General features: G+C 41.1%; 6 protein-coding genes and 1 non-coding gene across 14 annotated transcripts in view; 2 read left to right on the top strand and 5 right to left on the bottom strand.

Moving 5' to 3' along the window:
- The window catches only part of TAFA4 (TAFA chemokine like family member 4), a 284,031-nt gene extending 272,631 nt beyond the window's left edge, over positions 1-11,400 (bottom strand). The window contains exon 1 of the mRNA XM_066351547.1: positions 11,081-11,400. The gene's annotated coding sequence lies outside the window, so the exon portion shown is untranslated. The remainder of the gene's footprint in view (positions 1-11,080) is intronic.
- A 68,071-nt stretch (positions 11,401-79,471) lies between these two features.
- EOGT (EGF domain specific O-linked N-acetylglucosamine transferase) lies at positions 79,472-127,880 on the bottom strand. Of its 4 annotated transcripts, XM_066351099.1 has the most exons (17): positions 127,742-127,880; positions 122,623-122,758; positions 121,605-121,828; positions 119,169-119,269; positions 118,450-118,558; positions 115,884-115,978; positions 115,428-115,532; positions 111,115-111,221; positions 108,493-108,596; positions 102,291-102,383; positions 101,168-101,239; positions 100,935-101,021; positions 99,847-99,915; positions 88,644-88,705; positions 84,573-84,692; positions 82,404-82,506; positions 79,472-81,583 (listed from the first exon to the last, which is right to left on the bottom strand). In XM_066351099.1, the coding sequence occupies exons 3-17, from the start codon at positions 121,812-121,814 to the stop codon at positions 81,437-81,439; spliced, it is 1,584 nt and encodes a 527-aa protein (XP_066207196.1). In that variant the 5' UTR covers positions 121,815-121,828; positions 122,623-122,758; positions 127,742-127,880; the 3' UTR covers positions 79,472-81,436. The 4 variants fall into 4 exon arrangements, with proteins under 4 accessions (XP_066207196.1, XP_066207197.1, XP_066207195.1 ...); XM_066351100.1 differs by lacking the exon at positions 122,623-122,758 and having other exon boundaries at positions 127,693-127,880; XM_066351098.1 differs by lacking the exon at positions 122,623-122,758 and having other exon boundaries at positions 127,742-127,879.
- Positions 127,881-132,712: 4,832 nt separating this feature from the next.
- TMF1 (TATA element modulatory factor 1) lies at positions 132,713-169,477 on the bottom strand. Of its 2 annotated transcripts, XM_066350820.1 has the most exons (18): positions 169,092-169,477; positions 165,257-166,461; positions 163,937-163,957; positions 163,478-163,581; positions 162,726-162,852; positions 160,456-160,558; positions 153,953-154,095; positions 153,550-153,716; positions 153,125-153,281; positions 147,638-147,730; positions 146,786-146,942; positions 139,846-140,038; positions 138,810-138,879; positions 138,503-138,595; positions 136,806-136,907; positions 136,383-136,535; positions 134,398-134,523; positions 132,713-133,352 (listed from the first exon to the last, which is right to left on the bottom strand). In XM_066350820.1, the coding sequence occupies exons 1-18, from the start codon at positions 169,231-169,233 to the stop codon at positions 133,209-133,211; spliced, it is 3,300 nt and encodes a 1,099-aa protein (XP_066206917.1). In that variant the 5' UTR covers positions 169,234-169,477; the 3' UTR covers positions 132,713-133,208. The 2 variants fall into 2 exon arrangements, with proteins under 2 accessions (XP_066206917.1, XP_066206918.1); XM_066350821.1 differs by lacking the exon at positions 163,937-163,957 and having other exon boundaries at positions 169,092-169,476.
- Positions 169,478-173,235: 3,758 nt separating this feature from the next.
- UBA3 (ubiquitin like modifier activating enzyme 3) lies at positions 173,236-196,870 on the bottom strand. 2 transcript variants are annotated; one of them, XM_066351730.1, is made up of 18 exons: positions 196,747-196,870; positions 196,523-196,564; positions 194,666-194,786; positions 193,419-193,499; positions 189,252-189,334; positions 186,973-187,053; positions 183,442-183,485; positions 183,060-183,124; positions 182,606-182,761; positions 181,729-181,831; positions 181,482-181,595; positions 175,673-175,726; positions 175,269-175,305; positions 175,102-175,183; positions 174,651-174,751; positions 174,485-174,548; positions 174,338-174,392; positions 173,236-174,024 (listed from the first exon to the last, which is right to left on the bottom strand). In XM_066351730.1, the coding sequence occupies exons 1-18, from the start codon at positions 196,764-196,766 to the stop codon at positions 173,939-173,941; spliced, it is 1,389 nt and encodes a 462-aa protein (XP_066207827.1). In that variant the 5' UTR covers positions 196,767-196,870; the 3' UTR covers positions 173,236-173,938. The 2 variants fall into 2 exon arrangements, with proteins under 2 accessions (XP_066207827.1, XP_066207828.1); XM_066351731.1 differs by lacking the exon at positions 196,523-196,564 and having other exon boundaries at positions 196,747-196,855.
- On the top strand, positions 192,486-192,592 carry LOC136382657 (U6 spliceosomal RNA). Its single transcript, XR_010747283.1, has one exon. It is a non-coding gene; the product is annotated as a U6 spliceosomal RNA (small nuclear RNA).
- Positions 196,871-198,408: 1,538 nt separating the features above from the next.
- ARL6IP5 (ADP ribosylation factor like GTPase 6 interacting protein 5) lies at positions 198,409-223,510 on the top strand. The gene is made up of 3 exons (XM_066351732.1): positions 198,409-198,775; positions 219,427-219,644; positions 222,587-223,510. Exons 1-3 carry the CDS (start codon positions 198,600-198,602, stop codon positions 222,757-222,759), a joined length of 567 nt encoding a protein of 188 aa, XP_066207829.1. The 5' UTR covers positions 198,409-198,599; the 3' UTR covers positions 222,760-223,510.
- Positions 223,511-228,053: 4,543 nt separating this feature from the next.
- LMOD3 (leiomodin 3) lies at positions 228,054-242,992 on the bottom strand. Of its 3 annotated transcripts, none has more exons than XM_066351729.1 (4): positions 241,816-242,992; positions 241,097-241,417; positions 237,330-238,745; positions 228,054-228,447 (listed from the first exon to the last, which is right to left on the bottom strand). In XM_066351729.1, exons 2-4 carry the CDS (start codon positions 241,385-241,387, stop codon positions 228,421-228,423), a joined length of 1,734 nt encoding a protein of 577 aa, XP_066207826.1. In that variant the 5' UTR covers positions 241,388-241,417; positions 241,816-242,992; the 3' UTR covers positions 228,054-228,420. The 3 variants fall into 3 exon arrangements, with proteins under 3 accessions (XP_066207826.1, XP_066207825.1, XP_066207823.1); XM_066351728.1 differs by having other exon boundaries at positions 241,834-242,992; XM_066351726.1 differs by lacking the exon at positions 241,816-242,992 and having other exon boundaries at positions 241,097-241,798.
- Between the last annotated feature and the right edge of the window lie 2,881 nt (positions 242,993-245,873).

Below are 245,873 nucleotides of genomic sequence, written 5' to 3'. Positions count from 1 at the left end.
GAATATGAGTGGGTTTTGGAGCCCAGTGTGTGTTTTTAGTTGCACGCTGGGTACAAGCTAGGATTAAAGACAATGGCCCACCAGTTCTTGGCTCCGTTGCTTCTTTACCGACTGTCTGAATCCAATGTGAACCTGCATGAGCCAGGCGGCTCTGATGGTGGTCGTGGCTACTGGCTTTACACTTGGCGTAGCCTGTGGCAGGATTCAGAGATCGGTATGGAGCTGCCACCACCTCTGAGCGGTAAAGTAGAAGATTGGCTGCTGTTACGGTTCCCCATGGCTGTCCTTTTGGGGGCCTTAGGATGGCTGACTTTTACAGCCATGCGTGAGGAAACCAAGAGCTCTGTGGAAGAGGCTGCCCGGGACCTGCAAACCGAGCAGTGGAAGGAGCTGGAGCAAACGTGGGAGAAATAGATGCCGACCCTGGAGCTGGAGCAAGCACTGGAGGAGGCCTACCAGGTTCATGAGATTCACTTGGAAATGGAGCAGCCGCTGGAGAAGAAATCATAGGTTCATGAGTTGCCGATCGCCCTGGACGTTGTGGAGAGCCAGCAGCGGCAGGAGGCCGGGGCTGAGGCTGGGTCTGAGGCTGGACCTCGGGCTGCAAGGCTGGCAGCAGGAGCTGATGTTTTCAGTTCCTCTTTGGAGGATGAGGAGAATCAGCCTGGAGTTGCGATCCGCAGTCTCCAGAAGGTGAGAGCCCAGCAGCAAGGAGTACTGCTATGTACGCCCCTGGTACATCTGCGATTTGGGGATATAGGGTTGGATGCCATCATGCTCTCCAGAGCAGAGATGGAAATGCTGATTGCCATTGCCACATGCTCCTCTTGGGACAGTGTAAGACCTGCCAGGACGGCAGGGATGAGGGGTGTGGCTGATGCCCCATGTGTGTGGATTGATTCCTGGACTATGACTGGAGTGGGCACTGGCTCCTTTGTTGGTTAGACTTACGGATTTTGGACAATGTGAAATACCCTGATGGGGTTGGGGGCAGCTTTCCCAGCCCCAGGAAGCTTTTCCCATGGCTAGAAAGAAGGCCGAGGACATTTTGCACTTTTGGAAAAGTGCTCAGAGACTGGTGAAATGTATCTTTGTAATTGTTCAAATTGTATGATTTGTCATGTTGTAATTTGTGTAATGTGCCTAATTTCCTTGCACAGGTATGGCGGTGGTATAGATTGTGGGTAGTAAAGTGAGCATAAGGGTGGACTGTTGCGCAGATAAATAAATTATGCTCACTTTGTTAAAGATGGTGCTGCAAAGGCTCTGGCCAGTTTGCTCAGTGGTAGAGCGTCGGCCTGGCGTGCAGGAGTCCTGGGTTCAATTCCCGCCCAGGGCACACAGGAGAAGCACCCATCTGCTTCTCCACCCCTCCCCCTCTCCTTCCTCTCTGTCTCTCTCTTCCCCTCCCGCAGCCAAGGCTCCATTGGAGCAAAGTTGGCGCGGGCGCTAAGATGGCTCCATGGCCTCTGCCTCGGGTGCTAGAATGGCCCTGGTTGCAACAGAGTGATGCCCCAGATGGGCAGAGCATCGCCCCCTGGTGGGCGTGCCGGGTGGATCCCGGTCGGGCGCATGCGGGAGTCTGTCTGACTGCCTCCCTGTTTCCAACTTCAGAAAAATACAAAAAAAAAAAAAAAAAAAAAAAAGATGGTGCTGCCCTCATGGAAGCTCATCACCCAGGTGATTGCTTGGGATGGGCGTGATTATGTTAATATGTGTTGGGGGAGGGCTTTCATGCCAAAAGGTTTTAAAAGGAAGAAAGATCACGTTGTTCCAGGAGAAGAGTGATTACGTTCTAGGAGAAGCCCATGCTGTAGGAGAGCAGAGAAAGGCCACGTGGAGGAGGCCAGGAGAAGTAGTCAAGATGGCAGAGTGCTGAGGGAGAAGCCATTTTGTGTAGAGTTTTTGCAGAGAAGGAGATGGGAAACAGAGGTGAATAAGGCTGGTGAGGTAGAAACCTTTGATTCTAGGAAACTCTAATAAGTCAGTAGCTTTGTGAGCACTGAATGAGTGGGTTTTGGAGCCCAGTGTGTGTTTTTACTTGCCCACCGGGTGCAAGCTAGGATTAAAGATGATGGCCCACCAGTTCTTGGCTCCATTGTTTCTTTACCGACTGTTCGAATCTGATGCAAACCTGCATGGGCCAGGCGGCTGTGATGGTGGTCATGGCTACTAGCTTTACAAGCATACACCCAAAAGAATTGAAAGCCAAGAAGCAAACAGGTTTTTGTACACCCATGTGCATAGCCACATTATTCACAATCACCAAAAAGTAGAAGCAACCCATGTGTGTCCAACAATGGGTGAATAGATTAAAGTGTGATATATACACACATTAGAATTTGATCCAGCCATAAAAAGGAAGGCAGCTCTGATGCACACTACAATATGGACGAGTCCTGAAGACAGTATGCTCAGAGAAATAAGCCCAATGTAAAAGGACAAATATGGTGTGATTTCATTTGTATGAGGTGCCTAGAGCAGCTCAGTTTGTAGAGACAGAAAGTAGAATGGTGGTTGCCAGGGGTTGGAGGAAAGACAAGTGGGGAATTGTTGTTTAATGGGAACAGAATTTTGGTTTTGCAAGATGAAAAGAGTTCTGTGATAGATGGTGATGACGGCTATACAACAATGTGAATGTTCTTAATGCCACTGAGCTGTACACTTGAAAGTGGTTAAGTAGGTAAATTTTAGGTTATTCGTATTTTACCACTATTTTTTAATTTTTATTTATTGGTTTTAAGGAGAAAGGAAGAGAGAAAGAGAAGAATCATCAATTTTTTTGTTTCACTTATTTATGCACTCATTGATTGGTTCTTATATGTCCCTGACTGGGAATTGAACCCACAACCTTGGCTTATGGGGGCAATGCTGTAACCAACAGAGATACCTGGTCAAGGCTCACCACAGTTTTTTTAAAATATTTATTAGTACAGTACTGTAAAGCCAGTAGCCAGGGCCACCAACACAGCAGCCTGGCCCATGCAGATTCGCATTGGATTCAGACAGTCAGCAAAGAAACAACAGAGCCAAAAGCTGGTGGGCCATCATCTTTAATTCTAGCTTGCACCTGGCAGGCAAGTAAAAACACACACTGGGCTCCAAAACCCACTCATATTCAGTGCTCACAAAGCTACTGACTTATTTGAGTTTCCTAGAATCAAAGGTTTCTAGCTCACCAGACTTATTCACCTCTGTTCCCCATCTCCTTTCTTCTCCCTGCACAAACTCTGCACAAACTGGCTTCTCACTCAGCACTCCACCATCTTGGCTGCTTCTCCTGGCCTCCTCCACATGGCCTTTCTCTGCTCTGCTCTCCAATGCTAATTTCAGGAACTAAGAGAGCAAGCTCCCGTTCTGCCCCCATTTTATAGTGTAGAAATCCAAACCTTTAATCTAATATACAAAATAGGGAAGTGTCTAATATCATACAAAGTCACTTATCTGGGGCATGATGGGATTGTACCACCCCACATCAAAAAGGGTGGGAAAGGCTTAGTCCTAAAACCAAGCCCCAGGCTACAAGGATCCTGCCTGCCCACAGCCCACCCTCAAAACACATTAATATCACCTGGGCGACAGGCTTCCATGTGGGCAGCGCCATCTTTAACAAAGTGAGCATAATATATTTTATCTGCCCAACAAGTACCCAAAAATATGCTTATTCAACAGATGATAGCTATCAGTGCTACTATAATTTTTTTTTGCAAGGTCAACAAAGCAAATGTTTGACAAACATTCCTTAGTATTAAAATGAGAAAGGAGACTCCCCCTTAAAATAAGAGGCTTCAAGGATATTTTATAATTTAAGCCAAGTGTTCAGAGAGAGTTTGTATATATGATTTTTTGTGTAATTTACAAAATCTCAAGATGGCCGATAATATTCCTGTTTAGGAAGGGCTGTTATACTGTAAATGAGGAGGTTTTCATACTTAGAAGGTTGTGAATAGAAGGAGGAAGGAGGCTTGGACCCCCTCCCTTCTCTACACCTCGGTGAAAGAAGGTAAACAGCCAGGAATGTAGGAGGGGGAAGGGAGCCTTGAGTAGCCCTTTCCTCTCCCCTTTCTTCTCCTTAACAGCGATTTACAAATGATTGTCCTCGGCATCTTGTAAGCCCCCTCCCATCCTGAAATCATGTAATTAATGACAAAGGAATCATGTGACCCATGAATGTGAACTTATGTTCTGTAAAGGGTATATAAGATGTAAGAAATCTAATTTCAGGGAGCACATGCCTTTGGAGCTATGGCTCCGTGTGCTCCACTGGCTTAATAAATTCTCTTTTTTCCTCTTATAAGTTGTCTGAGTGTCATTCCTCCGAGGTTTCACTCTCCTGCAACAAAAACAGCAAATGCCCACAGAAAATGCTAGTAAAATTGACATTTGCTATGAAGGTCCAATTCCATTTCAATGTCTCCATGCCCACCCATGCCCTCCCCTCCCCTGGCCCTGTGGGTACCATATGGCCTCACTGGGTATGTTAACCAGCTCGCTCCCCAAGGCTTGGCTACATGTTAGCCCTGGGCTCTGAGGTAGGTGAAAATCTAGCACACAAGGAGAATGACATTGGTACAGAGGGACAGACTCACAGCCATGCCCAGCTTGTTACTGGAGAGCCATGCTCCTAGCAGACCTGATGGGCACAAAAAGCAGGACAGAGTGCAAAGAGAAATCATGGTTGATATGGGGAGGACTGGGCCCTGGTAACCAATTTTATGGATTTTTTTGATTTGTGTGTCTGTGTGTGTGTCTGTGTGTGTCTATGTCAGTGTTCTGAGAAGGAATTAATCCAAAAATATAGATGAAGAAAGCTTTGTGTCTCCTATGTGAAGCCGGGTTGCATAATCAGTTCTGAAAGCAGAGAAAAGGTAACAGATGTTTAGTTTACATTACAATCCAGCTGCTTCTGGAAGGGCGGCCAAATCGTCAGGAAGACTGCAGGGATTTGCTGTCTCTAATACATGCAGAGGATGCACCCCAATAACATTTTCTTTGGATGGCTCTAATTGAACACCCCACTGTTCAAAATATCTATGGCTTTCAAGCTACTTATTTTAAACCGCACACCAATGAAAAAGGTAGACCTGAGGGACTTATTCGAACACTGATATTGTGAAACTTGCTGTCTTTGGTAAAGTGGAACGCATTAAAGGAACTCAAAATCCCTTTTAACTTTTGGGTGTTTTGTGACTAATATTAAGATGAATTTTTAAGTAGAATAACATAGAGACATGGAAAATAATGGCATAAAGCCCTATTTACTAATCCATCATCCTGCCCAGAATGGCTCCAGAGCAGCTCTGAGACTTACATAAATACATATAAAGTGGTCCCCACAGCACCGGATGCCTCCATAATCAAGGGACTTTGTCCTGACAGCATGGAGAGTCAGCCTTCTTCCTCAGCTGTGGGTTCACCACATTCCCTCCCATTAGCTTTTACAAGTAAACAAACATGACACAGATTGATTGGCGTATAACCTATTTATCAAAAATGGCTAGGTCTAAATATCTATTATGTGGATAAGAGCAGGAGGAGACTGGATATATATTTACTAAAATATGAAAAGAAATTGTCCCAGTGATAGAATTGGGTTCATTTTTTACTTCCCTTTATATAATATTCTACAGTCTTTGAATTTTTTTACCCCAAACATATATTATCTTTATATACTGCTCATAAAAAGTAGGGGATATTTTCAAAATGAAGCAATAAAATATCCCCTAATTTTTGTGAGCAGTATAAATTAAAAAGAAAGAAAGGTATCTTCGAAACAAAAGCCTAGAGTGATTAAAGAATCTTGGCTTTTGCCTGCAGAGGCTGGGTTTCCTGACAGAAAAGAGGAACAGGAACACTGGAGAAACCATTCCACTCTGGGCCTTCCAAGGTGCACTAGAGCAGTTTCTCAGCCACAGCACTCTTGACATTGAGGGTCAGCTAATTCTTTGCTGCAGGGCTCTGCTGTGCATTATAGGATGTCTAGCAGCATCCCTGCCCTCTACCCACTGGAGACGCACCCATTGTCTCCCAACACCACCCAACAGCCTCTGGGAAGCAAAGCTGCAGGTGAGGATCTAGACTCCAGATGGTCTTTCCGTTTCTTCCTTGATGGACACCCTCTTTGTCTATTTTAGAAGCTGTATCTAATGCTGAGGCTTTAGACCCACAGGTACCTATGGTCTACCAAGGACTCGTCAATATTTTGCTGATGCATTAAGCAAAGAATGGTATGAAAATGAAAAAAGTAAGTAAATTAAACCATGAGTTTTCAGAGAAAGCTTTAGGACATATGACATCGATATGAAATTAAAAGAACTTAAGCAGTCACAATGGTCATTCAAAAAACTAGTAATAATAACTCTAGCTTTGGACAGTTTTACTTTTAGTTAAGACAATTCAAATGCTGCAGAAATTTTCAACAGCTTGTTAACCTGGAATGAACCTACAGCATTAACAGAACCAACACAGATTGTTTTGTATGTAATGCTTTTTATTGAAATAAAAAGCTAGTGTTTTCTCTTTATAAGAAACACAGTGGTATCTCCATATGTTCTAAATGTGATACTTAATTCTTCTGCACTAACAATGTTACAAATAATCTCATAAAAGGAGACAAATTATCCACATCCTTACTATCTTTCTAAACAGCATCTTTTAATTTACCATTTTATTAACAAGAATCCCTAGTATCTGACACTACCATACTTCTGAATAATTGAAATTATTTATGCTTATGCTAATGACTTGTTACTGTAATATCCTGACATTTTTTTAATTAAAAAGAGTAATTTTAAAAGATGCAGTGTGGTTTTAGATTCATGACTTTGAAAATCAGGATCTCATCCATGGAAAGAGAGCCACCCAGTAACCAGGTTGTTTCATTAACATCGACACCCTACACCTGGCACATACTAAGTGTTAAACAGATGGAGGGTACTGTTACTGTTATGCACAACCATGCCAGTGAATAGAGATTTATTAAAAATTACTAGTTTGGTTTAACAGCAACAAAAAAAGCACAAAGTATAAAAGAGGAGACTATCACACAATAAATTAATAACCTGAGTTCTGTTTCACAAGTAAAACAAATCATTACCTAAAACTGCCTCATTATTATTTTAATATATGTGTCTTTTCATGTATTCAAAAGGTCCATATGTAGTCACTCCACCCAATCCTCCTCCACAGACACCTCCCCTTTAATCTTTTACCTTTCTTTTAGTGAGAGAGACAGAGAGTAAGACAGATAGGAACAGACAGACAGGAAGGGAGAGAGATGAGAAGCCTCAGTTCTTCATTGCGGCACCTTAGTTGTTCATTGCTTGTTTTCTCATATGTGCCTTGACTGGCGAGATACAGCAGAGGGAGTGAACCCTTGCTCAAGCCAGCGACCTTGGGCTTAGAGACCTTGGGCTTCAAACCAGCGACCTTTGGGCTCAAGCCAGCAACCATGGGGTCATGTCTATGATCCCATGCTCAAGCCAGCAACCCCGCACTCAAGCTGGATGAGCCCGTGCTAAAGCCGACAATCTCAGGGTTTCGAACCTGGGTTCTCTGCATCCCAGTCCAATGCTCTATCCACTGTGCCACTGCCTGGTCAGGCACCACCTCCCCTTTAAATGTCTCCTTTGCAAAGGAGACAGCTACTAGGAAGTGTCTCAAGCTAGCTGGTACATACAAGTGTCAAATCCTTGAGCTGGGTTCAGCTGAGCCAGGAGAGTGAAAGAAGCTGGTGTGCTGTCCACGCAGAGCCAGCTAAAACAGGGCCCTGCCCATCACAAGATTCTCTCCACAGGCCTCCATGGGAAAGGGCCCTGGGCTAGGACGCAGGACCCCAGGGCTCTAATCCCAGTTATTTTATAACCAGGGATTCAAATCACAACATCTCCTACCCTGGATCTCCTAGAAAAGTGAACTCTGAGGTACTTTCCAGATTTAAAATACTGTAAGCCTTTGGGTCTTTTTTTAAACCAAATTATGCAATTAAATTCATGTTTAAAAATATATAAAAAAGAGCCTTTTAACTGACTTTATGGAGGAAAATGGATATAACCTACATGGCAACTGTAAATCAGAAAGAGATACTTTTATTTTTTCCCCCACAAATATCAAATAGCTGGGAAGGCAAAGTTCATTGTATCCTGTGAGAGGGGGGTTGCTGAGGTCCCCAACTGAATGGGTTATCATTAGGACAGCCATGCCTACAGACTGCCTAGGACAGACTTGCGTTTCGTAATAACATTTCAAAACAAATAATTATGAGATGATTAATATGCCCAAGTTCACTTCACCAATTCCTTTGTAGACACTTTTTTCTATTGCCCATCCTCCACTCTCAGTCCTGAAATCTTCTCAACAAATTAGAATAAAGTGCACTGTGAGATCACTTAATCACTTTATGATTGGCTTCAGGAGTTGAAGTCAATTTGCTGATAAAACCCACACATGCACACAAATAAATCAGTCTATCACCTCAATGTTCCATCTATCGAGGAAAAAATAATCAAATGTCTAGTCTATGTATGATGATGGCATATATGTAAAGAAATAAAACCAGAATGGAGGGTGAAAAACTCCCAAAGAAGAAGGCATGAGAGGGAAAACATACCTATGTAAGTTCTAAAAGGATCTATAAAAGTGCAACTGAGAATTTTATTATTAAGCTAAGCTTCTTAGTATAGATATCCCCAGAACCCTCCAGCTGGGCAGCTAATTGAGAGTTAGGAAGAATCCAAAAGACTTTTCCCTCTTGTCACTCATCACAGGCGATACAGAAACCCTTGCCTGCTCAGTATGATAATGTTACTTTTGTCAATGCACTTCTAATCCGATAGGGGATTGGCTGGGGATGATGTCGTACCCCTGGGAAAATCCCCAGTGAATATAGTTTTAACATCCTATGCATCAACACATCATTTACATAACAAAGTATACATACTATATTAAGTGTGATAATGAATGAGCTGCACTGATAAAAGCAGACATTAGAGAAAGGCTATGTGCCATTGAAAAGATAGGAATGGGATAAAGCAAAGGTGTGTGTGTGTGTGTGTGTGTGTGACTAAACATAACTAGGTCATCAAATAATACACATCTCTAAAAAGAGCAAAAAATGAATACTGAAATTCAAGTGACCTAAAACAGTCTAGTGCTATAAATATGAAAAGATTACCTCCAATGGAAAAAAAAAATCAATAATCAAGTAGAAACAATTGTAGATTTTTGTCTGTTGATGTTGAGGAAGAAGTAAAATAAATAAGTAAGTAAATAAATAAATATCATTTTTTTAAAAAGTGAATTGGTGCCACTGCTTTTCTGGAGAGGGTAACTTTCTTATCTTTAACAGGTAAAATTGGCCAACCCACGCCATCACTTAAAACCTCAATATATTTTAAAGTGTCAAAGGGTAGTGAAGATGGTCTAAGAAGGAAGACAGTGAAATCATACAATGCAGAACAATAAGACAGAAGATCTGAGAAAGGAAACAAAATTCGGCTTTCGACTATGAAAACGCTAATGATGAGACATCCACACAAATGAAGAAAACTTTTTGTACAAATGAACGATGCCAACTCACACGGCCAGTTTGGGAGCACACAGTCATCCTTAGTCATGATGACTCTCAACACTGCTCTCATGCTGCCTTATTAAGATGGGTATTTCTAATCTAAAGAGTTTGGCTTGTACATTGATTTATGACTACAAACTTAGCAGAAATGCTTCTCACTGCAAAGCACACAGCGAGTAGTTAAGAAGTCTTCTAGTCATACATACATCTGTTCTCAACTGACTTAGCGGAAATACTGATTGTATTGTGAAATGGGTGTTCCTATATTATTTTAGCGATTTTTTTTCTAATCCAATCCCTGCCCCATCAGGGCTCAGACACATAGACAAACTGCCCCCCTGCCAGTGTGATCAGACAGCTAAGGCAGCAATGTATGCAAGTTTGGGTGTGGGGTCTGCAGGTGTGGTCTCCCCGTTGTGGACAATCCCTATACCTAGAATATTCGAGAAAGAACCAGACCAACACTTTGAACATGCCCATCCCCACACACCCGGATCTCGTCACATCACATCAACCTTGCTAGTCTTGGAGGAAAAGCCATTGAAAAGTTAAAGGGGAAAACAGTTCAGGGATATAGACACTTTACCGGTGGGGGGGGGGTCCCCTAAATCCTGATAGAGGATGAGCAAGCACATAGGTAGGTCTCAGCAAGTCAATGAATCCGTGTTTATACATCTTGCTGGGAAGTTGATTCATAGCTTGTCTAAGATTCTCAGAGGGGGCTGTGGTGCCCCCAAACATTAAAAGATACTTATTCAAGAGATCTCCCTCCCCCAGTGGCACCGCGTCCAGCTTGGGCTGCTTTCTTACGGCGGGGTATGAGGCTTTTCACTTACAATCCTCTGCAAGGATGAGCTCATGGCTTAGGGTTAAAGATGCCCTCCATTCCAATAGCAGATTGACAGGGCAAATAAGGCAAGAATAGGTCTGGAAAAGAGGGTAAGAAATATAGACACGCTGGTTTGGTGAGTAAATCCGGAAAGAGACAACTTCCAGAACCGCTCTAGTTCTCCACTTGCACGGGAAGCTTTGCGCTCCCAGCCAAAGAGGCGTCCAGGGCGCACGCGGCCCCTTCCAGCAAGAGCCCTGCAACCAGGGGTTCAGGTGGCGGCTGACCCGCTAACTCCCGCTATCTCCTACAAGGACTCAAGGGTGAGGCCCAGAGGGATGAAGCCCCAAGGCCGACTTTTCGAAAGCTCACTGCGCGTTCGCCCTCCCTCTCCTCGTACCAATACATCAAGTGGCCTCTCCTGCACCCATGGGGCACCTCAGGTGTCTCTGAATGGCAGGCAGGAACCCCTACGTTGGAAGCACCGCTGCCCCTCCCCATCCACACACCCTCACTCCAGAGCGCTGCCTCCAACATCAGGTGAGGCCAGCTGCCGCACAGAGCACGGGATGAGGGGGTCTGCACTGAGCCTAGTCCAGTGGTATCGGTCCTAGAGGCAGCTGCTACCTAAGAGACAGAAATTGAGCATCGGGTCCAAAGCTACCCAAAACCCATCCTCTTACCTCTCCTTTCAACTTCCAAGCCTTCTTATTTGACTGGAGTTGGCAGCCAGTCTGCGCATCCAGGGCGAGGCACCGATCTCCTTACCGGAGCCAGAGGACGCTCACGGGGCCGCCTCCCAGCGGGAACCCCGGGAATGGCCCATCACGGCCGCAGGTTCGTGGTACAGAAAGTTCCCATGTCTCTCCAAAGACAAGTCCGAAACTGCTGCGGGAGAAGCAGCGTCTCCGGAAGCGGCCGCCGCGACTCCACACAAGGGACCGCAGGTCACCGCGCGCGGGGTCGGAGCCTCAGTCCAGGGCGGCGCGCAGCCCGCAGCCTGAGCCTGGTCTAGGTGCGGCGCGGGCCGGAGGGGCTGGGCCGCCGCGGGCTGCGCTGATTGGCCAGGCGGCTTCTGCCCCTGCCCCCGCCAGGCCGAAGGTGCCTGTGGCCCGGCTCTCCCGGCCCCGCGCCCCTGCTCAACTGCCCGGCTCCCACCGCTCGGTTCCCCGCGTCTCTCCCGAGCGCCGCTCTCTGGCCACCACTCCGCAGGTGCTGGGAAAACGTATTCTTTCTGAACGCCTGCAAGCCGCTCTGAGACCGGTATAAGGGAGAGGAATTTAGGCTTCGACTCGCAATGGAAAGCAATCCCCATGCATCGTGTCTCCATCGGAGGACCCAAAGGAATTTGAAAACAGGCTCCCTTAGCCGCTCAGAGCGTAGCACAGGCATGACTAGTTTGGCTTCTTATGTAATATGCTTGCATGGAAAAGGAGGAAAATCCGCACAGATGTCAATACCTGAATATTTTCGGCTTTAAAAATTATTTTAAAAAATACAGCCAAGACTTATTTGACCTGCACCTCATGCCAACCCCTAGTTCTTTCTCCCATCCCCAAGTGCAGTAACACTAACAATCAGTGACACTTAGATCTCCTTTTTATGGATAAGAAAGCAGAGGAGCAGAGAGTAGCATAATTTACTGAAGATCACACAGTTAGTGGTAACTGTGTAATTTGAACCCAGGAAGCATCCTTGCAGAATCCCCTGAGAACTTGTTAGGAATGCAGACTTTCAGACCCCACCTGGAATGAGAATTTTCATCGTAACAATATCTCCAGGTGGTTAGTCTATGCATGAAGTTTGAGAAACATTGCCTTAAACCACCGTGCTGTGCACTGTCATTGGTTTGCTTTATGATCTTCTGGTCCTTTTACTCTGAATTGACATTAAATTAGGTGTCATTCTGCCTCAGTAGCACTCCAAAGTCTGTTTGCCCTTCTCTAAGCCTACTGCTTGAACTAATCTGTGGCAGGCCTCCCTTCTCTCTGTTCTCCATACACACAACACACACACACACACACACACACACACACACACTCCATATTATATTGTATATCATTTGACATCTTCAATCATTTCCTTTTTTTTATTATCAAAATTGTGGCTCTATAGCCAAACACAGTTGTACTACCAAGTTGTGACCAATCTAAGAGGGAATTCAAACATCAGAGACAGGGACTTGATCTTTGAGACATCTGTCAGTGATGAGATTCTACGAAGGAAAGAGCAGATCCAAGAGAGACCTGAATCTACACAACAGGAGATGTCAGCGCTCTCTCTGGACACCATTCATTTATTCACTCAATGAAATTGAGAACCTGTTTTATGTCGGGCACTGGAACAGTGGCTGGTACATACAGGAGTATACAAAACAGTAAAGATTCCTGCTTCTGTGGAGTTTGCCTTCTGGGGAAAGAGGCAATTAACATAATAAATAACTGAAATACAGAGTGTGTATGTCATAGAGAGAAATACAGAGCAGAAAGGGACATGAGTGCAGGAAAGCTGCGGTTTTAAACGTGGTGTCCAGGCCAGTTCTCACTGCAAAGATAACATGTGAATAAAGATTGGGAAGAGCCAAGGAATTCCACGTTCATTCAGATGAATAGTGATCCAACACTGTGAGTCAGTCCTGGTTCTGGACACTGTGAGTCAGACACAGTTCTGGACACTGTGAGTCAGGCACAGTTCTGGACACTGTGAGTCAGTCCTGGTTCTGGACACTGTGAGTCAGGCACAGTTCTGGACACTGTGAGTCAGTCCTGGTTCTGGACACTGTGAGTCAGTCATGGTTCTGGACACTGTGAGTCAGTCATGGTTCTGGACACTGTGAGTCAGGCACAGTTCTGGACACTGTGAGTCAGGTGCAGTTCTGGACACTGTGAGTCAGGCGCAGTTCTGGACACTGTGAGTCAGGTGCAGTTCTGGACACTGTGAGTCAGTCCTGGTTCTGGACACTGTGAGTCAGTCATGGTTCTGGACACTGTGAGTCAGGCACAGTTCTGGACACTGTGAGTCAGTCCTGGTTCTGGACACTGTGAGTCAGGCACAGTTCTGGACACTGTGAGTCAGTCCTGGTTCTGGACACTGTGAGTCAGGCGCAGTTCTGGACACTGTGAGTCAGTCCTGGTTCTGGACACTGTGAGTCAGTCATGGTTCTGGACACTGTGAGTCAGGCGCAGTTCTGGACACTGTGAGTCAGGTGCAGTTCTGGACACTGTGAGTCAGTCCTGGTTCTGGACACTGTGAGTCAGTCCTGGTTCTGGACACTGTGAGTCAGGCACAGTTCTGGACACTGTGAGTCAGTCCTGGTTCTGGACACTGTGAGTCAGGCGCAGTTCTGGACACTGTGAGTCAGTCCTGGTTCTGGACACTGTGAGTCAGGCACAGTTCTGGACACTGTGAGTCAGTCCTGGTTCTGGACACTGTGAGTCAGGCACAGTTCTGGACACTGTGAGTCAGGTGCAGTTCTGGACACTGTGAGTCAGTCATGATTCTGGACACTGTGAGTCAGGCGCAGTTCTGGACACTGTGAGTCAGGCGCAGTTCTGGACACTGTGAGTCAGGCGCAGTTCTGGACACTGTGAGTCAGGTGCAGTTCTGGACACTGTGAGTCAGTCATGATTCTGGACACTGTGAGTCAGGCGCAGTTCTGGACACTGTGAGTCAGGCGCAGTTCTGGACACTGTGAGTCAGGCGCAGTTCTGGACACTGTGAGTCAGGCGCAGTTCTGGACACTGTGAGTCAGTCCTAGTTCTGGACACTGTGAGTCAGTCCTGGTTCTGGACACTGTGAGTCAGGCACAGTTCTGGACACTGTGAGTCAGGCGCAGTTCTGGCCTGGGTCTGTGTGTTTACTTGAGCCTTGCTTAAGTTTTTTACATCCAAGTTTTCCTGGACTGAAATTTTCTTGTCCTGATTTGGGGAATATATATATGGGTAATTTCGTGAGGTTCAGCCTAATACTATATTCTCCCACCCTGGATGTTTAGTATTGTTAGAGATTTAAATGTGTTCCCCAAAATCTATATGTTGACAGTGGTAGAGCATCAGCTTGGCGTGCAGGAGTCCCGGGTTTGATTCCCGCCCAGGGCACACAGGAGAAGCGCCCATCTGCCTCTCTACCCCTCCCCCTCTCCTTCCTCTCTGTCTCTCTCTTCATTGGACAACAAGGCTCCATTGGAGAAAAGTTGGCCCGGGTGCTGAGGATGGCTATAAGGCCGCTGCCTCAGGTGCTAGAATGGCCCTGGTTGCAACAGAGCAATGCCCCAGATGGGCAGAACATTGCACCCTGGTGGGCATGCCGGGTGGATCCCGGTCGGGCACATGCGGGAGTCTGTCTGACTGCCTCCCTGTTTACAACTTCAGAAAAATACAAATATATATATATATTGACATCCTAACCCCCAGTACCTCAGAATGTGGGCCCCAATCCAATGTGACTGGTGTCCTTATAAAAAAGGGAAATTTGGAGCTAGACACAAACAAAGGGAGAATGCTATGAAGGCATAGATTGGGATGATGCTTCTACAGGCAAGGAATGCCAAAGATTGCATACAAACCACAAGAGGGGGAGAAAGGAATGGAGTTGTTTCTCTCTATCAGCACTCAGAAGTAATCAACCCTGTCCACACTTTGATCTTGGACTTCCAGCCTCCAGAACTGTGAGACAATCAATTTCTGTTGTTTACGGAACTTTATGCCACTCGGCTTGTGTTTCCTAGTTACAGCAGCCCAAGCAAACTAATGCAAGTATGTTTCTAAAGTAAGATGGTACAGTTAAGTGACTCATCTACAAATTTCCAATGACCAGGTGTCGTTTTCAATAGCAGAAAGCGAAAATGATCAATGAATTGAGATTTACTAACGAAATTTACCACAAGAAAAAGCAAATTTTGTTTTAAAAAGCCTAATGAGCCCCAGTTATTCAATTACTTCTTCATCAACTATTTATCAAAAGTTGGCTATGTGCCAGACTCTGGGATGTGGTGACAAGGTAGATGTGGTCTCTGCTCCCATGTGACTTCTGTTATCATTATGGGCATGGTTGGACAGTAAACAATCAAATATATTAATTTCAGAGCAGAATATGTGCTTAAAAGAAAAGAATAAGGCTAGAGGATTAAAAAAATGGGAAATGGGTTTAATTCAGATTGGCTGACCAGGGAAGGTCCTTATCAGGTAGTGACATTTGAGCCAAGACAAGCCATCCAAGCAAAGACCTGGCAAAAAATTGTTCCAAGCAGGACAATCTCTTACAATCTCTTTTAGGATGATCCCTGCCAGTCATTCCATTCATCCTTTCTTTCCTCTATTCCACCCATTTTGCATTCTTTGAGGTTATGCAAAATCAATAAATGTCTTTTTCATTAAAATGAGGCCAAATTATTTATCTTCTTATGTTAGAACCTGTGAAGGTAATGCCAAGAGGGTTTTTGCATGCACAGACACTCACAAAAGAGTCCCTGACGTGCCTGTGTATTTGTAGGTGGTAACTCCACATGATTTGGACATTTTGTTATTTTCCTCCTTTGTGTAACACCCGGAACACTACTGGGCAAGGCCTGGTGCTTCATCAATACGCTAATGACCGCCTGGCCTGCAAAGGAGCATTCCACTCTCCTAGCCTATTTATAAAATCCTCTTATCAAGTGAAGCTTCAGTTCTAAAATCTTGCAGTGCTCACATACTTACTTTGAGTGTAATTTTTACTTAGGAGACTAATGAGGATAATAGCTAACATTAATTTGGGTTTTGTGTGTGGCTCACCATGCTAAGGGCTTTACATAAGTTATTATCTTTATAACCCTAGAAAGTAAATTCTCTTATTTTAAGCTCTATTTTACAGATGAAAAAACTGGGGCTCAAAAGAGGTTAAGTAATATGCCTGTGGTTTGAACCACAGTTCAAGAGCAGAATTATGCTGTGAGTCCATCTCTTTACAAGGGTTGGGCTAGGGTGAGCAGAAAGCAAAAAGCATGTATCTAGTCCCTTGTCTTTGACATTTTCAAAATGCTTTTCCTAACTTTTTTATTTACCCCCATTCTCTAGTTTTCACTTTTCTACCCAGATATCTGCTTGGCTTTCCCTTGCTTCAAACTGGGAGGATTTTGATAAATGACTGATAGATTTTTTCTTTTTCAGTCTGTCTGTTTCTCAGCAGAGTGAGGAAATGGGAGTCAAGCTTCTTAGCACTCAGCCTACTTTGACATACATTCGTAGCTTATACGTTGACGGCACCCCATACAAAGGGGTCCCTCCCCTCATTCAAATAGTAGGGAACGTCACGCCCCCTGTCAGGCTGAAAGCATTATGCAATGTGCCACGCCAACTCTGGCCCTGTTTCCACAGACACTAATAGAGCCTCCCCTTGAAAGTGAGCACCTACAGATGGCTTCAGCTGGTCTCTGCGAGTCGCTGTCTGTTCTGGTGGCTTCTCCACAGTCCTGGTCAAAGAGGAAGCCTGGGAAACTTGCGGGGTGAAAGATGTGAGATATCTCTCATTGGGTAGGTCCTGGATACTTCCACCGGTTTAGGAAGTGGGCAGCCACTTTAGCTATTAAATGACTTCCTGACTGGGATGGTGGGTCAGGCTTGATTTAAACTTCTGGAACTCAGACAAGGTATCCGGCAATTCACTTTGGAAGGCTCAGGTGAGTTTCACTATCCTTCCCTTTGCTAACCACAACTGCCTTAATAATGTATGCCCTGGAAAAGAACAATACTTCAGGGCAAATTAGCACAAGAAGGATCTGTGAAACTGCAGTGGGAGAGCACTGAGAGATCCACAGAGCTGTTGCATCAAGCAGGAAAATCCAGTTCCACGTGGATCCAGCCTCGGGGAGAATCGTCAAAGACATTAGCTCCACTTGATATCCTCTCTAACCTCCTGGCCTCTCCACTCCCACGTCTCCCAATGTGGTCATCCTTCCCCAGCTACACAGAAGACTGCTCTCATCATTTACTAAGTCATTCTGTCATTGTTTCTTTGATTAATTCACAAACTTTTGTCAAAGAAATATTTGCACATACATGTTCATAGCAGCATTATGCACAAAAGGTGGAAGAAACCCAAATGTCCACTGACGGATGAATGGATAAAAAAAAATGTGGTATGTACAATGGAATAGTATCAGAATTAAAAGGAAGGAAATCCTGTCACACGCTACACCATGGATGAACCTTGAAGACATAATAAGTGAAATTACCCAGCCAAAAGGAATAAATGCTGTGCAATTCCTCTCATATGAGGTACCAAGAGGAACCAAGTTCCTAGAGATTAAATGGAATGGTGATCACCAGAGGACATGGGAAGGGGTGAGGGAGAGTAGGCAGTTACTGTTTAATGGGGACATAGTTTCAGTTCTGCTGGACAAGAAAATTCTCAGATGGATGGCGCCAGCCACACAGCACATTAGAGATCTACATAATGCCACTGAACTATGCAGTCAAAAACGATTAAGCCAGTACATTTACAGTATGTTAGTTTACCACAGTGAAAATTTTCAAACAACAGAAGTTCGTCTTTTTTTATTATTATTATTAATTTTAATAGGGTGACATTGACTAGTTAGGGTACATAGATTCAGAGAAAGCATCTCCACATTATTTTGACATTTGATTATGTTGAATACACATCACACAAACTCAAATTGTCTTCCATCATCTTCTATCTGGTTTTCTTTGTGCCCCTCCCCTCTCCACATCGTCTCCCTCTCCTACTCCCCCTCCCCCCCCCCCCCCCGTAACCACCACACTCTTGTCCATGTCCCTGAGTCTCATTTTTATGTCCCATGTATGGAATCATATAGTTCTTAGTTTTTTCTGATTTACTTATTTCACTCAGTATATGTTACCAAGGTCCATCCATGTTGTTGTAAATGATCTGATGTCATCATTTCTTATGGCTGGGTAGTATCCGTAGTATATATGTACCACATCTTCTTTATCCAATCTTCTATTGAAGGGCTTTAGGGTTGTTTTCATGTCTTGGCCACTGTGAATAATGCTGCAATGAACATGGGGGTGCATGTGTCTTTATGTACCAGTATGTTTGAGTTTTGGGGGTATATGCCCAGTAGAGGGATTGCTGGGTTATTGGTAGTTCTATTTTTAATGTTTTGAGTACCCAACATATTTTCTTCCATAATGGTTGTGCTACTTTACTTTTTCCATTTCATTGTATCTTTTTTTATTTCCTTTAACAATACTTTGTGGTTTTCATTATATAGGTCAGGAGTCCCCAAACTTTTTACACAGGGGGCCAGTTCACTATCCCTCAGACCGTTGGAGGGCCAGACTATAAAAAAAAACTATGAAAAAATCCCTATGCACACTGCACATATCTTATTTTAAAGTAAAAAACAAAACGGGAACAAATACAATATTTAAAATAAAGAACAAGTAAATTTAAATCAACAAACTGACCAGTATTTCAGTGGGAACTATGGGACTGCTTTTGGCTAATGAGATGGTGGTGCCCCTTCCGGAAGTGCGGCGGGGGCGGATAAATGGCCTCAGGGGGCCGCATGCGGCCCGCGGGGCCGTAGTTTGGGGACCCATAATATAGGTCTTTTAAATTCTTTTTGTTTATTCCTAGGTATTTTGTTGTTGTTGTTGCTACCATGAGGGGGATTGTTCTTTTGAGCTCGTTTTCTGATGTTTCATTGTTGTTATATAGGAAGGCAATCGACTTTTGTATATTAATTTTGTATCCTGTGACCTTACTGTGTTGGTTTATTGTTTCTAATAGTCTTTTTGTGGAGTCTTTGGAGTTTTCAATGTATAGAATTATATCATCTGCAAAAAGTGATCTTCCTTCCCAATATGAATGCCTTTTATTTCGTTCTCTTGTCTGATTTCTCTGGCTACAACTTTCAGCACTACATTAAATAAGAGTGGAGAGAGGAGACAACCTTGTCTTATTCCTGATTTTAGAGAAAAAGTCCTCAGTTTTATGCCATTTAATATGATGTTAGCTGATGGTTTATCATAAACGGCCTTTATTATGTTGAGATATTTTCCTTCTATGTCCATTTTGTTAAGTATTTTAAACATAAAATGATGTTGTATTTTATTGAATGCCTTTTCTGCATCTATTGATAAGATCATATGGTTTTTGTTCCTTGTTTTGTTGATATGGTGTATTACATTAACTGTTTTATGTATGTTGAACTATCCTTGTGATTCTGGGATAAATCCCACTTGATCATGATGAATTATTTTTTAATATATTGTTGTATTCGATTTCTTAGTATTTTTTTTTTTTTTTGCACTTCTCCTGTGTGCCCCGGCCGGGAATCAAACCCAGGACTCCTGCACGCCAGGCCAACGCTCCACCACCGAGCCAACCAGCCAGGGCCAGATTTAATTTTTTTTTTTAATAAATAAATTTTTATTATAATGGGGTGACATCAATAAATCAGGGTACATACATTCAAAGAAAACATTTCCAGGTTATCTTGTCATTTAGTTCTGTTGCATACCCATCACCCAAAGAGAGATCGTCCTCCGTCACCCTCTATCCAGTTTTCTTTGTTCCCCTCCCCCTCCCCCTCCCCCTTTCCCTCCTTCCCTCCCCCCACCCCCTGTAACCACCACACTCCTGTCCATGTCTCTTAGTCTCGTTTTTATGTCCCATCACTGTATGGAATCCTGCAGTTCTTGTTTTTTTTCTGATTCACTTATTTCACTCCACATACTGTTATCAAGATTCCACCATTCTGCTGTAAGTGATCCGATGTCATCATTTCTTCTAGCTGAATAGTATACCATGGTGTATATGTGCCCCATCTTCTTTATTCAGTCTTCTATTTTTTTTTACAGTGATTAAAAGCCTTTAAGCAAACTCTTGGCCAATACAGCAAGAATCCATAAAAGAGTAGTGTCCTTAACATGTTCACCAAGTCCAAGTTGGCCCCATCACCATGCCAAATCCCTGAAAAATGCAACCCAACCACAGTTCAGTATGTTAGGAGCTGTCACAGGGAGCAGGAGTCCAGAAAAGTCCACATCCGGGAAAAGTCCTCATGGCACTGGAATTGTTGTCACCGTTCTATACTTTGCAGCTCGTGTCCAAGTCCCAATGACCGCTGCTTCTAGCTGGTAATGATTCAGGTAGACTGGAAAAGCCATTTGCAGCATGCATGGATATGGAGCTTCTGTTCCCCTCTGCCTGGAGAGATGAGACCAGGTTGCTCTTCCCTGGAGCTCTGCGACTGTGGCATGGTAAAGAGAACCTTGGGATACACTCAGCTGGGTGACAAAGGTAGATTCCTAATAGAAGTTGGCAAAAGGGGAAAAGAGAAATCTAAATTAGGAGTAGGTCCCAGCCTGAAATATGAGTGGGGCATTGAGGTAGGAGGGATAAAGGAAACACTATATATTAAGCAAAGCAGCAGAAAATAGGACTATCAACACCCACAACAGAGATCCTTGAGGGAAGAATAAAAAACCTGATTATTCAGGCAAAACATAGTTAAGTGGCCCTTGTGCAAATGAGATCAGTTTACCTGCTTCTTGGAAGAAATACCCTAGGCTCGTCGTCCACAGTGTCGTAGATGGGGCCGTCGGCCCTGGGCAACTTCAGCCTTCAGTGGCAAACCCCAGCATTCTGGGCAAGGTTAGGTCATAGGTGGCTGAAGCAGGGCTGGAAGAGATTGAACCATCCTTTACAGGAGCGAGGGGGAAGCCTACCTTCCAGTGTCCCTGTTTCCTCACAGCAGAGGCATGTAAGCCTGGCAGGCTTTAGCTCAATGACCTTCCTTTCCACTATTGAAGCAGGATCCAGATGGCATCCCATGAGACCCCTTTGGGGCGTTGGAGCCTTTAAGGGTATATCCTAAAAGCTGGTAGTTCCCCTGATCTCTATTGGGCTTTTTCTGCCTCTAGGTATCTTAAAAGCCATGCTCAGAAGATCTCGCTGAGGGGTTTGAGGATCCCCATCTGCCTATATAAATCTTTTCCATATATCTGGAGCTATTTGGAAAAAGACAAAACAGTGTTATTAGCTGGATCTAATAAAGAAGGTAGTAGTTTGCAGGCAAAAAATATTTGGTGTCTCTTGTTCATCAGCATTCAAAAGAAATGTAAATTTTTTTTTTAAGTAAAAAGCATGCTATGGTAGACCCATAGGAGTTCCATGACTATCCCCTTTTAGATTTTTTTTTTAAATTGACCTTAAAATGTTTGCTGAATACACTTTAATAATACCTTAACTTTAAAGATTGTAAGCATGACAAAATACAGTAAATGCTTTTGCTCCATATGCAGGAGCATTTTCAGTTTAGCCAGTTTAGGAAATCCAATAATAGAACAGTGCATACAGACAATGAGCTATAGCATGCTTAGCAGCCTCTCCTGTTCTGACAGAGGTTACTATAGATCCGGAATATGTGTCTACTGTAATGTGGACATTCGACTCTTTGCCAAATGAAGGTATATGAGTAACATCCATCTGCCGAAGTTGTCCTGGTAGGGGTCCTTGAGGGTTAACTCCAAATGAAGGGGCAATATAGGACCCCTTGGACAGGATTTCCCAATCTGCCGTGCTGCTTCCCGGGAAAGTTGAAACTGTTTACACCAGGCTGCAGCGTTCTGGTGATGAATAGTATGAGACTGACTTGCTCGGTCTGTCATGGTTGCTCCATATAATTTTCTTTTGGGTAGCTTGATCAACAAGGGCATTCCTAGGCCCTGGCCCATTGGCCCAGTGGCAGAGCATCGGCCCAGCGCGCAGGACTCCCGGGTTCGACTCCCAGCCAGAGCACACAGAAGAAGCGCCCATCTCCCTCTCCACCCCTCCCCCTCTCCTTCCTCTCTGTCTCTCTCTTCCCCTCCCGCAGCCAAGGCTCCACCAGAGCAAAGCCACCCCGGGCCCTAAGGATGGCCCCATGGCCTCTGCCTCAGGCACCAGAATGGCTCTGGTTGCAACAGAGCAACACCCCAGATGGGCAGGGCATTCCCCCCCCCCCCCCCGCCGGTAGGCATGCCAGGCGGATCCCGGTCAGGCGCATGCAGGAGTCTGTCTGACTGCCTCCTCATTTCCATCTTCAGAAAAATACAAAAAATAAATAAATAAATAAAAGAAAAATACAGCAACAACCAAAAAAAGAGACAAAATTAAAAAAAAGAAAAGAAAAGGGCATTCCCTTGTGCCAAAGCTCCAGGGAGCATGGAGTGAGCTTGAGTATGTCCTATGAAACATGGAGCTCTATGTTGACATATAAGTCTTTGAAGAAGGAGGAATTGTTGAAATAGTTCATCAGCATTTGTCCCTAAGACAGCAGTCTTCATAGTGGAAACACCATAAGTAAACGTTTGCTGTCTGTCTATAGATTAAAGGGGGAATATGACAAATGCTGGAAAACCATGATCTTTGTGCCCCTCCCCTCCCAACACTGTTGTCCATGTCTCTGAGTCTCATCTTTATGTCCCACCTATGTATGGAATCATATAGTTCTTAGTTTTTTCTGATTTACTTCTTTCGCTCAGTATAATGTTATGAAGGCCCATCCATGTTGTTGTAAAAGATCCTATGTCATTGTTTCTTATGGCTGAGTAGTATTCCATAGTATATATATACCAAAGCTTTTTAATCCACTCGTCCTCTGATGGACACTTGGGCTGTTTCCAGATCTTTGCTATTGTGAACAATGCTGCCATAAACATGGGGGTGCATTTCTTCTTTTCAAACAGTGCTATGGTGTTCTTGGGGTATATTCCTAACAGTGGTATAGCTGGGTCAAAAGGTAGTTCGATTTTTATTTTCTTGAGGAATCTCCATACTGTTTTCCACAATGGCTGCACCAGTCTGCATTTTCACCAGCAGTGCAGGAGGGTTCCCTTTTCTCCACATCCTTGCCAGCACTTATTCTGTGGTGTTTTATTGATGAGCGCCATTCTGACTGGTGTGAGGTGATATCTCATTGTGGTTTTAATTTGCATTTCTCTAATCATTAGTGATGTTGAATATTTTTTCATATGCCTATTGGCCATCTGTGTGTCCTCTTTGGAGAAGTGTCTATTCATTTCTTTTGCCCATTTTTGGATTGGATTGTTTGTCTTCCTGGTATTAAGTTTTACAAGTTCTTTATAAATTTTGGTTATTAACCCCTTATCAGACGCATTGTCAAATATATTCTCCCATTGTGTAGTTTGTCTTTTTATTCTGTTCTTATTGTCGTTGGCTGTGCAGAAGCTTTTTAGTTTGATAAAGTCCCATTTGTTTATCCTGTCTTTTATTTCACTTGCCTGTGGAGACAAATCAGCAAATATATTGCTGCGAGAGATGTCAGAGAGCTTACTGCCTATGTTTTCTTCTAAGATGCTTATGGTTTCACGGCTTACATTTAAGTCTTTTATCCATTTTGAGTTTATTTTTGTGAGTGGTGTAAGTTGGTGGTTTAGTTTCCTTTTTTTGCAGGTAGTTGTCCAATTTTCCCAACACCATTTGTTGAAGAGGCTGTCTTTACTCCATTGTATGCCCTTACCTCCTTTGTCAAATATCAGTTGTCCATAGAACTATGGGTTTATTTCTGGGTCCTCTGTTCTATTCCATTGATCTATGTGCCTGATCTTATGCCAGTACCATGCTGTTTTGAGTACAATGGCCTTATAATATAACATGATATCCGGATGTGTGATACCTCCCGCTTTATTCTTCCTTTTCAAGATTGCTGAGGCTATTCGTGTTCTCTTTTGGTTCCATATAAATTTTTGGAATATGTGTTCTATATCTTTGAAGTAATTCATTGGTATTTTAATCGGTATTGCATTGAATTTATAAATTGCTTTGAGTAATATAGACATTTTTTTTATGAAATAATTTTATTTTTTTAATGGGGCAACAACAATAAATCAGGATACATATATTCAAAGATAACAAGTCCAGGTTATCTTGTCATTCAATTATGTTGCATACCCATCACCCAAAGTTCGATTGTCCTCTGTCACCTTCTATCTAGTTTTCTTTGTGCCCCTCCCCCTCCCCCTTTCCCTCTCCCTTTCCCCCCTCCCCCCGTAACCACCACACTGTTATCAATGTCTCTTAGTTTCACTTTTATGTCCCACCTACATATGGAATAATGCAGTTCCTGGTTTTTTCTGATTTACTTATTTCACTTCGTATAATGTCATCAAGATCCCACCATTTTGCTGTAAATGACCCCATGTCATCATTTCTTATGGCTGAGTAGTATTCCATAGTGTATATGTGCCACATCTTCTTTATCCAGTCATCTATTGACGGGCTTTTTGGCTGTTTCCATGTCCTGGCCACTGTGAACAATGCTGCAATGAACATGGGGCTGCATGTGTCTTTATGTATCAATATTTCTGAGTTTTGGGGGTATATACCCAGTAGAGGGATTGCTGGGTCATAAGGCAGTTCTATTTTCAGTTTTCTGAGGAACCACCATACTTTATTTCATAATGGTTGTACTACTTTACATTCTCACCAACAGTGTATGAGAGTTCCTTTTTCTCCACAGCCTCTCCAACATTTGCTATTACCTGTCTTGTTAATAATAGCTAATCTAACAGGTGTGAGGTGGTATCTCATTGCAGTTTTGATTTGCATTTCTCTAATAACTAAAGAAGATGAGCATCTTTTCATATATCTGTTGACCATTTGTACTTCCTCCTGGGAGAAGTGTCTGTTCATGTCCTCTTCCCATTTTTTTATTGGATTGTTTGTTTGTTTGTTGTTGAGTTTTATGAGTTCTCTGTATATTTTGGATATTAGGCCCTTATCTGAGCCGTTGTTTGAAAATATCATTTCCCATTTAGTTGGATATCTGTTTATTTTGTTATCAGTTTCTTTTGCTAAGCAAAAACTTCTTAGTCTGATGTAGTCCCATTCATTCATTTTTGCCTTCACTTCTCTTGCCTTTGGAGTCAAATTCATAAAATGCTCTTTAAAACCCAGGTCCATGAGTTGAGTACCTATGTCTTCTTCTATGTACTTAATTGTTTCAGGTCTTATGTTTAGATCTTTGATCCATTTTGAATTAATTTTAGTACAGGGGGACAAACTGTAGTCCAGTTTCATTCTTTTACATGTGGCTTCCCAGTTTTCCCAGCACCATTTATTGAAGAGGCTTTCTTTTCTCCATTGTGTGTTGTTGGCCCCTTTATCAAAAATTATTTGACTATATATATGTGGTTTTATTTCTGGACTTTCTATTCTGTTCTATTGGTCTGATTGTCTATTTTTCTGCCAATACCATGCTGTTTTGATTGTTGTGGCCCTATAATATAGTTAGAAGTCAAGTATTGTAATGCCCCCAGCTTCATTCTTTTTCTTTAGGATTGCTTTGGCTATTCGGGGTTTTTTATAGTTCCATATAAATCTGATGATTTTTTGCTCTATGTCTTTAAAAAACGTCGTTGGAATTTTGATGCAAATTGAATTAAATTTGTATATTGCTTTGGGTAATATGGCCATCTGGATTATATTTATCTTCCTAACCAAGAACAAGGTATATTCTTCGATCTCATTATATCTTTTTCAATTTCCCTTAACAATAGTTTATAGTTTTCATTATATAAGTACTTTACATTCTTTGTTATGTTTATTCCTAAGTATTTTATTTTTTTTGTTGCAATCCTGAAGGGGATTATTCTTTTGAGTTCGTTCTCAAATGCTTCATTGTTGGCATATAGAAAGGCTATTGACTTCTGTATGTTAATTTTGTATCCTGCGACCTTACTGTATTGGTTTATTAATATAGACATTTTAATGATGTTTATTCTTCCTAACCATGAGCACGGTATATGCCTCCATTTATTCGTATCTTCCCTGATTTCTTTTATCAATGTTTTATAATTTTCCGAGTACAAGTCTTTAATCTGCTTGGTTAAATTTATTCCTAGGTACTTTATTTTTTTGGTTGCAATGGTAAAGGGGATTGATTCCTTTATTTCTCTTTCTGACAGTTCATTATTAGTGTATAAAAATGCCTCTGATTTCTGAGTATTGATTTTATATCCTGCCACCTTGCCGAATTCATTTATCAGGTCTAGTAGTTTTTTGACTGAGACTTTAGGGTTTTCTATATACAATATCATATCATCTGCAAATAATGATAGTTTTACTTCCTCTTTTCCAATTTGGATGCCTTTTATTTCTTTTTCTTGTCTGATTGTTGTGGCTAGGAATTCTAGAACTATGTTGAATAAGAGTGGTGAAAGGGGGCACCCCTGCCTTGTTCCTGATCTTAAGGGGATTGCTTTTAATTTTTGCCCATTGAGTATGATGTTGGCTGTGGGTTTCTCATAGATGGCCTTTATCATGTTGAGGTATGTTCCCTGTATTCCCACTTTGCTGAGAGTTTTGATCATGAATGGGTGCTGGATTTTATCAAATGCTTTTTCTGCATCTATTGAAATTATCATGTGGTTTTCTCCTTCCTTTCATTTATTTGATGAATAACATTGATTGCTTCGCGAATATTGTACCAGCCTTGCCTACCAAGAATAAATCCCACTTGATCATGGTGTATGATTTTTTTCATATATTGCTGGATCTGGTTTGCTAATATTTTGTTGAGGATTTTTGCATCTAAGTTCATCAGGGATATTGGCCTATAATTTTCTTTGTTTGTGTTGTCTCTGCCTGGTTTTGGAATCAGAATTATGCTCACCTCATAAAAGGAGTTTGGAAGTCTTCCTTCCTCTTGAATTTTTTGAAATAGCTTGAGAAGGATAGGAGTTAGTTCTTCTTTGAATATTTGGTAGAATTCACTTGTGAAGCCATCAGGCCCAGGGCTTTTCTTTTTGGGGAGTTTTTTGATAGCTGTTTTAATCTCATTTGTTGTAATTGGTCTGTTTAGGTTTTCTGATTCTTCCAGATTGATTTTTGGAAGATTATATGATTCAAGGAATTTGTCCATTTCATCTAGGTTGTCTAGTTTTTTGGTGTATAGTTCTTCAGAGTCTTTTCTTACAATATTTTGTATTTCTGTTGTGTCAGTTGTTATTTCTCCACTCTCGTTTCTAATTTTATTTATTTGAGTCCTCTCTCTTTTTTTCTTGGCAAGTCTCGTTAAAGGTTCATCGATCTTGTTTACCTTTTCAAAGAACCAGCTCCTGGTTTCATTGATCCTCTGTATTGTTTCTTTAGCCTCTATGTCATTTATTTCTGCTCTGATCTTTATTATTTCCTTTCTTCTACTAGCTCTGGGCTTTACTTGCTGTTCTTTTTCTAGTTCTTTTAGATGCAGGGTTAAGTTGTTTATTTGAGCTTTTTCTAGCTTCTTGAGAAATGCCTGTAATGCTATAAACTTCCCTCTCAGGACTGCTTTTGCTGTGTCCCATAAATTTTGAGTTGATGTATGCTCATTATCATTTGTTTCTAGGAATTTTTTAATTTCTTCTTTGATCTCAATGTTAACCCATTCGTTATTTAATAACATGCTATTTAGTTTCCAAGTGTTTGAATGTTTTTCAATTTTTCTATTGTGGTTGATTTCTAGTTTAATGCCATGGTGATCAGAGAAAGTGCTCGATATGATTTCAATCTTCTTAAATTTGTTGAGACCGCTTTTGTGACTTAACATGTTGTCTATTCTAGAGAATGTACCATGAGCACTTGAAAAGAATGTATATTCTGATGTTTTAAGGTGAAAGGTTCTGAAGATATCTATTAAATCAAGTTGATCTAATATGTCCTTTAAGTCTGCGGTTTCTTTGTTAATTTTCTTTCTTGATGATATCTAATGATGTTATTGGGGTATTGAAATCCCCTACTATTATAGTATTGCTGTTGATCTCGCCCTTTAAGTCCATCAAAGTCTGCTTTATATATTTAGGTGCTCCTATATTAGGTGCATAGATATTTATAATGGTTATATCTTCCTTTTGGATTGCTCTCTTTATCATTATGTAGTGACCTTCTTTATCTCTAACTATGGTCTTTGTTTTAAAGTCCGTTTTGTCTGATATAAGTATTGCTACCCAGCTTTTTTTTCATTTCCATTTGCGTGAAATATTTTTTCCATCCTTTTATCTTCAGTCTGTGTGCATCTTTTGATTTAAGGTGTGTCTCTTGTAGACAGCATATGTATGGGTCCTGTTTTCTTATCCACGCAGCTACCTTATGTCTCTTGATCGGATCATTTAATCCATTAACATTTAAGGTTATTACTGATATGTAATTGTTTATTGCCATTATTTTCTTTAAAACTGTATTCCTCTTTTGCTATATTCTTTTTTTCCTTTGGTCTGTTTACAACAGGTCCCTTAGCATTTCTTGCAGCCTTGGTTTGGTTGCAGTGAATTCTTTGAGGTTTTTTTTTTTTTTTTTTTTTTTTGTCTGTAAAGCTTTTTATTTCTCCTTCAATTTTAAATGATAGCCTTGCTGGATAAAGTAGTCTTGGTTGTAGGTTCTTGTTCTGCATTACTTTGAATATTTCTTGCCATTCCCTTCTGGCCTCAAGTGTTTCTGTTGAGAAGTCAGAAGTCATCCTTATGGGGGCTCCTTTGTAGGTGATAGTCTTTTTTTCTCTAGCAGCTTTTAATATTTTCTCTTTATCATTTAGTTTTGGTATTTTAATTATGATGTGTCTTGGTGTTGGTTTCTTTGGGTGTCTTCTTAATGGAGTTCTCTGTGCTTCCTGAACATGTGAAATGTTTTCCTGCCTTAATTGGGGGAAGTTTTCGGCTATGATATGTTTGAACAAAGTCTCTATCCTTGTTCTTTCTCTTCTTCTTCAGGAACCCCTATGATGTGGATGTTATTTCTCTTCATGTTGTCACAGAGCTCTCTTAGAGTTTCCTCAGACTTTTTGAGTCTCTTTTCTTTTTTCTGCTCTGCTTCTGTGCCTTTAGGTATCGTGTCCTCTAACTCTCTAATTCAATTCTCTGCTTCATCCATCCTGCTTTTAATTCCTTCCACTGTATTCTTTATTTCAGATATTGTATTTGTCATTTCTGATTGATTCTTTTTTATTATTTCAATGTCCTCTTTTATATTTGTTATCTCTTTATTTAGGTTTTCGTAATGGCCATCTATGGTTGTTCTAATATCTTTGAGCATTCTAACGATCGTTATTTTAAACTCTGCATGTGGTAATTTGGTTATATCTGATTCACTTAGGTCCTTTTCTGGGGATTTCTCTTGGTTTATTTGTGTTGTATTTCTCTGCCTCTGAATTTTCTCTTCACGAGAGTGGCTGTGATCACGCGCTCAGGTGCACAAGCATTGGTGGCCTTGGCCTTTGCCCCGCCCCCGTGTGTGACATTATGCTCGGTCCTGAGGGCACTGGCGAGCACCTTTGCTCAGCTGCGGGTCTCTGCCTGTTTCCGGGCTTTCACCCTGCCCTTGCAGGAGGAGCCCACTCGAGGCTGCTATTCTTGGCTCTACCGCCTGCCAGGACTGCGTGCCCAAGCTCAGCTCAGTAGTGGATCTCCGCTTCTTCTGGGCTTTTGGCTCCACCCCCACGGGAGGAGCCGGCTACCATGTCAGACCGAAAGCCTGGGTTGCATGGGCGGGGCAAGGCTGTGCTCCTGTGCCCTTGCTCAGGGGCTGGTCTCCACCCTTTCCAGGGTTCCTGCCCTTCTCCCACAGGCTGGATTACAGGCTGCTGGCAGCTGAGCTTGACCGCTTTTGCACGCCCCCTTCTCCCCAGCCGGGCAAGATTGAGCTCACACCTGAGCCCAGTGGTGGCCAGCTGGCTTCTGCCCCTGCCAGCAGAACCGCGCTTTTGTCTCCCACTGCCGCCGGCCCTCTGGCGTGCCCTCAGCCACGTGGGTGGGGGCGTTGCAGCTCGGACCCTAAGACTCACTACTGTAGACCCAAAAGCTCCCTCCTTCTATGCAACTCTGCTCTGAGTGCCGCAGGGGAGCTTGTTTGGCTGCTCTCTTGCTTCCCTTTGCTGGTATTGTTGTTTCCGGGGAAAATATTCACTTCAGCTTTGGGGAGTGACTCATCCCAGGGGTTAGGGTGGCTATCTCCCATAATGTTTCTCCCTGTGCCTCCTAGATTACACTCTCTTCCTGTTACTCTGGTTCTCTCCTCTCTTTCCCCATCCCCAGGAGCCCCGGGTGAGTGGTTGTGAGAGAGATGTTCTGTGCAGTCCCTTTAAGAAGGATCCTGGGTCACAGCCAACTAAATGGGAAATGATATTTTCAAACAACAGCTCAGATAAGGGCCTAATATCCAAAATTTACAAAGAACTCATAAAACTCAACAACAAACAAACAAACAATCCAATAAAAAAATGGGAAGAGGACATGAATAGACACTTCTCCCAGGAAGAGATACAAATGGCCAACAGATATATGAAAAGATGCTCAGCTTCATTAGTTATTAGGGAAATGCAAATCAAAACTACAATGAGATACCACCTCACCCCTGTTAGATTAGCTATTATCAACAAGACGGGTAATAGCAAATGTTGGAGAGGCTGTGGAGAAAAAGGAACCCTCATTCACTGTTGGTGGGACTGTAAAGTAGTACAACCATTATGGAGGAAAGTATGGTGGTTCCTCAAAAAACTGCAAATAGAACTACCTTATGACCCAGCAATCCCTCTACTGGGTATATACCCCAAAACCTCAGAAACATTGATACGTGAAGACACATGTAGCCCCATGTTCATTGCAGCACTGTTCACAGTGGCCAAGACATGGAAACAACCAAAAAGCCCTTCAATAGAAGACTGGATAAAGAAGATGTGGCACATATACACTATGGAATACTACTCAGCCATAAGAAATGATGACATCAGATCATTTACAGCAAAATGGTGGGATCTTGATAACATTATAAGGAGTGAAATAAGTAAATCAGAAAAAAACAAGATCTACATGATTCCATACATTGGTGGAACATAAAAATGAGACTAAGAGACATGGACAAGTGTGTGGTGGTTACCAGGGGTGGGGGGAGGGAGGACAGGGGGAGAGTTAGGGGGAGGGGGAGGGGCACAGAGAACTAGATAGAGGGTGGCGAAGGACAATCTGACTTTGGGCGAGGGGTATGCAACATAATTTAATGACAAGGTAACCTAGACATGTTTTCTTTGAATATATGTACCCTGATTTATTAATGTCATCCCATTACCATTAATAAAAATTTATTTAAAAAAAAAAAAAAAGAAGGATCCTGGGTCTGAGAAATCAGACTCTTTCTCACAAACAGTATCCTGACTTGTTTCCAGCTAATTACTGTCTTTACGCCTCTTCTGGGTTCTGGGGCTGCAGGCTGGGGCTTTGTTCCTGGGGCTCAGAACCCTTCCCCTCTCTGCTAAACTCACTTCCTGCCTCTCAAGTCTCTCCCTGCTGCCGTTCACTCTGGGGAGCTGGGCGATTTCTTAGTATTTTGTTTTGCATTTTAGCATCAGTATTCATTAGAGATATTGGTCTGTAGTCTTCTTTCTTTGTGTTGTCCTTGCCAGGTGTTGGTATGAGGGTTATGTTGGCCTCATAAAATGTGTTTGGAAATATTGCTTCTTCTTCAATTTTTTTGGAAGACTTTGAGTAGAATAGGAACCAAGTTTTTTTTGAATGTTTGATAGAATTCACTAGTATAGCCGTCTGGCCCTGGACTTTTATTTTTGGGAGTTTTTTTATAGTTGTTTCTATTTCCTCCCTGCTTATGGGTCTATTTAGGCTTTCTATTTCTTCGTGACTCAGTCTAAGAAGATTGTATTATTCTAGGAATTTATCCATTTCTTCTAGATTGTTAAATTTGGTGGCATATAGTTTTTCATAGTATTCTACAATAATTCTTTTTATATCTATGATATCTGTGGTGATTTCTCCTCTTTCCTTTTATTTTGTTTATATGAGTCCTTTCTCTTTTTCTTAGTGAGTCTTGCCAAGGGTTTGTCAATTTTGTTGATCTTTTCAAAGAACCATCTCCTTGTTTTATTGATTTTTTTCTATAGTTTTCTGTTCTCTATTTTATTTATTTCTGCTCTGATTTTTATTATTTCCTTTCTTCTGCTGGTTTTGGGTTGCCTTTGTTTTTCTTTTTTTAGTTCCTTAAGATGTGAAGTTAAGTTGTTTACTTGGGCTCTCTCTTGTTTGTTCATATAGGCCTGTAATAATATGAACTTCCCTCTTATTACTGCTTTTGCTGCATCCCAGAGATTCTGACATGTCATGTTGTTATTTTTGTTTGTATGTATATTTTGATCTCTGCTTTTATTTCTTCTTTGACCCACTCACTTTTTGAAAGTATGTTGTTTAATTTCCACATTTTTGTGGGATTGTTTACCTCTTTGCAGTTGAATTCTAGTTTCAAAGCTTTATGGTCAGAGAATATGGTTGGTATAATTTTAATCTTTCTGAATTTGTTGATGTTATTTTTGTGACCCAACATATAGTCTATTCTTGAGAATGTTCCATGTACACTGGAGAAAAATGTATACTCTGGCTACTTGGGATGAAATGTCCTGTAAATGTCTATCATATCCAATTGTTCTAGTGTTTCATTTAAGGCTAATATTTCTTTATTGATTTTCTGTTTGAATGAACAATCTAGAGCCATCAGTGGTGTATTGAGGTCTCCAAGTATGATTGTATTTTTGTCAATTTTTATTAGCTGTCTTATATATTTTGGTGCTCCTTGGTTTGGTGCCTATATATTAAGAAGTGTTATGCCTTCTTGGTTCAATGTTCCTTTTATCATTGTGAAATGACAGTCCTTGTCTCTAATTACCTTTGCTGTCTTGTAGTCAGCATTGTTAGATATGAGTATGGCTACATTTGCTTTTCTTTTGATGTTATTTGCTTGGAGAATTGTTTTCCAACCATTCACTTTGAATTTGTTTTTATCCTTGTGGCTTAGATGTGTTTCTTAAAGGCAGCATACAGCTGTATTTTCTTTTTTAATCCATTCTGCTACTCTGTGTCTTTTTATGGGTGAGTTCAATCCATTTACATTTAGTGTAATTATTGACACTTGAGGGTTTCCTATTGCCATTTATATGTTGCTTTCTGATAGCTCTGTATTTTGTTTGATTCTTCTCTTTTGTTTTTCTATCCTTTGTTTTTCAGAAATTCTTCTAAATCAGTTTTTGCCTGGCAAAAATTTAAAGTCTAAAATGTGAAATGTGATTCAATTTGTCATATTTAGACAACATGTTTTGTGTAAATAGAATTTTTTTACATTTTGATGTGTGTTCTAGACAATGTACTGCACACTTGAAATGCAGTTAAAATATACATTCATAATCTCTTAACTCAGAGAACACCATGATGACCAAGATGGGATCCTTATTCATTTCACACTTTCTTCCTCCAACAAACACATATTGAGTGTGTGCTTTGTGCCAGGCTCTCTGCTACCTGCTGGATTCCTTGAACAAGATAGACACAGACCTAGCCTTCACAGGGCTGCCAGTCTGTCAGGGAAGAATGATAATAAAATATTAATGTTTCTTATGCAGTCTTTTCCATCAAAATTTACTGGTTCTCTGCCTGAGTAGCAGTGGTGCAATGGATAGAGTGTCAACCTAGAACACCAAGGACCCAGTTTCAAAACCCCAAAGTCACAGGTTTAAGGCAGGCTCACCAGCTTGATCATGGGGTTGCTGGCTTGAGCATGGGATCATGGGCAAAAACCCATAGTCACTGGTTTGAACCCAAGGTCACTGTCTTGAACAAAGAGTCACTGGCTCAGCTGGAGCCTCCCAACCCCTGATCAAGGCACGTATGAGAAACAATCAATGAACAACTAAAGTGATGCAACTACAGGTTGATGCTTCTCCTCTCTTTCACTTCCTGTCTCTCTCTTTCTCTCTTTCTCTCAAAAACAAACAAAAAATAAAGATGGGGCTGACATTTGTGAAAATAGGAATGAATGATTCTATTAGCAGAAATGCTTGCCCAGTGTTGGGCTGATGAGAATGCTATTTTAATGGAACACAGGGTTTGGAGTGGCTTTCATATTCCACCATGAGCCTAGCCTGGCTACATTGCTAATTTTCTCTTCCCTTCTAACTCTGAAACTCTTAGAAGGAGCCCCTCAAATCACACTGAGCAATGACTGTACTGAGACTCTCCTCCTTCCCCATTTACCAACTCAGCTTCTTTTGAAAAGACTCAATCTGGAGGAAGATGGTGATGAGAAGGGGAAGAGAGTTGACAAAGTTTGGACTTTGGTTATAAGCATGCTGAGTTTGTGTCATGCAAGTTGATATTGTGCAAACTAATGGTGGGAAAAGTAACCATGCTTTCAGTCTTTACCTGTCCAGTTTTCTCCCCTCGACCTCTAGTGCAGAATTTTGGAAAAAGCAGGAAAATAAGTATTGGGTTTATTACAACATTCCTTCCATCTGCCCTAGTTTAATGCAGTTAACAAAAATCACATGCCATTTGATTTTCATTTGTGAATTTGAATATTTTTCCTCTACTTCAGAATAACTTTATTTAGTTAAAGATCATACACTGTATATGTAAAAGTAGGATTTAAGAGGTTTCACTTGGACATTGACATTTGGAATACTCTTTTTTTTTTTGTATTTTTCTGAAGCTGGAAACGGGGAGAGACAGTCAGACACCCGCATGCGCCCGACTGGGATCCACCCAGCACGCCCACCAGGGGGCGATGCTCTGCCCCTCCGGGGCATCGCTCTGCTATGACCAGAGCCACTCTAGCGCCTGGGGCAGAGGCCAAGGAGCCATCCCCAGCGCCTGGGCCATCTTTGCTCCAATGGAGCCTTGGCTGCGGGAGGGGAAGAGAGAGACAGAGAGGAAGGAGGGGGGGTGGAGAAGCAAATGGGCGCTTTTCCTGTGTGCCCTGGCCGGGAATCGAACCCGGGTCCCCCGCACGCCAGGCCAACGCTCTACCGCTGAGCCAACCGGCCAGGGATGGAATACTCTTAATCAAAGACTTACCCACTATGGAAGCCGAATCTATCAGTAGACCTCAAACTCCATGGATTTCATGCAAACTGCAGTAGTAGACATTTCCTGTGTGCCAAACATTCCCTTTCAAGAAAACGTGCTAGCCAGAATCCTTGATTGCAAGTGACAAAACTCAACACAAACTGACATAGGCAAAAAGATCTATCTGTTCACATAATTGAGATGTCCAGAGTGTAATTGGATACTGGTACTAAGAAAAGGCTTGGGCCTGACCTGTGGTGGCACAGTGGATAAAGCATCGACCTGGAAATGCTGAGGACGCCGGTTCGAAACCCTGGGCTTGCCTGGTCAAGGCACATATGGGAGTTGATGCTTCCAGCTCCTCCCCCCGTCTCTCTCTCCTCTCTCTCTCTCTGTCTCTCTCTCTCCTCTCTAAAATGAATAAATAAAATAAAAAATTTAAAAAAAAAAGAAAAAAAAGGCTTGAATGTGATATGTAGGTATGCTTTCTCCATCTCTTAGCTTGTGTGTGTGTGTGTGTGTGATCGGCTTCATTCTGTCTTACCAAGAGGAGAAGCCAAGGAAGATGCCCTTCAAAAGCTCCACACAGTATCCTCCAACCATGTGACCTTGTATGCAAAAAGAATTATCTCTTGCTTCAAAATTTAAAAATCTCTCCCAACTTGTTTCACAAGCCCATCAACATGCCCAGGTCAAGCCGAGGAGGTGAACAGCAGTCCCATCATAATCACAGGGTTATAAATTCCTATTGTACATTGCAGGAGTCTGTCCCATCTATTGCCTTGAGAGAGCAACCTCTATGACAAAAGATAATTAAATTAATTTGGGCTCTTAAGCTAAGAACTGTCACTTCATCCAATACCTTTGACTGTGGCCTGACTACAAAAGTGGCCTGAGCCACTTAGACTGACTGTTCCTCAAGGAATTTGAAAATGAGAGCCCAAGGTACCAAGCCATTTTATTGGGGCAGCTGAACTACATGAATAACAGACAAGTGTAGGCAATGTGCAGTTGAAATTACAAAGAAGTCAGCTACAGAAACCATAGCAGGGAATGACACTCCCAGGTGAAGGATTACAGTTCTGCACATTATGTGCTCTCTCAGCAAAGTAGAAACTGAGGCAGGATTTGTGAAAGTAACAGTGATCATGCTTCTAGGTGCCACAAGATGAAAGGAACTTCAAATAGTTTGTTTCTAGCCTTGGTATTTTTCCTACCAGTTGACACTGCATCACCCTCACATTGAGTTCAGTATGAAAAATTAAAGAGTATCTCTCATTTACATATGAATCTCTAAACAAACCTTGCAAATTAGCACAGGGTTTTAGGTCCAGGCTGAAGAGAATGAGGTGGATAATATCAAGAAGTGGGTGCCAAGCTGAATGTGGTGACTCTTAAAGTGACACATCCACCCAGTCTTGATACACAAGATTCCACATTGAGTTGATTCTGCTCCTGGGGAATTCAGAACATTCTAACAATTTAATAAAACTCTTTAACAGCAACAAATAAAAATTAAAATGAATTTATTGGATTAGAAGAATCAATATTGTGAAAATGTCCATATTACCCAGAGCAAGCCACAGATTCAATGCAATCCCTATCAAAATTCCAATGGCATTTTTAAAGAAATAAAAATAATCATAAAATTTTTATAAAATCACACACACACACACACACACACACACACACACACACACACACACAAATAAAACCAAAACCTCAAATAGCTAAAGCAACCTTGAGAAAGAAAAACAAAACTGGAGGCATCACTCTCCCTGATTTCAAACTCTACTACAAAGCCACAGTAACTAAACCATCATGGTACTGGCATAGAAACAGACATATAGATCAGTGCAACAGAATAGAGGGCTTAGAAATAAGCTCATGCATATATGGTCAATTAATTTATAGCAAAAGAGCCAAGAATATACAATGGGGAATGGGGAAAGAACAGTCTCTTCAATAAATGGTGTTGCAAAAACTGGACAACCACATGCAAAAGAATAAAACTTGACCATTATTTTTCACCATAAACAAAAATTAGTTCAAAATGGATTAAGGATTTGAGCATAAGATCTAAAGCCCTAAAACAGCTAGACAAAAACATAGGTGTAAACTCCTGACCTAAGTGGTAGCAATGATTTGTTTAGTCAGACACCAAAAGCAAAAGCAGCAAAAAGAAAAATAAATAAATGGTACTACATTAAACTATAAAGCTCTGCAAAGGAAACATCAACAAAATGAAAAGGTAATCTTCTAAATAAGATAACATATTTGCTAATCATATATCTGATAAAGAGTTAATATCCAAAATATATAAAGAATTCATACAAGTCAATAGCAAAATAATAATAATAATAATTTGATTTTTAAAATGGACAGAGGATCTAAATAGACCTTTTTCCAAAAAAGGACATACAGATGGTCAGCAGGTACATGAAAAGATTCTCAACATCATTAATTATCAGGGAAATGCAAATCAAAACCACAATGAGATACCACCTCACACCTGTTAGAATGGGTATTATCAAAGGACAAGAAATAACAAGTATTGGCAAGGATGTAGAAAAAAGGGAACCCTGTTGACAAGAATGTTAATTGGTATAACCACTATGAAAAACAGTATAGAAATTCCTCCAAAAATTAAAAATAGAACACTATATGATCCAGGAATTTCACTTCTGGATATTTAGCTGAAGAAAACAAAAACACTAATGCAGAAAGACATTTGCACCCCCATGTTCACTGCAGCATTACTTACAATAGCCAATACATGGAAGCAACCTAAGTGTTCATCAATGGATGATTGTCGCGAACCTGTGCAACTAGTAATTGTGCAGGTCTCGAGTGGGAATGGTGGAGGAGGATTGAGAAAAAAAGAAACAGAGAAAAAAGGATGAGATCAGGAGGTCTTTCTGCAGGCTTTTCCTACAAGAGCAGCTTAAATTCCCAAAAAGCTTTATTTTTATAGTGAAAAGCAGAGTTTTTACAAAACAAAAGGAAGTTTAGATATTAGATACAAAGTCACAGCTCTGAGCTACATCAGAAATTCTCCTGAGCTACATTAGGGAATCTCTGGAGTACAGAAAACCCTCCACCAAACATAACATCTTAACTTCACAAAACAATGGATAAAAAGAAAACTGATTAAGCAACTTAATCAGGCAAGTGAGGTGGGGGGATGAGACTAGTAGAAATGCTCAGCCTCATACCCAATATGGAGTTGTGGAGAAGAGCTTAACCTTTGGCTAAGTCTTGAACTGCGAGGGCTTTGCCAGCTTGCAGTCTCCCACATTGATAGATGAATGTATAATGAAAATGTGGCATATATACACAATGGAATATTATTCAGCCATAAAGAAAAATGAAATCTTGCAATTTGCAACAACATGGATGGACCTTGAGGGCATTATGCTAAGTGGAATAAGTCAGATGCATGATTTCTGTTATATGTGAAATCTAAAAAATAAGGAAGTTCATAGAGAACGGGACAAAAGGTTAAAAAAATACTCATGTATATTTTGATTTACCACTGTATTTTCAGAACTAAACTTTACTTTTCATATAGGTGAGCAAAACAATATTTGCTGAATGAATTAGCTAGTCAACTCTTGATTTTTTTTAAAGAAAAAAACCCTCTCTTTTATACTTTATATTGAATATGGGTAGTGGAAATTGAATGCTGCAAATATAACCTATATAACCTATTTGTTTCAAAACTAAACAAAAAGTATTAAAAAAGTAAATTATGATTTAGCATGTCAATACTTAAAACTTTATCTTATAAGGTTATTAGCACACATAAAAGTTTTAAAGAACAAATATATGTGCTGAGATGACTTTTTAAATATTTCCGTATTCTTATTTTACTCTATGATCCTTCTTTCTGTCCTTGCTCCCAGCAGATGTGAGCAGCTATGTAGTATGCTGACAAGTCTAGGGAAAATTCTGCCAAAGCAAACCTCAGAGAACAAAGAGTAAATCCATGGCTTATGAGTTTCAAAACAGGTTGCTGAAACTTTTGCCAGATACAATAGTTTTTTAAAGTTTCTGAGCCCCAGGAGCAAGGTTTTTGAATATCAAAATGTCACAACGAAGCTTGAACAATGGACAGAAAAATAGTCTCCTCCTTAGCTTTCAGAGAAGATACAGACGCCATAAGCTGGATGGAAGAGAAGATAGCCCGAAAAAAAGAAAATAAATGGGGTGAACATTACCTATGAGACCACGTGGCCAGCTTTCCCCAAGCTATGCAAGACCAACAGCAGAAAGTCTAATGTAGGATGGAATGCACAGGACTTCTCAGCCTTAGCACTACTCACGTTTGGGTCTGACGATTCTTTGTTGTTGGAGATGCCCTGTGCACTGTAAGATGTTCAGCAAGACCCCTGGCCTGTGCTCCATAAATGCCAGCAGCACTGCCAAGTTGTGACAGCCCAAAATAACTGCTCACATTGCCAAGTATCCACTGGGGGTGGAGAGGGCAAAATTGTCCCACTGAGAACCAATAAAATAGAGCAAGAGGCAAGGATAGAGTGAGAGAGAGCAGGAGAGATTAAGATTATACACACAGACACACACATATCTTTCTAATAAAAAGTTATTATGTTCTTTATGCAGCAAACTTTAAGAACACAAAGAATTACCCAAGAATTCATCGATACCTTACCCACTCAGAAATAATCATTGTTAATATTTTATCTACACACAATGTTTCCAAAATATGTATTTTATTTCCAGGAAATAAAAAGTGCTTCCGTGCTTCCATATAACCATATGTTATATTGTTTGGTAGTCTGCAATATTTTTATTTCATAACACGCCATGAATTTTTACAGAGTCATAGTATTCTTGAACATAGCCATACATAATCCACTTAACCAATCTCCTATTGCTACTCCCAATATTGCACCATTATTGTTAATGCTCTGGTCAACATCACATATTCCTTGGACTGTTTTCTTAGGATTAATTTCTAAGGAATGTTCTCAACAGAGAAAACTTATAGCTGGAGAGTTATGTCTAAAATATTTGCTATCTCATTGGTGTAAGTCATAGTTTGATGGCTTAAAATATATTTTGTATTTCTTTAATGCTTTTTCTTAACTTTTCACAGTAATTTCCACATTGCCACATTGCCAAGAATGCAGGGCAGCTTCTCATAGTCCCTTTCCACTGATGAGAAAACTGGTGTTCAGGGAAGTTACATGAGCTGCCCACAGCAGCACAATTACTTAGCAATGGGGAATTAAAACCCACCTTTACTGAGTCCTGCATTTTTTGCTATTAATGCACACATTGATAGCATATATAATGCCAAAATTAGAAACATTCAGAGAGCCTGACCTGTGGTGGCGCAGTGGATAAAGCGTCGACCTGGAAATGCTGAGGTTGCCAGTTCGAAACCCTGGACTTGCCTGGTCAAGGCACATATGGGAGTTGATGCTTCCAGCTCCTCCCCCCTTCTCTCTCTCCCTCTCTGTCTCTCTCTCTCTCCCTCTCTCTCTCCTCTCTAAAAATGAATAAATAAAATAAAAAATAAATTAAAAAAAACATTCAGAGAAAAGCAGTGTGTCTACTGCTCGTAGATGATGTACAAACTTGTGAAAGCACTAAGATACTGTATTAGGGTAATTCTTGAGTATGAGTCTGTCTCTAAGAACAATTTTGTATAGATACCCGAGGTCCCAAAATGCAATCAAGACTGAGACCTTATCTGAGTGAATCTGCTACTTCCTATGCAAAACTCCACAACTGATCTTATCTCCAAATGTTGACTTAGATAATATTTAGAGATGCTAATTCCAACATCTGCTTTGTTCTTATCCCTAAAGCCAAATTAAGTTGGAACAGTCTTCATTTTTACTTCCAGTTAAACTCTAACGCAGATTTATTAGCAATTAATTTTGTATTGATGAAAAACAACCCCATTATAAGTATTTTAGATAATGACCTCTAAGTATTTTATATTTCTGTACATCTGAACATTTAGAACAGAGAGTGCATCTAATGTTCATTACCTCTTAATGCTTGCATTCTTTTTTATATTTTGATTCACGCACACACACAAAATAAAAACTACCCACTGCCTAACCATTTTTTAGGTTTAATGAGATTAAATAAATTCTGAGAGGGGAAAGAATATAGCTTAATAATATATTAAGTGGTTTGTTAAAACATTCCCTCTACCGTGGGCACAATTTTAAACCAACGCCAACTTCTACAGTGCTATTACAGTCTAATGGATGTCTGTGTAATATGCACAGGAGAAAGCAATGAGTGAATTGATTAGATACAGAAATATCGTAGACCTCTGAAATATAGTTAGGAAAACAACTCAATTGTACTCAAAGACGACTCATTACAAAGAAATATCCTAATGTCCCAGTAATCCATTTCGTTGGCCATCAATAATAAATGACATTCCTGGCAGCATATGACAGGTAACTGACACTTCCTGATTTGAGGGCTGCACTTTAAAGTTCCAGATAAGACTTTAACCATTTTCTGTTGGTTCTATTATCACCTACACCATAAGTACAATTGAAAACATGACATAACTTCTTTGTTTTCTAGAAACCAGTTGATGCTATACCTTCCTCTAGTAAATTAAATTTATTTGGCAGGTATGTACTTTTTTAATGACATATACAAGTTCATCTAGAAATTCTATTTTACTTTTTCTAATTGCCTGCCTTGTTTTGGGAACTTTTCTGTATGTGCTTGTCCTTGTGTGTGTAAGGTTTTTACCTTCAAACATATTTGCTTTCTAACGGTTTGTCACCCAGTTATATGTACGTACATTACATAAACCTGAAATAAACAGAGTCTCTTAGAGTATGGCAAATTCCAAGATGATCGTGACTTGATCTTAGGAGTCTTGACCAAAGGAATACACTTGATGTGACCCTGCTTGGGTAAAGAAGGCAAATACCAAATAGCAATGGCGACCTGAACACAAGTAGCGGACCATGGTGGGCTCTAGAAGAACGTGAAGAACCGATGGAGAAAAGGGGCAGAGCTACAACACACAGGAATGAAGTGCTGATGCATGCTACAACATGGTGAACCTTGAGAACATTGTTTTATGTTATTATTAAGCAAAATTAGCCAGTCAAAAAACACTATATATTGTAGAATTCCATTATCTGAAATGTCTAGAATAAGCACATCCATAGGAAAAGTAGACTGGTATCAGGAGCTGGGGAAGGGACGTCGGAAGACTGCTTGCTGAACATGGGGTCTCTGTCCTGGGTGATTGATGAAAGTGTTCCAAAATTAAGTAGTGGTGGTGGGGCAATGGCCGCACAACTTTGTCAGTACACTGAAGCCATTGAACTACGTGTGGTATGTGAGTTAGAGCTCAATAAAATCTTTCCTTAAAAAAAATCCGGCAGAGACAGAAAAGAGTCAGAAGGAAAAAGCCAGGAGACTGAAGTGCAGGACCTTAGTCACTAAATGGAGTGTCTATCTCCCCGGGTCTGGTGAGGTTTTCAGGCAACTTTGATGTGACTACTATTAATAATATGTGGAAAAAAATTTTTTTTCTTTTCCAAGTGAGAGGAAGGGAAATAGACAAACAGACTCCCACATGCACCCCGACTGGGATCCACCCAGCAATCCCCATCTAGGGCTGATGCTCCGCACATCTGGGGCCATGCTCGCAACCGAGCTCTTTTCGCACATGAGACAGAGGCTCCACGGAGTCACCCTCAGCACCTGGGGCCAATGCGCTCAAACCAATCGAACCATGGCTGCGGAGGATAAGAGAGAGAGAGAGAAGTGGGAGGGAGAAGAATAGAAAAGCAGATGGTCACTTCTCCTGTGTGCCCTGACTAGGAATTGAACCTGGGACATCCACATGCCAGGCCAATGCTCTACCACTGAGCAAACCGGCCAGGACTGGGAATACTTTATAAAGCAAGATCAAATCAACACGGAATCTCTGCTCAGATCAACCACCTAGATTCAGCAAATATTGCCCAAGCACCTACATGTGTCAGCCACCTAAATATAAAGAGATACTGCCCTTTTGGAATTAGGGGCTTTTGACTAGAATATAAAATATTTTTAAATAAACAGACAGTACAAATATTAAGAATGCTTCTTTTTCATTAGTGGAATTATCAGTATTTTTTAAAATTCCAGTCTAGAATATAATGACCTTTTATAATACAAAGAGAGGAAAATAATTTTTTAAGTATCAGAGAAAAATATAATAAGTGTCCTATTAAAGCTATGGAGACAGCCTGACCAGGCAATGGTGCAGTGGATAGAGCGTCGGACTGGGATGCAGAGGACCCAGGTTCGAGACCCCAAGGTCGACAGCTTGAGCAAAGCTCACCAGCTTGGACCCAAGTTCGCTAGCTCAAGCAAGGGATTACTCGGTCTGCTGAAGGCCCACGGTCAAGGCACATATGAGAAAGCAATCAATGAACAACTAAGGTGTCGCAACAAAAAACTGATTGATGCTTCTCATCTCTCTTCGTTCCTGTCTGTCCCTATCTATCCCTCTCTCTGACTCTTTCTCTGACCCTGAAAATAAATAAATAAATAAACAAATAAACAAATAAGTAAATAAAGCAAGCTATGGAGACTCAGAGAAAGGAGTGGGCCTGACAAAGGTCAGAGAAGGTTTGACAGGCAGTCATTTGATATTGGCCCCAAGGGATGGGAATTTGGGCTTGACAAGCTCTGAGAATGTGCCTTAATTCTTCATTCCTGGTTTGAAGGGCATGAGAAAGGCTGAATCAAAGGCAAAATCCTTCAGAATTTGGAGCCTACAGAAGTGGCTTCAAGACTCAGCAGCCCCACTCCTGCCCCAGGCCCACCCCAAGAGAGGCCCAAGGCTATAGGCTCTGGGCCCTGGAGGTACCATCTAATCTCCTACCACCCACCCACCTCTGCCCACCATTTGCTTCAATAAGGGCGAGAAGATTGTTGGAAAATAAGAATCCTTAGAAGGAAATTCGCTTCTGGATTTGGACTGGAGGGCTCCACTTCATACACACTGTTGTTGCCAAAGCACATAACTTGGTAAGACAGTTCGTTTCCACAGAAGTAAACAGGAGAGCCTTGTTACTAATGTGCACACAATGTGCGGTAACAGGTGGAGGAGAGCCTCTGTCGGTTCAGTTATTCTGTAGGAGAAACGGGTGCCTTTTCAAAGCTGATGCACGGGATTCCTTTATCATTATGAGCCGTGTTTATCACCACACTTCTGGTCTCATTGCCCTCTGCATTCTGTCACTTCTCCCAGCCTTCTATGAAACAAAAATATATGGCAAAGACCATACTGGCTCAAATTCATGGTCTATCCATCCTGCACTCTGAGTGCAGCCGGCAGAGGAAGCCTGTTAGGAGAGGAGAACACGGGCTTCGGCTTTGAACCCTAGCTCAATCAACTATCCGCTAATTGACTTTGGGAAATTTATTCTAGCTCTCCGGTGCTTCTTCTCCTCCTCTGTGAAGTGCTCGATGTTAACACTGCCTCACGGGGTGGCTGTGAGCACTGTTTGAAATGCTACGCACACCATCACCAGGTACCAAAGGTATTGAACACATATGAAGTCATTGTTATTAGTTCTCTTCATGGAAAACCTTCCAAAGTAGCATCTCCAAAAGTTGAGAGAAATTGCCTCTGCATTCTATAATTTTTCTCGATCTATGTAGCTAATGAATGTATGTTAGTACACATATAAAAATATAAAATCCACACACATGTATATACACATACATATACATATACACATACACATACATATACATATACATATACACATACATATACATATACACATACATATACATATACACATACACATACACATACACATACACATACACATACACATACACATACATATACATATACATATACACATACATATACACATACACATACACATACACATACACATACATATACATATACATATAGCATCTACTTTATTGGAACTGTCTGGGCTGCAAGTGACAAAAATTCAATTTATCTGGATAAGAGCCCCTCAAAAACTTGGGAATATTTATTGATTCACTTATGTGACAAGTCCCGTGGCAGGTTAGTTTCAAGCACAGCTGCAGCAGACTCAGATGCCCCATCCCATGCTTGTCTTTTCGTGTTTTAATCTCTGCTCTACCCTTTGTGGTTAAATGAATCGACATACATGAAGCGCCTAGTGCTTAGATCATAATAAGCACTGTATCCGGTTTTTTATTTAATCTGTTATTTCATTTAACCCGCCCACCATCCTTTGAAGTGTGTACTGCTCCTGTCCCGCTTTCACAGATAAAGGAACTGGGGCACAGGGAGGTCCTGTAGCTGTTCAGTAATCAAGTTGGGCCAGGCAGTCTGATTCAAAAGGCTTTTCTTGACCAGTTCTCCAGCCTGTCCCTCACTGGACTAGACTGGAAAGCCGAGCTCTGACTGTGAAAGGATAGAAACATAAACTTTAAAGACAGATGTTTTTTTTTTTGTTTGTTTGTATTTTTAGATTTTTTTTTTTTTTTTTTTTGCATTTTTCTGAAGCTGGAAATGGGGAGAGACAGTCAAACAGACTCCCTCATGCACCCGACTGGGATCCACCCGGCACACCCACCAGGGGGCGACACTCTGCCCACCAGAAGGCGATGCTCTGCCCCTCCGGGGCATCGCTCTGTCTGACCAGAGCCACTCTAGCGCCTGGGGCAGAGGCCAAGGAGCCATCCCCAGCGCCCGGGCCATCTTTGCTCCAATGGAGCCTTGGCTGCGGGAGAGGAAGAGAGAGACAGAGAGGAAGGAGAGGGGGAGGGGTGGAGAAGCAGATGGGCACTTCTCCTGTGTGCCCTGGCCAGGAATCGAACCCGGGACTTCTGCACGCCAGGCCGACGCTCTACCACTGAGCCAACCGGCCAGGGCCAAGACAGATGTTTTCAAAATAAAGTAAATAATAAGAGAGGTTGGGTCACTTACCACTTGAGGTACTATCCTTTCAAATTTTTTTTTTCATTTTGAAACAGAAAATAAGTTCCTCCTTCTGTAAATCAATGCATAGGTCCTCTTAATCCTACACAAGGCAGGGTTACACCACCTGAAAATTCTAGAGGTAGACAGTGGTTGGGATATAAGTTCTAGTACTGGCTGTTCTCTGTTCATGATCCTATCAGCCACCTCAATCTATTTTTGCTCTTGTCTGCCCTGCTCTGTGCCCCAGAGTCTGGCCTATATGGACTGAATCTCTGGGCTACTTTCCCCTCTGGCTTCCTGTTGGGTTTGGCCAATGGTCCCTGCCCTTGTTGATTCAGGACTCAAAGTGATGACAAATCCCATGGTTGCTGGGCCCAGGGCACTTCAGTGCTTCTGACTGGTTTTCTTAACCCAAAGCACACCTTTGCAAAGAGCTGCTTTGCTCCATTCTCTTTGGTTAAATTCTTTGAGTTCCCATCATTTTCCAGGTTCACATGAGTTTTGTGATCATTCAGCATTTCTATCTCCATGAGCTATTTCCTGCATAAAAAAAAAAAATTTAAATTATACTTGTGTTAGTATAAAGATGAATATAATTCAGGCTGAATTGTATATGTGTTTTTCTTCAGATTTTAAAACAAATGAAAACCTCTTCAAAAGCTTCTAAATGTAGCATGGGCCTTAGACACTGGACCTGCTATCATAGTAAAGTTGGCCCAGCTTATTTTCTGCCAGTGCTCTGCCAGATGCTGCCAGAGGCCATCACCTTGTCTACCTGCATGCCTGACATCAGAAAATGAACAGAAGGTGGGCTACTATCAACTTAAAATCATGATCCTCAGATCAGATTTTCCAGATTCTGTATGCATTTCACTGAATGCAGCATCCTTGACCCTAAGCAGATCCTGTTTCCAAGTCACAGCTAAGATAACAAATGAGAAAAATGGGAGTATCTAGTGTTGAATTAATACTTGATTCATTCACTACTTGCCACCTTCTAGTGGTTAAAGACACAACAATTATATACTTCATTAATAACCCTCACTTTCCTTTATGTAAATATATCACTTGACAGCTGTGAAGGAGAGAACATTTTTTCTATGTTCTCAGAAAGATCTCATTTTGGCTCTTACTATTGAAAAGCAAGGTTGGAATTTTTTTGTTTTGTTTTGTTTTGTTTTTAATGAATTCTGCCTTTAATTAGCAGTGTGTTAGGTATTGATGATACTGAAGGTCATATTTAGGGTTCCATTTGCTCAGCCAGCTCTCAGTCTGTGACTGTCGCTGGAACAGGACCAGGGCCAAGGCGGGTCTTCCCCAGCTCTGTCTGAAATGTGTGGGTTCTTTACTTTGTATAGGACAGATTCCATGATATGAATCCAGATGATTTTGTGAGTACATTTATTAAAGCTGGGGACAGGAAAACCAAGGAAGGGCTGAAGCTAGAAGAGGCCAGGTGCTGGCAGAAGGAGTAAGCCTAGACGGGCTGCAAGTCTTATGGGGACCCTGAGAGCTTAGGAGAAAGAAAGCAGGAGTCCATGAGGGAAGGAGGTGTGTTGTGGACGTGTACAAGAGAGAGGTGGTCTTTTGTCTAGAGCGTTCTTATCTGTTTTCTAAAGGTGGGGATTTTAGGAGCGGTCTCAGGGGAGGGTCTCAACAGAATATCCAACAGCTTTCCAGGTGTGTCCTTTAATATGATGATGTATCACAATGAGGATCATTCTCTGGTCAGCTTCACTGCTTTACTTTTGTCCTGGGTTTGTCTGGCTTTAATTGTTTTTTGTTGTTGTTGTTGCTCCCCTGAATTCATTCATTCTGTGGTTTAGCTGACACTGATGGCACCAACTGGGTCTCTGTTATCTCTCTCCTTGACTAGGGTAATTTAAGCTCATGCTCTCAGGTTGGGGGGGGGGGGTATAAACCATCTGCTCCAAGTATCCTTGGTTAGGGAAGATAAGATCTTATGACTTATTAACAGGCTGTTAATTGCTCATCCTTGTTTAACTATCTTGTCTCAGTTCCCCTCATTCCACTTGCCAGGGAATTTTCCTAGCTTCTTATTATCCTGCCTCATGACCACCTCATGGACCAAGTCGAAGGAAATAGGTACCATAAATGGTCCTGGGGAGAATACACAGCCAGACAGAGTATTTTTAATCCCACAATAAGCAATTACTGATTTTCTGTTGGAAGTAAACATTTCATAACCTATGCAAATGTGACACCAATGCCAATTCAGATTTTTTATTGCCTTTCTTTAATCTTCGGTCCCAATTTTAGGTTAATGCCAAATTTAAATCTCTAAGCCTCCAGATCTGTCTGCACGCCTTGACAGTTAGTTCTGTGACAGACTGGAAGAGTAAGGAAGTCTAGCAAAGGACAGGGGAAGCTAAGGTCTACCCCTCTACACCCTAAGCATCAACCATAAAACTAATGAACTGTGGCAACTGAATTGTTTAAGTTCATTCCAAATTATGTCTTGGTGAAGTTCATCTTTGTTTTCAGTCATCATCCTGGAATCATAAATGTCGAATCTAAGGTACAGCCTCCCAATCTCTGAATCTTCTTGGCATTGTTTTCACTGTTGACCCATCAAATATGATGGACCACTTCACTGGACATCAAGGGCAATGGGTCCCTCTTGCAGGCAAAAAAACTATTATATTCTTTAAGGAGTTAAATCTGAAAAAATTGCCCTGATTCAAAAAATCCAAATTTTGAGGTGTTGCTAAAATAGTGTTTTTAAGTATATCCCCCTTTAACTATTTGTAACTCAGTTATAAATTCATGTTTATTATATAATAACATGTCTCCATCCTCTTATGACTATTTAACATTTACCTGACATGTTTATAAAGAATATTGAGGTTGATACTTGCTGATCTTAGTAGAAATTAATCAAAATCCATCTGTTCCCTTCTCAGCCTGAACAATTTCATTACAACTAAACCAGGGATTATAGGATTCTTACATCTTTTTTTTTCCCCCAACACAGTTCAGTTGATTGAGAAACAATGATTAAAGCTGCTTTACTTTTAGAAAAATTGTTTCCAATCTTCCTCCTTGCAAGGCAGAGAAAGATGAAAGCATCTTGATACTGAAATATTTATATCCAAGAGTAGAAATCTGTTTCAGAGGCATGATGAACGATTGAACCAAAGACTTTTTATTTTAAAGTCATATTTTTTATCTTTACACTTACTTTCCTCACAAGCTGGAGGAAACAAGTCCTAGAGACATTCACTGCCCCCTATCCCAGGTAGATTTGTCTACCTGTATTTAATGGTAAACTCAACGTGGCATAATAAAGAGACTCAAAGATGAAGATGACCTTTCTGACGCTGACTATTTACAGGGATAAATATCAGTTATCCTTCTGTGGCCTTAGAACAACTGCTTTCAAAGAAATGTGGAATACAAATTAGAGGGAATGAGTTTAAGCCTCCCGCAAGGAAACACCTTGATCTGGGATTCAAGAAATCTAAAGAATTAGAAGTGATTACTAGAGAGTAATTCTGGATTTAACCAGCCTCAGACGGGTACTATAATGAACTCTTCTGACTTTTATTTAATCTAGTTTCCTTACATTTCCCCCTCTAATGCTCTTTTAATTGAGGTAAAATGCTCAGATCTTAAGCATACAGTTGGATGAACTTTGACAAATGTATACATTGATAGAGCCATCACTCCAATAAAGATATAGAACATTCCATGTGCTTTTTTCATGTGGCTCTATTTAAAAAAGAGAATAATTACAACCCTCTACTGCAAAGACTGAACTCCCCCCTAAATTCCAAAAGGAATAAAGTATAACCTGCAAGCCAGTCCCCTGAGAAGTCAAACACCATTTGAAACTGGTTCCTGTCCAGGGCCTTTTAACGTCACACAGAAGGAGGTGATCCCCATAGACAGGCAGAGAGCTCAGTCCCCAACCCTCGGGTTAGAAACACAATGCTCCCGGGGACCCACCGCTAAATCCTGACAGTGAGACCTTTCATCTTCTGAAATGGAGAAATTGAATGAGGCAAAGCCAATTCTGGGCCTGTTGGATGAGATTGTTTTTTGTTTTTGGTTTTGGTTTTGTTTTTGTTTGTTTTTTTTAGAAGTTCCCAGCTCTTCTACAAAGACATTAAAACGCCAGCCACGCTTTCCTAGGAACTGTCCTCGGTCCTGAGAAGTCCTCTTCCCACTCGGTCCTGTGCAGCAGGACCCTCCTCTATCTCAGCCCACAGGACGCTGCAGTCCCGAAGCCTGGAAGGAGAATTGCAAACTTTCGTCCTTAGAAATGTGGAAAGGAATATAGACAAAGGCGAAGGAGTGGGGAATGGTCTTTACTTTATTCACTAATTGCCGCTCAGGGACCTACGTACAAAAATACGTAGGTGAGGCCCTGGCAGGTTGGCTCAGTGGTAGAGCGTCGGCCTGGCGTGCAGGAGTCCTGGATTCGATTCCCGCCCAGGGCACACAGGAGAAGCGCCCATCTGCTTCTCCACCCTCCCCCTTATCCTTCCTCTCTGTCTCTCTCTTCCCCTCCCGCAGCCAAGGCTCCATTGGAGCAAAGTTGGCCCGGGCGTTGGGGATGGCTCTGTGGCCTCTGCCTCAGGCACTAGAATGGCTCTGGTTGCAGCAGAGCGACGCCCCAGATGGCAGAGCATCGCCCCCTGGTGGGCATGCCGGGTGGATCCCGGTCGGGCACATGCGGGAGTCTGTCTGACTGCCTCCCTGTTTCCAACTTCAGAAAAAAAAAAAAAAAGTAGGTGAGGTGTGTGAGCTGACGTAAAGTATAATAAGAAGAGCTTGATTGAGGGCTGTTCCTAAAACTACCAGTTCTGTACTGGCAAGTTTCATTGTCACCATGTTGTGGCACCCCAGCAAAGTCAGGGCACTGAACCCAGCCTGAGTTCAAACCCCACTTCGGCCACATGTTGATGGTGACTTTGAGCAAGACTTCCTTCTCTGTACTGCCAGCTCCCTTTCCTTAAAATGGGAGCAGCAGCAGCAGCAGCTCGGGGAGCTGCGAACGTGCTCCGTAAGAGCTGAAGATGACATGCTCCAGGCTTGGATGGCCACACCATCACTGTCCCTGTCATGAGAAAGCAGCCACAGACAGTATTTAATGCAGGGGCATGGCTGTGCCCCAATCAAACTTTGTGGATTTATGGACAGTGAAATCTGAATCTCATATAATTTTCATAGGACTTTATTTGTAGAGCAGTTTCATGTTGACCACAAAGTTGAGGAAAAGGTACAGAGATGTCCCATGTACCTCCTCCCCACCCATGCGCAGCCTCCCCCATACCAACACCGCTCACCACAATGGTATCGTTTTACCAAGGGTGAACCTAACTGACACATCATATCAGCCAGAGGCCACAGGCTACATCAGACTTCACTCTTGGCGTTGTGCAGACTATGAGTTTGGACAAATGTATAATGACAAGTATCCACCACTGTGTTGTCACACAGAGTATTTCACTCCCCTAAACATCCTCTGTACTCTGCCTACTCATCCTGCCGTCCTATCCCCTGGGGACCACTGATCTTTTCACTGTCTTCACAGTTTAGCCTTTTTCAGAATATCATATAGATGGAATCATATAGTATGCAGCCTCTTCAGTTGCTTCTTTCACATAGTAAAATGTGCACTTAAAGTTCCTCCCGGTCTTCTCATGACTTGATGGTTCATTTCTTTTTACACTTGATTGTAGCCGAAGGGCAGACAAGTATAGCTCATTTCTTCTTAGCACTGAATAATAAACATTCCATTGTCTGGATGTACCACAGTTTATGAAACCATTCACCAAATGAAGGATATCTTGGTTCCAAGTCATGGCAATTAAGAATAAAATGAGTATAAACAGCCTTGTGCAAATTTTTGGGTAGACAATAAGTTTTCAACTTCTTTGGGTAAATATCAAAAAGCAGAATGGCTGGATCATGTGGTAAGTGTGTTTAGTTTTCTAAGAAGCACTCAAACTGCCTTCAAAAGTGGCTGTACCATGTTGCACTCCCACCAGCAATGTATTGATATTAGGGTTCCTGCTGGTGATGCAGGAACTTCAGCAAGTGTGTAGTGGTATCTCATTGCTGTTTAATTTACATTTCTCTGATGCCATATGATGTGGAGCATCTTTTCATATATTATCTTTGATGAGGTGTTTGTTAAGGCTTTTGACTCATTTTTTAAATTGGGTTGTTTGTTTCCTTATTGTTGAGTTTTAAATTCTTTGTATATTTTGGTTAACAGTCTTGTGTCAGATGTCTTTGCTGAATCTCATAACTTTCAGGTGTGAAGAAATATTCTTCTTTTGATTTTTTTCAACCACTTAAATACTAAAAACAACATTCTTAGCTGATATGCTGTACAAAAGAACATAGCAGACCAATTTAGCCCATGACCATAGTTTGCCAACTCCTAAATTAGCTCACAGGGTTGAGCATTAACACAGGTAAAGCTCTCAGATCAGTGTCTGGCACAGCATGGGCACCACTTTCCTGTCAAGTTTATTGTTATTCTCTAGTGGGACAAGATGAACGCTATACTCTCCCAGGTTCTGGTATCCGTTATAGTTCCAGAAGGCTGACCTACAGGCTTCTAGCTTTAAGGAAAAGATATGAGGTCTCAAAGGAGAAAATGATTTAAGTGTCTTCCTCCAATATCTAAGACAGATACAGTGAGCACTGTCTCTAGATATGAATCTAACACACAAAGTTCCACATTGTATAGATCCCATCATTTGAGTAATGATTTTTTAAAGTCATCACTGTCCATTTTGCACATTAAATCCCACAAAGAGATTTATTTACAACATTAATAATTTCTTTGCTGCATGGCAGTATTTTTAAGTATTAAAATATTCATCACACACTCTAAGAACCTAATGCCAAGTGTTTTATGGTCTCTCATAGGATGGCTTCTTTCAAAAAAAAATCACTTCCAAATGGGGATGTCAGTTTCTAAGTGGGTCTAATAATGAGTGCTTCACTGTCAAGTATCAAAGGAGATAAAGAAGAGATCATTGCTCCAAAAAAGGCTACCAGAGATGGACTGATTAAACACAAATGTTTGTGACAAGCAAAGCTATGGATTGAGGGGATGTAGGGATGAGAAGTGGGGAGGAGTTTGAGGCAAAATTTGTTTGTTTCCCTAGTACAAGAAACACACTCTGTTTTATGCAACAATTGTTCCCCATAGACAGCAATTAGTGCCCCCACTAGACATTTGGCAATGTCTGTAGACATCTCTGGTTGTCACAACCTAGTTGCAGGTTGGGAGCATTATTGGCATCTAGTGAGTAGAGGCCAGAGATGCTGTTAAATATCTTCCCATGCCCAGCACAGCCTCCCACAACAAGGAATTATCGGACTCAAAACAGTCAATATTGCCAAGGCTGAGAAACACCAGCTGACCCCCACCTCATGTGTGACTTTATTTTGCTTTGACTTCGAATTGCCTATTACAAGCATGTGACAAACAACTAAAGGTCAATACTGGAAAGCATCCTTCCCTATGATTCTGTTAAGGATCAAAATTCAATTTAAATTCTCCATCCACCCACTTTTTCAAAGGCATTGTGATAGAAACGTTGCAAGATTAGTGTTCATTTAAATTACACAAATTAACTCAACTATCCTGAAGAAAACTGGTCCCAGATCATCAGATTGCTGAGCAACTGATGCTAATTTGGTAATTCAATTTACTAAAGAGGTTATGTGACAAATGTTTAAAAGCAAGTCAGCTGTGGCTAGCACCAAGCCACCCAAGGAAGACTGTACCTGCTGTGTATCAATTTCATCCAATACTACCCCTTTCTTGACCAAAATAAATCTACTCAATTTCCTTAAGTAAATAAGGCCATTTTTAGAATGATACAAGGTGAAAGAAGAGGTGACAACGTACATCTATCCTCTTACCAAGAATCAAAATACTAAATAAGCAGGAGAACTGATTAAAAGCTTCCAATATAATTTGTGGAAAGTAAGAGTAATTTTAATTGATGTTAATGTAATTTAAAACTGTAGGCACATGAATTAATGTTGTATATTTAACACTTTTTTTAAAAAATTGCTATATCAGTTTAAAACTTCTTTACAATGAAGTTCTATTTAAACTATGGTTGTAGAGTGGTTTGCAATTTGTTTTAAATTCATCTGTATGTGTAGAGTGCTTTATAATTTATGAAGTGCATTCACATATATTATCTTGCTTGAACCCTAAAATAATTCTGAGAAGGATGGCAGTTATTATCATCCTCGACTTATAGATGAAAACACGGGTTTCAATCCAATGTGTATGGCCGAACAGAACACCCAGCCACAACACCACATTTCACAAAGCTGGCTTAGGAGAAAATGCAGCCCGAATATCTGTTCCACTCTATTGCTGAATAAACAACCCTAAAACTCAGTGACTTCAAACCACAAACACTTCACTGTGTCTCACAATGTGGTGGGAGCTCAGCTGAGCAGCTCTGCTCTGTGCGGTACTGGCTGGGACCACAGGGGTCCCTCTGTGGTGTTCAGTTGGTGGCTAACTGGGAGGGTGGGAAGCAGCAGGCACTCATATATGCCTTAGGGGGACAGGTGGAAGGGCATCTCGGCAGGTTTTTGTCTTGTTTTCTGCTGCCTCAGTCTTCTTTTTTGGTGGGCAACAGCAAGTCCTCCAAGAGACAGAAATCAGAAGCTGCAACTCTTTCAATGTCTGGATGTGTTCCCTTCCACCATAGAGGATTGGCCAGGCAGTCGCAGAGTCTGCTGAGGGTTAAACAGTGAAGGAAGCCCTGGTCTCATAGCTCGGTTGGCTAGAGGTTACCGGTTTGATTTCTTGTCAGGGCACATACAGGAACAGGTCAAAGCTCCTGTTTCTCTCTCTAAAATCAACAAAATAAATGTTAAAAAATAAAGTGAAGGGAATAAGGGGGAAAGAGACCCCCATCTCTAGATGAGAGTAATGTCAAAGACTGTGGCCATCTTCAATTTGGCACAAGATGCAATTGAAATGTTGAAATATGGTCCAATGACTCTGGCACCTTCCCTGATACTAGAAGTGGTTCTCCTTAAAGAAACTAATTATATTAGGGGAACTGCTAACCTGAAAGCTGGTGTCAGCAAGGCTCAGCACCTGTGTGTCTGCCTGTCTTCTCTGTTGACTGACTGCTGTCTTTGATCTTAGCAATTCCCATGGCTTCAACCACCACTTCGATAACAATGATATCTCTTCTCCTCAGCTCCATAACTCCTGCACCCACCAGGCACCTTCAGATGGATACCTCACAGGCACTTTGAACTCTATACATCTAAAATGGAACTCTCCTCCAAAACCTCTTCTCTCCTTCCCTTTGCTATTAAAGTGACACAATCAGTTACCCTGTTCTCCAGAGCTTCATGCTTCCTCCTCACCCCCTGTATAGTATTAAATTGATACCCTGGCCTCTGTATTCTAATTCCCAACCTGCCCTCCTCCCTCCATCCTCACTGCCACTGTTCTAGTTCTTGGACTTCTATACTCCCCCACCCCACCCCGCCCCTGCCTCCTGTCTTGCTTCCATACCATCCAAAGTGACCTTTCTAAAATTCACATATGATTTCAGTTCGGAGACTCATGATTGAGGATAAAACCCAAACTCTTTAATGTAATTTATAAATTTTGTTCTTGTGTGATTTATTTGAAGACATAAAATGCCCTCTTGCCCCAAAATATTGATTTCAGTGGCAATGCCAAAAAAAGTCCATGGCATTCCTTCCAGTCAAGGCATCTAGAATCTCTGTTCGTTGCAAATGGTATCTAAGAAGGTTAGCTCCGGTTAACACCTCATCAGCCATTAACTCCTTCACTGGGGTTCATTCACTGAAGTATCTCTGTGGCTATTCAATCCTTTGGGGATGGGTCACAGGATAGATAATTTATGAAAAGAAAAGCAAGGGTTGTCAAAGTTAGTATCTGAAGCCATTGCTGATGCATAAGCACTGAAATAATTGACTGATGTACATAAAATATTCAAGGATCTGCAGATATTCTGTATTATGAAATCATCTTGTATGTCATCTTTAGATGACTTAGATATTGATTGACATTAGTAAGGAAATAAAGAAGGTATCTAATGAATAGAATGGTGGATATAGCTACTTTACATCCAAAATTTCAACATCATTTGGGAATCATCTAACCATCTTCATTTGATAAGATGACTGTAGCTAGGGAACCAATCAAGTTCCCAAAAGTTAAATTTCAAGAAATGACTCAACCTGCATTGGTCACATTAATTTGCATTACTGGTCAATTCTGGACATTAGGGATCCATCAGGCAAGACTTAAAAATTGTTTCTATTATACAGCTCAACTTCTCCATTGTAATAGCAATTGTTATTACTATGATAGGACTGAACCTTTAATAGAATTTAACTTTTCAGAAACTCAAGTTCTCTGTCTCCTCCTCATCCATCTTCCACTGATGTCCCACTTCTCAAAGTTCTTATCCTGTTGCCAAGAAATGGAGCACCAACATGACCAATACTGTCTCAATTCTACACCCTCACCGTCCCGCAGGCCGAGCTGCTGGCCATTTCTGCTGATGTTCCTTCTTTGTGCATCTCTAGCTTCTCTCCTTATATTTCAACGTACCTACCACATTTTCTGTCTTCCTCTTTCCCAGCAGCCTCTTAAGTCCCTGCACCTTACCACTCAACTTTCCAAAGCTCCCATATGTCATTTGCCTATAAAATATGAGTTCCAGTGATGATAATGGCAATGATGGTGAGTTAACATTTTTTATTACTTTGATGTCATGTTACCTTGAACTCTCTCCTATAACCCTTACAGGACCACTACAGTGTCTAAATATTATTTGTAGCTCTGCTACAAAACAGGAAACTGAGGCTCAGAGAGGTCAAATAACTTCGCTGAGGTTGTACAATTAATCAATATTTTACAAAGATTTTTTTTCTGCCTTTTTTTTTTTTTATTTTTTTATTTTTTCTGAAGCTGGAAACGGGGAGAGACAGTCAGACAGACTCCCGCATGCGCCCGACTGGGATCCACCCGGCACGCCCACCAGGGGCGATGCTCTGCCCACCAGGGGGCGATGCTCTGCCCCTCCCGGGCGTCGCTCTGCCGTGACCAGAGCCACTCTAGCACCTGGGGCAGAGGCCAAGGAGCCATCCCCAGCACCCGGGCCATCTTTGCTCCAATGGAGCCTTGGCTGCAGGAGGGGAAGAGAGAGACAGAGAGGAAGGGGGGGGGTGGAGAAGCAAATGGGCGCTTCTCCTATGTGCCCTGGCCGGGAATCGAACCCGGGTCCCCCGCACGCCAGGCCGACGCTCTACCGCTGAGCCAACCGGCCAGGGCCTACAAAGATATTCTGATAATGCCAAATCCAAAAATTAAATTGATTAGGACCAATCACTCAAAATCATTTATATACCATACATTAAAATATTTGAGCAAAATGATAGGATGTCAAAGATCTATTTTTAACTAATTCACTGCACGAGAGGATGGGCACAGAGGAAGCAGCAGCAGCCATGATCAGTACTTGTGAGTGATGGGCACATGGACACTCTTTGTACTGCTTGCTCTTCTTTTGTGTATACTTAAAACTTACCAAATAAAAATATGGGGTTTTTAAATGTCATTTTTTAAATACAGTTACAAACAACCTAAGCCTACTGATCAGGATAGCCATGCAGAATTTGTAGATAATTTCAAAATGTTCTGTTATGCATTCAGGCTTATCTAATGTGGAGATATGGGAGCACTCTTCAGCTTTAGATACAAATGACTCATCTTTGTCACACAAGTTTATTTTTGTTACTAGAACTTTGTAATATACATTGCATACCTGTCTTGGTGGAAGACATAATTATCCCAGCCCTGTGTCCAACTGCATGGCATTACCCTTTAATTAATCTGTGCAGCCTTTTTTACTTAACCTAGTTTGAAAAGTGACAGCCATTTGGGCTGTCTAAATAATTAGTTTGCTAGCGTTCCTTTATTGGGTCTATTCAATCAAAACAATAGTTCCCGCTGCATGGTCCAGCTCTCCAGGTCTGGTTAATGGTTCTGTTCAGCCATAATCCTGGTCACAAGTATCATTTTTACAACTTGTCTTACTAACCACGGTGCTTAAAATTGTTTCAACATGTAAAATACAGGTCAACAATATGTCCTTTTTACATGGTGCTTCTGTGCAAAACTCCTCCACACATGCATCTTAAACCCTTCTGCCAGCTTCCATTTCCAATGCTGAGTATGTGGGAAGCTGGATGCTTGCTTAGCTACAAAAGGGTTAGATGAAAAGGGTCACATTTCTAGGTGAAAATTCATCAATATATCATCAAATCTGTAAAAATGTGCATGCCCTGGGGTGCAGCAGTGCCATATCTGGGAAATTATCCTAAGACAGTAATCGAGTAGATGCAGAGATATATGTGCAAGGATGTTCAAGACAGTGGGGTTATTTTTTAAATGATATTAAATAGTTAGAAAGAGTGTAACTGCCCAATAATATGACTTTTAGCTCAATGAAATTATCTACAGACACTAAAAAGGTTGATGTCAATATTCTCATGGTAACCAAGTGGTTCCATTAAATCCTATTAGTGGTCCTGGCTGGTTGGCTCAGCAGTAGAGCATCGGCCTGGCATGTGGAAGTCCCGGGTTCGATTCCTGGTAAAGGCACACAGGAGAAGCACCCATCTGCTTCTCCACCCTTCCCCCTCCCCGTCCTCCTTATCTCCCTCTTCCCCTCAGTCCCACAGTCAAGGCTCCATTGGACCTGGGCACTGAGGACGGCTCCATGGCCTCCACTTCAGGCGCTAGAATGGCTTCGATTGCAGCAGAGCAATGCCCCAGATGGGCAGAGCATCACCCCCTAGTGGGCATGCCGGGTGGATCCCAGTTGGGCACATGCGGGAGTCTACCTGTCTCCCCCCTGCTTCTCACTTCGGAAAAATACCAAAAAAAATAAAATCCTGTTAGTAATCAGCTGGTTGCCTAGAAATATGTTTGGTAGAAATATATATATATATATATATCCTAGCATTAAAAAAGCTCTGTTTACGTGTGTGTGTGTGTGTGTTGGGGTGTGTTCACACCAAGATCTAGACTAATAAATACTATGGTTTTCTTTAAGTCATTTTTCTCCCTATCTGTATTTTCATGAATTTCTACAACAAACATGTAGTAGTTACATAAGATACACACACACAACAGATAAAACCTACTCTAAGTGTGTTTCAAGAGTTCAAATAAAAGGATGATGAAATAACCTGGAGAAAATATGGAAAACCTTTTGGGAGCATTGTTTCAGTAAAGAAAAGCCTGTCAGTATTAATTATTGAGCAGAAGTGATGAAAACGGTAAGGGGAAAGGAGCAGAGAGCAGAGTGAGAAGTCGCTCTGCAGTAGGTAACAGTCCCCAACTCCAGGCCGGGAGCTCTGAGTAGATGTGGCCCCCAAACCAGTGAAACACTGAACCATGTTTTCTCTCCCTCTGTCGCAGCGCCATAGGTTTTTGGAACTTCTCTAATGTGTTAGGCACTACTCTCTGACTCTTACTGCAACCCCTCAAGGTAGGTCTCCCAAAAGGGTGGTCCAGGGGGTCCAAAGCCATGCCCAAGATTATAGCGGGTAGGCTTGCACTGAGATTAGAACCCAAATGTGCCCTTTACCACCATGCTTGAGGGTTCTTCGTTACAAAGAGAAGAGGGACCCATGGAAGCCCAGAGAGAGGTGTGGTTGCTGTTACGCACGTGACAGTCAGGACCCTGGTAATGTCTGGGTAGAAGTCTCTGGAGACTGAGGTCAAGTTGACTTGTGCCGGCAGCAATGAGAGGACTTGTTTGGGAACAGAAATGAGCCCCAGTGACTGTAAATTATTTAGGCTAGATGTTTAGAATGAGCCGTTTGGCTTCAGGCCAACATTAACCATTCCTATTACTATCAAAGTAATTGCATCTTGTAGCTTTTTCTAAATACACTGCAAATCAGGAAACCTATAATTCAGCAGTTAGTCATTAAAGTAGCAGTGTGTCTACAACTGTGTTATCCGAAGCTCATCTACAAAACAAAACAAAAATCCAGGTCTTTTGGGGGGTATGATAAATAGAGCATTAATAATAAGTAACTAGGATATTTTTTAAGTAGAAAATATCTAAATTGACAGATTCTTCAGATAACAAAAGAAATAAAGGCAGTAATCAAGAACAAGAAAAGGATTGAACAAACAAGTTTATTTGAATTTTAAATAACAAATCCATAGAATATATAGGAAATTCAGTTACAAAAATGGTGATTTCAAGATTAAACAAACCATAAAATATATATTGTGGGCCCTGGCCGGTTGGCTCAGTGATACAGCATCAACTTGGCATGTGGATGTCCCGGTTCTGATTCCTGGTCAGGGCATACAGAAGCGACCATCTGCTTCTCCAACCCTCCCCCTCCTCTCTGTGTCTTTCTCTCACTCTCTTCCTCTCCCGCAGCCAGGGCTTGATAAGTTTGAGTTCAACAGATCCAGGCACCGAGGATGGCTCCATGGAGCCTCTGCCACAGGCACTAAAAATAGCTTGGTTGTGGGCATGGCCCCAGATGGTCAGAACATCTGCCCCAGACAGGGGTTGCAGCATGGATTCCAGTCAGAGCTCATGTGGGAGTCTATCTCCCCTCTTCTCACTTAAAAATGTATATAATATATACATATATTATATATATGGTGTATGCTACTATGTTCATGTATAAAAATAAGATGGAGTTAGTATTATCTGACAAATTTTAAATTCTCAAGTACTAAAGAGTCATATGTTTTATGCACTTCAGACCGTCCACGTGCATGTGTGTGTATATGATAGTCCTCATTTGTCATTGTTTCCCTTGGTCTTCTGCCTTCCTATGCAGCTGACATAAAGGCCTGTTCCACAGCTGATCGATAAAACACGGTTTACATCAAATGACCAGCAAGTCAATTTTTTAAAATCCCAGCCTCTCTTGTGAATTGCTAACTTCAAAGACTTGCATTAAGATTATTAAGCAAGTAATGATTGATTTATTACATAACGTTAAGAAATGTTTTCTTTGAGGCACAAATTAAAAGATCATGGATGCCCAGATTTTTCCTCGGGTTGATCATTAAAAATGCAGCCTGCATCACTTTGCTGAATGTGAAGGACACATGAAGGGGATGTGAAGTGACTCCTTTCCGGCATTATTTCAATGAAATGCTTAACATTCGGCAGTGGATTAATGAGGCCGTTTTCTATTTTCAAATGATGGGCAAACAATTAAGACCCAATCCTGAGAACAAATTGGTACTGCTATCTTTGTGATGATGCTTAAAGTGACCACTGCTGTAACAATGGAGCATTTTTTAACAGGACAGAAAATAGGCATTTACACCTAGCAATCCAGCAAAGATATTTGAGAGACAAAAAAAATGCATGCAGTAGCTGCTATTCCTAGAATAAAGCTGACATTTAAAGATGAAAGCAATTAGACCTGAACAGCCATGAGTAGAAGTCACCCAACATGCATGCAAACATGCCAAACACTCCCCAAGGGCCAGCAAGCTGTGCAATTCTTCACCTGGTTTCAGGACACTTAGGGAAATGCAATGGGTTCAAATCTCTGAAGAGGCCAGACTTGAGAATGAACAGAATTAATTAACGATGTGAGTACAAGAAAAAAACTGTACATCGGCCCTGGCCAGTTGGCTCAGTGGTAGAGCATTGGCCTGGTGTGTGGATGTCCTGGGTACAATTCCCAGTCAGGGCACACAGAAGAAGCACCCATCTGATTCTCTTCCCCTCCCTCTCTTGCTTCTCTCTCTCTCTCTCTTCCCCTCCTGCAGCCATGGCTCGATTGGAGCTAGTTTGCCCTGGGTGCTGAGGATGACTCCATGGCTTCCACCTTAGGAGTTAAGCAGAGCTCTGTTGCCGAGCAATAGAGCAATGCCCCAAATTGGCAGAGCATTGCCCCCTAGTGGGCTTGCCAGGTGGATCCCAGTCAGGGTGTATGCAGTAATCTGTCTCTCTGCCGCTCCTCCTCTAAAAATAAAAGAAAAAGAAAAAAGAAATACCATATATCAAGTGCAGGAAAATAATCTACATATGAGGTTAACTGGAAAAATTGATCTCCCAACTAAACTCAAAGTCCAATCCAAGACTGCCCTAAAGAGCTGTGTGTCCCAAATAATCAGGAAGTATCGTATATATTGCTCAGCAAACTTTGCATCACCTGCACACAGAATAATCCTATTTCCCCAGTGCATTGGTATGGAAAATCAGGATGAAATTCTGGTGTCACTAAACTGTTTTTCATGCCTGAGAGTCATAGAAAATCAAGGAACTTTTCTTATACTTTTGTGAATTGTAATTGTGTTTACCTCAACATCTTCCCAGAGGAATACTATTTCAAATTCTACTTCTGATAGCTTCCATCTTTTCTTCCTTGGTTGCAAAGTTATTTTGCTTGCTATTTAAGATAACTTCTATAATTCAGTGCTGCTTCTTTCCCCAAAAAAAGAAAAGTCGCTATAGCTAAATTGATGTGGTAAAATGATAGGTTTAAAGAATAATTCATTATACTATCAAGATCTTGGCATGCCAATTCTGTAAAGACTATTTTGAGCTGTCAGTTCTAAAGCACATATTTTTTCATTGACTGACATGCCAAGCGCTGATGGAATAATGAATTGTTCCCATTGACATAACCATTGCACACTACCCTTGGGCTCTGTGCAGCATTTTGCAGGGTGATAAATAACTCTACTGCTCTTTCCATGATTTGTAAACTTAGGAGAGTGAAGGCAGGTCCAGGTACTTGCTGAAGAAGGGGATGAATGGACCAGATGAAGGTCAGCCATGATTGTGGTGTGTGTCAGATATTCACAATTAAAAATACACATGAGTCCACATGTTGACATAATTACAACACAACACTACTTTCCAAGTAGTCTACTTCTGGTTTGGAAAAAGTTTTCTGTGTTGTGGGTTGTTTTGTTTGTTTTTACTTGAAACTATTTGCTACTACTGCATTCAACCAGAAATTCAAGTACTCTGACTCAAAGACCAAAAAACAAAACAAAAAGGCAAAAGAAGACTCTGCAGACCCAAGCCACTGGGCACTGTCCTTAACCTAGGGAAAGACATAGTCCCAAATTACACACTGCCCCTAGGGTAACCATCCACCCTTGTGCCTCTAAGGTAGACTAAATCCAAACTATTTTGGCCAGAAGAAGTCTTTCTGAAGGCCTAAGACCCACCAAGTAAACTTGTCAACAGTCCTTGGTAAAAGTTAAGGGCTTCATCAAGAAAATGCTGAATACTGACTAAGGTTACCATCTACCAGGCCTTAATGCAGAGGCACTTTCCATTCATGCAAAGATCTTCTTTTCTGTGTTGACAAGATAGGCTTAGGCTGTGATTGAGACCAACCTCTGGTTGCTGGACCATGTACTGCAAATTCATTCCCTATACCAAGTAGCAGCCACTACAAAGCTCTGCTCAGTAGAATGCTTTTTTAATTACAAAAGCAAGACTATTGGAGAACACACAATCTGGTAACAATAAGTATGATCATGTTACAAAGTGGTTTCTGAGAGGTGCTGTATTTGATAGAGACATCTCACAGGCAGAACTACGGTTCCGTCTCTGTTCCCTGTTCGGTTTGGGGACAGTACCATAAGATGCTCATCATTACATCTCCCTGTTAATTTTAGAGAAAAGCAGACCTAGTGACATCAAGTGGTGGGATTCAAATAATTTAACAACCAGTTCTCTGACCAAATAATCATTTTAAGCATAAGAAAATAATATACCGCCTGACCAGGTGGTGGTGCAGTGAATAGAGCAATGGACTGGGATGCAGAGGACCCAGGTTCAAAACCCAAAGTTGACAGCTTGAGCGTGGGCTCATCTGGCTTGAGTGCCGGGTCACTGGCTTGAGAATGGGATCATAGACATGAACCCATGGTCACTGGCTTGAGCTCAAAGATTGCTGGTTTGAAGCCCAAGGTCACTGTCTTGAGCCCAAAATCGCTGGCTTGAGCAAGGGGTCACTCACTCTGCTGCCCCCCGGACAAGGCACATATGAGAAAGCAATCAATGAACAACTAAGGAGACCAAGGAGCTGCAACGAAGAATTGATGCTTCTCATCTTTCTCTTTCTGCCTGCCTGTCCCTCTCACAAGAAAAGAAAAAAAAGAAAACATTATACAGAAAGGTAGTTAATTGTTTCATGCATTTATACTTAAATAAGAACAATAAAAGAGGTACACAAAACTAGATTCTGTGATAAGAAAGAGTTTTAAAATATTAATGAAAAAATACTAAGTAATACCTGAAAAAAAATAATAAAACTGTTATTTAAGGTATTTCCATATTGCTTCTTTATTGGCGTCCTCACTTGCAATTGTTTTTTACCTATGGACAGAATGAACATTACTATAGGTGCTTACAATATGCTGTTACACAGATGAACGTTAAAAAAGAGAAAGGAGCCTGACCTGTGGTGGCGCAGTGGATAAAGCGTCGACCTGGAAATGCTGAGGTCACCGGTTTGAAACCCTGGGCTTGCCTGGTCAAGGCACATATGGGAGTTGATGCTTCCAGCTCCTCCCCCCATCTCTCTCTCCTCTCTCTGTCTCTCTCTCTCTCTCTCTCTCCTCTCTAAAATGAATAAATAAAAATAAAAAAGAAAAAAAAAAGAGAAAGGAATGTAAATTTGTGATTTCCACATTAGGCAGCTGCCCAGGTGCCCACCTTAGAAAGAACTCTGATTACAAGTGCCATTTTAACAATAGGGTCGCCAAACTCAACAAAAATTTAAGTATCATTTCTGCTGAACCAGTGGGAACTGGATAAATCCCCCCACTGGTGACATCCTTCTAAACTGGTAAAGGGAAACTCCTGGTCCCATTTTCACAAGATGAACCATAAACACTTGGAAAAGCAACTTGTGTAAAATCTCTCTCAGATAGTTGCTGAATATCCCCAGCTTTTGAACAAAATGATCTTTAGACAAAGATATTTCTCTAGAGCAGGGGTCCCCAAACTTTTTACACAGGGGGCCAGTTCACTGTCCCTCAGACCATTGGAGGGCCGGACTATAAAAAAACTACGAACAAATCCCTATGCACACTGCACATGTCTTATTTTAAAGTAAAAAAACAAAACTGGAACAAATACAATATTTAAAATAAAGAACAAGTAAATTTAAATCAACAAACTGACCAGTATTTCAATGGGAACTATGCTCCTCTCACTGACCACCAATGAAAGAGGTGCCCCTTTCGAAAGTGCGGCGAGGGCTGGATAAATGGCCTCAGGGGCCCGTGGGCCGTAGTTTGGGGACCCCTGTTCTAGAGGATTCACCATTTTCCATCAGCACAGAAACACTCTCCCTGGAAATCAGTGCTCTCCTGCCCACTGCCCGCTGCCCTTCCGCCTTCCAGCCTGTTGCCTGCCCTCCCGCCCTCCTGCCCTCCTGCCCGCCCTCCTGCCCACTGCCGCCTGCCTTGACAGTGTGAAGGGTTGCTCTGGTGTGGATTTGTTTCTTCTTTCTGCCATTTCCCTTCTCTTTCTCTGGCTTTCCACAGGCAATCCCGGCCTCTCCCTGCCGCCAGAGGTCTGTCCAGCGTGTGTCTAGGACTCCTGTCACCTCCATACTGCCGGCAGCTTTATTTGCATGCCCACACCACTTTCACTGCAGGTTCCCTTCAGGGACGTGCAACATGCACCTCTAACTCTGTCTCCTACTTGCTGATCTCTCATCCAACTGCCTCATATGCAAGTGACCTGACTTTGCTGGCACCTTATTCAACACTCTGCACAGCTTAGCTTTCCATCCAACTCTGTAGGCATCTCAACAGAATTGGGTCCCTGCCGTTTATTTTTCAGACTTCTCTGGAAACGACAATTACTTTTTACTTACCTACTGATTGGCTGGATGGCATTAAACTTAGGGTAAAAGGACCTGGTCAAAGCCCTTCCATCTCCATGGTGTGCTGTGGAGAAAATCACACCTGGAGTGTGGGCTTAGCTGTGTCCGTTAGATTCTCTCAGGCTGCAAGTTTGAGAAAACCCAGTTCATGAGCTGAATGCACACATGGTCTCATGGAGCAGAGTCCTCCCAATGCAAGCAAGGCAGCAGTAGCCGCCTGGGAACCTTGCGTCTCACCTCCATGTCTCTGTGGGAGGGATCTGGATGGGTCCTTTATTTACCCTTTATCTTGCAGCCTCCTGATTGGATAGACTTTGTCTCAGCTGTTGACCTTAAATGCAATCAACTGTGACCAGGTAGCATGGTCGATTTCACTCACAAACAGGTACAACTGACTGGAGCATCTTCTTGGGAAAGTGCTGCCTGATTCCTCTTCTTCAGAGGAAGCCTGCCTAGAGGAGGTTCTTGCAACACTGACCCTCATGCTCCTTGGGAAAAGATCCAGTCATCAAGTAAATTAGGAAGCAGCACAGATTCCATCTTCCTGTTAGAGACTCACCAGGCACAGCAGTGTATGCAAGGTGCCGAGATGTCCGCGATAAACAACGGTTTAACTTGGCTCGAAGCAGCATTGTCAAGTTAAAATGTATTTTATGGGACGTCTTATTGATACCTAGTGGGACATACTTTAACAAGTGCTGACTTGGACCTCATGAATTGTCTTGGGCCACCAGCTTTGTTGCTGTTTCCTAAACCAGCAGTTCCGACTCCTGTGCACTGGAACCACTGGGAGACATTTAGCTAAATAGAGTGAGCCGACTGTACCCCTAGAGAGTCTGATTTACTTGGTCTGGGGAGAGGTCTAGAGATCAGAATTTAAGTGCTGCCCAGACTCTAGAGCTCATACTAGATAAGATAAATATACTAGGTATCACTATCACTAGTTTACAGGTAAGAAAACTGCAGCTCCATGAGTTTAGGTAACAAGGGCACAATCATACAGCTTATGTGTGGTGAGGCTAAGAAACCAGGGCTCTCCGACTTCTACAGCTGATTCCTTTAGTTCACACTACGTCTCTCATAGAAACCTGCCCTCCTATGGTATGGAAATGCCTGTTACTAGTGGGCAGTCAACAAACCCTTTCAACAAAACATTCTAAAATTCTGCAACTCCAGGTTGTGAAGAATAAATGATACCACATACTTAGTTGGTGTGCACTAGGTCATATGTAAAGACTCAGTAGTAACCCTCCTTTGTTTATGCTGAGAAGCATGCCTTAATTAATGCTGCACAATTCTCGGCGGTCTAACCTTCAGGGAACTCCTCTGCTCACACTTCCGGTCTCCTCGGACTGAATGGTAACAGACACAGCACAGGCCATGGCCTGTGAAGCCGGTACAAGAAGGAAGTTTGCTCATTAAAATAACTGAGGAGCTGTTGTGCTATCGGTGACCCTCAAATAGAGCTCCCATACCAAGAAAATGTTTTTGCACACCATTACACAGATGCTGTCACTAAAAATCAGCTTCCTGAGGTCAGATGCTCCAGGAAGCCTCTTACATAGGTTTCTTACGTAGGCTTCATCTATTGGCTAAGAAATTGCACATTTCAAGGAGAAAAAAATTCCATGATAATTTCTCTACTTCCTTAAAATCAGGAATGAAAAAATCCATCCCACAAAGAAGCAAGGCTTATTGCTGGTGTTCAGTCCCTGGAATCTATCTGCAATGGGAATTAGTACACCAGGGTTCGGGCCACAGAGGCCACTTGGAAGGGCTCGACTGTCATCTTGTGGTCAAAATGTGCATTCCCGTCAAAGCCATACAACTTTTGATATGCCCTGATAACCTAAAACAGAAGAAAATTAGTAGTGTCTGGCAGTAGCTATTGGTTGGGAACAGACTATGTTAAACAACTGGTTTCTCTGGGGCAGTTATACCTGAGCTGATTTGTTTATACATGCTTAGTTTCAAAACCAAGTATTCATGCCCTGCACTGCGGGGGTGCAGTGAATGGGGCGTGGAATGCTGCGGTCCCTGGTTCGAACCCAGGCTTGTCCGGTCAGGGCACATAGAGAAACAACTAGAGTTGATAAATCTCGCTTCTCCCCCCCCCCCCGCTTCTCTCTGTCCCCTCTCTCTAAAAATCAACACATAAAATCTGGAAAGAAAGGAAGGGAGGAAGGGAGGAAGGGAGGGAGGGAAGGAGGGAGAAAAGAAGCATGTATTGGGCCCTGGCTTAGTGTTTCAGTTGGTTAGAGCAGTGTCCCAATATGCCAAGGTTGTAGGTTGGACCCCCATCAGGGTACACACAAGAATCAACCAATGAATGCATCAATGGGAACAGCAAGTCAGTGTTTCTCTCTCCTCCCCTTTCCTCTCTCTAAAATCAATAAATTAAAATTTTTTTGTAAAATCAAGTCATTTACTATGTTTCAAAGAAAACTATTTGTAATCACAAGAAGGGGCCTAACTCCAGGGCTATTTTCTCTATTTCCTCTTTCCCCAAATAACTTCTCTCTTCTTTACTTCCCATCCTTCCTACATCACTTGTCAACTTCCCTGTTTAACTTTAAATTCCTTTGTGAAGAAACTTCTCCAATCCATCTTTTACTTACTAGCTGTGTGGCTTTGAGAAAGTTCCTTAACCTCTCTGCTCTGTTTAAACATCCAGTATAAGAACGATTCTTCTTTTTTTGAGAGAGAGACAGAGAAACAGAGACAGACAGACAGGAAGGGAGAGGAGAAGCTTCATCTCATAGTTGCAGCACCTTAGTTGGTCATTGATTGCTTTCTCATATGTGCCTTGAGTAGGGGACTACAGCACAGCCAGTGACCCCTTGCTCAAGCCAGTGACCTCGGGCTCAAGCCAGTGACTTCGGGCTCAAGCTAGCAACCTTGGGCTTCAATCCAGCAACCTTTGGGCTCAAGCCAGCGACCATGGGGTCATGTCTATGATCCCATACTCAAGCTGGTGAGCCTGTGCTCTAGCCGGCAACCTTGGGGTTTCAAACCTGGGTCCTTGGTGTGCCAGGTCTACACTGTACCCACTGCACTACCACCTGGTCAGGCTGGATCCTGCATTTTTAAAGATTTGGGGCAACAATTTTATGAAAGAGAGAACATGTGTCCCACCTAGTTGGATCTAACCCAGTGGTTTTCAACATTTTTATACTTGGGAACTGGTGAAAATAGTGGGATATCCGCTGTTGCTTCTTGCAAGAACACTTGATAACCAAGGCTGCAGTTCTGTTTCCAAAAGAGGAAGCGCTGCATTGACATCCATTTGGTTTCTGTTTGGTTTTTATTAGTGATGGGGTTGAGAAAGTCTTCTTCCACAAGTAGATACTAGAAAATGTGATTAAAAATTTAATAGCTTTGTAATTAAGAGATGGGTATTCTTCTCCCAGTGATATCCCAAATTGTGACAATGACTGCATTTTATGTTTGGACACCAGAATGATATCAGTAGATAAATCTACCAGTTTTTCTTTTTCACAGTGGTTAAGAGAGCAGGAGTTGCTATCTTCCATGAATGGGCTATTAATCCGAAAGTAACCTTTACAGGGATCCTCAATTTCAGGATAATAATGGTCAAAGTTTTGAATTAATGCTCTTAAGTGTTGACTTATTATATTAAATATGAATTGCTAGTTGATGTCTGCAGCAATCAAAGTCTTGGAAAAGTGGAAACATTTCTACATCTTCTGTGTAGCGTCTATGTAGCATTGAATACTACAATACATAAGTTTGTCCAAATGCTTTTTGTCTATTGCACATGATTTGTAAATGCTCTGCATGGTGTACAATTTCCAAAGACATCTAAGACAACATCAATAGTATTTCCATCGATGACACAGGCTGATAAGTGGCAATCACCTGAGCATAAGCAAATTCGAGTCCAATTATTGGGTCTGTCCTCGTCATACCACATCAGGGTGGTTAACTCTTTTGGGGACAGGCAGGAAATTTCTGGTGGAAAAGCATGTCTGTGGACCAGCAGTTGAAAAACAGTGGTTTAACAGATAAAAGTGAGGTGGCTGCCAGGGGAAAGGGGCTGGGCGGGGGGGGGGGGGGGTAAAGAGGGACAAATATACGGTGATAGAAAATTATTTGACTTGGGGTGATGGGCACACAATACAATCAACAGTTCAAATGTTATAGAGATGTTTACCTGAAACCTATGTACTCTTATTGATCAATGTCACCCCATTAAATTTAATTTTCTAAATAGAATTTGAAAAAGAAAGAAAGAAAAATAGTGGTCTAACCCTCTACAATATGAAGTACATGACATCGTCTAAGAAACAAATACAACCTGACTCAAGTGAAGCTTTTTTTTAGATCTAACCTTCAGTTGGCAGGCAGAGATGCACATAGTGGAATGGACTGCCCCTGCCCTGCAGTGGATACTGCAGTGGGCCACCAGGACCCCCAGTGTCCCTGGTCACTGGCCCACAGCCGAGCTTCTCTGCAGGACTTGACCCCAGCTGAAGGGAGCAACCTGCCGAAGGTTACAGCCCTCAGTGGGGATGGGAATATTCAACATTCATTAATATGAAGATCTCCCACCTCACTGGGGGACCCTTCTGAAGAACCACCCCGCTCTACACCTCTCCTGCTGAGGCTTCACTGCTACTGCATGGAATGTCTATCGCTTCCTGGGCCCAAGCCTGGGCCCCTTCCTAACTCAGTGTTGATCATGATCATACCTCCCCCTCAATAAATGACCCACATACAAGTCTCCCTCACAGAGTGTTTGCCAGAGCACATGACCTAACACATCCCTCTGCAGTACATTCCCAGTGTAACAGTGAGTGCCCTGCTCAAGGGGACTCCTTTGTTAAGATCCCTTCAAGGATCCCCATCTTATCAGAAGCAAAGCCTTGCCATCAGCACCAGACTCATTACCTTTTGGACCTCCTCTCCTACTCCTCTGCCCCACAACCACTCCAGTGGCACTGGTTGCCTTGCCACTCCTCAAACATGCCAGGCATGCTCCTGCCTCAGGGCCTTTTCTTGTCCTCTTCTCTCACTGAATGCTCTCTGCCCAGTTATTGCATTGCTTCCTTCCTCACCAACTTCAAATCTTATCTCAAATACTGCCTTGGTGAGACTTCCCTGACCCACCAGTTAAGCCTATCAAACTACCTCACAACAGAGCTCTACATCCCTCATCCCTGCTTTAGTTCCTCCACGGCATGTATCAGCACCTCACACACAGCACATCTTACTTATTCATGTTGTTCGTTATCTGTCTCCTTCACCAGAATGCAAGCTCTGTGAGGGCAAGGACGTTCTCTCCTGTTCTTCTCACTACTGTATCCCCAGAACCTAGAACAGTGACTGGTACATAGTAATTGCTCAATCAACCTGTACTGAGTGAGCACGTGAGTGAACAGAAGACTGTGGTGTGGACACAGAAGACCTGAGATCTTTGGGGATCCTTAAATAGCATCTGCTTTTCTTCAAAAGAAAAATGGAACATCAGAGAAATTGCGCCATAAGGAGTGATACCGATAAATCTCTTCAAAAATTCAACAAGATCTTCAACCAGAGACAGAAAAATCTATCCTTGGAGCCTCCAGAAGTTCCACACTAAACCCAAAGGTATGATTGAGCGAAAAATTGACTAAATATATAATCAACCCCGAAGGAAATAAGGAGGAAGAAACACTCCGCCTTCCTCACTAACCTAAATAAGGGCTGCTTTCACTGGGAACTGATAGTATAGGAACTAAGGCGGGCATAGGGTGTGAATAGAACCAGACTGCGGCACAAAAGTCCAAACCAGGCTGCGGCACGGACATCCAAGCCGAGGAAAAACTGTGCTTGTAGCAACCCAGGCAATACAAGCTAACGCTCGCGCCAAATCCAAAGAAAGGCACTTGGGACAGCCATCCGCCCCGATCTCCTGGTCGGCACGCACAGATAGTGGGCGAGAGATTCCTCCAAGCGGCCCAGGAGTGGGCGCCCGTGTTCCAGGACAGAGGGGCAGAGTCAGAGGCCTTTCTGTGGGCCAAAACCGGAGTCTTGAGGTCGCCCCTGTGCCCCAAAAAGCAGCACACAGGGACTGAGCGGGAGAAAAATTCCCTACGCTTGAACTTTTCCGTGTGGACGGGGCGCCTCACTCAGAGTGAGAGGCGGCTGGCAGGATATCCTGGTCAGTGAGCACAGATAGTGGGTGAGAGATTCCCCCGGGAGTGGGCGCCCATGTTCCCGGACAGAGGGGCAGAGCCAGAGGTCTTTGTGTGGGCCGAAGCCCCACCTGATTATACTAACGGCTCTGACTGATTGAGCCTTACCCAGAGCCCTGCACTGAGTGGGAGTAGAGTGGGGATTTGCCAGCTCTTTGAGCCTCTTACTCTCCAGGCAGAGGCAGCAGTAACCCCATAGCTGGATCATCAGGCTGCTAATTCAGGAAGGAAAGACTAGGAGAGAAACTCCGGGAATACGGACTCTCTCATTGGCAGAGCCTGCAAATGCTAATGAGCCTCGACTGCCAACAAGACTGAAGCACAATATATGACATCGCCATAGAGACTTATCAACTGCAAACCTCTACCTAAGCGTGCCACAGGGGCAGAACCCGGGGTACAGAGTCACCGACCAGGAAGAGGGAGAGAAAAGAAAAAGCAAGAAGATAACCTCTCAAAATCAAGAATAATCCACAGACTTTATAACCTATCCCATTTTATTATATTTGTTCGGTTCTCTTCTTTTCTTCCTCTTCCAATTTGGTCATTTCTCTGCCGGTCTTCCTCTCTCCTCTCCTTGAACTACACTACCCATAAGTGTTACATCTCCCATTATCTTTTCTTTCTTCTTCCTCTCTCTATGAGGGTTGCACTCCAAAACCCTTAACTCTCTCTCTCTCCTTTTATTCTTTTTTCTTCTTTTTGTGTTTTCCTCTTTCTTTTTTTTTTCCTCCCTCTATATTAGTTTCTTCTTTTCTCCTTTACTTTTCCTCTCATTCAATCCTCAATCATGAACAAATTACTTTATCTGGGACTCAAATTTTTCTTTGTGGCACTTTGGGGCTTTTTTACTTCGCTTTTTTAACTCACTAGCAGTGCTTCCAACCCTGGCTCTCCATTTTATCTAGTTCTTGCTCCACTAAATACAAGAGTAATTTTTAAATTTTTCCCCCTTTTTCCTGTTTCCCTCTTATTCCTCTCATCATATCTCTTAGTCAACCATCACCTAAAGCAAATCATTTTATTCTTGACCCAAATTTTTTCCTTTTTTGCATTTTGTGGGTCCATACCTCCTTTTTTGACCCTTTATAACTTCTCCCCAACTCAGGCCCTCCATTATAGGTAGTTTTTGTTCTATTTAGCACAATATAATTCACAGTTCACCAGAAGATTTTCTGAAGAAGGAGGGGAGAGGAGAGGAGAGGAAAAGAAAAAGGGGGGGGGGGATAATAATTTTTTTATTATTTTTATTATTTTTAACTTTTTATTCTTTATTAATTCTCATTAATACTATCAACAAAACCTCCCTCAGCTGCCATTAAGGAAAAGGAAATTGAATATCAGGGTTACAAAAGACAGAAAGGTAGCAAAGATAGATGAGGGAAAATCTATGGAGAAAAAAATTAATATATTGGAAACCTTGGAGCTAAATGACAGAAAATTTAAAATAGAAATCCTAAAAATACTCAGAAACACAGAAAGGCAATTTAGGGAGCTCAGAAAACAACTCAATGAACACAAAGAATATATTACCAAGGAAATTGAAATTGTAAAAACAAATCAAACAGAGATGAAAAACTCAATTCATGAGCTGAAAAACGAGGTAACAAGCTTAGCTAAATAGAACAGGCCAGATAGAAGGTAGGATTAGTGAAACAAAAGACAAGCAACTTGAGGCACAACAGAGAGAAGAAGAAAGAGACTCAAAAATTTTAAAAAATGAGAAAGCCCTACAGGAATTGTCTGACTTCATCAAAAAGAATAACATAAGAATAATAGGTATATCAGAGGGAGAAGAGAGAGAAAATGGAGTCGAGAACATATTCAAACAAATAATAGATGAGAACTTCTCAAGCCTGTGGAAAGAACTAAAGCCTCAAATTCAAGCAGGAAACAGAACTCCGAGTTTTCTTAACCCCAACAAACCTACTCCAAGGCACATCATAATGAAATTGGCACAAACCAATGACACAGAAAAAATTTTCAAGGCAGCCAGGGAAAAGAAGAATACAACATATAAAGGAAGGCCCATTAAATTATCATCAGATTTCTCAGCAGAAACTCTACAAGCTAGAAGAGAGTGGACCCCAATATTTAAAGTCCTGAAAGAGAGGAACTTTCAACCACGAATACTATACCCATCTAAGCTATCCTTCAAATATGAAGGAGAAATAAAAACATTCATAAATACAGAAAGGATAAGGGAATTTATCATCAGAAAACCCCCACTCCAGGAATTACTAAAGGGGGTTTTCCAACCAGATACAAAGAACAAAACAAAACAAAACCACAAGTAAAAGCTCCACCAAGAACACAATAAAACCAAATTTAAACTGTGACAGCAACAACAAAAAAAAGGGAGAGGACAGAGATTAACAGCAGCAAAGGACGATGGAGTGCAAAAGTACTCACAAGATAGTGTACTACAATGAACAGGGTAGGAACCCTTTTTCATTACTTAATGGTAATCACCCTTGAAAAAACTACCATAGAAGCATATGACTTAAAAAAGATAGCAACAGAGGAAAAACATATGGAATACAATCAAACAAAAACAAAAGATAGAAAAACAAAAGAGAAGAATCAAACAAGACACAAAACTAACAGAAAGCAATGTATAAAATGGCAATAGGGAACTCACAAGTGTCAATAATTACACTAAATGTAAATGGATTAAACTCCCCAATAAAAAGGCACAGAGTAGCAGAATGGATTAAAAAAGAAAATCCAACTGTATGCTGCCTTCAAGAAACTCATCTAAGCAACAAAGATAAAAACAAATTCAAAGTGAAAGGCGGGAAAACAATACTCCAAGCAAATAACATCCAAAAAAAAAGCAGGCGTAGAAATACTCATATCTGATAATGCTGATTACAAGACAGCAAAAGTACTCAAAGACAAAAATGGTCATTTCATAATGAATAAGGGGATGCTGAAACAAGAAGACATAACAATTCTTAATATATACGCACAAAACCAAGGAGCACCAAAATATAAAAGACAGCTACTTATTGACCTTAAAACAAAAACTGACAAAAATACAATCATACTTGGAGAACTCAATACACCGCTTACAGCTCTAGATCGGTCATCCAAACAGAGAATAAATAAAGATATATTGGCCTTAAACAAAACACTAGAGCACCTGGATATGATAGACATCTATAGGACATTTCACCCCGAAGTGACAGAGTATACATTTTTCTCCAGTGTACATGGATCATTTTCAAGAATTGACCATATGTTGGGCCACAAAAACATCAGCAAATTCAGAAAAATTGAAGTTGTACCAAGCATATTTTCTGATCATAAAGCCTTGAAACTAGAATTCAACTGCAAAAAAGAGGAAAAAACCCCCACAAAAATGTGGAAACTAAACAACATACTTTTAAAAAATGAATGGGTCAAAGAAGAAGTAAGTGCAGAGATCAAAAGATATATACAAATGAAAATGACAATACGACATATCAGAATCTATGGGATGCAGCAAAAGCAGTAATAAGAGGGAAGTTCATATTACTTCAGGCATATATGAACAAACAAGAGAGAGCCCAAGTGAACCACTTAACTTCCCACCTTAAGGAACTAGAAAAAGAAGAACAAAGACAACCCAAAACCAGCCGAAGAAAGGAGATAATAAAAATCAGAGCAGAAATAAATGAATTAGAGAACAGAAAAACTATAGAAAAAATTAATAGAACAAGGAGCTGGTTCTTTGAAAAGATCAACAAAATTGACAAACCCTTGGCAAGACTTACCAAGGAAAAAAGAGAAAGAACTCATATAAACAAAATCCAAAATGAAAGAGGAGAAATCACCACGGACACTGTAGATATACAAAGAATTATTGTAGAATACTATGAAAAACTTTATGCCACTAAATTCAACAACCTAGAAGAAATGGATAAATTCCTAGAACAATACAACCTTCCTAGACTGAGTCAAGCAGAAGCAGAAAGCCTAAACAGACCTATCAGTAGAGAAGAAATAGAAAAAACCATTAAAAACCTCCCCAAAAATAAAAGTCCAGGCCCAGACGACTATACAAGCGAATTTTATCAAACATTCAAAGAAGACTTGGTTCCTATTCTACTCAAAGTCTTCCAAAAAATTGAAGAAGAAGCAATACTTCCAAACACATTTTATGAGGCCAACATAACCCTCATACCAAATCCAGGCAAGGATGGCACAAAAAAAGAAAACTACAGACCAATATCTCTAATGAATACAGATGCTAAAATACTAAACAAAATACTAGCAAATCGAATACAACAACATATTAAAAAAATAATACATCATGATCAAGTGGGATTCATCCCAGAATCTCAAGGATGGTTCAACATACGTAAAACGGTTAACGTAATACACCATATCAACAAAACAAAGAACAAAAACCACATGATCTTATCAATAGACGCAGAAAAGGCTTTCGATAAAATACAACACAATTTTATGTTTAAGACTCTCAACAAAATGGGTATAGAAGGAAAATATCTCAACATGATAAAGGCCATATATGATAAACCATCAGCTAACATCATATTAAATGGCACTAAACTGAAGGCTTTCCCCCTTAAATCAGGAACAAGACAGGGTTGTCCACTCTCTCCACTCTTATTTAATGTGGTACTAGAGGTTCTAGCCAGAGCAATCAGACAAGACAAAGAAATAAAAGGCATCCATATCGGAAAAGAAGAAGTAAAGGTATCACTTTTTGCAGATGATATGATACTATACATCGAAAACCCCAAAGAATCCACAAAAAGACTACTAGAAACAATAAGCCAATACAGTAAGGTCGCAGGATACAAAATTAACATATAGAAGTCAATAGCCTTTCTATATGCCAACAATGAAACAACTGAGAAGGAACTCAAAAGAATAATCCCCTTCACGATTGCAACAAAAAAAATAAAATACTTAGGAATAAACATAACAAAGAATGTAAAGGACTTATATAATGAAAACTATAAACCATTGTTAAGGGAAATCGAAAAAGATATAATGAGATGGAAGAATATACCTTGTTCTTGGCTAGGAAGAATAAATATAATCAAGATGGCTATATTACCCAAAGCAATATACAAATTTAATGCAATTCCCATCAAACTTCCAATGACGTTTTTTAAAGAAATAGAGCAAAAAATCATCAGATTTATATGGAACTATAAAAAACCCCGAATAGCCAAAGCAATCCTAAAGAAAAAGAATGAAGCTGGGAGCATTACAATACCTGACTTCAAACTATATTACAGGGCCACGACAATCAAAACAGCATGGTATTGGCAGAAAAATAGACAATCAGACCAATGGAACAGAATAGAAAGTCCAGAAATAAAACCACATATATATAGTCAAATAATTTTTGATAAAGGGGCCAACAACACACAATGGAGAAAAGAAAGCCTCTTCAATAAATGGTGCTGGGAAAACTGGAAAGCCACATGCAAAAGAATGAAACTGGACTCCAGTCTCTCCCCCTGTACAAAAATTAACTCAAAATGGATCAAAGATCTAAACATAAGACCTGAAACAATTAAGTACATAGAAGAAGACATAGGTACTCAACTCATGGACCTGGGTTTTAAAGAACATTTTATGAATTTGACTCCACAGGCAAGAGAAGTGAAGGCAAAAATTAATGAATGGGACTACATCAGACTAAGAAGTTTTTGCTCACCAAGAGAAACTGATAACAAAATAAACAGACAGCCAACTAAATGGGAAATGATATTTTCAAACAACAGCTCAGATAAGGGCCTAATATCCAAAATATACAAAGAACTCATAAAACTCAACAACAAACAAACAAACAATCCAATAAAAAAATGGGAAGAGGATATGAATAGACACTTCTCCTAGGAAGAAATACAAATGGCCAACAGATATATGAAAAGATGCTCATCTTCTTTAGCTATTAGAGAAATGCAAATCAAAACGGCAATGAGATACCACCTCACACCTGTTCGATTAGCTGTTATTAGCAAGACAGGTAATAGCAAATGTTGGAGAGGCTGTGGAGAAAAAGGAACCCTCATCCACTGTTGGTGGGAATGTAAAGTAGTACAACCATTATGGAAGAAAGTATGGTGGTTCCTCAAAAAACTGAAAATAGAACTACCTTATGACCCAGCAATCCCTCTACTGGGTATATATCCCAAAAACTCAGAAACATTGATACGTAAAGACACATGCAGCCCCATGTTTATTGCAGCATTGTTCACAGTGGCCAGGACATGGAAACAACCAAAAAGCCCATCAATAGATGACTGGATAAAGAAGATGTGGCACATATACACTATGGAATACTACTCAGCCATAAGAAATGTTGACATCAGAACATTTTCAGCAAAATGGTGGGATCTTGATAACATTATACGAAGCGAAATAAGTAAATCAGAAAAAACCAGGAACTGTATTATTCCATACGTAGGTGGGACATAATAGTGAAACTAAGAGACAGTGATAAGAGTGTGGTGGTTACGGGGGGGGGGGGGGAATGGGAGAGGGAAAGGGGGTGGGGAGGGGCACAAAGAAAACAAGATAGAAGGTGACAGAGGACAATCTGACTTTGGGTGGTGGGTATGCAACATAATTGAACGACAAGATAACCTGGACTTGTTATCTTTGAATATATGTATCCTGATTTATTGATGTCACCCCATTAAAAAAATAAAATTATTAAAAAAAAAAAAAGTAATGATGACATCGGATCATTTACAACAAAATGGTGGGATCTTGATAACATTATACGAAGTGAAATAAATCAGAAAAAAACAAGAACTGCATTATTCCATATGCAGGTGGGACATAAAAACGAGACTAAGAAACATTGATAAGAATGTGGTGGTTATGGAGGGGGGGGGGGCAGGTAAAGGAAAAGGGGGAGGGGGAGGGGCACAAAGAAAACTAGATAGAAGGTGACGGAGGACAATCTGACTTTGGGTGATGGGTATGCAACATAATTGATTGACAAGATAACCTGGACATGTTTTCTTTGAACATATGTACCCTGATTTATTGATGTCACCCTAGTAAAATTAATAAAAAAAAAAAAGAAAAAAAAAGAAAAATGGAAACAGTGGTTCTTATGTCATTTTTTTAAGGATTATGCAATACATTTGTGAAAGCATCATATAATAAACTGCTAAATAAATGTAAGGTGTAAATTTTATTTAAACTGAATTCCTCATCAAAGAGCTACTTAATTTTTATAATCTAGAGCTGCCACATTGCCAGAAAGTAAGCATATAACATTCAGACACAGAAAACTTGAAAGTGGCCTGGTATTCAAATAAAATATAGAAAAACTTATTCCAAAGCCATACCGCCAATGTAGAAACTATGAAATGCATTCTTAATAATAAGACAATAAAAAGAGCAGTCTTTACATGGTAAATTTTATAACATTGGAAGACTTATTTTGCTTTTGCTACCATAAAAGTCTGATAAAAGTTAATTTCATAAAGGGTCAAATGTACTTTGTTTATATAAAACATATTCTCTCCTTAAATGCAAAATACCACTCATGTATGAGTAGCCAGTAAATAGAATCACATTTCCACATACTTCTTGAAATGAGGTAAGAAGATAATTTTTTCAGATGTTTATCTCTCTAAAAGTGCAACACCACCTCTACGTTCCTTTCACGGGAGTGCTTTTCCTGGGGGACCCAGCATTCTGCGCAAAGAACAGCAATACCACCCGTTTAAGAACTCATGTGCTGTAATTATTTCTACACAATTTCAAGATCCAAATCAAAGCTATTTCTATATCAATGTGCTATTTTATTTTTAGCTATTTTAATAAATGTTCCTAAACTCTAGAAGACTGTTCATAATCCCTTAACACAGCACACTTATTATATAAAGGTTCAGATAATAAATATTTTAGGTTTCTCGGGTCACTGCTGTTACATTTTTTTAATAACTCAAATGTATAGAAACAAATTCTTAGCTCTGCTGCAATCTAAATTTTAAAGTAGACTTTAAAAAATAGAAGTCACTAGTCTCTATATTAGACTAATCAATTGTTAATAAAATGTAAACATCACGTTTTGCAGTAAAATAAACCTATGGTTTTTTACTGCAAAACAGAAAGTTGATAAGCAGTAAGAAATAAATCCCATTCCAAAAGAGGGATGCATTTCAGATATGCTTTTCAAATGGCACTTTCTTATGGTCTCTTTCTCATTTTGAATTGGAAGACGCACAGGTGTCTTTTTATAGGGAAATGCACTCTTCATGCAGCTCACCGGAAGTCTACAGACTGGAGTCCCTCCATGCTGACAGGCGCACGCACACATGCTGCAGCTGAGCATGCACGCTGGGGAGCATGGCTGACACAGAAATGCTCTCTGCCGCTAAGCAGCCCATGCAAACCAGTTAGAAGGTGCACACAACAGTCCTAAAGAATGGTCTAATGTGTTCTTATCATATGTAACACATTTTGAGAAAACATGATTTGCATGTTAAATGTGTGAATATAAATGAATACAGCAGCATGGTTCATTCAGGCTCTTGATGGCTACAACCCGCAGTCGACTGAGGAGAGAGAGCAGAAAATACAGTGGGAGTTAGTCTGGACTCCGACAGAGCAAAACTGACCTGTTTGTAACACTGCTTAATTTAGAACTTGGTGCCAAAGCTTGATACTGAGAATTACAACCAGGGGTGGGCATGTTTTCCTTTCCTACCACAAACAGTGTAATGAATAAATTATGGCAAATAAAAGCCATTGTGAATTTACTGAAACATATAAACTAGTTGAAAGCTTCTAGAATTAACAATCTCATGGTATTGTATAAAAACACTTACCAACTCTAAAGCTTAAGAAGTTGAGTATTTTGGTATCCCTAAGAAGAAAGCTCAATTACTCAGCAATCCCATGCCCAATTTTGAACTACAAAAAGTCAAGTTTTCAGTGCAAAAAGTATCCTGATAAATAGCAATAACACAAAAATCACTTGAAACAGTATAAAACCCATAAGTATCACCCTGAAGGCATGTTTCGGTATAAAACAGATAATCTGGGACTAAGAAACACCAGTTGTTCTGCTGGCTGAACTGGCAGTAGGTACTGGAAGGTTCAAACACCCTCTTTCTGCAAACAGACTCAGCACGTTCAGAACTCATCATGTTTTCTCTTAAATGGCCACTTTGGGTGTTGTGACACATGATCTGCAGCCTGAAGGACAAGGTACATAAACTCTTCTACATCAAAAGAGTAGTTGGTAAACTTCGGATGCTCCCCCAGAGTTGGGTGGTGGCCCTGCAGAAAGAAACAAAATACACACCTGTAAGTAACTGAGGACAAAAAATTATTTTACTCTGGACAAGCAATTATCCTGATTCACGCTCTACCTCGGTGGTCAGCAAATTTTCTTAAATTTTTATTTATTGGTTTTCATAGAGAGAGGAAGGGAGAGAGACAGAGACAAAGAAACATCGATTTGTTGCTCCATTCATTTGTGCCTCACTGGTTGATTCTTGTGTGTCCTGACCAAGTAAGTATTGAACCCGCAACCCTGGCATGTTGGGACGATGCTCTAACCAACTGAGCTACACAGCCAGGGCCTGGAGGTCAGCAAGCTTTTTTCAGGAAAGTCCAAGGATACGTATTTTCAGCTCCGTGGACCACACAGTCTCTGTCACAATTACCCAGTTCTGCCACTGAAGGGCAAAGCAGCCACAGATAACACACAAACAGGGAGCACAACTGTGTCCCAGTAAAACTTGATTTATGAAAACTAAATACAAAAACAAACAAAAAATAATAATAAGTAAATAAATAAAAAGAAAAGAGAATTAAAAATAAAAACAGGTGGTGGGACAGATTGGGCTTGCTGGTCTACAGTTTGTTTATCCCTCCTATACATAATTTAATAGACCTTTCTAGGCCCAAATTTCATGAAGTCTTATTAACATTACAGATAGAGTGGATCATTTCCTTCTTCCTCCCACTTGCAGATAGAACAACTCGCTATTCCAGAGAACAATTCATCTTTGAAGGCCAATAAGTATTTTCATATTAACATCTAGACAGTTTAATTAAAGAGCAAGGCGAGGGGAGTGCCGCCCTGAAGCTTCACCTTGTCTTGAGGGAAGACTTTGTTCTGTCTTCGCCAAGTGATGTAGAACAGGCCTCGGAGCCTGGCCAGGTCCAGGTAGCAGCGCTCATCTCCACAGTTGTACCTGAAGGTCCAAGGGCATCCACACGTGAGACTTTTGTCTGCAGTTTCCCCAATCCACAGCGCTCTGGGGGAAACTGCACTTTCCAAGTGGGTTCTTGCAAAAGGTGTGTGAACAGTAGACAAGGTTAGGGGAGAGCACAGGGTGGGCAGAGTAGGTCTACAGTTGTGTGTACATGAAAGAGTTTATTCTTGTGTCTATATTAATTGTTGTATTATTTCCATACAAACAACTATAAACCTACTTTGCCCACTCTTGTGTTTTTAAAATATTCTCACACCTAGATTACCTTAACTTGCAAAAACAGAATGGAATGGAGACTGACCTTAATCAACAGGGTGACTGAGAATCTGGTATTTTCTCATAATACCTGTCTTTGCACATATGGAAGTAGATCTGGGGTCGGTAACAACTCCAAGGTCAGATCTAGTGAAGCAAAACTGAACCCAGGCCTGATCAGGCAGTGGCACAATGGAGAGGATCAGATTGGGACAGAGAGGACCCAGGTTCGAAATACTGAGGTTTGCGCGAGCTCTCCCGCTTGAGTGCAGAATCATAGACATGTCCCCATGGTCGCTGGCTTGAAGCCCAAGGTCACTGGCTTGAGCCCAAGGTTGCTGGCTTGAACAAGGGGTCACTCACTCTGCTCTAGCCCCCCGGTCAAGGCACGTATGAGAAAGCAATCTCAACATCTAAGGTGCTGCAATGAAGAATTGATACTTCTCATCTCTCCCTTCCTGTCTGTCTGTCCCTATCTGTCCCTCTCTCTGTCTCTATCACAAAAATAAAAATAAAAAACTGAACCCAGGCCTCCTGAACCCCAGGCCTAAGATTTCTCAATTACACTTCTTTACTTCCCCCTTCCTTCCATCTTTCCCTCCCTCCCTCGCTATCTTTAACAGAAATGAAGACTTGAGACAGAATCTACAATTATGGCTATTTGTCTAACATGTATGTTCTTAAATGTTTTTTGTTTTTACATAATGCAAAAGTTCATGACGATGTTTTTCTAAACAATCTTCTGTTTAAATAGTCAAGTCATTGTTAAAGTGGAACCATAAAATCAAGATGTTTGGCTGCAAAGGGGGAGCCTGGTAACGTGGTGTGTCGGAGCTAAAGGCACACAGGCGCGGTGCGGATTATGGGGGGAGAGGTCGTGTCTCCATGGCCTGTTGAGTGGGAGGAGCCCCAGGGCTGTCACCGTCCCCCTGGTGCTCAGGTTCCACGTGTGAATCAGTGAGCACGGGGCGGAGTGGTTGGCCAGCATCTAGAAGCTCTGCTCTTCTGAGACACACAGTCTCTCCTACTCTCACTTTTTAAAAACTGTGGTAGAAAACACGTTACATAAAATTTTTCATCTTAACCAGTATTAGTGTCCAGTTCAGGAGTGGCAAGTATGCTGTGCAGTCAATCTCTGGAACTTCTCATCTTGGAAACCTACACTGTGTACTCATTAACACTAACTCCTCCTACGAATGTGGCCACTCTAGGGACCTCATATAAGTGAAATCACACAGTATTTGTCTTTTTGTGTCTGGCTTATTTCAATTCACATAATGTCCTCACGGTCCATCCGTGGGTAGCAGGTGACAGACAGGATTTTCTTCCTTGTCAAGGCTGAATAATATTCCACTGTGTGTACCAACCACGTGTTGTTTATCTGTTCACCCCTGATGGACATTTGGGATGTTTCCACATTCTGGCTGTTGCAATGGCTGCTGTGAACATGGGTGAGCAGCACACAGCTTCTCTTTGAACACAGGGGTCACGCTGAGTGCATGCGGGAGTCGCTCAGTGCGAGAGGTGCACAGGCAAGAGCCCGAGTGAGAACCCAGTCTCCTGTCTCCCGCCGAGACACTGGAGGGGGCGGGGGTGGGCTCGCTATGTGAACTGAGAGGCTGAACACTTCACACGTTTACCTTTAGTTCTTTTTTCTTTCAGATGCCTATATGATGTGACTTCCCTGGAATGACTAAATATTAAGCCTTCTGTTACTCTAGTGATGAAGTCTCAGCATGCATCGAGCATTACATGCTGCCTCAATGTAAAACTGCCCCCCAGATACTTACAGTTCAAATACAGCGGCCCAGTCTGGAAGGAAAAGTAAATGGGTAAGACCAGCTCCGTGCATGCCAATAAATATGTCCGTGTTGTGGGTGATCCTCAGCTGATCTAAAAACCCAAGCTCCCTGGAAACACAGAACGACAAAGGATGGATGGAGAGAAGAGAGACAGGATTATGCTGAGATAAGCTCATGATTCACAATAACGATATTTATACAAATATCTTTCATGATTTAAATTACATTCCATTATTTTTTTATTTTTGCTCATTTCAAGCCTACTCCAGTATTTACTAACTTAATGAGTCAATAATGTATTATTTTTCTACATAAACTCACTTTTTTCTTTTTCTTTTTTTTCTTTTTTTGACAGAGATAGAGAGAGGGCTAGACAGGGACAGACAGACAGGAAAGGAGAGATGAGAAGCATCAATCATTAGTTTTTCGTTGCATGTTGCGACACCTTAGTTGTTCATTGATTGCTTTCTCATATGTGCCTTGACCGCGGGCCTTCAGCAGATCGTGTAACCCCTTGCTCGAGCCAGCGACCTTGGGTCCAAGCTGGTGAGCTTTTTGCTCAAGCCAGAGGAGCCTGCGCTCAAACCAGATGAGCCCGTGCTCAAGCTGGCAACCTCGGGGTCTCGAACCTGGGTCAGCCGCATCCCAGTCCGAAGCTCTATCTACTGCGCCACTGCCTGGTCAGGCTAAACTCACTTTTTAAAAAAACAAATGCATTAATTTTAGACTGAAACTTTTATAGTTGTTCTAAATGAAAAACCAGTAACACATGGCATAAATAAAACTGTGAAAATAGATATAATCAAACTAAAAAGTATACTGTATTTTTCGCTCCATAAGACGTGCCTGACTATAAAACACACCTAGGGTTTTAAGGAAAAAAATAAGAAAATATTCTGAACCAAATGCTGTGTTAAAATATTTGATAAAATACCATATTTTTTGCTCCATAAGATGCACTCCCTCCCCAAAGTAAAGGGGAAAATGCCTGTGCGTCTTATGGAGGGAAAAATATGGTAATTTAAATGTAGGTAGACATTATTGCAAGGCAAAGCTCTAAGCCTGACACCTGCTTTTTCTTTATGAAAAAGTGAAATTAAGCAAAGGCTGAAAAGATATTATGGTATATTAGCACCAAAGTGAAAACTATTTCCTTAATATGATAAAGTGATATTTAGAAATAGAAAATTAGCCCTGGCCGGTTGGCTCAGTGGTAGAGCGTCGGCCTGGTGTGCGGAAGTCCCGGGTTTGATTCCCCGCCAGGGCACACAGGAGAAGCGCCCATCTGCTTCTCCACCCCTCCCCCTCTCCTTCCTCTCTGTTTCTCTCCTCCCCTCCCGTAGCCAAGGCTCCATTGGAGCAAAGATGGCCCGGGCGCTGGGGATGGCTCCATGGCCTCTGCCTCAGGCGCTAGAGTGGCTCTGGTCACAACAGAGCGACGCCCCGGATGGGCAGAGCATCGCCCCCTGGTGGGTGTGCCAGGTGAATCCCGGTCGGGCGCATGTGGGAGTCTGTCTGACTGCCTCCCCATTTCCAGCTTCAGAAAAATAAAAAAAAATAAAAATGAAAAAATAATAATAAGACTCTGAAAAAAAAAAATAGAAAATTAATTCCTCCTAGTGTGAGTTGACTTATTCAGTGCTATCTGAATAACTAAAATTATCTTGATACCACCTAGCATTTTCTTGACTTTGCAACAAACTAATCCAAAATTTTATGAAGGTTAGCACTGTAAAAATGTCCTTTGAATTCAAGACACTGAATGTTGGAGACTCTGAATCAAAGGCAGTGCCCATGAAGCTCACTGACGTGAGTCTGGGAAGAATGCTGGTGCGGGGATAACACTCGGAAAAAAACATAATGGAATTAAACCCCCAGTCCTTCTTACTCAAGAAAAACAAACAAACAAAATTATCTTGAATCTACTAAGGGAAAGCAAATTTCCTCTTAATCAGCTTCTTCTCTTTAGAAAGCTTTCTCTCACACTAGGACAAAACCCCACACCCACAGGGAAGGGAAGGCAACAGCACCCTAGTCTCGCAAGAGGTACGCGTGCCTCGGTTGGCCTAGGAATGCCAGCTGATGCCAGGGGAAGGGCCGGCAGTTGCCCCGATGAATGTACCACAGAATCGCCAGTTATGAGAAACACCTGTGGCCCAGGCCATGCCAATGGCCTCAGACCCTGCTATTATGACCCTCAGACTGGCAAGGTCTGAATTTACTGTCACCTTCCTTCATCTGGGACACTCATTCAACACCAGAGCCTCGAGGTGTCCCACCAGCACCATCTGTCAGCCTGAAGCCCGGCTCCGTCCTGCCTGCCATGTTTTCTCCACGTGACAATGAGGGTGGTCATCAGGTCACCAGGGAAATTTGTAAAACGGGAATAGCTTTGCCAACCTCACACGACTGTCAGAAGAGTGAGATGGGATAAATAGCACATCTCCACTTTGGTTGCTGCTCTTCACAAGTTGCCTCATTTGTGTTCAGTCTTGGCATCCTCGAGACAAGAGCCGTGCCCGCCCTGTGCTGGGATTCCTGGGACCAGCTCGCAGGAGGAAACCCAGTAACATTTGTGTGGAAGAACGAAGGCGTGATGAGTGAGGTGCAACACTGGGAAGTTTAAACCTGTCTCTATTAGACACCCTTATGCTGGTAAGTGTATACTTGCTCTTTTTAACACAGAAGCTATTGGTGTGTTCAGTCTGGAAAACAAGCCCATGGATGCAGGGACAAGGGTGGGAAGAACCCGCCCGTCCGGCCAAGCGCACACCCGGCTTTCCAGCCCTGCTGTTCTCACATCAGCAGGGGTAGCCACCCGGCTTTCCAGCCCTGCTGTTCTCACATCGGCAGGGGTAGCCACCCGGCTTTCCAGCCCTGCTGTTCTCACATCGGCAGGGGTAGCCACCCGGCTTTCCAGCCCTGCTGTTCTCACATCAGCAGGGGTAGCCAGACAGTGATAGGTACAGGCCATCTTTCGAAGCCTTTTACATGTATCAGACTTCTAAAAGTAATGCAAATGCAAAAGATTTCTAAAATGTTCATATTATTCTTTGACCCTCAAATTATTCATCTATAACTCATTTTAGGTCAAGAATGGAAACCCAGCAGCTAGCAGGGCACATGAGGCCTACAATATTTTTATTTTTTAATTCAGAATTAGTTGCCAGCTTTAAAAAAAATCAGAAATTTCAAGTGAAAATTTGGACTCATCACATATTTCTCTTGAAATTAGACAATAAGCTAGTAAGCTGCATCAGGCCTAGAACAGCTAGAAAGCAACCTCTGCTGGGCCCAGGTCTCCACCCACCACCTCACTGACTGACAGTGCCTGCTTGTGCCTTCCGAGTCTGAAGTGCCAACAACTCCAATTTGAAAAATCCTTTTTTCAAAAAAAATTCAGTGAGGGAGGCAGAGACAGATTCCTGTATGCACCCTGATTGGAATCCACCAGCAAGCCCACTAGAAGGCGATGCTCTGCCCATCTGGGCCATTGCTCCATTGCTCAACAACTGAGCTCTTTTTAGTGCCTGAGGCAGAGGCCATGGAACCATTCTCAGCACCCAGGGCAACTCGCTCCAATCAAGCCATGGCTACAGGAGGAGAGGAGAGACAGAGAGGAAGAGAGAGAGAAGGAGAAAAAGAGGAAGAAAGAGAGAGAAGGATGGAGAGTGAGAGAGAGAAAAGTGGAGCAAAAAAGGGAGGGTGGAGAAGCAGATGAGCACTTCTCTTGTGTGCCCTGGCCAGGAATCAAACCTGGGACTTCCACATGTCAGGCCAACGCTCTACCACTGAGCCAACCGGCCAGAGACTTTAATTTTTAAAAATTTTTTAAATTTTATTTTAGTGAGAGAAGAATGGAGAGAGAGACAGAGACAGGAACATGGATCTGTCCCTGTATGTACCCTGACCGGGAATCGAACCCACCACCTTTGTGCTTTAGGATGATGCTCTAGCCAACTGAGCCATCCAGGCAGGGCAAAAAATCCTTTCTATCCCCCATTAACTTGTCCACACAAAAAGATGACAGCCTCTGCCCAAGGGTAGCTGATTACTTACTTATACTTGTAATTGACAATCTGGACTTCAAATGTAGATACTGTTTTCAGTGCCTTTAGGAGCTGGGAAAACAAGAGAAACATTTAACATTGCTTTTCCTTCTCTTTACTTTTACTTTTCTTTGAGTCCTTACATTTCTCATTTTTAATGTGAAATAATTTTCATGTATTAAGTATCCTTCAGGTCTATTGTTCTAATCCTTAACTGAGTTCAAATGTCGGCTCCACCTTTTGGACACACTCCCTCCCTGAAATTCCACTGCACTGAGCACTGTTCACAGTGGCCAAGACATGGAAACAACCAAAAAGCCCTTCAATAGAAGACTGGATAAAGAAGATGTGGCACATATACACTATGGAATACTACTCAGCCATAAGAAATGATGACATCAGATCATTTACAGCAAAATGGTGGGATCTTGATAACATTATAAGGAGTGAAATAAGTAAATCAGAAAAAAACAAGAACTACATGGTTCCATACATTGGTGGAACATAAAAATGAGACTAAGAGACATGGACAAGAGTGTGGTGGTTACCAGGGGTGGGGGGAGGGAGGACAGGGGGAGAGTTAGGGGGAGGGGGAGGGGCACAGAGAACTAGATAGAGGGTGGCGGAGGACAGTCTGACTTTGGGCGAGGGGTTTGCAACATAATTTAATGACAAAATAACCTAGACATGTTTTCTTTGAATATATGTACCTTGATTTATTAATGTCATCCCATTACCATTAATAAAAATTTATTATAAAAAAAAAAAAAAAGAAAGAAATTCCACTGCACTGGTTTGTGGGGAGGTGGAGAGGGGGAAGCGCAGAAGGCAAAGTGCTCGGGACAGGAGCTCACTACAGGTTAACTGTTTTATTACCATTTGCTAGTTACTCCCTCAAGTTTCAACATGCATTTTCTGGGCACTTACTTTGTTCCAGACATTAAGAATTTTCTTTCTATCCGTTATTTTATTTCAGACAAAACACTAGCACTTTGCACTTCATCCTCTGAGAATATTAAATTCTTGGCAGAAAAACATTTTCAACATTTGTACACAGAAAAACAATTATTCTTTTAGCAAACAGAAAGTAAAAGAGCAAATTGATCCATTATTAAAATCATAGGCATGGCTCTCTATGTCGCTCAGGATTAGGCCACCTTGGCCCAAGGCTGAGGCGTCCCACTCTTCAGAGCCGAGGCCCGTGCCTGTGGCATCCAGGATGTGCATGCTCATGGTTACATCACACGGTGGGTCATGCCCTTCAGCTGTGCTGGTGTTTCTCAGCGCATAATGTATCTATCACTTACTCCTCATACAAGTCCTACAAAGGAGGTATGACCATTAAGGCATTTTGTAAGTGATACCTCAGAGACTCAGAGAAGTTAAATCACTTTCCCAGGGCTGTAACTGCAAAGCCCACGGGCCCTTTACCGTATTTAACAAGACCCAGAACCAAAGTTCAAACCTTGGATATGCTGTTCATGGTCACAACTGTGCACCCTTAACTGTCCCCATGGAACCGTTCAGAGGGCCAGATGGGACCAGAACCTGAACACCAGAACCTTTCAGAATCTAAGGTCTGTTTTCCAGAAAGAGCCGGTGCTGAAACTCCTTAAAAATCCCACTCAGAGCCGTGAATCAGAGAGAGAGGTTTGAGCCTCTCCTGCCAGATCCTGGCTCTGGACTCACATAGAGCCTTTTCTTCTCTGCACAACCAACGCCAGAGCACTGACTCCCATGTGTTGGGGCGGCCCTTCTCGGTGACAGTCCAACCTTGTAATCACCCCCAGGCCCTGGGGCCCACAGACGTGGCCCTGGAGGGGACCCTGAGTGGCCACTTGGAGGCTCTGTCTGCTTCTCCGTGCTACTTTTTTTTTTTAATTTAGCACGGAGGCAAGGAGGCAGACAGACAAACTCCCGCATGCACCCCGACCAGAATCCACCCAGCAAGGCCCCTACCGGGCGATGCTCTGCCCATCTGGGGCTGCTGCTCTGTTGCTCAGCAACCAAGCTATTTTAGCACCTGAAGCAAGGCCATGGAGCCATCCTCAGTGCCTGGGCCCAACTTGCTCCAATTGAGCCATGGCTGTTGGAGGGGAAGAAAGAGAGAGAAAGAAGCGAGATGGGGAGGGGTGGAGAAGCAGATGGGCACTTCTCCTGTGTGCTCTGACTGGAAATCGAACCAGGGACCATGCTACTTTCTAAGAGCCTTGTCAGGACTGTGGATCATAGGCCCACCTGGGGAGCTGTCAGTTGTCGTCCCCTGGTCTCGGACATGCCATCCCTAGGTATCAGACATGTTTGTCTACAAGAGCCCTCAACCTGTTTCATGTACACGTGGGTCTGGTCTGTGCAGATTTAAGGCTTGGCATGCTGGCCTCTTCTGCAGGCAGAAGTGGTGTCCTGTGCCCGGCAGGCCTGCTCAGCAGCTGTGGGTGTCATGCCACAGTCCCGGACAGCACCCGAGGTCAAGGTCAGTCTCCCACCTCCAGCCATAGCTCTGCAATCAGTTCAGACACCAGGGCCCCACATGAATTATCTTAAAAGTGAAGTCATTAACCTTTAACCTAAACTACCAGTATATTTGATATCTTTTATCAATGTATAATTTAATATTGTTTCATAGTAACACATCATCTTTTTGATCAAGTCAAACTTTGGATATGCTGGAAGTTTGTTTGACAAACTTCCCAGGGTCCAGGTTTTAAAAGACTTTTTCTTAGCCTGGAAATGGCTTTGGGTTATTCCTCTCAAAGATTTGTCCTCACCCTGGCCAGATAGATTAGTTGGTTAGAGCATCATCCCAACACCCAAAGTTGGTGGGTTCAATCCCTGGTCAGGGCACATACAGGAACAGACTGATGTTTCTGTCTCTCTCCCTTCTTCTCTCTCTAAAATCAATAAATAAATTCTTTAATAAAAGCCTGACCTGTGATTGCAGAGTGGATAAAGCGTTGACCTAAAATGCTGAGGTTGCTGGTTTGAGGACCCATGCTTGACCAGTCAAGACATATACAGGAGGCAACTACGAGTTGATGCTTCCCGCTCCTCTCCCCTCTCTCAAAAATGAATAAATAAAACCTTTCAAAAAGAAAGATTTGTTCTTTGTCACCCTATAAAAGAACAATTTTAAACTAATTTGACCTATTTGTTATACTAAAATTAAATGGGAAAATTTGTCAAATAAAGACATAATTCTAGTTGCCATCTTAAATAAATTAAATATGATTGTAATATATGTTCAAATTTCATTGTCAATTGAATACTGAAGGCATGACACAGAGGCAAATGAAGTATTCACTTATGAGATGCTGTGGGAAGCCATCAGGCAGGGACACAACAGAAAGCGGAGTGCTGGCAGCACTGGGCCAGGCACCTGCCTTGGCCTGTCCTCGGCCCCTGTCCTCAGGTCCTGCCCTGGGCACATCATGGCTGTGGTGGTGCCAAGGCCAGGCCAGGCGCCCCAGCTCCATTGCAGATGCTGAAGAGGCAAGGCAGCCCACAGCAGCCCCAGGATCCGCCAAGGGTGCCATCCCAGGCCAGTGGAAACCGATACCTGGTAATGGGACTTTATAAACGGGCCCCGAAACGGGCCCACGGAGCACCACCCACCTTTCTTGATGGGCTGTGAGGTCCGCAGCGTGCAGAGACAACAAGCTGCAGGGCTCACCTCCACACTCACTCACCAACATCAGTCAAGACCCAGGGAGGTGCCAGCTGGAGGACACACCAGCCACAGGCAAGACCCAGAGATCCTGCCAGAAAGGGCTACCCTTCAGGCCACAGCAACATACATATGTAAATAAGAGGGCCATTGGCAGTGACAATGTCCTCACCAGCTGGAAAGGGTGGGGAAGGAACTCCCCACAAATAAACTCACCTGGTGCCACAGCTGGTTGCTAATGACCAGGAAGGGCATGGCCCTGGGGTGCAAGGTTCTATTGGCTCCACACTCCCCACAGGGAACCTTGGGTGACACTGCTGTGGGAAAGAGACGCATAGACTTTCTTGCTGACACTGGAGCTACATTTTCTGTCCTAAACACCAGACAAGGACCTTCTCCTCTAAAACCATGGCTATCAGAGTTGTGTGTGTGAGAAGGGAGAACCTCCACACACCTTCCTTCAGCTGCTCTAACATCACGTTGGGGAAACATCTAAACACAGCTGTCTGTATGCCAGAATGCCCTAGTCCCTTGTTACCATGAGATCCAGAACAAAATTAAATGCCCAGTGACTTTCTCACCACAGAGAGTCAACATCAGCGCATTCCAGTTCAAGACCACACCCTCCAAGCTATACGATTACAGTCTACAGTCGAAGACAAGCCTCAACCAAAACTCCCTGAACAAAATCTACAGAAGAGCGATGCTTGGGCCAAAAGGCCAGGAAGAGCCGAGACGCTGACCCAGTAATAGAACTTTGTCTGGGTACTAAAACTTCAGAGTTGAAAAAATATAATTTGGAGAGGCATCAAAAGAAGGTATGAAGCCTCAGCTGCCTTTCTTAAATGCCACTTAATCCACCTTGCCAATCTCCCTATAACACTCCTAGCCTGCCAGTGCGAAGCCAACACCTAGATCACGGTCCAAAGGACGTGAGAGCCATTAACCAAACTGTACAGGACATACAACTGGTGACTCCAGACCCCTTTACTTTGATCACAGCTTGATTTGGAGACCTTCACTGTTTATAGTTCTGGACTTAAAAGTTGCCTTTTACTGTATATCCCTTAATCCTGAGTCCCAAGAACTATCCGCCTTTGAATGGGACACTCTAAAAATTAACGTGAACCAACAGGACTGCTGGATGGTGCTCCCACAAGGCAGAGCCAAGGAAAGTTGGAAAAGAGGTGAGGCCCTCAGAAATTAAGTTTCCTGGAGGCTTTGTTCTACAGGAAAGACTGGAAAGATGAATATGTCAAGAAACCAACTTTGGCAATGTAAGTCAGAGTGATAAAGAGCTTTATTCAAGTTTTCTTGGCCCAACTGGATATTGCTCTCATATTATCTTTTAAGTAGAAAACAAGAAAATGACCCTATTTTCCCCTTGGCAGCCTGGTATAGAGAGGAGGTTAGGGCAAGGAAGAGAGGGGTATCAAGATGGTTCCAGCCGGATTCCAAGATGGCGACGAAGTAGGCAAACGTTCCAACTGCCACCTCCCAGGACCAAATTGGATTACAACTGAATTTAAGAACAATCACCTTGAAAAGCCAACTTTGGACTCAATGAGAGAAGTCTATAGCCAAGAATCACAGGAGAAGCCACACTGAGACTGGTAGGAAGGGCGGAGACGTGGAAAGGCTGCCCACTCCCAGGAGCGAGCGGCAGCTGAGGATCCGGAGGGACTCTTACTGAGGGAAGGGTCACCCTGAGAGGTGTGGGTCCTCAGCCCCAGGCCAAAAGCCCCAGCCTACAGCCGCAGAGCCTAGAAGTGGTGCCCACACAGCATTTGGCAGTGAAAAGAGCTGGGTTTCTGTCTGCGAGAAGGAGATGAAGCTCTCAGAGACGCAGGCTTCATCTTAAAGGGCCAGCACAGAAAATCTTGTTCCCAGCCACTTACTCAGGGCTCCAATGGAGGGACAGCTGAGAGGACTAGAGTTGTGTGAGGAGAGTATAAAGTTGGAGGCCCAGGGAGAGACACTGTGGGGGACAGTCACCAGAACCCCTGTGCTGAGTCATTCTCCAATACTGGACGCGGACTGTCCAATCTGAGCAGCATCAGCCTGGGGAAAAGCAACTGCTCCGCCCTCAGGCGCCTCTTCTGCTCCTCATGCAGATGGGGTCGTTCTGAGATCCAGGAAGCAGGGGACACGTCACTGACTCAGTTTTCTGGTGTTGAGGCTGGATATTTCCCCCACACTCCTGAGTCTAAGACTAGTAATTCCACCTCACAGGAGACCCAGTAGAAACTGTCTGGAGTGCGGGCACACCACACCTCTGGGTCTCAGAGGATACACCCACCAGACACCTGGGGCAACACCCTACTGATGTCTGTAAAAAAAAGTCTGGACAGACTGACATCTAGGGCCAAGGAATGGAGCCACACTCACAGCCCTTCCTAATCCCTGAATTGCCAGAGGCTAAACTCTACCAGACGTATTTTCAGTGGTTGAGCCAAACAAGCAACCAGCAGACAGAGGCTGCAGAAGGCGGGACTCAGGGAACCTTGGCCTTTTAAGTGGACCTTCCCCCAGGCCCAGTTTGGGTAAAAGCCAGTCTAGGTGTGCAGCTTGGTATTTCCATGTACACCTGGGCCCAGCAGAGGCAGCCACAAACTCTGGATTGCTTGTAGCTCCAAGAAGGTTGCTGAAGGCCAGTCACGAGCAGTGTCTCCCAATAGTCTATGCCGGATTCCTGCCAGGGAGGCCCACAGATGGCACATCCAGTGGCCAGCTGCGGAGAGCATTGGTTCAGGACCTAACAACCCTTGCTAGAGTGGTATCCTAAGGAAAAGCACCTCACACCGGGCCCAGCTGAGTCGAGTTCCACTCTCTGCGATCAGCACCGGCACAGGGTGAGGGTTCACAGTCAGCCTGCCTGGGTGCAAGATATCCTGTCCTGCTGGGCTAGATTTCACAGGGAGAAGAGAGAGAGGCTTAGAGCATGGACATTTAAAGTGTGGGTCCCTGTGAGCCTATTGCTGGATCTGGTAGAGGGGCTCAGCCACTTTCTGGGGGGCATAGTCAGCCCCAGGAAAGGATTCTCTCAGTCTTTCTCTCTGAGACCAGGGTCTCAACCAGCTGTAAGAATGTCTGCAGAGGGGATTGTCAGTCCCACTCGATTTGAACCTGCTGCTCACCTTGTTGAGGATAAAAAAAATTTGAGTATCCATCAGTGGCTGAGAGATGAGGCTCTGGAGCAGGGGCAACATTCCCCGTACTGAGCTCCTCACCAAGAGACCCCTGAAGTAGAAGGTCCCACTAACATTGTATTCAAAACCTCAGCTGCCCCAACCCAACAAGCTAACAACCTGTAGAGGGGTTGGTTGGGTGAGGCCAGTCTGAGCCCACACTACAGTCTTTCTACACAAGACTCTGTGGGAAGAACAGGCAGCTGCAAGAGGAGGAGGAGCTGCTGAAGAGCGGAGGCAAATCTTACGGAGCTTGGGGCTTTTAGGGAGCCACTGTCATCTCTAAGCGGGAGGAAGCTGATCCTTATACACAGGTTGGCCCCTCCCACACTACCCAGGCACAGAAAACACAGACACAAACAACGAAAAGAGCAGTAGCTGCAGACAGGTAGCCCACAGCAGGTTACAAACAACAGTTGACAGCAACCCAAGAAGATCTAGAGCCAACACAACTGGCAGTGGATGGCGACAGCACCAACCCTAGACTCAGCTACCTACACAAGCAGCACGACTAAAGGAGAAGTCCAGCGGGCACCAGACACTGTGGAGAACAAATATGCCCAACAGGATAGACATGGCACAGTGTGTAATGAACATGATCAATGTTGACCCTTAGAGCCAGCCACCCTGAAGGGATAACCGTACCTACAAAAGGACCAACTGCATCAAATACTCACAACAATAAGAGGGAAAATAGTACCCTCAAGAAGCATTTCTAGAACAAGAAAAACAGGTGGCCTGAAGGTCAGTACCAGCAAGCCCATTTTCCTCATAAAGACCCACAAAAATTTCAAAGTCAGACAGCGCTACCTAATACACAGACAAAATGGGCAAAGAAATGTGAACCATGAGTCAACAAGAGAAATTCCCAGAAAAAAAAACTAAATGAAACGGAAGTACCAAACTACCAGAAGCAGAGTTTAAAAAATGATTTTTAGGATGATCAAGGATCTTAGAGCAACAATGGATGGACATAATGAGCAGCTAAATAAAGAGATAGCAAGCATCAAAAAGGACACTGAAATCATAAAAAAAAATCACTCAGAAATGACAAATACAATATCAGAAATGAAGACTGCACTAGAAGGAATCAATAGCAGGCTAGATGAAGCAGAGGACTGAATCAGCAATTTAGAGGACAAGAAAAACAAAAGCACAGAAGCAGAGCAGCAAAATGAAAAGAGGTGCAAAAAGACTGAGGAAACTCTAAGAGAGCTCTGTGACAACACGAAGAGAAACGACACCGAATCACAGGATTCCTGAAAGAGAAGAGAATGAACAAGGAATAGAGAACCTGTTTGAAGAAATCATAGCTGAAAATTTTCCTAAATTGATGAAGGAAAAATTCAGGAAAGTGCAAGAAGCACAGAGAGTCCCATTAAAGAGGAATGAGACAAATGAAAATGAACATACAACAACTCAAAATTTATGGGAAACAACAAAAGCAGTCCAGAGAGGGACTAAATAGCATTATAGGCATCCCTTAAGAAGCAAGAAAGAGCTCAAATAAACAACTTAACCCTGCATCTAAAACAACTAAAAAAAGAACAACAAAGCCCAGAGGAAGTAGAAGGAAGGAAATAATAAAAGATCAGAGTGGAAATAAATGACATAGAGGCTAAAAAAAAAACAATACAAAAGATCAATGAAACCAAGAGCTAGTTCTCTGAAAAGGTAAATAAGATTGACGAACCTTTAACCAGACTCAAATATGTAAAATTAGAGGCCCTGGACAGTTGGCTCAGCGGTAGAGCATCGGCATGGTGTGTGGAAGTCCCAGGTTTGATTCCCGGACAGGGCACACAGGAGAAGCACCCACTGCTTCTCCACCTCTCCCCTTCTCCTTCTTCTCTGTCTCTTTCTTCCCCTCCCGCAGCCAAGGCTCCACTGGAGCAAAGCTGGCACGAGTACTGAGGATGGCTCATGGCCTCTGCCTCAGTCACTACAATGGCTCTGGCTGCAAAGGAGCAATGCCCCAGATGGGCAGAGCATCACTCCCTGGTGGGCATGCCAGGTGGATCCCGATCAGGTGCAGGTGGGAGTCTGTCTGACTGCTTCCCCACTTCTGACTTCAGAAAAATACATACATACATACATACATACATAAAATTAGAAATGAAAATGGAGAAGTAACAATGGACACCCCCGAAATACAAAGAATTGTAAGAAAATACTATGGAGATCTATATGCCAAAAAATTGGACGACCTAGGTGATGTGAAGGAACTGGATTCAAGACCCCAAGGTCTTCAGCTTGAGTATGGGCTCTTCTGGTTTAAGCAAGGCTCTCCAGCTTGAGTCCAAGGTTGCTGGCTCGAGCAAGGGGTCACTCAGTGTGCTGTAGCCCCCCCCCATCAAGGCACATATGAGAAAGCAATCAATGAACAACTAAGGTGCCGCAATGAAGAATTGATGCTTCTCATCTCTCTCCCTTTTTGTCTGTCTGTCCCTCTCTCTGACTCTGTCTCTGTAGCAGCAAAAAAAAAAAAAATTTATAAAGGGCAGAAGAACCGAATAGACACTTCTCCAAAGAGGACAAAAAGATGGCCAATAGGCATATAAAATTTTTCTCAACATTGCTAATCATCAGAGAAATGCAAATTAAAACCACAATGAGATACCACCTCACACCAGTCAGAATGGCGCTCATTAACAAAACAACACATAACAAGTGCTGGCGAGGATGTGGAGAAAAGGGAACCCTCCTGCACTGCTGGTGGGAATGCAGACTGGTGTAGTCACTGTGGAAAACAGTATGGTGTGTCCTCAAAAAAATTAAAAATGGAACTGCCTTTTGACCCAGCTATCCCACTTTTAGGACTGTATCTTAAGAATACCAAATCACTGATTCAAAAGAAGATATGCACTCCCATGTTTATTGCAGCATTGTTTACAATAGCCAAGATCTGGGAACAGCCCAAATGCCCATCAGTGGACAAGTGGATTAAAAGCTGTGGTACATGTACACAAAGGAATACTATGTGGCCATGGAAAAGAAGGAAATCTTACCTTTTGCAATGGCATGGATGGACCTGGAGATTATTATGCTAAGTGAGATAAGCCAGGCAGAGAAAGACAAATATCATATGACCTCACTTATATGTGGAATCTAATGAACAAAGTGAACAGAGGAATGGAATAGAGACAGAGGCGGGATCACAGGGACCAGAGGGACAGCTGTCAGAGGAAAGGGGGACGAGAGGATGCGATCAGAGAAGGTGAAGGGATTAGTGAAATTATACATATATACATAACACAGAGATACAGATAACAGGACAGAAAATCCTAGAGAGAAGCAAGGAGGGAGTTAAGTGGAGGGGAGCAAAAGGGGTACAATGTGGGACAAGCGGGTGTGGGGCGAGGGGGTCATATTGAGTGGGTCACTAGAATCCATGTTAACACAATAAATTAAAATTAATAAAAATTAAAAGAAAAAAACAACTTATTTTGGGATAAGATCTTATCAGTTGCTCTGCTTAGGGTAAGAGTAGCCCTTGGAAGCAAGCTTCAATTGAGCTCATATGAAATGTTACCTGGAACACCCTTCCTTAAGCATACTGTAGACAAATTAGATACCATAAATGTGTGCAGTCTCTAGGTGTTTCTTTATCCGGTCCTCAAGACTTGGAAAAATCAACAGTGAGGGTCAGCTGCAACCCACATGGAGTGGACCCAATGAAGTCCCTCTTGTTAGTTACTTTTCAAAAGAACCACCACCTGGCCAAGAAGAGAAGACACAGGCATCTTGAAAGAAGACTGCTTCCGCCAAAAGTCCAGACCGGGCTGTATAAACCTCAATTATCTACCTTAACTTCCCATTGTCGGGGTTTAAACAATGTTTTCCTTTCCTGGTTGTGATATTTGCTTGTACAGTCCTAGTACTCTAAGCATATTTCTTATGGTTTCTTGCGCTCTTCTTGACCCACTGTCGCCTTCTTGGCATAAGTGGCTGAGTGAACAGTAGTTCCCTCTGTTTCCAGAGACTGAGGAATGAACAACAAAAGGGGGTCTACACCCTGAGCCTGCCCTGTTTTTAACAAAGCACAGAACCGTGGCTCAGCACATGGAATAGATCTCACTGTTGTGGGTACACCTTCCAGCCACGTTGTTGTAGACATGGGGATCTTATTGAGGTTAAGTATAATTTATGAGTTGTTGCTGTTGAAATGAGTTTGGAAGTCTAACAAGCGGTTTGGTACTTTTCAGTAAAAATCCAGTAAGTGAACTGGGGATAGCCGTCAAACTTTTCTAAAGGCTAATAATTTCAAATCAAAACATTTAAAGCAACGTGAAAAAATAAAGCGCACTAGTTATTGGAAATTAAATTCAATATGATATTAAAAATGGACACCAAAAACGAACCTCATTTTGGTTTAGTATTTTCCGGTACTCTGTGCTCCGTGCAAGAATAGTGACTCTAATTTTTCCATCCTGTAACCAAAAAGAGAAGGCAAAATAATGCTGTATATGCCTGGATAAATGAATGAACACCTGAACCTAAAGTGTGATTTTCACAAAGAGATGAAACTCAATAAGAAGACATTTATGGAACACTTTTAAAAGCCTAAATTCCTTCACAGTTCTCTCAGGGAATAAAAATGCATCTACTTTAGCCAAAATCTGTTCATTATAGTTCTGTTTGGATGGATGAGTATTTCTTTTCAGCAGAGGTTTGTGTGGCTCAGGTGAGGATTTGGGGATGGATGGGGAAAAACGGCAAAAAGAAAAGAAAAGCATATTTCTCCACCATCCCTAGTTTATCTTTCACAGGTTGAAGACATCTGATTCCAGATCACTCACGTTCAGAAACTGTTAACAGCGAAAACACTGCCTGCCTGCCTGCCTGCCTGGTGGTGGCACAGTGGAGAGAGCATTAAGCTGGGATGCTGAGGTCCCAGGTTCAAATCTCCAAGGTCACTGGTGTGAGCACAGGCTCATCAGCTTAAGCGCTGACTTGGCAGCTTGACCGCAGGGATCACAGGATCATCAGCATAATCCCCAGGTTTGAGCAAGGGGTCACTGGTTCAGTTGGAGCCCCCCAGTCAAGGCATATATGAGAAAGCAATCAATGAACAACTAAAATGATGCAACTATAAGATGTTGCTTCTCATCTCTCTTCCTTCCTGTCTGTCTCTCTCTCTCCCTCTCTATCTCTTTTCCTAAAAATAAAAAAATATATGTTTTAAAAAGAAAACACTGTCGTCTAAGTATTTCTTTTCCTGCAAAGGTGGTACTGATTTTTATTCAAGGTAAAAGTCAAGCCCACCTCAGAATCCATAATGCAGTAAATCCTCACTTAAAATCATCTCATAGGTTCTGAGACTTTAAGCAAAATAACATATAATGAAACCAGTGATAGGCTGAGTTAAGTTCCAACGGCATCTTATCAATGCTATAATAAAATGACATTGAGTGAAACATCATTTGAGGATCTGATATGTATTCATTACCTTGGGTCCCTCTTGAGTGATGTTCAGTCTATACAGAACATGCTGGGAAAATGCTCTGAATAATCCGGTATTTTGACAGCCAGATATCTAAAATAAAAGCAATAGTTTATATTACAATGAACATTTCTATATTACTATTTCAGAGGTTCTCAAGTTATATATAAATATTATCTTAAAACATATCAAGAATAAACTGTATAAATACGAATGTTTACAACAGGTAACCTTCTTACCAGAGGGGTATTATAGAACAGCCCGTACCTCATCCGGGGAAGCAGCGAAAAAATCGCTTCTTTAAAACATACCTAACAAGACATTTTAAAAGGTAAGAAGAGATGAATTGTACCTTCACACCAAACATTATAATTACAGAAGATAAATTTTAACCCTGTGAGTAGTACTAATGTTCATGTATGTCCTCATGCCTCCTGACCATCCAGAGTACGGTCGTACAAAAATTATTTTAAAAATGTGTAAGGCTGAAGGAAAAGACCCTGCACAACTAGAAACGGTAGTTACCTTCAGAGCAGGGGTTAAGTGGAGACAAGAGATCTCGGAGTGTGTTAATCATAACAGGAGACTGGCCTGGTTTACTTGAATGCAAGTACACAGGATTTTAGAGGAATGCCTCCAAGAACCAGATGTCCTTTATGATTGATAAACTCTGAGACGGACTCTTCTTGTGTCCTTGATCATGAAGGAAACAGTAGATGAGCAGGATTGGGGATGGTACAGATGGGAAAAAAGGCTTTTGTAACTTTCTAGTTTTATCTGCTGAGCTGTGGCTTTTGGAACTCAATAATATTCAGTGGCGCAGTTTCTCGGGGCTGAATCCACCTAAGAGTTTCAGCCTCTGCTACACTACTTTCATCTGATGTGTCTGATTCCTTGCCAGTCCGAACTGTAAAGAAATCGTAACATAAGGCAACAATAAAAAAAGCAAATGTATGTTTTTCTTGTTTTCATAAATTGGTTATCAAACAAACATGATTTTAAGTTAATAAAACTGTAACTGGAACTAATTTTATTTTTTGAAAAAAAAAAACTCACTCCTGGGGGTCAGCAAGCATGAAAAAAACTTACTACTCAAGGGGTTAATTAATCTCTGTTTTACATTAAAATACTCTGAATAGCAAACAGTGTCACTCAAGTGAAATTTGTGTTTTTGGAAAAGCTACAAAAAAATCTTTTTAAGTTACAGAGTTAATAACGAATAAGGATTTCGCTTATCAAAAAAGAAACTAAGAAAGAATCAAAGGCAACAGCTAATAAAAACTCATGTTAAGTATTTCTTTGATGAGTGAGTGAGTCATTTGCAATGATAATTATTCACAGACATTTCAAAGTTTCCAGTACCCTTTTGGAATCATAAGTTTTCAAATGTATCACATCATAATCAGTAAACACTTTCCATGTGTCAGAGAACAGGTCACCATATCCATAGGAGCTCTGAAAGTGGAAACAGAAGAAGTCAGGGCATTAAAATCACTCAGCATGGCTTTTCAAGAATGCAGCAGTGTACCTGAATTAGCTTGCTAGTGCGAAGAACGAACAGTCCTGATCAAGTATATAAATCTAGATGAGAAAAAAAGGATTTTCACCTTGGGCCTCATTCCATGTAGTAACATCAAAAATAGTTACAATTACAATCTTAGTATGCTAAAAGCTGTTTGTTTTTCTACCCCTAGCCCTTTGTATTTTCATGACTGAAACTGTAGTTGTTATGGGGGTTTTTTCCTGTGAGCTTTCTATCTAAATTGCAGACACAACCAACACCCACATACACTATCATCTGTACACACTCTAATATGCTCAATGAACAAAACCATTTAGGTAAACTTCTTAGGAAATAAGTTTCAGAGCAAGAAAATGCCTTAAAAGTTTTAACATTAAAAAATAATGTATGTAACTATAAAATGATCTACCCATTGATTAATGAGTAATGTGATAATTTCCCAATATTAATAAAAAAAGTAATAATAATAACAGCATCTAGCATGGTCCTGTGTCCCAGGCATTGTTCTAAGCACTTGACATTATTAACACATTAAGTCACACTATAAACTTACAGAGTTATGTAATACCATTACCACCTTTTTACAGATGAGGAAAGTGAGACACAAATTTAAGTAATTTGCCTAATTTGTAGAGCTGGTGTGTTTGCAGGGCTGGGACTAACCCGTCTGTTTGGTTCTGGACTCCATACTCATAACTGCAGTTGCCTCTCAGCAGGAACTGGTTCTTTCCAGTAATCTTTACCAAGTGCACTTGAGTTTTGAAAAGTAGAAGTTAATTTCATGCTCTATGAGCTAAAGGAAGGAGATCAATTTATTTTAAAATACACTGCTCACAAAAATTAGGGGATATTTTATGGCTTCATATTCTTTTTGAAATATCCTCTAACTTTTGTGAGCAATAACTTAGATTGAAAAATTCAGCCAAAAGAAATAAGAGATATTCGAGTTTTGGTTATAGATTCTATTCATTATGTTCTTGTCTTTTTATCTTTATAGCATTTTTTCAGATTACAAAATTTTTATGTCACACATTTTATTCTATTTTATTTTATTTAGCAAGAAGAGAGAGACAGACCGACAGGAAGGGAAAGAGATGAGAAGCATCAACTTGTAGTTGTGGCACCTTAGTTGTTCACTGATTGCTTCTCATACGTTCCTTAATGGGGGGGGGGGGGTAGAGGGTAGAGGGCTCAAGGCGAGCCAGTGACCCTGTGCTGTTAAGCTGGTGACAAACTGGGACCTCAACATCCCAGGTCAATGCTCTATCCATTGTGTCACCACCAGTCAGGTTATGTAGTATATTTTAGAGTTAAGAGTTATTTCAAAATTATTGAGAACTCTTAAATGTAGTGATTTAAAAAATAATAATTCGGCCCTCAGCGGTAGAGCATCGGCCGGGCATGCGGGGGACCCGGATTCGATTCCCGGCCAGGGCACATAGGAGAAGCGCTCATTTGCTTCTCCACTCCCCTCCCCCCTTCCTTTCTGTCTCTCTCTTCCCCTCCCGCAGCCAAGGCTCCATTGGAGCAAAGATGGCCCAGGCGCTGGGGATGGCTCCTTGGCCGCTGCCCCAGGCGCTAGAGTGGCTCTGGTTGCACAGAGCGACACCCCGCAGGGGCAGAGCATCGCCCCCTGGTGGGCAGAGTGTCGCCCCTGGTGGGCGTGCCGGGTGGATCCAGGTCAGGCGCATGCGGGAGTCTGTCTGACTGTCTCTCCCCGTTTCCAGCTTCAGAAAAAAAAAAAAGAAAAAAATATATATAAAAAAAATAATTCCTTCAATGTCTCTCCCATGCCATTCTAAGTAAGGCCTTTCCAACACCATCAAAAGCAAAGTACCCCTGTTCTGGTTAAATAATAAATAAAGGGCAATTATAAGGAGTCACTAGACAGGATCTTGAGATAAAATACATTAGAAAAAATAAGATACATATGAAAGAAAAATAATAATAATAAAATATAGTAATCCTGACTAATCCCTTTTTAAGGAAATTGTGATATTAAGCAATAGCTACCTCTAGAAGCTTTCTCCCACGTCCCTCAAATTCAAATTACCTGCCATGGGTGAAGGAAGGACTTCTTTCTAGTCTCATATTGAAGAATATTTGGATATTCTTAAAAATAACACAGCATTTCCTCCGGTGTAAGTGTCCAATTTAGGCATACACCTAACCTATGACGTAGAATTTCTACTTACAGGAATCTGACGGAAATGCTCAGAGAAGGTGTAAAGACACGTACATGGGAAGGCTGTGGACACTGCGCCATGTCGATGCGCAGCAAAGACCTGGGAACAACGTGTGATGGAGGTGGGGGAGATCAGCACATGTGCTGAGCATGCAGCCAACACAACACCAATGAAAAACGATAACCTTCAAGGTCCTGACGAGAAGAGAGGTCCATGACAAGACAGAACGTTAACAATATGAGAGAGAGGATACTTTCTGTAAGGATATATTTACATTTATTCAAATAAAGAAATCTTACAAGGCACTCTCTCCTGTTAACTGCAGTTACCTTTAAAGGAAATGGAATTGGAGAAAAGGAAGAATTAACTTTTATCATTATGTACTTCCGTGGTGTCTGAACTCATAACCAGATGTTACTTGCATAAATAAAACTAATAATGAAGCTTTTCAGCATAAGACAATATGGAAAGCCTGCAGGAATCTCCCCTTTTATTCATTCTGTTAATAAGAGCAACCATGTCATGCCCAGAAACTCGGTAGAAGTGTCCCTTCATGTATCTCAGGAGGTTGGTGGCCAACCCATTGCATGGGGGACACACGTGCCTAAAGGGAAAGGCCTAACTGCTAAATTTTGTGAAGACCAGAGGGAAGGCTTCATGGGCTCCTTTCTGGGACAGTTTGTAAAAGGTCGCTAAGATCTGAACTGCAGCCACTTCTCTGCTGTCCCCTGGGCATACAGCTCATTCCTGACCCTCAGGACTGGCTCTGAGGTGCACCTGTCCACTGTCAGGACTCCAAATCACAGTCAGTCCAGGGCCACAAAGCTGCCTCAGTCAAGGCCTCCCTGGCACAGGAGAAAAGGTCAGTGACCCCCATCCCACACACCTTCAGCACCCTGTGGATGCAGCAGATGGGCTGCGCTGAGAACCAAGAATGCAGGTGTGAAGTGGACGCCCAGAAAGCAGCACAGGAAGGTGGTCACTTCGGGGTGCCACCTGCTGGGCAAACCCTATCTGCCTGTCCAGGCCAGCCCCAGCCCAGCTGCCCTGACACTTTTGCCCCATGACCCGAGTGACCTGGGAGTTATTGGTAGCTGGGCAGCCTGCTCCTTCTCCTGCAGGATCCAGAGAAGGGGGGAGGGTGGCTCAGCTTAACTCAGTCGGCTTGAGGAAGACGTGGAAAGCAGACAACAAGACACAAGGAAGACTCTGAAAACATGAAAAACTTTCCATCAATCTACCAGGTTCTGCAGGGCAGTCTAGGAAGGCGACAGAGCAATGCGGTCTCCAGGCGCAGGTCTGTGGCCAGTGGCTGCACAGGAGTCCTGACGCCACCCTCACTGACTATTAGCAGAGGACAGCCACAGACTGCTCAGAGCCTCGGCTTCCTCATCTGTCAAGTAAGCCAACAAACCCTCACCTCCAAGGGCTGTGAGCATTAATTGAGATAACATCATCTGTATTTTTGTTAAAAGCACCCCCCACACGCAAGTTAATCATTCAGGCCGCTGATGGCTGATGACTGTGGCTTAGAAACAGTCACACAGAAAGAGGACAAGAAAGGGACGGTATGCCCTTTGTTCACAGAATCAGCTTCAAGAAATGAAACTATGGAAGAGGAGGAAAACGTAAATCCATACAAGAGGGAAGCCAAAGACGGCATTCATGTCCAACAACTAAAGAACCAGTTCTCACCAGACTTCTTCCCCAACCACCGGTCTCAGGAGCAGTGATTATGAAAACATTCCTACTGAGCTCGACCGCAAGCTTCACACAAGTGGAAAAAGTATTAGCAAAGCAATTTCCCCTTCTGCACAAGAACAGGACCTGTATCCAGCTCTGCTCTCTGTACACAAAGACAGAATATGTCAACTGTGCTTTTAGGTAACATTTGCTTATGATTAAAAAAGACGCTTGAGGCCCTGGCCGGTTGGCTCAGTGGTAGAGCATCAGCCTGGCGTGTAGGAGTCCCAGATTCGATTCCCGGCCAGGGCACACAGGAGAAGCGCCCATCTGCCTCTCCACCCGTCCCCCTCTCCTTCCTCTCTGTCTCTCTCTCCCCCTCCTGCAGCCAAGGCTCCATTGAAGCAAAGTTTGCCCGGGCACTGAGGATGGCTCCATGGCCTCTGCCTCAGGCGCTAGAATGGCTCTGATTGCAACAGAGCAATGCCCCAGATGGGCAGAGCATCGCCCTCTGGCGGGCATGCCAGGTGGATCCCAGTCGGGCGCATGCGGAAGTCTGTCTGACTGCCTCCGTTTCCAACTTCAGAAAAATACAAAAAAAAAAAAAAAAGACGCTTGATAAATAAATTGCACCTGGACTGGGAAACAGTGTGATGACTCTCTTGTAGGGATCCTGGGGGCTTTGCCAATGCAGTTGTCCCAGGAGACATGAGTGACATCCTGTGGGACATGAGGCACCTTACCCGCCCCAGGTGGATCCCATGTCTTCACACCTGAGCTGTGCTATGTGGGCTGCTAGAAAGATTCCTTCCAGAAGAAATGCCTGATGCCACCCTGCCAGCAAGTTGTGCTTCCCCTGAAAGCTAGTTCTGACTGGGTACGTGCCAAGTGACGCCAATGGAGTGTCCTGGGAGTTGGAATATTTGAACCTTAGATGACTCTTCGGTGCGTCTTTCAACTTCCCAGTTCAGGCAGCCTCTCTTGTATGTATTATAAACCACATGCTCTCATCAATGTTGTTGTCATAGTAACATTTAGAGCACACACGCTACATGTCAGGCATTGTGACTATTCTTACACTATAAGCTTTAGTCTCAAAATGACACTCAGGGTCTTGTCCAGTGGCTCAGTGGATAGAGCGTTGGCCCAGCATATAGACATCCCAGGTTGGATTCCCTGTCAGGGCACACAGGAGAAGTGACCATCTGCTTCTCTCGCTCTCCCCCTCCCGTCCACAGCCCGTGGTTCAGTTGGAGCACTGGCCCTGGGTGCTGAGGATAGCTCGGTTGGTACAAGTGTGTCAGCCTCAGAAGCTAAAAATACCTCAGTTGATTTGAGCAGCTGTTCCAGATGGGGGTTGATGGTGGACCCCAGTCAGAGCGCATGCAGCAGTGCGCTCACCTTACTTAAAAAAATAAAAATTTTAAAAATTAAAAAAAAAGATTAAAAAATAAAAATGACATTTAATTAAAAAATAAAAATGACACTCCGGTAGAGACTATAATTGTCCCATTTCAGAGTTGGGTGCACTGGGGCAACTCTTGAGGGGTTACCTTGGCAGGTGGAGAGGTGGAGGGGCCAGTATGGGGGAAAAAAACAGGGAAAAGGCAGGAAAAGAAAGAGAATAAGGGAAAAGACAATGCTAAAAACAAACAAGCCAACAGCAGGTGTAGTATGGACGTGCAGGCCGAGCCATCGCCGTGTAGGGAGCTCATGCACACAGCACGGCTGTCACGGGCGAGCAGCACTGGGAAGCTGCAGGCAAGCAAAGACAGACAGACAGTAACAACAGGGCCCAGCTGGCAGCCGCGTGGTCACGCAGGGGTCATGGAGGTCAAGGCAACGACAGTCTTTGTCCCAAAGGAACACTATGGATGGGTCTTTGGTTTTTGGAGCTCCGCCTACCCAAAGGGGGAAAGAAATCTTCCACTGCCTCCCATTATGGTTCATAGAACAAAACTGTAAACCTACCTGTGTATATGCCCATCTGTGTACATCCATGTGCGTACACACAGACACATCCCACTCCAGTGCACACGCATGGACACACGTGTGTGCATGTGTGTATATGTGCATGTCAGTGTGTGCTTCCTAGGAAATTCTGTCTCACCACATCAGAGACACAGAGTTACTGAGCAAGGACAGAGCGGAAGCAGAGGGCAGTGCCACTCACCGTGTCCCACATCACGATGTACACATCAGTACTGAAGGAGTTGTTAACGTGCTGAGTAATGTAAAGATTGACAAAGTCACAGAAGTGGTGGTACATGTTAACACCTACATTGAGAAGAGAAATCTACATTAATTAACCCCAAAGGACAAATGATTATACAATTTGTATTCTACCAGTTTATCATGTGATGAACTTTCAGCTGAATTACATGAGGAAAGAAAAAAAATTTTCTCAAACATAAAATGATCTATACTTGGGTAATCCTCAATTTACAGACTGATGGGGTTAAAAAACTCACTTTAAAATTGGTTAAGAAATCAGGAATGCATTTTCCCATATACACTAAGTAACAAATGATCATTAAGTTCCTGGAGGGGGAGGGAGGCGGAAAGTCTGTTAGCTCAGAATAGGTAGAACTATTTTTTCTAGGATTATTTATTTTTAAAAATCATGTAGCAATACTTCTTTCATCACAGAAGTATTAAAAATGACAGCAATTATCAACATTTTAGTCTTTTCTCATCCTGGTCTCTTTATTTCCTACTTAATCACTACATATAACATTGCTTCTGGAAAAATATTGACCCATAATTGTTTAAAAGGACTGAATGTCTCACGTTCTAATTGAAGGAGCATGAACTTTGGAATCAACAGGACTGGGCTAAATCTTAGCTTAGCCATTCCTGAGCCATGTTCTCAGGCAAGGTCCTAAAGTCCCTGAGCTTCTCTTACTAGAAACAAGAAGTCAGTATACTTAGGTGCCAGCTTTGTTAGGAGAAAATTCTCTTAAATTACCCACCTAGGGCCTGGCACACTGTGAAACACAAAGATTAGCAGGATCCTGCTGGTTCCAAGGGACGAGAGAGGAATACAAGTCCCCAACATCACTGTTAAAAAAGAAAGCAACATTCCACCCCACTCCCCACCCTGACTTAAGTGTGCAGGACCCAGTATTCAACCTGGAAATGTGCAAATCTAAACAGGATGAAATTCCAGGAACTGACATTAAAAACATGCACCTTAAGAGAGGAAAATATTTATTAAAAGGAAAAGAGTGACTCTTAAAGCAGAAAATATAAACTATTTTGACTTCTTTCACTATGTAACAGAAAAATAAGAGTTAAAACGGGTTTTTAGACAGGTAATTTAGATGGTGTTTGAAGGGGCGCCTTTTCTCACCCAGAGAAATTTTGACAAAGAGTATATTTTCTTTTTTAAATTTTTATTTATTGATTTCAGCGAGAGAAGAAGGGAGAGAGAAATAGGAACTCCAAGTTGTTCCTGTGTGCGCCCTCATCGGGAATGGAACGGCAACCTCTGCACTTCGGGATGATGCTCTCACCAACTGAGCTATCTGGCCGGGGTGAGTATATTTTCAAATAAACAAGAAAAAGAAAATTCTATTTCAGCACGGCCCTCTTTCCAGGTTAGCCCATCACACACGCTGGCTCGTGTCACTCAGCAGGTTGACAGCAGGCATCAAGGATCCCAGCACAAAGAACACTGTGTGGTCCTGGGAGGACTTCTAAGGGAGAGCCCCCCAGGCTCCAGGCTCCAGAACGTGCTCGCTCACGAGTGCTGTTCCCAGAGTGCTCCCCTCACACTGAGAATCAGTACAGAAAAGAGCTGGACAACAGAGGGAGTCAGAAGAAAGACGTCGAGTTATGAACACAGGGAAGAAATGGCACAGGTGTACCCTGGCTGATTGTTCCCCCTTGACACGTGTTCAACAGGCAGATCAGTGTTTTCTTTGCCCCTTTTCAATTTGCATATTCTCAGAATTATTCAGGAAATCACACAGCATTTTTCCTTGCTCTTATTTCAAAAACTAAAACTTGTCTGATTTGTGAAGTTAATACTTTGTAATATAAGAATTATGATTTCAGAAGGCAAAGCCCATTAAAAATATCAATAATTAAAATAATTCTGAAATATTCACGACAGGGGGCTCTCTTTCTTTCACTGTAAGCCCAGCTTCTCACGCATGTTGATAGGGTGTAGCATCGTAACCCTCTCACCTCCCGTAATGAGCGAGAGTACCACACGGGTCAAGTTTCTCCTCTGCAGGACAAGTAGCTCACAAGGCTGAAGCTGAGCTTGCAAGTTGAGATGTAGAAGATAATACGCATGAATGGGCAAATCAGTGTAATTTCAACTTTTCCCCCCAAATATTCTGCAAACCCAACTGCCAGAGGAATCCTAAGTTCACGTCAGTCATAGAAATGATACTCATTTGCCAGGAGCTGTCATGGGCATCCCTTTCCTGCCCATAGGACACACATGGCTTTTACTCTGAAGAATGTTCTAATGAAGCTCAGTCTAAATCAGGTGATTAGAGAAAGGTGATGGGATAAATTTAGTTACAAAGGTATTATACACCTTCTTCTATTATTCGATTCCCATTGAGTCATCTGATACAAATGTAAAGGATTCTTCTAAACTACCAAAGGTATTAAATGAAGAGAAATTCAAACAGTTGCTTCTTCCAGGAAGAAAGCAGAAAGCAAATCCACTGTTTAATGTCATACTGCTTCCCAAAAAAGTCATAGGAAATCACTTCATATATACATCAGAAACGAAACAAAGACTCATTAAAAAATAAATTACAAATTAACTTCTCACCTGCATCCAATTTCATGAAGTAGGTTGGTTTTTCAATAACAATGTCACACTGAGCATCCTCTATAGGTCTAAAGTTGAGCTGAGTATAGCTTTGAAGCTCAGCAAACCTGGAATTATGAATTGAAAAATGCTTTCAAAGTGATTCTCCTGAATCTCCTACTGCAACACTGTAACTTAAGATCTGTTCATTTCCTGGATTTATTTCTAGAATAGGCTCTTAGGAAGACATGTGTAACTTGTCAAACTCACTAACACGTACATAAATTGATACTGATAGGGGAACCCAAGAGTTAGAAATTAAGCTATAGTAACAGTAGCTTTTAGTTATAATCAATAGGACTGATAACTAAAGCAAGAAAAAGCTTTTTTTCCAGGTGTAGATACATGAATAGGCCTACACCAGTGGTCCCTAACCCCTGGGGCCGCGGACTGGTACCAGTCCGTGGGCATTTGGTACCGGTCCGCAGAGAAAGAATAAATAACTTACATTATTTCCATTTTATTTATATTTAAGTCTGAACAATGTTTTATTTTTTAAAAATGACCAGATTCCCTCTGTTACATCCGTCTAAGACTCACTCTTGATGCTTGTCTCGGTCACATGATACATTTATCCGTCCCACCCTAAAGGCCGGTCCGTGAAAATATTTTCTGACATTAAACCGGTCTGTGGCCCAAAAAAGGTTGGGGACCACTGGCCTACACGATTTAATGAGGCTGAAAGTGATCCACCTTTGTATCCCAGATCCCAGAGATCCACAAACAAAATGGTATCAAGGATGGAATGCCCGCTGATGAGAACGCAGAGAAAGAAGTACTGGTCAGCAAATGAAGAAACTTCTCCTTAAATTCCAGACCCCGTACCAGTCCCTTTCTTCCCCTTACAAAAAAGGTTGGCTGAGACAAGGTGTTAAGATGGTTTTGGATACAGAACTCCCATCTTCCCATATCTCCAGCGATCTGAATAGAGTGCCCAGAAAGACTCAATCCTTGTCTGTACTTATATGGCTGAGGGGTGACAGGCAGCATGAATGGGACTATTTTTCCGGTTTCATTTTCAATTTTAATGGTGAGACAAGGAATAAAAATGATTTTAAATTTCAGTGCAAGGTGCACTGGTAATTTTCCAGACAAGAAGAAATTTACACAGTGAGTTGGCTAAATAATCTACCAGTAAAGTGAGGAGACTAAAAACGGTTTCCCACAGTCTGATGAGACTCAGAAGTAAAACTGGCCCAGAGGCTCTCCTGTGATGGGAGTCCTGAATCCTGAGAAAACACGGCATTCCAAGAATTATCAAGTGTCTCGGAAAGACAGAAGACAGCTAAGCTTCCCAGAAGAAAGGGAAACCTTTTCCTTGAAAAGCATCTTTGGAAGCACACGGCACAGGTTCTTCCACAAAAATGGAGACAATCACGAGCATGTGACGAGAGATATTTAGAGTTAACCTAAAGATAGTGACACTTCTATCTGAAACCAGATCTGATGTAAAACACACAATGCTGAAATACTGTGGTTTCAAAAATATGTCTACAGATTCTTTGATACTTTTTCCCTCAAGAAGCAGAGATTAATTCCCTCCCCTTAAGTGTGGGCTGCACAGTGATTCACCTCTGAGGAACACAATGTGGTGGAGGTGACAGTGTGTCACTTCTGAGATCAGGGCAGACAAACTCTAAGACCTCCACTGGGCACTGTCTGCCTCTTGTCAGCCTCTCTCTCAGCACATGCTCTCTTGCAGAACCTGGCTGCCATGCTGTGAGTAGCACTAGGAAGAGGCCCATTTGGCAAAAAAAAAAAAATGATGCCTCCCACTCATTAACAAAACAACACATAGTAAGTGCTGGTGAGGATGAGGAGAAAAGGGAACCCTCCTGCACTGCTGGTGGGAATGCAGACTGGTGCAGCCACTGTGGAAAACAGTATGGAGATTCCTCATGAAATTAGAAATGGAACTGCCTTTGGACCCAGCAATTCCACTTTTAGGAATATGTCCCAAGAACACCATAGCACTGATTCAAAAGGAGACATGCACCCTCATATTAATGGCAGCCTTGTTCACAATAGCGAAGATCTGGAAACAGCCCGAGTGTCCATCAGTGGACGAGTAGATTAAAAAGACATGGTACAGATATACAATGGAATACTATGGAGCCATGAAACAGAAGGAAATCTTACCTTTTGCAACTACATAGATAGACCTGGAAACTATTATGTTAAGTGAAATAAGCCAGGCAGAGAAAGAAAAATATCATATGACCTCACTCATTTGAAGAATCCAATGAACAATATGAACTGAGGAACAGAATAGAGACAGAGGCGGGATCAAAGGGAGCAGAGGGAAACGGACAGAGGGAAAAGGGATGATAGGATGGGATCAGAGAAGGAAAAGAGATTAATGAAATTATATACACATAATACAGTGTTATAGAGAGCAGAAAAGAAAATCCTGGAGGGAAGAGGGGAGGGCGTTGGGGGGAGGGGGGGTGCATTCGGGGCGACACTAGAATCTGTGTAAACACAATAAATTTAAAAACAAAAACAAAAACGACACCTCCTACCAAGAGTCAGAAACTGAAAGCTCCTTTAATTGGACTTGGGAGGGCCTGTAGGGGAGCTCTGATGCCATACCAGGAAAGGTCACTCGCCCCAAACAGGAAGAGACGCACTGCTGATCTCCTCAGGAAGATGTTTTACTACACTAACCTACAATGGTAAGGAGGATCATCTCATTTAGGCAACCGCTCAACCAATGAAAGACAGTTACAACTCAGCCAATGAAAAGCTGCTACACTTCAAACTCCTAGGTCCTCCAACGGGCTCTTTGCGTATAACAACCCTTTTAAACTCCCTTTTCCCTCTGTAAAATAATGTTCCTCTCCTTTGTTCTCCAGATTTGGGCATGGTTCACCAACAGACTGCATATCCTTAATTGCAATTCTCTGTTATTCCCAAATAAACATATTTTGCTGGAGAAACATTAAGCTATATTCATTAAAGGTCAACACTGACAACATGAGTGAGCTCAGAAGCAGAGTCTCCAGCCCCAGTTGAATCTAGAAATGACTACAGCCCTCCTCAACCACTCAACTGAGACCCTGAGCCAGAACCACCCAGCTCAGCTGCCTCCAAATCCTACCCATCAGAAGCTTGTCTTAAACTGCTCGATTTTCAAGTAATTTTCACAAAGCAATAATGAATACAATATACTCTAGGATATATTTTTGAGTAATTTGTTCCACAGCAATAAATAACCAATACAAATATCACATAGGAAACTACCATGTGATATCAAAATGTACTTAGGGGCCCTGCCGGTTGGCTCGTTGGATAGAGCGTTGGCCTGGTGTATTGACGTCCCAGGTTCGATACCCCCACTCCCCAGTCAGGGCGCACAGGAGACGTGATCATCTGCATCTGGACTGCTGTAGTGGTTATATATCCACCTAGACATGTGATATAAGTTTCATAGAACTATACATTCCCCCTCCCAAAAAATAAAAGCATATAAGCACTAGTAAAATCCAAATGTGTTCATCAATAATATTATATAATGTCAAATTCCTGCCTCTGCTAATTGTGCTATGGTGATATAAGGTGTCCTCATTAGAGGAAGCCAGGATAAGGGTACAATGAGAACTCCTTGTACTATTTTTAAACTTAACTTTGATTCTAAAAGTATTTATTTTAAAATAAAGGTTTTTTTACTCTAATTCCTTAATTTTTAGAGATGGTAATTTTCTTGATAGACCATAAAACTAGATTTTGAAAATGTTTTAAGTCAAAATGTATTGGCTAATTTATATTAAGCTCTAAAAGCTGATCAATGGTGTTGAGAGGAGGGTGGGATTTGTGATTAGGAGAGAGCTTGGGGTACTGATGATGGTCTATTTTTGATCTGGGTAAGAATTACACAGGTAGGTTTACTCGTTCATAATCCAAACTGTATATACTTCTATACATGGTTGTTATATACTTCAAAAATATGTATTTCCTTTTATAAATGTATTCCCCAAAACACATGCAGCAATTATGAAGCGTTAATAAAAATGTATTATTTTTAAACTATTTTTTTCTTTCATTAGCAAACAATAATTACTGTACTGTACTTCCTAATACTTTTCAAATGTAAGAGTATTTAATTTAAATATAACTGATGGATCTGCTCTCTAGCCATCACTCTCTAAAAATTCAAGGCCAAATCAGTCATAAATGAAGAAACATTTTCCATTTGAAAGTCCCCACCAAAATCTGCAAGTACCAGAAATAAAGGCAAATATTTCACAAACATAGTAAAAAATAAAAAATCTCACCAAGACTGTAGAGGGCTTTTGCGCTGACCTTCAGATATCAACGTTCGAATGTCAAGTTTACAGTGTCCTCCAATTTCACCAGTCTGAAAAAAATCTTCCTTAAATCTGGTGAATAACAAAAAATTAAATTGAGCTTGGAAAATTTTTTCATGACTCAAGCACATGGGATGTAACCAAAGTAGTTTACCAATTTCCAAAATCAGTTTTTCATCAGAATTTAACTCTTTAGAATAGAATATTTCAAATGTACAGAAAAGTAGTAGAATGCTACAGGAAGCTGACAGACCCATAATCCAGCTTAACAATGATCAACTCATGGCCAATCTGCATCTTCCATCCTCCACCTGCACCAACCTTATCGCCATATAATTATGAAGAAAATCCAAGGCATATCCACCAGGGCCTGAGACTGTTTCAGAATTTCCATTAGATTTTAACATCAACAACTTTAAGTACCTGTCATGGTTTCTCTTGATGTTTCTTAAATCAAGATAGAGATTAGCTGCTCTGCAATACTGAAGGTAACGGGAACATACCAGACTTGAGTCATTCTGAAACAAGGTTGAGAAAAAATAAAAAGCAACTCTCAGTATTAATATTTTAAGAACACACCCGGACTTACTACACATGCTGACCACATGAAGTTCAAACCACACAGTGTGATGAGGCAAGCTTTCTGAAGACTACTCCTGTTTAAGGACTTTCCCCCTCCCAAGCAGGCTTTGGCCAAGCCTATATTTGCCAATTTTCACACTTCTAGGTGACTAAGAACTCCCACATGTTCTATTTTTATCACCTCAAATTTTAAAGACTAGAGCTGAATGTGTGGTTCAGTCCTCGAAGAAAAAAAGCACTAAGAGCCATCAGTACCACAACAGTTGTGTGGAAAAGCATTTTTCAAAGTAGAGCCCAACACAACAAGGAAGAATGCACAAGAGACATTAAAATGCAAGGCTAAAAGAGTAGTGTGCCAGTATGACAAGAGCTACTCTCTGCATCCATAAAACTGGTGGGCACCCATCTCAACAGTAACATGAGGGCAATGTTTTCTAAATCACCGAAAGAAATGAGTTTAAGGGTCAACTACCTGTGCCTGTTGCTGTCTCTACCAATCTTGTGCTGAAAGAAGTTTCAGGAACTTTTATCTGCTCTGGATTTTCTCTATAGATGTAAATGCCATTTCATTGTTTTTTCCCATTAAGTCCCATAAATACAAGCCCTTTGCCTTGATCTACATCAGGGGGAGTCAACCTTTTTATACCTACCACCCACTTTTGTATCTCTGTTAGTAGTAAAATTTTCTAACCGCCCACCAGTTCCACAGTAATGGTGATTTATAAAGTAGGGAAGTAGCTTTACTTGATAAAATTTATAAAGCAGAGTGACAGCAAGTTAAAACATATAATAACAATTACTTACCAAATACTTTTTGTCGGATTTTCGCTAAGTTTGGCAGAATAAATCTTTATAAAACAACTTACTATAGTTAAATATATCTTTTTATTTATACTTTGGTTGCTCCGCTACCGCCCACCATGAAAGCTGGAACGACCACTAGTGGGCGGTAGGGACCAGGTTGACTACCACTGCTCTACATGGTGCTTTGGAATCCACAGTTGGTAAGGGAGTACATTCTGATAGCACAAAGCATATGGAGGTAGATACTGGCCCAGAAAGGATTCGACAAACTGCCTTGGAAGAGGTGAGCAAGGGGTGTTGGGGCTCTTCCCTTGCCCTTTTCACATGAACAGCTAGACTCAGGCCAGAGGACTCAACTTAAATAAAACATCTGCTGCCTGATCCGGTGGTGGCACAGTGGATAAAGCGTTGGCCTGGGACTCTGAGGACTCGGGTCTGAAACCCCAAGATTGCAGGCTTGAGTGCAGGCTCATCCAGCTTGAGCACGGGCTCACCAGCTTGAGCAAGGTTGCTGGATTAAGCGAGGGATCATAGACATGACCCGCAAGATTGCTGGCTTGATCCCAACCTCGCTAGCTTGAGCAAGGGGTCACGGGCTTTGCTGCAGCCCCCCACTCCAGGCACATATGTGAAAGCAATCAATGAACAACTAAGGTGCCAGAACAAAGAACTGATGTGTTTCATCTCTCTCCTTTCCTAACTGTCCCCATCTGTCACTCTCTGCCTCTCTCACTAAAAAAACAAAAAAAAACCTGTTAAAGGCATTGAAAAAAATTTTTTTTCTTGAATTTTCTGATAGCCAGGAGATAATGGAGATGCCTGCAACATCAGAGACTCAATCAGGGTTCAAGAACACTGGGAGATAACTAAACCTTAATCCCAAGTGCTTACAACTCCCTGGATCTTTAAAGACACACACTGAGCCATCTGCTGGAACCCATGCCCTGCACTGAGCATATTTATAATAGAGTCTCATTTCATCCTTACCACAAGCTCTGAAACTGGCATGGCTTAAAAGCAGAAGAAAAATATGGACAGTTGGGTGCCCCATCCAAGAATCAGGATTTGAACCCTGCAGTGTGGCCTCTGTCCTGCTACTGACTATCCCAAACTGCCCCTGGGCAATGGTCTGCTTCACTGAGAGCAATGTGGCAGGATGGACACAAGATCTGCATCCTAACTATAGAGGTACAATCCATGTAGCAGCTGTGTGGTCTTAGAGAAGTTACTTAACGCCTCTGAGGACCTTGTTTTCCTCCCTGCCCTGGCTCTCTGTTCTGCTGGTAAGAATCCTGCCAGCTCACATACAGAACAGCTCTCTGCAAACTGTCAAGTCCTAAGTGGACAGCAGTATGGTGGGTGTCCCAAACTACTTGCTAGGAAATGTGTCAAGATGCAGTTTACCAATTTATCTGATATATGCATGAAACGACAACATGGTTTCCAAAAGGTACAGAACAACTTGTTTTTGGAGATGAAATAAAAGTCTACACCAATCAATGCATGAGTTAGGAGTCCTTTTAGAGTGCCGTCCACCTTGTTTCTACAACACGCTCTAAAGGGCACGGGCATGTTCAAGTACACCAGCGGCGCGGCTGCCCACCATCCGCTCCGGTTGACAGAGCGCACGCAGCTCCCGCAGGCGCGCTCCCGCATATCCAAAGTCCGCCTGTTCCCAGAATGTGTCCCGGGCCGACTCCAGTGTGTCCGTCCTACGTGCAAACAAACATGTTCGTTCTGTCACTTCCTTTTTTTTTTTTTTACCTTTTCTGAACCTTGAATCTTTTTTCTAAAAGTTAAATTGCTAGAAGTTTCTCATTAATTGTTTTAAAATAAACTATCATGATTTTCCTAAAACGATCTTTTACTACATGAAGTTACTGATATAAATTATTTACATACTTAGTTCCTTATCATACAATTACACACAAATGTATGAAGTTAGGGCCAACTGGAGCCAAAGAGAATGGACTGTTAATTGCTGTATTTTCCTTATTCCATTGACTTTGCATGTATTGAAAACAGTAATTACATTTACCTTTTCCCTCCAGAATCATGAGGAAAACATCAATTTATCTTCTTAGTGTTTGCTGGGAAAAACATTTCTGTGATCTACATATACTGTTTTCTCCCTCTGGCAGAGGAAAGGACAGATATTCCTGGGGAGGGGGGACTTGTCAAATTGAATCCAACGTAAACAGATTGATATCTAAAGGAATTACTATCTAAAACGCAAGGAGCCTAGCTAGGAACTGAAGTGTCAGCATACACTGCAGAGAAAGGTGACTGAAAGGGGAGGAATTATCCCATCGGGGCACTTACCACCCCACGTCCACGTAGGTGCACACAGGGTAACTGAACCGGAGCCCTGGGGGGCAGGACTCCTCGTAGCCCCAGCAGGACTTCAGATTCTCTAAGTGTTTCTAGAATATAAAACATGTGCATTTAGACTGGGCTCCCTTCGTCCGACAGGGAGGGCTCTTAGATTATCCAACGAAGAAAACAGCTTTATAGAACTTTTACTTTTATATTCTACAGTATATACTCATGCAATAAAAATAACTGGAATATGGCCTGACCTGTGGTGGCGTAGTGGATAAAGCGTCAACCTGGAAACGCTGAGGTTGCCGGTTCAAAACCCTGGGCTTGCCTGGTCAAGGCACATATGGGAGTTGATGCTTTCTGCTCCTCCCCCCCTTCTCTCTCTCTCTCTCTCTCTCTCCCCTCTCTATAATGAATAAAAATAAATAAAAATCTTTAAAAACTGGAATAAATTCTAAGAATAGCAATCTTAAGACTCCTCATAACAATTCCCTTTAATCCACACCCTCCCCATGTCTGGCCCCTAACCAAACATCTAGGCTTTACCTAATTACCAAAGACCACTTGAACTGAAATTTCTGGAAGCAGCTTCATGAAACAGCCTTTCTCAGTGACCAAAGTGATTCGAAAATCACTCTGTAAAGACTGATTAAAATTCTTAAAATGGAATTTATGTCACCAAAAGAATCAGAGCTAAATTAAATGGATCAACTTGATTCATCCATCAAGGTCAGCAGAGACTCCACGAGGCATAGACAGCTCTGCAACCCATGAGGGACAGACGCCTAGAGAGCACCTGCGCAGCCGGGGAGTGTGGGCTGGTTCCCCGACTGGCTCCCCCGGCTGGCTCCCCGACTGGCTCCCGGGCTGGCTCCCCGACTGGCTCCCCGGCTGGCTCCCCGACTGGCTCCCGGGCTGGCTCCCCGGCTGGCTCCCCGACTGGCTCCCCGACTGGCTCCCCGGCTGGCTCCCCGGCTGGCTCCCCGGATGGCTCCCTGCTGGTTCCCCGACTGGCTCCCCGGCTGGCTCCCCGGCTGGTTCCCCGACTGGCTCCCCGACTGGCTCCCCGGCTGGCTCCCCCCGGGCTGGCTCCCTGCTGGTTCCCCGACTGGCTCCCCGGATGGCTCCCGGGCTGGCTCCCCCCGGGCTGGCTCCCCGACTGGCTCCCCGGCTGGCTCCCCGGCTGGTTCCCCGACTGGCTCCCCGACTGGCTCCCCGGCTGGTTCCCCGACTGGCTCCCCGGCTGGCTCCCAGACTGGTTCCCCGACTGGCTCCCCGACTGGCTCCCCGGCTGGCTCCCAGACTGGCTCCCCGGCTGGCTCCCCGACTGGCTCCCCGGCTGGCTCCCAGACTGGCTCCCCGGCTGGCTCCCCGACTGGCTCCCGGGCTGGTTCCCCGACTGGCTCCCCAGCTGGCTCCCCGACTGGCTCCCCGACTGGCTCCCCGGATGGCTCCCCGGCTGGCTCCCGGGCTGGCTCCCCAACTGGCTCCCGGGCTGGTTCCCCGGCTGGCTCCCCGGCTGGCTCCCCGACTGGCTCCCCGGATGGCTCCCAGACTGGTTCCCCGACTGGCTCCCCGACTGGCTCCCGGGCTGGCTCCCCGGATGGCTCCCGGGCTGGCTCCCCGGATGGCTCCCGGGCTGGCTCCCCGGCTGGATCCCGGGCTGGCTTCCTGCCGGCTTCCGGGCCTGCTTCTCAGAGGGCTTCCTGTGCCAGCACTGTGGGAAAGGAAGTGCCTCACATGCCCAGCTTTGATCTCTAGGGCCTCATGAGCCATCTTAATAGGCTCCATTCTGAGGCCTTTCCAACAACTCTAAAACAGAAGGAAAGCCAGAGTAGCAATCTCAATTATGTGGAGACGTGGGGGAAGGTGTTATTATCAAAATTAAGTGCTAAAAAACATCTTAAGTGCAATTGAAGGAAAAAGTGTGAAATTCTTTCACTTTTAAATGTATTGATTTTAGAGAGAGTAAAATAGAGAAAGAGGGAGAAACATCGATTTTGTTACTCCACTTATTCATTGACTCTCTGTCTGATTCTTGTATGTGCCCTGACCAGGGAACTGCAGCCTTGGCATTTTGAAATGAGGCTTTAACCAACGGAGCTACCCAGCTGGGCTGAAATTCTTTAGTTACTTTTCACCAGACATTTTTTTTTCTGCATATAATCTAATTTGATTCATTTATAGAGTATACAAATAGTATTGTTTGCCCATTTATCTTACTAGTGATTTAAATTTTAAATCTCACTCTTATAAGTGGGACACAATTTTAAACAAATCTTGGTCACTTGGAAGCATTATATGAAATACACTGACTGACTCAAATTTACAACCAAAAGATAAAATTCTACCTTCAAGTTCAAGTAATAAAGCAGAATTAGAATTAGCAAAGTAGCTTAAATTGCATACTTTTAATAAATAAGAAATAATGCTTACCTTATAAGGACAATGTGGGTCTTTCTTACAGACTGTGGCAATATGCCCGTTGTTGTGCAAAAAGTAGGGAATGTGCTCCTCTGGCAAGCGGATGCTGGCATAGTTAAACAGAGGCTTGTCTGGAATGCCACTGACCTCAGGAGAAGACCCATCTTGGCTATTTAGTTGGATGTCATGAAGCAATACTCCAAAGACAAGCAGCATTAACATAGCCACCTCCAAACCTAAAGATCAAATTGTAAACATGTTTATTAAGACATATCCTTTAAAAATCAAAGAGGTCAAGAGCTAAGTAAGCATAATTACAACAAACTTTGCTACATCACTAAGTAATGTTCCTTTATTCAACAAGTATTTACTGTTCATCTGTTATGTGTCAGCCACTGTTAAGAGCTATAACACTAAAATTCTTTAACTTCAATGGCAGTGATTCTCAAACTTTTTAAAGTCGGAGCGCATTTAAAATCCTACAAATAATTGTAGGAGCACTATATACAAAATTTCTGAGAAATATGTTATAATAATGAAGTCAAATATTAAAGAAAAAATATAAAGTCCAAGTGTACTTTTATGGTAATTAAATGAAATAAATATGACAAAATTAAATTTATTCTAACATTAAAAAACATTTTTATGTTACATTTTTTGAGTTATGCTCTTTAGAATTCATAAAAAAGAGGGGTTAAAAAATTAAAAAATGACAAAAAGGTTATCTTTTTATATATATAGATACATTCTTACTAAGATTTAGTAAATTCGGCAGGTTCCAGCATGAATGTGTTAAGTTTTTTCATTCTTGTGTTTATGAGAAACAAATAATTAATGATGTGTTAATAATAAATATAATAATGATGTGTTAACAAAAAGAGTATTTCCATAATGAAATGGTATAATATTTATTTTTATATCTGGGCACATGCCGCGAACCAGTGCAGCTAGTAATTCCAGGTCCCGAGTGGGAACAGTGCAGAATTAAGAAAATACACTTAAAGAAATAAAAGATGGGGTCAGGCCTGACCTGTGGTGGTGCAGTGGATAAAGCATCAACCTGGAACACTGAAGTCACTGGTTCGAAACTCCCTGCACATATGGGAGTTGATGCTTCCTGCTCCTCCTCTCCCCCCTTTCTCTCTCTCTTTCTCTCTCTCCTCTCTCTTAAAACAAAAAACAAAAAACAAACAAACAAAAAATGATGGGTTCCGGAGGGTCCTGTAATTGCTGCTGGCAAGAACAAAGAGCACCCAAAAACCACATCTTGCTTTATTTATAGGGCAATGTGAAGGCCATTAGCAAATCAATGGTCTCTGATCACATTTCCAAGGCAACCCAAGAATTTTACCAAGTGCAGAAAACCCCCATCTTAACTTTACACCAAACAAAGGATAGAGGAAACTTGCCTCCAGTCTTTCTGGGAACAAGGAGGGGTAATGTAAACAATCCAGCACCACAGCTTAACAGCTTTTTGCAACCTAATCAGGCAAGTGAGGTGGGGGGTTGGGCAGACTGTCAGCTTACAGCCAATTCCCCACACCTCTGTCCCCCAAAAATCTAAACTCCAAAAACCCTGTTGGATTTTTGGTCCCCAACAGGCACATATTTCTCTGGAATACCATAGGGCACACCTGGAAATCTTCTAGGGTGCACCAGTGCACCGTGGCACACACTTTGAGAACCACTGGTCCATAGCTACAAGTCTTTCTATAAGTACGGGTCTACTGAGCCAAAGATGCTAGCCAAAGAGAAGACTGGTCTTGGGGCATGGAATCTAAGTTCCCTAGGGAGAAAAGACAGCATGTCTGTCATCCTAGAATTTTGCAAGCATTTTTATATATCAAGTAAGGAGAAGAGGGAAGAAGGAGGTGGTCTAGAAGAATTTACATGAGCTACAGGCGAAAGGGTGGGGGAGGTGAAGCGCCAGCTCAGAGACAGCCGAGTCCATAGGAAGAAACGTCGGCTCCTGTGCACTGGCTAGGCCAGGTCTGGAACACCCCCATTTAAACAAGCAGGGGCTCCCCAGGTTAGATGAATTTGCAGAATAAGCATGGGGAAATTAATTCAAAATCCCAACAGCAAAACAAGAATGTGAACTGTCTTTGTTAGCTGGCCTGCAGCCATTTGAAGACTACAGATCTGTCACTTGCTCTCACTCTCTGGCCACTAATTTGACAACCAATCTCAGAATACTATGGCTTTTCCTTTTAAATCTTTTTTAAAGACTTTATTTATCCATTTTAGAGAGAAGAGAGAGAGAGTGAGTAAGAAGGAGGGAGGAGCAGGAAGCATCAACTCCTATATGTGCCCCGACCGGGCAAGACCAGGGTTTTGCCAGGGTTTCGAACCAGGGACCTCAGCATTCCAGGTCGATGCTTTATCCAGTGTGCCAACACAGGTCAGCCAAAATATTATTTCTTATCAGAGTTAAGAATACAGAGAAGAACAAAGCAAAAAAGACCCCTGCTCTCATAGTTTATAACCTAGTGCTAGAGACATAAAATAAACAATCAAGTAAATACACAACTTCAGATGACAAGTGCTGTGAATCAAACTTTTTCTAGGAAGGCCCAAGAAGTAAATATTGCTGACTTCGCAGGCTGTACAGTCTCTGTGACAACTATTCAACGTGGCATTTGTCAGGAAGCAGCTTTGGCCTCTGCTAAAGGAATAGGGGTGGCTGTGTTCTAATAAAATTTTATTAACAAAAATGGGAGGAAGGCCTTAACACAGCCCAGTTTGTCGATGACTGAAATAAAGGTAACAACCTAAGAGTTAGAACATGGATTTTAAAACTGGACCAACTAGGTTTGAATCCAGCTGCAGCTTCCAAAGCTGTATGACCTTGAGCAAGTTATTTAACCTTTCTGTGCCTCAGCTTTTCCATCTGTAAAATGGAAATTATAATAAGCCTTCCTCACAGGGTAGTTGTGAGTTAAATTTTGGTAGTGTTTAGATGCACCTGGCATGTTAAATTCTATGTTAGATATTTATTAAATACAAGTTTCAAGACAGGTTGGGTGGGGTACAGGGTGCTCAATAACATTTGAGCTGAGACCTGAATGATGAGGAGCAGGGAACACATGGCAGGGAGACAGAAGAAACCGAAGTGCCACGGCTCTGAACAAGTGTGTATCTGTTTAATAGACTAATAACAACCAGTACGTGACACTATACTATGTGACAGATACTCTAAGCACCAAAGATACATCAATGAATATGCACTCACAAACTAAACTTCTTGAGCCCTGACCTATGTTAACTCAGCTGGTTAGAGCATCATCCCTTACACCAAGGTTGCAGGTTCGATCCCCAGTCAGGGTGCATACAAGAATTAACCAACGAACGCACAACTAAGTGGAATGTGGAACAACAAATCAATGTCTCTCCTCTCTACCCCCCGAAATCAATTAAAAAGAAAAAACAGATATTAAGAACTAAATGTCTTGCCCTTGTGAAGCTTACATTCTGATGGAAAGAGCAATCTTCTTTTTTTTTACAGAGACAGAGAGAGAGTCAGAGAGAGAGATAGACAGGAACAGAGAGAGATGAGAAGCATCAATCATCAGTTTTTCGTTGCACGTTGCAGCACCTTAGTTGTTCATTGATTGCTTTCTCATATGTGCCTTGACCGTGGGCCTTCAGCAGACCGAGTAATCTTTTTGCTCGAGCCAGCGACCTTGGGCCAAGCTGGTGAACTTTGCTCAAATCAGATGAGCCCACGCTCATCAAGCTGGTGACCTTGAGGTCTCGAACCTGGGTCCTCCGCATCCCAGTCCAACGCTCTATCCACTGCGCCACCGCCTGGTCAGGCAGCAATCTTTTTTTATAGAGAAAAAAATACCACTAACGTCAACCAAGAATGATTATTGTCTATAATCATTGACTATGATATTATCATTATTATCTGTGTTGTATAGGAGAAATCTGGCCAAGAGATTTACTTTTTATGGGGTAAATTAAAAATGGGGTAAAAAGGGCTGTGACCATTATCTCTTTTCACAATTCTAAAGCAGGACAGGAAGAGTTTAAGGTTCCATTCTCTGAGGCAGGCTGCCTGGATTTCACTCCTAGAGTTTTCTAAGTATTGCCTATTACTATCAAAAATTACTTTATACCCACCAGAACCAATCAAGCCACTGGCTGCGGGAGAGGAAGAGAGAGAGAGCAGAACGAGAGGGAGGGAAGGAAAAGCAGATGGTCGCTTCTCCTGTGTGCGCTGACCAGGAATCAAACCTGAGATGTCCATACGCCGGGCAGACACTCGATCCACCGAGCCACTGGCCAGGACCAAACCCCAACTTTTAAAATCAATCTTCATTCAATTAAAAAAAACCCACTTAATTAACTAAGGGAGATAGAGATGAGGCTTTAAGAAACAAAATGCTATGTTCCATCAAGCTTCAAGTTCCAAAACCAACAGATCACCACTGAACAGAGGGGGACACCAGGAAGAAACCCTTTCCCCTCTGAGTGGTAAACATAGTGGTCTTTCCTTCAGGTGTAGCTAAAGAGTACACTGTAATCTGTTGTAAAGGTGATCTGAATTAATCTTTTTGGTTGGGACTTTTATCAAACAGTGAGTTATAGCAATTTTATAAAAGTTAAAAGTACATATTAAAATAATAGTATCATATAATGAAAATATTTACCTCTTTAATCCTCAGAACAACCCAGAAGCTGTTGTAATGTTTCAACATATAAAACCTTTCAGAAATGAAACATAATACCTAAAAAAGATGCTGAAGTAGATTTTATTATCCAGGTGATATTCTGAATAGAAATAATAAGAGAGAAAATAATTTAAAGAGATAACTTGGAAGCAAAGATCCTGGCATTTAGTGAGATAAGGTCTAAACAGAAGGCCTGGCTTTTGGCACTCTTTGCCTTGATGAAGACCAAACTGTTAAAGGCAGAGTTGCAGGTACCACACCCTCAGCTGGATTCTAATGCTGAGCAGGAAGGAGATGGCCCACTTTATGCAAGCCTCAGCTGGGCACAGGTATCAGCAGTGCAGGCAGATGAAACATTCCTAGGTGCAAACAATTCCCTGGTTCTCAATGCAGTAATCCTACTCACTGAATCACACTAGTACTTGAGCCTCACTGTTCAACAAGCAGGAAGTCCTATCCTTTGACTCATCCTCCTCCTCGGTACTACAGTCATTGTAATGACCAAGCCCTTCTGCCCTTTGGTTATCCAACTCTATCGCCCTGGAGTCTAGGCGATAATTGAATCCATGGACCCCTGGAGGAGTAACAATTAGGTCATGGGAAAATCTAAAGACTGAGATCAGAAACCTGGCTTATGCAGAGGGCACGTACCCACTTGCATAAGCCAGAAGCAGGTGGCTGCTGGTGCAGAAAAGCACACCCCTAGGGCCTGGCAGTGGCCCTTCTAGTGTCAGTCCTCCTCAAGGACCCCGGGGAGGGATGGGGGCCCTTCTCAGGCAGATGGAAGCTTTAGCAGCTGAGCTACTTTTTCCTTCAGCACAAAGCAGCTGGCTCCCTCCACTCCTGCATCCCTTAACTGGATTTCTAGAGACCAAAAAGGAAGAAGAGAAAAGGGAAAAGTCTGAACGATGATGAGACGTGAAACGCCATGGCTGGTGGGGGCCAAAGTGGATGAGATGGGGCAATGCTCTGTGACAGAGCGTGGGAACGCTTACAGAAGGCATGTGAAAAGCTAAGCGCATCTGAGATTCCCAGTGACTCCTAATCGGCTCGCCCCCGCGGTCTCACGGTCAGTACGAGGCCAGGGGTGAGCGGACCCGGCTGCCTGAGATGCCCGGGCGGGGTTTGCCAGCTCGAATATAACGACAGTCGGGGAACCAGGGCTGCGCAGTCAGCGGCGAGCGCCCTTCCGCTGCCACTAAGCCGCGCTCGGGTTCTCCACCCCGGAGCTGCCTCGAGGCGCAGAGATCCCGGGGGCCACCCACACCTGTCCTGCACCCCTGGAAAACCGGATGCACGCGGCGCGGGCCACAGACCGGGCATCCTCCTTACTACATGCACCGTGAAGGGGCCGAACGCCTAGGGCCCGGGGGGAGGCTGCAGCGCTCGGGGCAGCCGCGCCGGGAGCGGGCAGGAGCGCCCACCGTGCGTCCGGGGCTGGGGAAGGCGCCGCGGATCCGGGGCGAGTCCCACCTGGAGCCAGGAGTCAGGGCTAAGTCGGAGGAGACGGTCGCAGTTCAGGAGGAGGGAGTCGTCACAACCGGCTACTGCGGCTCACCGGAAACCTGCGCGCCACGGCCGGGCCAGGGGGCGCCAGGGAGCGCCAGGGAGCCCCGGCACCGGCCACCGCGCGGGAGGAAGGGGGCGGGGCGGCGCCGGGAACGGGGAAAGGGGCGGGGCGGCGTCGCCGTTAGCGCTCACCCCAGTCGCGCCGCTGAGCTGGGAAGAGCCCGGGATTTACGTAAGCTGGACTGTCCTCTCGGCGCTGATAAAGGACTCTCGGGTAGGGTGGCGGAAAACCCGACTCGCCTTCATTTTGTTTGCGTTGCACGGAAGCGGATTTTCAGACAGTTTTCTTAATTAGGACAGTTGCCGCCGTAACTTTTTTTTTTTTTAGAGGAGAGAGAAAGAGAGAAAGAGAAGGCGGGGAAGAGCAGGAAGCATTAACTCCCGTATGTGCCTTGACCGGGCAAGCCCAGGGTTTTGAACTGAAGACCTCAGCGTTCCAGGTCGAAGCTTGATCCACTGCGCCACCAGAGGTCAGGCACAATGATTTTTTTTTTAAGACTTTATTTTTTCACTTTGAGAGAGAGAGAGAGAGAGAGAGAGAGAGAGAAGGGGGAGGAGCAGGAAGCATCAACTCCCATATGTGCCTTGACCAGGCAAGCCCAGGGTTTCGAACCGGTCGACGCTTTATCCACTGTGCCACCACAGGTCAGACTTTTTTTTTTTTAAGTTTTTTTAACTTTACTCATTTTAGAGAGGAGAGAAAGAGAGAGAGAGATAGAGAGAAAGGGGCGAGGAGCAGGAAGCATCAACTCCCATTTGTGCCTTGACCAGACAAGTGCAGGGTTTTGAACCAGGGACCTCAGTGTTCTAGGTCAATGCTTTATCCACTGCACCACCACAAGTCAGGCCCCATTGTAACTTTCAAATCTGGCCTGTCTGGTGGTGAGGGTTCGTTGGAGTACTCACACATCATATTGTAGTATACTTGCCTGTCTGGGTACTATCCGAAAACTCACCAAGTTCAAATGCTATTCTGTGGAGTTCATATTAAAGTTATTAGTCAATACTGATTCAACTTGAACGAATTATGTGAAGGCTGATGCTTAAACACATGAAGTCACTAAGATTAAGTAATATGATCATAGACAGTTTCTTTCCAAAGGCTTATATGCTTTTAAAGTAAGTTTTTAGATGCTGGTACGAGAATTGCAGCAAGTTCCATTAGTAACCTGCTAAACTAGGTTTTACAAATAATGCAAAAACATGTGGTTTTTGACATGTGCCAGTCATTGTTCTGAAGTACTTTATTAACTCACTCTATATGTAAAAGCTTTGCATATTATATACTTTGCCAACCCAATACCAATAAGGACAGTAATTTTTTAAAATGCTTTTCTCAGCTTACTTGCCACAACCCTATTTTTGTTATGTGCAGGAAATGTAGCTTTCCTGATAGCTGAGTCAAAATGAATTGTAGTCCTTTAGAATAAAGTTTTAGCCTGGCGCAGTGGATAGAGGGTCAGCCTGAAACACAGAGGACCCTGGTTCGAAAACCCAAGGTCACCAGCTTGAGGGCGGGCTCATCTGGCTTGAGCACAAAGTCACTGGCTTAAGGGTAGGATCGTAGACCTGACTGCATGGTCACTGGCTTGAACAAGGGGTCACTGGCTCAGCTAGAGCCCCCCTACACCTTGTCAAGGCAGATATGAGCAAGTCATCAATGAACAACTAAGGTGCTGCAACTATGGAGTTGATGGTTCTCATCTCTCTCTCTCTCTCTCTCTCTCTCTCTCTCTCTAAAAAAACAAAAAAGCAAACAAACAAAAAAAAAAACAACCCCGGCCCTGGCCGGTTGGCTCAGCGGTAGAGCGTCGGCCTGGCGTGCGGGGGACCCAGGTTTGATTCCCGACCAGGGCACATAGGAGAAGCGCCCATTTGCTTCTCCACCCCACCCCTCTCCTTCCTCTCTGTCTCTCTCTTCCCCTCCCGCAGCCAAGGCTCCATTGGAGCAAAGATGGCCCGGGCGCTGGGGATGGCTCCTTGGCCTCTGCCCCAGGCGCTAGAGTGGCTCTGGTCCCAAAAGAGCGACGCCCCGGAGGGGCAGAGCATCTCCCCCTGGTGGGCAGAGCGTCGCCCCTGGTGGGCATGCCGGGTGAATCCCAGTCGGGAGCATGCGGGAGTCTGTCTGACTGTCTCTCCCCGTTTCCAGCTTCAAGAAAGATAAAAAAAAAAACAACCCCGTAACACTAATGTTTCCTTAGGTTTAGAAATTATCCATATTTAGGATATCTTAAATCACAACATAGATAACATTTGATACATTTTTATGTGCTAACACTGTGACACTGGAAATTCTCGAAAAAGAGGCAAATGAAAAGAAGAAATAGTATATTTTTTTCTTTTTTTGAGAGGCAGGGAGAAAGACAGGAACATTGAGCTGCTCCTGTATGTGCCCTGACCAGGGAATTGAATGGGAATCGAACTGGTATGGAACTGGTAACCTCTGTGCCCCAGGATGATGCTCCAACCAACCAAGTTATCAGGCAGGAATTTTTTATTTTTTGAGAGACAGAGAGAGAAAGGGAGAGAGAGGGGAGGAGGAAGTGAAGCATTCATTTGTTCTACTCAGTCGTGTGTATTCCTTAGTTGTTTCCTGTGTGTGCCCTGACATGGAATAGAATCCACAACCTGTAATTTCCAGACGATGCTCTTAACCGATTAAGCTAACCAGCCAAGGCCAAGAAATGATACTAATTTAGCTTCCCAAGAATTGAAAGGATGCCTATCATTTGTACCTAGATGTCTAAATGGAAAAAAAAACAATGTTCATACCACTTTTGACTCTTCTTTTATTTCTGGAAATTAAGATTTGTGGTATCTTTTTCTTTCAAGAATGGAAACATAGGGCCTGACCTGTGGTGGCGCAGTGGATAAAGTGTCGACCTGGAAATGCTGAGGTCGCCGGTTCGAAACCCTGGGCTTGCCTGGTCAAGGCACATATGGGAGTTGATGCTTCCAGCTCCTCCCCCCCTTCTCTCTCTCTGTCTCTGTCTCTTCTCTCTCCCTCTCTGTCTCTCCTCTCTAAAAATGAATAAAATTAAAACTTAAAAAAAAAAAGAATGGAAACATGTAACTGCAAACTATATTCTTATCCATTAAAATGTAAATATTATTTTACCAGAGTATGGATAGAGAAGTCTTAATGACAAAGCTAATATGGCAACCAATTTCAATATGTATTATTATTATTTTTTTTTCCTGAAGCTGGAAACGGGGAGAGACAGTCAGACAGACTCCCGCATGCGCCTGACCGGGATCCACCCGGCACGCCCACCAGGGGCGATGCTCTGCCCACCAGGGGGCGATGCTCTGCCCCTCCGGGGCGTCGCTCTGCTGCGACCAGAGCCACTCTAGCGCCTGGGGCAGAGGCCAAGGAGCCATCCCCAGCTCCCGGGCCATGTTTGCTCCAATGGAGCCTTGGCTGCGGGAGGGGAAGAGAGAGACAGAGAGGAAGGAGGGGGGGTGGAGAAGCAAATGGGCGCTTCTCCTATGTGCCCTGGTCGGGAATCGAACCCGGGTCCCCCGCACGCCAGGCCGACGCTCTACCGCTAAGCCAACGAGCCAGGGCCAATATGTATTATTATTTAGAGGAGTTTTTTAAGAAATTGATTCAGTATACTTCTCAATTTATGAATATCAACTATTCATTATAGATAAAGACCATATGGTAATATACATCCAGAAAGTAAATTAGCTGCTTTGAATTATTAATATTTAATTAAGTAATTGTAAACCCTTTAACGTTTTAAGGTAAACTGGTTTTATTAATGTTAACAAGGTTTAAAAGAAGAGAATGTTTAATATTATAAACTTGGAAGGTACAGGAGTTTTATTTCAATCTTTTCTTCACAACTGTTTTTTTTCTCTCACTAATGGATATTTTTAAAAACAATTTAATAATTCCTAAACTTCTAGTTTCAAACACTTGACAGGATTTTGCAACTTAAGTTTGCTAGATCTTCTAATTCTGTACATTTCTTATTGCTATCAGTCTTATTCCCTGTCAGCCCCTGAATATTAAAAAATAAATAAATAAATTCAAGGTGACAAAAAGCTGTCACTCATTTTACCACTAAACTACAGAAAATTAATTTTATGAATCTGGCTCACTTTGAAAGAATATTTATTAATGCTAAACATCAGAGATCCAGTGACAGAAATATTGTCTGGACTACAAAAAGAATAAAAATGCCACTTGAATTGCCCTGAAAAGCATTCAAATTCGTCAACATGGCTTACTTACTCTTATAGTCTGAAGTCTAGTTCTCAAAACAACTAAAAATGAAATGATATTTGTATTTGCAGGGAAATGACCTTCAGTAATAAAAGGTATTAAAATATTTCACAATTACAAAACACAGCCTGGTTAACTTTTGAACAAAATAACATCTGGAAGAAGGCATAGCTATTTTTTGAAACTATTCTGCACTTTTTTGTGTTTAAATGTTCAAGAAAAAAATAAGTTACACAGAATTGCAAATGCCAAATTTAAATTAACTCCTATAATTTCTCTATTTTAAGAATGTTCTATAATATCATTCATTTTTAATGTGCCAAAAATAAGGCTTTCCAAAATATGAAAATTAATTTTAAAAAATTGTTAATTTTATTACTTTGATTCATTTTATAGGGTAGTAAAAACAAAACCTCTCAAAAACACTTAAATGTTACTGATACCATCATTATAAGCACATTTTTTCCATGATCCAACCTAAATAGCTATAGTTTTCTCCAAATAGGGGAAAATATGTGTATAGACTTAATTGTGGAATCTGGATGAAATAAATGTTTACATCACATTTTAAAAATTTATATTATTCACCCTTTACACCTCTGTGCCAGTGTGGCTTCTACATTAAATGAAAATAATATTAGTTCAAAATGGAATAACAGGAAGTTTAATATTTTTTTTCTTGGACACAATGTTCATTTTCATGAGCAATAATTACAAATGTTGAAGATTTAAGTGTGAAAAATTTCAAAGTCTCAGTATGTTAATATCACTCAATGTTCTCAATATATACAAACAAATTATAGATACAATTAGTTATTAAGCTATAATACAATGTATGAACACCTTCTCCTTCTCTAACCATACTGATATAAGGATAAAGTAATATATCCCTGTTGCTATTCAAGCCAAAAAAAAAAGATGCTTTAAAATATAAATCTTTAAAGATAGTTTCAAAAATAAAGTTCAAATATTGCACAAAATAATTTAACTGCAAATATTACTATATACTATAAAACAATTTTTAAAATTCTTGAACTCTACAATAAATTCTGCTTTCTAATTCTGAGACTTTATTGAAAGTCTACTTTTAGTTATTAAATGTTACATTCAGTTTTATAGGAATGTAATTTTCAGAGGTTAACCTAGCCTTTGTCTTAAAAGTTCATCTATTTGAGTCTTATACATATTTTTTACATCTTCAAGATCTAATCGAAGTTCTTCTGCTTCTTCTGCTTTTTCTCCATACATCTGTAGAATAGTGTTGTATCTTTGGTCCAAATCCTACAAAATATATGTTTACAATTTGTAAAATACTGTACAGAACACCTTGATTATATTATCATAAACAAATCACTAATAAACACATTATAATCTAAATTAAAGTATATGCCCTGGTGTTGGCCTGGTATGTGTAAAGTCCCGGGTTTGATTCCTCATCAGGGCATATAGGAGAAGCAACCATCTGCTTCTCCACCCTTCTCTCTGCTCTCTCTCTTCCCCTCCCACAGCCATGGCTCTCGAGCACATAGGCCTGGGTGCTGAGGATGGCTCCATGAAGCCTCTGTCTCAGGCGCTAAAAATAGCTTGGTTGCAAGCATGGCCCCAGATGGGCAAAGTTTCAGCCCCAGATGGGGGTTGCTGGTGGATCCCGGTCAGGGCACATGCAGGAGTCTATCTATCTCCCCTCCTTTCACTTGGAAAAGAAGAAGAAAAAAAAGAGTATATAGTCAGCTCTTAGAAAAATTAAACTCATACTGCAGTATGTTGAAATAAATTAAAAAGGAATTAAAAAAAAAAGCAAAAACCAAGCCATCAAGTTGACCATATCTCTCAACTAAATCTACAATTTCCCCATATATAGCCGAATCAGTGTTTTATCCCATTAATTTAAGCACATTTGATGAAATTTTAATATCTTTGGTTCATTGTGGTTTAAGCATTACATGGCATTGACCTCAAAGGAAAAAGTAAAAAAAACCCATTTCATATATGGCTTAACAGTGACTACTGATATACCAAATATGCTAATTGTGATATATATAATATCAATAAAATAATACTAAGATCATAAAAAGGGTATTAAAATTAGCCTTGCCCAATAAAATCTAGTTATTTTCCTATATGGGATTAAACATGATTGTGAAAAATACTTTGAATGTATAATGAATGCGAAAGGCAAGATAAAAGATTTACCTTTAAAGTTCTTTACCAAAATACTAATATTCTAATTTTCAAAGAAATCATTAACATATATATGTGGTTGAAACATATATTCATTAACTGGATTAAAATATTTTAGATTCATCCTTAAGTGAAGAATACTTACCCTTAACTGAGTTCGAAGTTTGGGTATCTCCTTCACTTTCTCTTCAAGCTCATCATTTTGATTTGTTAATTTAACTAGCTCTTCAGCCATTATCGAGCGTGTTTTTTCTAGATTGCCAATTTCTAGCTGAGAAACATTACCAGAAAGTCATTTAAATCAACACATAGCTTGTTAAATGTTCCTACTAGTATGAACATATTTATTTAATGTGTTATTTTTTAAGAAATATATTAACATATAACCATGAGGTGGCTCTTTCTTAAGTAAAAGAAAACAGTAGCAAAAAAAGGGTTTTGACTTTCTTCAGAGGTAATACCATTGACAGGACTTACTATGAAAGATCTAATGAACTGAAGAGAATTCAATCATCTGTCTGGCTTATGCAACCCTGTATTTTTCTCTAATCTAATGAAATACCATATATTTTAGTTATTCTAAATTACTACAAAAACCCAAAGAAATAAAGCCATACTCTACTGTATCTCCAAGTGTACAGATCACATTACCAGACTACCAGAGAAATTCATTTGGGGCCCTCAAGTACAGCATGCCAGGTTACATAAAATAAGCATTAAGATTATTCTAATCGATTTTTCCCAATTCAAGATCTTCTTTAATAAAGTAGTATTTTGAACATACTGAAATCATACAATGGGAATAAAAGAGCAAAGTTTTACTTCTGAGTGTATCAAGTTTAACACAAACTACATTAAACATTTTAACATGTCTTGTTACATTATTTTTTAAAGCAAGATATGATGGGCAAGTACTCCCTTCCCGCTTTTGATGTTTCCTTTCATGTGCACAATGTTCCAGTTCTAACCTCTCCCATCACCTTTACTCAGTCCTCAAGGGGAGTTGGAGCAACTTACCTAAATCCGGCAATAGGTATTTTTCAACGTAACAACTTCCCTTTTGTAATGTTTGGAAAAGCTGCTGGCAAAGACCTCTCTCCTCCCAGATGCCTAGGTCTTTCCTGGCAGGCCACAACCCCTGGGGAGGCCTGCTCCTGCTCCTGCTCCAGCCCAGCATTTGCTGTGACAGAGTTAAGTAAGCCTCCCTGGTTCTGGCAATAGGCAGGCTCATTTGGCTCTTGTCCTTGATAATTTCTACAACTAGCCCTTAATCATTAATAGATATGATACATTTTGGGCTTCAAGTGCCACAGGGGGTCCTCGGGTTACGACACAGTTCTGTTCCTACAACAGTGACGTCACCCCAATTTTGGTGTAAGTCGAAACACCCTTGCCAAAGTCACTTACCTGTCCTAACACAGTTGTAAAATCATAATCTAGAACATAAAACACAGCTAAGCCACAGAAAAAGGAAAAGCACATAAACCTACTGTACTGTACACTGTACAGCAGGAGTCCCCAAACTTTTTACACTGGGAGCCAGTTCCCTGTCCCTCAGACCGTTGGAGGGCCGGACTATAAAAAAAAAACTATGAACAAATCCCTATGCACACTGCACATATGTTATTTTAAAGTAAAAAACAAAACGTGAACAAATACAATATTTAAAATAAAGAACAAGTAAATTTAAATCAACAAACTGACCAGTATTTCAATGGGAACTATGCTCCTCTCACTGACCACCAATGAAAGAAGTGCCCCTTCCGGAAGTGCAGTGGGGGCCAGATAAATGGCCTCAGGGGGCCGCATGCAGCCGGCGGGCCATAGTTTGGGGACCCCTGCTGTACAGCATATTCTTCCACTGTGCAACCAAACTCGTTCGCCCATGTAGTCTATAAGTATGACTCTAATGGCGTAAGCTGAAACACTCACATCTCAATTGTTTTAAGTTTTCGTGGGAATGAGCATCGTAAACCAAAACATCGTATATTGATACTGTTGTAACCCAAAGACCCCCTGTACTTCATTTTATTTCTCAATTTGCTCAGAATTCAGATAGATATAAAGAGTGCTACTTATTGGCCCTCAAAATTTCATTTACTTCTATAGCATATTTAATTTTCCCAATACCTGTAAATGAGTAATTTCTCCTTCTCTTAGCTTTAGCTGAGACTGCAGATTTTCGATAATGCTGGATCCTGCCCCCATCCTTACAGCATCATAAAGGTTGCTTCCATTTGCTGATACAGACATTGGTCCAAGTGAGTGATCATGAGGCTCATTCTGCATTATTTAAGAAAGCACAGTTATTCAGTTGTTATAGATTGTGTTCCACTATAAGGTTCAAACAAATTATTCTGTCAGTTCTTGCTTTACAATGTCTACGACCTTCTCAAAGGCAGAAAACCATCTCTAGTTCTTCACTTTCACAAATATTCAGAAGAATTGCTTGTGGAACAGCAAGATCATGGTGACAGGCTAACTCTTATTGCCACATTTCCTTTATTATTGTTCAGTTTAGGAACTAAGCATATGTAAAAAATAAAACATCACCTGAGACAGGAAAGATGTTTGTAGCCCTGCCATCTCAACTCCACTTATTGAACTTGATCGTGACATTGTGGGAGTGCTAGAAACAGAAAATGGCTTCCGCTCCTTAAGAAATAAGAAAAAAATTCAGTTCACATTAAAGAGCAAAATGAAAAATAAAAAAACCAAACTTTTCTAGGATTAATGCAACAAAGATTCATTCTAACTTCCTTGTAAAATGTTCCAGATATAACTTCGAAAGTCTTATCCTTGCAAGGCACAAAATTTTATAGTTTAAAAGTATAAAGCCCTGGCCGGTTGGCTCAGCGGTAGAGCGTCGGCCTGGCGTGCGGGGGACCCGGGTTCGATTCCCGGCCAGGGCACATAGGAGAAGCACCCATTTGCTTCTCCACCCCCACCCCCTCCTTCCTCTCTGTCTCTCTCTTCCCCTCCCGCAGCCAAGGCTCCATTGGAGCAAGGATGGCCTGGGCGCTGGGGATGGCTCCTTGGCCTCTGCCCCAGGCGCTAGAGTGGCTCTGGTCGTGGCAGAGCGATGCGCTGGAGGGGCAGAGCATCGCCCCCTGGTGGGCAGAGCGTCGCCCCTGGTGGGCGTGCCGGGTAGATCCCGGTCGGGCGCATGCGGGAGTCTGTATGACTGTCTCTCCCTGTTTCCAGCCTAAGAAAAATACAAAAAAAAAAGTATAAATAGCCTGACCAGGCGGTGGCGCAGCTGATAAAGCGTTGGACTGGGATGCGGAAGACTCAGGTTCGAGACCCTGAGGTCACCAGCTAGAGCGAGGGCTCATCCGGTTTGAGCAAAAGCTCACCAGCTTGAGCCCAAGGTCACTGGCTTGAACAAGGGGTTACTCGGTCTGCTGAAGGCCCGCGGTCAAGGCATGTATGAGAAAGCAATCAATGAACTAAGGTGTCACAACGAAAAACTAATGATTGATGCTTCCCGTCTCTCCGTTCCTATCTGTCTGTCCCTGTCTATCCCTCTCTCTGACTCTCTCTTTGTGAAAAAAAAAAAAAAAAAGTATAAATAGATTTGGTCAAATCATTTCTGGACCCATGTACATTACAATATAATTAGGTTTGTTTTAAATGGAATGAGAATGTTCTTGTTGAAACAATTATATTAACTCACCTCTTCCTATTATGTAACATAATACCAACGAAACCTATTTGTTTAGAATAAGATTACCAATGAATTTTATAAATCATAAAAAAGTTCTAGTTTATCCATTTAATTTTTAGTGTATTCTTTTTAAGTTCCAAATAAATTCAAAAGGCAATGTCAATGTATACATAGGTAATTTTAATATATTATGCTAACTACTGAGTACACACCAATCTTTTATAGTTAACTCACTTTAGAAAAATTACCTTCATTAACCAGAAAGAAAGTGAACAAGTTTTACTTCCAAAGCGCCTACAAGCCAAATGAAGTGCATTAATTTCAGTGAGAGACCACCAAATTCATTTAAAAAGAGGTTCTATAATTCAAATCCTAGAAATCATAGATCTCTTTGAATAAGTTCCAATTCCTTTAGATTCACTGTGAACATGACACTAATTACATTACTAGAGTTCAACATCCTACTGATTTTAAACATAAGAAATGTTATTTTAAAAAGTGTAAAATTACAAAACAATTAATGATTAATCACAAGAGATACTAACTGGTTACATCAAAAGCAAAAGAAGACAAAATACAATACCTTTTCTTTTATTGCTTCTTGAGAAAAAATTGCTTTCTTCCTTTCTTGTTCAACTTTCATTTTCTCCATTTCTAATTGACTATTCAAAAATGTCTAATGGAGAGAAATACATTTAGATTATTCCTATCACCATAAGTCAGTCTCAAAGTGAAGAGCATAAAGTATAAACTCCTATTTGTTTTCCGACTAACGACCCAGTTCCAAAAGCAAGAAGCTCACTCACTTTATCTTGTCATCTCATGAGTTTGCTACCACCCCCACTATCCTCTAAATAGAAGCACTACAAGGTCAACACTAACAGAAATACCTTTTCTTTTCTTGTCTCTTCAAGTGTTCTTACATATTCATCTTTCAGGTTTTCTAATTCAACCTGGAACCTATTAAGCCAGAGGAAATGAAACAAAACAAAAAAAGTACAAACTATTAAAAACACACTACTTTATTAATTCCAGTTATATATTTAGTAGTCATTTTTATTATTAAATTGATTTTCCAATTGTTTTCCCAGATGACCTGGGTTTTACTCAGAAGCCCAATGACACTTTTGTGCACTTAATTTATTGGCACTTTAAGATTTCATTTAAAAAGACTTTCTAAAGAGAATTTTGAATATGACCATTCTATAGTATGTTCAGTTTCTGCAAAAGTTTTAGAGGATTCTATAAAAATATTTGCAAAATTTCATATACTTTATAAATCATTTTTACTTGACAACTTGTTTTAAAAGTAAAATTTCCAAGAAAGAACTGAGGGTAAAAACACATTAATCATAGCCTTGATATAATTTCAGATAGATGGATTTCACAGCCTGTATTTCCAATGAACCAGGACATTTACTTAGAAAGAGCGAAACACAGCTAACTCCAGTAAATGGTCTCCAAACTATTTTGTGGTTACAGGCTCCTTTATCATATCTGATTAAAGGAATGAAATCTTTACCCTAGCAAAGATGTACAGAATATGCCACACAATTTCAAGAATGCATGTAAGATTCAATGAATCCCAGTACTATATCCTGCCAAATATATCTTATATATTTTTAGTTGTCAGTGACATGAAGCCAAAAGCCAACAGTATATATTTTTAAGTGCTTTAAAATGTCATAAGCAGTCTGGCCTGTAGTGGCACAGTGGATAAGTGTGTCAACCTGGAATGCTGAGGTCACTAGTTCAAAACCCTAGGCTTGCCTAGTCAAGGCACATACAACAGCAATCAATGAACAGCTAAAGTGAAACAACTATGAATTGATACTTCTCCCCCCATCCCCCTGTAAAATAAATAAATAAAATATTTTTTAAAAGTCATAAAGCTACCAAAACTGGACACTCAAGAAATATGCTCACCTATTATTTTCATCCTCCAGTTTTCTTAGCCTATTTTTTTCTGATTCTAGCTGGGCCTGAAATCTACTGTTTTCCTGTCTTAAGAGAGAATTCTGTGACTCCAAAGCAGACAGCTGAATTTTGTTGGCTAGGAGTTCTTCTGTAGCTGCATGTTCTCTTTCAACCGCTGCTGCCAACAAGGTCTGAGATTCACCTGAACAGAGGATAAAAAAAGAAAAATCACAGATACATATACCCAAGATACCAAGATACCAGTCAGTTCTGACTTTCAATGATGCAATAGCTACTACACTTAAATCTGTAACTGCTTAGTGCCTAGGGCAGGACTGCTACAGTGACAAAAAAAAAACACAACAATTTCATTTCTATCTGCTTATCATTTTTCCCCTAAATCTTTTTATTTGAAAGTGGAATTGTGTATTAAAAGAACAATTGAGCCTGACCAGGTGCTGGTGCAGGGGATAGAACGTAGGACTGGGATATGGAGGACCCAGGTTCAAGACCCCGAGGTCACTAGCTTGAGCACGAGCTCATCTGGTTTGAGCAAAGCTCACCAGCTTGGACCCAAGGTTGTTAGCTCAAGCAAGGGGTTACTCGGTCTGCTGAAGGCCCACGATCAAGGCACATATGAGAAATCAATCAATTAACAACTAAGGAGCCACAAAGAATTGATGTTTCTCATCTCTCCCTTCCTGTCTGTCTGTCCCTATCTGTCCCTCTCTCTGACTCTCTCTGCCACAAAAAACAAACAAACAAAATACAAAAAAACAAACGAAAAGAACAGTTGATTGCCCTGGCCGGATAGCTTAGTTGGTTAGACCACTGTCCCAAAGCACAGAGGTTGCCGGTTTGATCCCCAGTCAGGGCATATATAGAAACAGATTTTCCTGTTTCTTTTCTGCTCTTTCCCTTCCTCTCTCTAAAACCAATAAAATAAGCATTAAAAATAAAAGAGCAGTTGCAAGAAATGGTGCTGGAGCAACTGGACATCTATAGGCCAAAAAGAAAAAAAAATTCTCAAACTAAACTTCACATTGTATATAAAAATTAACTCAAAATGGATAATAAAGTATAAAAATTTTATGAAAAAAAGAAATATGCCCTAGCTGGCTGGCTCACGTGGTGGAGCACTGTCCTGCAGTGCAGAGGTCACTCGGCTGGAGCACTGTCCTGCAGTGCAGAGGTCACTCGGCTGGAGCACTGTCCTGCAGTGCAGAGGTGGCTGGTTCGGGCCTTGGCCGGGCACATACAGAAACAGATTGATGCTTCTGTCTCCCCCTTACCCCCCTTCCTCTCTCTGGATTCAATAAAAAAAGATTAAAAAAAATAGAAAAAAAAAAAAGACAAAAAAAAAGGCAACAGAGAACATTAAAAAAAAAAAAGAAGAAATATTCAGTATCCAAGAAAAGGCAAAGTGTACTTAGATTTGACACTAAAAGCATGAGCCATAAAAATAAAAACTGATATTCCCAGACAACGAAAGGAATTAACACCAAACCAGTATTATAAGAAATGTAAAAGGACTTCTTAAAAAAGAATTTTTAAGCCTGACCAGGCGGTGGCGCAGTGGATAGAGCATCGGACTGGGACGCAGAGAACCCAGGTTTGAGACCCCGAGGTCGCCAGCTTGAGTGTGGGCTCATCTGACTTGAGCAAGGCTCACCAGCTTGAGCCCAAAGTCGCTGACTCAAGCAAGGGGTCACTCGGTTTGCAGTAGACCCGCCCCCCCCCCTCCATCAAAAGCAATCAATGAACTACTAAGGAGCCGCAATGAAGAACTGATGCTTCTCATCTCTCTCCCTTCCTGTCTGTCTGTCCCTATCTGTCCTTCTCTCTGACTCTCTCTGTCTCTGTTACAAAAAAATAATAATTTTTTAATTAAAAATATGAATGAGAAAATATTGCAATAAAAATTTCTCACCCTGGCCGGTTGGCTCAGCGGTAGAGCGTCGGCCTGGCCTGCGGAGGACCCAGATTCGATTCCCGGCCAGGGCACACAGGAGAAGCGCCCATTTGCTTCTCCACCCCCGCCCCCTCCTTCCTCTCTGTCTCTCTCTTCCCCTCCCGCATCCAAGGCTCCACTGAAGCAAAGATGGCCCGGGCGCTGGGGATGGCTCCTTGGCCTCTGCCCCAGGCGCTAGAGTGGCTCTGGTCGCAGCAGAGCGCCGCCCCGGAGGGGCAGAGCATCGCCCCCTGGTAGGCAGAGCGTCGCCCCTGGTGGGCGTGCCGGGTGGATCCTGGTTGGGAGCATGGAGTCTGTCTGACTGTCTCTCCCCGTTTCCAGCTTCAGAAAAATACAAAAAAATATATAAATTTCTCACCAACAAAGAGTAATGCATAATAGCAGCAATCAACCAACACTAAAGCTAGCAAAAAGGTTCAAAGGCAGAAGTAGGAAAAGCATATATAATTACAACAGTAAACTAAAGGATTTAAACACAAACACACACACACAAGAAGTAAAAAATGACAAAAACATAAATGTGGAGGGGTGAGTAAAAATAGTAATGACTTGAGAACATGTTTGAACTTAAGTGACCATTAACTTAAAATAGACTGTTATAATCATAACTTGGTAAAGATGAAGCACATGAAAAACACAAACCAAATTCCACAGGAGCTATACAAGAAATAAAGAGAAAAGAATCCAAACACAACACTACAGAAAGTCATCTACAAGAGAAAAAAATATAAGGAACAGAGAGCACCACAAAATGAATCAGAAAACAATTAATAAAATAGCAATATCTACATGCCTATCAGTAATTAATTTAAATGGATAAAATAGATGCAGTAGGTATATATAGGAATATTACTCAATCACAAAAAAAGAATAAAATCTTACCAGCTGCAACAACATGGATGGATCTAGAGGTTATTATGCTAAGTGAGATAAGTCAGACAAAGACAAATACTATACGATTTCACTTAAATGTGGGACCTAAAAAAACAAGATAAATGAACAAACAAAACAGAAATAGACTCAGATACAAAGAACTGATCGTTGACAGACAGAAGAGGGACTGGAGAGCTGGGTGAAAAGGATGAAGGAATTCAAAAGTACAGGCCCTGACTGGGTAGCTCAGTTGGTTGAAGTGTTGTCCCGATACACCAAGGTTGCAGGTATGATTCCCAATCAGGGCACACACAAGAATCAACCAATGAACCAATGAATGCATAAATAAGTGGAACAACAAATCGATGTTTCTTTCTCTTCATCCCTTCTTCTATCCCTCTAAAATCAATTAAAAAATTTTTTTAAAGTAAAAATTAGCAGTTACAAAATAGTCATGGGGTTATAAAGTACAGCATAGGAAATACAATCAATAACTGTAATAACCAGGTGCCAGGTGGGTGCAAGAATTATCAGGCGATCACTTTATAAGGTATATAAATGCCTAACCACTATGTAGAACATATGAAAAATAGTATCATATTGAATGTTAACTAATTGAAAAAAAATTTTTAAGAAAAATGGATAAAATGGACTTCTTCCAAATTTTAAACTTTTGTTCTGTGTGAACAGGATAAAAAGTCAAGCTACAGACCTGGCGAAAAGAAATGCAAACCACATTATCTAAGACTAGTTATCTAGTATATATAAAGAAGTCTCATGAAAATACTAACAATCCAATTAGAAAATGGGCAAAAGACCTGAACAGACATTTCACTGAAGAGAATATACAAATAGAAAATAAGCACATAAAATGATGTTCAACATCATTAGTCTTCAGGGAAATGCACATTAAAATCCTAACAAGATACCACTACACACCTGCAGGACTAAGTGAAGAACAGGGAGAACACAAACCCTGGCAAAGAGGTGGGGAAACTGGGTCACTCTTATACATACAGCCACTCTGGAAAAGTTTGCCATTTTCTTTAAAAACTAAAAGCTTGGCCCTGGCCAGTTGGCTCAGTGGTAGAGCGTCGGCCTGGCCTGCAGAGGTCCCGGGTTCGATTCCCGGCCAGGGCACACAGGAGAAGTGCCCATCTGCTTCTCCACCCCTCCCCCTCTCCTTCCTCTCTGCCTCTCTCTTCCCCTCCCGCAGCGAGGCTCCATTGGAGCAAAGATGGCCCGGGCGCTGGGGATGGCTTCTTGGCCTCTGCCCCAGGCGCTAGAGTGGCTCTGGTCGTGACAGAGCAACGCCCCGGAGGGGCAGAGCATCGCCCCCTGGTGGGCAGAGCTTCGCCCCTGGTGGGCATGCCAGGTGGATGCCGGTCGGGCACATGCGGGAATCTGTCTGACTGTCTCTCCCCGTTTCCAGCTTCAGAAAAATACAAAAACAAACAAACAAACAAAAAAAAACTAAAAGCTCAACTACCCATGCACATCTGGGCATTTATCCAGAGAAATGAAAATGTATGTTCACACTAAAACTTGTACATGAATGTTCATAGAAGCTTATCTATACAGAAAAAACCTAGACATCCCATATAGGCTTTATCAAGTAAACGAAATGTGGTACATACATACGTACATAAAACAAGACTAATAAAATAACCTAATCAGGCCCTGGCCAGTTGGCTCGGTGATAAGAGTGTCGGCCTGGCATGTGGAAGCCCTGGGTTCAATTCTCAGTCAGGCCACACAGGAGAAGCACCCATCTGCTTCTCCACCCCTCCCCCTCTTGCTTCTCTCTCTTCTCCTCCTGCAGCCATGGCTTGATTGGAATGAGTTGGCCCAGGTGCTGAGGATGGCTCCCCGGCCTCCACCTCAGGCACTAAGAGCTCAGTTGCTGAGCAATGGAGCAATGCCCCAGATGGGCTTGCCGGGTGGATCCTGGTCCGGGAGCATGCAGGAGTCTGTCTCTCAATCTCCCCTCCTCTCACTGAATATAAAAATACAACAACAACAAAACCTAATCACTTGCACACTTAAAAACAGGAATGAATCTCCAAAGAATTATGCTGAGAGAAAAAGCCAATCACAAAATGTCACATATTACACAATTCTATCCATATAGAATTTTGAAATTCCAAAATTTTTGAAATACGGGACAGATGAGCGGTTGCCCAGGATTTGGGACAGGGGAGGAGGGCCACAAAGGTGGTCAGTGTGGTTATAAAAGGGCAACATGAGGAATCTTCGGTATTGGAATTATTCAATATCTTGACTGTAGTGATGAATACATGAACCCACACAAGTAGTAAAATTGTGAAGAAAATTAATACACACACAGACACACACAAATGAGTACCAATGAAACTGGAAAAATCTGAGTAAGATCAGTAAATTATCAATGTCAATACCCTGGTTGTAATATTATAATTTTGTAAAACATTAATATTTGGAGATGCTGATATATGAAAGTACTATTTCTTATAACTGCATGTATAGCTACAATTACCTGAACAAAAGTTTTTGTTTTTTAAAAAAAAGACAAGATTAGCGGGTAAGATTCTGAGATTTAGCCAAGACAAGAATGTTTTGTATTTTTCCCCCACTGAAGTAGATCTAATATTTCTATAATACATGTAATACTTCATTCCACACTGCATCGACGGTCCTATTACTAGCACTATCCAATATGTTTGTTCTGTGGCTTCACCTATATTCCTCAATACCACATCATTGAGACTATGCAGACTCCAGTTTATTTTTTATTTTTTAACCTTACCTTTCGATTTTAGAGTGAAAGAAAGGGGAGAGAAAGACAAAGAGAAAGAGAAACATTGACTTATTGTTCCACTCATTATTTATGCATTTAGTGGTTGATTCTTGTACGTTCCCTTACTGGGGACTGAACCCACAATCTTTGCCTATTGGGATGACACTCTAACTGACTTAGCTACCTGGCCAGGGCCTGTAGACTCCAGTTTAAAAATCACAATAAGGACAACTCCTAGCCTTCACTTATTACTAAATAAACATTTGTGTCAGAAGGTGTCATTTTCAGATAGCTCACATTTCATGACAAATTGATCTCAAAAACTGTCAGAGATAAATGATGGGCCTAAAATTTATATATATAAGTTAAACAATATATGAAGGTTCATCTAGTTCAGGAATTTTCTTTTTAAGCAGGTAAATAATTTTTCAGACAAAACCCTAAATGGAACTCAAGCCAGACAAAGCAGGCGCTGCTCTCATTAAAGCCCCTGCCGGGAGCCCGGCCCCTTACTGGGAGCTTCCCTCCAGTGACAGCCAGCCCTGAGACACATGCTAAAGACCGTTGGAAAGCCACTAACCTAGCTCCCCCTCAGGATTTCCAGTGAGAGTCCAGAACAGGGAAGTGACTTGCTCCAGATGATCTGGCTGGATGATCGTAAACAAAACAAAAGAGAGCCCTGAGCCCAGGCCTCCCCACCCCCACTCAGGTCTGCTTTCATCACTATCCCGTGCTGTCTCTCAGGTTACATGCATTTGTCATAAAACTGCTAGCTTCTGGGATATCTAACATATGCATATACACCTGTCTCTGTTTGAATCAACGTCTCGAAAAAATAATTTTCTTTTTATTAACAGCACAGAGGGCAAACGGGGGCATTTTTACAAAGAAGCAGTATATGAAATCCTAAGACTCCACAGCATCTGAACACTAGTATAACCTGGATTCTCCTTAGATCTAGCTCTGCTCTTGGAGTTCTGCCTCTGACTAAAACCATATCTGGCCTCTACTTTCCACGCTATTATAGACAAGCTAGAAAAAGGTCAGACCTAGCAACGAACAATGGAAAAACTGAGTGCAGTAGTCTGTAAAGGTGAATGAAACCGACATGAAAGGGTTTTAGACAGTATCTGATACACTGTTAGGGAAAACAAGTGGTCTGAGAGACAAGATGTCAGAAAGTAAATGTAAAACAGAAGAGGTAAAAAATCAACAAGTCAGATAAAATATAACTATGGAAGCAAGCAAATTTCAATTACAGACCATTATGGACTCCATAAACAAGATGAAAGGGCTTCTCCATTGAGCTTAAGAACTAAAGCAGTTACCCAGCCTATCAGAGAGATTCTTCTCTAACTTCTCCCACGACGATGTCTGGGACCCTAGTGTTGCTTGCAAATTTTCTATCTGCCGAAGCAATGGTCTTGTTGTTGATGAAACACTTTGACTCAGTTCCTGGTTCCGATTCTCCGCTTCCTGGAGTCTCTGAATCATGAAATTTTTAAATTATTACCACTGACAGCAGTAAAAGCAGCAAAAACACTAGAAAAAAATTTATTAAAGATTTCTGGAAAAAAATATTTCTCCAAGATAGAATTACCTTTATAAATTAAATTATCTTCTAATTATTCAATCCTTGAGTTAAGCTGCATAAGTTAGTATCTAAATAAGTGCTTCTTTACAACACACTAAGATAAAGATAGCCTTTGAGCATCTTAAGGTAAAAATGGGTTATCATCCAAACCTCCCTGAAGTTGCTCCTCACCTATATATTTCTATTTATAAAAACAGAAAGTTCAATCTGAGCTGCATTTTCTCTTCCTCTTACCATGCACGTTCACTGACTGAAAACTGATACAGTAATATAAAACTGGGCTCTGATTATCTGCCTCACAGTAATCAGACTGACAATAATTAATAAACCAGCTACTACAAATGAAAAACAATACTGAACACACAATCTGTCATAATAAAATTGTTTTCTAAAAAACAGAATTAGGGCTTTTCTTATATATTTTTAATGTTCCAACTCGGATTTTATTGGCATAAGCCACAAAAAAACAGCAAATAATAGGCATGGTAGGAACCCTCTCAATTCCATGAACTTTACCCCACTGAGTCATTTTTTATTTCTAAGAAAATACATCTTGGATGTGTGTTTAGGAAAACTGTGACAGCACCTGCTGGAGTTCACTGATCTCATGGCGTAAGTAGTCCTCTTTGCTGGCAGCCGCTTGCTCTGCACCTTGCAGGGCTAGCCTCAGGTCCCCCACCTGTATGTGGAGAAGCAATGTACTGTAACAGTATCAAACACTGTCCATAACTTCCTAAGGACATATTCTGAGTTGTGTGAACTTACTGTTCATGCATAATACTCTATACTATCCAATGAGCTTTTACATAGGAGTATCCGTTCCCTTTCATCAAACAATTCCAAAACTGTACATATGTTCAGTATGTACTAAGGAAAGTACTCTATTAGGAACTTTTTTAAAAAAGGATATAAATATGTACAAGACATAGCCACTGCCCCACAAGATAGGAGACGATGCATCCACAAATGTCTGCAGTATAGATAGAATGCGACATCTACAAGCTATGAAAGCAAGTCCTGAGAATTCATTCTATGGGAGCAGATCTCTGTGAACACAGATATGTTCCCCACACTGTCACCTAGATTAGCAACAACACACAAAACATGAAATATTCTATATATCCATCAGGAGTAATCTATTTTTGCAAATCTTAATACAACATGAATATACCCATTACAAACTATAATGATAAATGTAAAAAAACATGTAAAAATGTATGAATTAATCTTAAATGAAAAAAAATATAAAACATAACATCAAGTATAAAAATACATACAGGGAAATAATACACAAAATTGAGAGTATTCATAAAGATGATTTTATGAATAGTAGTGCCCTACACTCTCGATCTCCCATTCCCCCAATTTTTCATTACTGTTCTAGTATATTTTTAATTTAAAACATTCATAATTCTCTGTCCCAGTGATACAGTAGCAAAAACATAAAAAATATATGAACCATGGCGTGAACCTTGTTATGAACCCAACTATCTATCAATAAGAAGTGACTGAATACAATGAAGCATTATAACTGTAAAAAGATATTTTTTAAAAAGATCTGTTAAAAAAAAATAAAAAAAAAACCCTCTATGTTCTACTATGAAATAATCACCAAGATAATTTATTTTATAGACAAAGCAAGCTGTAAAACAGAATAAACTATACACGCACACGCACACACAGATGTATATATATACACATATACGTATACTTTATATATATATATATTTTATCTTTATATGTTTTTTTCTTTTTATTCTCCTTGTCTCCTGACCTTTCGTGGGTGTATCCTCAGCCTAGGATACACCTTCCCAATCTTGGCAAGATGGTTGGGATTTTTGTTATTTTTCTTTAGGTCTCAGTTTCCATGCTGCCATTTTATTTATTTATATATATACATTTATATATATACAGTATATATATATATACTGCTCACAAAAATTAGCGGATATTTTATGGCTTCATATTCCTTTTGAAATATCCCCCAGTTTTTGTGAGTAGTATACATACACACATATACAAATATGCCATATATATACACACATATATACATATATATACACATATATACACACACACATATATATATACATATATATAAAGATATAAATTTCAGTCATTTGAAATTTGTTGGAACTTGCTTCATAGCACCATATGGTCAGTTTTTAAAAATTTGCAGGTTTTTGGTACAGTGGAGTATTTATGCATGTTGAATCCAACTTTCTGCTTCTCTTATTTTTTATATCCTTGCTGATTTTTTTTGTGTGGGGTCTATTGGTTCTGAAAGAAGTATGCTTTATCCTTGAATGAGAAAGGTTAGTTAAATCTCCTATAATTGTAACCAAACAGGAACAGGGCCCAGAGTGCATCTGCCTTGGGCGGGCCAGTAGTGTGTGGGTTCTTGACTTTGTATAGGGAAGATTTCCCAGCACAGGTGCAGGTGATTTTGAGAGTACCTTTACCACAGCTGGAGACAGTGAAACAAGGAAGGGAGGGCGCTTAGAAGAAGCAACAAGAGCCTGACCAGGCAATGGCGCAGTGGATAGAGCATCAGACTGGGACACGGAGGACCCAGATTCGAAACCCCAAAGGTCACTGGCTTGAGCGCAGGCTCACCAGATTGAGCGTGGGGTTGCTGGCTTGAACGTGGGATCATAAGCATGACCCCAAGGTTGCTGGCTTGAGCCCAAGGTCGCTGGTTTGAACAAGCACCTCTCACTTTGCTGTAGCCACCCCCCAGTCCCGTCAAGGCACATATGAGAAAGCAGTCAATGAACAAGTAAGGTGCCGTAACAAAGAACTGATGCTTCTCATCTCTATCCCTTCCTGCCTATCTGTGCTTATCTGTCCCTCTCTCTGTCACAAAAAAAAAAAGCAGCAGCAGCAACAAGAGGGGCTGCTGTGTCTCACTGAGAAATAAAGCCACAGTGACAGAAGTGAGCCAAGGTGAGGCTGCTGTCAGCTCACTGGAAAGTCAGAGGAAAGGGGGCCTTGGTGACAGGCTCAGGGGGTTAGCCTGGGACTAGCAGCCATTGCTCCCCTGGTTGCAAGTCTTCTTGGGGATCTTCAGAGTTGAGGAGATGCATGCTTGTTGGGGAAGAAGAGGGGGAAGAAAAGGCGTGGGCATGCTCCCGGGACGGAAGTGCTAATAGCAAACAGTATTTTATGAAGAAGGATGAGTGAAATACATACAACTATGGAAGTGTATGTGAATATAGCTCTAAGTAAATGTATACAAAATGTATATTTTCTTACATTTACAACTAGAAACATTAAAAAAATGAAGTACCAATGAAATGGTTACTTCTAGGCAAATAAAAGAAACAAGGAGGGCTCAGTTAGAAAAAATATTGTCTCAGTATTTTTGTTATATAGCTCTCCCTTTTAAATCATATAAATGCTTAACACATTCATGCAAAATTAAATCAAAAGTGCATTGGGTCAATGAGGAAATAACAGTCTTTTTTTTAAAAATAGTGCCAGGAAACTGGATATCCACATGCAAAAAACTAAATGTGAGAGTTAAGACTATGACACCCAAAACACAAGCAACAACAACAAAAAATAGGGTAGTGGGACTGAATAAAAATTAAAAAACGTTTGGCCCTGGCCCGGTAGCTCAGTTGGTTAGAGCACTGTCCTGATACGCCAAGTTTGTGGGTTCAACATCTGGTCAGAACACATACAAAGATCAACCAATGAATACCTAAATAAGTGGAACAACAGAATGATGTCTCTCTCTCTCTCCCTCCCTTCCTCTCAAATCAATAACTAAAAAAGTTTTTATGAAATTGAAAAACTTTTGTCTAATCGGTGATGGCACAGTGGATAAAATTATTGATCTGGGATGCTGAGGTCCCAGGTTCAAAACTCCAAGGTCACTCACTGGTTTGAGCACAGGCTCATTCAGCTGGAGTACACACTCACCAGTTAGAATGCGGGGTTGCTGGCCTGAGCATGGGATCACCGACATGACCCCATGGTCACTGGCTTGAGCCCAAAGGTCACTGGCTTGAGCCCAAGGTGACTGGCTTTGAGCAAAGGGTCAATAGCTCAGCTTGACCTGCCCCTGCCCATGAAAGCGCATATGAGAAGCAATCAACAAACAATTAAAAAGTGCCACAACTATGAGTTGATGCTTCTAGTCTCTCTCCTTTCCTGTCTGTCTCAATGATGCTCAAAAAAAAAAAAAAAAATTAAAAACTTCTGTGCACCCAAAGACACTATCAAGAAAGTGAAAGAGAACTTTCACTTGAAGAAAACAGTGGGAGAAAATATGTGCAAATCCTACATCTGATATGGGTCTATTATGTAGGAGTAACTGCTCACAAAATTTAGGGGATATTTACTATGAAGAGATAAAAAAAAACACTTGATTTTTTTTATTAAAGAATAACATCAGAAAAGCAAACAAGAAGTCAAAGAAAGTTGTTCAATTATGCAAATAAGATGCAAAACCAACTTTTATTTCATTGGTAAAAATGCACTATACTAAAGGCTGAAAGTACTGGATTATCTGCACGTTCCCTGATCCCCTAATTTTTGTGAGCAGTACATAAAGAATAATAAAAAGACAACCCAATTAAAGAATGGGCAAAGGATATAAATATCTGAATAAATTTCTCCAAAGAGGATCCATGATGGCCAATAAGCACTAAAAAAGATGCTCAACATCATTAGTCACTGAGGAAATGTCAATCAACACTGCATTCAGATACTACTTCGTTCCCAATAAAGGGCTACACTGAAAAAATAGAATTTTATTATTGTGAATTTCAGACTTATTTGAGATTATAAAGGCTAAGGACCCTATTACTAAAGAAATACACATGTACACATATATAGTAAACACTGCATGTAATTTAAAGAGAATCTGAGTAGCTTCATGGGCCTCAGATGGAGGAGGAATCCCTAAATTTGTCAGATTTTGTTTTATAGACTCATCAGTTGATGTATATTTTTTACATTTTGTTAATATAAAAAAATCCTGCTTTAAACTTTCATTGACAATTTTTAGTGTGAATATATATTTTAAATTCCCTTACCTATGTACCCTCCACTCATACGGTAACTGTATATGAGTGGTAACGGTGTATGAGGAGCATGCACTCCTGGCTGGTTAGTTCAGTCAGTTAGGAGAGTCATCCCAAAAGGACAGGGTTGTGGGTTCAATACCAGGGTCAGGGCACACTTGGGAAGTAACTAATGAATGCGTGACTGAGTGGAATAACAAATAAATGCTTCCCTCCCCCGCCCCTCTCTCTCCTTTCCTATCTCCCTATCTAAAAAAGAACATTACCAGCAAACCCTGGCTGGACAGCTCAGCTGGCTGGAGCATCGTCCCGGAGCACTGAGGTTGCCAGTGCAATTCCCTGGCCAGGGCACATACAGAAACAGCTCGATGTTCCTGTCTCTCTCTCTCTCTCTCAAGAATTAAAAAGACTAACAAATACAGGAAAGGATGTAGAGAAATTAAAACCTTTATACATTGCTGGTAGGAATGTAAACTGATGCAGCTGTTGCAGAAAAATATGGCAATTTATTAAAAATGTTAAATATACAGTTACCATATGAGTGGAGGGTACATAGTTAAGGGAATTTAAAATATATGTTCACACTAAAAATTGTCAATGAAAGTTTAAAGCAGGATTTTTTTCATATTAACAAAATGTAAAAAATATACATCAACTGATGAGTCTATAAAACAAAATCTGACAAATTTAGGGATTCCTCCTCCATCCTCCTGAGTAGCCCATGAAGCTACTCAGATTCTCTTTAAATTATATGCAATGTTTACTATATATGTGTACATGTGTATTTCTTTAGTAGTAGGGTCCTTAGCCTTTATAATCTCAAATAAGTCTGAAATTCACAGTAATTAAGCAGTACTGCTATAAGCATTACTTTCAACAACAGTTTAAAAGCACAGTATTAAGTTTGCCCAACAGGATCATAAAAGGAAATGTAATACGTGTACCACTGAATAAGGTTCAACTCAAATTAACTAATAAGTTCTTTAATTTGCAGAAACACAAAGATTAAAGACGAATTTAGTTAATCATCCACTGCTTACCTGAATGGCTAATGCTTCTTGCTGCTGATGGGCTTCCTCTTGGACCTTCTCTAGTGCTGCAGAAAGTTCTTCCTTAGCTTTCATTTCATGACGCAGAGCAGCTTCCTGTGCCTCACTATCCTTTGCAGCATTGGCTTTGTGAAGATCAGTAAGTTCTCTTTAAAAAATTAGATTGATAAATCTTATTTAAAATAACAGACATGGCCAAAGTCATGAAATTTCCATGTAGATTTATTTCCAGGAGCTCTGCAGCATGAGGGGAAGTTCAGCATATAATAGTGACGGCAGGAAGAACTCTCTGCTGCACTTGCTTTGAAGGGTTGTAAGTTCATTTACAGTTAAGTTTACAGATAACAGAAAAAGATTTCTTCAACATCTGCAGTTAGCTGATTTTAAATGAGTAGAATATTTATTAATTCTCTTACTTGTATGCACTGTCAAGAGCAGCCTGAATACTCCGGTTCTTTTCTTCAAGTTCATCCTTGTCCACCTGAAGTCGGCCAAGATCCTTCTCTTGGCATTCGACTACAGAATTCAGTTTTTTAATATTTTCTCTATGCTGTTTCTCAACTTCTTCTTTGCCATCAAGAACCTATATATTATAAAACAGGCAAAAGTATTCTTTAATAAATAACACCATGATAAATAACTATATCAGGAATCTCAAGAGTGATAACAATGAATAATCATCTTAACATTTGTTTATTAAATTGAAAAAAACCCACCTACATGATATACCCCAATAAATCATTCCAAATGTTTTATAAACCATAGCCAATTGTTAATAAAGTAATAACAATTTATATGTAAAGAATGATTAACATTCACCTGTTTTAAATGTTGCAACTCTTCTTCTAGCTCTTTAACATTTTTCTTCAGCTTTGCAATAATATTTTCATTTTCTTTGTCTTTAGCTCTTAATTTCTTAATGATGTTAGAACTATTCAGCTGCTGTTTTGAAAGTTTTTCTCCTGGCAATAGCAAGAGAGTTTAAATTCAAATAATGATTTCCTAAGAATCTAAATAAAGTGTTTACCTGATTGGTGACATAAAATGATAGATTTAATCACAATACTGTTACCACCAATGTTAAGCTAATGGACAAGGATCATCAATGAATGCTAAAATTATTAGGTGCAAGGATGGTAGAGAATAGGATACAGTCTTAAAGAAGCACTCCCACATATTACTTAGGCGTTACAGAGGGAAAGATGTACTTTTAAGACAAAAAAACTGGCAGTCAGCACCGTAACCAAACATTCAGTTTCGGCATCAACAATAGTGGTATAGCCTGACAATATGCGGCTACTGAAGTGATAAAGCAACAGGTGCACAATATCATGTAATGTTTCTTACAGAAACATTCTTCAATGTTATGAAGAGAGAGCTATCCTAGATTAATAGAAGACTATAAATGAATGAATGAATGCTGAATGAATGAATGAATGCCAAATGTAATGTAGAAACTTTGATTAGATCTTTGAACAGGACAAGTAACGAGCAATAAAGGTCATTTTTAGAGACAGCTGGGGGTAAATGATAAAATATATGCTGGAACACACTTCTGAATTTTCTTATTATGATTATGATGTACATATAAAGAAAATTACTTGCTCTTGGGAGATGCAGAGTGAAGAATTTAGGAGTGGATTACAAATTCAATGCAATCCCATCAAAATTTGAAAGGTATTTATCACAAAAAAATTTTTAAATCCTAAAATTTATATAAAACCACACAAGACCTCAAATAACAAAAGCAATCCTGGGCAAGAACAAAGCTACAGGGATCATATTTCCTAACTTCAAAACATATTATAGGCCCTGGCTGGTTGGCTCAGTGGTAAAGCATCAGCCCGGCATGTGCAAGTCCCAGGTTCGATCCCTGACCAGGGCAGACAAGAGAAGAGACCATCTGCTTCTCTACCCTTTCCCCCTGTCACTCTCTTCCCCTCCTGTAGCCAGGGCTCCATTGGAGCAAAGTTGGCCCAGGTGCTGAGGATGGCTCCATGGCCTCTACCTCAAGCACTGGAATGGCTCCGGTTGCAACAAAGCAATGCCCGGATGGGCAGAGCATCGCCCCCTGGTGGGCATGCCAGGTGGATCCTGGTTGGGCACATGTGAGAGTCTCTCTGCCTTCCTGCTTCTCACTTCAGAAAAATACCCCCCCAAAAAAACAAAATAAAAAAACACTAACATATTACAAAGCTACAGTAATCAAAACAGCATGGTAATGGCATAAAAACAGATGTATATAAGAGACTGCAAGCTGACAAAGTCCTCACAGTTTAAGGCTAAGTTCTTCCCCTCGTCTCCATGTTAGCTGTGAAGCTGAGTGTTTCTACTCGTCCCATCCCCCCACCTCACTTGCTTAAATTGCTAAAGGCAACTTACCCTTCCTCTCACCCTTTGTTCTGATGTTGGTTGATTTCAGTTATACATGATGGGGGGATTCCTCTTTACACTTAAAATCAGGGGTCCCCAAACTTTTTACAGAGGGGGCCAGTTCACTGTCCCTCAGACCATTGGAGGGCCAGACTATAAAAAAAACTATGAACCAATTCCTATGGACACTGCACATATCTTATTTTAAAGTAAAAAAACAAAACAGGAACAAATACAATATTTAAAATAAAGAACGAGTAAATTTAAATCCACAAACTGACCAGTATTTCAAAGGGAACTATGCTCCTCTCACTGACCACCAATGAAAGAGGTGCCCCTTCTGGAAGTGCGGCGGGGGGCTGGATAAATGGCCTCAGGGGGCTGTGTGCGGCCGGTGGGCTGTAGTTTGGGGACCCCTGCTTTAAATGGATTCCTGTTTATGCCTTAAGAGAATTCCTGTTTATACCTCAGATGTGTGACTTTATATCGGAGACTTCCTTATTTGCAAAAGGCTCTGCATTATATAATAAAGCGGACCAGAGGCCTTGCTTTGCTCTAGATTGCCATCAGCTTGCCGAGACCTCCCAATTCCATACTTCTTTTCTCTGAGTTTATTTCTGCATTCTGCATCATTGTCATTCAGGACCTGAACAATTACTAGCCACGCTGGTCTGCGGCACATGTAGATCAATGGAACAGAACAGAGCTTAGAAATTAATCCACACACTTTACAGTCAACTGATCTTCAACAAGCATGCCAAGAACAATGGGGAAAGGATAGTCTCATTAATAAATGGTATTGGGAAACTGAATTTCCATATGCAGAAGAATGCAATTGGACCTTATCACATACAAAATATAAAAATCAACTGACAATAGGTAAAAGATGTAAATGTTAAATCCAGAAACTGTAAAACTAGTAGAAGAAAACACCGGACAAAAGCATTTTGCCATTGGTCTTGGAAATTTTTTGGATATAATACCAAAATCGCTGGCCACACAAGCAATAAGACACGTGATTGCATCAAACTAAAAATTACTGCACAGCAAATAAAATAGCCAACAGAGTGAAGACACAACCTATAAAATGGAAGAAAATATTTTTAAGTCATACACCTGATAAAAGATTAATATCCAAACTCATATAACTCAACAACAAACAAACCAATTAAAACATGGGCAAAAGAGCCTAACCAGGCGATGGCACAGTAGACAGAGTGTTGGACTGGGACACGGAGGACCCAGGTTCGAAACCCCAAGGTCACCAGCTTGAGCATGGGCTCATCTGGTTTGAGGAAGGCTCGCCAGCTTGAGCCCAAGGTTGCTGGCTTGAGTAAGGGATCACTTCGTCTGCTGTAGCCCCCTGGACAAGGCACATATGAGATAGCAATCAATAAACAACTAAGGTGCCGCATGAAGAATTGATGCTTCTAATCTCTCTCCCTTCCTGTCTGTCTGTCCATCCATCTCTCTCTCTCTCTCTCTCTCTCTCTCTCTCTCTGTCACAAAAAAAAAAAAAAAAAAAAGGGCAAAAAACATTTCTCATAAGATAACAGAAAATGGCCAACAGGTATTTTGAAAAAGTGATCAATAGAAATATTGCCTCACACTTGTTAAGATAACTATTACCAAAAAGACAAAAGATACATAGTGGCAAGGATGTAGAGAAAAGGGACCCTTGCACACTACTGTTAAGAATGTAACTGGCCTGACCTGTGGTGGCGCAGTGGATAAAGCATCAACCTGGAACACTGAGGTTGCCGGTTCAAAGCCCTGGGCTTGCCTGGTCAGGGCACATATGCGAGTTGATGCTTCCTGCTCCTCCCTCCCCTTTCTCTCTCTCTCTCTCATTCTCTCTCCTCTCTAAAAATTAATAAAAATAAATAAAAGCAAAGAATTAGAAAAAAAAAATGTAACTGGTGCAGCCACTATGGAAAACAGTATGGAGATTCCTCAAAACACTAAAAATATAACTACATGACCGAGCAATCCCACTTCTAAATATATAACCAAAAAATAAAACCAGTATCTCAAATAGACATCTCCATTCCCATGTTCACTGCAACATTATTCACAACTGCCAAGATATGGAAACAAAGTGTCTGCCAAAGGATGAATGGATAAAGGTGTGGTGCATAGAAGAAATGTGGTGTGTGTGCATGTGTTTGTGTGTGAATATATATAAATATTATTTAACCTTTAAAAAAATTGGCTATCCTGATATTTGCAACAACATGGATGAACCTAGAGGATAAAATAAGCCAGACAGACACTGCATGATCACACTTATAGACAGACACTGCATGATCACACTTATAGACAGACACTGCATGATCACACTTATAGACAGACACTGCATGATCACACTTATAGACAGACACTGCAAGATCACACTTATAGACAGACACTGCATGATCACACTTATAGACAGACACTGCATGATCACACTTATAGACAGACACTGCATGATCACACTTATAGACAGACACTGCATGATCACACTTATAGACAGACACTGCATGATCACACTTATAGACAGACACTGCATGATCACACTTATAGACAGACACTGCATGATCACACTTATAGACAGACACTGCATGATCACACTTATAGACAGACACTGCATGATCACACTTATAGACAGACACTGCATGATCACACTTCTATGTGGAATCAAAAGTTGAACTCATAAGCAGAGAGTAGAATGGTGGTTAGCAGGTGAAGGTGGGTGAGGGAAATGGGGAGATGCTGGGTCAAAAGGTACAAAGACTTAGGTATGTACAATGAGGAAGTTCTGGAGAACTAACGTACAGCATGTTGACTCAAGTTAAAATACTGTATTGTGTATTGTACACTTAAAATGTGCTAAAAGAATAGATTTAACCACAAAAAAGGTAACTACATAAGGTAATAATTAGCTTGTATACATACACCAAAAACTTATCCTGTAAACCTTAAATATATACATAAAATTTTTATTTGTAGATTATACCTAAGTAAAGCCAGAAAAAAAAAAAGAATTTAGGAGTGAAATGTTATGTCACCTGATTTCAAATGGTTTGGTAAAAGTGTAGTGTAGTGTGTGCAGAAACATACGGAGGTGTGGCTAGATGTTAACAGTTGACCAATCAGGTAGCAAAGCCATCAGTTATTCTCTGTAGTATGCTTTCAGCTTTGAGTCTTTCAGCTTTTCAACTGTGAGTTTAAAAATACTTGGATAGAGAAGCACTTTGTAAACACTCCAATATAAAATCATTCTATTTTTCTATAAAGAAGTTCATTAAGCAAAAGAAAGTATCAGCCTGACCAGTGGTAGCGCAGTGAATAGACCTGGAACACTGAGGTTCAAAGGTCAAAACCCCACGATTGCCGGCTTGAGCACAGGCTCACCAGCTTGAGCACAAGGTTACCGGCTTGAGCATGAGATCATCAACATGATCCCATGATCACTGGCTGGATTCCAAAGGTCGCTAACTTGAAGCCCAAGGTTGCTGGCTAGAGGAAGGGGTCACTGGCTCAGCTGGAGCCCCCCGTCAAAGCACATATGAAAAGCAATCTGTGAGCAACTAACGTGCTGAAGCTACAAGCTGATGCTTCCCATCTCTCTCCCTTCCTCTCTCTCTCAAAATTAAAAAAATTAAACAAAGAAGAAAACATCAGCCCGCCCGACTAAATTACCAAATTACAAATTAGTACCATTTGATATTAATAATTTTTTACAATAATAAAACCATGCACTTAGCCTTCCCCTCAGGCTCCAATGTAACACAGCTGGTGACTTCAAGATGTTTCACCCACTCTTCCTTCATCATTCTATTTCAGTGCTGACACTGTGCTATATTATCTTTGTACCTGTATTTCCTTCTCGTTAAACTGTGAGCTCTTACAGGACAAGGAGTGTGTTGTGTTTATTACTGTATCAAACACAATATCTGTCAAATATTAGTTTAATAAATGAAAAAAAACTGGGGTAAAACTTTTTTAATGAAGCAATTGTTTCTAATTGTTCTCAAAACCTTACTCTGGAAATTCACTTACATTCAATGACTTAAGCACAGAAACATTCATCCTACCTTTATTTGTAATATTTTAGAAATAAATGCACAATATTCAGAAAAAAACTAACACAAATTATGGATATCCATTTAATGGACTTTAATATAGACATTAATATGGTATCAAAGTATTTAATAAGTAGGGAAATGTAAAAGATACATGATCTTAAATATGTATGAAAAATCCATTAAAAATGCATGAAAAGGGGACACAGAAGAAATTTTTTTCTTTCTCCATACACTTCCTATAACTTCAAAAATTTCTGCAAGTAGCAAGTATTATTCTTTTACTAGAAAAACTTTAAGAAAAAAAACCCACTTAAACACCTCTTCCAAAACTACCTTTCCTATGATATTGCATATAAAGGAATCAACAGTGACCATCTGTAATGATTTACCTCATGAAGGGTCCTTAATTTTTATAACCCTGCTAATTATAAATATCTTCATAGACAAGAGTGCTTAGTAACTGAAAAATTAAAGCATAAATATAATATAGAAATTCACTATAAAATGCCAGAACAATACAATTGTACCATACAGTCCCAAGCTAGAGATTCAGATACCACATAAACTCCAATTATAACTTCCAAATATCTTGGTTTAAATGACAAGCTCTAAAATTAGTTACAAGCTTACTCAGGAAGCACAAACTCCTTTTTTTTCAAGGAGTTAAGTTTTTCCCTCCCTAGAAACAAAAAGCTACACACATATATCTCTGCCTCTGTACATCTGCATCCCATCCTTCCATAAATTATCACCTACATTGCTGAGATTTAAGTTCAAACCTCCTTTGCTTTCAATATTTTTTTATTAGAAAGCAGCAGCTAGTTACATGGAAAATATTTTTTCTGTCTTTACAATATTTTTCATAATCAACTAAATACACACCTTCTTCCATTAACCCTCGAATCTGCTCATCTTTCTCTTTCAAAAGGTCTGAAGTTTCACTATTTAACCTAGTAGCAAGTTCTTCTTTTATACTTTTGATTTCCTAATTTAAAAGAAAAAGAATATAATTACCATAAAGAATTACTTTCATCCTAGGTATATTTTTCAATTTTTTTCATATTCAAAGATCTCATCAACAATCACAATCTTTATAAGAATCTGTTAAGTTTTGTTGTTAATGTTAATTTATTACCTTGGTTAATTAAAACTAAGAAAACAGCTTTGAAAACAATATAAAAAACCTGAATTCAGAAATAAACAGGTTTTAATATGGAAATGTATACAAGAATAAGTTAAAGTTCAAAACTCTTCTTATTTCTACATACATTGTCTATAAGCATTACATCTGGAACATTTCAAACAGTACATGTCTCCATTTCTCACTGTATTTTTCCATATTAAAACCCACAATGAGAGGAAACACATGAGTATATAAACTTTGATCTACTTTAGTAAGGCAGAGATTCAGCAGAAAGGTATCAAAATAGTTTATCTTTTAAAGCTACAATAGAGGTACAGTGATGTGAAACGAGTTTTATAATTTAAAATTTGGTTTTAAGAGACACTCTGAAATTAAACAATAGCTAGTAACTACTAAATTAATTAGGTATATAAAGCATACTTTCTATCCATTATCATTTAATCCTTACAACAATTCATGAGAAAGGCACCTGTATTATTCAATGGCACAAATAGAAAAACTAAGATTCTGAAAGATTCAGTAAGTTTTGAAGGTCAGAGTTATTAAAGTGGTAGAGTTACAACTTAAAACCAGGTCTGTGAAACACCAAAGCTCATGATATGAATCACCCACAACATTGCTATCCATGTCCAACTGTCAAAATTTGATTCATACATAAAAGTCCAGCAAGAATGCCATATCTTCCTCATCTACCCTGGTCAGAATTCATCATGCATGGTACCACTACAAACTGCTAATTCATCTCTGTAATTTAACTTCATTCTGCCTAGTACTACATAGTTGGTGACATTGTCTTCCATCACTAGAAAAGCAAATTCATCACTCGAGGGGATTCAATTTACCTTTGAATATCCAATGTCTCTTTCCTACGCAGGGGGTTCATACATGGTTGTACACATAAAAATGTGTTAAAATTTAGGGCCTAGACATTTTATACCTACAATTAATGTTTTGGATCTATTTTAGACCTACAATTCAAAGTACACTACAGAAAACAAACATTGCTTAAAAAATCTTATTGATTAAATTAGTACAGATGAAATCCAACAGGGACAAGAAGAAGTAAGTTGGCTAGGTAGTCTCAGGTTATTATAAATATTAGTGTCTGAAATGAGCCAGCTAGTTAAAGCAACCAAGCAAATGGAAATATATGACATTTCTTTTAAGAGTATACACATAAAAATTATAAATATTAACATTAACATTGGTCAAGAAGGGGGAAAGCACCTAAGTGAGAATGCAAATGCTGAGAAATGACACTACTCACAGTTGGGACAAAACAATAATACTAACCTTAGCTGGTTAGCAATTTCTGAAAGAGCCAACTGTTCTAAATTATAAGACTCAGAGAAATGGTCCCCCAGCAGGAGTGATTTTGCTCCAAAGGGGACATTTGGCAATGTCTGGCAACATTTTCAACTAGCACAATTGAAGAGAAGGGGGGACTACAATAGGGAAGAGTGACACTGTCATCTTGTAGGTAGGGGCCTGGGGTGCTGGTGAATCTTCAATGCACAGGACTGTCCCAGCAAAATGTCAATAGTGCTGAGGTTGAGAAATCCTACATTAGAATAAATGTTAATTCTCCCAAGAGTCACTAACCATTACAGATTTTTATTTCAAAACAACTTTGATCTGAAGAAGTACATATAATATGTGGAAAAATAACAAATGAGAGTAATAAAAATTTTATTTAGAGAGTGCTAATTATACTTAAGTGTTATTTATTATGATGAAATTATCATTTATAAAAATTATCCTAATGATCCCTGCTATATCTCTTGCAAAGACTTATATATAAGTTATAAAGACAACTATTTACTTAGAATTGTTTGAAGTATCAAAATCTATCATTCTAAAGGTTTCAAAAATTTACAATTTAAGTATTAATATTCTATAGCAACCTTTTATCTCTCTTTTTTCCAATATTAAAATACATACTTTGAAAGGCACCCCTCAAAACCCTAGGTTTTCACAGAATATAATTAATATTTTGAACCCCCATTACCTTTTTAGCAGCATCCCTCTCTTTGCAGGCTAGCTGAACTTTCTTTTCTGCTTCGGCAATTCTTTGAGTAAACTCATCTTTCAAGGAGGAAATGCTGCTGCTTTCTTCTTTAACTCTGAACATTTCACTAAATTTAAAATAATACTGAGACTGAGGACACTTATTTAAATATTCCAGAGGTAACAAGGTGAGTTCAGTTTGCAAAAGGAAAATAACACTGTCTTCAACACACACTTTAATAGATTAGTTTTAAGCTTAACTTTTCAGAGAAAAATTACCTGCTTAATTTATTTTAAAACAGCTGAAAGAAAACCCATTAGTATTTGAAAATGCCACCAATGTTTGATATGTAAAAATAAAAGTAAATAAAATGTTTCACTTTGAATCTTGTCAAATTTTACCAATCACTTCCTTAAAGCACACCGATATCAGTATATTTTAAACTATAATATCACTGTTTTCTTTAAAGACATGTTTAAATCTTTAAGACTAAGATAGTAAGAATAATAAGGGGAAAGAGGCTTTTTGTATTTTTTTTTCAAAATACCTCTCTTCAATGCCAAAAGGTAATATGGGTAAAGATAATGTGAAAAGTAATTTCTATGGTTAGAATTAAAATGCTTTTCAAAAATCATAATTATTAACAAATTAAATTATAAGCCATTTTAATTTAAAAAACATTCTTAAATAAAAATCAAGTGTATAGGCCTCTACAAAATATTTAAAATTATTCACATTTGTAAAATACTTACTCTTTTAGATTGTCATAAGCTTCTTCTAGAAGTGCTTTTTCTTTACTAAGAGATAATAATTGAGTCTCCCTTTTGTCCAGTTTCTCATTCAGAAATTCAACTCTCTAGATAAGGAGAATATACAAAAGTTAAACATTTAACTTTTAAAGACCATTTTTACATACAGTTATGAGTTGAAAAGGTAACTAATCACTATAACCAATAAAACAGCACTATTCTATAAAAAGAAAAACCATACTGAGAACAAAATGAACGCAGTACAAGAACTCATACACGGCTGGTACAAGAATATAAATTAGTACAGGCACACAGCAGGTGGGAGTATAAATTAGCAAGCCACTCAGAAACAATCAAGCAATATTTAGTTGAAGATCTACATAACCTTTGATGTAGAAAGTTCTACTGTGAAGTCGATCTTAAAGAAGAAACCTGTTGCATACATTATACAAGAACACTCACAGCAGTTTGTAACAGCAAAAACTTGGGAAGAGTGTGCACGTCCCACCGAAAGAGGAAGAGAGATAGATGTCATCAAAAATAAATAAATAAAAGAGGAGCTTCAAAGCCTATAATAACGTCCTGTATCTTAGCCGAGTAGTAGATATACAGTGCATGTTTTTCCCTATTATTCTTTAATCCAAACATGTAACATGTAACTTTTTCAGTATGATATATTGCATTCAAAAATAAATTTAGAAAATCCATAGGCATGCAATTTTTAAATCTTCAGAATATATCAGAATAAAACAAAAAGAAATGGATTTAGACTATCTCATTTCTTATGTCCTGCTGAAGCAGTGATCAAGTTGTATATAAAGGGGAAGGAATGGTGCCTTTTGTACTAAAAAAAAAGTCTTACTTGATTTAGGTCTAGATTAATTCAGAAATCACTTAACTTCTGAAAATATGTAGTTCAAAAATATCTTACTGGTAGTAAACAGTACTGGTTTCTAGGACTTCCAGCTGCTGGTAAAGCTAGCACGGCATTTGTTTGTAGATTATATTAAACCCTAGTAAGAGAATCTGACACTTTTTTTTTTACATTAAATAATTCAGTACATGGCACTTACAGGACATTTCCTCAAGACATCCTATATCTCAGAAGGGTCTATCTATTAAAGATGCCAGATTCAAATCAGTTTCTACATCTAAAAATCATAGGAGAAACCAGAATTTTCCTATTATATGTATTAGGTAGAAGCAATTTGACATTCTTAAGCAATGTCTTTATTCTTTGGATATTTCCCCCTTCTATTCATGTAATATCAAAAATAACATAAAAAAGAAAAAAACAAACTGAAGCAATTAATAACAGAATACATCAATAATTGCTCTAAGAATACTTTTGCTACAAATAATGTAAACATGCAAAAAGCTTTTTGATAAGAAAAACCATACATTTACATTTTAGTAATTCTACCTGCAAAGAAGTTGAAGATGTATGTTAACACACACAGATAGTCCTTTGCAAACTGACAAATTAATGATCATAGTATAAGAGAATTCTAAGGTGATAAGGACTCAAAAGCAGCGGCATAAGATGAAAACTTTTTTATGCTTAGTTATATTGAAATATCAACTTATGCTACTACCACAGTCGCCTTAGAGAAATTACTTGTTATAATTCTTCAGTTTTATGGTCCTGAATGCCACACTTACAGCAAAATGCCTGTTTTTTAAATCAGTACAAATCATTATGCATCACTAAATATTAAAAATAAACATGATTTAACCTCTGAAAAGCATACCGAAAATTCCTCTTCTACTTTCTACAGTTACCTTGCAAATGTCTTCCTTCTCAGAGGGCACTTCTGGCGGACTTTCAGCAGCTCTGCACTGCTCCGCCACCTTGTCCAAGACAGTATGTCCTTCACTTACTGATGTAGAAGAAACCAAGATATCAGGCTGTTCACAGTTCACAGGAGTTGCACTTCGTCCACTTTCTTCCATTTCCGTTTCCTCAGTGGGTATAATTAATGTTTCATTTACTTCTTCCTCAGATTTTCCTTCAACAGGTTCAACTATTTTAGTCCTTGGAGTGGAAGGATTAACTATAATAGGTACTAAAGCAAAACCCTTACCTGACAATTCATCATCTGAGTTGATTTCACTTACACTTCGGCTATCTAATGACTGTACACTAAATGAGTCTATTCTTTCAAAAGCATCAGATGAGCAGCAACTCTCCGTGAGTTTTGGGAAATCATCTAAACGATTATACTCAGGACAAGCAGATGCTGAGAGAAGCTGAAAAGATGTCTGCATCAAGTGAAGACTTGATTTTGAGTCTGTAGTCTCTTGTCTCGAACTTGCTGAGCTCTCACTTATTACACTTTCATGGTCTAAAACTTCAATATCACTGGTGGTAGAAGTACCCGATGAGAAGGTACTAACAGGCGGAGAAGGTGTATTGCTCTGTCTGTCATCCTGTTTTTGTTCCTTTGCTTCCGAAGACATGTCCTTTGTTTCTGCTGTAAGAGACTGTGTAGACACATTAGATACATTTTCCCTAGTTATTTTCACATTAATTACATTCTTGGATACTTCCAACCCAATGGTTGACACATCAGATTCCTTACTAACAGTTTCTCCATGCTTGCCTTCAGTTTTAGGTGACAGAGTATCTACTGCCGAAGTCTCCCCTGAAGATACACAGGGAGAAGAGTCTTTTACTTTTGCTTCACTTGTTTCAGCTGTTCTTGACTGTCCAGTGTGCAAGGTTTCCTGTGAGGTGCTTTTCACTTCCTCTTCTGGTCTCTGTGATTTAGATGGTGGTTTTGATACTACTGGACTCTTCTGAATGGTCTGGACATCCGTTGAAGAGAGAAAGGCACTGAAGAAATTTTCAGATTCATCTACCACTGTTCTCCGAACTGGCTTTGTAATTGCTTTAGGAGAGGCTTCTGGTTGGCTCTGAGATTCAGTGTTTGATTTTGACCCCCAGGCTGAAGTATCCCATCCTCCACTGACAGAGGGACTTATTCCTTTGACAAAAAAGAAAAAAATATATACACATATATACATATTTAAAAACAAAAATTATATATTGTATACTACATTAATATTACAATCATTATTATAAGTCAGTATCAATATATTAAAGAAAACCTATGGAATACAACCTATAATTTGCACCTGTCAAACTCCTTGCTTACTATATAATTAATTAGTTTACTAATTAATGTGGATCTCAAAGAGAAAAACTGGTATGGATCTGCCCAAAAGGAATTAGGAACAAAGATAAAAGACCAGACTGGGCCTGGACTACCAGAAGCAAGTTTGTTATTCCCATCCACCACAAACTAAAAAAGTAACAGTATGTTCTAAAACCCATGCTAAAGCCCAAGATACAAATGATGCATTTCTTAATAATGTGCATCATGGCAAATTGACCCTACATTCTACTCAGTTTCATATAAATTTTACTCTTGTAATATCAATAACAAAACATAGTTATAAACTAGACAAGAGGACACTAAAAAAAATGAACCAAAATACTGGTAGCAAATGTCCTCTTTCCAAGATAAAAGTATAATGACGAGACAAGTAACTTCTAAATTCATTTTCATCCATTCAATGACAAGTTCATTCTCCAAATCCTATTTTCCAAACCCATTCTACAAGAAAATTTTGTTCTCTTCCTAAATTTCAAATTAGCATAAGTCATATAAATTTCAGAAATGTGCATTTTATTAGAATTACTGCTTTTTGATATAGATGGTCATTTACACTAGGAATTTTTAAAAGCACTCAACTCAGGAGAAAATACCTTCCAAGTTATAAAAAAAAAAGTGATAGTATTAGTCATAGAAATATATGCTACTAGAAAAGCCAGAGATAAACCAAAAACTGGAATACTCTCTAAAATATTTAAAGCACACAAAAAAAGCGAGAGAGATGGACAAACAGGAAAGGAGATGAGAAGCATGAACTCATAGTTGCGGCACTTCAGTTGTTTACTGACTGCTTTCTCATACATGCCTTGATTGGGGGGGGGGGGGGGTCACCTCCAGCCAAGCCACTGACCCCCTGCTCAAGCCAGCAACCTTGGCTTCAAGCCAGCGACCATGGGGTCATGTCTATGATCCCCTGCTAAAGCCAGGGACCGTGGGCTCAAGCTGGAGAGCAGACACTCAAGCTAGATGAGCTGGAGCACAAGCCAGCGACCTTAGGAGTAGGAACCTGGGTCCTACACATCCCAGGCCTACGCTCTATCTGCTGCACCACTGCCTGGTCAGGCTTAAAGCATTTCTTTAAAAAAGATTCTGCCTTTTCTAAACTCAAAAGTAGCTGAGTAGAATTATCACAAATTATGCACAATTACAAGTTGGTGGCCAGAACACAAACTACCTAAAAATTATCAAGCCCTATATTAAAGTCTATCCTTTAACATAGCTTTGGTGGGATGTAGGAAATTTCAGTTCAGGGACATAGTTTTATATCCATTTGTTCAGCATATAAAAACAATGCGAAAACCAAATTTAATGATGCAATTGAACAAGCAAGATTAAGTTTGCTAATTAATTTAACTTAGTGACCTTAATGAATTACAGAAGTCAAGTTTGCCTCTTGGAGAATGTTTTATATAAATCCCGGGTTTATCTGATACCTACTTCAAGAGGTTACTCCATTCTGAAGACTAGTCATATTGTGATGATGGCAATATAAGGGGAAACACAGATAATCAATAAACAAACCTGAGTCTATTCTGGATAACCTCATTTTAGACGTGAATTATATAGCACAATTCAAGCTCCAGAGGTTTCATAAAAATATCCTTATATTTAACTTACATTGTCTCCTCTAAAGTTCAGAAATTCATAAAGTGGGGTACCTTTGCAAAAGGAAGTTGAGCGACTCCAACAAGGTCTAACTAACATCCCGTAAAAAGTAAGAGGCTCATGGCATAGACATGGGCCAAAACAATCTTAAAATGTGATAACTCAGGTCCTGACTTTTGAACGATGTAAAATTAAAAACAAAAAACAAAACCCAGGAAGTGGTCAAGAATAACTTACTCTTTTTCACCGAGGTCACAGACACCTCAAATGTGCAGATCTTTACCCCACACAACGAAATGCTAACCTGTTCTTAGACTTAGATCCAGAAGCACCGAAGGTCCCGACGAGCGGGCAGACAGCGTCTGAAAACAAAGACCCACATCCGGCCGGCCCCTCTGCCCACCCGCGGCCCCCGAGCCCCTGGCCCCGGGGCGACCTAGCGACAGCGCCCGGAGAAGCCGGCGCGAACCCGGGCACCGCGCAGCGCACCCTCCGGGCCCGGCCCGGGCTCCGAACAAGGTCCGCGGCGCAGGGACCCACTCCGAGGGCCGCGCGGTGAGCCCCGGCCGGGCTCCGAACAAGGTCCGCGGCGAGGGACCCACTCCGAGGGCCGCGCGGTGAGCCCCGGCCGGGCTCCGAACAAGGTCCGCGGCGCAGGGACCCACTCCGAGGGCCGCGCGGTGAGCCCCGGCCGGGCTCCGAACAAGGTCCGCGGCGCAGGGACCCACTCCGAGGGCCGCGCGGTGAGCCCCGGCCGGGCCGCACTTCCCCTCGAGAAGGGCCGAGCAGCCCGATGACCGCCGCCAAGGACCCCCCGCCGCGGCCGCCCTTACCCGGCTCTCGGTGCGGCACGGTGCCGGCCCAGGCGCCCGGCTCCTCCTCCTGGATGTCCAGCACCCTGTCGATGGACTTCTGCGCCTGGGACAGCGCCTGCTTGGCGAAGCTGGACAGCTGAGCCGCGTTGAACCAGCTCATCCTCCCCCCGGGCGGCGGCGGCGGCGGCGGCACCTGCAGGGAGGCCGAGCGCCAGGACCCCCGGCGCGGCCCGGGGCCTGGGACACGGAGCGGCAGCACAGCCTCGCCCGCTCTCCACTCGCTGGCGCTGTCAGCGGGCGCCCGCGACCCCAAATCTCCCCATGACGCTGGAGCTCACCCTCTGCCCTTCCCCCAGCCCGGAGACACGGCCAGACTGCGCATGCACCGGCGACTTCCACGTCCACAACCCCGTCTCAGAGCCCCGAGTTCCGTCCCTGGACAGAACAACAGGAGGAATGTTAACGTCATATCCTGGAGCCCAGGGTTGCCACTGGTTACCGAGGAACGCGGAACGGTTTCCATTGTCAGTGATTCCTGGTGGAGGGCAGCAGAGCTCCCGGTCTTCTTGGAGAAATAGTCGTTTTCATGTGGGTTCCTCCCTAGAAAATAGCTCGCTATTCAGACTTCTAGCACCCTGCCAGTAATAACTGCAAACAAAGGGAAGTTATGGAGGCGCACTTTTCCTACTTAGCACTGTCTCAAATACGGTGTGTCTGTAAAGTCATGGTGCACTTTTGATCTGTCACAGGAAAGCAACAAAAAAGGATAGAAATGTGAAAACTGCACCAAATAAAAGGAAAACTCTCCCAGTTTCATACCTATTCAGTGCAGTTCCATGTGAACTCATGCACAGATTTTTTAGGGCTTCTTAGGTAGCTATCCCGTATAGCCTCTACAGACTCGTCACTGACTGATGGCCTACCAGAACAGGGTCTCGCCACCAAACTGCCGGTTTCCTTCAACTGCTTATCCCACCGAGTAATGTTATTCCTATGTGGTGGCGCTTCGTTATAAACACACTGATATTCACGTTGCACTTTGGTCACGGATTCGAATTTAGCAAGCCACAGAACACACTGAACTTTCCTCTGTACCATCCACATCTCGACTGGCATGGCCGTGGGCTGCTCTGCTGGATACACGGTGTTATGTCATCATCTGCACATGCTGCCACATCATCCTACAGAAACTGGGAGGGTTTTCCTTTTATTTGGTGATTTCACATTTCTATTGTCTTTTGTTGCTTTCCTGTGACCGGTCAAAAGTGCACCATGATTTTACGGACACACCGTATTTAATTATTTTCGATGTTAACTTGGTCTTAAGGACAAAACCTGAGTTTACATTTTGCCTAAAATACTAGACATAGTATAAAAATGCCTGACCCAGCGCACCTGATGGTAATAAAAAGCCATCTTCCACAATGGGTTACATGCTTAGGTACATAAGACACAATCTCTTGCTGTTACAATACAGGTCTGTGGGACAGCTGTGTTGGGCTTGCTCGCTGTTTTACCGGCTGCAAGCACTTTGCCTGATGAGTGCCTGGGCTTATAGCAGCGCCACGTGTGTATGGCCTATGTAAGGCAATGGGTGCCTGCGCTGGAGATTGGGGATTGCAGATACCGGGTTGCCGGCCCACTACTGTGAGGGCCCATTTTGCTATTTGCCTGAGAGGGAGCCTCCCAACCCCCTCTTCCTTGTGAGACTTTATTAAAGGGAATGGCCCAACCCTTTGTGCCTCCCCAGTTTTACTACCTTCTGCCCCAATCCAATGTGAGCCTGCCTGGCCTCAGCCACCCACCGGCATTTCAAGATCCACACTGCCCGAGTCAAAACAAACCCAGGAAGCATTAATGTGTACTGTGTATATTAAAATGTAACCTTTTCTGCGTGCAGTTTTTTTTGTTTGTTTTTTGTTTTGAGAGGTGGAGGCAGAGACAGACTCCCAGATGCATCCCAACTGGGATCCATCGTCAAGCCCTGGGGGTGGGGGGTGGGGAGATGCTTTGCCTACCTGGGCCCTCTGCTATGTTGCTGGGCAACCGAGCTATTTTAGTGCCTAAGGCAGGCCATCAAGCTATCCTCAGCGCTGGAGGCCAACTTGGTCAAACCTTCTGAGCTATGGCTTTGGGAAAAGGAGAAGGGGAGGGAGGTGAAAGGGGGAGGAGTAGAGAAACAGAAGGTTGCTCTCCCGTGTGCCTTGACCAAAACTAAGTGGGGACTTAAGCCTGCAGGCCCTCTACTGCTGAGCCAACCAGCCAGGGCCTGGGTATAGTCTTTTAACATTTGGGTACACGAAGGAATCTAATTGGTGGCCTTACTCATCTAGTCAGCGAGTTTTCTTGGGCCCCTATATAATGTTAAAGATAAAATTCTACCAATATTTAACAGCCAGATTTTATATAAAAATCCAAATTTCCAGTTTATTTTAAAAAATAAGAATACCAAGATAAAAGACGCAGCTGGCATGATTGCCCCTTTTGACAAACACTTTTCACCCCAGGGTGCGGAGAGGTAGAAAAGGGGGGATGTGGGGCTTGCTCAGTTTTTCCAGCTACAAGCCCTTCGCCTGCCTGGTGCAGGAGCATGTGGCAGCACCACGTGTATATGGCCTATAAAGGCTATGGGTGCTTGAGCTCGGGGATCGTGGATGGCAGATTGTGGGTTGTCTGCCCACCACTGTGAGGGGCCATTCTTGCTGTTTGTGTGCCCGAGAGGCAGTTTTCCCCTGCTGGTGTGTTTGTTCGCCGTTGTGACACTTTATTCAATGGAATGGCCCCAGAGCTTTCTGGCTCTACAGTTTCTCTACCATCTGGCCGAATTCACTGTGGACCTGCTTGGCCTCAGCCATCGGCATTACAGAGACTAAATGGTGATGGAAGGAAACTTGACTTGGGCTGGCGAACATATAATGTATAAATGATGTATTATAGAATTATACTCCTGAAACTTGTATGATATAATTTAATTCAACAATGTCACCCCATAAATTCAATTAAAAATACTTTTTACTCCAGTGTGCCAAAGACTCCACTAACTTACTGTATATATTCTCTCATTGTAACCTCTCTTGCTGTGATTATTTACCTTATTCAGCCGTTACCTATACGTATTTGAGGATTTTACTCCACTGCAAGGAACCAAACCATAAGGAACTATTTTTCTTTAAAAATCCCTCTTCCAAGACTTCTAATTGTACAGTTTCAGATTAATGACCTAAACTTTCTAAACTATTATTCAGTTCTCAGAAGGAGATACTGAAGTCAACTCTTGAGAATTATTATTGTACCTGTATAAAGGAAAGTACTAAATGTTAGTTGTTTCACTTTCAAAACTTTATACTGAATCTAAACTCTAAGTAGAGAAATTTATTCCATATGATTTTATAATGAAACAAATTGTCAATTTGGAGTTAGAAATATTAAATGGAAACTTAACTCAGTGATACATAATCACAAAGCTTCTAAAAAGAAAAATGTCACCTGAGTGAAAGAGTGAAAACACGTTCCCACATTGAGATACTAAAATTCATTTTCCGGTACTTATGCTTGTCTTTTTTTTTTTTTTTTACAAGAGAGAGAGAGACAGAGAGGGATAGATAGGGATAGACAGACAAGAAAGGAGAGAGATGAGAAGCATCAATTTTTCATTGCAGCACCTTTAGTTGTTCCCTGATTGCTTTCTCATATGTGCCTTGATGGAGGGGCTACAGCAGACTGAGTGACCCTTGCTGTAGACAGCGACCTTGGGCTTGAAGCCAGTGACCAACGGGTCATGTCTATGAGCCTGCGTTCAATCCAGCAACCTCAGGGCTTCCAACCTGGGTACTCTGCATCCTAGGCCAATGCTCTATACACTACACCACTGCCTGGTCAGGGATATGTTTAATTGTGTCTTAAGCCTTAGTCTTTTCCTTTGGAAGGGTGGGAGGCATTTTAAGAGACCTCAATATAAAGGTATACAGTTATTCCATTTCATTACAGTATTATGTTAGTGTGAATAAAATTAAAACAATAGATATTTACTATGACAAAACTGTTAACTCTAGTGCCATGAAAATTTTGTATAATTCTGCTACACAATTTAAAAATTATTCCTACAATACTGTGAAACTGCTTATTATCCTTACTCTATTTTAAGAAGTTTCAGTGAGAAAAATAGATAATATAGGCTTTTATTAATAAATAGTGTGAAAGCATCAGTGATAACTGTTTAAAGATTAAATTCTTTTAAACATCCATGTTTTGACTTTAATGTGCATATTGGCCTCTATAACACTACAGGTTAACACATGAAAATATTTCCCATTTCCATGCACAGGTATTCAGTTCTAATACCATTTATAAATTATTATGGACAAGGTAATCTTTGCAAAAATTAATATTCACTTGGACAGCCACAATTAAATGAATATTAAGCAAGATGTAGGCTATGTTCAATATGCTCCAGATGTCAAGTTATAACATTTATTAATTAAAACTTAATTTTCTTATTTTCTTTAAAGGGACATCTTTTGTATATGTGGGTGCTCAAATGAAAACTGAGGAATGCATTCTTTGACCACAATAACAAAACTCACACTTAAGAGGGTATCTGCTTCCTCTAAAATAACAATACATTTGTTCACAATATCTCGCTCCAGGCATCATTTCTCATATTATTAATGAAAATGCTTACAAGCACCAACCCCAAATTCTGTCCTTAAGGGAAAGTTAAAAAAGAGTGGCTCATTATATCAAAAAAAAAAAAAAAAAGTCAAATTTCAGCAACACTAATGCTAAAAGTGAATCAATTAAATTCCTTAGCATCCACAAAGTACAATAATTCCATTAATTTTCTATTACACACAGATTTATTTTCCTTAAATAAAATGAAGTTTGAATAATACAGTCTGTGGTGTGGTGACATCAGCAACTGCCAGTTCTTGCCCATCAACAAGTCCCAATTCTAAAATAGAAAAAGCATAATTAACCCAAACAAACAAAAAATCTCAACCAAAATGGTAACACACAAATATACAAACTATAGAACACTACGGTTGAGATAAACATCTAAATCCAGTTCTCTTTAATCAAAGCAATATTTGATTTCTTAGAAATTTTTATGTATTCTAAAAGAACAATTAATTCTAATATTATTTCTAAAGATATAAGTAACTATGATGATATCGTCATTTGAAGATAAAAAGAGCAAACCTAAAAATATTTGTTACTTTCACCAAAAAAAGTTGATTATTAGTAAATATATTCATCTAAAGTACCTTTCAATGTCTTGGAAAGATTTGGCCTTGTTCGTTCTTCAATAGAGGTTACTGACTAGAAAACAAAGTTACTTTAATGTAAAAACATTAAATAAAATTAAACTTTTGATATAATTGTGGAAGAAATAAAAACTGAACACTTATCACCTGTAAGTAAAGTGTTCTATTTTTCCCCTCTAATGTGGCTGTGATGGCTGGAGATTTCATCTGCCTAAATATAATTATGAAGGGGAAAATAAAATCAAAGATCAGTTTTTATAAAATAATTCTAGTTTTTAAAATTATTTCCACAACATAGATCTAGAACACTTACAGAGAAGCACTGTTGGTTAGATAATCCAGAACCTCCTGTAGTTTAGCTGAAGGAGAGAACTGAATATTCTGTGGGAGCTGGCTACAGGCTGGGCAGTTTTCCTGCACAAATAAAACACAAGAAATCACAGTGGCAAGTGCACCAGTAATAGTCTCTTTATAATAAAGTAACAATGAAGTCGTTTTACAATTGTGCATTATTTCCTATGAACAAATATTTATACTTTAAAAACCTGTGCTTTTCATAATAGGCCATTTCTCCTAAATTATTCTGCTACATAGTATTTACTTTAGGCTATACTACAGAAGATATACACTGTAGAGAGTTCTAGAAGTTAGAAATTACTTAGGGTATGGGCAATTTCATTTATATAGTTTCTAACCAGTAATTAATATTTAAAAATCAAAGTTTACATGATCAAAAAAGTTTTCATTAGCATACTACTACTAACCTTTCTCTCTGCTTCAAATGTGTGTGTGTACAGTCCATCTACATCGTTGAAGACCAAGTAATTATTAAGGGGAATATATGCACTGTAACGAAACAATGTCCATGTTCATATAACTGAGCCAAATCAAAACAAAAACTTACATACACAATAAAAATAAAGCTCATTACCTTGTGGCTATTTTAAAAACTTCAGTGGCACACACAGCTGAAAACAGGATAAAATAAAGGTATTTTAACTAAGTGAAAATCAGACATTTAAAATTAGAAGATTTTTAGAAATCAGAACAAATAAATTTATAAGGCAATTGCTTAATAAGAAGCCTGTTACAGTGATTAAAAAGAAATGGCACAAAAATGTCACCTAACTGCAGAGTACTTTATGACATAATGTAAGACAAATTAATACAAGGTCCAATAGCTTATTCTTTTTTAGACAGCTTAATTATACCATCCACCCAAAATATCAAATTCCAATAATACTAGTTTTTTTAAATCAACTGGCTGCAAAAATGTCAATTTAGATACTGAATCAAAAACTAAAGGAAAAAACAAGTAATGGACTTTTTCCTCACCTGCAATGACTGCATTTGTGGAAGCTACTGCAGGAATGATTCGTTTTACTACCCCTGAAAAAACATACTGATTAAAACATGATTATTTCTTTTAAAAAGGACATATCTTAATTTAGACAATATGTTTTATTAAAAATCATTTGCCACAACTTGATCTGTCAGGCTTTCAAGTCACAAAATAGACTTAAGTTTAGCCATGAAGCAATCTTCTTCCACATTCTCACCATCTTGCAGCATGTTTAGAATCTTAAGGAAGTTATAGTAGCAAAGCAAAGTTCACTAAACTTTATATAAAGATGAGATAATAATAATAACAGCTAACAATTACTGTTTATTGTATTCCAGGCACATTGTGAAGATTAAATAGGTATTCCTAAATTTTCATTACATCCTTATGTTAGTCTTATAACTCTGATTTTAAAGACAAGGAAATGAGATTGAGAGAAGTTGAATCACATCCACAGCAATACAGTTAGTAAGTGATGGGGGTGGTATCTGAAACCCAGTATAGCCCCAAAGTGCATAATCTTACTGATACATTATAAATGCTACACTAAGGTGAGTAAAATATAAAGAACAGAGTTACCTAATTTTTCCTCATATAATAGTTTCAGCCATTTGATTCACAAAACCTCACAACACACCGTTCTACCTTGTATTAATTTCACTTTAGCTTGACCAGGCATGGTACAGTGGATAGAGCATTGGCCTGGGACACAGAGGACCCAGGTTTGAAACCTGAGGTCTCAGGCTTGAGCGTGGGCTCATCAGCTTGAGGGCAGGGTCGCTGGCTTGAGCATGGGATCATAGACATGACCCCATGGTCACTGGCTTGAGCCCAAGGTCACTGGCTTGAGCAAGGGGTCACTTGCTTTGTTGGAGCTCCCCAGTCAAGGCACATATGAGAAAGCAATCAATGAACAACTAAGGTGCTGCAACGAAGAATTGATGCTTCTGTCTCTCCCTTCCTGTCTGCCTGTCCCTATCTAACCCTCTCTGTCTCTGTCACACACACACACACACACAAATTCACTCTACTATTTGCACTACACACAGTTCTTTATTTCCACCCTAATTTTTTATATCACTACTCAGATTAAGAATGAACAAAACTCTACCTTAAACAATTTTTAGGTACAGAATAAATAATCTATTTTATAACTATATTTAAATTTTTCAATTTAGAAAACAAAAATTTTGAAGGAAAGTAACCATATTAATTATCTTAGAGTATGAGGGAGCAATAAGAGATGTGACTTCCGGTATAGGCTGGTTTCAAAACCTTCAGAGAAAACTCAAATATCTAAGAAAATATGAAAGGAATTCAATTAAGTCTGGAAAGCTCTTTTTAAAAATTAAAAAGTTAATTCTGACCATATAATTACATATAATTTCAGAGGAGGAGAAATAGGGAGGAGCTAACCTCACGGTGGTTAAACAGATGTTCTCCAGTGAACCACATATAGTAAGAGGTACCAAAAGGAAGAACGTAGTCACAAACAGTGGGGAGTAGAAGAGACACTGCCCAATAAGAGTACTGCCAAAATGAGAAAACTCCTCTCACCACACACCCCTCAGAAAAGCTAAACTTCACTTCTCATCTTGCTCTGTACTACCTGTCAAGGACCTCACCTATCAGGCTACAAAGCACACATCCTGCTCAAAGGTATGGGAGGATGAATGATGAATGAGCCTACATATGGAAATGAGATTCCAGTTCCTGATCAGAACAAACTGAATTCATCTGTTAATTCAATTACCAAATGCATACTACATGCCAGTGTGCTAGGTATTATGGGGGAAAAATGCTTGCACTTATAGAGCTTTCATTCTGGTACGAGAGATAACACTCAAGTACAGTAGATTTCAGATAGTGAAAAGTTCAATGAAGAAAGTAAAATAAGGTATGTGTTACAGTTGACAATGCGAGGATGGTCAGGAAAGACCATTTGAGAAGGTGACACGTGGAGCTGAAATCTAACCATGAGAAAGACTCCATTTCTACAGAGTGGCAGCAAGGGCAAAGGCCTCAGCGCAGGGGCGTGTGCGAGTTGAAGCACAAAATACTCCTTGCGTAGAAAAATGGAACGAGGTATAACAGTGAATACTTAAGTCATTTGCAGCTAAAGGATCAGAATGGGTTAAGGTGATACCTGAGGGATGGGCAACCAGCCTTGAGAGGATCAAGAAGAGCAGTCCAGGTACTAAGGATCAGGAGGAGGGGAGCTCTAAGGTGGGAAGGAGCGTGGTGTGTTCGAGGGACACAAAGGTCAGATCAGGGGATACAGGAGCAACAAGGAGTGTGTAGGAGTGAAATTTTCAAATGACATTACTAGAACATCAGCAAATATAAGAAAATAATCACAGAAGAGAAATGGCAGATTTTCAAAATGACAAAGTTCTCTCTTGGAAACTTGGCAATGGTCTTGGACAAAATTCTTTCAAGGATGAACTGTTAGTACCTACATTAGGAAGCACTGATCAATTGAGTATTATGATTGCTCACTGAGACAAGTCATGTTGGACTAGTCTCATGTAGTTACTGTGATTAGCTTGGCAACCCCGGAAAATGTGGGCAACAGTATATCCAGGCTTCAATACATCTGGAAAGGCCTTTCTTAACATCCTTGTGAGCAAGACAAAGAAAAATGAAGGTCTGATCAACAGAATAAGATAAAACCTAAAGTTTAGGGCCAGATCAGAAGTATGATTCAGATGTCAATTCTCTGCCAGTTCAGTCCTGTTAAAATTTTTAATTATGTGGAAAAAGATACAGAATATGGTCATCCCAACAACAGGTGAAATGAAGCTGAAAGAATAAATAGGTTGGCAGGCATAAAAAAATATACATATATATAAGCCTGATTAGTGGTAGCACAGTGGATAGAGCTGATCTGGTACGCTGAGGTCCCATGGTTGAAACCCCAAGGTTATCAGCTTGAGCGTGGGCTCATCTGACTTGAGCCTGGGGTCACCACCTTGAGCATGGGACCACCAAAATGACCCCATGGTCGCTGGCTTCAGCAAAGGGTCACTGGCTGGGCTGGAGCCCCCAGACAAGGCACGTATGAGAAGCAGTCAATGAACAACTAATATGACACAACTACTAGCTGAGGCTTCTCATCTCTCTCCCATCTCCCCCAACTTAAAAAAAAAAAAGAAAGAAAAGGAGGGAGGGAGGGAGGGAGGGAGGGAAAGGAAGGGAGGGAGGGAGGGAAGCAGGGAGTGAGGGAAGGAAGGAAGGAGGGAGGGAGGGAAGGAAGAGACAGAGAGAGAGAGAGAGAGAGAAAGAAAAGAAAGAAGAAAAGAAAGAAAATACATAAGAGAGAAAGGAGCAGGTTGAATTTAAGAATAAACTTGTAAGGACCTATAGTTGAGTACAAAAATAACAAAACTACCACTCCCAAAACTACCATATCTATATACCAGACAGATGTAGATGTGGCTTAGTAATTGCATATGTGGAGAAAACGTCTAGATTTTAGTAACAATTACCTCAAAAATTCCAAAGTATAGGTTCGATGTAAACAACAAAAGCGCTGGCCAGTAGTACCTCAGGGAATAGAGCATCAGCTTGGCATATGGATGTCCGTGGTTCGATTCCCAGTCAAGGTACACAAGAAAGTGACCATCTGCTTCTCTTCGCCTCCCTCTCCCCCTTCTCTCTTCCTCTCCCACAGCCAGTGGCTCCGGGCGCTAAGGATAGCTTGGCTGGTCTCAGCGTGCCACCCTCAGGTGCTAAATAGCTCGGAACTAGAGCACTGGCCTCAGACAGGGTTGGGGTGCATGTGGGAGTCCACCTCACTATCTCCCTTCATCTCACCTTAAATATTTTTATAGATAGATAAAAGTGACAAAAAACCCTGCTCTCCTCTAAGACTACATCAGTTATCAGGAGTCTATTACTTAAAATAAGAATATTTTAGATATTCTATGCTGCATTCTAACCTAGTTAAGAAAAGTATGGATAACTGAAAAACAGTTAGAAAAACAACACAATGGGGAATTAGTCATGCAACACATTAAAGCAGTGGTTCTCAAAGTGATTGCTCTAGATTTCCAGGTGCGCCCTATAGTATTCCAGAGAAATATGTGCCTGTTGGGGACCAAAAATCAACAGGGTTTTTGGAGTTTAGATTTTTGGGGGACAGAGGTGTGGGGAATTGGCTATAAACTGACAGTCTGCCCAACCCCCCACCTCACTTGCCTGATTAGGTTGCAAAAGGCTGTTAAGCTGTGGTGCTGGATTGTTTACACTACCCCCCATGTTCCCCAGAAAGACTGGAGGCAAGTTTCTTCTATCTGTTGTTTGGTGTAAAGTTAAAATGATATGTATGGTGGGGGATTTGGACTGATGACTAAACATAATGAATTGTCTCTTGAAGCCTTTTGGATTTTTTAAAAGAAGACTATGTGGCAGTATCTAAAAAAGCTTTGAACATTTTACTACAATTTTCAATATCCTATTTATGTGAATCAGGATGTTCTACCCTCAACACAAGAGTAAAAAGAGAGGAATTCTTCAATGTATTGACAAGGAAATAAGAGTTTACCTTTCAAATATATGCCCAAACATTGAAGAAATTGCTAGGACACATCAGGCTCATGTTTCTCATAAACACAAGAATGAAAAAACAACACATTCGTGCCAGGACCTGCCGAATTTACTAAATCTTACTAAGAATGAATTTGTATATATAAAAAGGTAACTTTTTTGTCATTTTATTTTTTAACCCCTCTTTTTCATGAATTCTAATAAGCATAACTCAAAAAATTTAACATAAAAATTTTTTAATGTGAGAATAAATTTAATTTTGTCGTACTTATTTCACTTAATTACCAATAATTCACTTAAAAAGCACATTTGATCTGTGAAGGGGGTCGGACGTGCATCAAAGTTGCCGTTTCGATCACCAGTCAGGGCACACACAGGAACAGCCCATTGTTCCTGACTCTCTCTCCCTGTCTCTCTCTTTCTTCTCTATTCCCCTTCCTCCCCTCTCTCACTAAAATCAATAAATCTTGGTGTGAATGAATTAACATTAGACATAAAAAAAAAGCACACTTGAACTTTTTATTTTTTCTTTAATATTTGACTTAGTTATTATAACATATTTCTCAGAAATCTGTATATAGTGCGCCTACAATTTGTAGAATTTTAAATGCGACCCCACTTCAAAAAGTTTGAGAACCACTTCATTAAAGGAAGTTCGTGGTAGAGATAAAGATTTGAAGGGAATGTGATCACTGTTCTCAATATATATATATATTTTTTTTTTATTTATTCATTTTTAGAGAGAAGGGAGAGAGAGAGAAAGAGAGAAAGGGGGGGAGGAGCAGGAAGCATCAACTCCCATATGTGCCTTGACCAGACAAGTGCAGGGTTTTGAACCGGCAACCTCAGTGTTCCCAGGTCGACGCTTTATCCACTGCGCCACCAGAGGTCAGGCTTGTTCTCAATATATTAAGTTCTATTACTTAAAAGGGAATTAAGGTTTATACATATATGATATACCCTGGAACTCAGACCAGACCAGAGATGGGAGATTTCTGCTCAACAGATAGAATAATTATCTCTAACAGTCTTGTCCGGATGTGAAATAGACTGCCCCAGGTGGCGATAAATTGCTCTTCAGTGAAAGATAAAATGAATGAGTTGACTTGGATGCGTTAAGGTCTCTTTCAATGCTAAGTGAATAAAATGGTGCTGTCTAAAATCACTTGTCAATTATTTCCTCCAAAGCATCCACAGCCAGTAAAAAGAAAAGATCACACCAAGATCATCATTCAGGACAACTCACTAACTTACCTTGAGTGAGCCTATATGTGACGCCCCTAATATTATACTGCGATGCTCTGTCTAGGGATTTTTGGAAAATCCACTGAATATGATCAGGATCATCTCCATCTAATGAAACCCCTTCTGTTGGGGAATAAAAGGAGAGGAAGACAGAAACAGGTAAATGTGAATCAACTTGTGTTTAATCTAATTATCCAAATGAGTAATGTAGACAAATATTCTATGTAATTCTGGATTAGAAAATTAGGTTCATTACCTCCAAAAGGCTGCTCTTTCGGCCACTGCAACACCCTGACATACTCAACACAGTGCTCGGGTAGCCTGGGCATGGATGCAATGGTGCACATGGGAAAATTCACCTGAAACCACAGTTTGCCCTTGTTTAGTGGGTTTAAAACAATAAATTATTTTAAAATGTAACTTTTAGTTATGACCTAATTTGTATCAGTTTGTCATAATTCACCTCAGCCCGCCACTTAATAGAAACAAAATGTTTACACCATTAATATTCCTAAGAGTTTCTGAGTCACTTCACTTGGGTTGATCTACCTATAGATTAGGTTTGTCCTATATAAATTTAACTTTGTTAGACCATGAGAAAAAAAAGTACTTAATAAATTCTCTAATATGAGCACTGTTATGTTTACCTGATTTAAATTGGGAGGTATAAAACAAAAGCAAATTCTCAAAGTTAAATTGATTCCACGTAAATACTCATAAAATTATTTAGTTATAAATTAAAATTCCCAATGTCAATTTAAGTAGGTATGTGGGTTAAAAAGGTCCGTCTCTGGAAAGGTAACGGCCATCCCCGCTATCTGTACTTCCCTGAAACAATCACAGCCAAAGACAAAGAAAACAGATTATAGCTCTATCCAACATACAGTTTTAAAATTGATCCCTTGAACCCTCCTCTCCAAATAAAAAATTAATACAAATTAGGAAAACTACCAAAACTATGATATTCAATCCATATCTTTCCTCAAATATAGCAGAATTTCATATTTTACCATCCTTCTTCTTAGCATGATTTTTAAACTATCGTTATCCCTAATTAAAAATCCTAACTATTGACTAGACTTAGTGTTTCAACCCAAACTCCATGCCAAAGACACTGGAGAAAAAATGGGTACCTGCGGTGGGTAGAGTTCCAGGGTGCACTCGATACACGCAGTCATTCCAGGCAGAACCACCCGGGCGTTTCCTTTAAAGCCTTCTGTCCCTCCATCTATCAAGGGGACAATGGAGCTCGGATCGAGCACATCGTCTTCATAATTGAGAAGAGACATCTAGGAAAATTATTTGAAGGGTTTAAGAGGAGAGGGGGATAAGAATTCAAAAGAAAAAGCATGCTCTCAAGTAATTCCATAAATCAATAGTATGACTAAGTACTAATACATCAAATCAAGGGATGATGATATTAGCAGTACTCACCTGAAAATTAATGACTAGTAATAAACAATGAAGTACACAAACTAAACTGAAATTAAACTCTGATTTTTCCAAAATATGCTATGCAATTCTAATTTTCAGTGTGTTAAGAGCAACAGCAAGAACTTCAAACAATTATCACACTGAAGTCTTTACCAGCATGCCATTTATCCATCTTCTGGCTATGATGGAGTCCAGCCCACAGACAATTATATGAAATTCTGCAAGAAAAAAACGCAAGTTTACTTTCTAAAAATGCATGGTTCAACATAATTTACACCTTCTAAGAAAACACAAAAAACCCACTTTTTATTATAATACAGAGAGAGAGCTCCTGATCCTTGAATAACCCTCACTCAAGTTAGCTAGAAAAATGCAGTTAATAGTGCCAACTAAAAATTAAAACAGTGGCACACTCTTTTCAACCCATCAACAACCTTCCTGAGAAGCTAACACCAAGAGGTAAAAACAACTGAGTAGCCTTCAAATAGCTAGCAACTAAAAGCAGGGAGAACTTAACTTCAAGTGAACAACTTACGTCGATAGAAAGTATCATTAAAATCCTGGATCTTGTTGAAATGTCTGAATATAAGTAAAGGAATTTGAGCTGCTAAGTTTGAAATTTGTAAAGTGAATCTGCAAATAGCATAAGGAAACACTTATAAATGAATATTTAATCAATAGATCATAAAGTTCAAAGTAGAACTCAAGAAATCTGAAAAAACGAACACAGCCCACTTCCAGGTGAAACCTCTTTTTCTACACTCCTCCTCAACTGCTCAGTCTTATCCCTGAAACTTATAGCAGTACATGTTTAACCCTGTTATACTTTTTACTCTACTTCAGTTTTTTATATAAAATAATGAGCCCTGGGAAGGCAGAATGTGTGCATTCTCAACCACCAGCATCAAGCGAAGAGGTAATAAACATTTGTTCAGCGACAGGAACAAGCACATCATAGATCCTATTTTGCCGGGTGATTTTATTGCAAAGCTAATTAAAAACAAAACAAAAAACACAGAAGTTTCCAAAAACAAGTTTTTTAGTTGCCAATGATTTGTGATTGGGGGTGGGGATGGAGAGAGGCATGAATTCTTTCTTCCTCTACCATCTGACCCAGTTTTCCAAGCCTCTCTTTTAGCCAACCAAGCCCCCATGAGCAGGCTTCCCTGCCTGGGGGCTGCAAAAAGAAACCCATTCAAAAGTGGCTGGGTGTGAATCAATCATAGCACTTAATATTTTAATAGCATATGCATGCAAAACACTTTTCTAATGGAGCAATTTATATTTAATATATAAATTCTACTTCTCTAATATTACAATAAATAACCCATTATATATATTTATTAAAAGCAAAATAGAAAAAGAGGAACAATATATAGTTGCCCTAGATTTTTCTTTCTGACCTACAAATAATTTAGCAATGAAAAATATATTCAATTCTAGTCCTCACCCAATCAGACCTCTGTTCCTTCTGAAGCTAGACAAAGAGGATGCACAGCTGCAACTAGAACAGAAAGGTCAAGAGAACCCGAGCAAACACTGCAGGAACAGCCACAGGGGACAGGAGAGGGACCCACAGAGCCAGACCAAGAAATCCCATGTCTTAGCTTTCTATCAAATACCCAAAGGTTTCCAGACTAACATGAGGATGGAAGGAGTGTGCTTTTTTTTTTTCTTTCTCCCTAACAAGGGCTTCTATTTGCATCCTTATACTTTTTATTTTTAAATAATAGATTCGCAGGGAGTTGCAAAGACAGTACACAGAGGTCCTGTGTCTTTCACAAGGTTTCCCTCAATGGTTGTATCTTACAGAACAGTATCAAAACCACAACTATAAAATTGGACAAGTGTGTGTATCATTCCATTATTTAAAGATATGTAGATTTCTTTAACCACCGGTCTGGACACACAACAATTAATCAACACAAAGATTTCCCCCTACTCTTTCTGAGTCATACCTTCCCTCCCCTCACCATGCCTAAGCCCATGGCAATCACTGATATGTTCTTCATCTCTACAATTTTGTCATTTGAGGAATGTTATATAAACAGAATCATACAATATGTGACCTTTTGAGATTGGCGTTTGCCCTTGATGTCCATCAAAGCTGATACATGTTTCATTAGTTGGTATATTTCTATTGTTCAGTGTTATTCTGTTATATACCATGGCTATATCCCAGTTAAACAATTCACCTACAGACAGATGTTTATGCCTAAAAACACAACTGCTGAGTGATATGGAAAAGTGTATGTTCAGCCTGACCTGTGGTGGCGTAGTGGACAGTGTCAACCTGGAATGCTGAGGTTGCAGGTTCACTACCCCCAAGCTGGCCCAATCAAGGCACATACAAGAAGCAACTACTACTATGAGTTGATGCTTCCCACTCCCCCTGCTTTTCTCTCCTTTCCCTAAAATCAATAAAATTTATTTTTTTAAAGTTATGTTCAGATTTTAAAGAAGTAGTCAAACTATTTTCAAGATGACTGTGACATTTTACATTCCCCACCAGCAATGTGATTGTCTTTCTGTGCCTTTGCCAGCATCTGCTATGATTATCATTTATTTTGCTAGTCTAATAGGTGAATGGTAATAGCTCAATGCAGTCACACTTTGGATTTCTCTTATTGCTCAGGTTGAACATCTTTTTGTGTGCTATTGCCATTTTCTTTAAAGAAATATCCCATCGTATTTTTGTCCATTTTCTAATGCAGTTTTCTACTGTTAAGTTCTGAAAGTCCTTTGTATAGTCTAGATACGAGCCCTTCGTCAGATACCCGCTTCCTAAGTATCTTCCAATCTACAGTTTGTCTCCTCATCCTATTAACAGGTCCTACACAAAGCAAGTTTTTAATTTTGATGAAGTTTAATATATCCTTTTTTTCCTTTTATGTATCATGCTTTTAATGTGGTCAAAGGATACTTCACCAAACCCTAGCTCCCAAAGATTTTCTCCTATGTTATCTTCCAAAATTTTAGTTTTACATTTGACACCTATACCTATGATCCCTTTTGAATTATTTTGTAATTCTGAGGTTTAAGCCAAGATTCTTTTTCTTTACCTATAGATATCTAATGGCTTCACCACTATTTGTTGAAGAGACTATCCTTCCTCTATTTAACTGTTTCTGTATGTCAAATATCAACTGGCCCTATGTGCATGGGGCTATTTTTGGCTTCTCTCCTCTCTTCTACTGATCTGTCTATCTCTTTGGCAATACTGGAGTCTTGATTATTATAGCGATACAGTAAGTCTTGAAATTAGTAACTCCTCCCACTTTATTCTTTTTCAGCATTATTTTAGGTTTTCCTTTACCTTTCTGTATCAATTTTAGAATAATCTCATCTATATTGACAAAAAAAATTTCCTAGGCCTGACCGGTGGTAGCACAGTGGATAGACTGTCAACTTGGGATGCTGAGGTCCCAAGTACAAAACCCCGAGGTCACCAGCTTGAGGTGGCTGGCTTGAGTCCAAGCTCACTGGCTTAAGCAAGGAGTCACTGGCTCAGCTGAAGCCTCCTGGTCAAGGCACATATGAGAAGCAATCGAACAATTAAAGTAACACAACTACGAGTTGATGCTTCTCATCTCTCTCCCTTCCTGTGTCTCTCTCTCAAAAAAGAAAAAAAAAAGAAAAAAGATACTTCTTATAAAAATAAATTGACACACCTTCCACTTGGTTAATAATATAGTAACTGTTTATTATGTCTGGTACTTTGAGAAGACACAAGATTAACTTGATCTGGCACATAGCAGCTGAGAGGCTAATAGAGGAGCTATGCTACTGATACTGAACTTCAGGGCAATAATGCAGAATAAATAACGGCACTGGCTACAGAAACTTAACTTAAAAATTAGGGCAAAAAATTTGCATAACCTTAAAGAAAAGACTGGAAGGAGATAGAGCAAAATATTGCCAGCGGATACCTCAATAACAATGCACTGAGGCTGATCTCTGTCTTTCTGCTTACCTGTATACACTTATATTAAACACACATCTTTTATAAAACAGAAAAGAATAAAAGCTTCAAAAAATTCAGGAATTTTTTTTGTCAAAAGGATACGGAATTACATTGCAATTCGGAACTCTGTCATTTAGAAATTCTGCAGCAACCTCAGCTTTAGGTCTTCCCACATCTTTTGGCCTACAGGAGAAATTGTTTAAATGATCAGTCATGATATAAATCTAGATGATCTACAATACCACACAGAATTTAATTAGAGGATACTTACAAAAAATATTTTATCTAAGTATTTGTCATGAATAAGTAGTCATTCAACACTATTAAATGTCTAGCCCTGTTGATGTTCCAAATTAAGTAGTTACAAGTACTTACAACTCTAAGTACTTATTTAGGTGAAGATGTGAAACTTTTCCCCCCAGGTAGCCACCTGACCTTGCACACCTCAAGGTGTTGCCATGCAGGTCTTGCTGAATATACTCAATGAGATTGATCTAGGGGTGCAGGAACCTTCACTTATCCCGAGTAAGGGGTAATTTTGTGTTCCAGAAGAAGCCGTATCCATTTTTTTAAAAAGGAGTAATTCCAAAGGCATTATCTAAAATGGCAAATGTCACCACTATTTTCAAAAAGCTAAAAACATAAGGCCTCAAAAGATCACTCCTAGATACAACCATAACCATAGAGAGCAAATGACATGAATTCTCTCCTCTCAGTCAAATGGTATTTTCTTTCCTAATATTTCCTCATTCTCTTCATCTATACATTGTAGGTGCTTCATTACTACTTCTTCACCACATATTTTTGTTACATATTATAGATCTATCAAAAACACTTGACTGGGACCCCCTGGAAGAAAATGATCATACTCTTATCTCCTTGTATGCCTTCATATCTAAGCACACAGTAAACACTTTAAAAATAATTTAAACTTTTTAAAAAAATCAATATGCTTATTAGAAATATCTTATTTAAAACTGGAATATTAAAGAAAAACATTTTAACAGGTCAATTTCCTTCTCTCCAATAAAAGCAGTGGTCTTTTTTTATTGAAACCATCTGATAAGGGCTTTATTCGAACTTTGTCCTAACTTGCAATAGAAAAGGCTCTAGTATAAACCAAGGAACCTGACTTCAGTCAAGGAATAGAGTAGACTTTCAGGAGTCTTATAAGGTGTGGATTTTATGTGCTTTTACAGTAGAACCAAAACAAAGTAAGTCTCAGATTATTTTTGCGGGGACTTTTTATTAATTTACCATTCCAGGATTACGGAATCAGACTGCTCCTCCTAAAAACTGCACCTTGAGTAAAATGGCCCTTCACACACACCATCCTTGTAGGACACCTTGGTCTAATTATGTTTCTAACCTTGAAAACCAGCATCTACCCTGAAGGTGGCTCTAAGATTAAATAAGGTAATATATAGAGCTTTCTTAGAAAGTACTCAATACATCCTAAGCAATCAATACATGTTAATGATCACTAAAATCTTCATTATTTTAGCCACAAATTAAAGAGCATGGCCATTATTATCATAACTAATTAATTCAGTAGTGTGGGTTTTTTAGAACTTTTATACACCAAAATTTGTCAGAACAGCAAAGGCACCAAAACTTTTCTACAGCAAAGGAAAATTTCAAAGGTAAAAAGAATAAACAAATAAAAGTTGTATGTTGATTCATATTGCAACATTTCATTAACTTGACTTAGTTTAACCCATCATTCAATTTGTTTAAGAACTTAAAGGTAGAGGTTTTATAACTATTTTAAAACTTACTTTTGTCTTTTCTCTTAACCTAACCGTGCTCTGCAAACCTAAGACTAATTGATTGCTTTCTGTCAGTACTGTAATTACTAAAAAATAAATAAATAAAAAAAAATAAAAAATTATTATCTCTCCATATCTGTAATTCTTAACACTTTTAGCTAGCCACTCAGACCCCTAAATGTTACTTACATACTAAAATTCACTAATGAACTTTTCAATGAACTTTTCCTCAGATCTGTATATGTGTGCCACTTCCAGTTTTCAAAATTACCTCTAACAAACCATTCTTAGGCAATTTTTATATTTCATGTATGTCTAAGGTAATTATCCCTCTTTATTCCATTTCAATTGCTCCTGATTTTCTTTTCTTATCTCTTCATTTCCTTTCCCCTCCGGTAAAAAGCTCAAACTCCATCACAACTTAATTGTCCAAGAGTCACCCCTCAGATTTTGGCTCAGGGGTCCCCACCAACATATCTCACGAGGGCCTAACATTCCAGCTACTGTTCTCTTAAGAAATCACCACGAGAAGGCTGAACTCTGTATCTTCAGAGTACAATCACCCCAAAATCACATAAACTTTTTGGAAATTTGTTTAACATTAAAACTTACCGAAATAAAAACTGCCTATTTAGATTGGAAACATCTATAGTGTCCATATCTATGACATGAATCTGTCTAAAACCAGACAATGCCTGTGGAAATAAAAACATTCAATTAAGCAGAAATTTCCTCACATTTGAAAAATTTGAGATATGTTTTCAATATAGTCCTAAATCTACAAATTTTCAGTAATAAGTTCCACATAACTGTATTTGATGGTTAAAGAGACTTATAAACTATATAAAATTTATGTTCTTGGAAAGGTAAAAAATGTTTAACTACTCATTTGTAAATAGTCTATACTCAAAAGAGAACAACTCAAAATTTCTACAGTTATTTTATAATCTCATAAACATATCTATAAAGTCTGCTGCTTTGCTGCTGCTAAATACTTTAATTTTTACGTCTTACTAATTAACTGTACTTATTAATCTTTTTTCAGAATATTTTAAAAAGCCATTCACACCAACTTCATCTTAGTTTATATAACATTAAGCATGCCATGATTCAGAAATAACTATTATAAGATACATATCATAAACATATACACATAGATATACTGCACATGGAAAGGAAATATCTTAAGATAATCTTAAAAGTACTCAGTCAAGGCCCTGTCTGGCTGGCTCAGTGGTAGAGCGTTGGCCTGGCATGCAGGAGTCCCAGGTTCGATTCCCAGCCAGGGCACACAGGAGAAGTGCCCATCTGCTTCTCCACCCCTCCCCCTCTCCGTCCTCTCTTGTCTCTCTCTTCACCTCCTGCAGCCAAGGGTCCATTGGAGCAAAGATGGCCCCGGCACTGAGGATGGCACTGAGGATGGCTCTGTGGCCTCTGCCTCGGGCGCTAGAATGGCTCTGGTTGCAACAGAGCGACGCCCCAGATGGGCAGAGCATCGCCCCCTGGTGGGCATGCCGGTGGATCCCGGTCGGGCGCATGCTGGAGTCTGACTACCTCCCCGTTTCCAACTTCAGAAATAAATAAATAAATAAATAAAAGTACTCCGTCAAGAACAAGCAATGAAAACAGCAAGGGAAAAACACTACTGCTGTGTCTGTATAATGATCCCAGGCACTCTAACAGTACAACCAGTGCTCAAATTTACCAGCAGAAACAGAAGATTGAAAAAAATTAGGTTTCATTAATCAATTATGTTTTTCTGGTTTTGGTCTGTTTAAGTGATTAAATTAAATCACTTGTCAATAATTTCCCCATTTTTCTGCCCCTCTGGTAACAAGAGATCCTCAAAAGAATCGTACACACTTGCTTTCTCCAGCTCTCTCTTCTGCTCACTCTAAACAAATGTTCACTCACACCACTGCACTGGGAATGTCACCTGTCTAGGCTACTGGTGAACTCCATGTTGCCACTTCCAATGACCTCACCCGTCTGAGGTATTTGGTACTGTGTGGATCAATTCCTTCCTTAAAACATGCTCTTCACTTGGTCACTACACTCATGAGAATTCTAACACTTTTTAAAAACTGGTTTCCAGTTCACCACAGTGAGTTTTCCTCCCGCTTTACTGGGTAGAATTTAGAGTACCCTTGTGCTTAGTAGTCCTGGTGATCTCAGACAAGTTAAGCATCATCCACCAGACATCTCAAAGTCAACAATTTCCAAAACCAAACTCAACCATCCTTGTTCACATACCCCACAAATCTGTCTTTCTCCCAGTCCCCTCACGTCAGGGAATGCTAACTCCACCTTTCCAGTTAGTTGCTCAGGGCAAAAACCTTGTTGTGTCATCCATGACTCCTCTCTTTCTCTCATGTCCCACAACCAATGCATCAGCAAATCCTGTCGACTCCATCTTCAAAATATAGCCATTACATGACAGCCCCTCACTACCTCCGACACGAGCTCTGTTCCAAGACACACTCATCTCTGTCCTAGATGACAGCAACAGCCTTCCAACCAGCCTCTCAGCTTCCTCCTCTACTCTTCTTTCAGTCTTTTCTCAACACATCAGCCACAGTGATCCAGGGTAAAAGTCAGATCAAGTCAACTCGTCTGCTTAAATCTCTCCAACAACTTTCTGACTCAGAGTAAAAGGCTAAGTTCTTACAGTAATTTTCAAATATCCAAAGCCTTCTGTGATATTCATTTGAAGCCCCTCTATCAACCACTACCTCTGATATACTCTCCGAAAATGCTCCCCCTTATCCACTTCTGCTGTAGCTATAAGGGCCTCCTCGCTGTCTTGTAACATAACACTCATGCTCCTGATTCACAGCTTTTGTACCCTGCTCTTCCCTATCTAGAATGTTCTTGCTCACCTCTTTACTCAAATAGCACCTTTTTATAAACCCCATCCTTTTCCACCACGTTATCTATCTTCCATCTTTCCTTTTTCCAAAACATTTATTACCGTCTGACATACTATGTATTTTACTTGTTTTTTTCTTTCCACTACAGGTTGGGGCTAAAGGAAGTTTACAGTTGTTTATATGGAAAAGAATACAATAATGAATAATACAGCCTGACGGGGGGGGGGGGGGGGGGGGGCGCAGTGCAGAGAGCGTCAGACTGGGACGAGGAGGATGCAGATTTGAAAACTCAAGGTCACTGGTTTGGGCACGGGCTCACCAGCTTGAGTGAGGGGTCGCTGGCTTGAGCATGGGATCACAGACATGACTCCAAGGTCGCTGGCGTGAGCCCAAGGTCACTGGTTTGAACCCAAGGTCATTGGCTTGAGCAAGGGGTCACTTGATCTGCTATAGCCCTCTGGTCAAGGCACATATGAGAAAGCAATCAATGAACAAGTAAGGAGCTGCAACGAAGAACTGATGCTTCTCATCTCTCTCCCTTCCTGTCTGTCCCTCTCTCTGTCTCTCTCTGTCACAAAAAAAAAACCAAAAAAAAAAAACCAAACAAACTTCAAATTCATTAACAGAGACCATAATGATCTACAATCCCAACAAGGCCCAGCACAGCACTAAGAACCATGAAATGTATTAAATTTTTGGTTTCAGTAGGAGTGACTTTAGTACTTCCTACCAAAATTAATGTGGCTGTTTATATTTCAACTTTAGCTCCATGGCCGTTCTAGGTCGTTCATCTGGTTCTTTTACTTGTTTCATTTTCTAAGGTGTCTACCCTTGCATTTCCAGTTTTCTACACACCAATAAGAAACTTGGCATATATCAGCTCTCAATCAATTCTCCTCCTATCCATCTTTGTTAAATAAACTGATACTTATTTTTTTAAAAAGCTACTTTGTGCCTATCAAAAGTCAACGAAACCGTGCTCGCTTCGGCAGCACATATACTAAAACTGGAACAATACAGAGAAGATTGGTATGGCCCCTGCGCAAGGATGACACGCAAATTCGTGAAGCGTTCCATATTAAAAAAAAAAAAAAAGTCAACGAAACCAATTAAGTAAACACAAATTAAAGATTTCTAACTAATATATGAAATAGTTTCAATAAATAGTACCCTCTCCTGAAATTATATTCATTAAAAATAAATGAACCTATGGCTCAGTAAAAAGAATACCTGACTAAGAATTGATGACCTGGACTTGATTCCAGGCGCATCGCATCCCTGTAATCCAAAGAGTTAGGGAAGTCATTGTGACCTCTCTGTGCCCCCTGTCTCCCTTTATATATATATATAAATAATGTGCCACTGCCTATCTAAGTGGGTTATCTTAAGGAACAAAAGAAATAATAAATTCTTTCAAACTGCATGTTAAAATATGAATTATTGGTTTTATTATTTGAAATTAATGGGTGCTTTACAAGAGAAAGCACAAAGATTTCTTTGATAAAAGAGCAGAGAAGAAAATAGAAGTAAGAATTTCTATCAATGACTTTACAGCTGAGAACTTCAGAGTTTAACACTGTCTGGAAGCCCTGGCCAGGTAGCTCAGTTGGTTAGGGTGTCGTCCCAATATGCCAAGGTTGTGGGTTTAACTGCTGAGCAGGGCACATATAAGAAGCAACTATAAATGCACAAATAAGTGAAATAAATCAATGTTTCTCTCTCTCTAAAATCAATTTAAAAGGGGGGGATGGGCACCTAGAATCTGTCCTGCTAAACTTATCTAGCAAAGGATCAAAACAGAAAGTTAATAATCATAATAAAGAAGTTCACTAGTATGAGAGAAAAGGAAATTACCACAAATGAGAAAAAAACTACAAATTATAAATATGTAGATATGTATATAAATTACCAGATTTTTCAGGAGCTCACATCCTAAGCCACCAGCTCCGATGACTAGAACTTTACATGTATCTAACAAAAACTGGAGAGACTGTAAAGAATAAAAAGGCATATTAAAACCTAGCTATATAAAACGTAAGTACTATCAATACAAGCAAGCCATAAAATAGTTTTATGTTTCTATGAAAAATGCAAATGAGGATTAAGAACACTTTCTATTTAATAAACTCTTTTAAATGTATAAACAAGGTAGAACCAAAAATTCCATGATTTCAGAACAATTCAATGTTTTTAAATAAACTCTTAATGTATAAAAAGACTATTTCTAAAAATAAAACCTGAGTTTAAATGTTATCTTTTTTTTTTAATTTTGAAAGGGGATGGAATGTGTCACATTCAATATTTAACTGATTTCCTAAAAAGAGAGAAGTGAAAAAAATCTTAAGAACTGAGAATTAAACACTGCACGAGGTCTTCAAAGGTCTTTACAAAGAAAACAAAAAAAAGATAACATTCTTAGAAAACTGCCTATCAACAAAATCACAATTTGAAACTAAAAACAGATACAAAGAAAGGCAGAATACTGTCAATTCTGTCCAAAGACTAAAAGAGAAGTCATTTGGATGAGACACTAGTCAAACCCAAGGGTTTGTACCTTAATTCTAGGAGTAGCAAAATATTTCTATTTCAAAACAATATCGCTTTATAAACACAAAATGACATAAAATTTTACTATAAAGGATATTTTTTCTACCTTGTAATTAAGTTTTATCTAATTAAATATTTGCTTTAAGTCAGACACTACCTAAAATTCCATTCCCGTTATATACAGCAGTCAATTTTTAATATGCAATTAGTTATACTCAATCCTAAGTAAAGATGTACAATTGAACTAAATTCCAAAATTTAAACACATCTACCATCCTATCAAAATTAACTTCTCACAGCAAAACTAAAAAGGGGAATGTCTCAGCAAACATTTTAAACTGAAATTTAAAGTGAAATAAAACTTAGAATTTCAAATGAGATTATAGTTATTTTACTCAAAAAATTTCAACATATTACATGAGAAATGTGAGAACGACTTAAATATTAGCCATTCAAATGAAATCAGTTGCAAATATTCCATTTAGTATTTCAAGATAACTTATACAATTTTATTAGTATTTTTATTAGTAAGAGCAAGTGAAAAAAGAAAGCATTTTATTTTTGAAACAAAACTATTAGAGGAGTTATTTAAAAATAAATGTTTCTCACTTCAGTGCTTGGTTCGAAATCAGGGTGTGTGAAGGGTCCAGATCGCTCGAGGAACTTCTTTACATGGTTCCAGCGACCTTCCCAGTCTCCAGAGTCCCCACACCCACCATCAACAGCCATTCTGCACAGAACACAGTAAATTCAGCTGCAAAGGTCAGTATGAAAAAACCACACCTACAACTACTGTGGTTTCCCCAAATGAACAGGTAACCACAGCAGACCTGCTCAAATAAAAAGGGAATTATTTAATGTGGTCATGTTTATGCTTTTAACTTTTTTCTTGGCTAGTATAGTTTATGTAACATTAAGAACTGCATGTGTTTGATGAAATCAATCAGTGTATTTGTTTCTGGGTTCCTAAAACAAGCCAAAATTAAACTTGGGATATTCTTTAATCAGTGAGAAATGGGCTTTTCTACATTTGAAACTTACAAAAAAATTCACTGCAAACTTCTCTAATCTGTTCCTTCAACACATTTGGATAGGGGAATATCAGTTATAAGAGAAAAAATATGTAACTCCACTTTCAGAACTGAGATGTTTCATATGTAATTTAACTCGTGTCCCTTCCAAGATCGAAAGATATGACTTAAAAGTCATCTTTGATGTGAGGAACTTGTATACATTTTATTCTAAAACAGAGGTCCCAATTTTCAGAAAAGAATTTCTTTAAGTACTATTAGGTGGTTTTTGTTGCCACTGAACACAGCTTCAGGTTACAATTATGCCACAGGGAGGCATTACTCTCTAGAAATCTTAGTGCGCACTGAATGTGTTGCAAGACCAGACCCTAACACAATACATTTATTGTCTCAATGCAAAATTCATGTCTGGTTTTAATTATTTTTAGTTTTCAAATTTCCTATAACTACACAATTTCTACGTTCAAATGTATTATTAATATCCAATTTTTACAAAAAGAACCAAGACATACTGCCTAGCAATAAAGACCTTAAGTTTTGATATCATTCCTTGATTTGGTTCCACAATAGCATTGTGATCTTGAGCAGATTACTTACAGTGAGAAACCTCATCCACAAATTTTTATAGCTACTTAAGGTCAGAATGAGAAAAAAGATAAATCCACACAAAGGCCTTACTACAATACTTGGCATACAGTCAAGATTCAGGCTTTAACTGTCCTTTTAAGCAAAAGTTAAAGGAAATAAAAGGTGGGAAGGAATGAGAAATGAAGCTGGTCGCGCCAGTCCTCTAGCAGTTGAAACTGAACTTGGTGAGGGCGACATCTCAAGGCTGGGATCTGGCACAGGAGTTAGTTACTAGCTCAGCACACCCACCACAAGAACACTTTCGTCTCCTGCCCTCCCGTGCAGCCAGCGACAGAAACTAAGCGGCGCTGGCCGGACTGGAAAACACGTTGTTTACATTTGTCTCACCGCACAAAACTAGGCGACTGATAAAAAATACGGTGAGTGACAAATGGGCAAAATAAGCCCTTCAGAGTCAACTCTCTTCTTAAGAGCAATCATTCTGCACAATGATGGAGTTGCTTAGTCCGATACCATAGAAAGTTCTCATAGAAAGTCTGCAATTAGGACTGGTCTCGGGGTTTGCACAGGCCCATACGGCCCGGTACCGTTTCCTGAGTTCAGTGGGATCCCTTTTCCCCAAGGTCACGCGTGCCCACCGGGATGTGGGAAGAAGGGGCGCCAGGTCGCCCCGCTAGCCTGCGGTCGGGCAGCCCCGCCGCGCGGGGACCCTGCGGGGACAGCCCGCCCGGCGCTCCCGGTGCCCCCCCCAGCCCAGCCCCCGGCCCGCTGCGGCTGGTCCCCCAGGCCTGGGGTGAAGGGAGGCAGGGGTCCCCGGAGAGGGCCCCGGCCTCCCGGCAGCACTAACTTCTCAGCCAGCAGCTCCTCTATTCTCCTTCTTTTCTTCTCCCTAAAAGAAAGAGAGAATAAAAGAAGGGTCAGCATCACGCTACACACTGGGCGCCGCGAGAGGATGGGGGGCGAGGGGACGGGGCGGGGGTGGGGGAGCCCCGGGGGGCGGCGGCGACCGCCCACCGCCGCGCCCGCTCACAGCCCAGCCGGGTTCCGCTCCCGCAGAGCCCCTGTACTTACGGCTCCTCGCCATCCGCCATATTGTTCCCCGCCTCTTCCCAGGCGCCTCCGCGGCAGGCGGGCCGGCACAGGGGCGGGGCGGGGCCGGGCCGGGATGGGGCTGAGGGCGGAGGCTGGACCAGGTGCATGGGCGGTCTTTAAATCTTACCATTTTGGTCCGGGCTGGTTGGCTCAGTGAACAGAGCGTAGGCCAGCCGAGTTGGATTCCCTGTCAGGGCACATAGGAGGAGTGACCATCTGCTTTTCTTCCCCTCCCTCTCCTGCCTCTATCCCTCTTCCCCACCCACAGGATTCATTTGAGTGTTAGTCCTAGTCGCTGAGGATAGCTTGATTAGTCCCCGGCATCAGCCTCAGGCACTAAAAATAGCTGGTTGATTCAGCATCATGGGCTGAAGGAGTGGGTTGCAGCTTGGATCCCAATCTGAGTGCGTGTGGTAGTCTATCTCTCCTCTCACTTAAGAGAGAGAGAGAGAGAGGAAGAAGAAAAAAAATTTTCCCCATTTTTTCCAGAATCAAGAAAATGTGAGAGTTCAAGAATATTTTCACATTTTAAACTTTATTCAACACCGATGACAGTATGTTCTTAGTCATCGTAGGTTCCTTAACTGCTTTCTAAATTATCAAGGAAAATCAAATTATGTCTTCTAGACTTTGCATTAGGTATATTTTATTGCTTTCTGATCTTTTTTGAAAACTGGTGGCCTGAGGAGAGTGAATTCAGTTTTTAAAAACAGCACTATTGCATGCTTAGAGACTCTTATCTTATACACTAGCATCTTGGAATTTTGCCTACCACCTTATGAAATTAACTAAAATATTTTTACTCATACATTTGAGATAAAAGGAGATTTGCTGCACCAACCAGCCCCTTAACTGAAAAAGAAGACCATTTTGAAGCCTTAGCTGGTAATTTACAACTAAATTGTTAGGGTTGGCATACAAAACTATCATATTTTCTACTAAAGTACTGTGGTCGTTTGTGAAAAGTGTCCCCAAACACTAGGATAAAACTAAGAAAGTTCTTCTTGAGTGCAATCCAAGTTTCTGCCAAGAAAAGACTGGGTGCAAAACATGTTATTCCTTCACTGCAGACCATTGCTTTCAAATGTAAACAACAAGCCCAGGTCAGGCTTTAGTGACCAGAGTGCCTACTGATAAAAGAATGAGACCGTTTTTGAATAATTTTGTCCTGAGAATATAAACATGGAGAACAAAGAAGATAAGTGAATGAACAAACCAACCCTTCTGTTTTACACGTTCTTATTTCCGATTTTGCCCATCTGGTTTGACTCATAGTGACTCACGGTGAAACGGAGAAAACACCAGAATGACATTCAGATGTACAGAGGTTAGTAACGTCTCAGTTTCCAAAACCAGCTCATCCTCCAGGAACACTACAGTTGCCTTCCATTTTATTTCACTTAGGTTGGCATCTGAACAGCTGCAAAAAAAAAAAAATTCCCAAAGTCCAGAACACATTCCTGAGTTAACATTAAAAAAGGGTTTTTAAAGGAGGCTGTGTTTGGACTGCCAACGAAGGCGTTGCCACCTCGCATCAGATAGGGAATTTCCGCTGGTTCCTTTCTGTCGTTTTATCTTTATTATCTCTATTTTTGCACTCTGCCCCTCGCTCTGTCGCGGGACCTCATCTTCCAGTAATCAAACAAACAGCCAATCAGAAAGTAAAGAAGAGAAAAATCGCCCTCCCGCTTCCAGTTCCCTCTGCTCCGCTGCCAGCAACCGCAGAGCCAGCCGACCGAGCCGGAGCCGCTGTCACCGCTAACTGCTCAGCTAGTGGGTTGCCGCCGCCGCCGCTGCCAGCTTCCGGAGGCGAAGAATCCGAGAGACCAGACATGGACGTGAACATCGCCCCGCTCCGAGCCTGGGACGACTTCTTCCCGGGCTCTGACCGCTTCGCCCGGCCGGACTTCAGGGACATTTCCAAGTGGAACAACCGCGTGGTGAGCAACCTGCTCTACTATCAGACCAACTACCTGGTGGTGGCTGCCATGATGATTTCAGTTGTGGGGTAAGTGGGGTCCCCTCCGGGGCACTGAGGGGGGCAGCTTGGAGGGGCTCCGCACGCGCCGCGCCAGCCCCGGCCACGGCAGGCGGCCCAGCCCCGCGAGCGTGTGCGCCCGCGAGGCCGCAGCCACCCGGGGTCCCCTTTCTCTTTCCGCGCCTCAGGCGGAGCCGTGCGGGGACCCGGGGAGTAGGGAAGTGTCGCCGACCTCGGGCAAGAACAATGACTTTTTCCTCCCCTACTCCGATTAGCATCTGCTGGGGGAATATTGGTAGTGCCACAGTCTTTTAAAAGTAAGAAAAGAGAGGAAAGTGGTGTAACCTTATCCTGGGGCTGGATCCGGACTCGGCCCACTCGGGTGGCAGTGTGGGAAGGGCATTAAGCGGGTGACGTGCTCTGTTGGTGTATCTGCCATGCCTGCCTCTCTGTACCGGAAAGCTGAACTTGGGGGCGAGAAGTGGGTGTTCCCTGGGGACTCATCGCCCAGTGTGGGGTGAAGGCTGACCTGCCTCTAGAAATTGGGTCCTTTCGTTTTTCTTCTAGGAGTTGCCAGGCGTGGTCACTTTCTCTATCTTCACTTCCTAGCCTGTAGTCTGTGTATTAAAAGCCTTTTCAATACTTGATCTTAAAATAAAAAGTGCCCTGTGTTCTATACGGTTTCACATATGCACACACATCTGCTAGAAAACACCTTTTTGTGTAGTTCACCGTTTAAGAAGTGTTTCTCTCACTTTTACAGGTGATAGTCTAGATCTTGCTAATTCTATACATCTTTCAAAAAAAATACTACCCTCAGATTTGATAAGGAACTCACTTCAAGAAGTGTCAGACATTTCCATTCCACAGTAAACACAGGGGAGAGAGCATGTTGGCCTGGAGAAAGGAGGAAGGTATGGAAAGGGGCGAATAGGGTGGTTTCTGAAGTTAGTTTGCTGTTCTTTGGCTTATTTGTTGAGTCATTTCGTGCCTAGCTCTGAGCACGGTGAGATTAGTCAGAGATGAATTCTGGCCCAAGGGCATGGGCAATTGTTGAGAAGCGGTAGGACCAAACACACAGCACGAGAGTCACAATTCCTGGGTGTGGTTTAGAGTAGTCAGCCGGATGCAGAAGTGGATGCTCATTTGTGGGGCTTGGTGGCCAATTAATTACATAGGCCCTCATTATGAGTTTCTTAAGGAACTGCAGTCTGTGAGAATGGCTTGGTGTGTGGAGGGCACGGCTTTGAGCCAAAGCTGAATTGGAATGGCAGCCAAGTTAAAATTAGTTGGAGTAGAACAGGCCTGAGGCAGCTGCCTTCTGAACCTTACTCTGTCTTTATGCTTGAGGTTTATTTCCAGAACAGTAAAAAAACATTTTTAACAAAATAAATAGTAAATAGGATTGCATTTATTGTTTTGCTTTTTTTTTTTGTTTTTTCTTTGTAAAGAAGCAAGCAAGGCATCTTATCGGGTGATCCAGTTATGGGTTTTCGGGGTGTGTGTGTCTGTGTGTGTGTGTGTTTGAGGCAACCTCAAAAAAGTAGATATAGGGCAAGGTTTGACACAGACCAAGCAAATGTACAAAAAAAAAATTGCTTTTCAAAGAGGTGTACAGCCCAGACCAAACACAGCTCAGGCAACCTTGCTGGAATTAATTCATTTTTCATAGGACTAAATTTAGCTCCCTCGTTTTGCTGTCTTAGTCCACTTCCTCAGCCAGTTTGGGGTATTTGCCCTTCACATTCCCCTTTTCAACCAGGAGATGATATGGGTTGGCAGTGAAATTTTTAAGGTAAAAGTGAAAAACAGCCATGTTTATTTTAATTATTCTTATTTTTAAAAACTTAGAAAATATATATGCCAGTAGTAAGTTGTTTTGAAAACTGTACAAAAAAATTTTTTTTAAAGAAAACAGTACAGCCTGACCAGGCGGTGGCACAGTGGATAGAGCGTCAGACTGGGATGCCAAGGAACCAGGTTCGAGACCCCGAGGTCGCCAGCTTGAGCAGGGGCTCATCTGGTTTGAGCAAAAGCTCACCAGCTTGGACCCAAGGTTGCTGGCGCAAGCAAAGGGTTACTCGGTCTGCTGAAGGCCCACGGTCAAGGTATATATGATAAAGCAATCAATAAACAACTAAGACAGGGGTCCACGAGAACAAATACAATATTTAAAATAAAGAACAAGTAAATTTAAATTAACAAACTGACCAATATTTCAGTGGGAACTATGCTCCTCTCACTGACCACCAATGAAAGAGGTGCCCCTTCCGGAAGTGTGGCGGGGGGCAGATAAATGGCCTCGGGGCTGTATGCAGCCTGTGAGCCGTAGTTTGGGGACCCCTGAACTAAGGTGTCACAATGCGCAACGAAAAACTAATGATTGATGCTTCTCATCTCTCCGTTCCTGTCTGTCTGTCCCTATCTATCCCTCTCTCTGACTCTCTGTCTCAGTAAAAAAAAAGAAAACTATGTACAATATGTGAGATTTCCTTTGTAGCCCAGTAAAAACTTAATATATGGCCTGACCAGGCGGTGGTGCAGTGGATAGAGCATCGGACTGGGATGCGGAGGACCCAGGTTCGAGACCCCGAGGTCACCAGCTTGAGTGCGGGCTCATCTGGCTTGAGCAAAGCTCACCAACTTCTTCCCAAGGTCTCTGGCTAGAGCAAGGGGTTACTCGGTCTGCTCTAGCCCCATGGTGAAGGCACATATGAGAAAGCAATCAATGAACAACTAAGGTGTCGCAACGAAAAACTAATGATTGATGCTTCTCATCTCTCTCCATTCCTGTCTGTCTGTCCCTATCTATCCCTCCCTCTGACTCTCTCTCTGTCCCTGTAAAGAAAAATTTTTTAAAAAATAAATAAATAAAAAAAAACAATGTATGACCTTCAACTGTTTTCTGTGTGGCTACATACACACAGTCTGTACTTTTCCCCACAAATTGCCCTTTTCTGTCTTTATAATCTAACAGTAATAACTTATCTGCATTCCCTCATATAACCCGAGATGAGATATGATTATTATTATATTACACTGGGGAACAAAATTTTTGTTGCATCCACAAAAACACTTGTTCTTACCTAATTTGAGTGTGCTGATCTCAATTCTGACATTAGTTTTTCTCTGTAAGCTACAGTTTTTTTTGCAATTCAAGATTTTAGGTTTTCATCATAAGGTAAAATTTTCAACATTTAGTTTAACATAATGAAGTAGAATGTTTTCTTGGGCATCATCTTTGTGAAAATATAATAATTTATATAATGCAGTAAATACACTAATACACCAGAAGATATGATTGCATTAGAATTTGTCTACAATTTCAAAATAGAACATATTAAAACACTTATTAATCATAAAATTCGTGCAAAACTTATTTAAATTCTATTCAGGCAAAAATTTGCGTTTATATTATAGCTCTTGCATTTGTGTACTTGTTGAGGACAATCTCGTTTGATGCTCCAGCAGTAGTCTGCTCATCACTAACAGCTCCAAGATTTTCGGGAAACTTATCAAGGTGACTGTTCAGGAAGTGAATCTTAATGCTCATGTTACATCCAATGTCGTGGAAAGCCAACAGCATCCTTTCAACCAGAAGTTCATAGTTTTCTGCTTTCTTGTTGCCAAGGAAGTTCTTTGTAACTGCCACAAAAGACTGCCATGTTGCTTTCTCCTCCTTATTCATCTTCCTGGCAAATTCTTTGTCACGTATGAGGGTTCGAATTTAGGTCCATCTAATACACCTGCTTTTATCTTCTCAAAAGACAAGGCAGGAAAAGCAGAAATAATATGTTGAAAGTATTCACTTTCTCTATTCAAAGCCTGAACAAAAGGCTTCATTAAGCCAAGTTTGATGTGAAGTGGGGGAAACAATGATCCTGTCTTGATTAACTACAGGTTCATTCACAATATTTTGCATCCCTACTTCCACAGCTTCACGTTTTGGCCACTCCTTCTGTGTCCAGTGTTTCTCCCGAGCTCGGCTGTCCCACAAACACAGAAAGCAAGGATACTTCATGAACCTCTCTGTTGTCCTAGCAGGAAATTTAGCATTTTAAGATCCACACAAATGATCCAGTTATGCTCCTCATACTTCAGAAAGTCAAGGACAATTTCTATGTCATTATAATCTCGCAGATGAGTTGAATAACCAATTGGAACCGCTGCATAAACATTACCGTTGTGTAGGAGAACACATTTCAGACTCCGTTTAGAGCTGTCAAGAAATAGCCACCATTCTGTTGGACTGTAAGTGGTAACACCTAGCTGGCTGAGAAGACTACTGATATCATGACAGTAAACAAAGTGTTTGTCTTCGGGGAAAAAAGTCCACAAAAATTTGTTCACGCTTCCTGAAATGGGTACTTTAGCTGACCAGCATAGTACATTCTTTTCTTGAAGCCTGGAGGCTAATAACTCAGCTGCTTTCTTTGGTAGGCCCAAATCTCTTACTAAGTCATTCAATTCGGGTTGGCTAAACTGCTGAGGGGTTAATGACTGCTTGGCATCAGAAGAAGACCCTTCAGATTCTACAACCATTTCCTCATGCATCTTATCAAAATACACTTGATCACCATGTTCACTTTCTTCAACCTTAGAAGAAATAAAATCATTGAAAACTGGAACCAGGAGTGTCTCAGAGTGTGGGATAGGTCATACTGCTGAAGGAATATTAGGATATGCGATCATATTTTGTTTTTTCTTGCCAATGCCCTTTGTATGAATCAGACAGAAATAATAGTCACTGCTGTGGTCCTTAGATTCACGCCAAACCATGGGAATACCAAAAGGCGTTCCTTTGCATTTTCCTTTTGTCCAGTCACGAAGCATTTCCTCACAATTATGACACACAATATGAGGAGCCCAATTCTTGTCTTTATCACCAAGGGGAACTTGAAAATAGGCAATATATACACGTGTCACAAATGATGAAATATTGCGCCTTTGACAATGAAGTGTGTGACAGCCACATTTATAACAGAAGGTGTTGAGACTATTCTTATATTTACGCCTACTCGAAGCCATGATTCAATCTTAAAACAAAATAAGAGGATGTTTTTATCAGATAATAATTTTTACATTTAAAAACAACTACAATTATGTAAAAGTGATGTTTGTAAAACATTAATTGCCTTGTGGTTATGTTCAATCCAAGAGTCATTGCCCTTTAACTCCAACTTAAAAACCAATGCATGCCATTAACCATAACAAAAAGAAATTAAAATTGCATTAAAAACTAGAGCATGAACCAAAAAACGGATTTCAGATTTGGAATCAGTGATGCAGAAATATATAGAAACAGTTCTAAAACCTCATGCAACAGAAAATGAAAAAAAAATTTGTTACTCAGTGTTATCAAACCTAAGATTCAGAGAGGATAAGTGACTTGCTCAAAGTCACAGACCCACAATTGTGCTTTAACTACTATGCCATCTTCCTGTGAGTCATGAGGTTTAGAATTATAGTCTCTCAAAGCTTAAAGAAACCAAATATATTAAGGGTCAGGAAGATTAGCTGATTCTGGGTTGTTTCTCATTCTACCAAGAACTCTCCTCTTGATGGAATCAGTAGGTAGGTGAGGTCGGAGCAGGGCTGGAGGCTGTTGATCAGGATCCTCCACTGGTATCTGATAGTTCTGCTGATATCTTGATAGAGTTGTATGAAAATGTGGCCTGGCTGTTTACTAGGAAAAGGACTGTGTTGAAGGTGTTCTTCAAAAATTCCGTCCCCTGCTGGTGAAGAGGGTGTCCAGGGCATTGCTTTGAATGCTCTTGTGTTGAAAACCCACTTGAATGAGGATAGAGAGGACCTGCTCTTCAATTTTGCGGGAAGGAAGAGGGAAGAACAAGAGAGTATCATCTAGCTCCAAAAACCCTGGAAAAGGCTGCCTATCCCAAGATGGAGATTAGGAGGTATTAGGGCCTGATCAGGGCTTTGTAACCATGTTCAGAAGTTTGGGCTTCATCCTAAAAGCATGGTTTACCAGGCACATGACTTCCACTCCATAGGTCTACTCTGACTCTTACGTAAACTTTGAGTAAGTCTCTTAGCTAATAGCCCTTGTTGAAGACAGTTGCCATACCTTCTGACTCATCGGGTAATATAGGACAGTGATTAAGAGTTTAGGCACCAGAGCCAGATTAAGTAAATTTTGAATCCCAATTGCCAGTCAGTAACCATGTGACCCTAGGCAGATCACTTGAACCACCCTGAGCCTTAGCATCCTCATCTGTCAAATGAGAATGACTGTAGTATCGGCCTATCAGGGCCTCTGTGAGGATTATCCGAGTTAACGTAGGCAATTCTACAACAGTGTCTGGTCTGATTTTTAGCTCCACAAATGTTACTTCTTATTTTTTTATCATTGTTAGTTTTCTTATAGAGATGTCTGAAAAATATAGATAGCATCTTTATCCCAGCAGCTCTCTCCACCCAAACTCCCCATTTTATCTCCCTCTGCGTCACCTACAAGACTTAACTTTGGTACCATTCTGTGAGGAAGCATTCTCCTTTTATTTTTCACTCCCTTGTGTGAATTGGGTCCCTCACCTGTGCCTGTCCTATATCTTTCCTGGTACTCACCCCACAGGCTTCTAAGTTGCCTTCACTCTTGGACTATAGACTTCTTGAGGCCAGAGATACTGGATTTTGTTTGTGGTGATAATTTTTTTCCTGTTATTGTGGTTATCTTTATTTTTATTCCCTGTATTTCTGAGACCTACTGTGTAGTAGATGCTTAGCTGGTGAGTGAAAGGAGTAAATAAATGAAAGTAAGGCCTTGACATGATCACAAGGACAACTTTTAACCTACTTAATGGAACACATTATTTTGAAGCACATAGTAGCATGCCAGTACTAACAACAACATGCCCTGAAAGTGATTCTTACTGGATCATTGCTGATGACACTTGCTACATATTGGTTAGGATTACAATAGTATAAAAAATTCAATTTTAAAAAAGTTTATAATGCATACTAATTAATACCACCCTTGTAGACTTTTTTTTTTATTTTATTTATTCATTTTAGAGAGGAGAGAGAGAGAGAGAGAGAAGAGAGAGAGAGAGAGAGAGAGAGAGAGAGAGAAGAGAGGGAGGAGCTGGAAGCATCGACTCCCATATGTGCCTTGACCAGGCAAGCCCAGGGTTTCGAACCGGCGACCTCAGCATTCCAGGTCGACGCTTTATCCACTGCACCACCACAGGTCAGGCCCTTGTAGACTTTTGATGGAATACTCTCCTGCAAAGTTTCTCAGCCTCAGCTCTATTGACCTTTGGCTGGTGTCGTTCTCTGTTGTAGAGGCTGTCATATGTGTTGTAGGGTGGTGGGAAGCATCCCTTCTCTCTACTCACTGAATGTCAGTTGCTGCTTAAGTTGTGACAAGCAGAAATATCTCCAGACATTGCCAGATGTCCCCTGGGGACCAAAATGAGCTCTGATTGGGAATCACTACTGTGCTGCTAAGAAAATCGCGAAGATTCTTCAACACCATTAGTAAAGGCAGGTTGCTTTATGAAAAGTGACAAGCAGAATTCTTGGCAGTGACATAGGAAAGCAGTCTGACTTTAGCTCCTGACTTTTCAAACGTAAGAATGGATTGAAGCTTTACGCAGCTTTGATCATTTTTCTTAATTTACTAAATTTGTTATGTTATTATTATTATATTAGTCTGCCTAGAAGATTACCATTTCCACAGACTCAATTTTTTTACAGAATTCTGGCATTTACTTGTATTAGCTTTCTGCTTAAAATTTCACTTGCTCTTGAGTTCTACTGCTATAAAATAGGAATTAAATGTCTTAATTAATACAGAGCTCGTCAAGGCCTCATAAATGACTGAAATGTTAGGTGTTATAGTAAATCCTAGGTTACAGGCATATTTAAAATTCTCACTACTTATGTATTCACTTAGGCAGAAGTATTAGATGATGGATACACTTAAGTGGTTTTGTCATAATTGTAACTTGTGTTTCCTATAAAACTTTGCTTCCCTTGAACACTTGAGTTTCCTTTTGAGATTCAGACATCACTTCAGAAGAGATTGAATTACTTAAAAGGAGAAACATGAACAACAAGCTGGGGAATGTGTGTTTTGCTGAAAATGGCTTTGCGTCCTTTAATTCCAGAAAAGAAAGATGTCTAAGACTGAAGAAGACGTGACTTACTTTCTTGACTTACCTTCTCATCCTTGTCACGAGACATCTCATCACTGATACTCTTTTAACCTCACATATAGTGGTAGAAGTCTGTGCCTCTGTTTTTAAAGTAAAAAACAAAGGCAACATCTAATAGCACCCACAGCTGAAATGCTAAGCATGTGACGCATTATAGCTGTGGACAGGAACTTCTATGTGCTTGATAGAATGCCAAAGATTTGAGCTGGAGAAATCTACCTTGAAACAGCACCTTTCACTGGGAGAGCTTGTTAGAAGTGCAGATTCTCGGGCCCCAGACACATTGAGTCAGAATCTGCATTCTAACAGGACTCTCAGATGACTGACAGACACATGAAAATTTAAAAGTATAAATCTGGTCTGGTTCAAAAGAAACACCTTGAAAATTAAAAAATATGATATATACCTGTTTGCCCAGGGGTCACCTTCAGAGATTGTAAACATATAGTTCGTGGGTGGGTCCAGGCATCTGTAAATTTATCTTAACCTCCCAAGTTACTCTGTTACACACCACCGAGTGTTGGGGAATTGATCCCACCCGACTCCCCCACCCTCACAGATACAAATGCTTGGGGTTATGTGGCTGATTGAAACCACACTTTTTTATACCAATAAAAGAAGTATAGTCCCAGCTTCTTTTATTGGTATAAAGTGAAATAGTTTTCCCATTTAATATTTTGTAAATATTCAAAGCTCCTAATTAACCAGTTTTTCCTGAATAATTGATTCTCACAACATCTGTATTATTTGCAAATATTATTCTCACAAATTTCTCTCTGCTAGCAAAACAGTCTTTTCTGTTTTGCTGGAAGCACCAGCCACACACAGACTTTTCAAACATATAAATGCCTCCACCGCATCACCAGTTAGAAAGGCACTTTTTTTGTGTGTGCATTCATGCCTTCCCTTTAAAAAAGCATTATATACCTGCTAAATAAAAAAGCCCATTATTTTTACAGAAAAGTATCTCATCACCTTGAGGCCTGTTATCAGAGGGTGAAAACTAGAGTTACCACTTTCTGTTTTCTGTTGCTTGGGAGGCAAAGGACTTTCTGGAAGGCTGGTGGTAATTCTATTTGAAAAGAGCATTGCCCTAGAATCTATGTAAACACAATAAATTAAAATCAATTTAAAAATCTATATCTATCTATATCTAGATAGACAGACAGATAGATAGATTTTTTTGGTGAAAAAAGAAAAGAAAACAGCATTGCCATAATCTTTTCAAAATGAGTGTGGTCCCATAAAACGTTCTAAGACTATGGCTACCATCATCTGGTATTAAATGGTTTGGTTGTGGCCCTGGCCGGATGGCTCAGTTATAGAGTGTCGGCCTGGCATGCAGGAGTCCCGAGTTCGATTCCCGGCCAGGGCACACAGGGGAGGCGCCCATCTGCTTCTCCACCCCTCCCCCTCTCCTTCCTCTCTGTCTCTCTCTCCCCCTCCCGCAGCCACGGCTCCATTGGAGCAAAGTTGGCCCCGGCGCTGAGGATGGCTCTATGGCCTCCGCCTCAGGCGCTAGAATGCCCCAGATGGGCAGAGCATTGCCCCCTGGTGGGCATGCCGGGTGGATGCCGGTCCGGCGCATGCGGGAGTCTGACTGCCTCCCCTGTTTCCAACTTCAGAAAAAAAAGGGAAAAAAATGGTTTGGTTGCTTGTACCCTTTAACATCACAAGGTTGAAAATCAAGTTTCCAGTTAATAGAGGAAGATAACAATAAGAGAGCCATGGGATGCTCTGGGTGGGAATGTATTAAAACATTTGCATATGAAATTAATTTCAGCCTGTTCATGAAAATGTTTTTGAAACTTATTAGCTTCAACACCAATTATGCAATAACACTCTTATTTGTGTTGCTTCATTCTTTCACCCCACAAAGTGTTTGAAGCATTTACTAACTTCTTAGACCCCTGATGGCGAAGCTTTTTATAAAAACTGCCCACTTTTGCAGTGCTGGTCAACCTGGTCCCTCCCGCCCACTGGTGGGCATTCCAGCTTTCATGGCGGGCCAATCGCTGCGCCATTTGGTTGCTTTTATGTAGGATAAGGTAGGTTTTCAATGACCCCCAGCTCTCAAAATTCTGCAATGGGCCAGATTTTTTCCCCTTGGCAGCTTGTGCTGAATCACGCTACAGGTTTACAACACACATCACACCTGCTGACAGCCAACTTCCTTCAGAGAGAAACAAGAATGCTAAGTTATTTCCCAGAATGGTCCTTAGTTGCTTGACCAAACTAGAGGAATGGGGTTTCTTAGAATGTTACGGGATAGGGGAGAAATTCTTGAGGCTGGTTAATAATACAGTATGGCTTAGATTGTGAGTTGCTGTCACAGTTACATCAATGGACACCTTTTTTCTCCCCTGCATCCCTTTGAATACATTCCTTTACTTTTCTGGGCCTCAGCTTATTCATCTGTTTAATGGGACTGAACTGATTCATCTTTGAAGACTTGGCTACAGGCTTCCGTGGTCGAATTCCAAACCTTTTTGCAGCCGTCAATGATTCCATGAGAATTTTAAACTATTACATTTATTTATTTACTATTGGAATGGGTGAAATGGGATATATATGTCTATAGGCATATATTTTTATTTTTATCTTACAATAGAAGAACATAATGCTTTTTAAAATTTTATTTAGATAATTAAATTTAAGAGGATGATATTGATCAATAAGAGTACATAGGTTTCAGGTAAACACTTCTATGGCATTTGAACCGTTGATTATGTTGTATATCCATCACCCAAAATCAGATAATTTTCTGTCCCCATATATTTATCCCTCTTTACTCCCTTCTCCCAAGCATTTCATTTTTTATCTGTGTCCATGAGTCTCAGTTTTATATCCCACCTATGTGTGAAATCATATAGTTCTTAGCTTTTTCTGATTTACTTATTTCATTCAATATAAAGTTTTCAAGGTCCATCCATGTTGTCATAAATGGCAATATATCATTATTTCTTTTGACTGTGTAGTATCCCATTGTGTATATGAACCACATCTTCTTTATCTAATCCTCTATCAAAGAACACTGATTGTTTCCATGTCTTGGCCACTCTGAATAATGCTTCGATGAACATGGGGGTGCATGTGTCTTTACATACCAATGTTTTCAAGTTTTGAGGGGTAGATACCCAGTAGATGCGTTGCTAGATTATATGGTAACTCTATTCTGAATTTTTTGAGGAACCACTATACTTTCTTCCATAATGGTTATACTGGTTTGCATTCCCACCAGCAGTGAATAAGTGTTCCTTTTTCTCCACAGCCTCTCCAACACTTATTACCTGTCTTGTTGATAATAGCTAATCTAACAGGTGTGAGGTGGTATCTCATTGTAGTTTTGATTTGTATTTCTCTAATAACTAATGAAGATGAGCATCTTTTCATATATCTGTTGGTCATTTTTATGTCTTCCTGGGAGAAGTGTCTATTAAGGTCATCTCCTTATTTTTTATTTGGATTATTTGCTTGTTTGTTGCTGAGCTTTATGAGTTCTTTATATATTTTGGATATTAACCTCTTATCAGAGCTGTTTGCAAATATCTTCCATTTAGTTGGCTGCCTATTTGTTTTGTTGTCAGTATCTTTAATTTAAGCATAGTTAGTATACAATATTATATTGCTTATTTTAGTTTCAGGTGTAGAGTAGAATGATCCAACATTTTTATACCTTACAATGTGAATGCCCCACTAATTCTAGTAATCATCTGTCACTGTGTAACTTGTAACAATATTATTGGCTATATTCCCCTTCCCATTTTCACCCATTACCCTACCCCTGCCTTCTGGTAACCATCCGTTTGGTCTCTGTTTCTAGGAGTCTGGTTTTGTTTTTGGTTTGTGAAACTAGGTCCTATTTCTACCAAGGACAGAAAATCACATTCTCCCTTCCTCCCTCTTCTCTCTCTCCTCTCTCTCTCACTTTCTCTCTCTCTCTTTCTCTCTCCCTCTCACGGGTGTGTGTTTATTTGCTCCAAGCTCAGGTTCGCACCAGTCATTGGAGTGGTGTACATTTTACAATTTCTTAACATGGAATTGCCTGTAAGCAGAATGAGGAAGAAAATAATTTCTGCTCTGAGTAACTTGTTCATTTTTTCCAGCTTAGAAACTTGGTTACTTTCTAATTATAGATTGTGGCTGGGCGCGTTGAAAACACAAACCAGTTCCATCTCTTTGCTCTGTTCTTTTTCCTTGAACATGAGTAACAGGAACAGGTGAAAAACAAATCTGGAAGTGCTTGAGTCAGGCCTGGATTTTTCATTGTTCTTTGTCCTTTACTTATTTAGACATTCAACCCAGATATCTACTTGTCCAGAGGAAAATAGAAAAAGCTAGGTGTGTATTTTATTTCATGCTCACTTTATGAATTATTATTTTAATAGGTATTCTAGAAAGAACTCAGTAGGAGACATTTGAAACCTGCTGCCAACCAATCATCTCCTATTGACGTTTTATGTGAAGGAGTTACCTGAAACTTGAATCCTCCACTTTAGCCCTTTGTGTTAATGTTGGTCTTTGCTTTTCTTCATGGCTCAGAAATATATGGGTGAGTTATAGGTCAATGTCAAGGCCACGTAAAAGGGTTTGTTTCTTTCAGGTACCTTTTACCACTTTCATCTATTTATTTTTAAATATAAATTTTTTTAATATTCAAGTAATACATGGCTAATAAGAAAAATATGAAAGTAGAAATAAGTAAATGGAAATAAACTACCCTTGATCCTACTACCCAGTATAACTACTGTGGCCTTTGGTATAATTGATCCAATTCCATTTGGTGTTAGAAATGAGATTTATTTATCTGTGAGAGTCCCTGGGCCTTCCCACTTAGTCTCCCACCATCTGCTAAAGAGGACTTTGGTTTTGCTTTGCCCAATTCTTCCTTTCCTGAGGCCTATTAGGAAAAATTTGTCTTCCCCAGACCAGTTATGGGGTTGTCAAGATATAGGGTATAATACACATAAAATTTAAAAAAGAAAAGAAATGGAAAAAGTAGAGAGACTAACTAGATCCAGATAATAAAGAACTGGAGAGGAAGACAGACAGAATAGCACATTGGCTGGACGTTGAGAAAGTTTGGGGGAAGGGAACCAAGGTTTGAGGAGGAGAAAGAGCAGCCTCGCCGCATGTGCCGCCATTTGCATTACTGATGTTAGAGAGATGAGGGAAACTCAGGGGGACTGTTGCATCTGGCTGTGCCATGCCTGCGGAGGCTGGGAGCAGCTGCTCTTATATTTCTGTATTTCCTTTTTTATATGTTCATATTATTTCAGATTACAAAATAATATGTTAATTGTAAACATTTCTACTGCTGAACTGTATAACATATGATAAATCTACGTAACAGAGAGAATGTGTTATAATTGCTTGTACCCATGCAATATATATATTAGTGTCTTCCACATTATTAACTATAAATATACTTCAACTTTTAAAAAACCACTGTATGTACTACCATTAGTAAATTCTTGGCCCTATAGGTTATTTTTTTTAAGTTTTTCATCATAAATACCACTAATGTGAATACTGTTACAACTCAATCTTTGTATTTTATTTATTTTCTTAGACTCTGTATTCTAGGAGAGGAAATTTATTACCTTCAAGGAGATAGATGAGAAGCATCAATTCCTTATTGTGGCACCTTAGTTGTTCAGTGATTGCTTTCTCATATGTGCCTTGACCTGTGTTGGGGGGATTGCAGCAGAGCAAGAGACCTCTTGCTCAAGCCAGCAACCTCTGTGTTGGCTTTGTGATCCCCGCAACCATGGGATCATGTCTGTGATTCCACACTCAAGTTGGCGACCCTGCACTCAAGCTGGTGAGCCCATGCTCTAGCTGGCGACGTCAGGACTTTGAACCTGGGTCCTCAGCATCCCAGGCCAACACTCTATCCACTGGACCATCGCCTGGTCAGGCTGCAAGAGTTCTGAATGAAGTAAGCAATTTATTATTATAGGGGTTTTTTTATTTTAATTTATAAATAAATTTTTATTAATGTTAATGGGGTGACATCAATAAATCAGGGTACATATATTCAAAGAAAACATGTCCAGGTTATCTTGTCATTCAATTATGTTGCATAACCATCACCCAAAGTCAGATTGGCCTCCGTCACCCTCTATCTAGTTTTCTTTGTGCTCCTCCCCCTCCCCCTTCCCCTCTCCCTCCTTCTCTCCTACATCATCCCCACCCCCACCCCCAGTAACCACCACACTCTTGTCAATGTCTCTTAGTCTCGTTTTTATGTTCCACCAATGTATGGAATCATGTAGTTCTTGGTTTTTTCTGATTTACTTATTTCACTCCGTAAAATGTTATCAAGATCCCACCATTTTGCTGTAAATGATCCGATGTCATCATTTCTTATGGCTGAGTAGTATTCCATAGTGTATATGTGCCACATCTTCTTTATCCAGTCTTCTATTGAAGGGCTTTTTGGTTGATTCCATGTCTTGGCCACTGTGAACAGTGCTGCAATGAACATGGGGCTACATGTGTCTTTACATATCAATGTTTCTGAGTTTTGGGGGTATATGCCCAGTAGAGGGATTGCTGGGTCATAAGGTAGTTCTATTTTCAGTTTTTTCAGGAGCCACCATACTTTTTTCCATAGTGGTTGTACTACTTTACATTCCTACCAACAGTGAATGAGGGTTCCTTTTTCTCCACAGCCTCTCCAACATTTGCTATTACCTGTCTTGTTGATAATAGCTAATCAACAGGTGTGAGGTGGTATCTCATTGTAGTTTTGATTTGCATTTCTCTAATAACTAATGAAGATGAGCATCTTTTCATATATCTGTTGGCCATTTGTATTTCTTCCTGGGAGAAGTGTCTGTTCATGTCCTCTTCCCATTTTTTTATTGGGTTGTTTGTTGTTGAGTTTTATGAGTTCTTTGTATATTTTGGATATTAGGCCCTTATCTGAGCTGTTGTTTGAAAATATCATTTCCCATTTAGTTGGCTATTTATTTTGTTGTCAGTTTCTCTTGCTGAGCAAAAACTTTTCAGTCTGATGTAGTCCCATTCATTTATCTTTGCCTTCACTTCTCTTGCCTTTGGAGTCAAATTCATAAAATGCTCTTTAAAACCCAGGTCCGGCCCTGGCCGGTTGGCTCAGTGATAGAGTGTTGGCCTGGCGTGCAGGATTCCCAGGTTCGATTCCCTACCAGGGCACACAGGAGAGGCGCCCATCTGCTTCTCCACCCCTCCCCCTCTCCTTCCTCTCTGTCTCTCTCTTCCCCTCCCGCAGCCGAGGCTCCATTGGAGCAGAGATGGCCCGGGCACTGAGGATGGCTCTGTGGCCTCTGCCTCAGGCGCTGGAATGGCTCTGGATGTGACAGAGCGCCCCCCCAGAGGGGCAGACCATCGCCCCCTGGTGGGCGTGCCAGGTGGATCCTGGTCGGGTGCATGCGGGAGTCTGTCTGACTGCCTCCCTGTTTCCAGCTTTGGAAAAATGAAAAAAACAAAACAAAACAAAACCCAGGTCCATGAGTTTAGATCCTATGTCTTCTTCTATGTACTTTATTATTTCAGGTCTTATATTTAGGTCTTTGGTCCATTTTGAATTAATTTTCGTACAAGGGGACAAACTGTAGTTGAGTTTCATTCCTTTGCATGTGGCTTTCCAGTTTTCCCAGCACCATTTGTTGAAGAGGCTTTCTTTTCTCCATTGTGTGTTGTTGGCCCCTTTATCAAAAATTATTTGACCATATATATGTGGTTTTATTTCTGGACTTTCTATTCTGTTCCATTGGTCTGAGTGTCTATTTTTCTGCCAATACCATGCTGTTTTGATTGTCGTGGCCCTATAATATAGTTTGAAGTCAGGTATTGTAATGCCCCCAGCTTCATTCTTTTTCCTTAGGATTGCTTTGGCTATTCGGGGTTTTTTATAGTTCCATATCAATCTGATGATTTTTTGTTCTATTTCTTTAAAAAATGTCATAGGAATTTTGATGGGAATTGCATTAAATTTATAAATTGCTTTGGGTAATATGGCCATTTTGATTATATTTATTCTTCCTATCCAAGAACAAGGAATATTTTTCCATCTCATTGTATCTTTTTCGATTTCCTTTAACAATGTTTTGTGGTTTTCGTTAGGGGTTTAATTTTTAATTATGAACTACTACTCTTACCACTATTTAACTCTATTCATTTTAATAGAAATTTAAATAAAAGTTATTGATTTGAGAGAGAGAGAGAGAGAGAAACATCAATTTGTTGTTATACTTATTTATGCGTTCATTGGTTGATTCTTGTATGTGCCCTGACGGGGGATCAAACCCACAACCTTGGTGTATCAGAACAACACCCTAATCAACTGAGCTACCTGGCCAGGGCCAAAATAGAAATTTTTAATTTCTTCAAAGCATTTTGACATTGTTTATATTCCTGATTTCACCCAGTAAGGTATGCAGTACTTTAACTCCTATTTGAAACTATTTAAAATAACTTTTCTGTTTTATGAGGTAGAATCAGAGCTAAAGTTTAAAGGGGTTTTTAAAAAAGAGTTTTAGTTATCCTACCTGTGAATCCCAATATGAACATGAATCCTCCCTGTGTTCTGTTTCGGAGCTAGTGAGCTCCTGCTCTCACCTTTCTTTATCCTGTCTCCCGCTGTCCCTCACTTTTAAAACACACTAACCCTTTCTGTCCTTCCCAAGTAAAATGTTCATTAGCCTCTTGTGAGGGTAAGATGTTAGTAATTTGTTGTACTTGCTGACCACAACAGTCTTGTTAAGGATTTTGCATATACAGTGGGTTTGGGTGGAGGTGGAGGCTATAATGCCCAGTCATTTTCGCTTATGAAATACATGCTTGGTCTAAATTTCCTATTCATAATGTATCCCACCACTATCAACAGTATTGTAACCTTTGGCTCACGTACCAGTGAATCTGCAAGCTGTATATTTGGAAATTCCAGTTGATAACCCATCCCCTGATGATACTCTAGGACAGGGGTCCCCAAACTTTCTACACAGGGGCCAGTTCACTGTCCCTCAGACTGTTGGAGGGCCGCCACATACAGTGCTCCTCTCACTGACTACCAATGAAAGAGGTGCCCCTTCCGGAAGTGCGGGGGGGGGGGGCGGATAAATGGCCTCAGAGGCCACAGTTTGGGGACGCCTGCTTTAGGACCTTTTAAAGAATTATAATGGACTGTCTATGCTAGAAGTCAAAAACTCAAATACCTCCATGACAAGGCTGATTAGGTAAGAGAGCAGTGCAGGCCAATTATTAGAAAAGCAATGATCAATGGCAACCCACTTGGGGCTTCTGTGTCATAGGGGTGGGGACTGGAGCGTAATGGAGATTATTTGTTTGGTCTGAATGGGAAGGCACTCAAGCCCTGTTGACTTGTGGGAAAGTGGATCTACTGTTGTCAGATATTAATTTTTCCAGGAGAAGCAAAAAATCCCAAGTTTATGGATTTCTTAAAACACATTTGGACTTAAGTAAAAGTTTTTGAGAAGCACTATACATTTTAAACAGAAAAGTGACTGTAGACTGGATCTGGACCAGGGAAGCCATATGTGTGCTGGATTCATCTACTGTGGCCATGTTTATGAAGATTTAAATAAGCCTTTAGAGCTTAGAAAATACAGTTTGTGTTGTGTGCTAGACCTCAGAATAAATAAAAGCTAAATGCAGCCCCTCCAAATTATGAGCTGTCTTAAATTATAAAAGTCTTTTAAAATTGTGGGCCTCTAAAGCAGGGGTCGAGAACCTTTTTGGCTGAGAGAGCCATGAACACCACATATTTTAAAATGTAATTCCTTGCGAGCCATACAATATGTTTAACACTAAATACAAATAAATGTGTGCATTTTATTTAAGACCAACACTTTTAAAGTACAATAAGTCTCTGAATTCTTTTAAATAACGTTGTTATGCTGTTGCTAACCAAAGATGAATAAAGTACTTCTTTCCATTAATGTGACTTCTGGTGCTGCATGGTTTTGCTGATGGCTTTGTAGTCTGGTTGATACGTGGTGAGGTTAAGCTTCATGCAGGTGTTGAGACTTCCATCCGTTAAACGTGATCATAGGTTTGTCTTAACGTTCTTTACATGTGAGAAAGACTGCTCACATGCATACGTAGAGCCAAACATTGTCAGTACAGCAATACTCACACGCTGCAGTATGTGGTATGTGATGGGAAATTCATTCCAAGTTTTGACAATCAGCTGGTCCGCAGGTTGAAGTTTTTTCATTTCTCCCCACTTGTGTTTGCTTGTTAGCTCTGTTTGCTGTCATTCAAGTTTTTCCAAATCTTCATTCAGTGACTTGAACTTATTCACCCACATATCTGAGGCCTTCAGGTCAGCAGTTTGTAGCTCAAAATCTCTGGCAGAGACACCGGGGATGTTACTCAGGTCGGTGCTGTCCACTGCACACTCATGTGGATGGGTGATGAATTAAAAAAGACAAGTGCGCTCACAAAATTCTCCAAAGCGTGCTTTGAATGACTGCAGGAGATTAGATGTGAAGCCAGCTAGCTGCTGGAGATCAAGGTGTTGAGCAGGGTCACTTGCTGTGCATGCATCTTTAAACTCTCCCAGTTTTTCAAAGTGTAGTAAACGACCTGTTTCGATGTTGGCGATGAAGATTGCCAGCTTGTTTTTAAATGCAAACACTGCTTGTTGAAGTGATAAGACTGTATTTCCAACGCCTTGCATTGTCACATTGAGCTGGTTCAGATGTTCAGTCATGTCCACGAGATAGTAGAACTTCAGGAGCCACTCAGTGTTAGCTAACTCAGGATGCTCGACGGTTTTCATTTCAAGAAAAGTCCGGATTTCGCTCAGACAAACTGGGAAACGGCTGAGCACCTTCCCTCTTGACAACCAACACATATTGCTGTGCAGAAGCAGACCAGGATAATTATTCCCAACTTCATCCAGCAGTGTTTTAAACTGGCGATCATTTAAAGTTCGGGCAACAATAAAGTTGACCACCCGAATGACCAGCGACATCACCTCACCAAGCTGCTCGCCACACCTCTGAGCACAAAGCGCCTCCTGATGTAGGATGCAGTGAAAACTTAAGATGGGTCTCTTTTCATGTTCACTAAGAAGCGCTACAAATCCTCTGTTTTTCCCCACCATGCACGGAGCACCATCAGTACACACCGAAATAAGTTTATCCATCGGTAGATTTTTTTTCTTTAGCGAACTCAGTGAAAGACTTGAATAAATCCTCCCCTCTTGTTGTCTCTTTCATAGGCAAAACAGCAAGACTTTCCTCACAGAGTGTGTCACCAACACTATACCTTACTGCAATCACGCTGAACTGGGATAAATGGCTTACATCTGTTGATTCACCCAAAGCGAGAGAAAAGAATGGTGCTGCAATTATGTCCTTCATTTGTGTTCCCTCAATTTGATTTGCCATCATGATGGTACGATCGTGAACAGTTCTTGGCGACAGAGGCGTGTCTTTTATCAGTTTGATTACCTTGTCTTTATCCGAAAAGTCGTCAAAAAGTTCATTGGCAACATCAAGCATGAATGTTTTGGCATACTCCCCATCTGTGAATGGCTTTTTGTTTCTCACAATTGCTAAAGCACCAGCAAAGCTAGCCGAATTCCAATCACCTTGTGGGGTCCAAACACGGAGCTGCTGCTGACTAGCTTGCACTCTGCACAGTAGCTCTTGACATGCTTTCTTCCTGCTGTCCCTGCTGGATATTTCAATGCAAATGTAGTATGGCGTGAGTCGAAGTGCCGCTTTATATTTGACCGTTTCATCCTTGCAATTTTATCTTTGCATATTAGATACACTGCAGAACCTGCTCTCTCCACAAAAGTGAATTCCTCTGTCCATTCCTGCTGAGAAGTACGATACTCCTCATCTTTTTTTCTTTTAGCCATGTTCTTTGTCAAAAGGGTTTCTGCAATTAGCTAGCTGACTGCTTGATTAAAAGGAGGAAGTTTACTTCCTGACCTCACAACGACCTGTGTACCTTACGCATTATCTAGTAAAAATTTGTTGTCCCAGAGGACAGCTGTGATTGGCTCCAGCCACCTACAACCATGAACATGAGCAGTAGGAAATGAATGGATTTTAATTCATGAGAATGTTTTATATTTTTAACGTTATTATTTTTTTTATTAAAGATTTGTCTGCGAGTCAGATGCAGCCATCAAAAGAGCCACATCTGGCTCGTGAGCCATAGGTTCCCGACCCCTGCTCTAAAGAGATAAACTGACTAGTTTGGTGGGAGTCAGACTGCCTAGGTGTGAGTCTTAGCTCCACTGTTTCCTTACCTCTGCACGTAAGTTTCTTCTTTTGAGAAATGAGTAAATGGTATATCTACCTCATCAGGTTCTGAGGATTAAATGAGGCAATTTAGATAAAATGCTTAGTAAATACTACACACCTGTTTTTACTCCTCCCCTTCCCATCTTCTCATCTTCCTCATTTTCCTCAGCTTCCTCTTCTTGGTGCTACTACTATTGACCTAGCCTCCCTTTTTTTTTTCACATTCTAGGTTCCTGAGCCCCTTCAACATGATCCTTGGAGGAATTGTGGTGGTGCTGGTGTTCACAGGGTTTGTGTGGGCTGCCCACAATAAAGACATTCTCCGCAGGATGAAGAAGCAGTACCCCACGACCTTTGTCATGGTGGTCATGGTGGCCAGCTACTTCCTCATATCCATGTTCGGCGGGGTCATGGTCTTTGTGTTCGGCATCACTTTTCCTTTATTGCGTAAGTGAACCTGAGTTGACTTTTCTTACATCATAAAAAAATGTGGGAGCAATTGTTCAGTGGGAATTACACAGTCTGTTTCTTTCTTTCTTTCTTTCTTTTTTTTTTTTTTTTTTTTTTTATTTTTCTGAAGCTGGAAACGGGGAGAGACAGTCAGATAGACTCCTGCATGCGCCCGACCGGGATCCACCCGGCACGCCCACCAGGGGCGATGCTCTGCCCACCAGGGGGTGATGCTCTGCCCCTCCGGGGCGTCGCTCTGTTGCGACCAGAGCCACTCTAGCGCCTGGGGCAGAGGCCAAGAAGCCATCCCCAGCGCCCGGGCCATCTTTGCTCCAATGGAGCCTAGGCTGCAGGAGGGGAAGAGAGAGACAGAGAGGAAGGAGAGGGGGAGGGGTGGAGAAGCAGATGGCGCTTCTCCTGTGTGCCCTGGCCGGTAATCGAAGCCGGGACTCCTGCACGCCAGGCCGACGCTCTACCACTGAGCCAACCAGCCAGGGCCACACAGCCTGTTTCTTATGTGTGTTGGGATGTCTGCAAAATTATCAGAATTTTCTAAAATGCAGATCAAAGCCTGGTAGTACATTAAGTCTACAAATATGTGTTGGGCACCTACTCAGTGCCAGACACTCTTCTGGGGACACAACAGTAAACAAAAGAAATAGAAATCCCAAGTCACATGGCAGGAAAGGTGCACAGCCTGTACTGGACTCCAGATTGGTCTGATAGAAAAGGCTGCTTTCAGTCTTCAAGTGCCATTCACACAGTCCTGACTCAGGAATGAATGTATTTTACTTGGAAGTAACTTTATACTTACTCTCTACTACTCAGAAGATCATTATTGGTGTCAGAGTTTTATAAGACTATAGAAATAATTGGCCCAGAATATATAATATATAGATAGCAAGTCCTCTGATTCTGGTGAAGAGGACTAAGTGTGTGTGTGTGTGTGTGTGTGTGTGTGTGTGTGTGTGTCTGTCAGACAGAGAGAGATATAGAGAGAGGGACAGATACAGACAGACTGACAGGAAGGGAGAGAGATGAGAAGCATCAACTCATAATTATAGTGCCTTAGTTGTTCATTGATTGATTGCTTTCTCATATGTGCCTTGACCAGGGGGCTACAGCAGAGTGAGTGACCCCTTGTTCAAGTGAGCGACCTTGGGCTCAAGCCAGTGACCTTGGGTTTCAAACCAGCAACATTTGGGCTCAAGCCAGCAACCATGGGGTCATGTCTATGATCCCGTTGTCAAGCTAGTGAGCCTGCACTCAAGCTGGTGAGCCCAGCTCAAGCTGGCGACCTCAGGGTTTTGAACCTGGGTCCTCCGTGTCCCAATCTGACGCTCTATCCACTGAGGCACTGCCTGATCAGGCAAGAACTAAACATTTTCTAAGTTTTATATACTTTTTTTTTAACTGCGTCTTTGAACACATGGGACCTGAAATAGAGAAAAAATAAAATTCAGTTTCATCAGCAGAAATCTGGTTAAAATTCTACTATATTAAGTAACAGCACCATCCCTTTAACTTTTAATAGCATTTCACATGTGCATTTTTCCATTAAATAAAATCAGTTGTTTGTTTGGGGTTGTTTCGGTTATGGCCAGAATATTTATAAATGAATTCCACACAGTATTGGACAACATATTTGAACCAACAAATTCAGAATTTTTGAAATATTCTTCAAGTTTTCCTTATGTGCTAGATAGAGGTTTAGTATTTCAGTAATTCTGCTTAGACACACACACACACACACACACACACACACACAGCTCGTTGACTTTAGCACCTGTCAGCTCAGAGCCTGAGACAGGCCAGTGTAATGAAATGTAGCCTGTGTCTGGAGTCAAGGGTTTTGATTTCTAATCCTAGACCTGCTGGAAATGCACATGATTTGGTTCAGATATACTCTATGAGCAGTGTTTCCACTTCTATAAAATAAGGAAATTGGACAAAATTTCTGATTCCTAAACTTTAATGATTGTGAGAATCACCTGGGATGCTTTTTAAAAGTATACATTTCCCAGCCAAATTTCTTGGGGATTTTGAGTGTGTGGGTCAATAGTGGTGCGCACAGAACCTGTGATTTTGGAAATTGTCACATGTTTCTAATGGCCAGTTTAGGTTGGAAGGCCCCTGATAGAATGCACATTAGTGTTTCTCAGAACGAGGGTCCAAGTTCAGCTGTGTCAGATTCATCCAGCACGAATGTAAACTTGACACTGGAGCCCGTCTCAGTCTTAACAGTCTGAATTTTGGAGGACGGAGACTGGGAACTTGTCTATTCTAGGCTGCCCAGGTGGTTTGAATGTACATGGAAGTTTGAAAATTGCTGCTGTAGATCACCTGGGGTACCAGTTTAAAATGCGCGTTCTCAGACCCATTCCTTTAAGGTTTTGGTCTACAAGAGGGGCCAGGGAAATCTATTTCTTAGTAAACAAATTTGGGTAATTCTCAATGATGCAGCAAATTTTAGGAATGTGAGGATACATTAAATCTATAAAACTTAGTTTTTATCCATAAATCTATCCCCAACACTTTGGAAAACAGCCTATTAGGTGGCCTTAACCATATGCTTCCTGTAGGGAAGACAGTGCAGATAATCCCAGACTCAAGCCTGAGTTCCCTTCTGGAAACGTGTAAGGTCGATTTTCCTGTAGGTTGGACTCATGTTGACTCACTTTGACAAGTATGGATGCGGGTGGGAAGAGTGGCCTTGCCGGGTCAAGGTCCTTCCTGCTGAAGACAATCCTTTCCTTCATGTACAACTTGACAGAGCGCTTTATATAAAGCTTGCCTGTAGTCTGAGGCGCCATTTCAGGGTTGGACAGTTAGAGAGCCAGGGTGGACACCAGCTAACTGAGGCTGAGACTGCCTGTGGGAGGAGAGGGTGTTCTGTGGCTGTGGAGGAAGGTGGCTAACCACGTCTTACCTCCTGGCAGTGATGTTCATCCATGCCTCGCTCAGACTGCGGAACCTGAAGAACAAACTGGAGAATAAAATGGAGGGGATAGGTCTGAAGAGGACGCCCATGGGCATTGTGCTGGATGCCCTGGAGCAGCAGGAAGAAAGTGTCAGCAAGTTCACCGAATATATCAGCAAAATGAAGGAGTAGACGTGCCCCACGGTGAGAGGGCTGCAGCAGAGAGCGAGTTGCAGTCTGCCCTCCTCTGGACACACTTTCCATTCATATTTTGAAGTCAAAGGGACATAACACCTAACAACCGATGGCTGCATGCGTGTGTGGGCCCACCTGTTAACCTCTCTGACATCACAGAGTTGGCCTCAGAAACTGAACGAAACCACCCTCCTAGTATGTTTATGAACACTGGTAGGGAATGGAGCACACTTACGTCTGTAGGGGAATAAGAAAATATAAGGATTGTGGATTGTACAGCAACAATGCTGTTATCTTGTAAGAAGTCATTGTAAAGTGTCAAGGCAATATGAGTAAGTGGAAAAAGAATGTCCAAGTAGGTAATGTCATGCCTGTGCAATGCCCCCAGCATATTCCTCCTGTTCCTCCAAAATTATCTCCCAGCGTTCTATGTGGGCTATATATTAGTTTTGTTTTTATTGTTCTTTTCAAATCAAAGATGATCACTATCACTTTTCCTCCTGTTTGATGTGCAGTGGAAACTGGATATGCCAGTTGTTTGTATTTTGTTTACAAATATAAAGATAGCTGTTTAGGAGAATATTTTTTCAAATTTTTGTAAATTTTTGAAATGCTAATAACATGTTTTCATGAGCAAGTATTTGCTGCAAACTGAATGTCATCTTCCTTAAGGAGCTTACAGCTATGTAACCTGTATTGTTCTTTAGTCTTCTTAAAAAAAATAAAAACAAGTTATGTTTATAATGCACATTTTTGTTGTTATAATAACAAACAGGTGTCCAAGATAATGTTTCCTATATTTTTTTCATTTTTAGTTTTTAACTTGAACATTTAGAAAGAAAAGAATGAATGCGTATTTTAATTCCATAAGGGCACAAAGAGGACAGCAATAGCTGACTGTTTGAAATATGAAAAGCATCTTTGTTTCTATTAATATTTTTTTTTGAAAAGCATCCTTAGATGATAAAGCAAAAAGACTTAAAAATGGGAATGAAAATGGGAGTGGTCACTGGCTTCTGCAGCTCATGTAAATTTTAAGTAGCAATTGTTATAACCATGTGTTTTTCTAGCTAGATATTAGAATTCAAATAGCATGTATTTACATATTCTGTTACTTTCTTCCTCTCATTTCCCATGTATTTAGAAATAGACGATACAAAGTAATTTCATCAATGAATAGAAAGGTTTCAGTTTTCCTCACACTGAATCATGAAGACGGTTGGAGCAGTACTTTGTGAAGAGGGTCTGTGTGCCCTAGACCAAGACGCTGCAGCACATGCTACTCCTAGTTGTTCTTGTATCTTAATTTCTCAGCCAGCCTGTAGCCTTCATCTCTAGTGCAGTGAAGTCAGCGCCACGCCACAGACATGGTCTAGGAATTGTACCCTGACCCAAATATAAAGAATAAAATGTATCAAATGTTTTTTTGTGGGACTTCATTTAATGCACATCTGTGTTAAATATCTGAGAAACTTAGCGACAACCCTTCTTGCATCACACACTCAACTTGTATTCCAAATACTTTTTAAAATTTTTTAATACTCATTTTTTATTCAGATAAAGTTTACATATAATATTACATTAGTTTCAGATGTACAAACCAGTAATTAGACATTATATGACTTACTAAGTGATTCCCTTCAATAAGTCTAGTACCCATTTGACAGCGTACACAATTATCACAATATTATTGACTGTGCTCCCTTTGCTGTACTTTACATCCCTGTGACTGACTATTCTGCAGCAACCAATTTCTACTTCTTAATCCCTTTACCTTTTTCACAAATCCCTCCAGCCCCCCTCCCATCTGGAAACCATTAAAGTGTTCTCTGTATGTATGAGTCTGTTTCTGTTCTGCTTGTTCATTTATTTTGGTTTTTATATTCAATTTTTGATAGGTATGTATTTATTGCCATTTTTTTGTTGGTTTTTTTTTTTGGTTTTTTTACAGAGACAGGGAGAGGGATAGACAGGGACAGACAGACAGGAATGGAGAGATGAGAAGCATCAATCATTAGTTTTTCGTTGCGTGTTGCAACACCTTAGCTGTTCATTGATTGCTTTCTCATATGTGCCTTGACCGCAGGCCTTCAGCAGACCAAGTAACCCTTTGCTTGAGCCAGTGACCTTGGGCTCAAGCCAGTGAGCCTTTGCTCCAACCAGATGAGCCTGCACTCAAGTTGGAGACCTCGGGGTCTTGAACCTGGGTCCTCTGCATCCCAGTCCAATGCTCCATCCACTGTGCCACCGCCTGGTCAGGCTTTATTGCCATTTTATTGTTCATATCTTATTATATTTTTTCTTCATCTTCTTAAAGAAGAGCCATTAACATTTCATGTAATACTGTTTTGGTGGTAACGAACTCCTTTAGCTTTTTCTGGTCTGGGAAACTACCTGTCCTGTTCTAAATGATACCTTTGCTGGGTAGAGTAGTCTTGGTTGTAGATCCTGCCTTTTCATCACTTTGAATATTCCATGCCAGCCCCTTCTAGCCTGCAGACTTTCTGTTGAGAAATCATCTGACAGTCTTACGGGAGCTTCCTTGTAGGTAACTGCTTTTCTCTTGGCACTTTTAAGATTCTCTTTGTCTTTCAAATTTTGCACTTTAATAATGATGTGTCTTGGTGTGGTCCTCTTTGGGTTCCTCTTGTTTGGTATCTCTTTGCTTCTTGGACTTGTGTGTCCATTTCCTTCACCAGGTTAGAGAAGTTTTCTGTCATTTTTTCAAATAGGTTTTTAATATCTTGCCCTCTTTCTTCTTCCGGCACTCCCATGATGCGAATGTTGGTACACCTGAAGTTGTCCCAGAGGCTCCTTACACTATAGTTATATTTAAAACTTTGTCTTTTCTTTCCTGATTAGGTATTTTTTCTACTTTGTCTTCCAAGTTGCTGAGCCAAGTTATGAACCAAGGCTGGCTGCTACTAGTGCCAGGCCTGGGGCCACTTAGCAAGAGCTACAGGGCACACGAAGGCTGCTTGTCTGAGAGATTTTAGAAAAATCTGAGGCATAAACCAAGACGGGCCATTCATATGGACAACGTTGGGTGGACCCACAAGTTGGGTGGGGCAGAGTCTCAGGTAATCAGCAGGTTGGGGCAAACAATGATAGCCAGCTTAATAGAAACTCAGACATGGCACCTGCCCTATGGCTCTGGAGAAAGGGCACAGCAAAGGAACGGTGGCCTCTGCCAGCACTTCTGTCTAGGAGAAAGCTGCCCCCGGGTCTTGCCCTGGTGCCAGACAATCCCTGTATTTTCTTGGTGCCTTTGAAGTCACTGTCCCAGTTCTGGAGCTCAGAGAGTGAGTCTGAGTAAGTCTGTGCACTGGCCCTTTAAGAGGAACTGCCTGGGACTCCACCACCCTTCTGTCTCACTCAGCCACAGTAGTCCCCATTGGGGTTTTTTGAGAGAAGGGGAGATAGTTAGGCAGACTCCCACATGTGCCCTGACTGGGATCCACCTGGCAACCCCATCTGGGGTCAATGCTCGAGTACTGAGCTATTTTTAGCACCTGAGGCTGATACACTCCAATAGAGCTATCCTCAGCGGCCGGGGCCACATTCAAACCAGTCAAGCCACTGACTGAAAGAAGAGGGAAAAGGAAAGGAGGAGAAGCAGATGGTCGCTTCTCTTATGTGCCTTGATCAGGAATTGAACCCAGAATGTCCATATGCCAGACCGACACTCTATCCACTGAGCCACCAGCCAGGGGCTCCCTCTGGCTTTTCTAGCCAGAAGTTATGGGGACTTCTTTTCTTGGCATGGAACCCTGGGCTGGGAGGCCTCACGTGGGGCTAGGACCCCTCACTTTTCAGGGAGGGCCTTCACAGCCCAGATATGTCTCTCAATTTTTACCTGCCACACTTGTGTATGGGACCAGCCCATTCCCATCTCTGCTCCTCCTACCAGTCTCAATGTGCCTTTTTTAAAAATTCCCTAGTTGTAGGACTTTCATTCGGCTACATTCCAGGTGGTTCTGAGTGATGGTTGCTCTGTAGTTTAGTTGTGATATTGATGGCCCAAGGGACTCTTTTTTTAAACCTCACACGGGTTTATACATATACTCCTTCCCTTCTTTTATACATGCTACTTCTATACAAAATTTCAGATTCTATGCATGTCATGACTAAAACATAACTAAGAAAGGCTCTAGGAACTTGGAAGAAAGAACACAGGTTAGGATTGTCTAAAAGATTTTTGTGAAGGATTGAGATCTGATCCAGTTTTGAAGACAGGGCTGGACTTTCATACCTGGAGAGGGAATTCTCAGGGGATGCTCTGGAGGGGTGGGTGACAGGGCAAAGGGAGTGCATGAGGATATTTCATCAGGAGTACGAAGGGTCTGTGGCAAGTAAGACTGGACCAGCACCCTGGGGCCCGGCCAGGGGGCCTCGTGTGACAGGACAAGGAATTCTAGCTTAACCCTATACACAGCATGTTTCATTTGGGAGATAGAAGATTGAAGAGAGAAACAAGGTCAAATTAGATTTATAGACTAAACTTAAAAACAACAAACAAAATATTGTTCTCAATAACAAAAACTTCTCAATAATTGTTATTTTTTTTCCTACAAAAGAAGCAAGCATATTTTCCCTATATGTATGGAAACAGGGAAGGTTTTGTACATATGTGGGGTTTGTTTTCTCCATTAGTTTTTCTGGAAAAAATTTTGTTTTCCCCACATCCAGTGGCTTAAACATTCTGCTCCTCACAGATACCTCTATCAGAAGTATATCCTGCCTGAACAGGCATTGGTGCAGAGGATAGAGTGTGGACCTGGAATACTGAGGACCTGGGTTTGAAACCCCAAGGTCACTGGCTTGAGTCCAAAGGTCGCTGGCTTGAAGCCCAAGGTCGCTGGCTTAAGCAAGGGGTCACTGGCTGAGCTGGAGCCCCCCAGTCAAGGCACATATGCAAAAGCAATCAACGTACAACTAAGGTGCGGCAATGAAGAATTGATGCATCTCATCTCTCTCCCTTCTGTCTGTCTGTCTGTCTGTCTCTCTGTGTGTCTCTCTCATGTGCACGATGTAAATAAATAAATAAATAAAGTATATCCCCACAAATCAGGGGGATGGCCATGGAAGAAAGCCAGGCAGGGCTGGACACTGGAATCTCACCTGAATCGGAGAAAAGCTAATTAACATTTCTTTCATTTCAAAGCATCAAAAAGGCCTGGAACTCAATTCATGTTTCTGTAGCTGAGACATGATTTTTTTTAAATTTAAGACCCTATGCAGTGAATTACAACAGAGGAGATGGAAGGAGAAAAAGAAATGGAACTAAATAGTTAACACTTCTATGTATTTATTAGCAGAAGAAAGCAATAGTAAAGCAAACGTTTACAAAAATGTTTTGGTTTTTTTTAAGTTTCTGTGCTGGAAGCATGACTAAATTTCACCAAAGTTACTCAAACTGACTAGAAGTAGAAAACGCTGCCCCTGAGTGGTAACATTGACTGTCCTTCCCCTTCCTTTCCAGCCACTGCTTTGTCGTGGGCCAAGCATTCCACCTCTCACAAAATAACCCCGTCAGACATTAGCATTGTTCCCAGTTCCACCTGCATCCAGAACTATGCTGCTGGTACAGCCTCCAAGCTCCAATCCAAGAGTCATTATTGCAATTCCTGTTCTTCTAGATTATTCTGTCGCCTCTTCTTACTCCAGTTCTTTTGGCAGTTGCACCTGTGATTTAAGCATTTGAAGGAAAGGGGAAAAATTAATCCTGGAAATTTATGAGCTTTACAGCAAAAATGACAACACTTACATGCCTCAAAGGATGCATAATGGATTAGAAATTCTAGCCAGAGTGCCCCCAAATCATGATAAAACAATGACCACAGCTGCCATTCACTGGGCATTTACTGATGCTGGGATCTGATGCCAGGACCTTGAGCTCATGGTGAAGCACAGAGGCAGTGCTGGACCCCTGGGACTCAACTCCTACACTGGCGCTTACTCCTTGTGTGGTGTTGGGCATCAATCTTCTCAGGTATAAAATGACAATAGTAGTATCTCACTCACAACACTATTTTAAGGATTAAATAATACAAGTTAGTAATTAATGTTAACACTTATTTTTTCTTTCCCTTTCTTTTTGAAATTTTTATTGCAGTTTATAGTCAATATGATTCTGCATGAGTTTCATATGTACCGCAGAGTGGTTAGACAATCATGTACTTTACAGAGTGGTCCCCCCGATATTTCAGTACCCACCTGGTCCAATGCCTAGTTGTTATGATATTATTGACCATATTCTCTCTGCTGCAGCTTACATCCTGTGACTATTCTGTAACTACCAATTTGTACTTCTTACCCCTTTACCTCTTTCACTCAGTCCCTAATTCTCCTCCCCTCTGCCAATCGTCTGTCTGTTCTGTATCTGTGAGTCTGTTTCCATGTTATTTTTTTAATTTTGTAACACTTACTTTAAAAATATTTTCTCATTTCATTCTATAACAGCCTCCTTGTAAAGAGGGTACAGGCACAGACAGGGTGGTTTGCTTACGGTCACACAGCTAGGAAGTGGCAGAATAGGATTTGAACCCAGATCAGTCTGCTTTTATTAGTCATGCCTTGACCAACAAAATTAAAAAGAAAGTCTTTCCTTGCCTGACTGGTGGTGGTGCAGTGGATACGGCATCAATCAAGCCATGGCTGGATGGGAAGAGAGAGAGAGAGAGAGAGAGAGAGAGAGAGAGAAGCAAGAGGGGAGGGGTAGAGAAGCAGATGGACGCTTCTCCTGTGTGCCCTGACTGGAAATCAAACCCGGGACACCGACATGCTGGGCCAATGCTCTACCTCTGAGCCAACTGGCCAGGGCCCAGGGTGTTTTGATGCATGCTAAAATTGAGAATTACTCCCAGTGATGTTAGAAAAGCAATATGCAGGATGCGGCAAAGTGGGTGTATAGTTGTTTGTAAGCGAAACAGTTTATTCTTCTTTCTATTCGTTCATCATTGTATTATTTTCCATACAAACAACTATAAAACTACTTTTATCCCACCCTGTATCAAAAATTCTTTATCCCTCTAGGTGTTAGGGAAAGGTAATAAATATATGGTCTATATAATTCTTGGTGAGTATATGCTCTTTGGAGATGAGTTTGAAACATTACATTGCTTTCTCCATGGAAATTCCTTTTATAAGGAGCATAACATTTCTAAAACAATGACCCAGTTTAGGGTTCGGGTCTTATAAATTGTCCTGATTTATTTTTTGGAGGCAAAAAAAAGCAGGGAAAAGGGAATTAAAGACAGTCCTGGGGCTTTAGACCTGAATATGTGAGAGAATGGAGATGCCAGGGAAAATGGGAACCAGAAAGAGTGACCAGGCCAAATAAGGAAGAGCTTGGTTTGGGGACAGACTAAATGAAGGGCCAAGAAATCCCTGAGCAATGTAAGAGGAAAGGGAGGCATGGGAAGTGTCCCCGTTTCTGTGGTAACTGGAACAAAGGGAGAAGATAGGATGGAAAGAGGAGAACATTGGGAAGGCAAGGATCTAGAGAGCCTGGCTGGAGAGAAAACATCTGATAAATGAGACACAGAAGAAATGGCCAGGAGATGGAGGAGGAGGCTTGAGAGTCTATACTCTTAACATTTGTGTGTGTGTGTGACAGAGACAGAGAGAGGGACAGATAGGGACAGACAGGAAGGGAGAGAGATGAGAAACATCAATTCTTTGTTGCGGCACCTTAGTTGTTCATTAATTGCTTTCTCATGTGTGCCTTGATCAGGGGGCTGGAGCAGAGCGAGTGACCCCTTGCTTGAGCCAGTGACCTTGAGGTCATGTCTATGATCCCACGCTCAAGCCAGCAACCCCGAGCTCAAGCTGGATGAGCCCATGCTTAAGCCGGCGACCTCAGGGTTTCAAACCTGGGTCCTCTGCTTCCCAATCAGATGCTCTATCCACTGCGCCACCACTTGGTCAGGCTCTACTCTTTCATTTTGTAATTATAACAACTGTTTACATGCTATGTCTTCTTTTGTCTAAGGAAAGCTGTTCATGCTGTTATTACACTGAAGTCTTTCCGTAGGAGAAATTTAGCAGTGTCTTTAGGCACATAGGGGAAGCAGTACACATAGGTGAGCCAAAGTGAAAGTGAGCAAATATTAGTTACCTTGTTGAGCACAGAAGCTTGTGTATAACATACATGCATTTAGCCTCAGTGAAAGGTGTAAATATCCCCCTGAGATGATGAGCAGTGAATGGACCACAGAATCTTCAAATGGAAGGAAATCATACATTCGCCTTGAGTGATAAGCCCATACAAGCCTAATGTCTTTCTTTTGGGCTATTATCATGTTGATTTAAACTCATAGCCATTATCTAATAAATTCAGTTTGTGTTGGATAAAACAAAGACTTTTAAAACATAGCTAGAAACTGCAAAAGCAACAAACACTAAACAATTCCACAAGATCCAAATAAGCAATGGGAACAAGTGAAGCAGGCCAGGTGTCAGGTGTTGGGCTATAGGGCATGGTAGGGACTGGGGAAAACTGGAAAAGCCAATGAACAGATCCTGCTGATTGTGCCATGCAAATGCAAGCCCAGCAGGACCAGAGCCGATATTTCAAGTGGTGTCAGATATCTGGATCTTTTTAATGTGGTATTTTTTATTTCATATTATAATATAAGCTAAATAAAATAGGCTTTCAGATCTGGCCTGTAGTCCACCAGTTTTTAATACCTGGCCTACAAAAAACATCTCTTTTAAACTGAATTAAATGGGCAGCTTTCTGGAGGAAGTAACATTTGAGCCAAGAAAGCACACAGATTTTTTTTTTTCTTCTATCAACTTCATTTTGGGGATCTTGGGCCAGAAGTACATGGTAGAGAAAGTACAAACATTAAAGGGAAAAAATACAATCTTAAAATATAAATGAACCACTTAATGAGATATACTCTAGAAAATTCAAAAATAATATTTTTAAGTCCATGAGAGGAAAAGTCTTTTTTTTTTAAGTTTTCTAGAAATAAATAATTACTAAGTGCATTTTTGGCATTCAATAGTCTAGTTAGGAACATCAGTAAAAAAATATTATAAGATTTCAAAATTATTTTAATTTTAACCTCATTCTTGAAAGTCCAGGGGTTTGGAGGGCATCTCTATCCTCCAATGCAAGAGAGGAAAAAACCCAAAAACCTTTAGTTTCTCCCCTCCAAATGAGCATAGCTGTGTCTCATTTGATTGGCCAAAAAATATTCTTTTTTTCTGAGATTCTGTGATATCATCACTGATGGCATTTGCATTATTTCACTGAGTCTAAGATGCATACCACCACCCGGAATAGTCAGTGGGGTTTACAACAGCCCGAGATGCATACCACCACCCGGAATAGTCAGTGGGGTTTACAACAGCCCGAGATGCATACCACCACCCGGAATAGTCAGTGGGGTTTACAACAGCCCGAGATGCATACCACCACCCGGAATAGTCAGTGGGGTTTACAACAGCCCGAGATGCATACCACCACCCGGAATAGTCAGTGGGGTTTACAACAGCCGCTGCATGTGCAATCTAAGATGCATACCACCACCCGGAATAGTCAGTGGGGTTTACAACAGCCCGAGATGCATACCACCACCCGGAATAGTCAGTGGGGTTTACAACAGCCCGAGATGCATACCACCACCTGGAATAGTCAGTGGGGTTCACAACAGCCGCTGCATGTGCAATCTAAGATGCACACCGCCACCCGGAATAGTCAGTGGGGTTCACAACAGCCGCTGCATGTGCAATCTAAGATGCACACCGCCACCCGGAATAGTCAGTGGGGTTCACAACAGCCGCTGCATGTGCAATCTAAGATGCACACCGCCACCCGGAATAGTCAGTGGGGTTCACAACAGCCGCTGCATGTGCAATCTAAGATGCACACCGCCACCCGGAATAGTCAGTGGGGTTCACAACAGCCGCTGCATGTGCAATCTAAGATGCATACCGCCACCCGGAATAGTCAGTGGGGTTCACAACAGTCGCTGCATGTGCAATCTAAGATGCACACCGCCACCCGGAATAGTCAGTGGGGTTCACAACAGCCGCTGCATGTGCAATCTAAGATGCATACCGCCACCCGGAATAGTCAGTGGGGTTCACAACAGTCGCTGCATGTGCAATCTAAGATGCACACCGCCACCCGGAATAGTCAGTGGGGTTCACAACAGCCGAAGATGCATACCACCACCCGGAATAGTCAGTGGGGTTTACAACAGCCCGAGATGCATACCACCACCCGGAATAGTCAGTGGGGTTTACAACAGCCCGAGATGCACACCACCACCCTGGATAGTCAGTGTGGTTTACAACAGCCCGAGATGCATACCACCACCCGGAATAGTCAGTGGGGTTTACAACAGCCCGAGATGCACACCACCACCCGGAATAGTCAGTGGGGTTCACAACAGCCGCTGCATGTGCAATCTAAGATGCACACCGCCACCCGGAATAGTCAGTGGGGTTCACAACAGTCGCTGCATGTGCAATCTAAGATGCACACCGCCACCCGGAATAGTCAGTGGGGTTCACAACAGCCGAAGATGCATACCACCACCCGGAATAGTCAGTGGGGTTTACAACAGCCCGAGATGCATACCACCACCCGGAATAGTCAGTGGGGTTTACAACAGCCCGAGATGCACACCACCACCCTGGATAGTCAGTGTGGTTTACAACAGCCCGAGATGCATACCACCACCCGGAATAGTCAGTGGGGTTTACAACAGCCCGAGATGCACACCACCACCCTGGATAGTCAGTGTGGTTTACAACAGCCCGAGATGCATACCACCACCCGGAATAGTCAGTGGGGTTTACAACAGCCCGAGATGCATACCACCACCCGGTATAGTCAGTGGGGTTTACAACAGCCCGCTGCATAGTCAGTGGGGTTTACAACAGCCGCTGCATGTGCAAACACAGACACATCTTAGCCTTTCCTGCTGTTCGCGCCTCCATTGAGCATAGGTGTACTGCCATTTAAAATACTTTTAAAAGAATGATAAAGCTAATGTTGCAAAATGTGATGGGGATGTAAGAATTCTTTGTACTATTTTTGAAATTCTCTAAGTCTAAAGTGATTTCAAAATAAAAAGATTTAAAAAGTCTTCTGGCCCAGGCTGGTTGGCTCAGTGGTAGAGCGTCAGCCTGGAGTATGGATGTCCCATCCCATGTTTGATTCCCAGTCAGGGCACACAGGAGAAGTGGCCATCTATTTCTCCACCCCTCCTAGTCTCGCTTCTCTCTCTCTCTTCCCCTCTTGAAGCCATGGTTGATTGAAGAGAGTTGGTCCAGGGCACTGAGTATGCCTTCATGGCCTCCACTTCAGGCACTAAGAAGAGCTTGGTTGCTGAACAATGGAGCAACGCCCCAGACAGGCAAAGCATTGCCCCCTAATGGGCTTACTAGGTGGATTCTGGTTAAGGTGCATGCGGGAGTCCATCTCTCTACCTCCCCTCCTCTCACTGAATAAAAAAAAAAGTTTCCTAGTTTCCACTATGATTCAGTGTAAAAGCAGAAATTTATGGTATATGTAGCAAGGCACAACATCAAAGCAGTGGGGAGCAAATGGACCTTAGTGAAATGAATTCTCATCAATGAAACAGTGCATTTTTGTTTTCCTCACAGAGCATTTTACAGGACCACGCTGATGAAGTTGTGTGGTGACCGCGTTGATGAAGTTGTAGGGTACCCTGTTTCTGAGATACAGGCAGAGAGCCTCCTGCAGGCCAAGCCATGCATTGAAAGCAGTGGAAACTGCTAATCCCTTGGAACACACAGAAGCCATTTCAAAGCGAAGGCCGATGTGTAAGACCATCATTCAAAACCGAGTTCAGAGTAGTGTAATTGTTATTCTTTCTCAGTAGACATTAACAAACACTATTTTAAATTGATAACATGTTAGAATTGTTTGAAAATGTAAAATGTAGCACTAGGTAGGGCAGTGCATTTTGCAATTGGCAGCATGAATTTATTTCAGTGTCTTTTGTTTTAAAATCTGGCCTCAAAACAAGTGTTCTCAGTTGAGTAAAATGCAGTGTTTTGACTATGATGATTATAAAACCTACATTGTAGCTCCATGATGTTGAAACTGTTCCTGTCTTATTTACTGCTGTGTCTCTGAGCCTCCGAGGGTGCCTGACACTAGAAGCACCATGTAAATCAGGGATCCCCAAACATTTTACACAGGGGGCCAGTTCACTGTCCCTCAGACCATTGGAGGGCCGGACTATAAAAAAAAACTATGAACAAATCCCTATGCACACTGCACATATCTTATTTTAAAGTAAAAAAACAAAACGGGACCAAATACAATATTTAAAATAAAGAACAAGTAAATTTAAATCAACAAACTGACCAGTATTTCAATGGGAACTATGCTCCTCTCACTGACCACCAATGAAAGAGGTGCCCCTTCCAGAAGTGCAGCGGGGGCGGATAAATGGCCTCAGGGGGCCGCATGCGGCCCGCGGGCCGTAGTTTGGGGACCCCTGATGTAAATATTTGTTGCATTAATGAGTAAAGGAGCAGTTGGGGCAGAACAGACTCCAGGGAGGCAGATTTGCTCAGTAGAACATTCTGCAGAGGCAGGGAGTTGGGTCAGATGATCATTTGAACTTCATTCTCTCTTCTACTCTGAATCCACATGCCACTTTTAATACAGATATTAAAAAGAGTTCTCTTCATACTTTTGAGGTTAATGTTTTCAGGCTGTGCAGCCACCAAGGCAGCTTGGGTATGTTTTACTGATGACTGGCTACAGAAATAATAATTTCTCTCAAAACAACCCCCTTGGCCACCCCCTACTGCTGAGGTCTGGATGCCAGGAGAAGAGCAGGTGCAGAGAGTTTTGATTTTGTGCCTAAGGGCAGGCAAAGAACCCTCACCTGACCTCATGTGACCTCAATATTCTCATCCTGGCTCCTGCCCCAGCAACAGTCAGAGTCCCTCTAAGTGAAAATCATTTTTGATTAGAAGAGTGGAATGAGGCTGCCCTGTGGTGGTGCAGCGGACAAAGCATTGGTCGGAACTCTGAGGTCGCTGGTGTGAAACCCTGGGCTTGCTAGGTCAAGGCACACACAAGAAACAACAACGAGTGGGCTTCTCATCCCCTCCCACTTTCTCTCTCTCTCCTCCCTCTGAAATCAATAAATAACATCTTAAAAAGAATAGAATGTTGTCAATTCTGCGCTACTAGGAAGTGAGAATAAGGGGCCTGTGTGTGGAAAGGAACAGCTGTCTTATTTTACAATGTACAGCTCTTTGAAGCAGAAAAAGAACAAGCTTACATGGAAACTTGTTTAAAATATTTTGAAAAAAATTGTGACTCTATGATGAAACAATATATTAACTATTTTGTCAGTGTCGTCTCTTGGCTAAATTACACACTAGATTTAAAAATAATAGTTAATTATCAACCACCTGTGGCCCTTGGTCACACACCTCTCATCTTCCATAAATACTTAGTAATGACAAAAGAAATTTATTCCTGTAACTTAACCTGCAAGAATTAGAACACTTTCATGTATCAGCAGCAGTAATAGTGAATCATAGTAAATATTAAAACTGAAATAATAGTAAAATATTTAAAACTTCATTAATCTGTAGCAACACTTACCTGAAGTTTACCATTTGTTTGCCTGCTTAAGCAGTGCAGGGTATAAATGCAACTACCAGGTGTTTCTCATGTGCTAAAAATAAACCAACTATTTTTAAGCAGTTTGGAAACACTCAGGTGTTACAAATGGCTGCACTTGTTAGGTATTATTATTATTATTATTATTTTAGGTGAAAGGAGGGGATATAGTGAGGTAGACAGACTACTGCATGTTCCCCAGCCAAGATCCATCAGGCAATCCCGCTTGGAGCTGATGCTCCTTGGAGCTGTTTCTTGCGCCTGAGGCTGATGTGCTCCAAGGGAGCTATCCTCAGTGCCTGGGGCCATGCTCAAACCATTTGTGCCATAGACTGCAGGAGGGGAAGAGGGAGAATGAGAAGGGGGAGAGGGAAGGGGGGAGAAGCAGGTGGTCACCTGTTCCTGTGTGTCCTGACCAGGAATTGAACCCTATACATCTGGATGCTGTCAGACTCTGTTCACTGAGCCACTGTCAGGCCCAGGCTTCATTCTTATTCCGACAGCAGGTTTCTCAAGACCTCTAATTGTCAGCCCTGTCCTGCTGGCATGAATATAAGCTTGACCCTGGACTCAGAACTGAATTTCAATATCAAACTCTAGTGCTTCCTACCTGTACCTCTTAAGTGACTTCACTTCTCTAAGCCTCAGTCTCCTTAAAATGAAATTGGGAGAATGCTAATATCTACCTTATGGAGTTGTTAAGGTTATCATTTAAGTTGATTCATACAATGAATCTGGCCTACAGTAAACACTTAGTAACTGTTATGTTAGTATTATTGTTACATAAGTTACACAGGTGTCTGTCCTTGGGGATAACCAGCCATTTAGATCTCCAGTTATTCACAATTAGTGAGATTGTCTGGTGTTAAAATGAACAGGAATAGAGTTGAGACGCATTCATTGTTCACCATTTCTCCCTCCTCCTACTCACAGGTTTAAGATAGGCGACGTTGCTGTGACGGATGTCGTTCAGTAGCTGATCTCTGGGAGTGATTTCCACCAGCGGAGGCGGTCTATTTCTGGGCACTGGTTTCAATGTTTTGATCACATCTTTGAGGTTGGTTTTCTCAGGTGCTTCTCTGGCATCCGGCATCCGAGATCTGCGTTGGGCCCTCTTCAGCTTCAACCCCCGGAAGGAGTCAGTGTCCATCCTATACTGAGGGGGCTGAGATGGCTTTTTCGTCACTTCGTTGTGTCGACCGAAGAGGACGGCTGGGGGGTTGGGAGGGTGAAGAGGAGGTTGGAGGAACTCCTGCGTCCTGGAATCTGGCATTGGGCCTCCCAGCATCTCCCACATCCCAGGTGGCAGCCCCAACCCGTTCTCCAACATGGCTATTAACTGTCTCTGCTCTTTGAGTTGCTGCTGCTTTTGTTCTTCTTGTCTTTTCTGCCTTTGTTTATCCTGATTTCTGGTGAGCAGATTGGTCACCACCATTCTGGGACCAGGGAGCTCAAAATGGTAGCCCATCTTCAGGAGGGTGCTGTTGGCCTTCAGCAACCTCGCTATTTCCATCTCAGCTTGGTGGCCCAGCATGTGTCTTTGGTTGTGAAACCGCAATTCTGTCAGGGTCTCGTTAAACTGGAGGCACCGCATGATGGCCACAATTCCTTTGCCCGTGATGAAATTGGACTCAATATTGAGTGTGGTGATGCTCCTGTTTTCCCGCAACATGTTAGCCAAGGTGAAAGCCACATTCTCATCGGCACCCACGTTCGCTAAACTGAAGGTCTTGATGTGTTTGTTTTTCTTCATGGCGTTGACAAAGTCCAGTAACATTTCTTTGGGGATGTTTTCAATGTTGTTCAGGTTGAGTTCCTTCATTTCCGGATCATTTTGTCTAACTCGCCTCAAGCTGCCATCTAGGTCAGTCTGGTTTCCTGAAGGCCTTGTGCTGACCTTCAGAAAACTCGTATCTAGAGCCAACATTTTAGGGTCTAATTTTGAGATTTTTTTCTCACTTTTTTCTTGGGCCTCTGGTCTGTCTTTCCGTCCCTCAGATGCTTCGCTCGTTCCCAGCTGGCAGCTGTTCTCGCTGTTTCTGATGGTGCCCTTTACCTTGCCTTCCTCTTCTCTCTTCGTTTTCTCATCACTCCCTTCTCTCTCACTTTCCCCTTCATCTTCTTCATCTTTGTCTTCTTCACCTTCGTTTTCCTCCTCCTCATCTTCATCATCCTCACCATCCTCATCTTCGTCCTCATTACTTTCATCGTCTGTTTCTTGGACATCATTGCTCTCCTTTGATTCTCTTTTATTTGCAGTGATTTCATTATTGAGCTTTTCTTTTAAATAATGGGACACCATTTTATTACCTTTATACATTTCTTCATGCTGCTCTTGTGTGTTTTCCTGAAAAGGAGGTGTATGAGGGTTAGAATACACAGCAGCGAAGAAATATGTAGAGCAATATCTACTGGAGATAACAAAAAGACATCACTGAGAAAAAATAAGGAAGCAAATACACTGCAGGCATCGTATTCCGTTTGTGTGTGTGTGTGCGTATACCTATAAGCACACACACACACACAAACATATTTATCAATGAATAGGAAAAAATTTGCTATATTATTTACCACATTAGTAGTTATCTCTTAGAAAGGGAGGTAAACATTAAGGTAACTGAGAAGGGGAAGCATTTGGGGGATATTTACTTGTTAGTAAATAGTTCTAGAGTGTTTGAGTTTTTTATTTTTAAGTTTAAAACATATAGTAGTTCTGTAAGCAAATACAACCAAAATAAATTTTTATAAACATACATTTTGAAATTGTTTTACCTTATCCCATATATTAAAATGAAACCTAGTAGATTTTGTTTTCAGACACTGTATTGTTTCTTAAATGCTGTACAATTCCAGAGCAGCTATGGAGTTATCTACCAATATACTGAAGTCTTTGTTTTGTGTATTGCTGAGTAGACAGCTTTGTATTCAATAGCTCTGAGTTACACAATAATTTCCTTATTGCCATCACCAACATTTACATTTCTTGTATGCTTGCTAATCTAGTAACTGTATGCATCAAGTTTCCCTAAAAATACACATTGTGGGGGAATGGGAGCAATTTGGTATTTTGGAATATATCAAAAACCTTGACTTTGTTTCCTCAGCTCTGTGAAGACTGCCCTAGCTATGCCAAGGACATGTTCACCTGTCCAGTTCCTTTAGAGGAAGGTGTCTAGGAGGCATGCCAGCTACAGAGTGGAGCAGGATTATGCAGATATTCAGAAATAATTACTCAGTCTGGGAAGGAAAGTGACCGTTTTTATCAATAGTGTTTATTAGATTGTTGCCCATCAGTTTGTACAGTTTTATATACAATGTGTATACCTCAGAGCTGTCATTTTGAAAGCTGGTGTAGCATTTTGAGTCACAGGTTCATTCATCTGAACAAGAACTTGATCTTGTTGCACATAAATTGTGGGTTGGGATTGACAATTAACAACACCTTAACATTTGTAATCTTCCCCAGTAAGGGGAGTCAGCCATCAAACTCTTTAAATTATATGAAAACAAATATGTGAAAAGGACCCAATCACTTTTCTTTTTCTGAAATTGTTTATATAGAATTGGCTTTGATTCCAACTGTAAAATAACTGAAAATTGTACCTTAGACTATAACCTTATCAAACCAGCAATTTATTTTCTTGAGTTCAGCACATGTTTAAACTCTCCTGACCAGTTTATAACTTTTCTAATTGCAGCTAGAGTGATAGTAATGTGACAAGATCTATCTATATCAGCAAGCATAACTGTAAAAGACATTACCTGAGGAATTTCTGTTTTGCTTCTAATATTACTATGTTAGAAAAAAAATATGCTAATCTACAATAAGTTCATAGATTTAACCCTTTGAGTAGTGAGTTCTTTTCATGCTCACTGACCCCCAGGAGTGAGTTTTATTTTTCAAAAAATGAAATTAGTTCTAGTTACAGTTTTATTAATTTAAAATCATGTTTGTTTGATAACCAATTTATGGAAACAAGAAGAACATACGTTTGCCTTTTTTAAATCTTGCCTTACACATTTTTAAAATAAAAATTTTTGTTACGATTATACTCTGGATGATCAGGAGGCACAAGGACATACATGAATGTTCGTGCTACTCAAAGGGTTAACCACAATTCTTCTTTCTGTATTAAAAACATTTAAGAAAGAACTATCATTAAAACAGCTTAATAGCTATTAATCTCTAAATTAATCACTGAATCCAATGCACTGTGGAAATGTTGGGCATTTTCAGTTACTTGACTTGGTTTAATTGTAGGGTATGTGGGTAAACTTCAGAAGGACTGCAACACCTTATAATTATCTGTGAAATATTGCATATGTATATATGTGCCAGAAGCAAAGGGTACAAAATTTTTATCAGCTTCTTAAAGGGGTCTGTGAGCCAAGAAAAGGTTAAGGACAACTGTTTTTGGGTTATGAGTTAATTCATTAAATATTATGTCTATACAAGCTTTCCTATACAGCAAAGTCGATAGCAATTTTTTAAAAAGAGGTATTTATAAGAAATTACCAACTTTTTTCTCACAGCTACTGTATAAGTATTTCAGAAAGTTTCAATATTAAATAATTATGATTTAATCTTTAAGTGGCCACAAAACAACTCAAACATGAAATCTTGAGAAGTGACAGTTACCACATGGACACCTGGCAGCCCAGGCGCCACTTCTCTGTTGTACACAAATCCCTGGTTACCTGGGATGGCACAAAGGTGACAGGAATGCGTTCGTCTTCCAGCATGCGTCTGGATGCCTTTTGCCAATACATATAATCAACAAGAGACTTATGGTCGAAGGTTCCCGTTGGTGGCTTGTCGGTTTGATCTTTCTGAATCATTCCCACGGGAAGCCTGGGGTCAGGGGCCATGACTTCCATTTCTGACTGCAGTTCTAACAGCTCTTCAGGGGACAAGTTGGCCAAGATTTTATCCTCATCAATCTCTTCGTCAAAGAGTTCTTCATCTGAATTCCTGCTTTGCTCAGACATGATTTTTTTCCTGTATGTTTCTCTATTTTACTAGAAAAGGAGAAATAATCAAAGATGATTTTAAAAACCTCTCAAGAAGTTTCCCCAGTTACCAAGCGTCCAAGGTCAACAGCCCTTTGAGAGATTGCCCCGCAAGGACCCCAGTGCTGCTTGCTGAGCTCACCCAGTGTCTATATTAAGCAGGGCCTGGCCGGGTACGGCCAGTTTATGGAGCTACAATGCTCCTCTCTTTTTGGCAATGTGAGTCAGCTGTACAAATCCATCTGACATTTCAGTGCAGCTGCTGATGTTCACCAGTGAATAACAGGTCTACAGAGCTACTGCAGGAATGAGTTCTTTTCCCGTGTGCTCTCACAATATCATGCACAAGTTCATGCGCCCATACACACACCCACTCCACATGAAGACCGCTTTTTTTTTTTACTTACATGCTTAAAGCAACTTACAAAATTTTGGAAAGAGAATTCCTCTACTGAAGTGAAAAATTCATGTGAAGGAACTTGCCTCTTCACTACAATGTGACTCTAGAAGCAAATAATCTGCAACCAGGGAGCAGAGGTTGGTTGTTACTCACCTGCTGTGTAAACTGAAACTTTGCAAGACTTCCTTATTTGCATCTAGATCCTGTGATCTAACAGATGGGATCTAGCTGACACTTGAATTTCCACTAGGAGTGGGGAGTTTAATATTTTAAATAATTTGTTTTTCTTAAGTATCCATTAAGCCAATATAAATGTAAATAGATCTAAACTGATGTATTAAAGAAAACAAAACACCATTAAAGTACCAGAAGAGAACATGAGAAGATCTTTTCATAACTTCAGAGTATGACAATATTTTCTAAATGACAATGTTTATCCAAATGACAAATGTACATTTCCTTTGAACTAGCTATTCTATTTGAAGAATATTTTTATCCTACTCTTTTTAGGATTAAAAGAAATTAGAATATTTTTATCCACATTTTCATCCTACAGATATATCCTCACATGGGGAAATGACAGGTGTATAAGATTATTTAATAAAGCAAAGTGAAAACCTGTGTATATTTTATGCTATTATTTCACTGATAAAAGGTAAAAAGAATATATGTATATGAGCAAATTTTATCAACATAATGCATCCTTGTAAAGATAAACAAGAAACCAATAACCTTGGATAATTTTGAAGGAATGGCTTATCTGAAAAGGCTGGGAAAAAAAACTTTGTTATTGTTTTTAAAATTTTTATACACAGAGAGAGACAAGAAGGGGGGATGAGAGATGAGAAGCATCAACTTGTAATTGTTTCACTTTAGTTGTTTACTGATTGCTTCTCATTGTGTATCCCTTTATAATGCCAACATTTGAACTTTGCAAATATAATATTTATTAAAAATATGTACTTACTTTAGAAAAATTAGCACAACAGGGGGAAGCACAAAGAAAACTTCCCCTTGTCCCGCCACTAAGGACTGTCACTATTAACATTTTGGTTTGTCATTGCAGTCCTTTCTGCTAGGCATATGAACTCAATGTTTTTTGTATCTTTTATTTATTTATTTATTTTTACTTATAAATCAGGGTTCTTTCTAGGCTGTTGTATATTCTACTACTACAATATTATTGCAACCTATCATACATACATATATCTATTCATATATAAAATTATTTACAAAGTATATACATTTTACTATTCCAGTATCATACATAATTTATAAAATATATATTCTTAAATATTATACTTATAATAGTAATAAATATTTATAATAAAATTTATAATTTTGGCATATGTCTTATACACACACATATACTGTATAACAAAACATATGTGAAAAAAGTCAAGTGTGAGAAGTTTTAAATTGTTGTTCTAATATTTTCTTCCTACCCCAGTGGTTTATCTTGAATTCCCCAAGATTGAGAAGCTTTTAATTTATATAGATAAATGATTCTCCAGACAAGTATCACCAATTTACCTGAATAATTATTTTTAAAGTAAAGAGCACAGGTACATAGTGGCTTTGCGGTGTAACACCCGTCAGGTCTTCCTCACGTCCCTGTGAAAGGGTAATGAAGCTTGGATTCAGTGGGCAGGGATGTTGTTTACCATTCTGACGACCACTGATCTGCAGGTGATTATTTTATAGACTTAACTTGCGGCCAGTGGTCTAAAAAGACTCAATTGAAAAGTTTTGTGTTCAAGGATGACTGGAAAATGCTATATTCTGCATTTGTTGTTTAGAGATTTGTACAGTTTTTGACCTTTTAGATACTCTGAGCAATAATACAGGAAACAAATCCATTTGTTTAGCCTACTATACCCCAATTTTTTTTTAAATATTTTATTTATTGATTTTTTGAGAGAGAGAGGAGTGAGAGAGAGAGAGAGAAGGGGGAGGAGCAGGAAGCATCAACTCCCATATGTGCCTTGACCAGGCAAGCCCAGGGTTTTGAACCGGCGACCTCAGTGTTCCAGGTCGACGCTTTATCCCACTGCGCCACCACAGGTCAGGCCTATACCCCAATTTTATACAGTTAATTCACACCTTTTTTCTTTAAAAAATCCAGCAATGTAATACTGGGCACTTAGCTTTCCCAAATTCATACTTTGGTAAATACTGATCTGAATATGAAAGAAGAAGATCTAGAATCAGTCTGCGAGATTCAAGTCTCAGCTCCAACCCTGAGTGATACAGGATAACTTATCCCAGTTTCCTCATCACATAAAAGGGATCTGAGAATTAGATTTACCACGTACAAACACTGAGAGAACTAAATGAGGTCATAAGAGACCATATCTAAATTAAGTAGGATGGTGCATGACAGAGTAAGCCCTCAATAAATGTTAAATATTACTGTTCTTGTACTTCATAGATAACCACAGAAACATCTAAAGAAAAACAAAGGCAACCATTGCCACAATAAAAACCAAACCATTGCCTGACCAGGCGGTGGCGCAGTGGATAGAGCATCAGACTGTGATGCGGAGGACCCAGGTTTGAGACCCCGAGGTCGCCAGCTTGAGCTAGGGCTCATCTGGTTTGAACAAAAGCTCACCAGCTTGGACCCAAGGTCACTGGCTCGAGCAAGGGGTCACTCGGTCTGCTGACAGCCCAAGGTCAAGGCACATATGAGAAAGCAATCAATGAACAACTAAGGAGCCGCAACAAAAAACTGATGATTGATGCTTCTCATCTTTCTCCGTTCCTGTCTGTCTGTCCCTATCTATCCCTCTCTCTGACTCTCTGTCTCTATTAAAAAAAAACAAAAACCAAACCATTATATATATATATATATATATATATATATATATATATATATATATATATATGTCCCCCCCTCCCCCAGGGACAGAGAGAGGGATAGATAGGAACAGACAGACAGGAAGGGAGATGAGAAGCATCAATTCTTTGTTGCAGCACCTTAGTTGTTCATTGATTGCTTTCTCATATGTGACTTGACTGAGTGCCTCCAGCAGAGCCAGTGACCCCTTGCTCAAGCCAGTGACCTTGGGCTCAAGCCAGCGACCTTTGGGCTCAAGCCAGTGACCAAGGGGTCATGTTTATGATACCACGCTCAAGCCAGCAACATCGTGCTCAAGCTGGTGAGCCCATGCTCAAGTCGGTGACCTAGAGGTTTCGAACCTGGGTCCTCCATGTCCTAGTGTGACACTCTATCCACTGCACCACCACTTGGTCAGGCAGAAACCTGAGCATAATATTAATGATAAACAAAAAGTCTTTAAAAAGAATCTTACTGATTTTACAGAAAGCAACTCTTGAGACTTTCAGATAGAATTGTTTATAAAGAAAATAGAAAACCAGTATTTACATGTAAATATGAAGCTCTCCAGAGAAAATGTTCTAAATTGTTGCTAGTGAGCTTTCAGATTCAAATTTTATTCCGAGGAATTCCACTTGTTTTAATGCGACCAGATGTTTTGGTTGATCAAGCAGATTTCGGAATCTCTGTAAGTGGCACTCCGTCCCTGAATGCTCATCTCCTGAATCTGTTTGCGGAGCGGGCAACTTTCTCGCAGATGCTTCCACTGTGCTTTTTGGCCAGATGCTGACATGAAGGGTTTTGTGGTGTCATTAGCCTCATTTGACACACAGATGGATGATTTAGTTGAGCTTTCTCTCAGTGATTTTCTGTGGCTGCCACCCCAGCAGCTGCTCACATCAGAAGGCTGCCATGAGACCACAGGAAAGTAGGTAGCTTAAGAAAATTGATTACATTTTCTAGCCAGAGGGGGCATCACAGCTCAGAATCCTCGATGAAACCTATGAAACATGTGAACACCCTGAGCCCCACCCAGAAGCTATGAATCAGGATTATCAGGTTTGGGTATAGGAATCTGTATTTTTTGAAAGCTGTCCAGGTGATTCTGATGTGTAAATAAGTGTGAAAATCACAGAACTATTGCAAGTCATTTATTTTACGAACCAGGCTTAGAGAGTGTAAGAAACTTTGCATTTGACAGGTTCAGAACACTGCCCTTTTAAAAC

This window comes from Saccopteryx leptura, chromosome 10 (assembly GCF_036850995.1).
Source record: "Saccopteryx leptura isolate mSacLep1 chromosome 10, mSacLep1_pri_phased_curated, whole genome shotgun sequence".
NCBI lineage: Eukaryota > Metazoa > Chordata > Mammalia > Chiroptera > Emballonuridae > Saccopteryx > Saccopteryx leptura.
Note: the sequence above shows the minus strand (reverse complement) of the source record. Positions and strands in the feature narration are given on the sequence as shown.

Bases quoted from the DNA above. Each gene is read 5' to 3' on its own strand.
- EOGT (XM_066351100.1), bottom strand. From the start codon at position 121,814: ATGTTAATGCTGCTTGTCTTTGGAGTATTGCTTCATGACATCCAACTA. The intron at 101,240-102,290 runs GTACTGGAAACT...ATGTCTTGTTAG, and splicing joins AAACTTATGATTCCAAAAGG to GTATGTTTTAAAGAAGCGAT. The intron at 84,693-88,643 runs GTAAGTAATCAG...CTGTGTTTCCAG, and splicing joins ATTGTCAATTACAAGTATAA to GGAGCTTGGGTTTTTAGATC.
- TMF1 (XM_066350820.1), bottom strand. From the start codon at position 169,233: ATGAGCTGGTTCAACGCGGCTCAGCTGTCCAGCTTCGCCAAGCAGGCG. The intron at 134,524-136,382 runs GTATTGGGAAAA...AATGTTTCTCAG, and splicing joins GAGAAATTACTCATTTACAG to CTAGAAATTGGCAATCTAGA. The intron at 133,353-134,397 runs GTAAGTATTCTT...TATATTTTGTAG, and splicing joins AACTTCGAACTCAGTTAAGG to GATTTGGACCAAAGATACAA.
- UBA3 (XM_066351730.1), bottom strand. From the start codon at position 196,766: ATGGCGGATGGCGAGGAGCC. The intron at 183,486-186,972 runs GTATCCTTTTGA...ACTTATATTCAG, and splicing joins CCGAATTGCAATGTAATTCC to ACATTTCAACAAGATCCAGG. The intron at 181,832-182,605 runs GTACCCATTTTT...CTGTGGTTTCAG, and splicing joins TGGAACTCTACCCACCGCAG to GTGAATTTTCCCATGTGCAC.
- ARL6IP5 (XM_066351732.1), top strand. From the start codon at position 198,600: ATGGACGTGAACATCGCCCCGCTCCGAGCCTGGGACGACTTCTTCCCG. The intron at 198,776-219,426 runs GTAAGTGGGGTC...TTCACATTCTAG, and splicing joins ATGATGATTTCAGTTGTGGG to GTTCCTGAGCCCCTTCAACA. The intron at 219,645-222,586 runs GTAAGTGAACCT...ACCTCCTGGCAG, and splicing joins CATCACTTTTCCTTTATTGC to TGATGTTCATCCATGCCTCG.
- LMOD3 (XM_066351729.1), bottom strand. From the start codon at position 241,387: ATGTCTGAGCAAAGCAGGAATTCAGATGAAGAACTCTTTGACGAAGAG. The intron at 238,746-241,096 runs GTAACCAGGGAT...CCTCCTTTTCAG, and splicing joins TCACCTTTGTGCCATCCCAG to GAAAACACACAAGAGCAGCA. The intron at 228,448-237,329 runs GTGAGTAGGAGG...CTTAAATCACAG, and splicing joins ACGTCGCCTATCTTAAACCT to GTGCAACTGCCAAAAGAACT.